The sequence below is a fragment of the Micromys minutus genome (assembly GCF_963924665.1).
Source record: "Micromys minutus genome assembly, chromosome: 14".
Lineage (NCBI taxonomy): Eukaryota > Metazoa > Chordata > Mammalia > Rodentia > Muridae > Micromys > Micromys minutus.
Window position 1 is genome coordinate 7636957 of NC_137983.1, and position 288358 is coordinate 7925314.

Below are 288358 nucleotides of genomic sequence, written 5' to 3' on the forward strand. Positions count from 1 at the left end.
TACTCCAACAGTCCACACCTCCTAATACTACTCCCCGGGCCAAGCATATACAAACCATCACATTCCAGTCCCTGGCCCCCATAGGCTTGCTTAAACACATGAGTCTATAGGGACCATACCTACACGTAGCATAATGCAAAATACGTTTAGTCCAACATCAAAGGTCCCCATAGTCTATATCAATTTAAACAATGTTAAAAGTCCAAAGTTCAAGGTGTCTTCTGAGATTCATCCAATCCCTCAACTGTAATTCTCAAGGTAAGAGAAAACTAGCAGAGCAAACTCCAAACTCTCTATGTCTGATATCAAAGTGGTCTTCAGATCTCCAACCCCAATTTCATCTTTGTTGACTGCAACTAACTTTTTTCACCTGGGCCGGTTCTACCCCCTGTTAGCAGCTTTCTTCAGCAGATATCCCATGGCTCTGGCATCTCAAAAACCTTGGAGTCTCCATGGCAACTCCAATGTTATAGCTTTTTGTTTCAATGCCTCAGATCCACATATGATCTTCTGGGCTCCTCATAAGGGCTGGCTTCACTTCTCCAGCTCTGCCCTCTGTAGCACTCTAAGTTCAGGTTGATCCAGTGCACTGATGCTGCTGTTCTTGGTTATCTTCCCATCGTACCGGCATTTCCAATACACTGGGGTGTTCTGCTACAACTAGGCTTCACCAGTAGTCTCTCATAAGCTCTCTTTCTAGTGCCAAACCTCAAATCCTTTGCATGACCTCTTCAGTCCTGGGCCATCAACTGCAGCTGAGACTGCGCCTTCAACAATGGCCTCTCACAGTGCTGAGCCTCAGCTGCTCTTCATGACCCCTTCCGGCTTTCAAAACCAGTCCCACCTGGGTGACTCTTACAAGTACAGTTGCAGCAGGAGGTACAAGCTTGGCTGTCTCTGGAACACAGCTTCTTTCTGTTCTCAGCAAACACTTACCAGGAGATTTCACCTTAGTGGTGCTTGTCTCTTCTTAATCACCCCTGATTTCTTAGCTCCAGCTGACCAGCATCAATTGTCTCAGGAGTCCCTTCTATTCCGGACTGTAAAACCAGAGCCACATGGCCAAAGCTGCATAATTCTGCTTCATGGTGGGGCTGGCACATGGCCTCTTGTTTTATTACATCATGACCAGCTTTCTGTTTTCTAGCTCCTTCACTGACAAACCTTGGCTTTCCTGGAACTTGCTCCATAGACTGACTTTAAACTCAGAGATCTGCATGCCTGTCTTCTACACACTGGGATTAAAGGTGTAGTCCACCAAACCTGATTTTGCTCTGTCCCAGGCTGGCCTTGAACTCTGAGGTCTGTTTGGCTTTATCTTCTGGGATTAAAGACTTGTACTACCATGCCTGGACCTAAACTTAGCTGGGTTGAATCTTGCCCCAAGGTCACTCCTCCCTGAATTCAGTTTAATATCCCTGAAAGCAGGACTCAGCTCCATTTTACTTCCTGGTGTCCCTTTAATACTCAAACTATATATTTTGTATTTTTTCTTTCTCAGCTTACTATGTTTGTTCAAAATGCACTTCGTGAGACTTAACCAGAGAACAAATTCTCTGTTAGGTTTTTTGAATCTTACTTTATTGGTGTTATTAATACAAACCTCTTTACCTTAGCTTCAGACAGTCTCTTCTGACAATGGCAAAAAGCAGCCACATAATTCACCAAAACATCACAAAACAGTCTCTTGGCCACATATTAAAGTTCTTTTCCACTGAAGCCTCTTGGGCCAGCAGCCTACACAGATCAAATGACCTTCAGCACCACTGTCTTCCATATTCCTACTAGGATGACTCATTAAGTTTCACTTAAAGCATTACATGGTTTTCTAAATCCAAAGTCCCCAAATCTACATTTTTCCACACAAGAGCATGGTCAGACCTATCACAACAATATCCCAGCTCCTGGTATCAACTTCTGTCTCAGTTAGGGTTTTACAGTAGTGAACAGACACTATGACCAACGCAACCCTTATAAGGACAACATTTATTGGGCTGGCTTACAGGTTCAGAGGTTCAGTCCATCATCACCAAGGTGGGAACAGGACAGCATCTAGGCAGGCATGGTGCATGAGGAGCTGAGAGTTCTACATCTCCATCTGAAGGCTGCCAGTGGAAGACTGACTTCCAGACAGCTAGGGTGAGGTAAGGGCCCATGCCCACAGTGACACTCCTACTCCAACAGTCCACATCTTCTAATAATGCCACTCCCTGGACCAAGCATATACAAACCTTCACAACATACAATAAAACTCATTGGCTCACCATGTTGGCCTACGGTGGCTATTTGTACTTTTGTGTGTCCTGAGTTCTTTATCTATGGTAATAAGACAAATACATTATGTCACCCCAAGGAAAGCTTAGTCTCACAACGTGCTTCCACAACATGTGTGTGTCTGGTACACATGGAAACCAGAGAAAAGGTAATAGTTGCTGGGCAGTTGGGATTGTCTATGGTTGTGTGCTGGGGACTATACCCATATCCCCAGAAAGTGTAGTGAGTGTTTTTATTCATGGAGCAATTTCTAGCCTCATGTTTGTTTCTGATGTCATTGGATATCTTCTGAATTTGGCATTATTTTTAGCCTATTCATATTCTCAGTACAGTAGGAGGAAAAAGAGTAAACTTGTGTATATGTGCATGTGCAGGTCCATGTGGCTGGTTGTAGGCTTATTTGGAAGCCAGCAGCCAGCCTCAGGTATGGTTCAGAAATTATCTATGTTGATGGGTGCTTCTTGCCCATAGCTAATGGGAGAGTCTAAGTCAACTGTCTACCTTCCCAGTGCCATGCTTAGGACTGCATGTTACCACATTCAGCATTTACCTATAGTTTTGTGGGGACTTCATGCTTGCAGGGTAAGCCACCTTCCATTCTCACATGGACTTTAAAGGACTTTAAACAGTATAAGTAAGTGATTCAAAGGTGTTTCCTGCTGCTGTCTTTTGTTTTTTTTAATTTCTTGCCATTTTTAACTTGTTACTTTTAGAAATACGAATGAGTTAAAAATTAGGCCCAATCCTGAAAGAATCCAGTGATCATAAGGTAATTGTATCATGTTACAATTCTTTGATTTCATCATTGTTTCCTATGTTCTCTTCTCATTTGTATATAGCTGCTATTGCTAACTTTAATGTGTATGCAATTTCATACATATGCACACACAACATGTATATATATATATATATATATATATATATATATATATATATATATATATATACATACATACCACATATAAAACTTACAAAGCAGCGGGAAGGAATTGAGAAGAAAAATATGAGTGATTGATTACCTTGTTACAGTCAGTATTTTTAAGTTGAAATAAATTCTTAGATTAATAGATTAAATCACCTTTACTGTTTTTCTTCTCCATCTCTTTTCTCCTAGGGATCTATCCAGTTGATTTTGCTCTTAGCAAAATTCGTTTACATCATTGGAAGCAAGCTTGCTGGACAAGGAGTACTAGAAGGAAGAAATTGGGGTCCTGATTACATACCATCCAAAGCTAACTTAACAGAAGGTGTTGTTCTGATGCTTTTGTTCGATCCAGGTTGACTTGTAAAGATGAGCCAAAAAGAAACAATATATTCAGTATTAATAAAATGAAGTGTTTATTTGGAAAGTGGCAATGAATAGAAGATTTTCAGAGCACTGTATTCCAAATGACTATACCTTCACACCGAGGAATACTGTCCCGTGCTGTGATCAGCAAGAAGACTAGTTCCTCACCATCTGTGCCTCCTGGGCCAGAGTTTAAATCTCAGTGGGAGACTACTTAAGACCCCGGGAAAGTGAGAGAGTTTGTGCATTTGTATGCCAAAGCAATATGGATGTTTGAATAAGCTACCTTATAAAAAGAACTAGTGAGTTCTACATAGATAGATACCAAGTGTTAGCATGTACTTTAACTTAATGGTTTCTGAGTGGGTAAGTGAAACATCACATTACAAGTTGAAGTTGCAGTAGTGCTCTAGATATTGGTGTTTTATGCTAAAATAGACTAACACAATACAATTAGAAGAACTATTGCACTAAGCATGAAGGAAATCCTGGCATTTCTATCTCACCTGCCTCTCTATTAATATCTATTTTCCTACCTACCATCTATATTTATGTATGTATATGTGTATGTTTGTATGTATCTATCTATCTATCTATCTATCTATCTCTATCTATCTATCTATCTATCTATCTATCTATCTATCTATCTATCCTCTGTCTGTCTATAACCTATCATCTATCTACCTATAACCTATTATCTGTCTGTCTATCAATCATCTGTCTTCTGTCATCACTGTAATCTGTCTGCATCAGTCTAATTTTTATCTTATTTATGCCTACTCCATTTTTCTCTAACTCTCTTTCTGTCTCTAACATGAGATGAGCATATAAGATTTTTTTTACATTTTGGCTTTTATGTTTCTATAATTTCTTCTGCTTTTCTGCAGTGGACGCATTTCTCTCTAAAAACAACACTAAAAACCTGAAACAAACAAAACACTAAAACCACTTTGATAGAAAATGTGTTTACAGAAAGTTAATTACTTTTTCTTCCTCAAAGTAATAATTATAGTTCATCTGCCTCTTAACTGTTACACATTTGTCCAAGTTCATTCAACAAATCATCATTTCATCATGAATAAGAGGATTATGTCCAGACAAACGAATTCGCATGCTTCAGATTTGTTTGCTTATTTATGTTGACATGTTTTTATTACATAGCACAGGTTGAAATGAAATTTACATTTTTTTGGTCTCTTACATGCTGATTACAAGTATGAGCCAGTAAGTAGAGTATAACATGGAAGATTTTTAGGAGAAACTGTTTATTGGTTACACAGTTCAGTCCCTAGTTTGGTAGTTTACTCACAGGCCTAAATGAAGCATCCGATCTTCCCTTCTTCTGGAGGCCTTTATGTAAGCAGCCTTGTCTGTTTGGGACATTAATTCCTTGTTCAAAGTCCTCCTCTTTTTCCTTTCCTATGAACTTACTTCTAAGACACTCGATAGTCTCTCTATCTGAATATCAAGTTGACACTCTAATACTGTTAAAGGACTAGGCCAGTTCTTTTCCACATGAAGACTTACCACATGTCAAAAATGATGAGGAGTATCTCCCTTCTTAGGATTTTGTAATGTTCTTGCAGCATTCAGCCTACTGCATGTATACTAATATAGCCTAAAGACTTTGCAGCCTTCTGAAATAATATTACTAGCTGGAGAACAGACCTTCAGCATGTTTTATATTGAAAGCATGACACTCTTTGATATAAATTATTTGAGTATATTTGCAAAAGTTAAACATAATTCAGGTACAGAATGTATAAAAAAGAAACACAACTTTTCTTGGCTTGATTTTTCACTCTAATATCTACTTAACAACTTTTTTATTATGTTCCCCTGACTTTGTTTAAAGAAATAGGAGTCTAAGATGAAATGATATACATTTGGACATGTTCTTATAGACCAACACTTTCTGAACTTGTAGAATTTATGGAATTTTAATTTTTTTATCTACAAAATGAAAAGTTCACATTATGCAGTTTAGAAGACTGCAGTTCAAAATTATGAAGACTCAAGCACAAAACGCTTTAAAAAATTCTTTGGATTATTTACTTACAGATAGTGTATAGAACTTGTGTTTTTGTTCCTCACTTAAGTATTGTGTTACACAACACAGCCCTTAAATTTTGGATGGTTTGTCAATATTCACTCAACCTTGCTAGATACATATGACAGTCAAGAAATGATTAGTATTTTCTTCTTCACTTTGGTGATCTGGGATGAAAGCTGTTCCTCTTTTATATGATAAGAACTGGAACACTGTTGGAAACTATGGAGATTTGAGAGGGTACACCTTTTGACAAGAAGCATGTGTGCATATCAACCTCACTATCACAGATTTCATTTTTATGGCACATTCGGTAATCTTGATCAAAGGTCTGTTACTCTTGGTTAATGACATTGTGAATGGTGAAGTGAAAAAGCTGTATATAATCTATTTGTGGGCTTAAGCTGCAGGCCATTCTGAGTATCACTGTGGGATTTTATGCTGTACTATTAAATATGATTCTGAATAAGGAGCCGTTCCAGAATCCAGCATACCTGTGCTGTATACCTGTCTATCACAATAATTAGGAACATTCTAACGTAGCAGACTGACTACCACAGACTCATAAGGCTAGTATTCAAGTTCTTTAATTTAATCATGTCATGAGAGCCCAATAATAGTGATGTGAGAAATTTGGATATACCACAGAATGTCAGTGATGCTAGTCATTGAGTGAAAAGGTAAAATTTTCTGACTTAGCAAAAGAAAAGGAACATATTTATTCTATTCTAACAAGAACAAACAAAACAAACACATAGTGTATGCAGTTTGTCTGTCTTCCCAAATAACTCTAACTTCATAATAAGCTAGTCAGAATTACAAGGTACAATACTACAGAGCCATTAGACAGTACTGCTTCATTTGGGAGAACATGGTTGAGCTTAATAACTAATATGTTGTGAGAAAACCCAGGCTTGGAATGAAGTGCTGCTTAGTCTCACGCGTTTGGGAACACAAAATGAAGTCATTTTATAAAAGGTGACAGTGGAATAGTGAACACTAGAGGCTGGGGGAGGACAAAGTTAGAGAGTAGTTGACTGGTGGGTACTGAGTTATAGTTAATGGAGCGGGGGGAGTTGTATCATAAGAGCAGAATGCTCACTCATGAGGGGCTTGCTAGGCAGGCCTAATGTCTTCAGTCCACAGCATCCACTGAAAACGCCAGTATTGTCTGTGTCCTGCATTGCAAGGGCTGGGAGACATAGAACGGAAGAACGCCAGGGGCCTGCATTACCTCCAGTCTAGTTAGGGAACCCCTGTCTCACCGAGAACCCCGTCACCAAACAATAACATGAACAGTGACAGAGGAATACATCTCTGGTCTGCACATGCACACATATAAAACAGGCTATGATTATGCAATTGGATTACTGCTACAGTCAGCAATAATTTATTGTATATTTTATGCATTTAATAATAATAATAACATTTAGCGTTCACGATTAATGATAATAATGTAGTCAATAATAATTCACAACATATTTCAAATGGTATAAAGAAGGATTCTGAATATTTTCACCAGAATGGGAATAATGTGTGAGAGGAGATATTATATTTTATCCATTCCAAACATTACACTGTGCATACATGTTTAAAAATCACAGGGTACTGTAAGAGTATCTATACATTTTATATTTCCACATATCATTTAAAACAAATTTAATCTAAATTAAAAGACACAGTGTATTTCCAGCTGTGTACGGATGTCATTATCCCCATTGTGCAATAGCTTGTTTGGTTTCACTTTTATAGCACAATTACACGTCTACCTTCTCTTTCCTCTCTCTCTGCCCTACCACACAGCCTTCCTTGGTTTCTTCCAAGTTCATGACTTTATTCCCATTGTTATCGCATGCTTATATGCATATATATATATATATATATATATATATATATATATATATATATATATATATATATATATATATTTCTAATATAGGCTGTTACAGCTGAATAATATTACCTGTGCCTATGTTTTAAGAGCTGACAAATTAGAAAAGCTTTTAATTTTACATTATTATAATAAAATTAAACAAAAAGTTCTTTTGTGAGTCTTTTACTTCCTGAGCGGAGTGTAACTACTAGCAAAGGTGAAGAAATGTGATATACAGATTATTTCATCCTGTCGGGGGAGAAATGTACGCACTGCATCCAGACGCAGCACATTCCTGAAGTGACTCAGTGGTAGAGGAGAAGGAAATGGTGGGAGACAATAATCCGTTGTTGTCTTTGAGATAAAGCCCTTCAATTCTGAGTGACGGGCACATCGATCCATGTTTATACAGATGCGAAGCTGCTGCCCTGCTCATGATCCCATCATGATTCGTTTCAATCTCGCCCTCCACGCTGTGTCTGAGGACAGGTGGGAGCTTTATTCACTCAGAGAGCAATTAGGTAAAGAACATGAAGACATCTGGGGAGCTGGTGTCTGTGGGTGCTGGAGCCGGTGCCTGTGCTGGTGCTTCTGGTGCTGGTGCTGGTGCTGGTGCTGGTGCTGGCAGAGACCAAGTGACAAAGTATTAACAACAAATCTGTCATATGGTATACAAGAAAAAGCAATAGTCAGTTAGATCTGGAATAAGAACAGTAAAAGTTCTTGCTGCTTATGTGTGACTTGGGAAAAACCCATCTGAGCCCATGGTAGCAAGCAATTGCATTGTTTTGAGTAAAAGAGTTGCATTTTCCAATTATTAGATCTCAGTGGTGATTTGATCTGGGATATATCACTGAAACTTATTACCAAGATTAATGACCCTTAATTGACAAGAGTAGGCATTAAATTTTGCAAATCCTTATAGAACAGATTACGACCTGGTGATGATGCTCTCTGGATTACCAGAACCACTACTTATGTGCACGTATACCTGAGTAGTTGACTTTTGCTGCTCGAACTTGCTAGTTATAGCATAGACAAGTACAGACTGTATTCCTAGAGAAAGTGGGGATATCGAGTTATGGAGAGCATGTATTGGTTGAAAAGAATGTACCGACCTAACAAACCTGGAATAAGGGTCATCATGAACAAACCAAGGAGGCTGAAGCTGCAGGCGGAACAAATGAGAAGTCAGGTTGCTTCCCAGACTCAGTAAGAATTGGCTCTGCTGATGAATTTAAAAAAAAATACAGGGATGAAAACACCTACCAGTGGGTACACATGGAGAAACCCATGGCTCCAGTTGCACATATAGCAAAAGATGGCATTGTCTGGCATCAATAGGAGGAGAGGCCCTTGGTCCTGTGAAGGCTTCTTTTCCCGATGTAGGGAAATGCCAGGGCGATGAGGTAGGAATGGGTGGGTGTGCGTGGGCATATCTTCATGGAAGCAGGGAGAGGGGAGATGGAAGAGGGGGAAAGGTGATAACATTTGAAATGTAAATGCATAAAATATTCAATAAAAACAAAGATTAAAGAAACTTTCGAATAGTCCTCAATTAGGCTGTCCTTATTATGTTGTAAGCTTTAAAAAAGGGTGAATATTTTGTATCCTGATGAAATTTCCAAGAAGCCCAAAGCTGAGATGAATAAAAATTATTATTATTATTATTATTATTATTATTATTATTATTAATTAATCCAAGGCCTAGGAATGACTTGTGACAGCAATTGAGTTATAAGAGAGTGTTTATTATATAAAATTGAACTATGACCATAACCTTGTACCTTCTAATCCTCAAAGATGGCTTTCAGAAAATGAAAATATCAATAATCATGAAAACACTGTATTTCCTGAGAGCCTGAGGGAACAGTGAAGTTCCTCCATTTGGAAAGTTGCTATTAAAAAATATTTTCATGGGATTCAAATTTTGGACTAAATATATTAGTTCAAAAGCATTACTTTTTCTGGACTTTGCCCAACTAGACACAGGCCTGCAAGGTCTTTCAGATTTATTAAGAACATTCTGATTGAGTTACTGTTGGCTTCACTCTCATGATGTCTCTGATAATGATCTTAGGTTTGTGGAGAAGTTAGGTTTATGGTAGACATTTCCTCGTGAAATGAGACAGAATTTCATGTAAGTCTTTTCTATGAGAAGCAGTGATTGTTTGCTTATTTGTTTATATTTCTTGGCAATTAGAAATAAGATCCAGCTAAGTTGGGCAATACCCATCTCCTTTACTTTTGTCAACACAAATTAGGTTGTCTGAGTGTGGTCCGGGGGAGAGTCTGCTCTGAGCGATGCTTCTGTGCCTCACTGAATGTTGAGAAGCTTCTGCTCTCCTGTGTGAATTCAGCTCCAGGTCATGAGCCCCTGCAGATGCTTCAGCAGGACTTTATTACCACGAAAATATCAAGAAGTCTGGTTCTAGGTTCATATATTCAGATCTAGGTTGTTGACATTATTTATAAGATCGGGTATCCTTTTCTAAGAGACTCTCTGGGAATGTAATGATTTGGCCATTTCTTCATAATTTAGAACAAATATCTAAGATTATTAAAAATACACTTGAAGAGTATTTAAAGTCTTTGAATGCTGAAATGGATAAAACAGTTCTTGAATTTTAGGAATTAGATAGAGATTCATAAAGTCCTTGCATTTGTTTATCCATTTATTTCTACTTGCTTTTTGTTATTAGCATGCGAAAATTTCCAAACAAAATGCTTTCGTTGATGTTCTTCCGGCCTGTTTCCTCCCACTCCTGTCCCGCCCAGCCTCCTCCTCTCCTCTGTAAATTTTTTCACGTGTGTTTTATTCCATTCTCCCACTTCCTGCATACCTCCTCCCCTCCATTTTCATGGTTTCCTATCCAATTTCATAGAGCTTACCCATTCTGACACCTCCTTACTTATATACCCACAAACACTCAAAGTCAGGCTCCACATTTGAGAGAAAATGAGATGTTTGTCTTTCTGAGTCCAACCACTTGTTTAAAATAATGTTTTCTATATCAATCCATTTTCCTGAAAATTTCAGTAATTCCATTTTAAGCTGGCGTTCTAGTAATTTTTCCTAGTAATACACAAAATGTTTGCACACATGTGAGTAAATTGCATATGTCATTTGTTAAATGAAAGAAATTTGCTTCCAATTGTTATGACTGCAGTTTCATACAAGGAAACTTCCTGAGTGGGGATGGCAGGGTAGGAGAGGGGGCTATGATTGGATGTAAAGTGAATAAATATTTTTTACTGTTCATTGATATTTTTTAATTAAACAAGTTTATTTTTTTTAAAAAGATAAATGTACAGATCTTAAAGGCATTTTTGCATAAAGCTATATGAATATATTTTTGTCAGTACTTGATTTTTTTAAAAAGTTTGATAGAATGCATTGAAAACTTAGTACTTACAATGAGCATAAAGTACATGTAAAACATAACATGGAAATAGGTGAAGATTTTTTGGTGTGTATAGATTGAACATAATGATTTTTAAATACTAAGGGTTGCCAGAAGGCTCTTGAATTAATGATTTAAGAACTAGGTGTACTGAAATCTGAGAGGATGCTATACACTTATTTTTTTTTTCTAAGAAGGACTGATGCTTCCACATTTTGGCCTTCCTTATTTTTGAGCTTTATATGGTCTGTGGGCTGTTTATTTGGGGGGGGGATATAGAGCTTTCTGGGGTTAGTATCCAATTATCAGTGAGTGCATACCATGTGTATTCTTTTGTGAATCGGTTACCTCAGTCAGAATGATATTCTCTAGTTCCATCCATTTGCCTATAAATTTTGTAAAGTCATTGTTTCTAATAGCCAAGTAGTACTCCACTGTGTAAATGTACCACACTTTCTGTATCCATTACTCTTTTGAAGGACATCTGTGGGTTTTTTTTTTTTCATCTTATTATAAACAAGGCTGCTATGAACATGGTGGGGTATGTGTGCTTGTTATATGTTAGAGGATCTTTGGGTTATATGCCCAGAAGTGGAATAACTGGATCTTCAGGTAGTACCATGTCCAATTTTCTGAGAAACTGCCAGACTGATTTCCAGAGTGGTTGTATTAGCTTACAACCCCACCAACACTGAAGGAGTGTTCCTCTTTCTCCAAATCCTCACCAGCATCTGCTGTCATCTGAGTTTTTTATTTTAGCCATTCTGATTGGTGTGAGGTGGAATTTTAGGGTTGTTTTGATTTGCATTACACTGATGATTAGGGATGTTGAGCATTTCTTTAGGTGCTTCTGGGCCATTCAATATTCCTCAGATGAGAATTCTTTGTTTATATCTGTACCCCATTTTTAGTAGGATTATTTGATTCTCTGGAGTCTAACTTCTTGAGTTCTTAGTATATATTGAATATTAGACCTCTATCAGATATGGGATTGGTAAAGATCCTTTCCCAGTGTGTTGGCTGCCATTTTGTTTTCTTGACAGTGTCCTTAGCCTTACAAAAACTTTACAATCTTATGAGGTCTCATTTATGGATTCTTAATGTTATAGCATAGGCCATTGGTGTTTGGTCAGGAAATTTGCCCCTGTGCCTATATGTTCTAAGCCATCCCCCTCATTCACTTCTAATGGTTTCAGTGTACCAGGTTTTATGTGGAGATCTTTGATCAACTTAGACATGAGCTTTGTAAAAGGAGATAAGAAAGGATCTATTTGCATAGGACATTTTGGGTTAAGATCTTTTTGGTTTTTGCATCTTTTCTGACTCTTTTGACTATGTTTTCTGTCTTCTGCCCCTGAGATTCTCTCTTCCATCTCTTGTAGTCTGTTAGTAATGCTTGCATCTATGACTCCTGACTTCTTTCTTAGGTTTTCTATCTCCAGGGTTGTCTCTTAATGTGATTTCTCTATTGTATCTATTTTCATTTTCAATCCCTTCACCTGTTTGTGTTTTTCTGTAGGTCTTTGAGTGATTTCTCTTGGTTCTCTTGTAATTTTTTAAGGGAGTTATTCATGTGCTTCTTGAAGATCTCCATCATCATTATGAAGGATGATTTTAAGTCTAAATCTTGTTTATCTGGAGTGTTGGGAAATACACTACTTGCTGTGGTGGGAGAACTGGGTTCTGATGTTGCCAGGTTGTCTTGGTTTCCATTGCTTGGGTTCTTGTGCTTTCCTCTGCCATCTTGTTGTCAGTGATTGTTGGTGATCTTGTTGTCTCTGACTGGTGCTTGTCTCTCCTGTGGGTCTGAAAGCCCATGGTCTCAGGAGGGAGATTACTCCTAGGTGTTTGGCTCTTTGGGGGCAGTCAGTGGGTTCTAATGGCAGTGACTCAGTTCTGTCTCTGGGCTCAGGTGTGAGAGCTCCTGCGAGGCTGTTCTGGGAGCTCAGCCCTCTGCCAACAGGTCCTGAGTCCTAATGGCAGAGACCTGTCTCTTTTTCTAGGCCAAAAGGACCCTTTTCCAGACAGCACCAGCTCCTTGCGCTCTGAGAATTCCCAGCTTTCCCTTGCAGGACAGTTGGTGGGCCTGTGCCTCAGACTAATCTTTGGACCATGTGGAAAAGCACCTGTGCAGCTGCACTGGGAGCTCAGCCTTTGGTGGGCAGATCCCAAGTCCTGATCACAGTGACCTGGCCTTCTCCGTTGGCCAGAAAGGACCCTTTACCGGAGAGCACCATGCTCCCTGCAATCTGAGAACTCCAGGTGTGACCTACTCTGGTCTGTGCCTCATGCTTACCCTTGGTCCAAAAAGTGCCTGCCAGAGTCCATTTGGTGAGGACCCAGCACTCACTCGAATAAATAAATATTAATGAAAGAAAAAAGAGAAAATATCTTGGAGACTCCATGAGAGCCCTTCTTATTTTCCTCAAATCAGTGATGTGTGAAAAGATAAAAGGTATGGGATGAGAAAACATTTTTCTTTAGCAACTTGAATAATTCCAGGATTCAGGAAATCTAGAATGAGATCATCCATGAACTACACATACCAAAGACTGCACATTTGGCATATGAGACCTATCTAGAAAGTGTGTTCTAAAGAATGGCATTCTAGATGGTTGTCAAGACATTTCGGCATACCCAGCTTCATAGAGCTTCTCCATTCTTCTCATTCTCCCATATAAGTTGCCTTCCATGTATATCAGGTGAATGCAACGTGATTATCAGCTTATTTAGCATAAATGTTAATTTTGCATAGATAGAGATACACACATTTCTAAAATCTTCTTTTTTACATTTTCTTACTTTGTATTTTATCACTTTAAAAAATGAAATCAACTAGTATGACTAATATTACAATATTATCAAACTACCGAAGATAAGTATATCTTAGTCCTGTAAGGCAAACAATGTGAGATAGTTCTACATAATGGAAAGACTTGTATTATTTTAGGGTTAGAAATACGGCTCAGCAGTTACTTTCAGTAAACTGGGAGCTTGATTCTCAGCACGCACATGGGCAGATAACAGTCTGTAACTCAATTCTAGAAAAATTGAGTTTTCTTTTCTGGCTCTGCCACCCAGTGGTGTACATGTCAGCGAAACACTAAAGCTACAGAAAAATAAATAAATAAATAATTGAAAAAGAATTTGTGTCATTTTTGTCACATATATAATGTATATTCTAGTCACACATGTATATATACATAGATATGTACATGTATTGATTCTTGCGAATGTTCAACTCTTTTGTAGCAAGTTGTTTACTGCATACTCTAGGTCCATCTTGCAGAGAAGGACACTCTTATCTCATGGAACTGAGACGATTGCTGCGCTCTGTCGCAGGGCACTTACTATGGTGGATGTTCGTCAGGTGCCTTTCTCCGAGAAGACTTTTGTTAGCACAGTCACTGGACACTTCTCACTTCACAGTTCCATGCTCTTCAGGGGGATAATGGTGTACCAGCTTTAAAATGATGCTGGTAGTGATTGGTCAGGATTGGAACCTATCAGACTGTTTACACACTGTCCTGTGAGCACAGCTTTTTTTAGATTGATTGGGAAGGAAATCAGGCAGCTAATACCAGTCTTCAGGATATCCCTGTTCTCGTGTGTTTGACATTTGATTCAATATTTATCTTTTTTCAGATGCTCTGATACAAATTTAAGCTCTAGAAAACTTACACATTTTAAAATCTTTATTTTTAAAACATTAGGTTATTAGATTTGTTGATAATTCTCATTTTTATTCCACTCTCTATTTCAAAATAAAATTATTGATACAGCACTGTATTTTTGAAATATTTCATAGTTTGTTATCCCAACATAGGGTGCATTTTTTTCTGTAGTTTAATATTATACTATTTTCCACTTCTATTTTTCAATTTCAGAGGATTATTTCTTATTAAACTTTCCTCAAGATAATCACATCTTCAATGGCCACCATCATAATGATAGCACTTGTTTCATGTCTACAGTATTTAACATGTCCAACGTATTACTTGGCGTTGAATCATTCAGTCTTCAGAACTACTTTTAATGGTAGGTACCACTGTAGAAATAAAAAGGAAAAAAAATCTAAACACACAGAATGAGGGCAAACAGTTTGCCCCTTGTTTCCAGTTGCTCTCAAGCTCTCCTGGCCACTGGCAGATGGATGCCAACACTTCCTTTTAAACAAAGGTCCTCAGCCTCTGTGACTATCTGGAGCCCTTATTCTTTTCTGGCTCCTACCTTTTTCCTGCTCTGATTTTTTTCCCTGATAGGTTTCTGTATATGTGTCTGGTTCCTTCCTAGTCCCCTTTCTGTTTTAATTGTGGGTTCCTTCTCACCTCAAAAATTTCCAGAGATTATGTAGAAGCCAACAGTGCATCTGGGAGGACTCAGGGCTCCATTTACAGGTATGTTATTAGATGGCAAGATAACAGTGAGCTGGGAAATTAGTCATAATGAGTGTTGCTGTCAGTGGAGGGCAGGAAATTGCACTCTGTCCGTTCTGTTGACTGTAACTGCCTGGAGATCTTACCGGGACACAAGGCAAAAGTTATGACTGATGGTATTTGAGTCAGCCTGTTTAGCACACTAGTGTTGAATCCCATTGTACATGCATACTGGAGACGAGTCTTCCTTCTTGTTAGGGGAAAAGTGGGAATAAGGTAAAAAGGTGGAAGTTCACTTTGTGGGCTTTTCCCTCCCTTCAAACCTGGTCTGAATCCCACTTGGCATACGTTGCTAACATTTGGCCTGGGTAGCTCACACAGTGATGCCTAATATATACAGGAAGCAAAATTCAACAGAGTACCTTTGGCCACAACCCATGCTTCTCCAGAAGAGGAAATAGGCCATTATTCCACTCTCTACTTACTGAACTCTGGCTGCCATTTCTGTGAGGTCAGTATGTACCCCCACTTGATTTGAACCATAGGGTTGTTTTCAAGATGCAAAGGGAGACAACAGGAACAAGATTCAAGCAAAGCTAAAATCTTACTTCCCACAGTCAGGTAGCTCTTAAAATTAGAAGGCATTGACTTTTCTAAGTTAGGCACACTTTGGCATTCATTGGTGGCTTTGCAAGATAAAAAAAAAAAGCTCATGAGACAGGTGTAAAAGGCCTTCAAAATTTATTCCTTTGAAGGCATTTAAAGATCCTTCAATAATAAACATTGTAAGTAGAAAGGATCTTAGTTGGCAGAATCACAGGGAATGTGAACATATAGGAAATATGTGAATTATCAACATTCACACTGCAGATGTATAGAAATTTAGAACGAGAGGCATTAAATTTGTTATCTGTTGTCATATGTTGTCACATAGTAAGAGATTCAGCCCAGACATGGTCCAGCATTTCTAGATACCGTGTCTAATATCTGTTCCATACTCTATGACTGTCAACCTATTTCTCATGAGGGTGAACAAATTATTATAGACAAATACAACCTAAAAGAAAAATCTGAAATATGCAGCAAAGGAAGACACCAACTATTTCAGTAATTGTTAATAGAATCTCCATTCAAGAGAAATGTATTGGTTCATTACTACACGTGTACATTATCGATTAGATTGGTGAGTCATTTGAAATGAATGATAGTCCATTTGAAAAGCTGTCATAATTGTATGGTAGTGTTGCAGTAAATATTAAAATTGAAATGGGCAATCTCTCATCAGCCCCTGCGCGGGCACTGCTTTAGTATGGAGCCGTGCACACAAACTGTGTCACTTGACCCATGCTGCCCTCTCCACACGATTCCCTTTCCCCATGCAGTTCACCTCACCTGCCCACTGCCTCCATCCCAGGAGGAATTACCGCCCCGGTGTCTTATTTCATCCACTGCCCCGTCACAAAAATCATTTCAAAGCCTGGTAACTTTTCCAACTGGATTTATACAATAGATTCTCAATTCACAAACCCTCTACACAATAACATTAGATTCAACATACAAAGATACAAACTATCCTTCCATATGAGATAAAGACCTGTAGAATCCCCTTAAATATTTATATCTACCTATGTCCAATTACAGCCACCAGAATCTAAGTCTGCTTTCTCCGACTCCAACTTGGTTTTCTTTTCTGGTCTCTGTTCTCCTTACATTTCCTACCTTTCCCTACCTACTTTTCCATTGTCCAATCATGTATCGATCTAACATAAATCTACATCTTAACATGTATAATTATTTTTTTAAACTATAACCAAAAATCGTTTCCATTATTATGGGAACTCCAAATATAATGTATTTGATAAAAATCACTTGATAAAGCAGAAATGAGCAATAACAGAAATGACAGTATTACATCACCATTTCTGTGTATATATTGTAGCAACACCAATGTCAATAAATTGATATTACTGAAATTTCTATTTAACCTGAGACACTTATTCCATCTAATTCGCAGATTTATTTTGCACCTAGGATTATCATATATTGAAACTCATACTGATTTTGACATTCTGTAGAGTCTTGAAGTCTTTCCACGGAAGGCAAAAGCGTCATTTTCATGGCTGTACTGTACAGAACTTTGGGATTTTCACAGAAGTGCCTTAAATTTCAAATAGTGTGACCCTATGCAAATTAGTTAGTCTTTTCTTACATTTTGGTTTATTTAACCATAAAGTGCAGATTAGAAATTTACAGCTTCTTTTAGGAAAACATGTGATTAATCAACAATCCCTAGAAAACATGTGATGGAATGCCTGGGACATTTATGGTGTTCTCCAGGGTAAGCATTATTTCATCTTCCCTATGTTGTCTGTTTCTGATATTTACATTTCATGTGAGACAGAATGGAAAAATTCACAGTTTAAAGTTTTCTTCAAGTATTTTTGTTCCTTGACCTGGAACTCTTGATCACCAGCCACGTATGTAGTGTCATGCTGCTGTTATAGAAATAACAAAACATTAAAAAAATAAACCTCATAATGTTGGGTTACCTAGAAAGCTTCGATTGAGTAAGTATATCTAAGTTTTTAAAGAAAATGTTATTCCCCCTTCTAAGTGAGAGTCCAGTTTCCTTGCTTGGGTCTTTCTTCTTGTTTAGCTTCTTTGAATCTGTGGAGTATAATATGGTAGCTGTATTTTTATGGCTAATATCTACATATAAGTGAGTACGTACCAAGCATGTCATTTGGGAATTCGATTACCTCATTTAGGGTAATATTCACTTCATGATGTCTTAGTCTTAATAGATGAATAGCATTGCATGGTATAGATTTACCACATTTTCTTTATCCATTTTCCAATGGAAGAATATCTACATTGTTTTCAGTTATGGAATATCACAAATAAAGTTCCTATGAACATAGTTAAGCAAGTGTCTTTGGACTTGCCATTTTACCAAAGGCAATCTGTAGACTCAATATAATTTTATCAAAATTTCAGCATAATTTTTTAAAGACCTTGAAAGAGCAATTCTCAACTTTGTATGGAAAAACAAAAACCACATCTCTGGATGGGAGATCCTAAAAAAAAAAAAAAAAAAAAAAGAAAATTTGTATTTTCCCGATAATTAAGGATATTGAACATTTCTTTAAGTGATTCTCAACCATTTGAGATTCCTCTGTTGAGAATTCACTGTTTAGCGCTCTATCCCATTTTTTAAATTGGGTTATTTGCTTTTGTTTTTAATTTAAAGTTTTGAGTTCTTTGTATATTTTTTATATTAGTCCTCTATCTGATGCAGGGTTAGTGAAAATCTTTGTCTAATCTGTAGATTGCCGTTCTGTCCATTTGACTGTGCCCTTTGTGTTACAGGGGATTTTAAGTTTCATGAGGTCCCATGTGTCAATTTTTGACCTTAGAGCTATTAGTGGTCTGTTCTGGAAAATTTCCCCTGCGCCAATGTGTTTGAGGCTATTTCCCACTTTTTCTTTTATTACATTCCACATATCTGGCTTTATATGGAGGTCCTTGATCTACTGGAGTTGAGCTTTGTACAAAGTGATAAGAATGGATCAATTTGCATTCTACTACATGCAGACCATCAGTTAGGCTAGCACCATTTGTTGAAGATGCCTTCCTTTTTCCACTGGATGGTTTTAGGTTTTTTGTCAAAGATAAAGTGTAGATAGCTGTGTAGGTTTATTTCTGGGTCTTCAATTCTATTCTGTTGTTCTACCTGCCAGTCTCTGTACCAATACCAAGTGCTTTTTATCACTATTGCTCTGTAACACAGCTTGAGGTCAGGGATGGTGATCCCTGCAGAAGGTCTTTTATTGTTGAGAATTGTTTTCACTCCCCTGAGATTTTTGCTTTTTATTATGAAGTTGAAAATTGTTCTTGCCATGTCTGTAAAGTTTTGTGTTGATATTTTTATAATGGTGGCATTGAATCTGTAGATTGCTTTTGGTAGGATGGTCATTTTTACAATGTTAATCCTACCAATCCATGAGCATGGGGGATCTTTTCATCTTCTGAGGTTTTTTATTTATTTATTTATTTTGAGAGAGTTGAAAGATTTTGTTATACAGATTTTTCACTCATTTGGTTAGAGTTACACTAAGGTATTTTATATTATTTGTGACTATTGTGAAGGGTATTGATTCTCTCTTTTCATTCTCAACCCATTTATTATTCGTATAAAGAAAGGGAACTGATTTGAGTGAATTTTATATCTAGTCACTTTGCTGAAGTTGTTTATCAGCTGTAGAAGTTCTCTGGGTGAATTTTTTGGGTTGCTTATATTTACTATCATATCATCTGCAGATAGTGATACTTTGATTTTGCCAGTTTGTGTCCCCTTGATATCCTTTCGTTGCTTTATTGTTCTAGCTAAAACTCTGAGTACTATATTCAATAAATAGGAAGAGAGTGGGCATCCTTGTATTATTCCTGATAAAAATGGGGTTGCTTTAAGTTTCTTGCCATTTAATTTGATGTTGGCTATTGGTTTGCTGTATATTACAAATAACGCTGCCATGAACATAGTGGAACATGTATCTTTATGGTATGGTGGAACATCTTTGGGTATGTTCCCTGGAGCGGTATAGCTGGGTCTTTAGGTAGAACTATTTCCAGTTATCTGAGGAACTTCCAGATTGATTTCCAGAGTGGTTGCATCAGTTTGCAATCCCACTAGCAATGGAGGGGTGTTCTTTTTTCTATATGTCCAAATACATTTCATGGATCCTTTAGTGCATGTGCTGTCACCTGAGTTTTTGATCTCAGCCATTCTGATTTATCCCTGCTGACCAGCTTTTACATTCAGGCAAGTGCTGTGCAGGCTTCAAATAGGGAAAACCGAACAAACTCAGGGGTCGACCCTGCAAATTACACCACTGACATGCCAGGCAATGTGGGCTCACTGGGGACATAGTGACTCGACTGTCACAGAGTAACTATGTTTTTTAGATTTGAGGCCAGTTCCATAGGATGGATTTCATTTCTGGTTCTGACAGTTGCTAGGAGAAGAAGAATCACTCTCATTAGACGGTGTGCCGGTAGGAGTGCCATGCTTTTGGGAATGGCTGCATTCACTTACAATTACACAGAGGTGGTACTAACTAGACTTGGTGTAATGAAAAAAAAATACGTGAAGCTGGAAGGGAGATAGATTGAGGCTACAGGGAGAGCTGGAGGCAGGAAAGAGGGTGTGGATGATGGTTATATTTAGTTATAGTCATGTTGAATTGTCAGGAATAAAGAGAAAGGCAAACTATGTGTACCTGATAGTTTATTATCCCTTTCTAAGTGAACTATATTCTAACAGGGCAGGCCTGTATTGGCTTATTGCTCCCTTTTTATGTGAAATCATATTCATTAAATATTTAAATTCAGATCCTATTACTGCAATGCCTTTACTGAATGAATATTTCTGAAATTTTGACTTCTTCCAAAACCTTATGCTCCCCCTCTTTACAAAAACCCAAAGAAAAAGATCTCTGCTTATGTTCATCCAAGATTTATTTGACTTCTGGCTTTTAATTCAGCTTAGATGAGTGGAATAGATCATCAGAATGTTGACAGCTCTCAAGGACACTAGGGACCTCTGCATGCATTGCTGTCACTGTCAAGGAAGAATCCATGTCCTCAGGAAGAATGACACTTTTGCTGCCTAGCACTGTTTTTATTGTAAACCCAATTGTCTCAAGGACAGAAAAAGTCTCCAATATCTCAGTAGTGCAGAACATGTAAATCTGGTTGCTTTATTTGACAGTCTGCTACCTCTGGCTAGTTACTGCTTTAGAGGATCTAAAGATGTTAGGGAGGTGGCTCTGTGAATTACTGTACTCACTGAGCAAGCATGAGAGCCAGAGTTCAAATTCCAAGCCCTATGTTGAACAGGTATTTGTAACCACAGTGGTGTGGAACACCGAGAAAGAAGGATCCCTAGGGTTTACTCCCTAGCCTGCATAGCTGAATGCTCAGTTGGAGACTCTTTTTCAGGGGAATAAGATGGTATATGATAAAGACACCCGATGTGCTCCTTTAATCTCTATGTGTATGGGTAGGTGCATGAACAAGAACCTGCACAGAAATGTGCACATGCAATAATATACACACACATATGCACACACTCAAGCACACACACACAGAGAACTCACATATACCCTAATATATACATACAAGAAACCAAATTCATTACAAATTAATCTATGTTCATTGTATTGAGATGACCCATAATATTCAAATCTATCTTTTTTATTTGTGGAATTTATTTTGTAAAGATTGTATTTAAAAAGCAATAATGCCAGCACACACCTTTAATCCCAGCTCCCAGGAGGCAGAGGCAGGTGGATCTCTGTGAGGTCAATGTCAGTCTGGTCTACCTAGTGATTCCCAGGCTAGTCAGAGCTACATAGAAAAACCCTGTTTCAAGGAAGAGAGAGAGAGAGAGAGAGAGAGAGAGAGAGAGAGAGAGAGAGAGACAGAGACAGAGACAGAGACAGAGACAGAGACAGACAGAGATAGAGACAGAAATAGAGACAGAGAGAGATAGGGAGAATATTTTCATAACATTTTGTCACTTGTATTTTGTAAAATCTTAGAAACAGTGGGATGGATAAGTATTATTGGTTTAAAGCAAATGCCTTGGTTGAGGGTCAATGATCTTTCTGTTAACAGACCAAGTTTGGAAAAATAACCAGTAGAAACATTATTATACCAAGAATTCAAATAATCCTGGAAAGTAAAGAAAAATTTACAATATCGAATATCTTTTGAATCATGATCTCGGTTTTCACAGTATTCATGTCTCTCAAGAACATGTAGATACACAAATGCTCTCAATTCCATATCTGACAGCTCAGATACCTTATTAAATACAGGACCAGATTCTTTCTTACCCAGAGCTAAACAGTCCAAATTCTCCCTGCTGTATTTTTTTTTTTTTTCAGGACGCATACCTTTTCTTTTTGGAGGAGCACTATTCTTGGGAACAACTCCTGTTCACTAATGACATGCCTGCATTCTTCCAGAACATTCTGCATTCTGAGAGTTCTTCACCTTGTTTGTTCAAGCTTGGCTTACATAATGAACAGACCATGCTGTGAGCAATACTATACAGGGATACTATATTTTTGCATTTCATATTTGGTATTTCATAAAAGGTAAGACAGTTATGTCTTTAAAAAGACAACAAAAATCTTTGACGAGTACATCAAAGCTAAATTGGGATGGATATTAAATATCCAGTTCTTCGGTCTTCTCTCCCATGAACATCAGAAGAACATTAAGGACCCTCTCTCCTCTCTTTGTCAAGATCTCATCTGTCTACCAACACCTGTCCTTTGCCAGCACTGGCCTTGTCTCCGTTGCTGCCCTTCTCCTTTACATTTCATTACAGCCACTGTAAGGAAGACTTGATTGTGTTATATATTAGTAGTATTATATGAACACTGTCCAAAGAGCACTGTTTTTTGTCTGTAGATGGTTTTGAAGTATTTCTCAGTACCTTTTAAAAAAATGTCTGAGGGGCCAGGTTTTAACTTTTACGAATCCTTTCTCTATAGTATGGAAGGCATTGTGTCTGTTTTCTGAATTGTGTCTGGCCCTATGAATAAAACCATGTTTGACTCACCACTCCAATTAATGGAGTTCACTTTCCGGCCAGGTCTCTATTGGCAGCCCAGGATGGATCAGAGCCAAATCTAAGGTTGGTTGTTCACTGAGTAGTCTGAACACACACACACACACACACACACACACACCACACACACACACACACACACACACACACACACACACACACACACACACCCTGGGTGTCCAATCAGAGCAAAGGTAGTTAAGCTGGTGGTTGTGTGAAAGTTTCATCACAGAAGTTAAGTTTTCTATCTCTAATAGCTCCATGTACTTTATATTTATCCTTCAAAAACTTCCCCCTGAGCTTCAACATTTCAGCACAGGATAAACTGACAACCACTCAGCTCTGCATCTGTCCTTACTAACTCAGACTTGCTTTTCAATAATTTCACACTCTGGGTTAAATTTAAACCTGTATTACATCCAAAACAAAAGATACCGTGAAGAGCACAGGCTGCCCCTGGGATTCCTTGGTCACAGCCAAATTACCGCATGATTAGAGTGCTCACTCAAACACTGGAAACCTCAGCTTTTCTATCTAGGAAATCAGAAACCTTTAGAATCCCCTTCCTTGGTATTGTACAGACTAGCTAGATTTAAGCACCCAGTGCAAACATTCATTACATGTTGCTTGACATTATTACTGTTATTATTGTTGAGAACAGAGAATTTATCTGCACAGTGAACACAAAGGCCATCATTAAATATGGACTGTTTTAATCCAGCTAAAATTGATCCTCATTCCCAACTTACATTGGGACATGTTAGCTGCCATGATCCCTGACATATTTACAGTTCCTAGGATATTCTATCTGAGCTATCTCATAAATGAGAATATAGCTCTCTGATGCTCTGAGAGATAACATTCTCTGAGTCCTTTTTGGAGTTCTGTCTCTCTTTCTTTCTTCCTTCCTCCTTCCATTCCTCTCTTTCCCTTCCCCCACTCCCTCCCTCCTTACTTCCCTTCCTTTTTTTTTTTTTTAAACTGTGGACAGTCTCAAGAAAATGATTTTTAAGATAAAATGTTTTCTATTGCTGAAAAAAAGGTGTTAAAAGTTTTGAGACCCGCATAGGATGTTAGTAGATGCATTATTCTGAGGGAGAATCAGAAACAATGTATATTTTGAGGTGGGACTGTAATCTCCCTGAGCTGTGTTTCTGTAACAATGCCATCAAATAGAAAAACAGCTGTGGCATTACCCAAAGACACTTAGTTGGCATGCTAAGTGACAAACTCCTTGCCTTGCAGGAGTTGATGTATATGTACCCACAAATACTTAATTACAACCTTATAAAAATGTATTTGTATACTTCTATGCAAAAAATGCTTAAAAATCTGTACATTTATCTTTGTTTTTTTTTTTAAATAAAGTTAAGAAAAGAAGAAAATAGTCTTGCATATCAAAGTCCGAGGCAGAAACAACATCCAAGCGGGCACAACTATCAGGACACATATGTGTGTCTTAGAATTCACATCTGTAAGAGCTGCATGGTTCTTGAGGCTTTTCAAAACCTGATCAGATAGAATCACATGATCCTGGAATAGCTTTTGTTTTTCTTCAGGATTTAATTTCTTCATTGAGAATTTTATACATTATGTAATACATTCTGATTTCTTCCTCTCTTTAATCCTCCCATCACTGACACTCTATCGTTTGCAGGCCCTGCCACCATATTCACGTGTTGTTGTTTTGTGACCCATTCTGAGTGACCATGGGTATATTATTTGGCAGAGCCTGGTGGGTATACCAGTGGCTATACATCTGGAGATAATGATCTGTTGTCCCAGAATTCCTTCTTTGAAATCAGCAGTCCAGCAGGAATAGGTAGGGTCCCAGGAGCCCTATACCATCTCTGACTGATTGTTGACAGGTCAAGCCATGGGAGGCCTAGGTGGAGAGAGTAGATTACTTGGAGCATGACTTTGAGCAGTATATCTTGTCTCTTGTCTCTCTCCTCCTGCTTCTGTCTCTCCTATTCCCTTTCATCTTCCTCCTTCTGGTGTACTATGCACTGAGAATCTCTGCTCACCACAAAGACTTCTGTGATGGTGTCTTGCCTGGTTAAAGACCCAGAAGTACAAGGTCAAGTGACCATGAATGGGCACAAAGAATTGAGCCCAAATGAAACTTTCATCTTTGTACCTTGTTCATATTAAAGATTTTTTAAGGGCAATGTAAAATAGCTCCATATCTCATGTTTTTCACACTAATTTACATTTGACAAAAAAATTTGTGAAGTTCCATTTTCCTCAGATCTTTGCTTCTTGTTCTTTGGGTAGTCATTATTCCAGGGAGAGTTAACCAGAAATCAATAGATTCTTTAAAATCTACCAAAAATCATTAAGTTTAAGATGAATTTGTATTTAGTACTAAGTATTGTTATTAATTAGATGTGGAATTTTCCTGTAATGAGAGTTTAGTCACTCATGTGGAAGCCGAGATTTGTAAACCAAAGTCTCCACCTTGCCAAAGTATTGTGGATGAGACTTTGTCATAGAGACAAAACCACTTGTTTTCCCAGCATGCCTTTTTATCATCATTCTGTTCTTTCAAACTCACGTCAGAATATCCTGTGATGCTTTCCTTACAGAATTCTACCACATCAGCAGCTCCAAACTCTTCTATATCCTTCCTGAAAACAACTCCTATGACACATGATCAGTTTTCAACAAGACCAATGCCTAAGCTGATTTCCTTAATTGGGTAATCATCTGACTAACACGAAAGAACACATTCCATAGCTGATTTAATGAGGGGGATTTATGTTGGCTCATGGCTTGAAGGGATCATGACAAGGAAGGAGTGGAAGCAAAACACTCCAAGCCAGCAGGGACATGCATGGGACTCCTTACTTCCTCACGTCTTGGCAGAATGGGAAGAAAATATTGGACAGGAAGCAGGCTGATATATAAACCTCAAGTCCAATAACCTAGCAACTCTAGCTAGGCTATATCTTCCAAAGGTTATAACTTTCCAGAATTGCACCTCTAGAAGAAAACACTTGTTAAAACACATGAACTGTAAGGACATTCCACCCCCTCCTCCTTTTCCTTTTATTTGAGACAAGGTTCCTCTGTGTACCTGTCCTGGAAGTAGCTCTGTAGACCAGGCTGGCATCAACCTCCACCTGCCTCTGCCTCCTGAGTGCTGTAGCCAGGGCCATTATGTAGACCAAGCTAGTCTTGAACTCACAGATTTGCCTGCATTTGTTTTCTAAGTGCTGTTTTCTGAGATTAGAGGCATGCACCACAATCACCCAGTGACATCTCTCTTTCAAACCATATGAGTTTCCATAGAAACATGGAGTACATGGTTTTCTGATATTACATATGACTAAACTTAAAATTTCATATTCTAAACAAATTATGTGTTATCCAACTCTCCTGAACTAAGTGTAGCTTACCCTTGAGGCTTACAGGTAATCACTGTTTTGGAATCTTTGAGTTATTCAGAGGAAATGAAAAATGAGCCTCCTTTTCCTTCTCAGACTTAGAGAAGGCTGTGGGACATTCTTCCTGGAAATCAAGCAATCAGAACAACAAGAGGCATGTACGGCGAGAATCAGACACATGTGAGCCTCAAGAAATTAGAATGAAGGCTGATATTGGATCATGTGGATGTGTCAGGACTCATTACTCCCAAGAAAGCTGCAAGGGCATCCATCACTGTCCTAACTACCATTACTTGTCTATTCCACACAGCCTAGAATCACTTGAAAGTGAGTCTTAAGCAATTGTATTTATCATCTTGGTTTGTGAATAGGTCTGTAAAGGATTGTCTTGACTGTCTTAATTGATGTAGAAGGACCCAGTTTCCTACATTCACATCTAACATCATTATGGGTGGGGCTATTCCCTGAGTAGGTAGTCTTAGGCTGTGTGAGAAAGCTAACTGAGCATGGTTCAGTGAAGAAGGCAGTGAGCAGTATGTTTCCATGACTGCTGGCTGAAATTCTTTCTTGAGTTTCTTGTCTGATCTCCTTCCGTGATCCACTGTAACCTGGGAATATAAGCCAAACAAAACTTTCCCTGATAAAGTGGTTTTTGTCAGTGTGTTTCAGCCCAGAAAAAAAAGGATACTAAAACAATAAGAGATTCAGAGTTTAATTAATTTAATTAAATCAAGGTTGAGAAACAGTGAAGATATTATTGCATCTAATATTACACACACACACACACACACACACACACACACACACACGGTAAAAGAACACATTGCAATGAGTCTTGAAATGAGGCCATAGCAGTCCATTCCTTGATGTGCTTTATTTATTTTTACTTTCTTCATTTCCCTACACTTAGAAAGACTGAATGTCAACACTATTGAGGTGTGATTTGAGGTTCTACTAGTTTATACCTCGCTAATTTCCATCTACCTATGGAGGTTCTACTATTAAGTTGATGAAGTTTTACAGATGTTTAACAGAAAGAATATTTTGCTTGTATTAAGATAGTAAATGAAAAGAATTCAACATTTTAATTTTCAGTCTTACAAATTGAAATGTCTCATGGAATTCTCATAGAGTTTTTTGCATTACATTGACAGTCCAGCCTTTTATCATTATTTTATAAGCAAGGTGAAAAATGATACAAGGCATCCTTTTGTTATTACCTAAGGAGTTTCTACACCAACCATACCGGTGCACAATAATTTTCATACTTTCACTCTGCTACTATTTTCATAGCAATATTTGCTTTTTCTAGGCTAGATGGTAAGTTATTTTTGTTCTTATGTTGTTTTTTTGTTTGTTTGTTGCTATGGTACTTAGGGTGGAGAGAACCAAATGTGACTAAAGGGTTTCAGATCACTTTTCATATACATATACACACTGACACCATCTCATATACATATAAATGTATATAATAGAAAAACATATTAAGAATAAAGACACAGGCATGTACAGAAATGCACACATATCAACATCACATATTGAAAAAATTCTGCTGATTTGTATTAAATTACAAATTAGTTGTGGAATTCTCTATGAAGGGAGAAGGAAATAACTGTTTTGCCCATGACCTTATAAGCCAGGGCCTCTTTGCCAGAGAAGGTATAACCAGTGCCTTTCCCCCATGCCCAGTTAGAAAATGCTTGTTTAATTATCAGCAGCCATACAAGATCCAGCAATAATAAAGACATTATTCTTTTTTCCCACATCACAGATAGAACAATATTCAATTACACATGGTCGTATAACTTTGTTCTCTTCTAAGAATTTGATAATATCCAAATCTTAAGTTAAGTAATTCATGTCTATAAGCTCAAATAAAACAATGCATAAAGTTTGATGTGTGGCTGCTTTAAGTATTTCTGACAGAGTGGTGGATGTGAAGGGTCTCCAGTCACTTGTTTTCCACCAACTTCAGTGTCTAAAGACTTTGGCCAGTATTTGGATGCTCTTTTTGGGCAGAATTCCCTCAGCTGTTCTTTAATGATAAAGTGAAGAGAGAAGGCAGAACAACATCATATCTTCAGTAACACAGAAGGCCTGAAACCACTGCACACAGTTTGGAGATGAGTCGAAGGGGTTTTGAAAGGAAAAGAAAATGGTCATTAATGACAGTGACTTTGTAACCCTGGCAACAGTTCCTCAGGTTAAACCAAACCCTTTCTGGACAAAATAACATGTGGAGTCTTTGTCCACACAATGTGACCTGAAACAGTAACACAGCAGTTGGGCAGGTATAACAGAGATTTTAATTTAAATCATAGCCCTGTCAGACTTAAATAACAATTTATAAACAGTACCTTTACATAGTTTATCCTTTATTTGTAGAAGGAGTATATGAGAATGCTGTATTTTCTTGTTGACATTATCTCTGTAGTAATTATACACAAACACAAACACAAACGTAAACATACACACACATGCATCAAAACAGAATCTTTTGAGAGTGACATATTTTTAATAATTTTTAATATTTTATAATTTACATTCTGTGCATGTTGGGGGTGGTGGCACAATATATACATTACATAGTCTTTGAAGATTAGAAGACAACTTACAACAATTGCTACCTTTCATAAGGGACCATGTGCATCCCAGGGATTGAATTCAGGAAGTCAGGCTTTGGTGGCAAGTGCTTTTAACCTCTGATCATGGATGATTTTATTATCATGAACAACTGGAATAGGTAAAATCAAATGGAAGGATTCAAAGAAGCAGGACCGCCTAGAGGGTCTATTTGTGGTAAAGAAAAGATGTGACCATGAAACAAAGTCACCAGACTACTCTCAGCAATAGTTTCAATTTATGAGAGGCAGAACCTGAAAACAAATCAGTTTAATTGGTGAATTTGGTCAACAGAAGAATCTGTTGCTTGGAAAAAATGTGGTCAGTCTTTATGTGACTTCTAGTCACAGTCCTTTAAAACCATCGTTTAACAGATGTAATGTAGTTAAAAATCTCAGATGGTCTCCCATGTATGAATATGTAAGGGTGACATGAAACATTAGTGTGAATATAGGCCTCTCAGTAGACTGACTCCAAGATGCAGTCTCTGTATTAGCATCACGCCATGCAATGTGTCAACCTAGGTAAAACTGAACTTATGGGGCCCCACATGGAAATTCCAGCATGTTTCTGCTTTGGAGATAGATGTTTGCAGTGGACATATGATCTAAAGAATAAAAGTCCCGATCCACAAGACTGGTTGATTCTTCAGGAAAATGATATTTCTGTTGAAATAATAAATTGTATGAAAGCACAAAGAGCAACTTCAAATTTATTTACACCCCTTTAGTATTTTATACAATATAGTGTAGTTAAAAGCCCAGATGAGTATGAAACTGTGGCATTTTACTAAAATGTAAACTATTCCAAAGCTGGCTTATATGAGCTAAAGTCCAATTGGTAAATGTGTCGCTTACACGTTCACTAAAAATAGCAGTGAAAACAGCTGAGCCTGTCAAAATTTATCTACACATAGGAGCTCTACAAATGTCTCTAGGTTCTATGGAGCAATAAAATGAATATGCACATGACTAGGAGTCCTCGCTTGGGTGTGGCCAGACTTATAGAACCAGTGGCCAAATGGTTAAGCTTTTTTCTACTGCAAGAATGGAAGAATTAGGTGAGTATAGTGTAGGTTATATCTCAGTCTGATCCTGTGTTTCTCAGTGATTCAAATCACCCAACGCTTTTGTCATCATCTACTGACAACCAGAAGGCCTTTGTACTCAATAGCATCAAAGAATGTCTTTCATGCAAAAGACACACAAAAATGGTTAAGAAAGATTTTGAGAAAAGACTTTACTATGTCCATGATCTCAGTTGGATGGTGAATCCAAAGATACTCAGCTTGAGGCTACCTGGGGTGTGAGGGAGGATGGGGGGACATTGGTTAGCAGACAAAGTTATAGTTAGAGCAGAAATATGTTCTGGTGTGACAGTAATAGCTTATTTTGCATTTCAAAATAGCACAGAGAACATTTTCTTTCTATATCTCCCCCTCCCTCAAAAGATATATATTTGAGATGACAGATTGTTGAGTGGCCCAATTCTGCTCATTCTATGACATACACATGCATAAAGCATTGCATTGTACTCTATAAATATATACAGTTCATCTTGGTCAACCAAGTGAAACTGGAAGGTGGGAATGGGATGATAAAATGCTTGCAGAACAAACAGGAGGACCCAAGTTCAGTTCCGTAGAACCCACATATAAAAACTGGGTAGTGGCACCTGACTGACTGCAATCCTAGCTCTAGAGGTGCATGGCAGAGAGATCCTTGAGGTTTACAAGTCAAACAGTCTAGTGGATCAGATACCTTATCTCAAAATGAAGAGGCAGGGAGTGGAGATAGGTAGAGACAGAGAGAGACAAGACAGAGAGAGACTGAAGAACACACAAGGTATCTCTATCCATGCATACACATGTTCACACTCATCCCTTTCTATAAACATGCTCCCACATAAAAACACATGCAGAATTGATGATGATATTAATAATAATAATAATAATAATAATAATAATAATAATAATAATAATAATAAAATACTTGAAAAATATGTTTGGAGGGAATTTTGATTTGTAACATGTGGCTTTGTCATTGCCTCTATCTTTTTCTTGGCCATGGGCAGCATGTGGTGACACCTCTGGGTAGCTTGTGTCAATATGTTGCTGGTTTTATTTTATTTTGTCTTACTTTTTTTTGTGAGGAAATACTCAAGGATGGCTCATGAGATTTTGTTCTGGAAAGGAACTGTGGTACATTTTTGACTTTCTTCTTTTCTTTCCCAAGCACCTGTGACAGGAGCTCTTGAGAGTGCATATGTTGTGTGGTATTTAAGAGAGACTGCACTTGCTTTTATTCCTCACCTGAAGTGCCAGATTTTACACATTCCATAGAATGTCTACCTAAAAATACTATCTTCAAAAATATATCAAAAATTATTTTGGCATAATTTGCTGAAGAAATGAGTAGTATTTACTACCATTTTATCACACCATTATGTATAAAAGAAGTTAGTGACTTTGCTACCTAGAAGAGTGCCACATAAAGCAATAGAGTAAACATAAAGTGAGTTTTTGTGCAAATATTTGTGTGCACATGTATGTGTATGTGCACATGTGTGTGCACATTTGTGCATGTGCATGCATGTATGTGCATGTATGTATGTGCATACAAGTGTGTGTGGATGTGTTGATGTGCATACCTGTGTGTGTGCATGTGTATGCATATGTGAATGTGTGTGCCTGTGTGCACCTGCGTTTATACATGAGTATTGTGGCTTTTTATCTTACACAAAATGGTGTCATGCAGTATAAATAAATACACATGACTATTTGTTAAGACATTAAATTTCTCTGTAACATTTCAAAGTATAGCCACTATTTAATTTTATGATATAGTATCACGGGAATTATAAATCTGGGTTTTGTGATTGGACCTTTCAAAGGCATCATGTCTCCATAAAATTTCAGCATGTTCCTGTGGTCCACCATGCAGACAATGACAAAAGTGCAGGCGTGAACACATTCCTCATTATGGAGCTTGTGCTTTTGTTCAATTCAAAAGTGACAGAATTTAATTTAATGACTGTTTCATGATTATGAGCAGAACATTGACCCAAGCATACATGCCTATTAATGTGAGCCTCCCTCTCTCCCTAAATGGAATTCTAGCAACTCTGCCCAATAGAAAGCCAGCATATAATTAATTTGAACTGTGTGGATCACAATGCTTAGGGCTCGGTAATGTAAATCACCTCATAAAATGGCCTGTTAACTTTCTCCCAGCAACACATCATACAGAATCACTTGCAGGTAAGCATGCCAGGTAGAAGCAGGCTCTGTGAGTCTTGGATACATATTCGAAGCATCTTACCTTTTGACTCAGACAATGCTGTATTAAGACCTTACAGGGACTTATTTATGCCCAAAGAAGAGACATAAATATCCATAGTATCACAGAAATGTAATTACTCAGATATATTTTGCTATTTTTAAAGAAATAATCCAGGAAATGTCTCACTTTAAAGATGCATTTCTGATTTTTTGACCCTGGATTTGGCATAAAAGATACATCCCGTGACCTAATGAAAAGGCAGCTTTTGGCATTCATATTGTACAAAGCAATGGTGACACCTACAGAGAACGCATGCAAACTCCCAACTTTAATTGGCATGTACTCAGATGACTGCTACTAATACTTTACGTTACAACCATCCTTGTGTGCACAAAATAAGACGACTTAAGTTTGATGTGTTCTCATTGTAAAGGCATGTCATTTGTTGTGAAATATCTTACTTTATCATCCTGTCAGCAAAGGTCACTGCCACACCATTACAATTTGACTGCCAGTGTTCTGTGAGCCAAGTGTGCGGTATACCTCTCTTGGCAGCACTGTGGTGATCCCATCTGCTGATGTGAGTCAGTAATGTGCATACAGGTCACATTTCCACTAAGGAAAGAGTTACCTGCTCTTCTCTAATGGTTCTATGATAGAATGTTCCAGAAAATAAATCTAGGTGACAAGAGGTACTAAGAACCCTCTCTTATGAAACAATTAGTCTCAAAAAGTTATTTAATTATAGTCTATTGAATATATTTTAGGTAAGTTAAATCCCTATTAATGGACATTATGAAGCAATGAAAAAAAACATATGTTGTCTTAAGAAAAATGTATTGAGTATTAGAGCCTAATTCCTTCATGTGATGATGACTATTAATGAAGAGAAGTCAGAATCCACTGATTGGAATAAAGCTGAAGGTATTACCAGCAGCTGGTAAGAATGATCTCATTCTGTCCTATCTGCTTTCTATGGATGTGATAAAGAACAGGACCGAAGGTATTCAGGAGGAAGAGGTTTACTTCAGCTTATATGTTGTACTCCATCACTTAGGGAAATCAGGATAGGAATTCCAGTTAGGAACTTGGAGATAGGAAATGAAGCAACAACCATGGTGCCTGACTGCTTCCTGGCCCTTTTACTTCTCCACAGCTAATCCTTATAACAACCCAGGTCTACCTGTCCAGAAATGGACCACATAGAGTGAGCTAGACTCTCCTCCAGCTACTAGGAGCAATCAAGAAAATGTCTGAGAGACATGCTTACAGGCCCATCTGATGGAGGGAGCTCCTTAATTGACAGTTCCTTTTCCCAGATGCATCCCGTTGACACTGAGGTTAGTGTTATTACACCTAAAAGCAGCTTTAATGATAAAAACACATCCAACCTTAGACGAGCAAGTATGTATGGATGTAGAGATGTACTTCTGAATAAATATTTCAATCTGTAGATTTATGTAACTCTACAAATTATTCAATAAAGAATTTTCAAGAGTCTTGTTTTCACTGTTTTAGATGCTCACAGACAAGTCAATTAAGTGTGATTTTTGTATAAATAATAGTAACATACTGATGAAGGAGTTAATATAATGTATATTCCAGTATAAGTAAGATATCACATATTAATCATGTAATACGAACATAAAAGTCTGAAAACTCATAGAAGCATTATCTAGACAGACATATTAATAATCAAGACCTGTAATTTAGCTTTAGACTCTTGGATCACAGGTTACTGTGAAAAATGAATATTTAATATGAATCTTAGGAGAACTGACTTCTCTATCTTCTCAGTTACAAAGACCAAAAGAAACACAGAAGGCATCATGTATTTTAGTAACAAAGTAAACTTTAATATATGCCAAACATAAAATAATACATAAAAATAAACTAAATATAATTGGATCCAATTGAAAGAGAAGGAAAAAAGACAACCTAGCAATGTTAATGTAGGCATTACCTTTAATCTCAGTTCTGAAGAGGATAGGGTAGGAGGATTGCTCAAGTTGGAGGCCAGCCTAGATGGGCTGTTGATTGAAATCTGATTCCCAAACCCCCTTCCCTTACAAAACCCTTCTGCAAACAAATAACAATAAACCAAAACATCAAAAAAATCCAGCACACACAAGAAAAAGAAAAACAAAAAGGAGGAAAATGTCTGATTCAGATACCTAGAACGTTAGGACATTAAAAAGAAAACTTTGGAAGAATTTTGAGCAATACTACACATTATTAGAAACGTTTCCATGACAAAAATAAAGATGAAACCACAGGATACAGGGTTGAGGGTATAACTCAGTGGTAAGTATGTGTACAAAGACCTGGATTCAGTCCTAGCATTAAACCAGGTTAGAGCAAAACCAAACGGATGCGTCTCATGGGATACCGCCTGAGTTTATAGAAAACCTATAGCCAGCATCAAATTAAATGGTGGGCAACTCAAGGCAATTCCAGTAAAATGAGGGACAAAGCAGTGTTGCCCACTCTTTCCATATCTACTCGGCACAGAACTTGGGAGTTTTAGCAAGAGCAATGGAACAGCTGGAGGTGATCAAGGGGACAGAAATTGAAAAGAAAGATTCTATGATAAGGGACCTGAAATGTCCACTAGGAAACAGCTATAGCCAATAAACACTTTCAGCAAAGTGGCTGTGATTAGGTGGGAGTGGGAGGATCTTCATGGAAGCCAGGTGAGGGGGAGAGGGATGGAAGAGGGCAGGAGGGGATAGCATTTGAAAAGTAAATACATAGAATATCCAATAAAATGATTTAAAAATTGTCTGTATACAAGATTAACTCAAAACAAAACAAAACAAAAGAATCGCTTTCCAATATTCAAACAACAAAGGGACTGAGCAAGAAATCAGGGAAACAACTCTTCACAGTCAATTCCAACAATATAAAATGTCTTGGTTTAACACTCTAACCAAGAAAGTAAAAGATTTATATGATAAAAACTTCAAGTCTTTTAAGAAAAGAATTGAAAATCTGCAGGTCTCCCATGAGATCAGCTGCAACCAGGAATACAGCTGAGACATTCCACCCAAATTACCACCGCAGTTAGTATACCCCCCACACCAGAGTTCAACAGACTCGGGACCTTTGCCCTCCAGGCAAACCCTATCTCCCTTTCAGTCTGCTCCTCAGACTTCACTTTAGATCAGCGCCCTTTTCCCTTTTCTTCACCCCAGTCTGCAGGTGTCCCAGGAGATCTGCAGCAACCAGGGACACAGGAGGCAGGCACCAGACAGAGACACCCAGGCTAGTTAATACCAGAGACACCCATTCACAAATCAGCAAAGGCAGTTTGATCCAGAAGAAACCGCAAAGCTCTGCAAACTGACCAGAGTCCATGAAAACAAAGAGCCTTGGGAATATCGGTAGAAATTCTTTGGTGCTTTCTCTTTATGAAGTCGGGACAAAAGATGATTAGCAACGAAGGCAAGGCAAACCAATGCTAGAGTGTTGTCAGCAAAGACCTGTGTCAGGAGGAGAAGAGCAAGGAGTGTCAAGGTGAACCAATGCCACAGTATTGTCTACTGTCTGTTGGGTTATATTTATACCCTTCCCAAACATCACATGCTCTCAGACATCCGCTCAACAAAACATCACATGCCCCCTTTTCGGGCAGCTTCCAGAGAAACGCCGCACATCTTCTCAACAAAACATCCTCTCACTAAACATCCTCTCATTTGTCTGCCTCAGCAAAAGCATCCTCTCATAAGAAAGACAGTCTCCAGAAAAATATCACATGACACAAGTGAGTCTCCAAGGTTACCAGAAATTTCAACTTGAGTTTACAGAGTTAGAAACTGAAAAGCTAGATAGAATAGGGCAAAATTAAACATTTCAAAACACTGTACATGCACATAAATATTTATAATCCAGGACATTTAGATAAAATTAGAGGTATAAAGATTGGATTTCCAAAAAAAAAAAAAAAAAAAAAACTGAAATGATCAAAATCACCATATTTGATTTCAGAATAGAGAAAAGTCAAATCATTTTAAAAACAGAGTCCCCAGCTTACAGAGCGGCACCTTGAATATGAAAGAAGTCTCTCCCTTCAGATTCCCACAACTCTAGAGGAGTAAGATGGAAAATAACAAAACACTTAAGACAGAGGTGAGACAAGAGTTGAAGTTGGCAGTGCTCCACACTGCGGACCTCGGCATTTCATGCTCTCAGCTCTCAGCAGTATTCATAAAAGATGCAGAAAACCCTCGTGGTTCCAAGTGTTAAAACCTATGTAAACACTTGGAAAGGGCTGGCCATTGGGCTTTTCTTACCAGTTTGGGCAAGCCATGGAGCAAAATAGTCAGTGCATATGGATGAATAGTGCTTGTTTGGCAGATTCAAGGAAGCCTTTTCTTTCTTCAACATACTGTTATTTTTGAGCTCTGCATATCTTTCCATTCATCCAACTGAATGAGCAGATGATAAAGTTAAGAAAAGAGATAGCCCGTCATACAGGTACTCTATACAGTATATATAAATATTTATTTATTAACTATCCTTTGATTGTGAAGGAACCATACATAACTTTTATCTTTATCAATATGGTACTCATAAAAATATGAATAGAATAAGACAGAATATAAACATTGAACTGTGTTTAGATTTTGTATCAATTCCTCCTCCATCTTTCCTCCCTTCCTTTCATTCTTCCTATCCTTAGGTATGATGATACTTACACGTGTGGTAGGCTTCACCAGCTCAAGTGCTCTTAGGAGTGTCACCTATGTGATTTAAATACAGTCTAGTTGACAATGGCAATGCTTTATGACTAGCCACATGCTTTATATATAAATGACATCTCCAGCCTAGACAACTTTACCCTTCATTTTGTGATAATGAAGTCATTTTTAGATCTTTAGGCCAGCCAAACAATTAGCAAATGGATGACTATTTATAGATTCTAGAAGTACACAATTTATCAGGTTACAGCCTATGATATTTTATATACAATATATGTATGTATATGCTCACATGCTATGCATGTATATATACTTTTAACTGGAATACAAGCATTAGGTTTCAATGTGATATTTTAAAAGCATGGTTGCTTTTACTGATCCCACTTCCCTTCTCCATCAGCCCTTCACTCTGTCCTTGTATCTCTCGAATCAGAGTGGCCTTTTTTCTTCTTTCATTTCTCATGTGTTATTTACTCTATTCTTGCTCAACATATCGAACTTTCTTATTGGGTAATGACCTATATTCATGCTCATTCACACACACACACACACACACACACACACACACACACACACACACACACACGTTAAAAACCTATGATCCGTATATGAGAAGAGACATGTACTATTGATTTTCCTGAGGGTGGTTTATCTTACCTCCTACAGTTTCCACATCCATCAGTTTTCTTTCAGTTTTCATAATTTCATTTCTTCTTATGGTTAAAGTGCTATAAGAATTAAGCTTGAAATGATATGATTGAACTGGTTTCATTTAGCTATTTTACCTTGTGAGTCAGTGAGCACTTAAAAACATAATAAAATTACCATCATGTTCAAACATAAGAACAATGCACAAGGGGCAACAACTACATGCATGTACACATGACATGTCTCATAGGGTTTTATAATTATGTGCATTATATATGTTATGCATGTATGTGTATACAGCATGCCTGTAAAAAAATCAGTAGCAGTTGACTCCTGAGCAGAAGGTCTTAATTTGTCAAATGATTGAGATTCAGCTCTATTAAATGTATTTACACTGGAAAACGTGCCTATAATATATATATATATATATATATATATATATATATATATATATATATATATATAGTGTGTGTGTGTGTGTGTGTGTGTGTGTGTGTATTATAAATCTCCAAATAAACATTTGATCAAGGAGTATTTACGACCATTTTAAGGATTATTTTTTATATATAAAACACATTAGCTTAGGGTATTGCTAAGTATTGCTGCACTAGTATGTAAGTTTGGAGTGTTCCAATTTAAGTGCAGATAAAATTTATAATTTACCATAGTAACTCTAAAACATTGAAAAACCATGTATAAATATTTAATTGTAAAGCTGACTTAGAATGAGTATTCTTAAGAACAAATGCACTGTGATTCAGTGCATTGATGAATATCAGGTTCTTTTAAATACAGAGGATTTTAAGCTAGAGGCAAAGTAGGAGAGGAAGTGTGAAATTAGTGTCTGGGTCTGACTTACGGAGAATATTTTCCACATTTCTCATTAATCAAGTATGAGGTGATGGTAAAGAATGCTGCAGAGAGGACCAGAATTCACAGGCATCTAAGGATCAGATATGGTTGCTGCTCCCCCTGAATTTTCTTTCACAGTCCCTACTGAGGTCTGAGATGCTACAGGTCCTGCATTGATCCTTCCCTCTGTGAGGTGAAAGCCATTGTCATAGCCTAACTCTTCTCCCGCATGGAAGTCCCCACGCATGCTCCTCACCAATGTTGTTAGCAGTAGCCATTTCCCACCTATTAGACTGCACATCTTTAGTGTGTGCATTCATCTTTCATGTGTGTAGAGTTACTAATTAGCTATTGTGTATACATGTGTATACATATGTGCCTGTGCACAGTTTTCTGAGAACCTGCAATAGAGTTTGTTGGACTTAACTGACTGAGCACTGTTCTGAAAATTATAGTTACTACAAGTTAAAATTTCAGGGTGAGTACTGTTCAGTGGTAGTTGTTATGAACATGTTAATACACGGTATGTGCCAGGGTACTTGTTATAAAAATATTCATTATAAATCTGCTGTACAATTAAATATTTATACATGACTTTTCACTGTCTTAGGATTACCATTGTAATGAGCATTGGCTCATATCAGGTACTTTGTACCTTAGTAGAGTTTACGATTGAGATGTTTTCATTTGCTTCTGTTTATGGATTTGTGTTTTAAACTGAAGTATATTTACTTCGTTAGATTTTTAATTGGAGAGAAATATTTGTTTTATAAAATTAGTCCGGCTATAATTTATCATTTTATAATTCGAGCAGGTAATTTACAAAAATGTGTGCCACAAAACATGTATGGGTTGACTACACTTTCTTATCTATGTATGTGGAAGTGGTATCTGTTTTTCCCTGAAATTGATCTCATATTGGCATTTAAAGTTTTGCCTTTGTTCGGTTCATTTTCTATTCTTTAGTAACAGAAGATACACCAATGACTAATAGAATTTCTACAAAACATTAAAATACGTAAGGCATTTCAAATTGTAATCAGGGAAAAAGTAAGTAAAGGTACACTGAGTGTAGCCGAGGTAACTTTTCCCCCATGTTTGTCCAGAGTTCCTATAGGAACTCAGACTTTGTAAAGAAATATATGTTGGTTGACAACTGGTTCTCACTAGAGGTCGCAGGATGTCAAAAAACTGACCAGCTGAGGACACAGCGGTGTATGTTCCTCTGCCTAAAGCATGCTCTTTGTATATCTGGGGAATGCTTCCGACAGTGGGTCCCACAGGAAGCCATGACTTTGCAACACATTAGTGCCACGTAGTGCCTGACTATTGCTCTGTTCCCGTGTTTCAGATTAAAGAGTTTCAGGGCAGATGGGATAGGGGGAGTTCTGAATAGTATGGCTGAACAGACATGTGCGGAGGTGGGGGGAAAAGAGAGGGGAGTAGAGAGATGGAGGGAAGCTTGTTGCATTGTTGCTTGTAAAAATCTTCGAGAAAAGCAGGCTCCAGAGGGTTGGTCTAGTCTCTTGAGCAGGGGCTTCCTTATATTGAGCTTCCATTTTGATCAAGTTTTCTTTATTTTAGGGAGGGTCAGAGACATTTAATGAACATAACAGTCAATTAGAGGAGTTCCACATGTACAAAATCAATACTTCAGAGTTTTAACCGTTGTGCTAGAAAACTGGCGCTGTCCTTAATAGGCTCTGCATGTTCCACGTGTGCACTGGTGTTTCTCCGAGGATCTTATTCCTTGAATTCTGTTCTCGGGCAGTTCATGCATATCTTCCAACGTTCAAACTCCAGCTCGGGACTTACACAGTTAATCTTTGCTGGTATTAAGTAGATGATTAAGAAAACAAATTAATGCTGAGAACTCACACAAAAATCCCTCTCACACAATTGTTACCAGTGTGCCCATGGTGAATCCTCTGCAGAACATTTAAATGGAATATACTCTCATGAATTTACCTTGAAATGAGTACTCACAGACATTTTTATACATGCAAACATAAGGCCTATGGTAGTTGACAGTGAAAGAAAACAAGTTTCACTATAAGCTGTATTTAGATAGATTAAATTTTATCTTTATATTATTTATTTTGATGTTTTTATATTTAACAAAATGACATATTAAAAAGAAACAAGTGTGATACCAAAGCACTTGACTTAGGAGCGAGATAATGTATGGGTTTAAGAGCGCCATAATTTAGCAACTGATCCACTATGATTTAGGATAGTTAAGATCAATAATTAGCATGATTACTATCCATGTTTTCAACAGTACCCAGAGCTTCCTGTTTCATATCCATTCTATTTTTCCTTTAATGTTTGCCCAAGACCTGTGGCTTCTATCTACTAGGGCATGGGAATAGAAGCTGCCAGTAAACTCTCCCTGTACATATTGAGTTAATAGCACTACTAATTGCTTTCCTGTTTTACTAGTAATTAAGAGCACACAGCTTCAGCTTCTCAGCATGTGGTCTGACCATTTTGAGAGTAAGCCATAAACCTTGCCCTAAATAATACTAAAGCCAAAGGCACAGACAATTTCCATTCCTTGTAGCAATTGTTACTTCAGACTGAGAAAGCAAAGAGAATTATCCCGCTCAATGGGTTCTCCAGAAATGTACAAACCTGTAATTACTCAGTGACATTAGTGTTGATATTGATATTAGAGATATATTTTTCAAAGGGAACAGTACTTAGAAATTGTCCCAGCAATAGGACTGAATTCTTTTTCATCTAAATGTTGAGATACAAAAGAATGTGTAGTCTTTTATCAAATCTTTCTGAAGACTGAAGATGAGGGGAGAGGGGGGAAGGAGCAGGGAGACAGAGACAGACAGAGATTTAGAGATTTAGAGACATAGAGACAATGGGTTCCAAACTCCCCAAACTTTAGCATTTCAAAGGCATGATAGTTGCTAGAGAGTGCTAGGTATAACTTTTACTGAAAATAAATTTAAATTTAAAAAAACATGGAAACTGTCCAGAAAGGTCGACATTCTCCCCCTAGCAAAAATTCAACCCACCACACCCATCTGAACTAGCTAGATAATTGAGGCTCAAAACCTTGGCAGGGTAATTAGCTCTTGACAGCTTGGCTCTCCTGTGCACACTGGCAAGGCAGCATGGGTGTCCGTCACTCCGCTGACTCTAGAGGTGAGGAGCACCGCCATTACATCACTGACTTGTTTTCCCAATTGTGCTCAGTTTACAGGGCTTCTTTTCCACCGTGGATTGTCAAGCCCAGAGTAAGCCCGAAGGAAATGTCTTCCCAAGAGGTGAGGGAAAAGTAAGCAGGAAGCAAATTGTTCCCTATGAGTTGAGGTCGCTCCTATGTCTTTGATTTTAGAGCTGGTGTTTCGGCTTGAGAATACACGTTATGCACACATTTTAGGGACCTTAATGTCGTTAAAGTGCTCTAAAGATGAAAAAGCAAGAGTTATATAAATAAGCACACTTCAGACATTCTGTATTGGTTTAGTTTTATAGTGTAAAATTAGTGTTTTAGTGGTTGGAAAAGCCACCCCAAAATGAGTTATAATGCCTGAAGATGAAGGCCAAGGTCATTATTTATTGCCCCTTAAAAGCCTAGTGGAGTTTACAAAATAAAACTGGCTCGGGCCCAGAACTAAGCTGGGAACATAATGGAGAGTTTAGAAACACAGAAAAGCTAGTGTCCCAGTGCAGCTGTGTATGATGAATAGAGTTAAATCAGCAATAAAATAACTTGGTGATTTTATAATGCATCATAAAAAGGAAGTCACACAAATTTCAAATCTATAGTTGTGCAACAACTTAGGAGGCTAAGAAACAATGCTAGTTTCTAAACTTCTTTCATATTAAAATGCTGTGTGTTTATTCAACTATTGTAAGCTGTTTGATCTGACAAACCCAAACTGTCAGAAACTTACTTTGCAAAAATAAACGAATACAACTGATGACAGAACTACTATTCTTTGGACGTTCAGTGTTTATGACTAGGCAACAGTCAGGAGAGACAATATTCTGAAAAGAATGACTGAGTTCATTGACGATAAGCATTCTTAGATTTCAAATTTTGTTCAAAATTCCTTTTATCTGAAAAGTAAACCTCATTTTGGACAATTTGTTCATAAGTAATGATTACAAATGTACTTTCAGAGTCTGAATTGATTATTGGTGTCCTTAGGAAGAGGTATTATTTGAGAACAGAAAAAGGGGTGAAGGTATCACAGCTACTGAGCTCTCATATGCTGGCGTCACGCTGAGTGGCTCCACTATTCAACCCGTTTGCATCTCACAGTCACCATACCTGCTGTTGCTGTTAATCTTAAGTGCCTTATGAAGGTCTGTGTGTTAACATTTTGTCCCCAGTGTGACATTTGTGGGAAATTGGGGAATGTATGGGGATATCTACAGGTCCCCAGTAGTGCCATTAAGAGAGAATAGGATATGGATAATTTCATTTTTCTATGTTCCTGCTCCAGTTCCACAGTGGGCAATTTCTTCCCACTGTGGTACATATCACACCACCATTAGCTCCAAAAGTAACAGAGATAACTGGCTAAATGCTGAAATTTCCAAAGCTGTGAGTCCAAAGACCTTAAACAGATCTTTTCCTCTTTACAATTTTACCGTCTCTGGCTTGTTAGAGTGATGGAAATATGATCCATTCATGATTAAGCAGTCTTGTTTTAATGGTGGGGAGAAGTGAAATAAGACAGACCAGAGGAACTTCTAGAGTAAAATCTAGGGAAATATATGACACTGAAGTCAAAGGAAATAGATCTTGGTAGGTGCCAAAGGCTATTGGCATTGTCAGACATATTCCTTAGTGATCAATGCTTGTAAGCATTGTTAGCAGAAATGCTGAGCCCAAGAAATGGCAACTGGAGGACCTTGCAGAAGGTCAGAGTTGCGAGGTGAAAAGAATGTGTTCAAGCATCACTTGCTCTTCCAATTGTCCATCTTCAAAATAATAGCATAGTATATTGACAAGTAACTGGCATATAACTGTTCCAGTAGAATTTATGCCTTGTCTTTTTAAAACAGAGAAACTATTTTATTCAACTCTTATTGCACTGGAGATATGTAGGAAGTATACAGGATGCTGTATTGGAAACTCCACTGTCTATATTTTAGTTGTTGAAGAAAGTATAAGGAAATAGAACCTGAAGAACACGTCATCTCAGAGCCCCACACTGAGGACACGGTAGTTAGGAAGGGCAGAACCACAAACTTCTAGCAAATACCCAAAGACACTCAGTGTAAAGATCTCTGTTAAAACCAGAAACAAAACAAAAACAAGAACAAACAAATAAAAAACAAATTAAAACAGGGTACAGATCTAAACAGAACTCTCAACATGGGAAACTCAAATGTCAGAGAAGCAATACAGAAATGTTCAGCTTAGAAATCAAGGAAATGCAAATCAAACTACCTTGAGATTTCATCTTCTACTGGTCAGAATGACTAAGATCACAAAAGTGACAGCTCATACTGCGGAGGCTGTGTAGTAAAAGGAACACTCATCAATTGCTGGTGGCAATGAAAGGCAAACTTGTAGAGTGACTATGGAAATCAGGGTGCTGGTTCCTCAGAAAGAAGGGAACTACCTACCCTAGACACTTGCTCAAATGTGTTTGCTGTTGCATTATTTTTAGTACTCAAAAATGTGAAACAACCTAGACGTCCCTCAACAGAAGAATGAATAGAGAAATTGTGGCACATTTACACAATGGAGTATTATTCAGCCATTTTAAAAAAAAAAACATGAATTTTTTGGGGGGGTAAATGGATAGAACTAGGAACCAAAAAGATCACAAGTGAAGTATACCAGATCCAAAATAGACAAATATGGTGTGTATTCACTTATATGCAGATATTAGCTGTTAAGTCAATGAAAACCAAGCTACAACCTATAGAACCACAGAGGTTAGGTATAAAGGGAGTGAAAGAACAAGTAGATCTCCCAAGAAAGGGAAATAGAATAGATAGCTATGAATGGAGGAGGGTGTGGAGGAGGAAGATTGAGTTGGGGAAAGATGGGAGGATGATGAAGGTAATATAGGAAGAGACAACTAAAATTAAGGGCCTTTAAAAGTAGCTCTTATTTGCCAAATGTAATTGTCATCTTGGAGGCTTACTGCTGAGTAAGCTCAGCATTTCTTGTTCCTTCTAAACTAGGGATGGCTGACTCAACAAAGCTCTTCTGGCTCATGCTCCTCTCCAAGCTAGCCTTTTCAGTCTGGCTTCTCTCAGTTTCTGACTGAATTGCTCTGCTTGGCCTCAAACTAATTCTGGCTGTTTGTTCTGGCCTTCTGGTTCCTTCTTATTCTCTGGCTGCAATCGTCTCTGCCCATCTGCTCTGAACTGCATGAAGTCAGGAACAAATGCAACTTCACTGCAGTGCACTCACGACAGTGACCCCCAGCGCACTGAGTCAGCTTCACTGCGCTTCTCTCACATGGCTGTTCTCCTGAGAGCCGACATACCCTATCCCTGACTCACTCTGTCAGATCAGTTTTCCTGATTCATTCAATTCGACTTCATTGTTTGAGATTAAAGGTGTGTGCCAAGGGCATGAACGTCTGCATACCAGGCAGATCACAAAGACTTCGGTCTTTCCATGTGATCAGAGCAGCCATATTTCTGGATTAAAATTTCTCTATGCAGGCCATTTGAAAGGCAGTACGGAAGCCAAATACAATAGAAGTTTCCTAAGATACTTACATATATAAAGATGATATAAATAAAATCTCCAAGTAATGTACCAAGTGGTCATCTTGTCACCAAGTGAAGCTTGCAGTTTTGGCACTGGGTTACAACTAATTGTGTTGTTGACCAACAAGATCACATGAGAATTCCTAAACAAATCAGGCAGTTGCCAAGGCCATTGATTACTGTCCATGAACTGCCACCAAAGACTCACAGTTGAAGAGAACACCTATTCAAGTTATTAAACATGGAGAAGTTGAGCTGGTGCCTACACCAATATTTTGTATGGTCTTTGAACAGGAAGGTTCACTGCATGATATCCCTGCCACAAACCCTTTGATCTACAATGGTGTCTTGTCTGCAACATATGCTAGTCCAGTAGTGGCACAAAGCTTAAGGGATTAGCCAGCCCATATCTTATTTGACTTAATTCACACTCCATGAGATGCAGCTCTTACACAACACTGCTATGTAATCAAGAACCTGAGACTAGATAGTCTAGGGACATAAACGAAGCCAAATACTAGTGTTTGTTCATAACACACAACACAACAAACAAACACAAAAACAAAACCATACAAAGCAAAACGCTTGCACTAAAAAGACTCCGAATGGCATTCTGCTATGTTTGATGACCAATTTCTTGCTCAGTCATCAGCAGAGAGGTTCCTCCTGCAACTGATTCGAAGAAATACAGAGACCCATTGCAAGACATCATTATATAGAGTGAGATACCATTGAACACTCAGCCTTAAGTGTGATATCTCCAACAAATTCCTCCCACAGGGTCTCAGGGAACCTTATAAAAGAGAGGTCAGAAAGAGTGTACGTATGACCCGGAGGGGAGGGGGGACACCAAGAAAACATCATCACTGATCATAAAACCTCACAAGCCTGTTTGTCTTCTAAGAGAAAGAGAGTATATCAGACTGGAAGGGGATGTGTGGACAAACTAGGAGGGAAGAAGGAATGGGGAACCATAATTAGGATATGTTATATGAGAAAGAAAAATCTATTTTCAATAAAAGAAAAAAACAAACAGACAAAGAAACAAATGGACAAAGAAGAATACACAGCAACCAGGTGATTTCTTTCTGCCCTGAGAAGTTGCAAGACTTTTCTTTAACAAATAATAACATTTATTCTGAAGCAAATATTGCCATATGCTCCTTTCTTCTAGGCAGATACTATATTGATATATGTCAGCTGTTATTAGCAGTATGGACAGATCTTGACTAAGTGTAAGATCCCTGTAATTAGTTTTAGTTGTGGGACTGAAGATATGGTTCAGTGGTAGAATACCCATCTGGCTTGCCTGAGGCTCTGGCACCATGAGGAAACTTCAAAAAAAAAAAAAAAAAAAAAAAAAAAAAGTCCTAAAAATGTGTTGCCAAGAATAAACTAAAACAGAGATAAATGAACTGGGGCCATCCTGTCATGGTGACATGTAAAATAATATGACCTAAGAAGTCACAATGTTGGTACTGAGAGGTGTCTCAGTCTACCTCAGAGTACTTACCTTGCTGCTCTTTTTTAGATGGTGGTTCACCCTGTAGGACTGCCTCCATTTCCAGGGGATCTGACCCTGGCCCTCTCAGGTACCAGGAATTCACGTGGTGCACAGACATACATGGAACAAAACACTCCTGCACACAAAATTAAAATCAGTAAGTTTTGAAGTAATAGTTTCAAGTTTTTTAAAAAAGTATTACATAGAAAAATGTAAAAGTTGGATTTCACAGAGGTTAGATGTTTACATTTCACATGAAAGTATTATACCAAAGTATATAAAATTTGTCCAGGAGAACAATGCTAATAACGTAAAGCACTCTTCTAAAAATTGAAGCAAATTAAAATTGCCAATATTGGCTGTCTTTGAACCACAGCAATGACAGCTTCTATGGAATCAATCTTTAAAGAATTCCCTACTTATAACTCAATGTGTTAAAACAAAACAAAACAAAAACTCTGCTGAAAGAGCAGGAAGGAAATCCACATTTTATTCCACAATAAAGTTTGAAAATTTTTGTCCATTAATTTTTAAGTCCTGTATTTTATAGGAAGTACATGTTTTGTGCAGCATTTTTCACAGGACACAAAAGGGGATGTGTTCACATATTACTTAATGTTATAGGAAAGCTTTTGACTAATTGGCTAGATGATGAAACAGACATATCTGGTTGTGTGTGTGGGAAATATGATAATTTGCTATGAAGTTGTCCTTTTTCTGGGGTCAAGGTTTGCTATTATCACCAGGGGCTGAGTGTCATTGCAGGTACCATAGTGGTGGTCAAGGGCAGCCACCAGCTAGAAACCAGTGCCTTGTCAGCAGGTTTTCCTGAAGAAATCAATTTCTCTTTTTCATCTTCCTGAAGAGATTGAATTTAGATGGGCACAAGTCTACAGCTACACTCAGATTCAACTTCTTAACCACAGTGCTGTTCCTCCAAAGTGATCATTTTCCATGTTCAGGACAAAAAAAATATCTACTTTCAACTATAGAAAGAAATGACATCTAAACCCAGCTGATTTGTTACAAATAGAGGCAAGTCTAAAATTTAAACACTGAAAAGAAGGGCTGGGAAGGTTTTCAATGGGTAAAAGTATTTTTCATGTACATGTGACAACCTGAGTTCAACTCCCCAAACCCACATGAAGCTGAATGCTAAAATACTTCTATAACTCAGAGTAGGCGGCAGAGACAAGAGAACTTAGAGGACCTTTTGGGCCAGCTAAAGCAGGAGATAAGAAGACAGGAGACGGAGATGGTTCACAAGGTGGATAGCCAGACCTGGAAGGCAACATACACACACACACACACACACACATACACACACACACACACACTCACACACACATGGGGAGAGACAGAGGGCAAATAAATAAATATTTAAAAGTTAAAACTCTTTAGAATATGTGGCCCAGGATATTGCAGTGCAAACACTCCTGGCAAGCACTGTAACCATAGATAAACGTTTCCACGCTTAAGTCTGATGATCTAGTATGGTAGTATGGCAGTCACCAATTCTCTGTAGATAATCAGATTATATTTTTATTAATTAACTTATTTCATTTTTTTTTTTGAAAGAGGGTCACATCTATTGCAGGCTGGCTTTAAACTCTTTATGTGGTTGAGGATGACCTTGACTTCCCAGTCCTCCACTAGGTTTAAATTGTCTTAGGTGGCAATGTGGATCACTTCAGGGCGCACATGCTAAGCAGACTCTAACAACTATATCCCTAGTCCACATGTATGAAAGTTTTCAGTGGAGAAGTGACAGATCTGTAAGGAAGATCTAAAGGATGTCACTATTAATTATAAGGCAGATGTCCCCATATGGTACCATTTTCTTCCCCAATAAATGATAAAACATGTTCATTCTTGCCAAGGATGTACACTCTAGGTACAGACTCTTGAAAACTATACAAGAGAGTCTTAGATGATAAGAGTCTTAGATGTTTTCTGGCATTTAGTGGGTCCAGGGTAAGAAATGCAAACACAGCCAACAGTGCAAGGGCAGAGGTCTTCTGAAGAAAAAATTGCATTTCTGGTTCTGAGATGCTATGTAGGATGCTTTTTTTTTTTTTTTTTTTTTTTTTTGCTTAGCCCTGCAGGAGCAACACCAGCATTAATTATACAAACAGCTTTTTTGGTTGGGTTGACCATGACTCAGCAAGAAATTTTCAAAGCAGTGTCTCTCTCTACCTCCTTATCAAGCTTTTTTTTTTTTTTTTTTTTTTTTTTTTTTTTTTTTTTAAAGCCTGCAGTCTGCTCTGTATAACTGTATAACAAAAGGGGTTAGAGGTTTCAGATCCCCTTCTATAGCAAGAGGTCATCACTGTAGTGGTCTTCAAGAAACTCCAACTTTTTCCAAGGGGCAAACAATCACCTCCAATTCACCTCCGGATCCTCCTACCCTTTTTCTTCAAGTGGAAAGCAGTCTGTCATTTTCCAGATTATCTGCTTGCTTTTCTGCAGTAAGTATACAATAGTCACATCTCCAAGCCAAAGGTTGTTTCTTCCTAAGAGAGACAGAGAGAAAGACATACACAAATACACACACACACACACACACACACAGAGAGAGAGAGAGAGAGAGAGAGAGAGAGAGAGAGAGAGAGAGAGAGAGAGAGAGACATGGACAGAGAGACACAGAGACAGAGACTGATTCCTTGCTTGTAACTTTTGCCTAAATGGCCACTTGGAATAGGAATGGGTTCCTCAAATAAAGATACAAAGACAACAGAAGACAGTCCCTGCTAAAGTGATAGTAAAGGATTCTGTTAGAAAAGGAAAGCTCAGCTCAGCTTGCCTGGCCCCCGGAAGCTTAGGGGGTGGGGGAAGTCGTCTCACCTATTTTGGAAACTACTTACAGATGTGGGGAAACCTCAGAATTGCTCACACCAGGGGTTTTTGCAGAGATTTCCTCTGATTTTTTTTCCACCTTCCTCAATTCCCCACAACCTGTATTTGTCTTGAGTCTGCTGGGCTGAGAAGTGGTTTACCTCTCTGATCCAGCTGCCGACTCTTACACCCTGTCCTAGGAGGAAATCCAACAAGTGAAGCCGAAGGGTATCAGGAGGCGCTGGACATGGGCGCCAGAATTGTCAGAAAATTTGCGTGGCCAGTATTCCAACTTCCCTTCCTGCGCCCACGTGAGCCATGGCTCCAGCCCATCAGTGAGGGCTTAGCGTTTCCTGCTGGTGCGATTTGGAACTCGATTTTTTTTTTTTTTTTTAATTAATTTCTCTTCTCTAGTTCTTAGAAAAAAAAAAAAAAAAAAAAAAAAACTTTGTTGGTTAGGAGGCTGACTTTGCACAGAAGTCTGTTTTCTTACCCAAACAGAGAAAGGTCAGATACTTTTTCTTCCACTCTTGAGGTAGGAAGGTTAAACAGCAGCTAGGGAAAGAAACACATACCGCCTATTTATCTGAGGGTGGGGAGGGGTAGGGGGGCAGGATAGAGAGATTTGCAGTGAAGTTGTCACGATCCCTCGCGCCACCCCCGGTCTGGCGCTTTGCTCTGACACGTACCTCATCTATTAATTGCTGTTCGTGGACGCAAATGCAGAATGCATTGGGCTTTTTTATCTTTAGTAAAGTAGAAATGGAAATGTCAGCGCGCTCGTGTCTGTTTGTTTGTATAAGGCTATCAAACGAAGTCAGAGAGGAGGCTGTGGCCCGGATCCTGACCCTGATTGTATGAATAAGTAAGCAGGATGCGAGTGATTGGGTTAGATGCTGCGAAGATTTTTTTTTTTTTTTCAAGTTAGGAAGAGGGTAAAAGAGACAGCCCGGAGGGGGAAAGCGGCACTCCAAATCCTCACACCCCTTTGCTCTCGGGGCAGCCGGGAGCTTCCCTAGCTTCTGAAGGCTTTTAAGGTCTGGCGGCGTAGAAATGCCTGCCCCCCACCCCCTTCCTCGGTCTCCCCTTTCAGTTCAGATGTGCTGATGTGCAGACCGGATTCATCTTCCCGGAGCGGCGGCGGCGGGCGCAGGCGGCTGCAGCTCGCGCTCGGCCGCGGGGTCCTGACAGCGGCGGGGGCGCGGCGCGGGAGCCGGAGCTCGGGTGGCAGCTGAGCCCGCCGTGCGCCTCTCGCCGCGGCCGGTGCCGATCGCGGGAAGTTCGGCCGCTGGAAGGACGACCTGGACCGTGCCGGGTTGGCTGCGGCTGCCCGGGACCGAGCTCCTCACCTGCCTTCCGCCCACCCGCCGGCCCCAGGCCAAGTTCCCCAGCATCCGGGGGAGCCAGGCAGCGTTTGCCCTGTCTAGCGTCCCGAAGACAACCGCATGTCTCTGGACACCTGAACACTCAGGGCTTTCCGAGGAGCCTCCCAGTGGGGAGAAGAGCACTGTCCCGAGTGCCCCGCATATCCACAGGGCCCTCCGGGTCTGGTCCCCTCCTTTTCCTCTTGGGGAGGAGGATGGGTTTGCAAGCGCTTTCCCCTAGGATGCTCCTGTGGTTGGTGGTCTCGGGTATTGTTTTCTCCCGGGAGCTGTGGGTCTGCGCTGGCCTCGATTATGATTACACTTTTGATGGGAACGAAGAGGACAAAACGGAGCCTATAGATTACAAGGACCCGTGCAAAGCTGGTAAGTGCCTGTCTAAGTTGGGACTGTGGCGCGCTGCTGGGGACCTAGGTGCTGGAATCTCTTACTAGAGACAGTGGGAGCTCACCTGTTTCCTTCTCTCCTCCTCAGCCCCTCCTTCGTCGCCCCTCCTCTCCCCCCCCCTTTTTTTCCTTCGCCTCTTCCACCCGGCGTGGCCCCAAGTTCCCTGGAGTTCTGTGCTAGTTGGATCAGATGCCAAGCAGTGGTCCCCCTCACTTAAGGCAAATGTCCCGTCCTGGAGTTTCTGATCCCTCCCCCATCCCCTGTGAAATTAAACAAGTCATAAACACAGCTGGCTTCTGTGGGTTTTAAATGCCAGCACGCAGCGGGTTCAATGCACCAGGAAGGGACAAGACCTCCGCTGTTCCAGGATGAGGTTTCCCAGTGTCTGTTCATGACTGAGTGGGCAGAGTTTTCCAAAAGGTGGGTGGAGATCGCTGCCTCTCCACTCACACTCCTTGTTTTAACCAAGAGTTTAAGGGGGGGGAGTTCCTGACTAGAAGGGTGTTGTGACAACTTTAAAAGAATTCAATCGTAGATAAGATTTCAGTTATTATTTGATCCCATTTAAAAAAATAAATCTAAAAATATTTATGCCAAGTTGCTACCGCATTCAAATTCATGTCTTCCGGAAAATACTCCCTGGAGCCTCAGTGACACTGACAGTGTCTGAAACCCAGGGATCACCCTGAGGGAACATCCAAGTGTAGCTCTTTGCTCCCCTGAGCCCGGCGCCACCACGCGTCCCTCCTCCGCAGCGTGCATAGCTTCTGCCTGCCTGTGGTGGGAGCCACAGGCGCGGTTCTCAGGACCCACGTGAGCACAGTGTCCCGGGGGAGCCACACTGGCTGAGAGGGATTTGGGGATTCCCTGCCCTGAGTTCTGCTGGATTGTAGCCGAGGCAACCTCAGTTCAGCCTGGACTCATAACTAACTTGGGGACGGTTGCTGTAACAGGCCCAAGCAACAATAGTAAACTGAAGGCAGGCAGCATTTGGGTTGTCCCAAGTCAAGAGGTGTGGCCAAATAGCCAGTAGACCTAAGTGTATCCAGATTCCAAGGCTGATGATTAGGTCTGCGGGTGTGTTCGTTCCCCTTCCCTAGGGAAGTAATCCCTAGTCAAGCCTTCTTGAGCATAAAGGAGACCTGTGCACAAGTAAAGGAAAAAACTGGAAATTCCCGAGTTAATTTTTACCTTTGACGGCATATTCCCTCTTGTTATCAGTAACACCGTTTCCCCATGTTGCTGGGACTTCTTTAACTGGTTGGACCAGGAAATTCTTCCTGCTGTTGTAGCTAAGCAATAGCCGAAATGTAACTTTTGGTAGGTGGAATATTTGTAGTAATGCTGCAGTGCAGCTCGGGATGTGTGAACTTCTACTTTGTCTTAAGGTAAAACCGAGACCCCGGATTTATACTATTGTAAAAGGGACTGTCTATTTTGATGTTCTTTCCTACAAAAGATGGAATGGCCTACCAAGGTGAGGGGTCCGTACTGTGAGTTCAAGCATACGTAAACCATGGCTGTTTATTTTTCTTTGCAGATTAGCACAAAAAGGGAAGAAAAAAGATAACTTGAGGAATATTGGCTTTTCATTCCCCCCTCAGTATAGCATTAGTTTTGAATAAAAATAGAAAATGATAACAGAATCACTATTGCTTTTCTTTCCTATCTCCGAATAGGCGTATGTCTGAGCATGTGTCTGTTTGTATCTGTTGAGGAGGGAAGACTGGCCGGTGTAGAAGGCTACGATGTATGAAGATGCGGGGTCTCTTTCCATGTGTTCTTCTCCACCTTTCACATACAGAGATGGAAGGCTTTAATTTATCTCTCTGCCTACAGAGTGATAAAATCTTACTGTCTCTTTTATTAGTACTGTAAGACAAATCAAAGTTAAAACAATAGAGGAGGACCTGAGCATACCGAAATCCCAAACAAGAGTCAAACGAAGATTGCTGACACAACACACACGCACATGCACATGTGCGCATGCTCGCGCAGACGCATACACAGCATTTGGGAAATGTAGCCATACAAAAGCAGGAGAGGGGATTTCTAGGTACATCACCTTTGGTCTGTCTGTTTTAGGTAGTGGATTTCAGGGCCTGGATGGAAAAGTAAGTCCTTTCTGAAACTCACTAACAAACATCCTGTTGTCCCTTTTAGGTTTGTACACAGTGGCTTGATGGAACACAGACAAACAGCTTTGTGGTTTTGAAACTTAGCTGAGCCCATTCTTCCAGCTAGGTTCATGGCACTCCAGTGTGCTGGAGCTTGTTAATCTTCCCATTGCACAGACAGGAAAACGGAGACCCAGCTCCATTAAATGCCTTTATGATGTCACCCCAGAACTTCTGTGTTTTAAATTTTTCTTTCTGACACTTTATTTGAAACACAAAGAAACAAACGGAAAAGCACAAACCAAAGAAAGGAGCCCAGGTTTTCTTGTAATCCTGATTGGTTTGGAGGAAGGTGCTTTGATATCAGAAGTTAATTTCATTTGCTTTAAATTTCAATCCTGGAAGTCAGAGATTATAGTCACTTAAATATTTATTAAAGAGCGGTATTGCCAGATCCACTCTTAGGAATTTAGTACACACTCAACACGACGCTATCCACATCCTCATCTACAAAATCCTACTCCAAAGAAGATAACAACAAAACCTGTATTACCCAGGGATAATTATTGTCAGCACTAATTTGTTAAAAATTGTTCCATTCTTAATACTTTAATGAAGTTGAGTGCAATTATTTATTTGTAAGAGTTCTGATTTCAAGTCTGGAGAGGAAGGATGTCCATAATCATTAGTTGAGTTGATTGGTGCACTTCTAATACAAACGAAAAGACATGGATTAGTATAGCAGGACTTCAAGTGTGTTCACAGATGAAATCTGCAGGGAAGGAGGGGGTACTTCCTTCTGTGAATGAATTTGCACAGAGATGCAGATAGGAATGCCGGGCTGGCCTCTTGACTCTCTATACTGGGAGATCATCTGCTCAGCTGAGTGTTCAGGAGGGTGGTTTTCACTCTGTGGAGTGGGAAAGGTCATCAGAGACATGGGTGAGCTTGTCTTAAAGCAAGGTATCCTTAAACTTCTCTCCTTTCAGGATGCTGGTCTAGTAAGCATTAACTGAGGTCTGTGGAGTGCTAGTTTGCAAACTTACCTGTGCGTTTTGTATAGAAACAACGTTTAAAAGCAGAGACCCACGAAACCATTGGACTAAAATGTTTTCCCCCTTTCCTTCTCTCCCTACTTCCCTGCCTTTATCTTTATCCATTTGTCCCTCTTTTTCCTTTCTTTCTTTTTCTCTTCCTTTTTGTTCTCTTCATTGTATTTAAGAAGATATTAAGGATGTCCAAACATCTGAAACTATGGAGTTTGACTAACTTAGGGTTTTGACTGGTGCGTAGACACTTGGAAGACTGATGAAGTCGTGTTTCTCAGGAAGTTTGTTTTCCCCTCTATTCACATGGGAGTTGCACGTGAAACAGTTCTCTACCTTTCAACTTAGGAGTAGATGGCTCTTTTTCTGTTTTTTAAAGGCCAGTGAAGGTGGAAGGTTGAACTTGAGCCTTGAGAAACATCTGTGTGCATGGTCATGGTCATGAAAAAGTAAGCTTTGGCATCCCAAGGAATCCTTGCTGTTTTTCCTCAAGACCAGGGACCTAGTTTTCATGTCCCTGAGGTCTTGAGAAAATGTTCACAAGTTTCTAATTTCTAATTTCTAGGGTAGTTGTTTTTGTAGTTCTTGGTGGTGTAGTTTCTGGCTGGACTGGCATCCTCTCAGGTACAGCCTTTCAGAACTTGATGCTCAATTCCACATCTACCTTACCCCATTACAATTTGAAATATCCAAACATTTACCGTGAAACCAGCACTTCTTTGGGCTGCCCAGTTTCAAAACTCACTTTCAGCGTCTGCTGCTTTAACCAGTCTTTTCTGTCTTAGTTTTCATGGCTCAGATCTTGAAAACAATTATTTCTCACAGTTTGCCTGTGGTAGCAGCAAACTGGGGGCCAAAATACGGTTTGCCTAATGGCTGGGTCAGGCATTATGCTCTGTATATTGAATTCTAGCCTTCACTTGCTGTGAGCACTCAGTTCCCCTTGTCTGGAAAGCTAGTGGTTTCACAAGTAGAAGTCAGCAGCAATTAGAAAAGATAAATTACTTTTGCTTGAGTTTCTTAGATCAAGACACTGTTTTAAAGAAGCCCCATTTTCTTTCTTTCTTTTTTTTTTTCTTTTCTGTCTTCTTTCTCATTCCTCCTTCCCTTCCTTTATTTCTCTGCCCTGAACTCTTCATACCTTTGTCTCCAATTGGTGTGACTGGCAAATTCAAAATTTACCTGAATAGTTTTTGGGGTGTAATCCTAGTTTCCTCGAATATTCTGAATATTAACTATTTAATAGATGGTGTTTGTGAAAATTTCTCCTATCCTGTATGTTGTTCCTTGCTCTGCTGTTTTTTCCTTACAGTCTGTAATCTTTCTAGTTTCATGTAATGTTACTTGTCTACATTTCACTTCATTGCCTGCATTTTTATATTCTTGACCAAAATATAATTCTTGTTAGGATCAGTTACCTAAGTTACAAGTGGCTTCCTATTTCTTCTTGTAGTTTTATAGGTTTGGGGTTTATATTTGTCTTTAACCCCATTCAGGTTGATTTTTTTTTTCATTCTTCACATAGACAGCACTTTCCTAGAGCTATTTATTTAAACATATGTTTTGACAGCTGTAAGGTACATGTCTGAAATCACAGCAACTTCAAATTCAGGTAAGAGGATCAAGAGTTCAGTGTGGTTCCTGGTTACCAATCACACGCAGTCACTTAGGGTCCAGCTTAGGCTAAAGGGACCTTGTCTCTCATGTGTGTTTTGTGAGTCATTTGGCTCTGAATGCATGAGACTCTCTCTGGGTCCTCTTTGTTCTGTTGGGCTGCACGTCTGTTTTCATACCAGTACTTTGCAGGAAGGATTATTACCTCTCTTGGTATAATTTGGAATGCTGTACTTTGACTCTTCCGGCTCTCTTTTCTCTGTTGAAGATTGTGTTGGTTATTCTAGGGTATGTTTTTCTACAACGTTTAAGAATGATTTCCTTATTCCAGTAAGTAAGGTATTAATGTTGTGAGTTAATTGTGTAAATCTGTTTGAACAATGTATATACTTTAGCAATATTCTTGTGACTTTTCATTTATTTGTATTCTTTTCAGTTTTTCTCATCTATCATTGTTGTGTGTGTATGTATGTATGTCTGGGTGTGTCTATGTATATACATGTATTTGTGTTTATATATGTCTGTGATTATGTATGTGCATATACATATTTGTGTGTATGTGTGTCTGAGGGTGTATATATCTGAGTGTGTGTATGTACATGTATGTATTTGTGTGTATGTGTGTCTGAGTATAGATGTATGTGAGTTTTTATGTATGTGCATGTATGTATTTATATGTTTGTGTGTATATGTGTGTGTGTGTGTGTGTATACTACCTGTTGCCTGCATGTAAGTCTATGTACTTGTTGTCTGTAAAGGCCAGGAGGTGGCAATACATACTGTAAAACTAGAGTTACAAATGGTTGTGACCCTTCATGGGGGTGCTGGGAACCAAACCTCTGGGGGTGCCGCAAGTGCTCTTAACAACTTAGCCATGTCTTCAGCCCCTACCGTCACGTTTGGTAGCTTATTACAGAGATCTTTCGTCTCCCCACTCCTCCCTGGCTATTTTCTGAAATGGTTCATGGAGGTTTTATGGTGTCAGTTCAAGAAGGGATGTGTTTAGCATTACTGTCTATATTTAAGATTCATATTAAATACAATTCAGAGTGTGTAAGAATTTAGGAAAGACTTTTTGAAAAATATTGATCTGTATAAAACCAACTCTTGCCCTCACAATGAGTCAGATTCATATGACAATCCAAGGTGAACATGATTTCTTCTGTCAAAACTCAGTCTTCCTCCATTATTGTATAGGCATGAAGCTTACATCTGACTGTCTCAGCAAACATGGCTCATGTAAACATGAAATCCACAACTCACAGTACAGCACATCCTATAGGCGCGTTGACCCCTGTAATGCTGAGATGCAGATTCATATCCTGCCTGGTAATTAGCTTTTCTTTACTTTAGGACATGACTATGGTTTTAATAGCACTTCAGTGTCTCCATGAAAACGTTTTGACTGGGATCTTCTGTAAACATTTGTAAGTAATGTTAGAAAACACAACTGGATAGCCATTAAAATGAGGCATGATACATTCTCCTGGAACTGTCTAGTGCTAATGAATGTGGTGATGGTTTTTACCCCTCCTCACTCTGGAAATGCCTTCCGCGTGAGTTCAGAACAAGGCTGGGACAGTGCTCAGGGGACCAGGGAGACCCCAGAAGTTCTAAGATTTCATTTTCTGGAAGATTTTAAAAATCACTTGCACTATTTTTTATTCTAAGATTGGGAAGGAGTTGTAGAACTATCAAACTTTGAGAAGTGGAGAATCCTCTCCCCATCTTTAGATACAGCACAACTCTTTGGCTATAAGGCTTCAGTGGTTTGTTCCCTTTAGTTTTCTGTTGAATAAAAACACTTTGAGAGGAAAAAATACTTAAAAAATTCTTTCTAGACTCAAAGCTATGAAGTGAATTTCATGGAATGATGTGCTTTCTTAGAATGCCAGAGGGACCTCTTGTTTATTTATTTAGATCTTGCCATGTTAAGTCCTAAGTCTGGACATCGACTATTGGGTTTTGCCTAATGTGTTGCTTATTCCACTGGCTTCTTACAAAATGTGTACTTATCCAAAAAGGCCACTCTAAAGCACTTGGCCATGTATTTGGGGTAAGGATCATCGTAAATTAGGTGATAATTGAAGTCCAAACAGCAAAGGTGGGAAGTGTTTATTCTATTCAGCCTTTTCTCTTGCAATTTATGTTTATAGTTTCAGCTAAATATTTGCTGTCAGTCACACACTTTAAAAAATTCCCTGCCTGCTAGTAACAAGGTCACACATAGCTACAAACAAAAATCTAATGGTGTGTGTCCATATACTTACCGTGCCAAGCATCCAGACTCGGAGTTTTAAAAAAGGTTCTAGGAACATTTAACACTGTAGTATTTCATCAATGAAAAGAGTCACCACAGAGCCTGAGATAAAATATGTGTATTTACTGTTAGGGTTTGATATGTGCTGTGTTACTAAGATTCCTGTTGATGCCTTTGATTGGTGTGATGGGGGAGGCAGGGGCGGAGGACAGCAGGGTGTAATGGTTTGTTCATTCCTTGCATTTCTCATCCATGTTGAGCTGTCAGCATGTGGATTGTGCACCGCAGAGTCACCTCCAGGGGTTCCTGGCCTGCTTGCTCCTATCAGAGTCCTTTGAACTCTTTCTTTGGCTTTGACTGTATGTGAAGTGTTTACTGGGATAATTGCTGGTTTCTGTGCTGTGCTGGGAGTGTCTGTGGCATCAGGTTAGTTGACTGACCACTCTGGATCCATGGAACGCTGGTCCTCTTCCATGATCTGTTTTTAGATGGCAAATGCTTAATGGTTTTGTGTGTGTGTGTGTGTGTGTGTGTGTGTGTGTGTGTGTGTGTGTGTGTTCTAGTAAGTATTGTGTTTTAAGATGGGTATATGTGGTCATATACACTTACATAAATATAATGCTGTATATGTTTACATACACTGATTTAGTAAGTAATCAGACTTCTGACAATGGTTGCCCCAAAAAATGATCCTACCTAATGTCACCTTAAGTTTCTATACAACGCTATACAATAGACACATTACTTAAAGACACATCTATTGAACTCCATCCTCTTGCTGGGTGTACATATGACTATAGTTCACTGCACAGAGATTAGAACCTTTAAGATGCCTCAAGGGAGAACATGAAATAAATGGAAAATATTCAAGAGGGCAGAAGTTAAGTGTCTCTGTATGTAGGAATCATCTTCATGATACATATCATAATAGCACAGTTCACACTGAAGATGGGGTGGCATATACACATAGTCCAGTAAGACATAAGGATGATCTCTGTGAGTTCAATGCCATCTTGGTCTGAAGTTTTGAATTCCATGTCACCCAAGGCTACACAGTGTGACTTATTCTTAAAATAAGAAGAAGGATCTAGAGTCCGCTGTCTATGGAGAAAATGCCTATTAATCACACAAGTCATACAAATATCACACTCTCCCATGGATATGTGAGGAAATTAAGACCTAGGAGCAGCTCACTAGCAGCCTGTCCTATCCCAGGGGCTGGAAGAAGTGAGTCCAGATTTTGATATATTAGATATCTTCCCTTCCTTTCATGTAAACCCAAACTCTGGCAAGACAATCAATACAATGCAAACATGGTAAGACTTCCATTTGAGGAGGTGATAAATCTAACACAGACACCCATCCCTTGTAATTTGCTCTTGTAAGGTTTCATGTTTTCACCGTTGCTTGTAAATTTTAAAAGCCTTCCCCTCCACTGTCAGAGTCAGATCAGAGTGCTTCACTAGTGTGAAGGGAAACAAAGGTCCTCTTTTGAGAGAGTATTCTCTATTTGTGAGGGGCTAGAAATGAAATACCTCCATTATGTATGGAATAACTAAGAATGCATATGACTAATTTTTGTAGAGTCGAATATTTGAGTGGTGGTGGTGGGGCTTTTCTTCCCTGCATTTAAATCGTAAAGGTAACTTAGTGGTAGACCAGTTGCCTGCCACAATGTCCTGGATTTAATCCTCAGCACTACGCACATATGCATATGCAAAATTTCACATTTATTTTTTTAGTAATAAATTGTGGCAGCAGGTTTACCATGCCATGGAGGCAGTTTGAATGGGTTTAGGGAGAGATTAGTCTCTGGTAGCCAGCTGCTCATACACGTGCTGATAGTCTGCATTTTTCTTTACAGTTGAGATTATCATAGGAAGTTCAATAAGTGTATTATTATGAATCCACAATGGGTATGAAGAGCATTATTTTAAATTATGGTCATTCATGAAATTATTTATACTATATTTTATATCTGCAGATGATGTGTGAGTTTCTTTGAGGAAACAAATAAACTATGTAACGATGTATATAATTTTTAAATCACTCCTTTCAACCTCAATATCTAAAATATCTAAGATCATGTTTTTGAAAACTCTAAGGAATTGTAAGGTTAGCTGAACTGCCTAGATATCTATTACTGTTATGTTGATGATAATTTCTTAAAAAATATATTACTTTTACCAAATGATTATAATTTTTTTAGAAAATTTTTTAAGATTTCTGTTTGTACTTGTTCTAGTAAGTAGTTTAGCACAAAATCTGGTAAAACCTGGCTCTTTCACTGTTGAATTCTTTTTGAAACCTAAAAATTGGCTGGCATTGGTCATTTATAGGCAATTATCAACCCATACAAAGAAATAGTATATATCTAGCCCCAAGTGAAATGTGGCCAACAGGCATACTCACCAGGGCTAGAGTGAGAAGACTGGGAATAATGGAGTAGATTTGGGGCTTATGTTGCTTTCGATGCATGTTTGGAATGACATGTGTGAACAGTTCGCTGGATGAAACAGCTCCTCATAGTTAACACAGTGAAAAATACTGATTATTGAGAACATCTTCATTGGATTCCAGGCTTGAAGTATCCACAGTAGAGCAAATCTTTAGCAGATATTATGAAATTTAAAGTAGAATAACACAAATGTTAAATACAAGACTCTAACTTCAAAAATGAACTTTCTATTGCATGCTCTTTTTTGTTTCTTTTTTGCTGGAACAGACGGCTAAGCATTTAAAGATAACTTTTCCCATAATTCATTGTGATGGACAAGAATTGAACCCAGGACCGTGAACAATCCCATGGTCTGCCTTCCTCCCTCTACTTTTCTTCTCTTATTTCCCATTCTTATTATATGCAAACATTTCTTGTGAATCTGATTTAGTTTCCAAATTATTTTTCAAGTTTTCAAAGAAATAGAAGAATAATTTATTAATAATTTGGAGGATGGATCACAGGTAAGGGCACCTGCTTCTATGGCAGATGTATTGGTTAGGGCTTCTAGTGCTGGGAAGGGAAATAATGGCACAGCAACTCTTACAAATGAATGCCTTTAGTTGGGGCTGGTTTACAGTTTTAGAGGATTAGTCCCATTGTCACCATGGCAGGAAGCATGGTGACACTCAGGCACACATGATGCTTAAGAAGTAGTAGCTGAGAGCCTACATCTGAATCTTCAGCCAGCAGGAAGCAAAACATTGTGGGCTTGGAATGGGTTCTTTGAAACCTCAAAACTTACTGCAAGCAGCACTTCCTATAACAAGACCACATCTTCTAGTCCTTTCAAAAAGTGTCACTCCCTGATGACCAAACACTCAAACCTATGTGCCTCTGTGGGCCATTGTCATCTAAAGCACCATACTGATGACTTGAATTTAATCCCAGAACCCTCATAGTGGAAGGAGAAAACTGTCTACTGAATGTTGTTCTCTGTCCTACACAGGAGTGAATGCATACAGAAAATAATGCAAGACACATATGGCCTTCAGAATTAGGACACTGATATTGAGCCTTCTATGTAATAACCATGACTTTGGCACTTTGGTTAGTAACTCTGTTACACTTGACATTCAGATATACCAAATTGAGATAATATGGCCCTCATAATGTTATTATGAGAACTATATGAATATAAAGTGTATGTTACTTTTCCCAGGACTTACTGCTGTATTACTTTTCTGTGTGCAAAACACTACAAGGAGTTAGGGCGTAGAGAACTTTTTCAGTCATAAGTACTTATTTTTTAGAAAGATGATCTTTATAAAAATCTTAGTGAGGAAAAGAAGGGCTCCTCCTGCCATGTGTGAAGATGTATTCATTATTCAGTATCCTACCACCTTTCTTCTTGAAAAGTTAAAGCCCTTCACCACAAAGAAAGTTTTGTCAATGTTCAGTTAATTTTGACTAGTGTGGGAATAGTATCTTGGCTACATAGTCTCCTAGTAGTTTCTGGTTTGGATTTTGTTTGCTATCTGGATTGACTTGAGTTTAAACATTCACAGTCCCATGTTTACAAGGAGCTAGGCTTGAGCATATGATTCTAAGCTGGAAATGTTCATTAATTCATTCAATATTTCTTGAACATTTACCATGAATGAAACATGGCTCTCTCAGACACTGAAACATGAAATAGAATAGAACCCTGAGGTTCTCTCACTTCTCTCTCTCTCTCTCTCTCTCTCTCTCTCTCTCTCTCTCTCTCTCTCTCTCTCTCTTTCTCTCTCTCTGTGTGTGTGTGTGTGTGTGTCTTAGTGTGTGCAGTTTTCAAAGGGCAGAATTCAACATTATAAAATGTCTTCCTCGTTCACTTCTCCACCTCTCCATGTCTCTACCTTAGTTTTTCAGATATTGTCTCTCATTGAACCTAGATTTCAGTGACTGGCTTGATTGACTGTCAAGACCTAGGCATAATCCTGACCCTACCTCCCTTGAACTACACTAGGATTCTAGGAACATGCCCAGAGCTTTGTATTATTTAACATGGGGCTAAGTACTAAACTCAGTTCTTCATGTTGACATGGCAAGCCCTTTACTGACTGAGCTATCCCCTTAATCTCCTCACATTTTGTTTTTCAAATATATATTGGTTCATATACATTGTTATATACTAATAGCATAATTACACTCTAAAATTAGCTTTAGTGTCAAATAGTGACATAATTGTATGCTGAACTTATTTCAATTTAGCTTTTGAAAATGGATACTAGGATAAATTACGATAAATAAAATTTATGATATCATGCATCTTAGGGGGACCTTTCTCAAGATACATGAAGAATTATACTCTGATGAGAGTACTTCCTTTAAGTACCCCATGGACTTTGATATTTGGCAGTGAAACTGGGATGAGATATAACTAGTAATTGCTTATGGAATTATTTGGGGATAGCCTATATTGGCAATCTTGATTTCAATTACTCTTTCTCAAGCAATTTGAATTTGTGATTTCAACCTGTCACATTCCCCTGTGTTTTTAAATACAGGTATTCAAAAATTAGGTAAAGCACACTCCTGTCCTCCACATTTTGAGCTTATTCTTATGTAAATTTAAAAGCACATGGTTCACATTTTCTTCATTTACAGAGAAAAGCAGAAATGGGATAAAATAAATTAAATGAAAGGCTGTTCTTTTGACTTGTACTGTTCTACTGTAACTTTGTAAAGGAAATGTAATTGTCACTTTCTTTAAGTAACCTCATCTGGATTGTACTTTACTAACTAAAAAAGAAACTGGCCCACTTGTTTAGGAATATATCCATGAGAACTGGTTGTGCTGTTATACCCTTGTGCTATGCAGGGAATACCTCTTGACTTTGCTGGTCTTGGTCTCCAAGGTACAGAAATGTCTAAGATCATTTAAACCCTAACAATGTCTGGATTTTTCTGTCCTTGAGATTATGAGCAGCTTCTTTGAAATGGAATCGGAGTCACAGGACAGATGGACCTGTTGGCTGAATGGAGAAGGTGTGCTGCTTCTGACCACTGGTCCGATGTTTCAGCCAAACCGTGGAAGCTACCAGACTGAAGAGGCCACCAGATCTGCAGGTTTCCTCTCTTTATCACTCAGTAGCCTTGTAAGCCAGGCATGGTGGTGCACACCTCCAAACTCAGCATTCAGGAATCAGAGGCAGGTAGATTTCTGTGAGTTTGAGGCCATTCTGGTCTAAAAAGCTAGGTCTAGGCTAGTCAGAGTTATATGGTAAGACAACGTCTCAAAATACAGTAGTCTTAAAAATAATTTGTGCCTAATTTTCCATCTTCTTTTTCTACTTGAGTCCTTCAGTAAAAAAAATTACCTGCCTAAAGAAGAACAAGGAATGCTGGGTACGCCCACCTACTTCTCTAAGAGTGTTTAATGCTACATTACACTCAGACTGGAAGGTCATCCTGATAAATTTGTTTCATGGGAAAAGTAGTTTGACTATCAAGTGGTATTCAAAGAAGAAGGTAGAAATCAAATATTCTCAACAGAGTACATAAGAGAAATAAACAAAGAAACTCTAAAAGTTGTCCTTCCTTAAATCATTTTACTAACCAAGGGAAATATTAAAATATGTATTTCTTTTGTTTTGTAGTCACAGTCTAATGTAGCCCAGGCTATCCTTGAATTTAATATGTGGCTAAGATTGGTCTTGATCTTCTTGTCTTACATCCCAACAGCTAAGATTACAGGTGTGGACTACCACACCAGGCTAAAATATATACTATTTACTTGATCACTTGCATATATTCATAAAATGTTCTTTAACATAGCATACACATATATTTTTAATTATCTCTGTGAAATTGAACTTCATAAATCTTCATTTTATCTGAATTTTCTAGTAAAGAGTTACTTTCTGTTATGTTACTTATTTTACATAAAACATGCTTTAAAATGAAGAACAGACTTCTTACAATGTTGTCAAAGGAAGTTTTATTCTTAGGTATTTTGTATCAGTAAATAAAGAAGTCCAATAGAAATTGGCAACAGAAAGTGCAGGAGGGATGATTTAATATAAAGACCAGGAGGTATTGTATAGGAAACATATATACAAACCATAACTCTTGATGTTAAATGCTATTAATTCACTCTTCTTACACGGCCTTTGAACTTAAGTCCTTTCGGTTGTAACGTGGGGAAAATAATTTCTAGTTTATGAAACAGGAAAGGATTAAGTGCACAAGGTCTGTGTAAGCTCACAAACCAATGCAAATGCACATACATCGTACCTGATCTGTTTTAGGAATGTGTGTGGTGGATTTGAACAGCTCTGTGCCCTTTCTGCAAGGATTTTATTACATATGTGGGGAATGGGGCACTAAACTCTTCAACTGTAAATATCAAAGTGTAATAAGCAAAATATTGTGTTAGTACTGAAGGTGGAATTTTCCACATCTGGTATAAAGACGGCTTCTCATGAAGGATGACATTTGAGCTGAATCTTGACGTTGTGCAATTTTTTTTTTCCTGGTAAAAAGGTGGAGCAATAATTAAGAGCCAAATAACTAAGATAAAAGCTGGAGCTATGAAAGTTCATGACTTTTGTGAAAGTTTTAGAAGGTGGGAATTAGTTCAGTGTGAAAGGAGTGGAGGGTGGGTAACAGTTTATACTTTGGCAAGACATGATCCTGAATGATACACTGTCAAGACCTTTAACACCCAGACTTTGAACTTGACCCTGTTTGTAGTGAGAAGAAGGTTTACTGTGGATTTAAAGCAAACTGTTGGCTTGGTTACAGTGACATCAAGATGTATGAGACTGTAGGTGGCCTGGTCTAGCTGGTGAACGACAGGTGGGAACAGTGTGGCTGTGGGCTTAGTAGAAGACCAGGGACAAACTAATGCATGCTGGCTTCTGGGTCACAGAAGAGAAATATTAGGTTTAGAAAACAAGAGACACCATAGCAGATCAGATTGGAAGGTCAGCAAAGCAAAAGTGATGGCTCTGAGCACTGGACCTCTCTCAGGAAGAAAAGTTCTTGCAGGCATGTAGACCTTAGTTCAATTGCCAGCCTACGAGTAAGGCAGGGTGATGGTGTGGCCTTGCAATCCCAACGCTGTGTAAGCAGAGACAGACAGAGCTGAGGGTAGATGGACAGCAAGCCTACTATAATCTGCATTTCATACACACATACACATACATATGCAAATACACACATACACACATACACATATACACATATACTCATACACGTGTACACACATACACACTCATGGACATACACATACTCAAAAAGTAAAGAAAGAAAGAGAGAGAAAGAAAGAGAGAGAGAGAGAGGGAGGGAGGGAGGGAGGGAGGGGAAGGAAGGAAGGAAGGTAGGAAAGAAAGGAGGGAGGTGTGTTAGAAGGAAGCTTGGAAATACAAGCAAGGTAAGAAACAAAATATAATAACCATTTATGTCTTGAAAGTAAATAAGCTTGTTTTAAAATCCCTTTGGCTTACATGTAATTCTTCATTGTTACTCTTATTAACCCCACTATGTTCAGGGTTTGTGAGTGTGTGTGTGTGTGTGTGTGTGTGTGTGTGTGTGTGTGTAAAGAACTTGAAAAGTCTCAATGTTTACATTCAATAAGAGTCATATTATTATGGGCTAATGTAGAAAGAGTTAATTTTAAGGTAATCTTTTAATGCATGATTGTTGAATATAATCAGTATTTGTTCATGTCTTCTTTAATTATATTTAATAGGTGTTAAGGACACAGGGGGATAAAGTTGAAAAGGGGATAGCACAGCTGATAAAATCCCTTTTGTACAAGCTAATTTTGTTCGCACCACTCACATGAAGTCAGTGGAGTGGGGCAATGTTAGTAGAAAGCCGATAGCTGGGTCCCTGGAGGTCACTGACCAGCTGGCTTAGCCAAGTAGATGAGCTCCACGTTCAGAGCAAAAGAGCTAGTCTCTAGAAAGAAGGCCTACAGGAACTGAAGAGGACATGTGAAATTGATCTCTGGTCTCTATCTGTAGTTACATGTATGTGCTTTTATATTTTTACACATGCTAGCAAACATGTGGTCATTCATATTATCCATCCACCCATTCTGAGAAAGTAGTTTAACTATAATATTTGTTAGTTTTGTTAAGTGTACTAACATTTTCTATCTTATGTTATATCTCTTTTCTCCTTTAAATTACGTATTGGAGCTATGTAGAATACATTCGATAATGTTTAAGATTTATTTCATTGTTATGTACATGTACATGCCTCTGTGTGTAGACATGTGTGCATGTGAGTGTAGACACATTCAGAGATTAGAAAAAGGTGTTGGATCTCCTGGAGCTAGAAGTGGTTGTGAGCTGCCTGTGGGTGCTGGAGGCTAAACTGGGCTCTTCTGAAAGAGCAGCAAGGGCTGTTAACCACTGAGCCATCTCTGCAGCTTGGACTCTATATTCTTTCCTTCGATGCTTTTATTCTTTTTTTCAAATCTCTATCGCTTTCTAATAAACTAAATAAATATTTTTTATTAACTTTGAGCTATTTTGCTGTTGTTGTTTGTTTGACTTGTATTTTGAGACAGAACAACTTTAGCCCAGGCTTGCCCTGTATTCTCCCCATAAGTCAGGAAGATCTTGGATTCTTAATTATACTGTATCTACTTCCTAAGTCATTGGGTCAAAGGTGTACCCACTATGCCCAAAGTGTTGTTTCTTCCTTTATATTTCTTAAATATTTAGTTAATTTCCTTTTCTTACTATGCTGACAGTCGCCTTGATCTAAATTTTAAACAGGCAATTTTAGTTATGTATCAGATTCCATATACAGTATTTTTAAAGCTATAGATATCATTTATCAGATTAATGAATACAGCAGTCTTTAAATTTGCACCTTTAAGCTTGATGTAATTTGACTTACTAATGTATAATCACAAAAATGTGTTAATCCATATGAAACCATTCTATACTCTTTGGATAAACCATGTTTGAGTATCCTCATTCTTTTCCTAGTCCTCTTCCCCCTTCTCTCTCTCCTCTCTTTAATTTTGCCGCATTCAGTTTACTAATACTTGGGGAACTTTATTTTTATATCTGCCATTTCCACTGAACTTAGAAGCTTTTTTGTAGCTTCTGTTGGGTCTGAGCATAGTAATTGCTTTAAAATAAATCCACTTTCCCAGCTCCTAAACTGCCATCATCCCAGCCCAGACACACGGCTTGGGAGCAGTGTTGGTTGTAACCTCAGGTGACAATAGCATCGTCTCCTGCTTAGTTTCAAGCCTTCCAGAAAAGTCACACTGTGTGCAGATTCCAGGGGATGGAGTAAATTTAATTTTCATTCTTTGTTATGCATCATACTTTTTCTTCTTGATTTTTGAGTGTGCCCTCCCTCAGACTTTCCAGCTTTAGTGTGCCTCGTCTGCTTTTTGTTTTCTGAGTCCCAGTGCACCAAGGAACTCAATCATTTTATGAATCAATTTGTAACAAGGTTCTCACTGTAAAACTGCCACTATCTATTTATTTCTGGCTCTCCTATCAGCCATATGTTATAGCATGGTTGTAGTACATGTGGGTGTATATTAAATGTGTACAATATCCCATCTGTGCGTTTATAAAACGTATGAAGTGATTGCTTTGAGAGTTAATAAGTTAGAATATCTTACATTGCTTGTTGTTTGGAACAGTCAACATGTTGGGCACATGGGTGAGCCTACGCACGTAGAGGCTGAAGTTTGATGTCTGGGATGGTTGCAGTTGATTTGATTTGCCATTTACTGTTCTTTTAACTTATTCTGGGAGATAGGAGCCCTCAGTCTGACTCAAAGCATGCTGATGTACATATTCTAGAAGGCCAGATCTTGTTCCACAGATCCCCCACTTTTGCCTTCTAAGGCTGCAATTTCAGGAGGGCTGCCACGCCTCATGCACACTTACATAGGTTCTAGAGATTCAAACTCACATGTGTTCTGCCTTGAGAAGCAAGTGCTTTAACTGCTGAGACATCTCACTGGCCACCAGATGCAACCCTTTCTTCTCCTATTTTAACTTCATTTTCCCACAGAATCTCATCCTGTGATGCAGGCTCACTTTCGGGATTGTGATACTCTGTCTTAGCCTTCACAGTTCTGGGATTACGTGCGCCATCATTCTTGTTGGTATTATTATTTCAGCTTCAACTAAATTGAATATTTAGTCACATTTCTTTCAACATGGTCCTAAAGAGAATTTCGCTCTTTTAGTTTGTGGAATGTTATGTTAAGGTACCATAACTCTCATAGAACAATGCTATTCGGAGGCCTTAAAATAATTGCAATTATCATATGCAGCCTATTTGAAGCAGATTATGCAAATTAGTGGAGTTAGTAGTAGTGACTTGTGTTCATGAATAGGGATCAATTAGAAAGGTCACTCACTGACCCACACTGTGCTGTTCACACATTAATTATAGTGCCCTGTGAATTATGCCATTCTTCCAGTTAAGATTGCTCTCTCTCTCTTTTGAAACACAAGTGTTCTTTTCTGGGTGAACATGAGTCCTGAACATGAAAGATCATGTTCATCAATATCCATATAAATCAAGATGTTGGCAAAGGGGCCCTGAAGGAAACTAGCCTGCTTCGCTCAGTGTGCTCCAATAGTGGTCTTGTTCTTAAATTCTTACACTGTTGCCTGTGTAACACAGGGTCAATCATTGCTGCCATTGATCCAGAGGTGGTTATAGACCAGGAAATTTTCTTGTCTCTATATTTTAATACTGAGAAAATCTGAAGGAAACACAACCGAAACCAACAGTAGAACCTGAATGAAATGTCTGGAGTGAGGGGCTGAATGGTAAGGCTTCAGTGAGGGAGGCGGGAGGGAGTTAACCACAACTCAGAACGTAAGAAGCCATATGGAAATATGCTGTTCTGTAAGCTAAACTTAAAAAATTCGAAAGAGAAACCCCACTGAACATATCCAGATGACTTAGTGGCTTTCTAGAATAAAGCTTGAGAATATTTATTGTAATGTTTATTCATTCATGTGATGATCAGTCAGTATTGAAGTATTGCTTTTAAAGGCAAAACTCCAAAAATCCTCACAATGTTTATCATGAGGTAAATAGCTAGCTAAATTTTGGTACATTTTTTAGGAAGGACCATAAGGAAGATATTGTAAAAATTAGTTATTTTATATTGGATAATCCAGTTCCTTGGGGAGGACTATTTCTCCCTCTCTTAGCATTCCTTGACTATCTGTAATTCTTAGTGTAAGTTTGAGGTCTTAAGGGCTTTCCCTTATCTATTTTGACATGAAAACATATGTACAAGTAGCACTCTATAAACTGAGAAGGTTTTATATATATATATATATGTATATATATATATATGCATATATAATATGCATGTACATATATATCCATGTGATAACAATGTAAAAGGAGGCCATGGATGGATGAAAGCAAAGAAGGGTAGATAACAGGGTTTGGGGGGACGAAGGGGAATGGAGAAATGATGTTGTAACTATATTATAATCTCAAAAACAATGAAAGTAAAATTGGAAAGAATTAGTTTAGTGCATTTGTTTTGATTTGTAGGAATATTAACAATACATTACATAAAAAGAAAAAGTTTTGTAAAACGTGCATTTTATAATAAAAATACTCATTTTAAGTTGTTTACTTATGAATGATAGAGAAGAAAATAGAAAAACACAAGAAAGGAGATCTGCCCAAGTATTAATGTTTGCTACCTGAGGAGGATGAAATTGGAGTGGCCCACAAGTGTTATGACTTAAAAAGAAACCATGTAAGTGTAATGGTTGACTTACAGAAGTACATAAAATTATTGTAAACATTTTTAACAGCAAAATTATTTAGAGAACAATAGTAAGGAGTTTGTGGACACACTAGGTATTTTATAATGCATGATCATGGGGGGAGTTAGCCATTTGAATGAATGCCTACACTGTGATGGTAAACATGGCACATGCACAGGGCCTGATAAGTACTACAGTTTTTATACTGTGTATGTGGTGTATGTGTGTATGTATTCATTTTTATGTAGGTACACATATTATTACATATAAAAATTGTCAGAGATGTAGACTAGCAAAAAGGTTTTTAAACTAAATAAAACCCATAGATCTATTTTAAAGAATAGTTGAATATATATGTGTGTGAATATATATAGTAATACGAGCCAGTGCATTGTGAGGATTTAAAAGATAGCAATGTTTTTTTAAAGGCCTCTGGCAGTAAGAAAAGTATACCACTTTGATTTTAACTTGTTTTATAATTGAGAAATAAATGGGACTGAGGCAAGTATGTAATTATCTTGTAATCTTAAAAAACATCTAAAATGGAGCTTATCAGATGTATGATAAATTTTTTTGGTGAGCAGCTAAATGATTTAGCAGAAATGTGAAATATTTAAATTCCAAGGAAAAAGCTGACATATTTTAAATTACTTTGATCTAATTATTGTAACTTCTCAATTACAGGACTATAATAAGATAATTACCAAGCTTTTGCACTTAGTATGTTCTCAGTTTGAATTAGATTCACATTTTAGGATAAGTTACAGGAGTCGACTGAGGGTTGCTCTTGTCAACCTTCTTTAATTCCCCTTCTCCCGTGTGTCATATTGTCCATAGAATGGTTCCATCAAGAAATCAGAATCCATTGATGTGAGTTTGCCTTAAAGCTGTTTCATGTTCTCTTGAGATCAGTAAACATCCATTACAGTAACTGGTTGAAGCTAAAAGCATATGAAATAAAATGGGCTCAAAAATTCTGTTGGCACGAATATATATATGTGTGTGTGTGTGTGTGTGTGTGTGTATGTGTGCATATGTATATGTATATGCATATGTGTATATATTTACATATTTGAATATAAATATATTCAGTTTGGAATTCTCAATTGAATACACACACACACACCCACACCCCCCCACACACTCCTCATACATAAGTGTTTAAGTTGCTTTTGAGTAGATAGAAATGACTAGACCACAATCAACACTAAGCATTTCTCTAGTAATTTATATTTACCAAGGTACTTTTATGTATGAAGCACAATTTTCAACCTTTTATAACAAATATTATTATTATTACTTCAAAAAATAAATCTTAGTTTTAGACGAACAAAATGGCTTTGATACGAAGTCATTATCCAAGACTTCCAGTTTCAAATCTGTTTTGCATACAGCAGTATCACATATCAATTTTAATCAAATCATGTGAAGACGGATTAAAATGAAACTTCAGTGAGGAAAGGCTACATTCTGAAGCTCCATATGTGTCAGAGAATCTATGTGAGATGAGGTAGGGGCAAGGCAGAGGCGGAGATAAGAAAGGCTGTGTGTGAGTAGAATACACATGAGCATGCTCAGAGTAGGGCATCAGGCATCAGCAAGAGAGTTCAAGGATCTACTCAGACCCTGCAAATAGTTTGAAGTGTGTGTGTGTGTGTGTGTGTGTGTGTGTGTGTGTGTGTGTAAACATGCATTCAGAGCCTGTATTGGCTCAAAGTCAGATTCATCATGGAGAAGCTGTCCTCTTCTGTAGTAAGACTAGGTACATCTCCTCATATTAAGGCTGGGGTAGGTGACCCAAAAGGAGGAAAAGGGTCCCAAAAGCAGGCAAAAGCTCTACTCCCACTGTGATGTGTCCCACAAACCCACCAGATACACAACCATAATTTACATGCACTCTTAACCACTGATCCATCTCTTCAGTCATCCCATCTCTATCTTAATTGCTGAATACATCTCTCTTGTTTTTGATGATGTATTTTTGCAGAGAAACCAGGGTCAGTTTGACTTTTGTCAATTGCCCCCATTTTAAATCTTCTTGTCTTTCTTTTCAAGGTAATGGTTCAACTTAGTGTCCCACCCCTGCCTCGCATGAAATAACCCACCCATATATTCTTCCATGTAAATGCACCACTTCCATGTTCTTGTCCTGAGGCTTAAATGTACTGTAATGCACACAACTATTTAACAGATTTTCATTTTGCTACAGAGACATTTAAGACAAGGAAGTCCTTAAACATGGCATTTTCACCATAGATAAAAAAACAAAACAATATTTTTTTTTTCTGATAGAGGCACCTTTTCCCTGGTTTAACAAGTTACCTGTGCGTTTTCCTGGCCCTAATGTATCTCCTTATTTACATGGCTGGACTTGACATTCTTACTTCAGTTTCTCCTTTAACTGTCATTCTGGGAGGCTGGATAGTGCTGGCCCAATCCTTTCTTGCTTTACACTTCTCATTCCAAAAGTTGATTAGTTTTTCTTCCTTCTCTCCTTAGTCACACAGTCTCTCTAACGCATGTCCATCCTTTTTAAATCTGCCCAGAGGAGCTTCTTTAGCAATAGGTTCTGAAGTGTGGGTCAGAGTGTGGGCTTCCTGTCTGCATGGCCCTCGAGATCACTGTTGAAATGAATGCTTGTGTGCTTATCTCATCCAGGACTCTCTGCTTTACCTGAGGTAAGCTCCCATGTAGATTTTCTTAGTTCAGTGGTCTGAGAGGTTGAGAAGGAAGGACTAAGCAAAATAATCACTGTACATTATATTATTGTATATTATTTCACTATAGAATCTTGCTAAGGAACTTTAGCATTGAGAAAAAAGTCTAAAAAGAACACGTTGTAAATGCCAGAGTGTATCTGTTAATACTTACAACTGTGTGAGGGCATCATAGCTAATTAGGTTTAGGATTACATATCCCACAGTGACCTTCACCTTACTATATAATAAATGGAAATCTTTTGGATTGAGTTTCTGCCTTTTTCCATCTTTAATCATTGAACTACTTTAATTATGCTTTGGAGTCCACAGGTAAAACTTTTATTCAAATAATGATTGTGCCACACACAGTGTGAAAGCAGCATATATTTATTTCAAAGTATTTCTTAAAGATTTTGGCCAAATTTCCTGTTACATACTTACCTTCTTTGAATAATAAGCCATGTCATTAAAAAATAGTGTTGAATGTTTGTTGAGATGAAAATCTTATACGAAACTAAAGCTAATTGTATTAACTGATCTCATAAATATTTGATAAATATCTATGTATGCTAAACATTGCTAAGATGCTAGAGAAAGCATGTCCTCTCTTGTTCCCACAAATGTTAGTGGTGGGAGAGAGCCATCTAAAGCTGAGTTTACTTGCATGGCTCTCTATGCTGTCTTTACTTATGAGACAGACCACATAGATTGCTTCTGAACTATTGGCCTAATTATAGAGAACTCCTAAAAGTATGAAAAATGATATATAATTTACTCACCTAAGCAACACACATGTCAAAGCAGATCTTGCTTAGGCATGAAAATCTAGCTGAAAATGTGTTCATATTGTGTTCCCAGGCTCTACCCCTCTTTTACTGAGCTCATCCACCCTGTGTCTCACGCTTCATTTGCAGTCACGAAAAGGGACAGCTGTCTCAAGGTAGCCAGTTAAACTGAGGCATCACATAAAGGTTATATATCAGGTTATCTCTAGTTTGGAGCACCAATGGGTAAACTAATGAATGACAAGAAAGTCTGTGGGTTAAATCTGAACAATTCTCTCCTATATTTAATCATCTATTGCAACATCAGGAGATTGTATGGAGACTTCAGAAATGCCTAACTACCTTTTACATTCCCTATATTAATTAGACAATGTTTTCTGTCAGTGTTTGCAATCTGTTGGTGTGTGTGCAATGCTTCTAGGGTTGTTTTTTTCTTACTGTTCCGGAGAAGCAAAAATTCTCCTCACAATATTTACCTGTGCATACTTCGTAAATCTTTGAGCTTTACCTGTTTTTTTTTTAAAGATTTTATTTCTAAATAAGTTACATCTGTCTATCTATCTATCTGTCTGTCTATCTACCTGTCTATCTATCTATCTATCTATCTATCTCATAAATTGCTTAAATGGGGTTTTATGTACAATGTATTCTCTGAAACAGTTTTATGTTAAAATATGCTATAAAAAGTGTGAGTATATGTCTACCTGCAAATTAGGTCTACTACTAAATAAAGTACATGTGTGGATGGAAAGAAGTGAGGAACATCTGTTAATGCTGTCGGTCCTGTCATTCAGATTCACAGAGTACTCTCTGGATTTTCGGGAAGGTCGTGTGAGGACATAAGGACCAAGCTAGCTCAGGGCTAGCAAAGAGAAACTTTGTGATGTCACCTTCACACCAGGACATCTAGTGTAGATAACTACAGTGTCTGTGCAAAGTTAGCATTACAGACTTTACCTGTAGCCTAGCAAGCTGCTACCGTTTAACAAGTTCTGGCAGAAATTCCTCCTTTTTTTTTAAACACTAAAACCTTTATTATGCCTGGCATCACCAAGGGCATGACCTTCGTTCTGTGGAAACTGTTCTGTTCTTGTGCTCTGAATCCTTTGGGGCTGACACAGGATAGGTAGGCCAGGCAGATCCTGAGAACAAAGGATTTTTTTTTTTTTTTTTTTTTTGAGACCATGAAGGGCACTGAGCTTTGGAAATTTTTAACAATAAGCTGTAAACAAATAAACCCAACCAAGCTTTGCCTCAGAGAGATAAATGGTGATGAAGATAGATATATGATAGACACACACACACACACACACACACACACACACACACACACACACACACAAGGAGAGAATGAGAGATATAGCAGAAATTATTCTTCTACATATAGATGACTCCAATGCCACCATAGGCATCTGCCATGAATTAACATTTTATTTGGAAAGGAACTGGCCAAAATGTAAGAAGTCTTCCTCCTGTTTGTGACTAGAACTTTGCCCTATGCAGAAAATATGGATTGCTATCCAAAAGCACTCTAAAAAGGTGAGTGTCTGAGCTGCAAATCAAGGGTGGCACTAAGGACAATAAACAAACAAGCCAATTCTCATTGACTTTGTGGCAATGGGCCTGTGTTCCTGTGTTGGTAAAAGGCTTTCCCCTACAGTCAGATGCACAGGCTTAGGATCCTAGACAGCCTCAGTGGGGGTGGGGCTCCCTCCCCCACTTAAGGAGCTGTAAGCTCTAGGAACCTTCACAGGGCAAGGGGATGCTCTGAGAGCAAAGGTCTTTGTTACCTTCCCTATTTGTTATACATCTATTTTCCTTTCATTTTGTGTCTTCTGTTATTTGAATGACAGCTAAAGGCAAGAGAATGTACACTGAACACCTCTCTGTCTTAAATTCTTGAAGTTTATGTGATATGGGAAAAGAGATCATAGTAAATGGCAGCACATGGGGTTTGTAGTTGATTTTTATTGGAAAGGGCTCAGACTGGGGTGAATTGATACATGCAAGATCGGTACACAAAGCAAATGGGGAAGCATACCAGGGTAACACGCATGGAGAGGGCCTGTGTGCCTTATTGTATAATCATTTCAACTTCCACAGTTATCTCCATTTCATAATAAATTACTGAGAAAACAATAACATAATGTTGTTGTTGATAGCTGAAAAAAAGGGAGCTTCCTGCAGAGTAAGATTAAATCCATCTGCAGTGTCTGAAGAGATTTGAAGAGGGATCAGCATCCTGTCAGACCTTTGTGATGTCATAGTGTTAAACCCATGAATGTACATAGTCTTGGTCTCTTAATCCTATTGGTTTGCTTTATCCAGTTTGCATTTTGAGTTTGAGCAGCTTCCCCAAACTGATGGGATTAGTTTACGGTGTGGATTGAAACTTTGTTCTGCTGGGTAAACCTCAGAGATATCATGGCTGTGAATTTGGTGGAGCTGGAGAGATGGCTTCACACAATGATTCTCAAACTGTGAGTCAAGACCCATTTGGGGGGTCAACTGAGCCTTACACATCACAGAGACCATATATCAAATATCCTGCAAATTGAATTTTTATATTAATATGCCTACCAGTAGCAAAATTACATTATCAATAGCAACAAAAATAGTTTTATGGGTGGGGGTCACTACACAAGAAGATTTGTATTAAAAGGTTTCAGCATTAGGAAGGTTAATAGCTGTTGCCTTAGAGGATAAGAGTACTTACTGCTCTTGCAGAGTATATCAATTCAGTTCTTGGCATCTGCATGATGGCTCACAACTACCAACCAACTGCAACTCTGGTTTCCCCTAAAAAAATCCAATGGCTTTTTCTAGCCTCCCTGGATACATGTCATGCACATGGTACATTGGAAACACACACACACACACACACACACACGAATGTAACACAAATGAAGAATTCACATTTCCTGAGAATGGGAAATGTCAAGTTTGTATATCTTCAGATCCTTGAACGAGAATAATCAGACATTCTTATGCAGAGAGGAGGAGAAGCCCACTGGCTCATCTAGTTGGTTACTCCAACTTTTAAGCAGTATGTATTAATTTAATTCCATACCGAATAATAAAAGGGTATATTTTCCTTAAACCAGTTTAGCTATCAGCATATGTTAGGTTTTTATAGGCATCATAGAATAATCAAAAAACTATATTCTAATTAGAGTTTCTTTTAAAATATGTAAATTAGATACTATTTAATTTTACTGTTATTTACAATCTATAAAATTAATATTTCATAAACAGCTAACTGATTTTCTATACAATCTAGTAGCATGTTTAATGCTTGGATATGTATTATGGTAATAAAGGTTAAATTTTCAATTGGATGGCAGCATGAAGAATGGGTTTATAACCCACTTATGACTTATCAGTAAAATTTTCACTTTACTGAAGTCTGAACAAATGGCAAGTAGGAATTCTTTACCTTTTAGGTTACTATCAAATTTCATGGCAACTTAAGTACAGTTGCTAAGCGTTGCTGTTGAACGCTGCGTTCTGCATTTGAGGTAAAATTAATGAAGTCCGAACCATGAAAGGCCTTTCCAAAGATACAGCAGCTGCACTTCATGGGGCAGGCTGGTGACCCATGCTGCTCAGAGGATGCATTATGAGGAAAATTGCAGGTTCAAGCTCTGCCCAGGCTGTGGAGCGAGTTCCTGGCATCCTGGCAACTCGGTGAAATTTCGTCTGTAAATGGAAACAGGGCTGGAAATGGACCTCAGTCATAGAGCAGTGTATGTAATGGCCCTGGCTACCACTCCTGGTACTGTCAAAAGAAATGAAAAGTAGTCAAGGGGAAATGATGTTTGCTTTTGATAAATTGCATGGAACCAGAATTAAGATATTTCCACTAGCAAAACTAATTATTCTGTCATGTTTACATTTGATTATCATTTTCACCAAAAACAGAGGTAGAACAGGAAATATTAGAATACTATCAAGTTGTATTTTCATCAAGTTCTGGACTTGAAATCTCTTTGCAAACAATTATGTAACTGTTTGTGAGCTATTTGGTAACATGTGCTCTCATGCTGTTGGATTCCAGAGTTTTTGTGCAATGTCAAACATTTTCACTATACGGAGGGATAACAAAATTCTGCACAAAAATGAGCATCAGCCTCATCTCTTCTAGTTTTTCAGATCTGACATTTAAATAGAGTTGAGGAATTAGGGAGTGATCACTTTCCTCCTGTCTACTGCCCTTAAGGAATCGGCCAAGCAATTCAGTGAAGGAGAAAGCAGTGGGTATATAGGCAGTTCACACTTCCACTCCAGGTATACTCAGGTTCATGATTCCACACCTCTGAGGCATTAGTTTTAAGATACTTTCTTGCCAACTACACTCAGTTGTGAGAAGTAAATGAGAGTATGTCTGTGAAAGAAGTTTTTTTTTTAAACTCTAAAACCTGATAATTTTTTTTTTTTTTTTTTTTTTTGGTTGTTAATCATTAGGAAGTAACACTTAGAAAAAATAAAATTACCCACATATTTTATACAATAATTTTAGAAATTTGACTATTCTCTTTACATGGTTTTGTTAAACAAAACCCCAGGAACAAGCAAAAGTAACTACTGTGTAATGTACACACAGAGAAGTAACTGCTGTGTAATGTACACACGGAATGCATGGGGGGCGTGCCATCACGATATGTATGAAACCAGCTTTAGTTACCATGGCGTATCCTGGAGTCAATTTCTGCTTTGTTCTGTATCTTCTACTTCTTTCTCCTTTTCCCCATCACTCTTCCCATTTTTTACAGTTTCCCAATGGTGGTCGACATTTCTGCATTATCTGTCAATCATAAGTTTTCACCCCATGAATCCTTTCCTATTAGTAATCATGTTGCTTCTATTTGCTCTGGCAAGCTTTCTCCACACACATTTTTGACGCCCTTCCCTAGATAGATTATTGTGAGACAGGGGGAAATTCTGAGCTGCTGGACCAGAACAAAAGGAGAGCAGCCATTGGTCCTAGCTGAGATTGGCATACTTTCAGGTAACTTTCTAAAACCACACCAGCACATGGAGTGACTTGGAGAAGAACAGAGGCATAGAAAGAAATGCATGAGAGGAAAGCAAACAGTTTGAGAAAAGAAACACATAGAGATCTAGAGAGAAGGAGGGGGCCTATTTTAGATGCAAAAGACTATTGCAGGAGAAAGACAAAGAAACTTCTTTATTTCTGCCATGGCTGGTCAGAACTGATTTCAGAAATGCTGACAGCCATTCTGGGTCGCCAGGAAAGAGTGCACTCCAATAGGCCAAAACCCAGAGCACTGGGCGCTGGAGAAGATGAAAGTGACCATGTAACAAGAGGCGAGGAACATGTTTATCTTGCTGTTAACAGTTTAAACATTATAAATTCAAGAGCAGAATATAATTTAAAAGGATTTTTTACTGGCTAGCCACAAATACACTCTGGCATTCTTTGTAATTGGCTGTTTCTTTTGGAAGCCTGCAGTGGAATGGGAGGTGTAGAAAGCTTGGTGTTTGTGTGAACATTGTTCAGTATTCTCTAATTCCCCCAAAGCTGTTAAAAACTGGGATTTATTTTCTCATTTAAAAAATATTAAGGATCATTCTTGCTCTCCTATGTTGTTTTCCTTCTTCTTTTTCCCCTTGTTCCTGAGCCACATTAAATTTTCACGTTTCTGTTGATGCCAAAAGACTGATAGGTTTCTATATCTAGTCAGAATGGCGATGGCCATTAATTTGAAAGTTATTTGTGGGCATTATCTTATAACACGTAGAGGCTGTTTTCTAAGTAGAAGTGCTATGGATGGATGTTAGCTGCTGTCCTCACTAGGCACATACATAGTGAACCATTTGCTGTATCCATAGCTGGACTGTAGAGTTTTTATGTGTGCAAACACTGAAACTTTGAGAATGCAGTATGGCATTTGGATAGCACCCACTTTCTGTTCAGGGTCTCGGTTAGGATCTGCCTGCCAGGACACCGTCTAAGTGTGCTGGCCTTTGATGCTTCATCTGCTTCTTCCAACTTCTGGTGAGGACCAGGAGGCAGTGCACATCCCTGCTTTCAGGCAAGGTGCCGCATTACCCAAAACTTGCACTTGCCTTGGATGAATTATCAGCAGAGCATCCCTTTGCAGCTGAAGGGTCACAGCCAGGCATGGTCCCTTCCAGGTTGGTCTTGGAATATGTGATCCCATTGACACCCTGAGCTCTGCAAATGAGTGTTTAGTACAGTCACATGTGGTAGTTCTTGGAAAATGTGAACATTCCCCTGGATGGTTATTATTTATAAAGTTTGGTAATAAAGTTTCTTGACATATGGAATTAGGTTATCAGAATTTTGTCTGTAATGTTTCAAATAAGACACAACTTTACTCATGCAATATCTGAAGAAGCTTGGTAGAGGCTCTAGAGAATCTAACTTAGATGGAAATTTAGAATTATGGATCCTGCCATGGAATCATGAGTTGATGACTGTAGAAATAGGATGCTAGCCTTAGTGCCCCAGAGATCCAGGTTCCCAGACAACGTTGGAAGGTAGGGAAAGGGAGATATCAAACCCGCATGTCTGCCTCTTTCTCACTGCCTTTTTCTTTGTGACACATAAATTCAAGATTAAGACTATCCTAAAGCTTTAACATTCAGAATGGGAAAGATATCTGGTTGAATCTTCACATTAGAACACATAATGTTTCTCTTAAACAAATTTAAATCCTTGAATTACTGTATTTAGAGGACTAAAAACCCTTATATCTGGATATGACATAATTTCTACTTATTTCTACTCATTCTCTTCCTCCTCTCTCCTTTCTTCTTTCATTTTTTTTACATTCTTACTACAGTTTTCATCCCTTCTTTCTCCCCAGTCCATCTCCCTTCTCCCCTGCCCCTAACTCCTCCTTTTTCTCTTTAAAAAAGGGCAGGTCCCCAATGATTATCAACTAGCCATGGCATATTAAATTGTAGTAAGACTTTTAAGGCTAGATGAAGCAACCCAGCAGGAGGAAAGGGTCCTAAAGGTAGGCAACAGAGTCAGAGATAGCCTCTGCCACCACTGTTAGGAGTCCCATAAGAAGATAAAGCTACACAACTGTAACATACAAGCACAGGGCTCGACTATTCCTATGTGTGCTCTCTGGATTGTGGTTTGGTGACTGTGATCCCCTATGAACACAGGTTAGCTGATGCTGGAGATTTTCTTGTCATGTCCTTGACCCCTCTGACTCCTTCAATATCTTGCCCCACTTCTACAGGATTCTCCAAGCTCCACCTAATATTTGGCTATGCATATCTGTATCTATGGCTATCAGTTGATGGATAAAGCCTCTCTGATGACAGTGTATAGCAGAATACCATTAGAAATCGTTTTATTGACCCTTTTTGCTATTTGTGTTTTGTTCTATTGTTGGTCCCTAAGCTATCTTGTGATTAAATGCTTTTTCTTACTTAAAAGGTAACTGGGTAGTAAACAGGAGGCTACTCTTTTAGGAAGCTGAAACTTTGGCATCTAATATTTTTGCCACCTTGTCATGGTGGTTGTAGTTAGGGTTTCTATTGCTGTGGTGAAACTCCATGGTCAAAAGCAAGTTGGGAAGAACAAAGGTTTATTTGGCTTCTACTTAGATAGTCCGGCACTGAAGGAATTCAAGCAGGACTGGAACCCGGAGGCAGGAGCTGATGCAGAGAACTACTTACTGGCTTGCTAAACATGGCTTGATCAACCTGTATTTTTAGAGAACCAAGGACCACTGACCCAATGATGACAACACCCACAAGGGGCTGATTTCTCCTCCATTCTTCTCTAATTAAGAAAATGTCAATTTTAGAGAAACATTGTTTCAATTTTAGTTTTTTCCTTTTCAAACAACTCTGGCTTGTGTCATGTTGACATAAAACTTTCCAGCACAATGGTGTTGCCTAAGTTTCATATGTCCCTTTGTTTTCTGGGCCTTATAGGTGGCACAATTATCATATGTTTTGCCATTAGTCCTGAACTTAGTATAGATAACTGCTAACCTGGGATGCTATAACAGAGTTAGGATCTGAAAGCCAGACTCTAAAAATACTCAGCTCTCCAATTTTACAGTGCTGTCTTTCCTTTTCATTAACATAACAATAAAAATGGTTTATGTAGCTCTGGCCTCCACCTACTCTATTACAATAAAGTTATATTTTAATAAATGATGTGTACTAGGTTTCCCTACTTTATATTTGATCAATTTGGGAGCTGAAAAATGGCTCAGCCATTAATGGCTAGTCTTGCAACCAAAGTATTTTTTTTTTTTTATCAATTTTAATGTTGTTATAAAAATTGCAAGTAGGAGTTCTGGCCATTAAATATTCATGCTTGGGATAATAGTTTTGAGTAATAAATTGACATCATGTTTCACATCTGGAAGCAAGAGCAGAACTCTGGAAATGAGTACAGGACAGAAAAAATGTAGAAACAAAATGAAAGCAAATAAACAACATAGCTAAAGTGCAAATCAGGATTGAGAAAGATGGGGGATAATCCCAATTTCTAGAGCAAGTAAATGTGTTTAAAAAAAAAAAAACTGCTTTAAAAAGATTTATATGCCATAGAAGAAAACAGTCTTTGTCAATTTTATGCCAAAGTCAAAAAATTTATTTGTTTATGCTTTTGTTCATTGTGATTTCCTCAGCGAAATCCAACACTGATTTTGTGATTCCTATGTTTGATATTCATAAAGGAACTTTAATCAAGTCCAAAGTAAAGCTAAGTAAGAAATATTAACCTTACAACTAAAACCTATTAAGTGTGTTTGATTTCCCTCAGAATTGGGAGATTTACATTTGGATTTTTTTTTTTTTTCTGCTCTGGCTATTGCACTGTAGCCATAAGCCAAGAGACACCATCATTGTTTTTAATTAAAAGGATTAATAAAAATGTAAGAGGATTAAGCCTTTCAGTCTTTGGCTTCTACATTTAATAAAATGAAATATTGGTTTCAAGCCAGTGTGTTATACACACTAATTGATTGATGGGTTGTTTGAAGTTATGTAGATTTCCTCACCAGAGATGGCTCAACAGGGTTGGTAGTTCTTAGAAACAATTTTGCACTCACGGAACACAGGTCAATGTTTTAAGACATTTTTAATTGTAATTACTGGTGGTGGAATGTCGCCTGTAAGCATTCAGTGAACCGAAGCGTAAGGTGTGGCCATCTCATAATGCTCTAGAAAACTCCACAACAAAGAATTATTTCACTTAAACTATCAAACTTATTAACTTTATTTAACTTATTAAAGTTAAAAAACCAAATTCAGAAGAATTTATAGTTTAACTTCTCATATTCTTCAACTATTATTACCTTTCTTTTTCTTACTCATTATTAAATAGTTGGTATCATTTTGTGTAGTTATGAGCAGGTGGCTGTATTTAAAACACAGAAAAACACAGTTGAGTTTTGCATAGCCACTATATGGCCTTGGTCATGTTATTCTGCTTTTTATTGATTTATTACTGAAGATTGAAGTTAGAAACAATCTAATATTTCTTTTAGTCCAAATAGTCAAAAACTTGCAGTATCATTAATTCTACCAAACTACAAAATCTTCAAGGTCAGACCAGGGACCATTAGCGGAAAGATTAAAAAGGTTGTAGCTTTGGTTCCTTTTTGCTTGCAATTTAGCTGGGGAGTCAGATCAAGGAGGGATCATGTTCCTTAATGAACACATAATTATGGTTATCAGGTACAGAGAGAGGTCAGCCATTTTGTCATAAGATGTGTTGGGTAAGTAGGAGAACAGAGCTTTGACTTGGATACTGGAGAAAGGACTGAGTGTTAGACAAAACGCAGAGCAGGCTTTAGAGATGGAAAGAAATCAAGCCATATGAAGCACACATGCCCTGATTAGTAGTGTTGAGTATGTTTAGCATGTTAGATACAGGATAGTCATTGAATAAAACTACCACTATAGAGGGCTGGGGATACAGTTCAGTTGGCTGAATGCTTGGCTATCACTTTGCAGGTAGAAGCAATTCAAGGTCATCTTTATCTGTGTATTCAATCTATTCTACATAGAACCTTGACTCAAAATAGTTTTCTTCTTATATTTCCTTAGAGGGTCAACACTTTGATGGGAATGTCAAATCTAAGACAAATCATGTTTGCCACCTCCAGTGGATGCCTCAGGGGCACCCAGCTTTAGTCACCACCCCATTTTCCCTCAGCTCCAGACACTTCTACCTCACCCACCTAAACCTTTGCTCAGTGTCCCATTTCATTATTAATATCGGGTAAGTACATTGTAGAAATCTCAAGCTCAACAGATCTGATCTGGGAAGGATGGGCCTGATATTTTCTGTATCCAGGTCCCTTAAAATAATTGTGAATTTTTATAACCTTGTTAAAGTGGTGGATTTGCATCATTAAAAGTGGCTAAAAAATTCACAGTGCATAGGAGCCAAGCATAATACTACACTGCATGTACATTGTGAAATAGAGGAAATAGTACCAAGACGTGTGTGAGAAATTCACACAGGTAGAACCCACTTTTGCCCAGAATTGTAGAATGTACAGTTGTCAGTGTTATATCCGTCATGACTATACCCAGAATGCTTCTGTACCTAAGAACATCAGACTCTTCCCTCAGTGGGCGGCACAAGAGAAAAAGAAATCTCCCTAGCAGATCTTAATAGTCTTCAGGGGAAGGGAGTTTAAGCGGAAGGGACAGGACCTTGCCTCTCTGATTTACTTTTGGAAATTTCTAGATCCAATGATTCTTTTATATAACACCCATCAGTGGCCTCGGGAAAGTTCAGGAAATTTGCTCCATCCCAACAGCCCTGACACCTGACTTCTTGATGTTTGAACTCTTTCTAGAAATAAACCTAAGGATACCTACTGTTCTTTGCTCAGGACTTATCAAGTAATGCATGCAAAGTATGTAAGAACAGAAAGTGTCTGTAGCACCAAAAAAGCACCATTTATATGATTAATTTCTGAGTGGTTTGACACTTGGCAACCTGAATTTTTCTCTCAACAGAAAGTAAAATTACCTCATTAACTGTTCCGTATGCATTTGTCACAACTTTACTTATCCTAGAAAATATCCCAGAAAAGAGCAGATTTGGCTGGAGTTGAATCAGCACCGCTTTCCTAATTTGAACATGAAACAGAGCCAGTGCTATTTTAATCTGGTTGAACTAAGGGGGATGTTAGAAATCACAACCTGGGTGCATTCTCCCAGAAAGCTTTGGAGCTCAGCTACTTTTCTCCACTCTGACTGAGAAAAGGGAGTGGTAATTAAATGCATTCAAGGCCACCATTGTCCCCTGGGCTGTGAATAGAGGCACCAGCAGTAGAGAAATGATGAAAGTGGATGGATACTTCACTCTCCTAGGGATACGTGAGAATTTAGTGTTGAGATCTGAAAGACAGGTCTGTACACAATAGGGGCAAACTTATTTTATTTTATTGCCTGTTAGAGTTTACTTTCAAAGTAAGAAAGAAAAAGGAAAAGAAAAATTACTTCATGTGGGAGAAAACCTTTTTCTGAAATACAACCGAATTCATGAATTCCATGTAGTTCCTGACAAATCTCTGTCGGTCTATCTGTCTGTCTATCTATTTTTATCTATCATCTATCACCCACTCATCTCTTCATTTAAAAAATCTTTTCACTACATTTGCTTCACATTACTCTGGGTAGTCTTTTAAACTGTAACTGTCAAAATAACATGTAAGAAGGAAAGTTTGGGGTCTAAATGCCAGATGGCTTTGCTGCTGTTGTAGTGACTCCTGATGGATTTTATCCAGCTTTAGCAACTACCATCTACATCCTGGATTGGTCACAGACACGTTACTGAGTGTTACCTCTGACTCTTCAATTGAGAAAGGCTCGGCTTGGAAATGCTAATATAGATTTCCATATAACTAAAATTTGGGTGCTATTTATTCTGAGGTAGTAACACCCCAAGAAAGCAGGTCCCCCAAAGGCTCTTTCCCCCTAGAGTTCATGGTGCTACTTGTCCTGTTGCTTTATTTTTTCCCTTATCTCTTTGCTATGTATCAACAGTTTCCTTGGCCCAAACCATTAACTCTATGGACAAGCAGAGCGGAGTCAGGATATGACTGTTCTCTTGCTCCTCACATCCTTCATGTGGCAGCCAGCATCTCTGATTTTTGACATATTGGAAATTCTAGTATTTCACATCCACCTTCGCATAGCAGAGTCACCTTCCTCTTCTAACTGCAGAGGAATTTTAGGAACTACTCTTTATAAGAGAGAAAATTTTCTCAATAATATACCAATCCTTCCCCATATTACTTTGCTCTCCTCTGGTGTGTGACTTATAACTACTCTATTCTGGCAAATAGACAGTAGACGAAGGACTTTCTGTGTCAAGCAGCCATTCTAATGTCTCATCAAAGTCCAGAATGTGGTGTCATAATGCAGACAAAAAGAACTCATAACAGAGGCTGGGGGATGTCCAGTGTCCCAAGAGCAGTTGTAGAGACAGGTTCTGTTGAGTACAAATGTCAGAGGTAATTGAGGGTTCCCCGTGTTGCAGCACCCTAATGCTTAACAGAGTGCTTTGTTGGTTTCACTCAGCAGACTCTCAGGCTACCAGGGGCTCATTCATTTCCTTTTAGCCTTTTCTGTCAGTAACCTCCAGGAGTCTGGTACACTCCAATATGCTTGTCAAAATGGCCAAGCTTCCAGAACTGAGGAGATGATTATAATTTCATATTAGTGTCTAATGTGCATAAAGCAATAGGAAAAAGTAAAATTGTTAAGAGGCTTTATCTGCTGTATTTGCTATAAATTGATAAGATATGGAGATAACAAGTATTCTGGGTTTTATTTTGTTGAAGTAAGCCTTAGAATTTAAATTTCTTAGGTAATAAAATGGTTCTTGAATGGGTCTTGAATGCCCAACCTACACCTAGATGCTTTACATAAAATATTTGCTGTAAGAAATGCAATGTTTTCCTGATGTGTTTTCTACTTTTAAGAAGTAGAGCTGGGTTTGGGATTTAAGTCTGTCTCAGGTTGACACAGGCACCTTTCAAGTTAGATTCTGTAGTTAGATCACGTTAGAAAATGCTTTGGTGCCAAAGGCCTACAATAAATAAAAAATGTTTAATGCTTATTTACCTAAGAACACACTGGGGAAGCTGTGTTGAAAGAGGGAATGTTACTTGTCTGACATCAATATCTGTGACAGTACCAGCACAGAAAGTTAGTGCTGTTCATGACCTATGCTTATTCTATTAAACCTTAGCATTATGTGATGTAGAAAGCTCAGATGTAGAAAATCAAATAAAACAACATCTTAGTGAATTGTAAGCTGAATACATGTGTAACTACCGCTGAAATCCATAGTATTCACATAGCTAGCACTAAAGCTCAGTGGCAGAGTGCCTGTCTAGCATTCATGAGACTCTAAATTCAGTTCCTACCCCCCAGTAGGGTAACATTTATGCCACCCTTAAACCCTGTCCCAATCAATGGTTTCTCCAATCTTCCCACATGGCCCTATTGTCTTGATATTTTTTTCTTTTGGTTTTGTTGGTTTCTTTTCTTCCCTTTTCAATGAACATTTTTATTGGATATTTTATGTATTTACATTTCAGATGTTATCCTCCTTCCTGGTTCCTTCCTCTCTCCTCCCCCCTGCCTGTATGATAATGCTCCCCCTCCCACCCACCCACTCCCATCTCACCATCCTCTACTGGGGAATTGAGCCTTCACAGGACCAAGGGATTTTCCTCTAATCAATGCCAGACAATACAATTTTCTGCTACATATGTTGTTATAGCCATGGGTCCCTCCATATGTACACTTTGGTTGGTGGTTTAGTCCCAGGGAGCCCTAGTTGATTGATATTGTTGTTCTTCCTATGGGGCTGCAAATCCCTTCAGCTCCTTCAGCCCTTTCTCTGACTCCTCCATTGGGTCCCTGTGCTCAGTATGATGGTTGGCTGCAAGCATGCTCCTCTGTATTGGGAAGGCTCTTGCAGAGCCTCTCAGGAGATATTCATATCAGGCTCCTGGCAGCAAGCGCTTATTAACATCGGCAATAATGTCTGAGTTTGGTGGCTGCATATGGGATGGATCTCCAGGCAGGGCAGTCTCTGGATGACCTTTTCTTCAGTCTCTGCTCCACACTTGGTTTCTCCATTTACTTTAGAGAGGAGCAATTCTAGGTTAAATTTTTGAGAAGGGTGGGTGACCCCATTCCACAGCTGGGGGCCATGTCTAACCTCTGGATATGGTCTCTATAGTTACTTCCTCCCTTTGTTGGACATTTCAGATAATCTCACCCCTACTTGGTCCTGGGAGCCACTTGCTTGACTGGCATCTGGGACTTACTGGTGGCTACTCCCACATCCTCCTCTCCCATTGCTATACACCTCTGTTCATATTCCTGACCTTCTGTATATCATCCCTGTCTCCTATCAAAACCTGATCCTGCCTCCCTTTTATTCCTCTCCCCCCTAAATCCCTCCCTCCCTCTACCTCCTGTGAGTATTTTGTTCCCCCTTCTAAGAAGGACTGAAACATGTACATTTTGGTCTTCCATCTTCTTGAACTTCATATGGTCTGTAAATTGTATTTTGGGTATTCTGAGCTTATGGGCTAATATCCATTTATCAGTGAGTGCGTACCATGTGTGTTCTTTTGTAACTGGGTTACCTCAGGATAATATTTATTATTTCTTTTCGTCCTAATGTCATAGGTTCTACAGGTCAGTTTGGCTCAATTAAAAATCCAGTCTTTAAAAAAAATTAAGTCTAGAGCATGCAGTCTACTTCTTTATTATTAATCCAAGGAAGAGATTATAATCTGTCTTTAAATGGTGAAATCCATCATAATCCACGGTTTTCTGGTCTGGGTGCTTGGTGCATTTGGTATTGTCCAATGCTTCTGTGTCTCCTGCAGTGACCATTTCAACACAGATACACAGTCAGGCTCCCGTAGTTCTTGAGTGGATTTTGCCATTTATATAAAATTATATACATACATACATACACACACACACACACACACACACACACATATATATATATATGTGTATATATATATATATATATATATATATATATATATATATATATATATATATATATAATGGTCTTAGCATTGTAAAAATATTAACATCTCCTTGTCCTTAGGGCTATTAATTTCTGTGCACCATGAGAATGATACTCCATCACTGATTTTAATTTATCTTAAATAATTTTTATAAGATTTTTCATTCTTCTACTATTTAGTTCCCCAAAGGAAAACTTCATGTTGGAAAAGCAAGATAAGTGATTTTTTTTTTATTTTGCATACGTTTAAAAGTCTGACTTTTATTCACTGTCATTGTTTTAAAGTGACAGATTAATTTTTTCAAATCTTCAAGATTTTTATTTTCTTATTCGCATATTTGTGTCTTGCTATGCAGGTTCTTGGGAATGCCAGGGGATGGCTTCAGATCTCCTGGAGTAGGTTACAGGCACTCAGGAGCTGCCCAGCATGGGTCCCTGGTACTGCTTCTCTACTTTTAACTACTTAACCATCTCTCCAAATTAGCATTTTTAATTCTCATTGAGAACTGAGTAATTTAACAATTGCTTTTTTTTTTCTTTTTTGGATATTCTCTGTATTTACATTTCAGATGTTATCCCTTTCCCCCCAAGCCCATCCTCTCCCCCTCCCACTGGCTCCATGAAGGTGGTTCTCTCCCAACCACTCTCTCCCACCTCAGCACCTTGGCATTCCCCTACACTGGGAAAAGCAACTTTTTTTGGACCAAAGGCCTCTCCTCCCATTGATGTCAAAAAATGCTATCCTTTGCAGCATATGCACCTGGAGCCATGGGTTTCTCCATGAGAACTCATCGGTTGGTGATTTAGTCCCTGGGAGTTGTGGAGGCTCTGGTTGGTTGATAATGTTCTTTCTGTAGGGTTGCAGAGTCTTTCAGCTCCTTCATTCCTTTCTCTAGCTCCTTTATTGGGGTCCCGTGTCAAAATAAATTAGAAATATATCTCCTGTGTAGTGATTTTGACTGCCTTGCCTTTTGTGGATTTCATCGCCTCTGCTCAGGCTCCTACAGTATGTGTGTGATACATTGTTACAGCCAAGTGTGTTTCACTGGACACAGTGAAGTGTGGGAGCTTACACCTAGGTCTGATTTCTTTTCCCTGTTTTTAAGCATCACAGTCTTAAGTATCAAAAACCATGTTAAAGCTTTGTTCCATATGTATCAAATATAATCCAGTGCTAGGACAGCCACTTTAGATGATGGTCAGTTTTCTTTAATGCCAAGGGAGGTTTCCTTTCTCTACACCCCCCCCATGCTCTTCTTTCTCTTCAGTCTATATTTGCCATGCTGGTTCCATCCATTTTATTCATGCTGTCATGCATGAATAGGATTCAGGTTTTTATTGTTATCCCTTTACTACTGACTTTCTAATCATGGTCATCCTGTAAGCAATATACAGCTTGGAGCAGCTGCAGCTTCATGTATTAATCATTTGGCTAGACCTTGTGTCCCATGCATGTGTCCTGTTCATATCTGTGAGGCACAGGTCATAAAAAGCAAAGCTATATTTTTCACCCAATCAACTTCTTTTCACTTTGTCTATTTTCATAACACCATTACTGTCCTGTGAAAATGAGATATTTTATAATTACCATATGTAATGGTAAGTGTATATTTATATTATCTATGCTAATATATTAATTATATAATATAATTAATAAATATAGAATATAGTTTTATATATATTACATATATATGTATGTATGTATTTGTCAGGTCAATCAATTTGGTGTTTTCTTCAAAACTGTAGGTGATTCTATTCAATATTTGCTTTCCTTCATCAAAAATCCAGTTGAACTATTTTGTATACTGAAGCAACTTGATAATCCATTAAATAAATTTGTATATAAATATATATTTTTATCAATGTGCCTAATATATAGGCTACATTATTTTTGTAAAGATATTAGGAATTCTAACTCCTGCATATATACAACATGATATGCATATGCATAGCTTGTGCCAGAGAGCCATAAACTCCATAGAGACTGGTTATTTTATGACAGCTGAGATTTTAATATAAAAAGAAATTTGTTTCTTACTTTGTTCCATGAAATAAAGCTATTCATTAATATGAAAATGTCCAAAGTAGACATAGTTCCAAGCAAAATACCATGAGACTTCCCTTCCTCTCTGAGTTGTTCCTGCCTGTGTTTTGGTTAGGAAAGACATGTGGGGACATGTGACCTTTTCGTTCTCTTATGCTGTCTATTTTGTTAAAGAGCAAAATGCACATGGTCAACCTTTGTTATCTAGTTTCCCCACCAAGCAGTACTGAGTAAGGGAAAGCTTGCTTGCTTTCTATCAGCATCACCATTTTGGGGTCATCTTCCTGGCGTCCTATATCCTGCTATTCTGCTGAAAATGTCATGATTTGCTCAATCCTGTTTCTTAGGAGTGCTTGTTTTATTAACTCTGTGCCCATGTTAACTCATCAGTTAACATGATTTTGTTATACAAGAAAGTTCATGGTCACGCTATAAAATTTACATCTGAGATGATACAAACTCAGAATGTATTTTCTGTACCTGGAACTTCTTATAATTCTATCTGGGTTATATAAAAACGAAACTGTCTTCTTGATGCTTTAGTCTGAAAGATGTCGTCAGTCTGTATATTATGACTCATACTTTTTCTTCTACACATGTAATATTTGCTCATTGGGATTTTGTCATTTGATAAAACAGAAGCGGGGTTTGTTGTTCTCAATAACAACACATTGAAGAGACTTCTGATACCTTTCAGAATAAATTGGTTTTATTCTTTTTAAAGGGGCAAGAATTTGAATTTAGGAAAAATCAGAGGTAAAATGAAGAATAAATTATCAGTTTGAAGCAGAAAGAAACCATGTAGTATATGAATTGTAAAGCTAAGGTACAAATGGTTACAGCAAGCCTTAAAGTATTAAGTAAAAAGCCTGAGATAAAAGAATGAGATTTATTTTCATAATTCATTATTGCTAAGTTATTCTAATTTCACCTAACAAATTACTGGTATTCTTGTAGCTAAATGTTAACACAAAAATGGGCTAAAATATATTTAAAATAATTTAAAAATATGAAGTGATTTTATAAAGCAGCACCCATATACATTAAAAATTAAATATTTAGTTCCTTGTATTTTTCTAGGTAAGATGATATGAGTATTCATATTAGTTTTTTCACAGTTAATTTAGTTTATGGCCAGAGCACAGCTGTATGATCTACATCTAGTTCATCTTTTTTTTCTCTGCCTCTCTGTCTCTGTCTCGGTCTGTGTTTCTGTCTCTTGTTTTCTCTCCTTTCTGCTGTTAAGCACACCAAATGCACATAACTGAGTATGTACTAAGCTTGGCCTTTTTTTCTGTTTTAACTTCTCAGTAGTTGACTCACTATGCCTTTTAAGATCCCAGATATTGTTAATCCATTTTACACATAACTATGGCCACCTTCTCCCTTCCAAGTATTAACCGGTCTAGGCCCTGCTTAGCTTCTGAGATCAGATGAGACCAGGCACATTCACGGTGCTATGGTCATGAATAGTCACTTTTCTCAAGAATAAGTGCTCTTTCTCCATTAGAAACATTTGTCAGTGTCCTTCCATGTTTCTTTGAGTCATATCTCCCAACCAGTCTCAGGGTCCCGATAATCATGGTGCCTACCACTTCACATGTCTGAGTTTTCACTTCACACTCTTCCGCAGGGCCTCCCTCTACTCCCCCTCCTTCTCATGGCCAACTCTTTATTGTTCAAGGCTGTTTTGAACACCACCATCACTTAAGCGGTCCTTCTTGGTGTGCTTTGGTCTTAACAGTGCTATTTGTATGATGGTTATTTACTTGATTTGTTGATTTTCAGTGTCATACCAAGGCTCAGTTACATCCAGTCTCTCTTTGTGTCACAGAACCCAATCTGGCTGGGCAACTTTCCATCTTAAGTAGGACAGTGATTGCAAAACTATATAATTACAAACATTAATTTGAAAGAATTGAATGGCTAGCTACTTCTATGACAAATCTAGGCAGAGTTCAGTATAATTTCATCCTCACAGTTTAATTTGTGATAAACCTATCACACTTTTGGCAGCTTACTGAGTAAATGAGAGTTATGTTTTGGTTTTGTTAGTGGCTTAGATTTATCATATTCTTTGTAAATTTTTATCAAGAAACCAAGATCTAAAGCTCATTACTTGATGTTCTTTAACGACAATAATTTGACTTTGGGTAGATATTTCCAATGTTGAATTATTTTATTTAAAGGTTAAAAATAACAGAAAAATTATTATCCCATTATTAAATGTGACTAGAACATAAAGTCTCCTTATTACTTATCTGGATACTTAAAACAAAATGAATTATGATGCATTATTCATTCAGTAGGCTACGTATGTCACAATGATTTGCTAGTTAACACAGTTTCTTAAAATCATTATTTTCTTCTAACTCTGTTTATCAACTTTAAAGACCAATGTTCAAAAGAAGAAATTTAAGCTATGGTAATGAAAACAGAATTGTTAAGTTTCTAGAAAGTTATTTCCTTGATAAGAAAGAAAATGCTCATTGGTGCCATATTATTAGATTTCTTTATGATTCTAGAAATCTTCAAAGAGTTGGACAGTGCCAAATTTAAAAGCTCATCAATTCTCTTTTCTTTACATTTTTAAAAAATTGTTTTATTCTCTTTTTGTAGCTTTTTTTTAGGGATAGATTAAATTCATGAAATGCCTCTTTAAAAGAAACTGCTTATTGCCTCAAGAATTTATTCCCGTCTCGTAATATGAAGTTGGTCATGTATTTGAGTTCTGGCTGGGGTTGGTTACTTGGAAATTGTTTCTTCTAGTCTTCCCAAGCCACATTTACTCTTTGGAAAAAGTGAGGCAAACTATGATTCGCTTCATCATTTAAAGCCATGGAAAAATGCATAAGCTATATTAATACGGCTGCAAAAAGACTACGGTAACTCTTTATTTCTGACCTTTCTCATATATTTTACTTGGAATAGCACATTTACAGTTAGAAAAGTTTTGTGTCTGTTGAATTTGTCAATGTGTTGGCATCTGCCCATCACATTATGAAGGTCAGCTAGCTCTCTTTCTCTTGGGAGCTGACACTTTTTGTACCTGTCCATACATAGTTTGGCAGTTACAAGTAAATGGTTGCTTCAGCTTTCTGGGAATAAGCTGCCTTCTGATAAATCTGTGTAATAAAGATTTAAATACTTCTTTGGAGACTCATTTTGTCTTTGGTTATGGTCATTTGGTGACATCAACAATTGATTCATGGCTACATTACAAGGGAGTGGGGAGGTTTGAAAGTGTATTTTATTAAAATGATTTTTATACATCAAGTGTTGTTGCTCTCTTGAGTAGAAATTGTAAGTATGTCCAGCGTTCTTATAGTTATCCTCCCTTCTCATCTTCAGCCATCTGCATCCTTAGTTCTTATCTGTTTTTTAACATATTATGTGGTATCTAACCTTATTGTGGGGACTTTATACTTCTTTGCTTAAATGTTGTTGGTTCATTTATTTAGTTGACTAATTTTTATCATTATCTATTAATTTAAATAATATGTTTTATGACCATTCTCCGTCAATCCTAAATAATTTCTTCCGTTATGATATATTATGAAATAATTCATTTCCTTGATTATCCATAATTAAAATTTATAGTGATAGGTACTTTCCATATATATGTTATATATGTGTATATACACACACATATATTTTAGTCATGTTTTTGATACCATGACAAAATGTTCTGGTAAGAAGCAACGTAGGGATGGAAGGAACTTCCTTGGCTCTTACTTAGAGGAATAATCCATCATGGTGGGTAGGTCAAGACATCAGAATCTTGAACTAGCTGGTTACATTGCCTCAATGTTTATGAAGAAGTGAGTGATTGTGGTCAGCTCACTTGCTTCTTCTCAATCATATAGTCTAAAATTTTACTGTTAGAAGTGTCTTCGCACATCAGTTAATCTAGACATTCCCCACACTGTTCCAGATGTCATCAAGTTGAAAAGTGAGATTTACAACCATAATTTCACCATGTAACTTCACATCTAAAAACATTACTTCAAATCACACCCTTTTTGGTGTTTATTCCCAAAAATCTCATGCTCTTCTCATAGTACAAAATACAACCAATGATCAATAGTCCTTATTGCTTATTAACTATTTTAACAGTTTAATGCCCTAAATGTATATTCAATATGAGACTCAAAACTCTCTCTTAATTGTAAGCTCCTGTTTCCAAAAGACCCCCAAACTAGTGATAATCATTCTAAAACAGAATAAGTGTTTCCATTTGAAAATTTAATAATTAGGGCATAGCAAGGAATGATAGGATGAAATCAAAACCATAACTCAGCAGAAGAAACACAAAGTCCTTCATCTGTGTGCCTGTTCCTATTGCTAACTAGATTATAGAGGAGAATAATGATTTTTAACTAATTTCATGAGTTATATATGCTGTGTCTATTCAATGAATACTGTAGCCAATCTTTTCAGTAAAATACATTTTTATTTCAGGTACCTACATAAAGAGACCTTGGGTTGGGTAGTTCATGAGCCTCTTAATCTCTTTAGGTAATATACTACAATATTATAAGTAAGACTATTATACATCAAATATAATTTCCAGGAATGTGGAGATGCAGAATTCTGGTATCAACATGGAAAAGTAAACATCTATCTTATGACTTTATTTGGTTGGACAGGTCCCCAAACTACCTGTGTGCTCTTTGTGCTCATAGGACATCTTTTCTGGTTAAATGATGATGTGGGGATTTCTCTGGTCTTCTTTTCTCTTTCTAAAATAATAAGCTATTCATTATTAATTCTTTGAAAATTTCATAATGTATATTTTATAATATTCATCCCTTACTCCTCATCTTACCTTCTCTCAGAGCCACGCAAACCCTTCTGTCTCCTTACAAATTTTATGTTCTTTTTATATGTTTAAATAACCCCATTGAACCCGAATTTTGCTTTCTATATACTCATGAGTGTGGAGTCATCTACTGGAAAATGGTGGACCAGGGGCTCACTCGGTAAGAACACTGACTGTCCCTCCATATCTTCTTGTTATGGATAGAGGTAGGTGAGTCCTTTTCTCTCCCAAGCGAGCATTTTGCCTGAATTCATCTGATATGGTTACTTACTTGAATGTAAGTAAACACAGATACTGTGACTTCATGAGTATAGTTATGTACAGAAGACAGTCAGACTCCAATCTTTCCAAACCTCTGGCTTTTACACGTCTTCTACATTATCTTCTGGATGGTCTCTGAGTCTTGGCAAAGGCATCCTGTAGATGTACTGTTTACAGCTGAGCATTCAGCTCACACCTTTCTCTGTACGTTTTGACCAGCTATGAGTGGTAACAAATCTCTATCACACAAAGAAATTCCCCTCCTGAGGTTTGAGAGCTGCACTAATAAATAATTGTTTATATGCATAAAGTACTATGACAATTTAATAGAATAGTAGTAGGTTCATTCCTGGGACCTGTGTGTGCCCCAATCACAGGTCATAGAGTAGATAGATGTTCAGGACCAGACATGTGTGACTTTCTAATTGGAAATGAATGAGTTGTTTCTATAATATTCGTGCCACTGTAGCATCCATGGCCATCTTTTACAGTTGCAGATAAGGTGATAGAGTGTTTCTGTCCCCTTTATTATCAGACTGTAACTACCTGCTTTCATAATCTTGTTTTAGTCTGAAATTTTAGTCTCTCTTCCTTTGAGTGCATTAACCCCATCAGATCTGATGCCATTCCTTATGACTCCATTTAACCCTCACACAGTCATCAGTTAGATAATCTATGAACCACTGTTGATGGCAGCCGTTTTTATTCCGTACCTAGTAATTCAACTATAATTCCATAAAAGAATTCTTCCTGTTGCTGTTGTGTTTGCCTCTTGCATTGTTGTCTCTTTGCTTAGATTTGGAAAAATTCCTTTTTTGATGTTATTAAAATATTTTCTCTGTTTTTAATGAAAAATTTCTCATTGTATACCTTATAATGTAAAGTTTTACTTTTCATGGAGTCAGAGATATTTGGTTTAAACATTTAAAAAGTATCAATGAGTATGAATTAATTATATATTTTATGATATCCTCAAACCCTGATAGTCTGTCCTTCACACTATTCATTACATCGGGAGACTTTCCATTAAACTTTTTTTTATGAGTTCTATTTTTTCATTTCTATCACTATTTCCATCACTATTTGGGTTTTTATCTTGTTACTTCTATCTCTTTATTAAATTCTACTTTCATACCATAAAATGAATGACTTATTTCATTTGCTCTTTATGTTCTCTTAGAAAAAAAAATTAGATCTTTGAGATTTTTTTTTACCATATTTATAATTGCTCTTGCATCCTCTATCTAAAATTTGGTCCGAGTGACAGTCATCAGGGGTCACTGGTGTGGGTCTGGTCAGCAGGCTCATTGTCTTTATTTTTAGGCTGTTGGTTCTTTTTCTCTGAGATCTGTCTGTCTGTCTGAACTTAGACTGTTTGTTAAATTTTTTCTTTTATTTTCTTTTAAATTCAGGCCACCTTTGTTTTTTCACTGGATAAATTTGCAGTATTCAGAAGGGGGTCTTGGTTTGAAGTAACGTGATACTGTTTTTATCCCTTGTACTGATATTCCAGGGATGAGACTTTACATCCAACCCATGTGTAGATTAAGTGCTGTCTGCACTAACAGTCTCTGTCCAGCATGACAATGGAGGAGCAGGTGACTATGAATGCATACTTGTTGCAGACTTTAAGGCGTAGATAAATGAGAAAAGCGACACAAAGGGCACTACTTGCACTAATATGATAACATGAATGGAAAGAAAAGAAAGATTAGAGAGGAGGCAAGCAGTCTCGGTCAGATGAGTAATTAGTAGCTTGTAATATGGGAAGGAGAGCAGAGGAACATAGGAAAGAATGTAAAAAATATCTCAAAGGAAAATTAGGTGGCAATATGAGAGATTTGGTTAAAGGTAGAAGGAAAAAAAGTGGCAAAATATGAACCCAGATAGGGTAATAAGGCCAGCTTTGGAAGATGTAACAATAGGAGGAATTGGTACAGGGAAAAGCCTTTTAGCCCAGTTTGTCTGGAGTAAAATGCAGTTAGCTGATTGCAACTGCTGTGTTGTTTGCCTTTAAAGCAGGAGGTTGGGTTTGATGGTAATGCTTGTTGGTCTGGTGACAGAAGACATGCTTAGGTATTGATCAAGTGTTTATGGGATTGAAGAAGTGGCCGATAGGGTGGTAAAATGTTTCTGTTCCCTTTATTACCAAACTCTTGACCCAATACAATTTTGAGTCTTCTAATTTACTTAGTTTTTTTTCTTTAGAGGACATTAATCCCATCAGATCTGATTCCATTTTTTTTATGCCTTCATTTAACTTTACTACAGTCACACTAGGGATCAGGATTTTAACATACTGTTTTATTTCTTATGGGAAAAATGGATGTAGATATGTAATCCATAATATTTTATTTGTTCAGCTGCTTGTAGTAAAACATGAGAGCTGTGGGGCGAGTTATGGGAGAATGTTAAACAAAAAGAAAGAGGAACTTGGTGATTTCAGAAGCTTGCAGCTTCTCCAGAGGCTAGATTATCAAGTTAAAGACTCATTGTCAGTAAAGGTTGCTTTCAGGAGATGCTAACTGTGTGACTCTTCCTAGAAACCTCAGTATCATCAGAAGATGGGGGTACCAAGCACATGAAACACTCTTTGAATGATCAGGGATATGATAACCATCTCTGCATTGAATTCCTGTTGCTTCGAGAAATTTGTTTGGGTAGTGTTAAAAGGATGGGTTAGGGAGAAAGGATTATATCAAGGAGGAGTCAATAGAGAAGCGTCTTGTCAAATATAATGCAATGCTTTGGACTTAATGAAAAATTCACACAATTCATGAGATATATAGTCCAGCAAAAACTATCAGATTGGACAGAAATGGGCAAAATAGGAAAAGCAATACTTATTGATATATAATTTTTTTTTCAAATAGATGGAAACGAAACTAAAGTCAAAAGGTGGAGTGATAGCACTAATATACAATAAAGCATACTTCAGGTAATAAAAATTTACCTGTGACACAGAGGATATCATTATGATTAAAATGTCAGTTCATTATAAGATACAAATAACTATACAGTCTTTTCTACTGTATGTATAATATATATGTATAATACAATATAGTATGACATGTATATTACTTGAACATTTTCCTAACAACACATAGAGTATATTGTTTTTAAAAAATTTTATTTATTTACATTTCAGCAATTGCCCCTCCTCCCAGGTCTCTCTCCTGAAGCTCCTTATCCCATTTCTCCTCCTCCCCTATGCCTCCACACACAGAATGTCTATACTTCAACATAGATCACACAATGAGTCAAAACCGAATTTTATTAAAATGAAAGTTTGAAGCATATTCTCTGATTACAAAACAAAGTAGAGATCCATAGCAGAGAGGTAAATTGAAAGTAACCAATATTTGAAAATAGTCAATGACATGCCAGTAAGTAATTCACTGGTCATGACAGAACAATCAGGGAGAATTAAGCAATATTTTAAACAGAAAGAACGTATTTTACAAATCAGAATTTTAATACTATCAAGTAACTTTTGTTGTGATTTATAAAAATATCATTATATTGAAAACATTTTGAGGGGAATAATTTGAGCTTTTACCTTCAGATCTAGATAAGGAGAAAATCTAAAGGGACCAAAAGAAGGAAAATCATGAGGACCAGTGCAGAAGTCATTAAATTTAAAAGCTGCAGACAGAAAAATCAATGAAACTAAAAGCTGGGTCTTTAGGGGGAAAATCAATACAATTCTAGACAGAGAGACCAAGAGGAAAAGAAAACACACAGAATATGAACACCAGGGATGAAAATTGGAGATGTAATTGCTGATCTCAAAATCATTAGATGGGAATGCTACAGAAGTTCTCATTTAAATATGATAAATGGACCAAGTCTTTGCAAAACAAAAACTATAAAAACTTATCCAAGAGGAAATAATAATCTAAATAGCTCATATTTATTAACACAATAAAGTTTCTGGTTAAAATCCTTCCAAGAAAGAAAGCTGGGAAGGAGCTTGGAATTATGGGAAGGCCTGGAAATAGCAAAATAATGGAAAGTTGGGCCTCGGGGAATGAGGCATTAGTAGTAGATTAAGGTCTATCTCATGAAGGGGAGTCGCAGAATGGAACACATCTCTGACCAAGTTCTGTGTTGGTCTTCACTGGCTCATATTTAGTTAATGCCAGTTTATATTTCTAATGGGACTCTTTGTACCTTAAAAATAAGTGTAGGTAGTGGCTATTTTAACATAGATGAGTCTTTAGAAGATGAAAAGAAAAAGGACAATACTAGATAACACATCCCAGTGACAGAAGAGGTCTGTGAGAGGCTTGAGAAAACTGTTCATGACTTTAGACTTGCTGGTAAGTAGCAAAGACACCTCATTCTGAGCCACACTTACTACACCCCATACTCAGATCTAAGGCACTGGTGGCCAGCACAGGAACTGAGCTGGAGTTCTGAGTTGGAATTCTATTGTAAACAGTGGTATAGTTCTTCAGATCAGCTGATTCTGTTCTTGATCTGGCTTTCTGTTATAGGAATTTGGAAATGTTAATCTAAACAAAAGCCTAGTAAGGGATGGCTTGTTTTTGTAAAGTTTACTGATGCCATTGTGAAATCCCATGACCAAAAGCAACGTGGAGAGGAAAGGTTTATTTGGCTTATGTGTCCTAGATCACATAGTCCATTGAGGAAAGACAAGACAGGGACTCAAATTGAGGGAGAACTCGAAGGAAGGAGCTTAGCAGCGGCCATAAGGAAGTATTGCTTTCTCTTCATGGCCTGTCAGACTGATTCCTTATAGTTTCCAAAACCACCTGCTCAGAGAGGTGGCGCCCACAGTGGACTATGTCCTCCCACATCAATGACTAATTAAGAAATACCCTACAGACTTCCCTACAGCCAGACTTACTGAGGCATCTTATCAATGGGCACTCCTTTCCCAAAGATGACTCATTTGGGTCAAGTTGACATAAAACTAGCCAGTACATGCCTCATTGAATACTACTTGCTGATCTTTCAGAGATCCAGATCCAATTCCAAGCACAATCAGAAATTCCAGATGCGGGTGATCAGAAGCCCTCTTTTGCTGTAGGCATCAGGCTTGCATATAAACATGTAGACAAAATACTCATACACATAATATAAATCTAAAGCAGAAGAAAACAAAACATCAAGTGCCAGAGTACCACAAAGCTACTTTGTACCTAAAGTTGTCCCTTGGGAGTCGCCAGGAATTGGTTTCAGAATATCTCTGCCCTCAACATACACCATAAAATTGTGGATACTTAAGTTCTTTACATAAGAAAGCATTGTACTGACATTAAACCAAAGGGATCCTCTTTTAGACTTTAAACCACTGGTGTATATGAAATATAAATACTATTTGAATGACTTTCTATTCTGTTGTTAGCGTTGCATCCAACTGTTCTTGTTAGGGAATAGCATCTGTATACATTCCATACACAAGCAACTTTCCCCTCAAACATTGTCTTAATAATTAAATTTGTTCAATTTATTTTAAAATAAAGACATATTAGCATATGTAAATATGTAAATTGTATAAAATAAGGAGTGGATGGTGGATATAGAATGCTCTACCCTCCACCCTCCAGCTTTGCGTAGTGTATTTTGCACTGTTACCCCTTTTCTACAGAAGAATTGATTTGCCATATTTTGTGGATAATTCATTCTGAACAGTTAAGGATAAGAGACTTATTATTTTTGAAGTTACACATAAAACCTGTGGTACAAATAGTTTTCGTGTGATTTAAAGGGAAGAATTTCCTGCTCATTTAACTATTATAATAAGCTCTATGATTTTGTTCCAGGTCAAGGAAAATGTGAAATGATCCAGCGCTAGATCGGGAAAGTTCTAAATAAGCGCTGAGTGTGTGTAATCGTCTAATAGTTTTTTCCCCTGGGCCTTTGGCCTATTTTATTTCTACTTTATTTGTGAGGTCTTGACTATCGACAATGCCTCAAGAAGTAAGGTGGAAAATTTAGGGCAATAGTTCTAGGTTTGAAAACTTGTTTGGGAATGAATTCTCAATTTTGCATTAACTGCTGAGTTTGTAGTAATAATTTATATACTTGGGAAGAAAATAGGAAAGGCTTTAAAGCCATAATTTTCAGATACCACTGGGCCATGAAAATGAGCAGATAGTGAAGATTTTAAATGCAGGTGGGTTAAGAAGTGAATCAGAGTAGTTACTCTCAGCTTCAGTGAGAGAGGCTTCTCTGTACTCGAACAGTGGGGAACACAGAGGAAAGAAAAGCAGAGCACTCAAGGTGTTAGCAGTAAGTGAAGGGCAAGTGTTCATCTAACAGAGCACCCCTCCTGTCTTAGAAAGACTTGGAGAACATCATGGAAGAATAGCTGGAAAATGCAAGAGGCTGGGGCCGGAAGAAAGGCTGTAAGAAATGGTCTCCCCAGCAGGACAGCTATTGCAGCTTGCCCTCACTGCTGCTCCAGCTGTCTTTAATTCACAGGACTGAGCCTGCCAGTGGTTAGACACAGACTAGGAAGGGTTCCACCTTCACAGGGTTCTACCATCCTGGCTGCTGATGGGATGGGGGGGTGGGGAGTGACAGCCATTGTCTCAGTTGTAAGCCTGCTAATGAGCTCACCAGGCCCCAGAGAGTAACTCCAGACCCACGTGTACACAGATGGCTCTGTGCAAAATCATGTGGCTGCAGAACAGAACCAAACAAAACGAAAGGGCACGGATGAGGAAGACGTACCTCACGGAGGACGGTGTCTAATAAGGAGAGAGGAGAGGGTGGGAGGCAATAGTCATCAGAATACATCATACTCACGCCTCAAACTGTCCGAAGAAAAATGCAATAAAAGTTGTTATGAGCCAAGAAAGAAAAGAAACAATGCAGCCTCTAGCTATCAAGTGTCCTGTAGGGACACACGCTCTTTGCTCTCATGACTGTAAGTTAGGAGTCAGAGGAAGGTGAGACAGAGTTGATTCCGACAATATTCCTGGGCTATCTGCTCATTGTTCCCGTCAGTAGGGTACAAAAAAAAAAAAAAATCAATATTTTCAAAGAGCCGGAAAAAAAAAACCTTAATTTATAAAACAATAAGATTAATAACAATTAATGAGCACATTTGCATTTAAATTATCCACATGGCCTGCGGCACTCTAGGAGAGCAGGGTGGTCTTTAAATGATGAATAAAAGCTGGATATTGTTCAGATTTCGATATCTTTGTTTCAATAGTTGACTTTTCTCCTTAAGGTTTCCTTAGTTATAACACTGACAGATTTACCTCGTTGGAGAACAGCTCTCTGAACTGGCGATGTAAAGTGAAAACGAAGGTCATCATAGCGTGTTAAAAGCAACCGTGGTCTTGTGAAGCCCAGCCTTGCGTACTAGGCACGTCATCATCTTGCCATAGTATCATGGAGAAAGAATGAACAGCTTACACAACCTGACACTGCACAGGACACGGTGGCTTTGGATGTTAGAAGATCAACAATGAAAGTAGTCTTTTGTTTCTGATTGTCATTGTTCAGAACAGCATTTCACCCAACATGCAATTTTCAAGAACCCTGAGGTTTGGCCAGATGGACCCACACACTTGGGTTCCCCTCTGCTTCCCTCTCCATCTGGAGTCTGGTTCGCTTTGCCAGCACTATAGCACCAGAAGCTGGCTTCTACCTGCCTCTCCAGGCCCTGTTCTCTCTATTTATACACCACCTCATGCTGCTGCCTCCAGCTGGCTTGTTGCTTTCCATTTGCAGAGATGTTGACTGCAGTGGTATTTATTCCTGAAGATGCCTTTGAGATGCGGGCCTCCCTTTGTTCCTTGTAATTTAGATACACCAAGGATACAGAATTTCTTTTCTCAATTCAGAATTTTTAAGTGTTTTGGTTTGTTTTCTTAGGATTTCATGCATAAACACTGCACCTTATTTCCTTCGATATAGACAAGAGCATGGTGCCATTTGGATACCTTAACAGCAAAACACAATCTCTCTTAATTTTATCCTTTGAGGGAGAAAAGAAATGTTTCTGAAGTGAAATGAGTTTTATAACTGAAATCAATCCTAACAAACAATATAAAAGTCTGCAGAGAACAGGAAATCCTATAGCCCAAACACTTGAAATAGAGATGATATCTTCTCAAATTTTTACTTTCCGTGAAGAGATTCTTGCAATTAGTTCTTAGAGTTTGGCTAATTAATTTATCACAAATTTTACTCCAGTGCCAGGGTTCCTAATTTAGACATTTATTTTGACTTTCAAATCTAAGTTACTTTCTATTGTCTCTTATTTGAAATCTTTGTTCAATTTCTCAAATAATGGCTGGCTTCTTTATAATATTCACTAATTATATATGAATAAGAAATCTTCAAAGAGCCATAAGTAATATGCAGTAAACTGTGGGGAGTGGCTATAGATATAGGAAACAGAGATTTGTAAAAATGTCTGTGTAAGATTCATCATGGCTGCTTGTCTGAAATATTCATAATACTTATACTTTTTGAGAGGAGCAGAAAGGATAATATATTTATAATAAACTAGTTGACCACCTCCAAAGAAGAAGGATTTGATATTCTGGAAAGTATGGATAGACTTATAAAGATAGAAGCTAAAAAATATGACTGTGAACTTAATAGTAAAACCAAGGTGATATTTAGCTAAGTACAGTGTGACAGAAGAAGAGAGAAGGGAGTCGATTAACTTAAACATCTATGAGCTAGGAGTCAGGGTTTTAGGCTGGGCATGGTGACACAAAACCATTATCTTAATATTCAGGATGCAGAAGGGGGAATCTCAACACTTGGGAGCTGGAGGCACTGGGCCAACCCATACTACTTAGTGAGACTCTAAAAATAATACAGATGAAGAGTGTATGATACACACAGTTCTTTCTTCCTGGCTTGTGGTTTCAAAACTGTCTTAGACTGTCATGTTTTATATTTGTATATATATTTATATTTTACTAAAATAAATATATTAAAACATATTTTATATTCATTCTAGATTGGTAGGAGAAATTGTATTTCCTACACAGTTCCAGGACAATTGAGTTTCGATTCTGTAGTTATTAAAATATTTGTAATGACGTTGGAAGAACAGCAATCCAAGTGCATGAAAGAAACATATAAATCACCAGAACCATGAAATGCTCTTGTATTTAAAATTAATCGTGGACCATGAGAAGAACAGAGAAAGCCTGATGAGGCTGTGTATGAACATAGGTAGGAGACTATATGTCTCCATTGTAATAGTTCACATTTTGCAGATTTACGGCAGCTATGCTTGGGCTCAGAAAGAACTGGGTAGGATTTGTTAGTGTAGCTTGGGAGGATGAGTGTGCTTGCCTATCAGCACACTATTGAAAATAGCAGCAGCTATAAGAACCTGTCTCATTTAAAACATATTTTTGCTAGAGTTGTATTAACTCCTACAGGACCTCTTTAGTGTGTCATATTCTATGCCAAGAAGTAAAGCTGAATATGGCAGAGTTTGGCATGGATACCTTCTTGTTGCTATGATTGGATATTCTAGAAGAAAGAGTGTTTAAAAAAAGAGTTTGTTTTAGCCTATACTTTCAGTTCTCAGGGAAGCAGTCCATCACAGCATGAGAATCATGACAGCAGCAAGAGTAGGAAACTGGGCTTGTCACATTGCATTCTATATGAAGACACAGAGAACAGGAAGTAGGGCCATGTTAACTCTCCTCTGCCCCCTTAATTCTTCTATTGAGGGGCACATACTGAAGGCCCCACAGCTTTCCTAAACACATCACTGTCCAGGGCACAAATGGTCAAAGCTATGAGCCTCTAGGGGACATTTCACATCCAAATCACATCACAATTCTCTACTGAGTGGGAAGATCTGTCTTGGTATGTACAATAAAATCAATTAGCATTTTAAGAGAAAGATATTAGACAACTAATTATAGCTAAATGTTTGGACTCTGGAATCAGCTGGGTTTGATAATGTTCTGTGATTTAGTGGCCCAGTGTTTCTGAGTCTCTCTTGCTTCCTTGTCTTATTTTTCAAAATTATGGGAAAGTAACTGAACTAGTTAATGGCTGTTTGTCTAAGAATAGTTGCAACCCTACTAACTTTGATGTTTATTTCATATAGCAAGTTTGTGAGGTCAATAATGATGGATTGTTATGAAAGCAATGTGATGATATTTAGAAGCTAGGGTGTTACAATTTCTGAAATGTGTGTGTATGTGTATGTGTAACTCTCTTTTTCAGTGTGTACAGTATGTGTGTGTGTATGTGTGTGTGTGTGTATGTGTGTGTGTGTGTGTGTGTGTGTGTGTGTGTGTGTGTTTAAGCACAGTCAAGAGCACTGGTTTGAATATTACCCCACAGGTTTTAGCTCTGGTCCCTCCTTGAAGTTCATGAGTTGGAACTCTTATGAGTCATTGTATGGTTTTAATCTCCTCATATTTTGTAATTCATACCTCCAGGGGTTGTGGTGTATATTTAAAAGAGATTCTAAGTCCAATTATCATTGCATAATTGGAGCACTCATGTCCTTTCTTTTTAAAACTTGACATTATATAAGTATATAAATATTAGATTGTGCTCAAGTTATTCATATTTCTGAAGGTATATTTTTCATTTTTTTTTCTTTAGCTGTGTTTTCATAGATTAGAATTTTTAAGTCTCGAGTTGAATGTTTGTCCAAAAAGTATCTCTTTGTAGAAATGTTTTCATAACTTTTGATGAGGTATTTACTTTAGAAAGAACTGTACCTATCGGGACTGTTCTTGGGAGATTTTATCCATTGACAAGTCTGAATTGATTTGTGGCTATTTTAATGCCATAGAACAAAGGTCCAAATCCTACAGTACGCAAGAAGTCAAGCATCTCACAAGTCTTTGTCATTAAGCCACGTGTTAAACAGGTCACTTTATTCCTTTCAATTTCTGCCAGTTCTTAATATAACATACTTAATAGTCACACTTATTATCTTTATTGGCCATGTCTTGTATCTGAGATAGAAAAGGATTGAGAAGAAATTTTGGAGGTAACTATGAGTAAAAGGAATGATCCGCAGCAGAAAGACTGTTCTGAATGTTAACATGGATGTGTACAACTGTAGTTTCCAATAAACTCGTATTTCCTTAGTGAACCACTAAGAAAGAATGCTGTGTGCTTTTTGTGAATATAGGCACATGTTCACTGTGCTGTTTCCTTCAGTATTACCATGTAAGAATTTGATGTGCAATGTACATTTAACATGATCTTAAGATGAACCTTAATCATTATAATTGCCCATGAAAACTGTGGGTTTGAACTGGGGAAATCTAAAACAAGAGGAATCTAGAGAAAATGAAGCTACAGAAAAGCTTGTGGTCACAGGGCAATGAGAAGGCTGAGAACTGTAATGCCCAAGAACTCAAACGTTGAGGAGTGTGTGTGTGTGCAGGATGTATCTCAGTGTGCAGCAAGCTATTTCTCTGTTGTAGACCTGTAACAATCACCCAGTTGACTAGGTAAATTGATTATACTCATGTTTCTAGCTTTACAGAGTATATTTCAGTATTTTAGTGTTAGGTTATAGGGTCAGCAATTTTTCTCTGACTCTTCAGTGAATTCTAGTGTGTGTTATCTAAGGTTCACACTTTTAGATGCAGTACCCATGAAGACTGAAACCTGTGCTTGATTTTTCTCAGCAATACAGGGAATGTTCCTGAAAGATAACTCTGGTGGAGAGTTATTCTGAAGGCCAATAAGATAGCTACTGATTAGTTCAAGCAGGGGATGCTGAGAGTCCTTACATCATGCTGAAAGGGGTGTTAGAAAAGATGAAACAGAGGAAGGGTGGGGAGAAGTAGCTTCAGAAAAATTTAATGATTCACACTGAATAGTGATACAGAAGAATAAAGCAATGTCAATGGCATTCAGTAATCTCTGGAAAGGAAATACACTTAAATGCAACAAACATTTTATATTTTATTGTTATTTACATAGTTATAATGAGAAAGATCTCTTCATAAGCATGATCTGCAAATTATTTTAATGCAGTGGTGAATGTCTTGTTGAATTCCATCTCTTTTTATTTTTGACAAGCTTTCTTGTATCTCTGAGTTTTAGCTGTCTGTTATAGGGATGAGAAGTTTCGCAGAGGTCTCAGAAAAGATCTACCCAGGGCAAAACTCCGTATCTGTGCTTTATTTCCATTAGTTTTGGAATTCCATTCAGGGGACAAGAATTTTTATTTCTGCACATATTTCTCTGTGATAGCATATCTAAATGCAATAGCAAAGATCATAGTTTATAGGTTTGTTTTGAGAATTTTTCCACAAAGAACTGTTGCATGAGTAGCCTTAACAGTGTGTATATGAAAAATTGAAACTCTTGTACTCAAACTGCCTCTAATCCAGTGGGTTCCAAATGTCACCACTGAGCTCAGTACTAATCCACAGTTCACACTATACATTCTCAGAGTTCGGTACTAACCTCCAGTTCACACCATTCATTCTCGGGGTTTGGTACTAACCCCCCAGTTCACACCATCCATTCTCAGAGCTCAGTCCTAACCTCCAGTTTGCACCATCCATTCTCATAAGAACAATATAATCACTAAGCAAGTGACCAGGGGAAATGTTACAATTTCATGTTCCATCTTTATTCTCTAGGGAAGAAGGTCCATTTTCGTTGTCAAAATTCTTTATTTTTGCATTTAAGCACTATATAGAAGCATTGAGTCTCTTCAGAGCGGGGGAAATCTAGCCAAATCAGCTACACTTGTGGTCTAAGGGAAGATGAGATCTGTTTGAAAGGGGGATGTGATATGTGGCTCATCAGGTTTTTGTTTTTTGTTTTTCAATTCACCACTGCAGCCTCGGAGCTCAATGTGCTGTGGTAGTTCACATTTGATTTGACAAGTCAGTCTCTCCCCATGTGTTATGTTGGTACTGCCCATCATGATGTCAGCAGAGGAGTGTAATACCTTGGGTGAAAGAAATACCCTCATGTTTTTAGAATCTGCTTTCACTGCTGCCAGGGTGGTTAAAATCAAGAATACAAGTGCCTATGTGTTAAGCCCTGGGAACCTTGAAATGTTTTGAGTTTGCAAAATACAATTTTATGCTGAGATGTTTTGTGTGTAGCAAATCTCAAAACATACTTTGAAAACTGCTTTTACCCTTGTACTTCTGGGTATTTTAAATCATGTTATTTTTGTTATTTATTCCCTTCCAATATCTTAGAAGATATTTTTAACAATTATGAATCCTTTCCCTTGAACCTAGAGAATTTGCCTTGCCAATATTAAATTGTATTCTAGTCCAGAAAACTGAGTTCAGCTTAATTTTTCTTTTAATTTTTTGCACTGATAGTTGGCTAAATATTTTGAACCACTCCTCACAAGTCTGTGTTTAATTATCCTGAAATACTTAATCAGTGTATTGTCATTGGCTATCTGATTTTTCCGTTAAGTATATCAATGGGCTTTCACTTTAAAAGTTCATGATTCTGAGCTGGCAAGCATCAGTAGAGGAAATATTTTATTTATGCCTGAGAGAGTGTATTAAATGCTAAGTGTATGTGTGTACATATTTTAAAGTATTACATATATATGGTGAATTATTAAATGGCTTCCAAAGTCACCAATTCCAGGTATAAAGTAAGGTAGAAAGAAAAATTTAAGGGAATAATGACCTGACTTCTATAAGTGAATGGAAGTTGTTCTAACAGTGAGCGCTATGTGTGTGTGTGTGTGTGTGTGTGTGTGTGTGTGTGTGTCTGTGTGTCTGTGTGTTTATGGTATTTGTGTGTCTGTGTGTGTGTATATGTGTATGGTATATGTGTGTGTCTGTGTTGATGGTAGTAGGTGTTTGTGTCTCTCTGTGTGTGTATGTTGTGCCTGTATGTTATGTGTATGTGTATGGATATATGTGAGTGTGTGTATGTATATGTGTATGTATGTGTGTATGTGTGCTTGTTAATATGACTTTGGGTATGACTTAACAGTTTGATTTATGATAATAGTGAAGGTCATAGTTTGGTATCTGTGTGCTTGTTATTATTTTAGGAATGATCTAACAAATTAGTCAAGGTCTATTCTTTGCTTTTCTTTCAGAACATTCTGGATGTCATGAAAACAAGCAATAGAGTACACATTCGGAATCCTAGCTATCTGTATTTCAGGTAGCCCTTTCCTATTGAAATGGTGAAAAGGACTAATTGTTCCTTTGAGGATTCTTGCTTGTGTATTGTGCTACAGCAGGGACACATTTTTATCACAGTACATCGATCAGGAGTTGTTATTCCTAATTATCTTTCATGCTCTGTATTGTAAGTACAATTTTACAGGAGTCACAGCTTTCACTCCCATACTGGAGGGTTCTGATTTAATGACTGTTCTACAAGCATAGAAAACTACTTTTGAAAAAAAATCAGCATTGCCCTTGCCTGTTAACATTCATGTGTATGTTGGTGTTTATAGAGATTTCTATTTTAGAAAGAAACAACCCCTAAGAGTATTGGAAATTGCTGTTGTTTCAAGGATGCTTTTGTTCCTTGATGTGCTATTGAAGGAAAATGAGTATGCATATTGAAAGTGATTTCCAAAATGATTCATGAGAATCTTTTACAATGTCTAACTGAAGTATGACCATATACATTATACCTCAGCAGAAAATGCCTTGCGATGTTTAAATTACATTCAAATGGTATTAAAGAATCCCTCTTTTCATTTTCAGGGCTTAGTCTTTCCTGGCAAATGAAAGATGACAGAGGACATTGGCTTTATTTTTTCTATAGAAGCCTTCTATTATTTAAATAAATATTTTAACAGTATAAATGCTGGACATGAGAAGATGTGTCTTAACCTCTTTCTTATTTAAAGTCCATTTATTGAATATTCTCTTAATGTAACTAGCAAATTATTTAAATGTATAAATGAAATTGGCTCAATAATGTTCTTATGTATATTAGATATCACACACAATATATCTCTATCTCTATCTCTATCTTCTATCTCTATCTTCTATCTACATCTATATCTATCTATATTTATATCTATATTGTTTGCCTCCTTCTCTATTTAGTTTCACTTAGATATACAAATTGAGAATCTAGAGACTGGGGTCCACATATGAATGGAGCATACGTATTTGCCTTTCTAGACCTGGCTTACTTTGCTTAACATAGTGTCCTTTAGTTTTCCTTAAGAAAATACACGGAAAAAAACAACAGAGCACATGAAATATTAAAGCCGAAGTGAGAACACTGAAGCAAAGGTGTATAATGGGTGAAGGAGAGCAATGACATGGAGAATAGGAGGGAAGAGAACTCATCACATGGGTGATACATATGTTACACCTTTTACTTTGCATTCTAAATATAATATATGATGATGTGTGTTATATGCATTATATTTATTACATTATTTATATCATATATAATATATATGACAATAGAAACCCAAAAGCCTATTTGTTTTAGTTACAGAGTCTTCTTAAAAATTTAGCAATTTTTATTCTGGGGCAGTGATATACCATGAAATTTTTCCTTAAACCAGTTTATCTTTTGCTTGTACAATTAGTATTTGAATAATCTCAGATTTCTACAGGTATAATTAGGAAAGATTTAATAGATTCTTTTTTTTTACAACTTTATTTTTAAAAAGCAGAGATACTTGTACAGATTTTTAAAAGCATTTTGGCATAAAACTATATGAATATATTTTGTCAGTACTTAATTTTTTAAAGGTTTGATAGTATGAATTGAAATCTTACTAGTTACAATGAGCATAAAGTACATGTAAAACAAAATGTAACATGAAAATAGTCAGTTTTCTTGGTGTATATATGTTAAACATAATGATTTTTAAATACCAAAAATTGTCACAAGATTATCTTCTTAGCACTTGAGTCATTATTGATTTAAGGTCTGGGTGTACCCTACTCTGAGAGGGTGCCATACACTTATTTATTTTTTAAGAAGGACTGAGGCTTCGTTTGAACACATGATCTTATATTCTCTTGAGGATCAATTTGGTTCGGGTTATGGTACAACTTACACCACCTATTGGTTTAGTCTCTAGAAAGGGCAATAAATGGCATATCGTTACTGATACATAATGTCTACTAAGAAAGAAGCACCTGATAAAAAGAAAGGGCATAATTCTTAAAGTGGGGAGTAGGCTTCTTCAAACTCAGAATACAAAGAAATCTGGAGGTTCGTGGGAAAACCCACTCATTTCATCCCCTGACATTCCATTATTTTCCAAACTGGACTAGAGCTTATCACAGTTGACAAGCTTGGCTGGGGACAAGCTAAGCTAGCTCTTCCATGGCATTCTGTTAATTCAGGATAAGCCCTATTCCTCAGTCTTATTTTTCTCATAGCCAGTTTGAAATCTCCACTCTTAAAATAAGACAGCATTGTCTTGCATGTACCAATATTGGTATCCACTTTTGGAGTTTGGGCCACTCTGAAGAAAGTTTCCACAATGTTAACAGGAAGACTTTTTATGGTAATCATTTATAGAAGGTAAAGGAAGCTACATTAGACAGAGGATCCTGAGCTTCATGGAAGATCTCAGACAAACTGAAAGCAACCCATTTAAAATGTTTCAGTCTGGGTGGAGGGAGCTCCAGATGCTCCCTGACCACTCTTTGGATGCTGAACAACTGTAGGAAGTGGTTTGGATATGGATGAAGCAGCCTTTCAACCGAGAAGCCTGACAATTAAAGCCTTTTGGTCAACAACCTTCCTGTATCTAGGGATAAATACTTCAGTCTTGAGTTTGTATCTGGCAATCCATCAAAGCCTCCTCTGAAAAATACCAGGGAAAAGAATCTAGCAGTTGGAATCCTTTCTCCTCCCTTTCCATATTTGTAAATGTTTTGGAAGCAGAGAAAATATGGGCCATTGTATAGAGAAGATGTCTGCCCTTAAGTGGAATATCATGCCCAGACAAATTTATAGCACCCTCTGCGTATTGCTTAAGAAAGTTTTCTGTTCATATAGAAATTATCTGAATGACTAGAATCAGAGTTAGCTGCCAGCTCATTTTATAAGGTTGGTATCACTTGGATTCCAGCTTTATAAAAAGAAGTTACTTATGAGAAGCTCATTATAGGTTGATTCCTTTTACAAATCCAAATGCTGCAAGTGGAAAAGTATCTGCCAAACCTTTTAGCTGAAGTTGTGGAAATAAAATATCAGAAATGCTTTCATTAAAAATTGTTGAAATTGTTCTCCATGAAATTATAAAATTAAATTTTTTCTTTAATCAGTGCTTGTGTTGGATGTTAAGCAGAGGAATTTGTTAAACAGAGCAATCAAAATGGACCATACACACATTCTTTAATGCCAGAAATGGAACGTGTGAACCCAGCACTGCACAATTAGACACAACATGAAATGATATAATGCAACAATATGACTTGATATAAAATGACACAATGCAATACGACACAACACAATGGAACACAATGCTACTTTCAGAAGAGATTTGCTTTCATTGAATGGCAGTAAGTCTTCTGGAACCAATTCAATATGTCTCATGAACACAACAGCAAAACAAAAGCTCTGTATTTTAAACACACAGATAACACTTGGAAAATATAATATAAAATGCTAGTGTTAAATATGGTCACAAAATCCAGATTTTCACTGAGAAATAAATCATGACATATGTATAGTTTTGGAGAGGAAATTCATACCTCTATAGTAGGATAATAAGTAATTCTAGATTAGATTGAATATGATCATGGATCTGAATACCAAATATTTAAGTTTTTTATTTATTCACTTTATACCCAATATCACACCCCATAATCAAGCTATTGCAAACCTAGACTCATTCTCTACCACTGAGGCCAGACAAGGGGGTCAGTATCCTCAGGTAAGCAGGCAGGATTCAGAGATAGATCCTGAGCCAGTTGTTAGGGGACACACAAGAAGACCAAGGTGCACATCTGCTGCACATATGCACTTACCTAGATCCAGCCTGCACTTGCTGTTTGCTTGGTGGTTCAATCTCTGGTAGCTCCCAAGGGTTCAGGTTAATTGACTCTGTTTGTCTTCCTGTGAAGTCCCTGTGCTCTTTGGGTCCACAACCCTTTCTCCCAACTCTTCAATAAGATTTCTGAGCTCCATTTAATGTTTGACCCGTGGGTCTTTCGTCTCTTTACATTGGTTGTTGGGTGGAGCCTCTTAGAGGACAGTTATGTTAGATTCATGACTGTGGCATAACAGAGTAACATGAACCATCTCAGAGATTGGTTCTTGCCCATGGAATGGGTCTCAGTTGGGGGCAGTTATTAGTTGGTCATCCCTCGGTCTCTGCTCTACTTTTGTCCTTGCACATCTTCTAGGCAGGACACATTTTGGGTTGAAGGTTTCGTGGGTGCGCTCCTTTCCTTATCCCTCCACTGGGAGTCCTTTCTGGCTGTGGGAAGTGGCCACTTCAGGATTCATATTCCCCCACTGTTAGAGTCATCCCCACGCCTTCAGGGGCTTCACCTCATCCCAGGTGTCTGGCATGTGATTGTCCCCTCATTATTCCTTCTCTCACCCCTTCTCTCCCTACACCTGATCCCCCTGCCTCCACTCTGCCCCCTCCCATTCCCTCTCCTACTTAGTTCTTTTCCTCCATTTACCACCAATATTTATTTTATTTCCCCTTTGAAGATGATTCAACCATCCTCCCTCGGGCCCTTGTTATTTGGCTTCTTTGGGTCAACATAACTACTCACAAGTTAATTTACAGGGTTCATGTAAATCTAATCAAAATCTTGATGTGCTGCTTGTATTCAACTGTTTATCAAATTCATGCAGAAAAAAAATTGTTAGCTAAAACAATTGAGAAAAATCTGGTAATAAGAGTAGTTGATTAATTCTATTAAAGCTTCTTAATGAAGTGATTATTCCCTTAAGTAGGGTCCTAAAGACTAATGAACCAATGAAACTTGGAGAAAGGCTTAGATATATTCCAGGGGTCATAGAGGTAATCAGAGTATGCTAAAAGGCTGATATAAAAGAAGAAAGTACTGTCTTTTGCCTCAGGGTTCTCCTGTATTACCACTAGCCCCAAGAAAACTGGTTTAGCAACCATAAACCAAAAATTCTAAAACTGTGGAACAAAGTTGTCCTCTTTCTGTCAAGGAGGTTACCTTGGGTATCACTGTTTCATAACAGTTATAAATAGTTGATGTATGATACATATGTGTTTATGGTTGACAGAATTGATATCAAAAGTATCTGGGGAAAGATACACAGACTTTGTATAAGGCAGAGAAGTATTCATGAAGAAGAAATTGTTATTGTAGAATTTAAATTTAATCTAAAGATTTATGAAAAGTGATGTAAAAAACTTTAGGAAAGAGGCTGGAGAGATAGCTTAGCACTTCAGAGCACTTTATCAGAAGACATGAGTTTATATACCAACACCAAATATGGCTCAGAAAAACCTATACATCTAGCTCTAAGGAACCTCATACTTCTTTCTGACCTCCATGGGCACATAGACAATATGCATACAAGTAAAATATAATCTTAAAATTAGCTTTAGGAAGTATGATAAATTATTAGGTGATTTCAAGAAAAGATCTGTTGCTTAAGCATTATTCAAAAGTATACAATATACATAGAATGCCATTATAGGCAGAAAGTGATTTGTAGTCGATACATGCGCAGAAAGGGGATATTGTTGTCCAGTGGAGTGTCCCTGGGTGTATGAATACCCCATACTGAAGAATAGTTGGCTAACACAAAAACACAATGGTCTTTTTGTAGTGTTTTATTTCATTTTGCTTTGTTTGGTTACTTTTTGTTTTATTGGCCTTTTGGATTTGTTTGAGTGTGTGTCTGTGTGTGTGTGTGTTTGAAAAAAAAAAAGAATAAAAAGAACCACAAAGTAAGGTGGATAGGGAGATGAGAAGAATTTGCAAGGAATTTGGGGAAAGAGAAGCAAACATTATATATTGTATAAAAACATTTGATTTTTTAAAAAATGTAATAAAATGAGAAAGTGTATAATCTAGGAAATCATTAAGTTCATTATATACAATCAAATGGCAAGTGTTGAAATTCAAGGAGAGGAAGTTAGCTTCCAGAGCACCTGAGAAATGTCTGCGCTGCATCCAAAGAAACATGTCAGTGAAAGGAATAGTGTTTAGAAAAGAGGATGAATTCAGGAGGCATTACAATACTGCACCATTTTAGTTACCAGGCAATGCGCCTTTTAAAATTCATTTCTCTTTACAAAAGAAATGAATTGGATTCCCAGCATCCTCTAAAAGTGCCCCATTATAGTAGTACAATAACAATAGATTTAACCATATTTGATAAGTTGTTCTTATCTAGTACATTATTATCTTTTTGTTATGCAAATTTTGACCTAATGAAACTTATTCATTTTTAATCTTATAATGCAATCCTTTATTCTTTGTTATCTTCACTGCTTTCTGGGATTCTGATGTATAAGTAATTACATTTGTTTTCTGCCTCAGACTAATTACTCTTAAAGTCCAGTTTCTCTACTGAAAAGGTTTCTGAGTGATGGTCGTATTTATTGACATTGTGTGCCAGCAGTTCTCTGATTCTAAAGAGATTGGGAAAGGTGTGTGTGTGTGTGTGTGTGTGTGTGTGTGTGTGTGTGTGTGTGTGCACGCATGTGTGTGTGTGCTATGTTTGTCATATGTGTGCAGGACCCTGAGGAGGCCAGAAGAGACTATTGGATCCCTTGGAGCTAGAGTTACAGAACATGGTTAGCTGCCTGAGATGTGTGCTGGGAACTGAATTCTGGTTCTCTGGTAAATAAACAAGTATTCTTAATTAGTTTAAGTTATATTTGCAACCAATGTATAAATTCAAGATCTGATATTTCTCATAATTTACAGTGACAATTCCAGTTTAGATTTGTGAATTTAAGTTTTACTTACCTCAATAAATCAACCCCTTCTACCATAAGAAAAAGAATGGTTCCTCAAAATTTTAGTTTTACCTTTTATATGTTATTTCATAACACACACTTTAAAATAACAATTTTATCATAATGAACAACCACCGACATTAAGATTATTAAGAACATTTTATTATATTGCATTTAAAATCATGATTCATTTCAATGAGTCTATATAATAAGTTTTCAATTTTGTTCTTTTTCAAATATCTTCAACATGTGTATAAGTCTTCATTTTATCTTAAGGAGTCTGATATTATAGTAGGATTAAATTCATTATTTATTTTGTTTTAGCTGTTTCCAAATATAGTTCATATTAAAAATATTAACAGGTTTTTAATACATTTTAAATATCACATTATACAACCAACTTAGCTCCTTAATATGTATTTTAGACAAAATTTTACACAGTATATAGTGTTCATCACAGGATTAATTATAATGGGTAAAATTTAATACCATGTAAACAATAGAAAAATATAAACATTAGGCGTCATATAAAATAATACCTTAAATAATAAAAATATATGGCAAAATTATATAATAAAGAGGAATTGTATTTTGGTATTGATATGATAATCCAGTTACAGAACATCATATAGTTTAATAATATTTGAAGAGAACTTTAAATCGAAGAGAAGAAGCAATCTCATTGTTTTTACTAGAAGTATGCCAGAATCATAGACTAATGGAAGAAGCCATTGGAATTATAAATACAATACACATAAAGCTGCTTACTTCAGACAGCAATGGGTTAAAAATTGGAAAATTTAATAGATGTCCTAATAATTCAAATTTAAGCACATAATTTGCAAAAAGAACTCTCCTCACACATTTACACAGCTAAATGAATGGTACAGTCTTCTGAGTTAAAATATAGTATGATTTCTAAGGAAAAGAGAATGGACCTGGCTCTCTATAATAATGAGTATATGAATAAAAATATCAATAAATGGCTGATAGAACTAATATGTTAGACACCACTAGAAGAAAACTTATTTGCTAGAATCTATACTGAATCATTTTCCTGAGTATACCTCTTAATGTATTTTCTTGATATATTTTTATGTACTTGAACACATCCTAGATAAATGTTCCAATGCTCATCCCCTTTCATAATTATCTTCTTATTATGAATTTTGAGTTTCTTCTGAGATTTTCAAAGCACGTCTGTGTTTTACATGTGATGGACTATTGGTACATGAAGCCCACCATCAAGACAGTGCTTCTAGTTCTGACCTGACTAAAACTTGTAATCAGAAATAGATAGAAGGTCAGCGGTATTATTATCAGAGGAAGAGCATCCCCCTCTTCTATAACATATTCTTTTAAAAAATTATTCTCAATCTTTTCTTTTTACAGTTCAATCATTATCCCCCTCCTGATTCTCCCTCTAACAGTTTCTCATCCCATTCTTCCCTGTGTCCAAGTGGATGTCCCCACCCCTCTTCCTGCTAGGCTTCCCAAATTCCTGGGTCCTCAAGTCTCTCTAGTTTTAGGTGCATCTTCTCTCACTGAGGCCAGACCAGGCAGTCCTCTGCTGTATATGTGTTGGGGGCGTCTTATCAGCTGGTGTGTGCTGCCTGGTTGGTGTCTCAGTGTCTGGGAGGTATCAGGGGTCCAGTTGAGTTGAGACTGCTGGTCTTCCTGTGGGGTCGCTGTATTGTTTTTGAGTTCTGGCCAAGTAAGGGGTAAGTGAATATCTGGCAGAGTGACAGACTCAGAGAAAAATAACCCACCTAAGTGCATCAGTTTCATCCAGAAATACTTAGAATTTGGGGTAATTAGCATTGCAGGTATAGAACTGGTAAATCCACCTACCCAGTAATCACTTGTGGGGTGGGATGACTAGTTCTCTCACTGCAGTCTGTTGTTAATGTTCCTTGCAATGGTTTAATGTAGGCTTCAAAAGAACTTCGGCAGCCTAAGAGTTTTCTGAATGATGAAGAGGAGACCAAAGGGTCCATTCAGAATCACCATGAATGGCTGATAGCAAAACCTACCCAAGTGATGAGTCATTGTTAAAGCAAGGCTATATAAATGATCCCATTTCAATGTTTAGGAGTGCTTGGTAAAATACAATTCAGAAATTCAGAGAGAGAGTAATGGACATAGAGCACCTAGATTCAAGTGATTGTATAATCAAACATGCCCTCATTACTACAGTTTCTTTCCCATATAATTGTTTATTTCAAACATTATCTAGACTCAGAAGATAAAAGTACCTGTGTAGAAGTGGGAACTGAAGTTCAAATCTTCTTAACCCAGTGGTTGGCAACCTTCCAATTGCTATAATGCTTTAACATGGGTCCTTATGCTATGCTGATCCCAACTATAATTTATTTTGTTGATACTTCGTAAGTGTAATCTTGATATTCTTAAGAATCAATGTAAATATCTGATATGCAAGATAATTGACTTGTGACCCCTGTGAAAGGGTCATTTGATCCCAAAGGGGTCATGAACCACAGGATGAGAACCACTGCCCTGACTTATTGAAAAAGCTAGGTAAGGCTGCTTTCATGCTGGTAAACTCACTGATACAAGGGACCAAGAATAAGCAATCGTTTTGGCTTGCTATCTACTATCCTCACATCTGGTTTAGTGACAGATTCTGTATAAACGAAGTCATGTGTAGAGCACAACAGCCTGGCTACACAATCTCCCAATATGTGTGACAGAGAAGACAAAGGAGGCATAAGTAGTTTTTAAAAAATCAATTAGCAGGATATTGTCTTAGATCTTGTGGTACTCTTCCTTAAGAGAAATGTTGAAATGTTTTGGATATGATATTTTCCTAAGAAAATTAGGTGAATGTACAAATCTGAAGGGTTCTTTTCAAAAGAATTCGGGAGGACTCGTTTAACAATTTGTGCAGTGAGTCTTTGAAGATAATAACTAAAGTTTTAGTTTTAGTCCAAAGATTCAAAGAACTGATAGGCTTTGAGTCAAAGTGTGTAGTTAATACTGATTAGTATGAAATTTCGCAGTGAGATTATAGGAGTTCATGGGATAAATTTTCAATGTGTATATTTGCTAACTAAAAGCTCCTATGATAGATGAAACTTCTTAAATTTTAGACTGGCATATTAAAGATGATTATGTTTGAAGATTTTATTTACTTAGGAGAAACTAATGATTTGGATGCCAAATTCCAAAAATGATTATTCCAGACAAGGATTGAAACAGTACTAGCAGAATTGTTACACAGGTGTTAAAAATCACCCTCATCACTCTCAAAAGATAGATTTTTTATCATTATCATGTCTAAAGTTAGAATTGAATCCTTTATTTTTTATCAAATGTTTTCTTTGTAGGTAGCCCTCATGCTTTAAGAAAGGAAACCGTCTCTACATACAAGGCAGCATTCCTGTGTCTGCAGCCATGGAAAGAAAGTGGCTGTTTATTCAGTCAGTCCTCATGTAAGACCTTTCGGTGGTGTAGACACTTTACTATGATGACTTTGAGTCGATAGTTTAACAATTAAAGCTTCCAATTCAGAACTACGGGTATTTAAAAAACTATGTACTCAGAGAAAAAGCTAATGTCTGTCAAACAAAGGCTAGAACCTGTATCATCTCATAACACAAGCTTGGGGTGTATTTTTTTTTAGTTTGATTTTTCACATTGTATTTATTTCTCTATTTATTTATTTCTCTCTTAATTAATTAATTAATTTATTTATTTACTTGCTTACTTATTTATGTGACAAAGCAAGTATGTGTTTGTCAGAAGACAACATGCCAAACCAAGTTTTCTCTTTTTATCTTATACACTCTGGGGCTTAAATTTAGATATTTAAATTTAGCAACAACTACCTTTACTCACCGAGTCATTTCTCTGGTCCTTTAAAAGATTAATTACAATTTCTTTGATGAGGTAATACACATATGCGATATGGTCTTATTGCTGTCATGCTCTTATTTCCTTACCACGTGACTTCTTTTCTACAGGTCTCTGTCCCATGACTTTTTGTTTTGCTTGGTGCCCACTGACTAACTAGAATTCTCTTGGATCCCATGAGCATGGGAATAAGTACTGGAGCCTGCTGGGCTCACTAGTCCTCACGTATTTGAAAATGAATCTCCTTGAGTCTATCAATAGCAATAATTCTGCAAAAATGGGCGGGACCTTCTGATCTTTCCCATCTATGACTGGATGTTGATGGGCCATGTCCTTTGCAGGCATAGGGCAGGCAAGCCACTAGTCCTGCTGTAAGATCATCATCCCATTGGCAGGTTGGTACCATACGAATATAGTTACAGTCCTTCTTCTTATATCCTGGCTCTTGCATCCTTTAAGTCTTCTCTTTAATGATGTTATCTGAGCCTTAGGGCCTTGGAGTCATAGAAATATTCTATTTATGGCTGAGCACTCAACTGTCACTTATTTTTAGCACCTAGAGCAGCCATGAGCATTGGCATTCACTGCCCTTCACGGAGAGCAAAGCTTCTTTGATTAATGCTGAGAATAGCATTTGTATACAAGTATTCACATAAATATTTAGAAAGCAGTTTGGCAATATGTTTAATTTACTTGAACTGCAGTCTTAAGTTTCCAGTGTAACACACAGCCATGGATGTTTTATTTTCACCGATTTACTGTGGCAGACATGCATTTCATCCTGCAGAGCAGGACTAGATTTTAATCAGGGACCTGGGCAGTAGCGATTGAACCACTATTGCCCCAGGGGAACTTCTGAACTGGTGGGTTGTTAATGTAATTTATAGAGACTTTTATTCATGCCAACAGTATTAATAAATATAAGAATATTCGCTAAAAGCACTTTGTATAAATGAATAACAGAACGTTCAAAGGGTGTAATGTCAGGTGACATTACACTCTGAATATTCAGCACCACACACTTCATAGTTGCAAAATTTACAGTCTGTGGAACATTTAAAATAAAGCATATAAAACACTGAAAATAAAACAGAGAAATGTTTTATAGGTCTTTTCCATGGTCACTTCATTTGATCTGAATTTAAGTCTCTTCAGCTATGCTCCAATTTTTAAAAATTATGTTTGTAATAGGAGAGGAAGTGAAAATTGGCACATTGAGTCATGTTTCCGGGGTGTCCAGGGTGTCAGAGCACATTCCTATTTCAGACAATTTACCTCACTGAACCGAATTAACCAAAGAAAATTTTCCAGCTTTTGACCTGTAACCATAGGAAGTCTCTTTATAGGAGAATAGTAACCACAGGGATTATAATCTAAACATTTTCCACTGCTGCCAATTTAATGCAAACTACGTGGAATGAGAAAGAGAAGGTAAAAGACAAGAGAGCCTTGGTCTCAGTCAATAAAACAAACTTGTATACAAAAAGCCAGAAACTTGCATAAGCTGCTCTTCCTTCTAGAAACAGAGACTGAGATTTCCTTCAAGAATTACAGTGAGTATTCAGAAAATAAACAGACTTAATGAAAGAAGAAATTCGAGGGCTGGTCTTAGGGTGCCTACAAATGTTAACAGGAACAGTACTGGGGAAGAAAAAGTAGCTGATGTTTGCTTTGTCCTTACCAGATGTATAATGTGGATAAAACAAATAAACCCACTCTCGTTAGTGGCTGATTATGAGCACCGTGTTTGAATAGTATAAGAATGTCAGATTTTAAAAAAAGAAAAAACTTGTGAGCTGCAATGATTTATTTTCTTAAGACTTGTGAGAGAAAAATATTAGGCCATGCACACATAAAGAGTCTCAATATTTATTTTTATGTTTGCTTGATCAAAGTACTTTCAGACAGTGCCCTTTTTGTTTCAAGACACAGAGTTCCAAATGAATATTTGCGGTATGGGTGATATTTTAAAAATGTACCAAGAAGCCCATCCACAGGCAGTGTGGGTTATAAATGCAAATTGACAGGCCATTTCAATAGATCTTTTGTTATGAGAAAATTTCTATTTTCTGACTTTAAAAAGATGTTAATTTAAAAATGATAATATTCATAGGGTAAAATCATATAGAAACAGAGACTATGGTTTGAGAAAAACAAAGTTTTCTGCTTATGTTCTGGCTTTTGATTAGTGAGAAGAATGCAAATTCTCCCTGCTACTGATAATCAGAATGAGAAGTGACTATATTGTCAAATGTCACCATGTTCTGGAGGGTTAATTCTTGTTGACAGGGTAGTTCATTCCATCTATCCATCATCCACTCATCAGTCTATCCATCCATCCATCCATCCATCCATCCATTCTTCCATCCATCCATTATCAATCCATCAATCCATCCATCCATCCATTCATCCATCCATCCATCTGTCCGTCCATCCATTCATCATTCATACTCCTATCATCTATCTATCTATCTATCTATCTATCTATCTATCTATCTATCTATTTATCTATCGTGTATTTATCCATACATCCATATATATACACACACATACATAGTTACATTTATTTTGCCTTTCATATACAACATGAACTAATGTTTTATTTCCCAATTTAATGAATAATTGAAGAGGGACATTTAACTAGAAAAGAAAAATAATCTAGGTTGTTTGAAGGGACTTCAAAATTTCAACATGTTGAAATAGTTTTCATCTCTCCCATAATCAATAATCCAGTGTAACTTTCTTTTATATTGGATCTCTACTAGCCTACCCTTACCAAAAAAAAAAAAATAAATAAATCTCTACCATTGGTAGAGAAATACATTTGACCATGTAAAATCCATGTCCATGTTCCAACCCTATTAATGAAGAAAGACTACATAAATATTTATTTCGGTATTAGTATTTCAATATAAGTACTTTTCTTAAATTTATAGATTTGATGATTTTACTGAGTTATATTTAAGATGCTGGAGCATTTCTCTCCATCTCAGAATCAAACGAAAATGCTAATTTTAAAAAAAAAATTATCTTATACTGAGACAAGGTCTTTCTACTTAGTCAGTAATGGCCTTGAACTTGTGATCTTGCCTCTCAGCATTCTGAGTATTAGTTTGTAGGAACATGTTCGTTGTCATGGTACAATATATTTTTAAATAAAACACAGAGTGGGATGTATGTTTTCATTTCTGGTAAGTTACATAAATCACATGTTACCTGAAAATTTTTTTGGTCCCTATTTTAAGCTTATTTCTAAACAGTTATAAAAAATTAAGTTTAGTTTACTCTATCAAAAATTTCTAGATAATTATTTGGGACAAAGGGTACAAGTGACAAGAAGTTCAAAGTCATTTTTTTTGCTAAATAGAAGTCAGGACAACCTTAGCTTCAGGAGACTCTGCCTCAAAGGAACAACAAAAAAAAATCACATAATTGTTTTCTTATTATGAGTTTATATAAAATTCCATGTACGTCATTCAGGGAAAAACTTGTTCAGCGCCTACAAACTGCTAAAAAGATGTTATTTTCTCTTCTAACCTTGTCTCTAAAGCATGTATTGGATCTTTTTCCAAATCTTACTTTTCCTTTGCAGTTTGCAGAGTGGTTATCTATCATGAACCAACAGTTGACTTAGAAATGTTACTGTTGCCCTTGTCTGAAAACTATTTTCCATAAGGTTTTCATTGTGAGTTGAAGCAGTCTTGTCAGTTCTTATATGATGTCATCCTTCCTCCCTAAATCCAATATCACAAACAGCTGGAAGTTTAAACAGATTCGGAAAGTGGGAGAAAGCAGGTACTCTTGACTATCCTCGGAGCTTGGGACTTTCCCTGCAAGTCCCAAGTATCTCAAGATAACCACCTTCTAGATGGTTATATATTACATGAATCTGTAAGTAGGGTAGTTACAAGAACAGGAAAACGTGTCCATAACTACATTTCATAATATATATTGCAAGAACAAAAGGACAGATGTCTTGGGATCATATTCAATATTATACTTCTTTAATACGCTTTATATTAAATGAATTTGATGCCTATTTTGAGGAATGGTTAAATAGATAGTATTTTTGTGTAAGGCAAATTTGTCAAATATATATCAGATCAAGCATCTACTCAACCTGTATTATATCTGCATTTCTAGATTTGTTTAATTTTATGTCTGTATGTGTGTGTTTGTGTGTTTGTGTTGCGTGTGCACATGTGCAGCAAAGGACAATATTAGGTGTCATCATTCTTAGGAGATGTCTATCTTGTTCTATTGAGATATGGTTTCTTACTGGTCTGGAAATCAGCAAGTTAAACTAGGTCCACTTGCAAACAGTGCCCCAGAATCTTCTGTTCCTACCTGCCTCGAACCATCCAGCATTGACATTTCAAGTGTGTGTAAAAAATCCAATGCCTGGATTTTTACATTAGTTTCTGGATCCAACTCATATTTTTCATACCAGTGCAGGTGCAGCAAGAACTTTATGAACTGTGCTATCTCTTCAGCTCCCAAGTTTCAGATTTAATATATTGGAGGTGTCTCTTTATATTTCTTTGGCAGTAAGGACACAAGGCTCTGTCATAGCTCAGTGCGTTGACTACAGATAAAGACAGCACACATTTCTAATAGGTAAAAAATTTGGAAATGTAAATTTCGAGGAATGATAAATGAGGACTCATGAGATGGCTTAGCAGAGGTGCTTGCTGCCAGCCCTGTGGTTCTAACCAGAGCTTGTAAGCTGCAAGGGAAATTCCCATCATTATGTTATTTTTATTTTTAAAACGTAGTTATTTGAGAATTTTTATAAAATGATTTTGATCATATTCATCTTTCTCCTAGCCCTTTCCAGATCCACCTCTTACTTCCTCAGACATCCAATTTTGTCTTTTGTTTTTGTTTATAACCCACTAAGTCCAATATGTGCCTGCTGGCATACTTTTGAATATGTTGCCATGGAATTTAGTTGGCCTACAAGGGTATACAACTTACAAGCAAACTGGGCACCTCTTACCCAAAAACTATAAATCACCAATATTTTTTGGCTAGGTTAGATCATCCTGTCCACTGCCTCTCTCCATGCTGGGATTTTTGTCTTGAAAACATACTTACAAGTTGATTTTTAGCCTCCACACACGCTTCATGACACATGCATGCTCTCCCTCAAACAGATGATAAATAGCAGTGAAAAAGATAAATGTTTTTGAAGGTAGATATATTTAGGTTGATTTAAATATTGACTAATGCATGCCTACAATAGCATGCAATGCTATCCCATTAACAGGTACAGTTTAGTGCATGGGCGTTAGTAAAAATATACCTATTTTACAAAAAGGAATAAAAGAGAGAAGCAGTCACTTCCTGATATCATTAGTATTTTCAAAACTAGATTGAGAAGTCTTTATTTGATGACCAAATCCTTCCCTGTGAAGCTCTGTGTGCCTGCCAATTGTTGATGGAAGCATCTTGAAGCCAGACCTAGAGCGAGGGAGATACCCGACTGGCATGTTTTGGAAGAGGGGTTTTCTGAGAGAAGGACCATTGCTATGGTCCAAAAGACTCTCCTTGTCTATCACACTCTGCTCTCAAGTACAATAGCAACCAGGTGTAAGGTTCTGGCACTGGCATCAAGCTAACAATTACACTGACTTCCTTAGGACTATTCACTGTGTCCTTCTTGAAGGCCATCATCTTTGCCATTTGTTTGATCTCAATAGCAATGTGTTGTGAATCCTTCCCCCCAAAAAAGTGGGTTTTCCATTTATAAACCTATACATATTTTATAGTAATTAAAACAGTTCAGAAGTACAAACTTTAATCCTCCTTAATGCTACCCTTTGGATCTACCATCAGTACTAAAAGGTAAAGGTAATCTGGGAATGAAGCAGACAAAATATACATTTTTTTTGTTTAAGAATTTTAAAATACAATTATTTATTATTTATTTATTCTCTCCCTGTCTCTCTCTGGCACAGAAAATCCCTCTGCCTGAAAACCCCTCTTCCCAAGTGTGTGTGTGTGTGTGTGTGTGTGTGTGTGTGTGTGTGTGTGTGTGTTTATACATGAGATTCCCAAAACATGCATGTAGGGGTCAGAATATAACTGAAGGTATAGATTTATTTTCTCCTTCCACCATGCAGACCCTAAGGATTAACCTCAGGGTATCAGGTGTGGTTGCAATTAAACATAATTCTATAATTTTATAATTTCTGTGTGGCTCAAGGCACCTCACAGATAATATGTGGTGAGTCATATTTGAGATTGTGTAGTCTCACCATACATTATTTTAGATAGTACATTTATTCCGTATACCATAACAGAATCACTGCAAGTGTCTCGGTCTCTCCCCAGTGCCCATTTTGTTGTACATGGAAGACAGGTGACCTTTAGGTGAAAACTGAAATCTTGTGATGTTTGCATGTACATTCACAGTTGCCCTTTTGACATTTAGCTCTGCCTTGCCACTTAACTCCAGCTTCCTCTGGGCCACAGGAATCCCAACAGAATTGCAGACAGAGAGGAAATACTGTGACCCATTGAGGTACTTACTCCGTAGTGTCATCCTGTGGACCGGCTCCCCGTGTTTCTTTAAGCATTTACCGCATTACTGCCAAATCACTGTATTAATTAGAATTGATACTTGTGTGCTTTAATTTTTATTGTTATAAAATCAAGATCACCTGGCTACAATACAGAAAAGGAAATGAAAAGAATGTCCAAAGTCAAATCTAGAAGCTCATGCATTTCTTTGTCACTACATATCAAATCTATAACAGACTTTGTGAAGAAGATAAACAGACAGTACAAATTGTTACGCTGTACCTTGATGGACCAAGCCTTGCACAGATTATTTTATCATACAGAAAACAACACTTAGATATAACTGGAGATACAATGAGAAGACCCAAAATTGTATGCAATATTAAAAAACGGGCATTGCAAAGTAAAGAATGCTTCATTGTGTGTGTTATTGTATTGTGTTGTGTTGTGTTGTGTAGTGTGTGTGTTGTTGCTGCTGCTACTGTGGTTAACATGCATTTTAAGATGGGTTGGGTTTAATATGCATCCTGAAAGCATTGGCTTTTTCCCTCATGACTTTCAAGGAAATACTTCGTTTTTCCCTGGACCACTCAGTTTATGAAATAACGAAAACTGTTTGCTAATCTGCATCTGACGCTATGAGTTAGACCAAAGTATAAATAAAAGGAGTTTATATTCCTCAGAGTGGTTGTGACTTTAGTTAAGTATCATCTGGCATGGCCCCCTTGTGTTCTCTTTTTCTTCTCCATGTTGTCTTCCTCTTCTTGTTCTTCCCCTTCTCCTCTACCACCTCTTCCTCTTCATAATCCTCTTTTTCTATTTCTGTAGACATAGTGTGTTTTCTTTTGTAACTCTCTTATCCTAGTTTTGTTGGCTGTGTTTGGTGTAGACAGGCACTTCAGGGCATTTGTGCCTACCTCATATGAAATGCCATACAAGAAAATAAAAATCCAGAACATACTCAGATTTTAATCTGAAGCTCTCTACAATATGGTTTTACTACCATTTTACTACAGTTTTAATCTGAAATGCCAATACTTCAGTAGGCACAGTGCTTTGTGGTTGTATTCAGCCACTCAATGTTTATTCTTAAATAAATAAAATAAGTAATATTAAAGATGATGACAGTGATAACCATTTTCAGCACATGGAAGTTTATTAAGTGTAGAGATCTAAGGTTAGTTTGCAGACACACTGAATCCTGGCATTTTAATTTAAGCAGATTCTCTGATTCTTGAGCAAAGTTAGAGATTTCCTGACATAGGGTTTCCAGTTGTCTAGAGTGCGACAGCATTGATGGAGAGGGGAACTGACTTCGTCTGCTTGTGGTCACAACTATTACTCAGAAACATAGACATAATAATAGTGTTTTTGAAAGTAGCATTTGCTTTGGAAGTCAGTCTGGTGGTTCCTCAGAAAAGTGGACATAGTACTACTGAGGACCTTGCTATATTGCTCTTGGGTGTATACTCAAAAGATGCTCTAACATACAACAAAGACACTTGCTCCCCTGTGTTTATAGCAACCTTGTTTGTAACAGCCAGAAGCTGGAAAGAACTCAGATGTCCTTCAACAGAAGAATAAATACAGAAATTGTGGTACAAATACACAATAAAGTACTACTCAGCTATTAAAAACAATGACCTTATGACATTCTTAGCAAATGGATGGAACTAGAAAATATCATTCTGAGTGAGGTAACCCAGTCACAAAAGAACACACACTGATGTGCACTCACTGATAAATGGATATTAGCTGAAAAGTTCAAAATACCCAAGATCCAATTTACAGACCACATGAAGCTCAAGAAGATGGAAGACCAAAGTGTGATGCTTCAGTTCTTTTAGGAAGGGGAAACAAAATTAGTCTCAGGAGTTTATGAGACAAAGTTTGGAGCAGAGACTGAAGGAAAGCCATCCAGAGACTGTCCCACCTGGGGATCCATTCCATAAACAGCCACCAAACACAGACTATATTGATGATGCCAAGAAGTGCATGCTGACAGGAGCCTGAAATAGCTGTCTCCTGAGAGGCTATGTCGGAACCTGACTAATAGAGGCAGATGCTCACAGTCAACCATAGAACTGAGAACGGTTTCTTAGTGGAGGAGTTAGAGAAAGAATTGAAGGAGCAGAAGGGCTTAGCAACTCCAAAAGAACAGCCAACCATAGCTCCCAGTGATTAAACCACTATCCAAAGAGTACACATGGATGGATCCATGGCTCTAGTTGCACATGTAGCAGAGGATGGCCTTGTCGGGCATCAACAGGAGGCTCAATGCCCTAGATGGGGAGGTGGGAAGGGGTGGGTGAACATCTCGTAGAAGCAGAGAGGGAGGAGAGATGGGATAGGGAATATGGAGGGGAGTCTGGGAAAGGGGATTAGACAAAAAATATCCAATAAAACGAGAAAAGAAGAAGAAGAAAGTAGCAAACTTGAACAAACCTGAAAACCTTGAGTGTAAAATCTGTTTAATGAAAACAAATGATGAATCTTTCATTGTGAGTGAAAAAAATAACAAACTAAGGTAGATTTTCTCTTTCATAGGTGAGTGGTTTAGGGGGAGGGGATGGGGTGGCAGCTGCTGCCCTCTCTGAAGCACATATATGAAGCAGGATCAACTTTGAGTCTGGATTTAATTTGGTCACCAAGGCTCTCAGTGTTACACCCGTTCTCTCTGTGTGCCTTTGTTTCCAGGATCATAAGTGACAGTAAGCCTCTCTCCACCGATTAGATCTCCATTCTATTGGCAGAGTTCAGCCTTGGTGACAGAGAACCGAATTTGAAGTTTGAATTCTTAAGAAAGGATTTTCTGTACTCTGAACCAATATCGTACATGAAACTGAGTTCTGTTTTCATCTCATCTTTATTTGACATCGATCTGACCCTCTCATTTTCTCTCCGTTTTATATGGGGACCCGAACATGTCAGGCAATTAAATTAACTACATAATATGACCAGTCTTTGATGAAAGCCCAAACAGTTCATGACCTTTAAGACTAGAGTTTAAATTTGTTAAGTTCACTACTTTCCTAAAAACTAGCTCTTTATAGCCCTAAAATTTGGAAAGGTAAAAATTACAAGCCAATAAATGATAGAAAATTGAAAAGGATAGTTTTGATCACTTCATAAATCTATTTTTCTTTTAGTTTTCTTTTTACCGAAGAATATTTGAATTTTATTTAAACTAAGAAGATATTTGTAAACCAGAATTAAAAGGAAAAGAAAGTTCAAAAACACAGAAACAAACAATCGCGGGAAATTCTAGTCATTCCTCAGAGTTTGCTCTGACTAGTCTTCTGAAGTCAGTGTACTGTGACATCTTTTAATTTTAAAAAAAGACAAAAAGAAATTAAAAATGTTCTCAAAGATTCACATCTGAATCTTCCAGCATTTTGCTTGTAAGGAAAGATACCTTTATGCCACCATATCTCTGAGGCAGCTCAAAATGCACAGCCATAAACCTCATTGCTTCCTCGCCTAAGGAAAACCTTTCCTTTACATAGGAAAATGCAGCTAAGCTTGGTGAAGATGTGGGTTTCCTCTGTTCCCTCTCCAGTGTTATTACCAACATTTCCCAAGAGAACTCAGTGATTATTTTTCAAGGATGAACTTGTCATTTTCTTGGAAAACCGATATAAAACTAAAGAAAATCAAAACCTGTATTTCAAAATGCTGTGTGTGGGGGGGAGGGAAAATGTACTCTCTCCCTCTCCCCTTCCAAAGAGCTCAAGTGTTTTTTGCTATATTAAAGGGAGGGAGGAGAATGTGGATCTTCAGCTCAGAGAGAAAAACAATAGAGGCTGTTGGAGGAAGGGACAGGCTAGTATCCCCACAAAAAGAAGAAGAAGGAGGAGGAGGAGGAGGAGGAGGAAGAGAAGCACTCAGCAGATGTAGTGTGTATTTGACCAGGGCAGCAATGTCATGATTGTGTTCTTATTTAGATCATCTTAAACAATAAATGTGTACACTATTTTTGAGACCCGTTATCTCCCAATGGTGTATAGATCTTTGCTTTTTCAGGTAACATAAAGCCTTGGATAGAACCTGTTTGTTTTGGGTTATGGAATGATTTTGAGATTCATAAAATGACAAACCTTGTTTTATTAGTCATTAATAATGAACACCATTGCACCCTGTAATTTGCCTAAACAAAACACCTAACAAAACTGATGTTAAAACTGAGGTTTCTTAGTTGTGTATGCATTTCTAGATTCCCAGAAGCAAGGAGGTCTTTAAGCATATACCTCAGAAGCACACACAACTTGTTGAGGGAGTGGCTGGCCCAGCACAGCCTTCCTAGTTTGGAGTGCATCTTGCTGAAAGAGTCCTCACAACACATGGTTTCCTGGTTACTGCTTCCACCTGTTGGTGAAGACTTGGTTGGGGCCACAGGCATCCACAGAAAATTTATGTCAGATCTTCCCCACTTTTCAGATTCTCTCCCATTACTAGATTCGAGCAAAATAACTTTTCCTTTCTGTAAAAATGCAAAGTTTCAGATAGTAGCGTGTATTTATACTGTGAGATATCTAATTGATCCAAGTAAGATTATCCTAAATGTGCAGAAAAAAAAGTTAATTTTTCTTTTTTTTTAAAAAAACTTTTTATTGGATATTTTATGTATTTGCATTTCAAATGTTATCACCTTTCCCCATTCCCCCCCTCACACACCCCTCTGCCTACTTCTATGGGGATGCTCCCCCTCCCATCTACCCACTCCCACCTCAACATGCTGACATTCCCCTGCACTGGGAAAACAAGCCTTCACAGGACCAAGGGCTTCTCCTCCTATTGGTGCCATGCAATGCCACCCTCCGCTACATATGCGGCTCATTCTGTTCACGTGTGGGGTGGGGAGAAGCTGTGCAGCGGCCTTGCAGCTGGCATCACAGGTGCTCCCGCGGCCCCTGAGGTCGGTGCTGGAAGCACAGGCAGGTCCTCTGCGGGAGCAGCATGTGCTGGTAACCTTCAAGCCACGCCCCTGCCACTTTGTAATGTTTTATCAGTAATTTTATTTGCATTGATTTTATTCCAATGTTTTTTTAACATTTTAATTCCACTTCTTGCTTTTAGCTGTGTTTTGGGGTGACATCGCCTTAGACGATGAAGACTTAAATATCTTCCAAATAGACAGGACAATTGACCTGACTCAGAGCCCCTTTGGAAAGCTTGGGCACATCACAGGTATGTCTGGTTATTTGGACACATTTGCTATACTTCTGGAGAAAATATGATTGGCATTCTGTATATGCTTAAGAACCCATATCAAGTTTGACGTTGTCCACGGAAGTAAGCCTGAAATTTAGGCTTCAATCATAGTCCTATTTAATGGTCATCTTGACACTGTGCTCTGTTTTTGGCTTGGCACCAATCACTTCTATAAGAAACCTTAAGCTGATTTCAATCTTAGTTGTTTTGAACACTTTTAAATTATGCCTATATGAAAACCCAGACGTTTAAAATATTATCTTTTAAGGTTTAAATATTTTTCTTATAATTGCTTAGCAAAACTTTTATTCTGAAGGTGATTGGAAAACTAAAAGGGTTGAATTCTGTTTTTTAGTTTTATCTAATATTGTGATATATTATTATATTTATTATATGTTAATATTTATTTATATAAATATATACATATGAATTAAATATACTTACATTTATGTAAGTGTGCTTATTATAGAAATATTTATAGAGGATGAGTACTTATTGTAATATAAATATATCATTTATTATGAAAATGTCTCATGCAGCCAGGCTACTTTCAACCTTGCTATATAGCCCAAGCTAGGCTCATATTTTCTACCCTCTGAGCTTCACCTTGCAAATGCTGTTATGATCATACACTGCTATTCCAGGCACTGAAACCTTATTAGATAAATGGCATGCATTTTATCTTATTTAATTCCTCCTTTTGCTATTTTTCTTTTTCTTGTGCTGTATAATAGTTAATATTTACATAATTCCAATGTGCTATTTATCAGATAAGTCTGTCATAGTATGAAGGCTCTTTACTGTGCATCAATAGTTCTTTGTTTAAGTCATTCATATTAGTAACCTTTTTATTTCAGATAATTTCAAACCTATGGAAAAGTTGTATAATAATGCAACAGATGTAAGTGGTATAATTCCTAAATAGAGCAGCCGTGAACATTGCTGTGTGTGTGTGTGTGTGTGTGTGTGTGTGTGTGTCGATGCACATATGCACATGTGAAGACATTTTGAAATTAATTATAGAAAATATGTATAAAATGCAATATCACATTACAGTATTTTGTGTTTTAACAAGCAGTTTCTAAAATAAGGGTATTGATGTGTGGAGTGAAAATACCATTGTAACAGCTAAGAAATATCTTTGTCATAAGGAATGCTGAAGGAATTCACTAAAAAATTATATGCTTTGTCCATTGTTACATAGTGAGTCTTTCCTGCAGCCTGGACTAGTGTGTGTACATATTTAAGTGTTAATACATAGAGTATACACATATATGTATACATATATAACATATATATGCATGCATGCCTATGCTAGGATATCTTGAAATCTGTATGTGTTGGCATATACACATCTGCTGTGCTGTGCATGAAGAGCTGGGGATCAGGGTATTTGCTCTGGTATAAGAAGTTCCAAGGCATCAGTTTTCTCTAACCTCCCTTGCACATACATAAACATGCAGGCTTCCCATGCATGACAACGGGACAAATGACATGGGGACATTTCCCCATGCACTTAGTCCTTGTGGTCTCCAATTCCTTGGGCTCTCTGCCCTACATTGTGTGGAGTTTTGACAGCACCTTCATCTGCAGTGTGCTTCTTTCTGCAACTTGTATGGGACAGTTTATTCTGGACAATAACAAAATGACACTACTCAGCAAGCCCTGTGCTTGTAAAACTGCATTTGAGTTTCTGCTAAAGCTCTTTTGGATGTAAGTTTTATTTAGGCCATTGCTTCTGCCACACTTCCCACAGTATTTTGGAGCCATTGATTGTGATTAGAAAAAAAAAATAACACCATAATTTAATGTTGTTTCATTTAAAATTAGACTCTGAGAAAACAGAAAAAATGACATCTTTTGCAATATGTATATTTTATAGGAAACATTATAGTTTTGATAATGTAAACACTGTGAATACATGGTTGAAATGTACACAGATCAGAAAAGCTTAAACTCTCATCCTCTGGGTGAGTTTCAAATAATTGGAGTGTCTGGTATTTTATGATTTTTTTCCTTTGCTTTTTTCTTTCCATTTAATTTCTCTATTTTTTCTGTTCTTCTAATTTAAAAATGTATGAGTTATATTTACAAATAGATAAACATAAATTATTGATTTATGCACTCCCATTGTGTACTCGAACAAGTGACAATTTGTAAAGCTTGATGAACTACCTGTGTCATTTTATTTAATTTCTTCTAAATATTATTCAAAATTGCTAAAATATTCTTCCAAACAAGAATACCTTTTATAGGCTTAAAACCCTGCCTTTCAATTCTGTGAATTTTTATCCTTAGAACTTGATACAGGGCCAAGCCATTTCTTTCTTTTGCATAAGGAAACTTTTAAAGGTCTAGTTACACATGCATTTCAGCCCTGTTTATCATAAAGAAAGTTTTCATATAATGGTCATTTCAAACATTTACAGTCCACACTTTAAAAGGATTTCAAGTAGCTGGTTAGGAATTAGTACATTTTAGTATGACCTCATCTTTCTGAAATGTCTGATGGAAAAAATTTCAAAAATTTTTCTCAAGATGCACAGCATAAATGTGACCATGTAATGGAAACAATTAAGCAGACCACTAGCCTATACTCCCACCAGTTTGCCTTATAAGGACATTTGGCTTCTGTTTAAGAGGTTAGATTTCTTTATTCCTCTCCTCACATTTTACGTTCTAAAACATTCTTTAAAGCTTTTTAATTTTTAAAAATCTTGCAAACAACATATTGTAAAGCAACATATTTTGCAGTTAAAGCTCCATTTGGGTATTCATTGTGTGACTTTTTTCTGATCATGTAGAGACAATCACTTTCAAAATGTTGTTAAATGTACTAAGAATTTGATCTGATATTTTGGAACAATACTTGCCTGTAAGCTTGCACTCTAGTGTTTTTGATTCCCACTTACTTGCAGGACATCTGAACAGACTCAGTTTACATAGAAATAGCTGGGAAGCAATCACAGGGGCTCTGAGACTTCCTGTCATTCTGAATAACACGATTATGTGGCAACAGGTGGTGTTGAGGTCACAGAGAAGAAAAATGTTTCAGATTATCAATAACTCAATTTTCACAATGCCCATATAAAGTCATGATTGAAGTTCTCTTTTGAGCTTTTCCTGCCTCCTTATTTTTAGTTACTAACACATGTTCCTATACAAACCTTATCCTCTACAGATTTATGAACATTCATTTCTAACATACTAATTCCACATAAAGAACATGAGCAAGGGGAAATAATCAGTATCAGTATTATTTATTTGCAAAAACTGGTGATGATATTAGACTTAATATATATGCATTTTTGTTCTTTAGGTGGCTTTGGAGACCATGGCATGCCAAAGAAACGAGGTGCACTCTACCAACTTATAGACCGGATCAGAAGGATTGGCTCTGGTATACAATGTTTAAAGTTGCAGACACTTGACTTGCTGTACAGTGAATATGATACACATAGAAATTCAGTTAATTAAGATCAGTGTGCCACTGTTCTGTAAAGTAGGTAAAGGATATGGTGAGACAGTCTCTTGTTCATCTGTGTTTTGTTAATTGGTATTTCACGCACAGTTTCTAGAGTTTCGGTTGAAGCAAAACGAAATCTTATTTTTACTTTAAGGTTTTCATTACATAAAATGATTTATTACTTTATTATTGATATTTATTTTAAGTTTATTAAGTTTTATACCAAAATATTTCTATAGGCTATTGATCTGCACCAATTTTTAAAAGTGCAAAAAGGCCACACACAGCAGTATTTGTTTTTAAATAACTTTTATTAACTGGAAAAAGTCTATTGCAGTGTTGAAAACTGTTAAACCCAGCATGGCTCCTCATGCCTATAGTCTGTAGCACCTTGGAGGTTGGGTAAGGTATATTGCCATGGGCTAGAGATAGGCTAAATTGTAATTATTAGGAACAAATAATCAAATTATTATTTGACCTTGCTTCAAAACAAATGAATAGCAAATATATGACCCCAAACAAAATCCCAAACCAAAACCATAGCCAAAAAAAAAAAAAAAGAAAGAAAAAGAACCATAATCAGAGTAAAAATAAAATAAGAGGCCAGGTTCAGTGGTTAAGAGCAGTAAGTGCTCATTCCGAGGACGTTGGTTCAATTCTCAGTGCCAACACTGCAGCTTACAGCTATATCCCCTGTCCCAGGGTACCTAATGCTCTCGTTTGCCTTCTGTAGGTATCTGGCAGAAATGTAGTGTGCAGACATACATGCAAGCAAAACACCCATACACATGAAAATAAAATTTAAATACAACAACCAAAACACCAAATAACAGTTACATGTTTATGTATGAATGTCTATATTTCATAAGATCTTCACTGTGGTTTCATAATCAATTCATGCACATAATACTAAATTTATCTCTATTTGTAGTTTCTGAAAACATGTTGCAAAATTCTTTACTTGTGTTTCATGTCCTAATATGTCTCCAGTGGGTAGGTTAATAATCCAATGGCCAAAGAGCTTGCTTTCCAGAAGTGACTTTAATACATTTCCTGAAGAACTTTGCAGAGATAAACACATTCATTATTTTGTCCTCAGAGCTTCTGTTCAGTATTTGTCACAATAAAGCACTTCATAGCAAGAGGCATGACAATGACATGGACTGATGAATGAAAAGAAAACTCAGCAATAAAAATTCCAGGAATGGCAAAGAAAAGAAGACTCTTGACTTAGAGTTGACTCTGAATAGGCAACATTTTTTTGTTACACTGTTGTAGCAGCCTTTGGGTCAGGCTGATAGCTGGATGTGAGCCCAGGAGATAGGGATGGAGACAGCCTATTTTCTCAGTGATCAGCACCTGTGTATATGAAGGGATGTCTGTGGTTTTAGGCTGTACTGTTGGAGTAGCAACCTTGACTGCAATGATTAAGTATGTGGCCAGAATGGCTTATAGAAATAATCTTGAATGTGATATTTTATCAACTGTGATGAATGGCTCATGGGCAGATAAGACAGTTTTTCCATGACATCACCTCTTGTAGACCTCTGTTCCCTATTGTGTGCAATGTAGAAATTCATACATTATAGGACAGAAAGAAATGATGTTGGGGGCGTGGAATACTTAAGTATTTGCATGTATTTAATAATCATGTAAAATGACATTTTTGATATCTCACATATATGTATATATAACCTTTTAACTTATTCTTTAAGAGGTACACGACTCTGACTGAGGACTTCTGTTTGACAGAATGTTTTAAATGTCACTGCAGGCTTGGAGCAAAATAACACCACCACGAAGGGAAAAGCGCCTCCAAAACTGTCAGATCAAAATGAGAAAAATCGAGTTCCCAGAGCTGCAACATCAAGAACAGAGAGGATATGGCCTGGGGGTGTCATTCCTTACGTCATAGGAGGAAACTTTACTGGTAAGACATTCCCAGTGAGGATGTGTTTTTCTGAAAACATAAATTTATTATACAAGTCATAGGTTTTTACAGAGCATTGCCATAGAAAATATACTGTGTAACCAAACCTGTAAAGGGGGCTCCATTAACCTAGATTGCTAATTTCAATCATCTCTGAACTTGAAGCAAAATATCTTTAGTTTTTCATTTTAGAGTGCAAAGCATTGTGCTGGGTTTTAAACTGGGTTTCTAATTTACTGTGGAATGGCAGCTTCTTTTTACTAAGAGGAAGAATGAACACCCCATCCCAGAGTTGGTGCAGTAAATATTAAAAAGTTGGCTCATCCCTTTATTGGTCCCAGTGGTCTCACTCCGCGGATGCTGCTCTAGTGTGGAACAGAGCTCACGGACTCTGTCACTAGGTCTACGAGCTACACTTTCCCCGAGATTCCTTTCCCTGGAGGTTCACTCCACCAGCCCTGTTGCTAATGTCCTGGGTGGATTGACCACCCCTTGTGTTTCCTCTACCACTCAGCACAAGTATAAATCCAAATCCCAGTAGCTTTGTATGATAGGTTTATATATTAAATTCTCAATCCACAAACCCTCTATACAGTAAGATTATATCTAATGAACAAAAATACAAACCGTCCTTCCCCATGAGTTAAAAGACCTAGAGAATCCCTTAAAATATTCATATATACCTAAACACCAATTAAATCCAACTGCATCCAAATCACTCTTATCGAGTTCCACCTAGATTGCTCCCACAATTTCTGCTCCTCCTGTTTTCCTACCTTTTCTCCACCTACCTATCCACTGTCCAACCATATATCACCTTAACATCAATCCACACAGAGTCTTGTATTCACGCATTTGTAATGCTAGTGGGGCTTCACACTCTGATTATAAAGTGAGTGTAGATGCTGAACACTGACTTGTTTGTGGTGTGGTGAACCAGATGTGGTTGGTGCCAGTGCTGGGTGCCATTGTGAACTGCCAGCCAGGACTGGGGAACCGATACAACACACACTTGCAAGCCTACGCTGTTTTATTAAAGTCCTGAATTCTTCCAGGCAGCCAGAGAGCTATGTTCAAGCAGGCCATGAGACACTGGGAAAAGCACACCTGTGTGACGTTCACTGAGAGAAGTGATGAAGAAAGCTACATTGTGTTCACTTACAGGCCTTGTGGGTAAGTGGAGAACAGACTTCACTTTTGAAGACTCAGAACACCATTCTTCCTGTTTGCCAAGGGAGATCCTATGCTTTGCACGAGGAAATTTCCATTCAATCAAATGTATATCCTTACCAGTGGGCTTTGGGTCCCCTTGCAGGTCGTGTTGAGTGTAATTTTAAAAACATGTTAGCTCTTTTTCGAGAGCTCTACCTAGGCTCCCTAAACCTCTCCTGCCAGACAGTCCCGGCTGTGCCCTTTCTCCTGCCCACCTTAGTCACTAAGGAGAGAAAACATCAGCCAGCCTTAATATTTTAAAACTAGCCAGATAACTCAATGCCTGGGCGAAGAATGTCGTGCCCAATCCTCCTTGGCCTCCGTCCATGGTGGAGGCTACAAACTATAGGTGCCCTGAGACCTTCCAGTCCGCCACTTCCCCGCTCCATCACCAGTGGTACCCTCCTTCTCGACCCCTTCTTCTCTTCTTTTCCTCCTGGGATCAGAAAGTCCCACCTTTTCCCCTTTGCCCAAGGATTGGCTACTACCTTCTTTATTGACACAATCAAGAACAAATTAGGGAATCAATACCTCCCCATACAGGTCTTTTCTCTTGTCACAACAGTTTTTCTAGGCCTTGGCTGTCTTCATGTAGAAGCTTCACTGTCTGTATCCAGACTCCCTAGGAAGTCTAAGCGGTCTATTTTCTAGTAGTTACCCAGAATGTTATCTGGACTCTGCTGTCCTGCGCAGGTACTCAGGCTCTCTTCCATAGCATCTCAGACCTTTAGAGCCAGAATTACTTGTATTACTTCATCAAGTTGCGGTCACAAGAACTATCTTCTAAACATTGCTTCACACAAGACTTCAGAATTTCTAAAATTCTTTGATTTTTTTTTCCTACAATTGTGTTTTCTAAATGTGCTTAAAGGATAGATTTTTTTTTTAGAAATGATTTTAGGAAAATAAAGGAATAAAAAAGAGGATTTGGCATTTAAAGAGAAATGTGTGTTGATTCAGAAGTTGTGGAGGGCTGTAGGAGATAAATAAGCTAAATCTATATGCATACATCAGAGCAAACGAAATATTATATTAGGATAGATAATAATTTTAGGAAGTTGGCAATGTGTTTCAGAGGGTAATTGTGCTTGCACTCAGATCTGATTTGCCTAAATGATCTACACAATTCACATGGTATAATCAAATCACAGAGTCCCACTAGCTGTCTTCATTTTTCTACATGCCTACTACCTCCCCCACACAATGAATAATGAATGTAAACATTTTTCAGTATAAATATATTCTTTAAATACTGAGATGGTATTTCAAAAGATACTTCTATTGCAGATTTCCAGTAGCCATAATTGCTATTAAACTATTTGAGTGTGTTTGCTGAATTTATTTGAAAGGAAGACACTCACTCTATACTTTAGAAGTGAATTCTCATTTATACCTAACAACATTTTCATGTAACTTTGATCTGAAAGACAAATCCAGCTTCCTCAAAAATATATCAGGAACTTAGAGTAATGGTCACATAAACTATCTCATATTTCATATTTCTCCCCAAATTACATAATATTGCAAGCTACAGTTTTAGCATCTGTCCAAATAGTGACAAACATTCAAAGTTGTTTTATTTGGACTGGAGGTACAGCTCACTGGTTCAGCGAAATCACTGCTTTTCCTGAAAACTTCAGTTTGGTTTCCAGCACACACAGTAGGGCTACTGGCAAGTGGCTATAACTTCAGTTCCTGAGACCCACAACATCTCTGTGAGCACCTCTATTGACATTCCCACCCCACTCCATGCATATATATTAAAAAACAGTTTAAAAGGTTTTATAAAGTCCTCATATTTAAACCTTAAAACTTACTTGCTGTGCTTCAAATTAATTTACATTTCTGTCTAGAAATCTGATTAAATGTAGCTTGATTTCTCTTCTAGTGTTACTTGGTGTTGGTTATATCTGTTTTCTGTCACTGGGAGGCACATACACATACACACACACACACACACACACACACACACACACACACGCACACACATCTCTATTGAGTGTTACGTGTAAATATTTTTTGTCAATATTATAGTATTAATGTTGTATTTTGATGATTTGAGGACACCATTTCAGATTTTGTCATCTGCTTTATTTTTTATTTATTTTTTTTTTTTTGGTAATAGTAATGACACTTTGCAATAAAAATAACTCAATGGTTAAAATTTTACCCGGAGCTAATTATACAGTTATGTCATCATGTTTGTTGATATGATGCTACATATAAGTATGAAAATTAATCTGGAGTTGAAAAGGTCTTGGAATGGTATTGCATGCGATACTTAGGACCTGCTAGAATATAGCAATTTAAACATCCATCACTACTTCCGGAGTTCAGTGTTAGGTATTTTATGTGTGACACACTGAGGCATTGCACATATAGCATTTGATTACTTATTCTATGACTCTATAAAATGTGACATGCCTGTACCATGGGGCATTTGCAGTACCATTTTTTTTTCTTATAAATGTATTTATTTTATGTGTATTGGTGTTTTAGCTGTGTATATGTTTGCACTATGTGTGTGCCTGGTACCTGCAGAAGCCAAAAGAGGACAGTGGATCCTTTGGAGCTTGAAGTACAGACAATTCTGAGTACACTATGGGTGATGAGACTCGGACCCAGGTCCTCTGAAATAGTAGCCAGAGTACTGAAACACCAACTCTTCTCTTCAGACCTCATCAGTTCTATTTCTAATGTTAATACAGTAAACACATTTTGTTTTTAACACTTTGTCAATGAGACAACTTGTGAGTTTTATAATTTCTAAAACTAGGAACTGAATTTAAAAAAAGAGAGTCTCCTCTGCACACATAGGGAGAACCATTGAAAATGGAGGGAACTTTCAGGAGCTCTTAGAACAGTGGTTTTTAACCTGTCAGTCACCACTTATCTGGAGGTCACAATCTGATACCCTGCACATCAGATATGTATGTCACAATAAAGAAAATCATTCTATGGTTGGGGGTTACTGCACCATGAGAAATTGTCTTAAAGGTTGCAAGACACTGTTGTAGAACATTACCATATTTTGGTCTTAGTTTGCTAAGCAAACTGACCATGGGGAGAAAAATAATGAAATATAATAAAATAATCAAAATAAACCACTAAATATTAAAAGATATAAGCCAGATTATTTTGTCATTTAGCTATAATGGGGTTCATGGTTTTAGGTTATAACTCTTCACATTTATTTACCAGAATGTTTGATTTTATTAAAAAATGTGAATAAATGTTATCTTTGATCCATTTTCAATAAATTTATAATTTTATCTTAATTCCTTCTTGTAAAAATTAAGATGTAAAAATAATATATTTTAATGAATGGCTGTTAATAATAGTAATTATTATAAGACAATTATGAATAAACAATGAAAATTATTTGATTTGCTTTTATGAGAGATGTATGTCATAAAATTTGTTATTTTTGCCTAATGTCCTTTATCTTTATTACGTCTATTATTTTATTACCTTCTTTGGCAACATTTTTTTACTTTAATACTTGTTAATGTTTTATCTCAAAACACCTACCAATTTAATTTATTTAACTATTTTCTAGGTTGTGTTTCAATATTTGAATTTAGTCTGTTTGAAATAAGATGCCTGTTAAATTTTCCTGCATTTATTTCATGTGTTCACCATTTTGTGACATATCCATACTTCACGGGGCACCATAACATTGAACAGAAGGTGTTTTCTTTTTCAAGAGAACTTCAGTTAAAAGATGTTGTTAGCCAAGGTTCCTGTATGCCAACAACAGCAACAAGTTAATTTAATGAAAATTAATTTATTAGGAGTTTTTAAATAAGTGCTAGCCCCACCACAAGGAAAAATTAGAGCCACGTTGAGGTGTGGCAGACAGAAAGAATTCACTTATCCCTTGTTGTAGCTGCTTTTGCCACTGGAGACTCATCTCTCCTTTCTGACTTATAGGACCTAATTTCTCGTGAAGTATTTATGGAGGCTATGACATCTGAGACCATTCTGTGAGCTAGAGCTGGAATAGTGAACAGGTGGGGGTTCTGTCTCTTGAAATACTGATATTCTAGAAAATTAAAAATAAAACAGAAAAAATAACAACACTTTCTTAGAGGAAAGATAATCTAAGAAGATTGAAGGTCAGATTCACGGGAAGACTTGAAAAGGGGTAGAAGAGAGCCACGTGAGTGCTTTGGAGGTTGAAGTTTCTGCTGTGATCAGTATAAAAAGTCAATAGAGCATGAGCCTACTTCATGTTCAAAGTAAAACAGGGCAGTCATAACAGTGGGCCGTGATAACATGGTTAGTTGTGAGAAATGAGATATATGTGCTAATATTTATGGCTAGGAAGATAATTTAGGAATTCAGACAGCCAGATTTTGTCATTTGTATGAATGTATGTCATCAAATCTAACATGACTCAATCTCAGATCCTGAGAGCAACAGATACTTTTTGCTAACACATGGCCATCTAAGTCCTTTGTGCAGTGCCATGGGGATGTCACATTCTGGATAGAATGCTTCTTATGGCAGACCAAATGGCAACCACATGGTCAGCCATGTGTTGACTCTTCAATGGTTTCCCTAGAGATGACAGTTTTGGCTTCTGTGATATTGTCCAGAGCAAGCCATTTAACCAAACCCAGCATTAGTGGAACAGGGACTTGTAATCATCAGCCAGAGATGGGGAGTAAGTATTTTTGAGCATTGACACAATTTACCACAGAGTTGCTGAATAATGGTATAATCTTATGTGATATTTGGAAACTATTGTGATGTTGAGACACACACTGTAATAGTGAGGTAAAAAAGAAACAGAAGAATTTAGTGGATCATCCAACACTCCACATGACAAATGATAGCCCCTTAGGAATCAGCACTCATACTGCAGCCCATGAGAAATATTCTGGGCATAGCTTAAAGTGATAGCCAACCAGGCTGGCTACTGGGGGAAAAGGGAGGCTTGAGGATTACTGGTTGTACTTGAACCGAGAAAGCTGAAAGAAGATTAAGGTTACCATTAATCTTCACCAAGATGAGCTACTTAGTGTACAGGATGGTGGTGTATTTGCTTGTTGTTACCTTTATTGAGAATGAAACTGGGGAGGTACTCAATGAGATGCTCTTCATGGCTGTAGAGAAGCTAAGGAAGTTGCCTAGATATTTAAGTAAGCTCTTCAACATGTAGTGACTACTTTGAGCACATTGCCCTGAATGCTTGTGCTATGTCAATGAGTAGAAGAGGTAGAGCTCCTTTTCCTTATGTATCTCATAGTGTAATGGGACACTTGAACTTGTATGTCTTGAGGCATTTTAAAAGTAGAAAATAGCTGAAGAATTGGGTAATGTTAATGGAGAAAATATAATGATTAAATAAAATACTTGAAAGTAATTTTAAAAAGTAAAAGCAACCCTAAGTTATGGATCTATAGAAAAAAAAACTTTTATGGTGTTCTGTTCAGAAAAGTTTAAATGAAAGCCAGAGACAAGAGACTTAGATTGCTTTTTATAATTTAAGGTAAGATAAAATTTTCTTATATGGGAATCTTTTGTGTGTGTGTGTGTGTGTGTGTGTGTGTGTGAGAGAGAGAGAGAGAGAGAGAGAGAGAGAGAGAGAGAGAGAGAGAGAGAGAGAGAGAGAGAGAGAGAGAGATATGGGGAGAGTCAGATTGACCTTTGATGTATCACAGTATAAAAATAACAACTAATAATATAAAGAATCAAGTAGAAGAAAATAGCTTCCTACTTGACTTTGCCAGAAAGTAAGACAGTGTCTGACTCAGCCATGCATTTTTGAATCACATGCCACCTTGTCAACACATGCCTGATATTTTTATAAGCATGTACATAATGAACCTGAATGTCCAGAATCTAAGACCTTTAGTTAGGCAAGGATCAAAGTACCACATTGGTTTTATTTCCCAGAGCCATTGAAAATGATAGTTCTATGAAATAGGCACTGTGAAATCTGCTTGCCTTTCCACTATGAAATCTATCTCGTTATGAGAAATTTCTCTGTGTTCAACTTTGCCAAAAAGGGTGTCTTAGGATTAAATAAATACCTTTTCTATGCCCAGAATTCCTTTTGCAGAGTGCTGCGTTCTCTGAATATAACCAGCTAGAATGAGTCAACATGAGTAGTTTAATTGCGATATAATCATCAGATATTTCTGTCTACTTACTGTTACTTTAAAATAGCAAATATTATAGTTTAAATTTCCACACTTTACAAAAGTAAATTTTTTCTCTAAATCAAGTAATGCTTGAATGTGTAAGAAGTTATTTTTCAATATGTAGTAAGTACTTGTGTGTAAATTGTATGAACTGTCTATAAAACATGTGTAGGCGGAAAAGAGAATGTTTGTTAATTATCACTTTTCCCCATGAGTTACCAAAGACATGTTCCTGATGCATTAACCTTAATTAGTTGACATAGAACTCACAAATAATGAGTCTGAATTAACTTCTCAAGTTAACATAGCATGAGTTAAAATTTTATAGTTTTTAAAGATTGCAACATTAAGTTGGGAAGAATGAGGATGGTGTGATACAAGAATTTGTACAATCCACAAGACTGTCAAATTGGCAAAACTGAAATCTCCTTCCACCATTTGAACAAATAATTTATTGCACTTAAAAATAATACAAAAGGCCTTTGACAGTGTCTAATGCCCTCTTATTCCTAATTTAGAGCCCAGCTAGTGCTGCTGTATTTTGAGTTGAGGAGAATAGTCCAAGAATATTTGCATGTAATCTGTAATTATTAAATGTTTCAGATAAACTTTATGTGCACCCATGACTACAAATTATAACATTAGAAATGTACTTTAAAATAGATATCATCTGTGTGTTTGCTCTTATAAGTTTATACATGATTCTCTATCACACACTCTCACACATGTGCATGGATGACTATGTAAATGAATACATGGAACCTGCATTTAAATGTAAAACATCAAGTATATACAAATGTCAACAAATTTAACACAATGTACAATAAAGTGTTCTTGAGTGCCTAGCATTCCGTCTGACTGCTAATGGGCCTCCTTGAGCAGGTATATTGAATTTTACACTCTAATATTTAGTGACTGTTCAATACACACATCTTATAACACTTTAACAATGTTTTCAAAACCTGACTGTCTTAGTTAGGGGTTTATTGCTATGAAAACACAGCACAACAGAAGCAGCTCTTATAAAAACAAACATTTAACCCAGTTAACAGTTTCAATGGTTCAGTCCATGCTTGCAGACAGTGTGCTGGAGAAGGAGCTGAGAGTTTGATATGTGATCCAAAGGCAGGCAGCCAGGAGGAGGGTCTCTTCCACAGAGAACCAAGACGAGGCTCCCTTCCACACTGGGTGGAATGGTGGAACTTATAAATGGGAGCCCTCAAAGCCTACCTACACAGTGATACACTTCTAACAAGGCCACAACTCCAATGAGACCACACACCCCAATAGTGGTATGGTCCATGGGCTATGCATATTCAAACTAACACACTACCAACTGGTGAGTTGTTATAGGCTACACAGTGCTTTGTCACTGAGCGTCATAGCCTGGGTATCTGATACACTGTGAACTTTGTGAATTCTGAGTGTGGTGAGAACAGTTCTTGGATGTTAAATAACTGTGTTTAGGTTGTGTTCTTACAAGGTAGAAAGGTTGAAGGTATCTTTTTAGGTCTACCTCCAAAAGAGCTCTGACCTTATTAATGAGGAATCTGATCTCATGACCAATTAATTTTCAAACCCTACTTTAAACAATTTCATCAGGGTTTTGTTGTGACATATAAAATTTGGGAAGGCATTGAGATTGAAGCTCTTTATCCAGATAAGTACTAACCATAGGTAATTCATCTTTACTTAACTTTTGTAATGTCATCATGTTTACTTTTTGTGGGTCCATGTGCTTATTAATCTGTGTAGATATTCATGCCATGGCACACATATAGAGATAAGAGAACAAATTCCTGTAGTGAGTCCTCTATCATATGGGTCATGAGAATCAAACATGTGTCTTCTTTATCTTTCCAGACATCTTGTCTGTCCACTCCACTGACATTTTTCTGCATTCGTTTGTGAGTGTGTGTGTGTGTGTGTGTGTGTGTGTGTGTGTGTGTGTGTGTGTGTGTGTGTATGTGTGTGTGTGTGTGCATATGGACAGACCTAGATTGATTTTGGAACTATCCTCAATGCATCTCTTAAGCAAACCACTGATTGGTTCATATGGTTAATCCGTACTTCTATCAGCCTTGTTTAATAATTAGCCTCTGTTATGCCCTTAGAAGCTAGGATTATATGACACCCTAGGCCTATCTATATCTCCATTGGTTTGATTACCTAACCCCTGGTCCTTACATGTGCCATGGTAGCTACTTAACCCCTAAACTATTGCCCTATCTCTTTTTATTAATTTTTAAAAAGCATTATTTTTAGCATCATTCCTTTATTAAGAAGATTAATTTATATGCTGATTATCTAATGCCTTCTCACAGATGGATATTTTTTCTTTTTCCCAAAAGGGTAAAAACAAATTTAACTTAAAAGAAAAGTAGTATTGGGTTGATGGAGGATAACCACACTGATCCTTATACTGACAGAACCATGTAGTCATTATAGATGCAGATATTGAGAGCTGAATATACATTTCAACAGCACATTACATGACATCATTACCATAACTGTCTCTAATATAACCTCTAAATATGTGTGAAAATATGGCAAAGATTACATTCAAATAGGAAGATGATTTTCACGCACTTACTTATTGAGAAACTTTTAACATGCATGAAATTAAAACTCCTTCATGAAAGGCTGTTCTGACTGAGGATATGTTGTGCTATACAGGTGATCACTAAGGTTTCTAAAAGTTCCATCCTGTCCTGTCCATTTGTCTTCTCCTCATAAGTTTTTTCTTTGGTGTCCATTTTTTTTTTTTTTTTTTTTTAGATGCTGCTCCTATGTTGGTCGGCGGGGGAATGGCCCTCAGGCCATCTCTATTGGCAAGAACTGTGACAAGTTTGGAATTGTTGTTCATGAACTGGGCCATGTGATAGGCTTCTGGCATGAGCATACCCGCCCAGACCGAGACAACCATGTCACCATCATAAGAGAGAACATCCAGCCAGGTAAGCCCTATTGGAACCTACAAACTGACATTTCTAAACTGTATAGCGTTTTCTTTTCTAATGTAGTAAACTCAAACTTTTACTGTCTTAAAAATTGCTATTTCTAAGCCTTGTTTACTAAGAGGTAGTTATTTTATTTTATATATCTGCGCTTTTCATAAATAGAAATGAGCTCATGAGCAATAAGCTGACAAGATTTAGTAATTTTAATAAATCATTTTATACTTATTTATTTGATTTAGGCTAAATTAATTTAGGCTTGACTTAAATGTGTTTGAGGTTTGCTTTATGTACTATGGCTATGGGAATCGGTGTTAGGTCAGGTATAATTTCTGGAGAGAATCAATCCATTGAAATGAGTCATACCCAGGATATTCTTAATGGGTTTTTGAAGATTTTTCTTCACAGACTTGACTATAATAAAAACAGATTTTTTAAAGGATGTCTTCACTAATGGAAATATAATTTATGGTTAAATCTAACTTTCTCCTTGAGTCTTGTGGGTGATACTATTCTTACTGTTTACTTTAACTTTCATACTAAAATATACCAGCACATTTCATTTGAAATCAATGTCTAAACTCGGTCCTTCTGTTGTAGAATGCATCTGACACTTAAGTGGAGTAAAGGACAAACTATTTTCCTCATCACAGTCAATGAAAAGACTGTGTTGAATTTCTTTAGAATTTTCTGTAATCAGGAGTGTCGATTTGCTTTTTGTTTGTTTGTTTAATCTTCATCTGCTTCATTTCACTGACCAGAGAAGTAGTAGTGGAGATACTGCTATAAAAAAATGCAGAGCCTAATGTAAATTCTGTGGATAAACACAGAAGAGTCTGAGGAAAAACACATTAACAGGCACACACTTTGAGAATACAAGAGAGTATGAGAAAATCATGGCAAATACTACTTTTGGCAAATAAAATCAGTTGTCAAAAAGATTACAATTAAGAAAATTCAAAAGGAAACAATTAAGCAATAAAAAAGGTGATGGAATGTTTAGGCTACAATACCTTACCATGATATTTAGCCCTATGCTAATGCTCCATATCAAGTTATAAGTGGTGATTAGTTATTAATTATTAATTACCCAGGGAAGTTCTGAAGAATCAACATTTTCTATGTAGGTGTACAAAATGTATGCTTCATCCCTACTAAGGAATAACTGAAGGATTGTGTGCTAGTTACTTTTCCGCTGCTGTGATGAGACACCCTGACTGAGACAACTGTAGAGTTAAGAGTTTATTTAGAGCCTTCTGATTTTGAGGATTAAAATGGGAGTGCTTGACCATCAAGGCAGAGAGCATGGCAGCCAACAAGCAAGCATGCCACTGGAACAGTAGTTGAGAGCTCATATCTTGATCTGCAGGTAGGAAGAAGAAAGATCAAAGTGGGAATGGTGTTGGCTTTTGAAACCTCAAAGTCCACTCCCAGAGATACAACTCTTCTAACAAGAACACCTCCTAATTCTTCCCAAACTGTTTCATGGCCTGAGGACCAAGCATTCAAGTATTTGTACCTAAGGGGGCTATTCTATTTCAACCATCACAGATCAGATTTGAAAAAGCTCTACTTTTCAAAGGAGGGTGAAACTAATGTTCCTGAGAACAAGCAGAACCCAGCATAAACAGTTTCTGAGATATTAGTAGCTTCTCAGTATTTGAGCAGAAAAAGGCAAAACATTCTCAAAAAAGTGTTAAGGGAAACATAAAAAGAAATCTTCAAAACTTTTATTTCAGGCAGCAATACAAATATTGGTTCTATCAAATGGAACAAGAAATACTGACTAACAAGTTTTTGTTTTGTTTGTTTTTGTTTTTGTTTTTGTTTCTTTGTTTGAGAAAGGAAAAAGACAAACACTGTTATTTTTAGCGTAGTTTTGGTTTCAAAAAACCCTGTAATGATCCTTCTTAGTATCAAAGAAATAAAGTTTCATTGGGGGAGTATCTAAAGATAAGGAAACAGATAAATAATAATATTGTTTCATATACAGGATTGGCAGCAGCAATGTTTAAGCAACATTTAGAAATGTCTTCTGAATGACTATAGTAACATGTAGAAATAAGAGCAGAATTAGTGGAGCATGGTCCCCAGAACCATGGGGGCAAATCAAAGAAAATGCATATGACCATGTGGAACACTAGGGACCTGGACCAGTATCGGTGTTCATCTTGCATTTATATCATTGACAGTGAAACAAAGAGGACATAATATTTCTGAAGCTTTTTTCAAGCATCAAGTCGATGAGAGGCTTACTGTGCAACATCTCTGTATTGTTTTTCTGGCTGTCAACACTATTTTATCATGTGGACTGAAGAACTAAACTTACAATAGAGACAAAATTTGAATATGGCCCCTTCTTTTGAGTGTATTTCTGATTCAAGATAAATATATGCTAAAACAAGGAAGAGATGTGTATATAATAAAACTAGATATTTAAGTAAATAAATATACACAGTGCTAAAAAACTGTAATTCTTAATACATTTTTTTCACTAAACATTTAGGCTGATAGGGAAAAGAGAAGTTACTGCATGAAGGTTTCTGATTGACAGGAACTACCACAGCAGGAATATTCTATGCTGAAAATATTCACAATGCAAATAGATTGTGCATTACTGTGATATTAAGTGGTTTTTTCCAGAGCAGTGTCTAAAAGAACAAATGTTGGCTTTAAATTTACATGCAGTGATGTTTTGTGCATTTATGCCTTATGGTGTGAATCAGAGGCTTGAAAAAAGGTGGTTTTTCAAGAGCGGTGTCTAAAAGACACAAACATTACTTTTGTAGCGTGACTGATAAAAATGAAATTTGTGTCAAAACATGATTACTTGAATTTTTGTTAAACTGTGGTTATAAAAAATTATAATTATTTGTGTAACACCCACCAGCAATAATACTTTCAAGAAAAGAATATTATGAGATAGATAAAGAGTATTTGGAAGAACAATATGCTTTACTTTATCTTTTTTGTAGAAGTTAGCTCATTGTTCTACTCCGGTGTCCCTTGGGCATTGGAGAGGACATATGGGTTTGCCTTGGTCCTGCTCATGAATGGATAACTGTATAAAGACAAGCAACAGCAACGCCAGCCACTTAGTAAAACCCAAATAGAGGACCCAGAGTTCTGTTCTCTTTTCGTTCACTTACGAGTCTCCTATGATGTTGTTTTTTCTGGACTCTTAGGTCAAGAGTACAATTTTCTAAAGATGGAGCCTGGAGAAGTGAACTCTCTTGGGGAAAGATACGATTTTGACAGTATCATGCACTACGCCAGGAACACCTTCTCAAGGTTGGAGTCTCAGGTTATACCTTTTGACTTTTAATTCCTTTTCACGTGACTCCCCACAAAGCTGTGTTTATCTTTAGAACTAGAAATAGTACATCTTTAAAAAAAGACATTTAAAACAAGTTTCTATTGTTCTTACTGAAAGCATGAATGAGACACCATGCTGACAATGCTGCAGATTATTTAAGCGATTATATATCCTGAAGTTATTCAATGTGTAGTGAAAACAACTATCTGTCCATTCAGCAAAGCATCATTTAATAAAATTTCAGACTACAAGTCAATTACGTGGCTCCCCTGTTGCATGGAAATGGCACACCCTGGATTTGGAGGGTGCTTTAGGCTGTGTGTTTTTACTTTGGGCACTACACATGCCTCAGAACTGATATTAATAGAGGAATTCTCAAAGTGTATATTAGGAAGATACTTCACTTTCAAATCATTTACCCCTATAGCCATCCAACCATCCACCTAAAATGGTATCAATCATAACTAAATGTTTTAGTCTGAATTGTTAGGAGTGGAGGTTTTCATGTACTTCATTCTAAAGTTTGAGCTACTAAGCGAGGTGCTCCTGGGTAAGGAAGCTGGAATTCAAGCACTGAGTTCTTCCTCTCTCTCTCATCTTTACTTTGCTAATTCTCAATTTTCAATCACACGCTCTTTGCCATCTACCCTTTCTGTTCACCTGTGCCTATTCCACCATCCATTCATATTTAATTATGTTTTCAAAAAGTCAGTTTCCTAAACAGAGAACAAAATAAAATTCATTCCCAGGTTAATTTTTTTTAAATGTGAACAACAGCATGTTATAATCACTTAAAATATGGAGGTATTCTAAAATGTTCTTTATTAAATTATCAAACCTTAGCCTTATCTGACATCAGTGAGAGGGGAGGCATTTGGTCCTGTGGAGGCTTGATTCCCTAGCAACGCTGGATGTTAGGGATGAGGTTGGAGTGGGTGGGGAAGTTAGGGATGAGGTAGGAGTGGGTAGGGAAGTGGAGGAGCACCCTCTTAGAGTCAAAGGACATGGAGGATGTGATGGGGCTTGTGGAGGGGAGTCTAGGAAGGGGACAACATTTCAAATGTAAATACATAAAATAACCAATAAAAACAAACAAACAAACAAAGAGTTGACTGCTAATAGGACTTTGAAGAGTTCTCTTCTAAAGTACATATCACAGACATATTGATATTCAGATACATTTATTTAACTAGAACAACGTTTAAATATTTATTGTTTCTGGAATTGAGTTTAAGTTTTGGTAAAAATGCAGCTAGAAATCTGGGCTGAAATTAGCGTTATAAAATTTTATTGTTTGGTTAGGAACTTGGAATTGATTTAACTTTTCCATAGAAACATGCAGGAAATTGATGTGTGGATCTCGGTGTAGACAAGACTTCTCTGTCATGGCACTTCACTGAATTATTCAGAATTAACCCTAAGTTTAAGTTTTTGGAATATGGAGTATGGCTCAACAACAACAGAATTCTTTTCCTCTTCTTCCTAGATGACTTACCTTAAGTTTGAATTGTCTGGCTACCATTATTCTGTCCTTGTGACTCAGGAACTTCATTAGCATCTTTCACAAGAAAGGCAGCAGTCTTGCTGCCTGTCATTTCTGTCTCCCACACTGTCATACTCATCACACAGCTGGTAAGGCTGTGCACGCTTGCACAAGGTCAGACCAACTGAAATCCCAACATGGATTGGAAGAGACCCACCACTCCTGAGGGGCTTTTGACAATTGATAATTATTGTGGAGAGAGATGGTCAATGATTTCTATCAGGAATGTGGCATCTGATATGGTTGTCATGGCAAAGGAAATGGCCCTAAACCCATGTCAATCCTGATAGCACTGACTGGACCGTCTGAGAACGTAAAACAGAAAGAAGAGTAGTAGTGTGGGATGATGTGCTAGGATTTGGAATGGGGAGATGGGAAGGGTGTGGATTTGCTCAAAACACATTACATTCCTGTATACAATCCTCAAACAATAAAACCCATTCCCATAAAGAAATTCACATTTTTATTAATTAATTATCTTATTTATCTACATACCAAATGTGGCCCCCTCCTGGTCTCCTCTCTCCTAGAGTTTTTCCCCCATCACCCCTCCCCTGCGCCTCTGAGAGAGTGGAATTTATAGGTTGTATCTTCCCATTAGATAGTTATCTGACTAACTTGATTCATAATATTTTAGGCTGAATCTCTAAAGAAATTGTTCATTACTCTATTTAAAGACATTATTTTAGGAAACAACAATTCTGTCACCTCAAAAGTATTTGAAGTCACTGTTTTGTAAATGATGTCAAAGTAATATAAATAAAAATGTATCGTTTCATCAATTTTAAGTGTTAAGTAGTGTTAAATATATTCTTTTTACAAAACATATCACCACAACATTTTCCTATTCCAAAATAGAAACAGTGAATCTATTAGACAACTCTGCTTCCTCCTTTTTGCCTAACCTCCCAGCACCTTCAGTACCCCTTTATTTCCAATTTCTATGAGGTCAACTATTTTGGATAGCTTCTGTAGTTGAAACCACATGTATTTATCCCTTTGTAACTGACACATGCCAGCCCTTTAGAAATATTTTTAGAACTTACAACAGCACAATTTACTTCAATGATGCCAGTAAATAATGCTATCATGATAGCTTAATAGTTTTGATAGACTGTATATGCATGTGGTGTGTGAGTGTGTGTGTGTGTGTGTGTGTGTGTGTGTGTGTGTGTGTGTGTGTGCACGCATGTATACTTGTACATACTTCTCAGTGGACATTTGGGTGGTAGGGCATTTGAGTGGTTTCAACTTTTTCGTGACTGAAACAGAGCTGCCATGAACAGAGAATACAGACATAGCTCAGAGATGTTACTTTCCATTCTTCTCTCTGCCACCCCAAGGAGCCTGAACACAAACTCACATGCTCCTTTGACTCTTTTTTTTTTTGTTGAAGGATTTCCACACTGCATTTTACAGGGACTACACAATTTTGTAGTCCCATCAGGTGGACACTGGGATTGTATCTTCTAGGACCTCCCAAGTGCATATTGGTTAGTGTTTGCTCGATAGCAGGAGCCTAACTGGGGATGGGAGGACACCAGGTTGTGGTTTTGATTGATATCCTTTTGACATTAGACCTGCTTTACAAAGGGCAGGATGCCAGCATCTTTAAGTAGCTGTCATAAATTCAGACCTAGAACTGTGCTTAATAAATGTTCTCAAACAAAGAGTATAAAATGCAGCTGAAGCTGCTGTCCTACAACATGCAATTTATGTGCACTGTGCTCACTGTCATATTTTGGAATAGAATATCTCTTTGTTTGTGTCCACTTAAAATATTTTATATCTTCATTAATTAGTTTAAAGAGTTTGTAAAAAGTACATCCTTTTACTTGCAGTTTATTTCCCTTAAAAATCCATTTATAGACTCCCAAGTTCTACCCTTTCAAAGACATTTCCCATCCATTCACCGTTTCTCAGAAGTCATAAATGTTTGATCTGCATTGCAAAGTTAGAATGCATCTTTAGTGCAATGCAGTCAGAATTTTAAACTATGTAAATTAGGTAAAATAGCAACTTCTTCCCACAACCTTGAATGCAAAAGAACTCAGTATCTGCAGCAAATAAATAAAATATATAAGCCATCAGTAAAGGTTTTTTTTTTTTAATTTCACTATTGATTTTTGTCTTGAAAAATTGAATCATATGTACATTTGATTTACATTGTCATGTATAACTGGTTACACTGTTTATTCTTCTCTTTTCATCCTAAGCTGGAGCCACACTTAGAATTCAAGGACAGCCAGCATCCATTCGTAATAGCTTTAGCCTTTGGTTCTTGAAATTATTTAGTAACCTCATAACTGTCTGCACAGGGGCTATTTTTTTTTTCTTTGTAAGAACAATTTTACAATCTGGTGGCCTAATATACTCATAAAAGCCACAGTGTTATTTGTGAGGTATTGTTAAATAATCCTTGTTTTGGAAACCTAGAATACACACCTAAAGAAAAAAATATGTACTATAGACTTTCTGGAAGAAGCGCATGTTTATGAATTTTTTCCTGCCCCGATTAGTGTGTTTTGAGAGCCCCTTATCCGGATTTAATTTCACACTGCTGTAACTGCTGATCGAATTTGGAAAACGTGGCCATGGTGCTTTTCATGGACGTAGGTGTGTTTTGCTTCTGCTTTCGCAGGGGGATGTTTTTAGACACAATCCTCCCCTCCCGGGATGATAATGGCATCCGTCCAGCAATTGGTCAACGGACCCGATTAAGCAAGGGAGACATTGCACAAGCAAGAAAGCTGTATCGATGTCCAGGTATGACACACCCTTATGTGTCCCAGATCTCTAGATTATCAGGCCTCAGTTTCCCCAAATGTTTTCTTGTCAGTCTCTATTCTTACAAATTGCAATGCATCTTTCAAATTCAGTGATTGTAAACAAGGACATATGGAATGTTAGGACATGGAGAATTGAAAACTGAAACAAATGGGCATCAATCAAATTTCAAACATGGGCTAGAAAGTATTTTTTTTGCAATTAAGGGGGGAAATGACCAAATAGAGTGCTGATCATTATTTTAAAACTGGGAAATTTGAACTCAAATGCCATGTTCTTGTCAACATTAAGAAGAGTAATCACAGTCAGATTCTGGGGAAGATGAAGGGGGGTTGGTGGGTAAGAGCACTTGCAGCTCAAGCATGAGGATCTGGGTTTGAATTCCCAGCACTCACATCAATATCTGGGCAAGCTTTATGCATGTCTTTAGCACTAGCATCGAGGAAGGAAAAGAGACAATGAATCCAAGTTTGCAGGACAGCCAGCCCTACCAGTCTGGTGTTTCTGTTACAGTAAGAGATCTTGTCTCAAGGCAATAGTGAAGAGAATGTGGGAGATGAGGATATCTGCTTTCTTCTCTTGGCCTTCTTATGTTTATATGGGTGGCACCCCCACACTCCAATCAATACATCAAACAGACACTACTCCCAGCATCAAAGTTTTGAGTGATCTGTATTTGAAAGACTATCATTTATAGGAAATAAATTAATTTTAATTAGAATGTCCTAATGGAATAATAAAAATGTAGTACTTTGTTGGAAGATATTGTAACCCAAATTAAAATAAAAAAACTGTTTGAACTGCATGTACTTCTTATATTGCTTAGAAAGTTTTTCTCAGATTTTTAAAGCTCAGTATAGATTTGTTGCTAATACTTCTGGAAACTGTGATAATTGTTAAACATATAGATGGTCACTTAGCTAGCTAGAAAAGTTTCAGTGTGCAGCTATAACAATACTTTTTTTTCAGAATTTGAGGATACAGTAGATGTATTAATCAAAATTTTAGGATAATACTATTTAACAGCTATTTTTATGTTACACTTTTAGTGACTCTCACATGAAGTCAATGCGGATACTCCATTCTAGGACAAAGAGGGTACGAGATGCTTCATTTGCAAAAATTATAATGCATCCATGAGCATATAGTTTAGAATTGTTGAAAACATTAAACCTAAAGTACAATAAAAAGAAGAAAAAAGCCTAGAATACAAACCAGAAAAGGGAAATTGGTTTAATAATCCCAGGGAATGGCTAGGAAATTTATAGTTCATTACAGGTGAGGATATTAATTCACTGACATGAGGCAATAGATTTTTCTTTCTTTTATGTCTTTTTTTTGTTGCATAGTTTATGTATTTACATTTTAACTGTTATCTCCTTTCTTGGTTTCCCCTTTTCCCATTCCCCTCCCTCAGCTTCTATGAGGATGTTCCCCCTCCCACCCACACACTGCCATCTCAACACCCTGTCATTCCTGTACACTGGGGAACTGAGACTTCACAAGACCTAGGACCTCTCTTCTTATTGATCCCAGACTATGCCTTCCTCTGCTATATATGCAGTTGGAGCCATGGGTAATCTAGTTGGTTGATATCATTGTTCTTTCTTCCTATGAGGTTGCAAACTTGGACCTTTTCTGAGTCAAGAAATTTCCTTTGTTGAAATTAAATTTTCTTTTTTTTAATTGAACAACCTTATTTTTTTAAAAAAAAAACAAAGATAAATGTACAAATTTTAAGCATTTTTGCATAAAAGTATATGAATACATTTTTGTCAGTGCTTGACTTTTTTTTTTAAAAGTTTGATAGTGTGCATTAAGATCTTACAAGTTACAATGAGCATAAAGTACATGTAAAACAGGATGTAACCAGGAATTAGTCAAAGTTTTCTTGGTGTGTAAGGATTAACCATAATGGTTTTTTCTTTTATTTTATTTTTCTTGAACTTCACACAGTCTGTGAGTTGTTTCTGGGGTGTTCAGAGCTTTCTGGGGTTAGTATCCAATTATCAGTGACTGCATATTATATCTGTTCGTTTGTGACTGGGTTATCTCACTCAGGATGATATTCTCTAGATGCATCAATTTTCTTAAGAATTTCATAAAGTCATTGTTTCTGATAGCTGAGTAGTATTCCATTGTGTAAATGTACCACAATTTTTGTATCCATTCATCTACTGAAGGACATCTGGGTTCTTTCCAGCTTCTGGCTATTATAAAAAGAGCTGCTATGAACATTGTGGTGCATGCATCTTTGTTGTACATTGGAGTGTCACTGGGGTATATGCCCAGAAGTGGAATAGCTGGATCTTCAGGTAGTACAGTGTCTCATTAGCTTGAGGTCAAGGATAGTGATTCCCGTAGATGCTTTCTTGTTGTTGAGGATGGATTTCGCTATCTTAGGTCTTTTGTTATTCCAGATGAAAGTGCACATTGCTCTTTCCAACTTAATGAAGAATTGGGCTGGTATTTTGATGGGGATTGCATTGAATCTGTAGATTGCTTTTGGTAAGGTGAAGGAATAGAAGAAGAAAATTAAATTTTCCATAGAAATATTATAAGAATGTTCCTTAATTTTTAATTGTAATATTTTCTTTTCAATTTTATTGGATATTCTTTGTATTTACATTTCAAATGTTATACCCTTTCCCCCCAACTCCCCTCCCTCCTCCCCCTCAACTTGCTTCCATGAAGGTGCTCCCTCTCCCAATCACCCTCTCTACCTCAGTGCCTTGGCTGGTTGATGATGTTGTTCTTCCTATGAGGCTGCAAACCTTTCAGCTCCTTCAGTCCTTTCTCTAGCTCTGTCGTTGGGGTCCTTGTGTTCAGTCTGATGGTTAGCTGCAAGCATCCTCATCTGTATCTATATGACTCTGGAAGAGCCTCTGAGAAGACATTCATATCTAGCTCTTGCCAGTAAACATTTCTTGGCAGAAGCATTAGTGCTTGGGTTTGGTGGCTGCATATGAGGTGGTTCACCAAGTAAGGCAGTCTCTGTAGATCTTTTTCTTCAATCCCTGTTTCTCTATTTGACTTTTTATTTTCTTCCCTGAGTGTTTTGTTTTCCCTTCTAAGAATGACTAAGGCATGCCAATTAAATGTTCAAGATATTTATATAGTTACAATTTAAATGTATACTTAAAACCTTGTAATTTTTTTGCTCATTTTTATACATATTTATTATATAATAAATGATCAATAATTTAATTTTTGAAGTCAAACAGAAATGTTTTGGAAAAACCAAGTAGAAATTTGAAGCATTGTAATACAGTGTATTGAACTATAAAAAGTTATAAAAACTTATGAAAAATAATAATTCTTGTTGATGTTTACTAGTTTCTGTTTCTAAAGCTTTTATTTATTCTTATTTCATACTATATATCTTGATAACAATTTCCCCTCCCTCCATTCCTCTCGGTTCCAATCCATCTGGTCTACCCGCTAGATCCACTTCCTTCCATCTCCTTCCTTAAAAGAGCACAAGATACAATAAAACCAATTCAGTAGGTAAGAAAGGGTCCTAAGACCAAGCAAAAAAGTCAGAGATCCCCATACTCCCAAGGACAGAAGTCCCACCTAAAGCTCCTCAATTTAACAAGCATAGCATTATGCACAGGCACATGCATACTCACCAACTGCTGTATTAGTTTTTATAAAACACCAAGATCCTCCTTAGTTGATTTTGTAGACTGTTTGAAATGTGAATTGCTCCTTATAGGTCTTCTATCAAAAGAAACAAAAGTTGCCAAGTTGCACAATCCAACTGCGAGTCGCATTCTCACACTTTTTAAACATTTCATTTGGGAATAAAGTTATTAAAAATATCTGGCTAATTTTTATACCAATATTTTTTCTATCAGTTTGCCTCCAAAGGTCTATTGGGTCTGACTTCATGTTGCAGAGCAATTCTGTTGAGATCAAAAAGGCTTGAAGAGACCCCTAGTTGGGTAAAGTCGAAAAGGCTGTGACTTTTATGGTCTTTGATATGGAATATAGTATGTGCAATGTGCATATTGTTAATTTCTTTATATCAATGTTAACTTATTTTATAAGGATGTTTATTGATTTCATGCTTTGTAATCTATTATAATATTTACAACATGCATGCTCTTACACAAACAAACACACACACATACACACACACACACACACACAAGCACACATGCATACATGCCTGCATGCATGCAAGCACTGGTATATGTGGTTTCTATTACCTCTTGTACAGTCATTCTATATTTGTCATGGAAAAGTTTGAGGTAACAGCAGAATTTGATTTTTAATGGTCTATTAAAAGGATGACTTTATTAGAGTTTTGAATTGTTTTTATTCCAGTTTCTGGCTATTAATTTTAAAGAAATTATATATTATTGTGTGGAAAGGTCATTCATTACAGCTGAAGGATTCAGCTGATATAACACACTCAATTTGGGTCATTTAATAGAGCCTGATAAGGGCTGAGAGAGGAGAGGCCCAAACGGTTCAGCATGGCAACTGGGGGATTTATGGGCTCTGCCACCAAAGAGCCAAGGGCTTATTAATATTTTAAGCAAGGAGACTTCTTAAAGGACACCCAATAGTCCTGACTACTATTTTTAGTCCTCGTATCTTTTATACCTCTGGATAAAAAATAACCTACTTAGGGATGGATAATTAATTATCTGTGGCTGATCTTTATCTTACCTTTATCCCAGGAGTATTGGTTCATAAAGGGAGTGAGTTTAACACATATGGCTTACAGCAAACCTGACCTTAGTAAATTATGTATTGTTTTCTTATTGCTCCTCTTCCAAGTCCTTTACCTTATAATTCTCACATTTTCATATATCCTTTTATCATTTCTGTATTCCTAGGGATATATTATTTTCTTCCTTGAAGATTAATTTAACTCCTCCATTATAAGCACAGCATTTTGTATATATTTTGTCTTCTATATTTTGGTAATCCTGTAAACATTTTGCTTCTAAGTACTTGGCATTTTCTCCAACTAACAACATTGATATTTTCTAAGCAAGTCTTCCTAAACTAATCCTGCAAAGTGTTTAACTCTCTGTTACTATAGCAAGTACTTCAGATAATTGTACAATGAATATTTTAAAAATAAGTAATTGGCCCTATTGTTTTTGAGCCAGTGGTAGTGCAGGTCATCCTAGCAAAAATGTGTGAGAGAGCAGACCTGCTGCCCATAGGAAGGGCCTGGGATTTCATTCCTTCTTTCTCTGCTTTGGAAATCTTCTATGAGGCCTTATCTCTTCAGGGTCTGACCATTTACCAATAGTAGTACTTCGGGATAAAGCCTTTACCATATGAACTTTCGAGAAAATACTGTACCTTGAACCGAAGCACCAAGGAAAAGAGCAAAGTAGGTTTATGAGAAGGCCTAGCATTCATACACTAGCACACATATATAACTAATAAGTGTTTCTAGTTTTGTATGTAAAAGCACATAGATATAACACATATGCATATAGATCTATATTTATAAGGAGGTCTTAGGTATTGAAGACCATCCCAATATATCTGGGAATTGATTACTAAAATTTTTAAATGCCTGTAATACTTGTTTTATTCTTTAAAGTTGACAAAAACCTTCTTTGCTGTTGCACTCATTTTGTGGTAATAATTTTCCAAAACTCTGGTAGGACATTCTTTTGTAATTGCAAACACACACACACACACACACACACACACACACACACACACACACACACAAACACACACACACACACACACACACACACACACACACACATGCCAGAGCTAAAATACATTGACAACCCTTATGATCACTATTCATTTACTTATTCTCCTACATTTTTATGGAGGCACTTATTCCTCTATCCAGCACACTTTTCTCACTCCTTCTGCCTATTTCTATGCAGTCATCTGGCTGTTGGATTCCTACCTTTGTAGTCTGCAGCTGTGCATTCTCATCTGGGTTCCAAACTCTCTCATTACATCAGTAATAGCAGGTCTTAAGTTGTCCTCTTCCACTTAACTTTGTATCTTCTGTTCCCCAGTCACACTGCTCTCCAAGTGACATTCAAAATACAAATCTTCTCGCATCTTTAAGGCAAAGGTCCACTTTCCTTTCAAACTATCTTTTTTTCAAACATGGCCTCTTCTCTTCTCAGCTTCTTAAAGACATTTCTGTTCCAGACTTGCCTTCTCACTCTTACTTTCTTCTTTCCTTAGAACTATGATGTTACTTGCTTTGGCCTCTTCCTTCATTGGGGACATTAAAAAATTCCAGCTCTTTAAGTCTCTCTAGGTAAAAGCCGCCTGTTTTCCATTTCTCCACATTTGCAAAAGCTCTGTCATCAATTTCCTTGTATTGTATGTCCATCACTACATTGTTACCTGATATTTTTCACACTAGATCAATAGCTCCTGTGGGGTCCCATGTTCACTAGAACATGTCATCAATTAGCTGCTTAACTTATATGAATGAATGGACTGGCATCAATGTGTGCAAGATACAGTGCCAGATATTGCTCGAACAGGGAAGGAAATGTGAGTTTATATATGACTAGCACTGTGTGGGAGGGGAATCTCAGAGAAGAACAAATCTGAATACGGCCTTTGTGTACAACCTCCAACTTCTTAGCCAAGCACAGCTTAAGCCTTGATCTTCCTGCCTCCATCTCCCGAGTTCTACAGCCACACACATGTAGTGCCATAATTGTTATATGTGAGTAGAGCTTCATGAATTCCAGGCAGGCTCTTCACTCAATGAGCTCTGTACATTACCACTCTCATCTGTGTGAAGAATCATTTCAAATCCAAGCAAATATATAAATTTGAAAAATAATGGGTAGTTTATATTTTCTCTTTCAGCTTTATTTAAAAAGAAGACATGCAGAGATTTTTAAAGGCATTTTGGCAGAACACTATATGAATATATTTTTGTCAGTACTGAATTCTTTTAGAAGTTTGATAGTATGCATTAAAATCTACTGGTTACCACAAGCATAAAGTACATGTAGAACAGAACGTAACATGGAAAGATTACACGTAATAATTTTTGAATACCAAAAATTGCCACAAGGCTATATTCTTAGCTCTTGGATTATTAATAATTTAAAGTCCAGGAGTATCCCACTCTTAGAGGGTGCTATACACTTATTTTTTTTCCTTAGAAGGACTGAGGTTTTCACTTTTTGGCCTTGGTTTTTCTTGAGTTTTATATGGCCTGTGAGTTGTGTCTGGGGTATTCAGAGCTTTCTGGGGCTAGTATCCAATTATCAGTGACTGCATATTATGTCTGTTCTTTTGTCACTGGGTTACCTCACTCAGTATGATATTCTCTAGATGCATTCATTTTCTTAGGAATTTCATAAAGTCATTGTTTCTGATAGCTGAGTAGTACTCCATTGTGTAAATGTACCACAATTTTTGTATCCATTCATCTCCTGAAGGACATCTGAGTTCTTTCCAGCTTCTGGCTTTTATACATAGGGCTGCTATGAACAATGTAGTGTGTGTGTCCTCATTGTATATTGGAACATCACTGGGCTATATGCTCAGAAGTGGAATAACTAGGTCTTCAGGTAGTACTATGTCCAATTTTCTGAGGAACCGCCAGACTGATTTCCAGAGTGGTTGTACCAGCTTACAACTCCACCAGCAGTGGAGAAGTGTTCCTCTTTCTCCACATCTTCACCAGCATCTGTTGTCGTCTGAGTTTTTGACCTTAGCCATTCTGACTGGTGTGAGGTAGAATCTCAGAGTTGTTTTGATTTGCATTTCCCTAATGACTAAGGATGTTGAACACATCCTTAGATGCTTCTTAGCCATTTGATATTCTTCAATTGAGAATGTTTTGTTTAGCTCTGTACCCTAATGGGTAGTTTAAATGTATAGGTATCAAACATGTTTATTGTATAGATACTTATGCTTTCATTACACTGAATAAAATTATAAATTTATTCCTACAAAATTTGGAGGGCAGTTGTAAGATATTTGTTGGAAACATTGGACACTGACATAAAATATTAATTTTGTTAAATATATTTAGTCCACAGTAAATTTAGCCTCGTTATTTAAAAAATGAGACTCTAAAATTGAGCAAAATGCACTATTTTATAGTATCAAATTAGACTTTTTGTGTTGAAGAAGGAGGATATATATGGAGTATCTAATTTATACATGAATGGGAGCATATGCTGAAGATTATTATTTTTCATTTTTGATTTGATTAGAATGCTGATTGTAATAAAGTGTCTCTTGGTAATTTTGCATAGGTTTCCAATTCCAGCTAGTTGAAATTCTGAGGCAGGAGGATTGCAAGTTCAAATCTTTTCTGGGTTGCTTTGTGTGTACAAAAAACAACAACAACAGCAGCAACAGCAATAACAGCAACAAGGGCAACAGCAATGAGAACAATGTATCCATTATAGTTTATTGTTTTCCTTTCCCCAGTCATTACTGGGGCAGGAGTTGCTATGCCACATATCCAACCATAATTTCACCCCTCAGTCTCCCTAAGTGTAGGTGGGGGGGTATTTAAGGATTAAAACATGTCATGTCATTCACCCTAACAAAATACCTCACAGAATCTGCTGATCAAAGTAGGTGGTTTTTCAGAAAAGAAAATTGATTGAAAACAGAGACTTGCTCATATTTTGGAATTACTGAGTAACGGAGTTGGAATTAAGGTTGCCCTCTCATTCCTATATTTGCTATTATTGGGTGAGCATTTGAAATAATCATACCATTTGCCCTTGTTAGGTCCCCTACCCACCCCTGTTCATTGCATGATGCTGTTTTGAGACAGGATATCACTCTGTAGCTCAGGCTGGCCTTTAACTCAAGGCAATTTTCCTTTCACAGGCTCTAGAGGGATGAGATTGCAGATTGGAGCCAGGATACCCAGCCAAAATTTGATTTCTATATTTGAGCATAAATCAATCAATGTTTGGTAGGATGAGACTATGAAATAGAGACAGGAGAGTGTATTGAAAAGAAAACAAATTCTCACTAAAGCTTCATTTGAAATGTTTGTACATTTTTACAGTGGAATCTGGCTGTAATTTATAGTGATACTTTCTAAATTATGTTATATTTTGTTTTACAATTGAGAAAATCTAGTTTTAGTTGCAACACTATAGTTTGTTATGTATTTGTGAATCAAACATTTGATGGTTTTAATTCTATTATAGCAAATACAATGTAAACTTCATTTTGCCTAATAGGGGCTTTGATGCTCACAGAATTTGCTTATAAAGAGTGGAAAATATATTTTTCAATAAAACACGTTCAGGTCTCCATTTGCTATATAACGTCTAAACATATCTTTCTTAGAAGCATGTGGTCCAATGTTGGCAGCAGATTCTTCTAATTCTCCTTGCAAAATCCCATGTATCAAGGACCTGAGGTGGTCAGGAACTGGGCTAAATTATGTGCTTCTGACCTCGGGCATTTTCATTTTCTTCTATAACTCCTTTATCTGCCTGACTCATCAGAATAAGCATCACTCATTCCTACTTTAGATCTACTTTGTTGTGCAAACCTAGTGTCTGTTTTGCTGATGATATAAATATTTATGTCATCCCAGACTGTTTTTATAGCTCTGTTTTATGTTTCCAGAGTCATTATCTTTCTTTATTTAACACAAGATATGCGGAGTCATTTATAATTTATTGAGTATTTGACGAGATGAGAGTTCACATGCTGTGTGTTATGCCTCCTCAGATCCAGGGAATGTCTCCGTTTTCAGTGCTGTACCCTTCACAGGGAAGACAGTGTCTTTTAAACAATTGAATAAAGGTTGTGAAAACTGCAGTGGGGAAGAAATCCTCAAAGACTGAAATCCAGCTAGGTTCACAGGGTGCATAATGCATCTCTTCCCCAAAGTTACAGAAAAACTAATAGAATTGTGTCCGTTGGCTTACAACAAACATGGAAAGCATGTAACTCACGATTTGCAATTTCTGATCACTAGTACATTTTTGCAAAGTATAATAAGAGCTAGGAAAGTGGAAAGTATGTAATCAATCTTCTAGAAATTTCAACATATGACTGAAGAAAAGAAAACAAAGAAACCACTTGTATAGAACATTCTAGAAACCGTTTTTTTAAAGATTTATTTATTTTTATGTTATGTGTATGACTGTTTGCCAATATGGATGTCTGTGTATGTGAGTGCCTGATACTAAATTGATACTTAAACTTAAGTTCAGAGGGTTGGAGAGCCACATTGTATATTCTGGGGAATAAACCTATGTCCTTTGAAAGAGTAGCAAGTGTCTTAAGCTTTGAGCCATCATTCTTGCCTCCTAATAATGTTTTTCTCTGTTATTCTTTGGGGGCATTTTTATTTTGAGTAATTGATTATTACATTTTGGTATTACCTTTATTAGATTTTTAGTAATCATCATTTATGCATTTTAAATGTTAAATAGTGCAAAACTTTACTTAGAAATTACTATTTAAATTTGCTACATACCACTGTCAATATACAACATTCATCCACATTGATTATCTTAGTAGAAAGAAAAGTTCCTCAGAATTCCAGGAACACAGAAGTAGGTCATCCCCAGACTGAATGAATATGGGTGTCCTTGAAATTACCTGCTGCAATAATGAATGAGAAAAGTTTCCATGAAGGGACCTTTATATTTGCTAAATTATTTATCACCTCTTGTCTTGTTTTATGGTTATCTTTAGTGACAACAGAAAGCACATTGAAGTTCTCTAAGAGAGACATAAAAAAAATTCCTTTGAAGGGCAGTCACTGTCTGGAGTGGGGCAGGATGGTGCATACCTGAAGTCAGGACACAGGGGCTTCAGCAGGGGAATATAGAGTCAGCACTAGTTACAAAAAGAACCTAAGAAAGAAAAATAAAAACACATCTTACTACCTAATACTCTGTTTGTCATGTTCATCCCTTTCATAATGATTAGTAAGTAATTCCATGCCTTTTCCCCTTCAGCATGTGGAGAAACCCTACAAGAATCCAGTGGCAACCTTTCCTCCCCAGGATTCCCAAATGGCTACCCTTCCTATACACACTGCATCTGGAGAGTGTCTGTGACCCCAGGAGAAAAGGTAGTTGATACCTGAGGAGTTCTTCTTCAGTCTTCTCTAAGTAAAGCATTTCACTAGTTCTAAGCTACATGTTTCTTACTATTTATTTACAATTATTGTTCCTTATTATCTTTTTGCTATGCTGGAGATTGAACCCTGGGCCTCAAGCATGCTAGGCAAACCCTTTACCAGTGAGCTACAGCAACAGCTCCACCTACTGCTTCCTTTTTTAAGGTGGGATCTTTATAAGTTGCCCAACCTGCCTTTAATCAAACTCTGTAGCCCAGACTGGACTTTAATTTATAGTCCTTCCACCTCAGCTGGGGCTACAACTGGGATTTGCATTTTATTTTTGTTTTATTCGTCAAATTGGAATTTTTGAAAGCCTTGATTTAAAATCTTTTTGAATGCTTTAGAATGGTTGATATAATATTAATCATATAATCAGATGCAATATAGTTGACTGGGAAACCATCAAAAAGACAAATTCCTGTACTTTAAACATGAAAAAAAGTATATACACAAATGTTCAAATTATCCAAGAAAAACTTATAAGGAATACTAGACAGTACTTGGAATTATAGTCTGACAAATATCTTGAATACCAAGCCTGTAACTGCCATGGACATCATAATTAGCAGGAAGTTAACAGAACCAAGTCTTTGCAATAGGAAACAGAACGGCCATGATAGACTCAGCATAACAGCCGTAGAAATAGATAGAAGAATGAGCATGGAACAAATACAAGTTACTAGAAGAGCAAACGTATAGATGAACCAAGTCAAAGTAAAAACGACAGAAAGACAAAACAGACTTCCAAAAATAACCATTTTCTTCTGTAAAGGACAATAGACAGAAATAGATCAGGAAGATTTATGATGGAGAAAAACAACTGGTTAATATTTTTGAAAGAGATTATTATAGACAAGAGATTTAGACATGAAATGAGCAAAAATGTATATTTTAGACATTGTGTCCACACTTAACTTGCACAACCATGGCTACTTTATTAGCTTTTTTTTTTAAACAAGGAAATATCAAGCTGAAATGGCCTTTATCTGAGAGAACCTCCCAATAATTATCTTCAGAGGACAAATAATGAAATATATTATCTACATGGGAATAAAACCTTGACACCAATATTAATATAGACAGTGAATGGATTCTCCCAAATCACATTAAACCAGAGGCATAAAATCCCTTTGTATGAAACAAATTCAGATGCTTGTATGTGTTCGACTGTATTTATAAATATGTATGTACTCTGTGCATATAACTCATTAAATATGTATTTTAGCAATTCTAATAATGACTGTAAAACAACAGTAAAATTTGATCAAATAAGGCAGATAAGATGCCATTTATTAGTACTAGTTCTACTCTAATTAAAGAATTCAATATTTATTTCTTTTCAGATAGGTTAAAAACAAAAACAAACAAACCTATAGCTTTATTCCATTTTTTCAATATTGCTCTTGGGAAATAACCTGCATACTAAGGCAAAAGAGTAAAAATAAGATATAAGATCAAAAAAAGTCTAGCATTCTTCATTTTATTAATTATGTTAGGTTGTTGCATTAAAAATAATAGGTAAGAAATTAGAATCAATGTCTTCATTGATTTCTGGATTCTGTGTTAAAAACAAACTTTATTCCTGTATTTGTTATAATAATGACTATTTGCTTTAACACTAAGAAACATATGCTATTAGTCTTTGTTTTTTCAAGTTATTGTTAGAATTTGACTTGTAATCCTCATACCCATTAGACCCAGTTTAACCCTGAGTTACTGAGGATTGCACATTGGTTCTTAGAGATGTTTAGTGATTCTAAGTAACAATGTAGATACAGAGATGCCCAGGGTCTTGTGATATTTACAGAAAAAGTCTTTGCAAACAATATTTATGAAATAAAAATATTTTTACTCACAGAAATTACTGGTTGGTTGCATGAATAACCTTATAGTTAACAGAGCTATTTGTAATTTAAGAATTATGTGTCTACTTAAATACTGTTATATGCTTTGGTCACTTTCTGTGTAGGAAACTTTAATAAGTCCTTTCTGTGTTATGAAAGTCATGCTTCTGATTATTTTTTGTGATTTTTTGGGAAAGATTTGCCAGGTAGTTGAGGCTGGCCTGGTATTCACTGTTTAACACAGGCTAGACTTGATGTCATAGTAACACTTTTACCTCTGCCTTCCAAATGCTACAATTATTTATGTGAACCATCAAAGTCACTATAGTTGTAAAAGCAAGACCTTGTAGACTTAAAAAATATTTGAAGCAAGAGTAATAAAGTTACTTCAAATTAGAGCAATTAATAACTGATATTACCACCTCAAATCTTGTTGAAATGTTTTATAGCATTAGTATTTAAAACTAATTTACTGTTTTTATAAGATTACCAATAAAAACATTTTCTCAAATGTTTCCAGAAACAAATGCTTCATCTTTTCTCTTGTTCTTCTTTACATTATTTATAACTGATGGATACACTAAAGTGTTATAAGTTAATAATGAAAAGAATTAATTCATTTCAAACCTTGTGTGTTTTGTTTTCTTATACTATGTGATTCTGTGCCTTCTGGATTTTCTAAGTTTATAGCAGTTGTATTGAATTTATAATGTTTCAGAATGAACAGTAGAGACTGAAATGCCTCTGAAGTCCACTTCACCTTATCCTAATCAACCTGTCATCTCAGACTTTGGTTATTATTACATTATATTTTGTCTCATTATTTTTTCCAACCTACGATTATTTTTAACAACATTTGACTTTTAATTTTAAAGTATGATTTCAGCATTTTTTTCTTATGATTCTCTCATTTACTCTATACTTGGCAAAATATTTTCTGACTTCTGTGACCTTGGGAGAGACCAGTATTTACAGTGAATAATAATCTCTGCTTTACCTGTATATTCTGTTCAATGATGCATGCAAAAATACCGTTCATCAGTCTTTTAAATTATATGGCTAACATTCTCTGCTATTGTTTTATTTTATTTGATAGTGTAGACACGTGCCACTGTTTCTCATTGTCCTATACTTGTCTTAATCGAACTTTACACTTCTACATGTTGCTTTTTTTTAAGTGAATAATCTCATTATATTTTAAATATGTGTTTTGGTCATATTATACATATAAAAGACTATTAAATGCTTAGACTATTATATATTGTTGTGATATATTTATCTAGTTTTACTATATAGGGTTTCTTTTTTTTATCTCTACTCAGGGTTCACTTTAAAATTCATTTAAAATCAAGCATGAAGGTGGATACTTTTAATACCAGCACTTGGAGGTAGAGAGTAAAGTTAAGTTGGTCTACATAGTGAGTTTCAGGACAGCCATAGCCATATAAAGAGACTCAGTCTAAAAATCTAAATAAACAAACAGACTGACAAAATTTAACCCTCTTTTACTTTCTTATTGTTTATTTTATTTATTTACGTTTCAAGTGTTTTCTCCTTTCCCAGTTTCCCCTCCCCAAGCCCCATCTCACCTTCTCTTCCCCTACTTATTTGAGGGTGTACACTCACCTACCCACCAACTCCTGCTCCACCACCATAGCATTCTTCTGAAATGAGGTATGAAGCCTTCATGTGACCAAGGGCCTTCCCTCCTGTTATGACCAGTAAGGCAATCCTCTGCTACATATGCATCTAGAGTCATGGGTTCTTTCACATGTACTCTTTGGATGGTGGTTTAGTCCCTGGGAGCTCAGGGGAGTCTGCTTGGTTGATACTCTTGTTCTTCCTATGGGGATGCAAATTCCTTCAGAAAATTAGTCCTTTCCCCAATTCCTCCATTGGGGCTTCTGTGGTCAGTCCCATGGTTGGCTCTGAGCATCCACATCTGTATTGGTCAGGCTCTGGCATCAAGCACTTAGCAGCAAGCACTTCTTGGTATCAGCAACAGTGTCTGGGTTTGGTGTCTGCATGTAGGATGGATCCCCAGGTAGGGCAGTCTCTGGGTGGCCTTTCCTTCAGTCTCTGCTCCACTCTGTGTACCTGCAATTCCTTTAGACTGGAGTCATTCTGGGTTAAAAATTTGGAGATGAGTGGATAGCTCCAATCCTCAATGGTGGAGCCATGTCTAAACTCTGGATATGGTCTCTACAGGTTCTCTCTCCCCCTCGTTGGTTATTTCAGTTAGTGTCAACCCAGTATGGTCCTGAGAGACGCTGCCTTTCCAGTTCAACATCCTCCATTGCTACATATCTCTGATCAATTCTCTTACTTTCTTTACATATGTCCTGTCTCCTCCCATACCTGGTTCTGCCCCTCTTTCCCTCTCCTGCTTATGTCTTCCTCCCAAGTTCCTTTCACCCTTTACCTTCCATGAATATTTTCTTACCTCTTCTAGGTAAGACTGAAGTATCTACACTTTGGTCATTCTTCTTGAGCTTCATATTCTCTGTGAGTTGAATCATGGGTATTCTGAGCTTTTGGGCTAATACCCACTTCTCAGTGAGTGCATACCATGTGTGTTTTTGTAATTGGGTTACCTCACTCAGGATTATATTTTCTGGTCCCATCCATTTACCTAAAAGATACATAAAGTCATTGTTTTTAATAGCTGAGTAGTACTCCATGGTGTAAATGTACCACAATTTCTGTATCCATTCCTCTTTTGAAAGACATCTGGGTTTTTTCCAAGTTGTGCGTATTATAAATTAGACTGCTATGGACGTAGGGTAGCAAGTGTCCTTTTTATATGTTGGAGCATCTTTTGGGTATATGCCCAGGAGTAGTATAGCTGGGTCCTCAGGTAGTAGTTTGTCTAATTTTCTAAGGAACCACCATATTGATTTTCAGAGTGGTTGTAATAACTTGCAATCTCACCAATAATAGAGGAGTAATCTGCTGTCACCTGAGCATTTGATCTTAGCCATTCTGACTGCTGTGATGTGGAATCTCAGGGTCATTTTGATTTGCATTTCCCTGATGACTAAGGATACTAAACATTTCTTTAGGTGCTTCTCAGCCATTTGAGATTCTTCAGTTGAGAATTCTTTGTTTAGCTTTGCACCCATTTATTAATACAATTATTTGGTTCTATTGAGTTTAACTTCTCAAGTTCTTTGTTTATTTTTGATATTAGCCCTCTACTTATAGGATTGGTATAGATCCATTCCCAATCCAGTGGTTGCCATTTTGACCTATTGACAGTGTTTCTTACCTCATAGAATATTTGCAATTTTATGAGATCTCATTTGTTGATTGATGATCTTAGAGCATAAGCCATTGGTGTTCTGTTCAGTAATATTTCCCCTTGCTTATGTGTTTGAGGCTCTTCCCTACTTTCTCTTCTATTAGGTCCAGTATATCTGGGTTTACTTGGATATCCTTGATCCACTTGTATTTGAGCTTTGTAAAAGGAGATTGAATGGATCAATTTGAATTTTTCTGCATGCTGACCACCAGTTGAACCAGCACCATTTGTTGAAAATGTCTTTTTTTCACTGGGTGTTTTTAGCTATTTTGTCAATGATCAATTGAGCTTTGTGTGTGTGTTCTTTTCTGGGTCTTCAATTCTATTCCAATGATTCACCTACCTGTTTTTGTACCATGCAGTTTTTATCACAAGTGATCTGTAATACAGCTTTAAGTCAGGGATGGAAATTTCCCCAAAGGCTTATTTATTTATTTATTTATTTGAGAATAGTTATTGCTATCCAGTGTTTTTGTTATTTCAAATTAATTTTCAAATTGCTCTAACTCTGTGAAGAAGTGCATTGGTATTTTGATGGGGATTGCATTGAATCTGTAGATTGATTTTTGGCAAGATGGGCACTTTTACTATATTAAACTTGCCAATCTATGAGCATGTAGAATTTTTTTCCATCTTCTGAAATCTTTTTGGACTTTTATCTTCAGGAACTTTAAGGTACTGTCATATAGATCATTCACTTTCTTTGTAAAGTCACACCTAAGTATTTATATTATTTGTGACTATTGTGAATAGATGTCATTTCCCTACTTTCTTTCTCAGCCTATTTCTCCTGTGAGTATAGGAAGACTCCTGATTTGTTTGAGTTAATTTTATAACCAACCACTTGGTTGTTGTTTATCAGGTTTAGGAGTTCTCTAGTGGAATTTTGGGTAACAAGTAAACTATCATATCATTTGCAAATAGTGATATATTGACTTTTTCCTTTCCAATTTCTGTCCCTTTGTTGGCTACTGGTTTGCTGTATATTTTGTTTACTCTGTTTAGTTATGTGCTTTGAGTTCCTGTTCTTTCCAGGACTTTTATCTTAAAGGGGTTTTGAATCTTGTCAAATGCTTTCTCAGCATCTAATAAGATGACCATGTGTTTTTTTCCCTGTGAGTTTGTTTATGTAGTAGATTGCATTGATGGCTTTCTATTTATTGAACCATCCCTGCATCCCTGTGATAAAGTCTACTTGATAGTCATGAATGATAGTTTTGATGTCTTCTTGAATTAGGTTTTTTTTAGAATTTTATTGAGTATTTTTATATCCATATTTAGAAGGAAATTTGGTCTGATCTTCTCTTTCTTTGTTGGGTCTTTGTGTGGTTTAGGTATAAGCATATCTGTGGATTCATAGAACAAATTAGGTGGTATTGTTTCTGTTCCTATTTTGTGGTATAGTTTGAAGAGTATTGGCATTTTTGTCTCCTATGTAGGTCTGATAGAATCGCCACTAAAACTATGTGGTTCTTGGCTTTTTTTGGTTGACTTTTAATGACTGCTTCTATTTATTTAGGGGTTATGGGACTGTTAAGATGGTTTATCTGATCCTGATTTAACTTTGGTATCTGCTATCTGTCTAGAAAATTACCCATTTCATCCAGATATTCCATTTTTGTTGAGTGTAGTCTTTTGTAATAGGATCTAATCTTTTTTTCCTTCCATTTCTGTTGTTTTGTCTTGCTCTTTGTTTCTAATTTTCTTAATTTGAATACTCTCTTTGTGCCCTCTCATTAGTCTGGCTAAGATTTTATCTACCTTGTTGATTTTCATAAAGAACCAGCTCTTGGTTTTCTTAATTCTTTGTACACTTCTTTTTGTTTCTACTTGGATGATTTCAGCCCTGAGTTTGATTATTTCCTGCTATTCCACTTCTCTTGGATGTATTTGCTTCATGTTATTCCAGAGCTTTCAGCTGTGCTGTTAAGCTGATACTTTATGCTTTCTTTAGTGTTTTTTATGGAGGCATTCAGAGCTATGAGTTTTTCTCTTAGCACTGCTTTTGTTGTATCCCATAAATTTGGGTATGTTGTGTCTTCATTTTCATTAAATTCCAAAAGTCTTTAATTTTTTTATTTCTTCACTGACCAATTATTATTGAATAGAGAGTTACTCAGCTTTTATATGTATGTGGGCTTTCTGTTGTTTTGTTGTTATTGCATTAGAATACAAGTATTAAAGCAGAACTCTACAGGTCTTCATAGAAAATATGTTAGTAATATGTAACTAAATTTAGAAACAGAAAAGCTTGCTATCCAACTAAAATGGGCATAATTATACAGTATTCCTCATGATGAAGTGCTGTAGATTATAAATGTTCATTTCTTCCCCAAATTCCTGAAAAGAAATGTAATTCTAAACCTGTTTCCAATAGATTTTTTTTTTTTTGCTAACCAGACCAAGATTTTTTAAAAGTTTATTTAAGATGCAAAATGTTGGCAAAGGAAGGTAACCCTGGCCAATGTGTCAATGTTGCTGAGTAAGTTTGATCTGTATCTCGTACACAAGCATGAGATTCTTCTGGACCCTAGATTGTATGGCATTGTCTAAAGAACCTATTGTATTGTTTGATACATCCATATTATAAAAAACATGTTTAAGTAAATTTGAAAGCATATTCAATAATGTATTTGATAAATTGATATAATTTATAATGGTGTGTGAAAATTAGAATTTTTATATTATATCATTTTCATGAAGAAATGTGATTCTTCAAAATCAAAGAAAGGTACATAGCACTCCAATTAGAACTTTAAAAATTACTTATTTGTTTATGTTTAAAGTAAAAATACAAATTAAAATATACAGGGATAACACAGAAGCTCAAAGGAATGCTGGTGTTACTCACACGTCAAATTTGCTTTTGTAAAATGAACCACAGTGAGGGTGAGCACCTCAGAAGCAAAGAACTGGAACAGCAGAAATCTCGGAGTTATAAGTGCAGCTTCTTATGTGTTCACCATGAAGTCACTGGCTGTCACTCTGTGAGGGACACACTCCTCATACCTTCACAGATAGAATTATATTATCAAGTGATGGGCAGAGTTCAAATTCTAGGTAGAAGAAATTGTGGTTATCTCCAGAGAGATATTTCAGAACTTGTTCTACATCTAAATTATATACCTGCAATTTCAGTAATAATACTTCTTGAAACATTGATCTGGGTACATTCTGATAATAACATAGGAAGGCAACTAAACAAGAAAACATGAATGTGAAGAAACACTTATAGTGTGAAAATAAAATCCCAAGTTAAATATAATATTTCTAAATGTGTCAACTTTTAAATTGCATGTACCAAATACAAAATTATAGGTGATTGGCTGATTATAGGTGATTCACTATAAAAAGCTCATAAACAGATTTTTTTGTCTCTTTTTATTTTCTCCAATACTTATATGTTCTCTTTCTATATGAGAAAATATTTGTTTTTAAAATAAGGTCATCATTGTAAAAGAATGTGAAGATAACTTAGTAATATGGGACTATACAGTGTAAGATGGTAAGTTGAACTTTATGGGCATTTCTCGCAATGAAAATCAAAGACCATGACTTCATTTCTATATGTTCTAAGCTCCACTCTTCCAAGGTAAAGAGATTTCAATTCAGCCTAAGATTTTTCTTGGTGTTTTAACAGTTAAACATGCATGGGTCAGAATTCAGCTATGGTTACCAGGCAGAAAGATACAGTATTGATCTATCTGTCACTTACAATTGATTGACCTTTGAACAAGGGCAGATTGCTTATCTTTCAAATAGAGTTAGAATAGTCTCTCACTTTTGTTCTGTATAACCCATTTAAAAGCTGTCATTCAAGTGTCCTCTTTTTATAAACACTCATATTTAGTTATTTGTCTATGCTTTATACGTCATGATGGTTCACAATCTATCATTTATATTGCCAAAGATATGTAACATGAGCAATTTCTGTGTGTGTTTGTGTGTGTGTGTGTATGTGTGTGTGTGTGTGTGTGTGTGTGTGTGTGTGTATGCTCCTACTTAAATAAATATATGTCCTGATATGTGAAGTAAATATTTGATTTCAGTAAATATGAAATCTTGTAACACAGTAATATCATTGCCTCATTTTGTGAAATATCAGAGGAAATCAAAATGTAACTTATTGTTAGTGCATAGCATCACTCACAGCTCACTGGGGTCTGAAGATGACTGAATCAATGGTGGCTTCTCCTCAAGACTGGAAGAGTTACAAGGCGTGGCAAAGGGGCAAGAGGAATTTAGGCATTCCTGTGGACACTTTCCTGAATTGATGCTAACACTGGGCAGCTTTGTCAGGCACAAAAGCTAGTAACAGCCAGTAGGTCTTCAGTTAGGAATAAGCGTGCTTCAGATCACAAGTATGAGTCAGCCAAAAGGTATCAGAGATTCTGAAACTTTGATGCTCTCAAACTAATGATAGCCAGACTTTTTCTAACATTTTTACGGTCACAGAGCACAGGAGATGCTCTAGATGCATGAAAGTAAAAACCAAAGGGCAATAAATTTAGATGCTTCTGTGACAGCCAGGAAATGAAGAGTAACACTTTTCCATGTCAAAGGGTAATGGTGAGTCAGTGTGTTTCAGGCTTCCACAGTACATGGAAGGGGTTGATTAGCTAGAGAAAGAAATAGAATGCTGAGAAAGAAGACATGAAGAAAACTGTTGTTAATACCAGGCAATGTCTGGTCAAAGATTCAAAACACAAATACTATTACACACTTTTAAGTAGAAGAATTCTTTTGACAATTTAATTCTCACTTTCTCCCCTATCTGTAATCTAGCTGATCTCCAAGAGAAGTTTGACTACTTGGGGTCACCTAACCTATAAGGCTGACATTTCAATGAAGGTCCCAAGATCTTTTGTCAATTCTTGGGTTCTTTTATATCCAACATTGTAAATGTATGATTTTCCTATGGAACTGTAAAGTAAGTATCTTTTTAAAAGACATTTTAAATGTCTTTTTGAAAACATATTTTTTACGGCATACTTGACTTATGACAAATGAACTGAGGCTTAGTTCATTTACATTTCTTTTTTTTAATAGAAAATAGATTTTTCTCTCATAAAATACATCTTGACCACAGTTTTCCCTCCCTCCACTGCTCATATTCCGGTACTACCTCCACTATATCCAGTGAACCACATCCTATCTGTCTCCCTTCAGAAAAAAGACACAACCAAAAAGGACAAAATAAAATAAAAAATAAAACAAAAGCTATCACAGAGGCTGAACAAGGCAATCATTTTGGGAGGGAAAGACTCCCAAAAGCAGACAAATGACTACACACCCACTCCCAACATTAGAAGTCCCATAAATCACCAAGGTAACAGCTACAACATATATGCAGAAAAGCTGGTGCAGACCCACGTAAGCCCTCTGCTTGCCACTTTTAATCTCTGTGAGCCCTTTTGTACCCTACTTAGTTAACTCAGAAAGAAATGTTCTCCTGGTATCCTCAATTCCCTCAGACTCGTACAACCTTTTCTCCCAGTCTTCCCCATATTTAGGGTAGGGACCTCATGGAGGTCTCTGATTTAGACTCTCCTTCTGTGCAATGTCCTTCTCTGGGACATTGTTGCCAGAGGAAGCATCTCAATTGACCAATAGACAAGGTACTGATCTATGAACATAGCAGAATATCATTAGGGTTATTTTATTTTTTATTTTGTTATTTGAGTTGACCAGCAGTGCTTGGTTCTACCCTTGTTTTTAAGGCTTGTGTTAAGATTGATGCATAAATAATCACAATGTTCATGATATACATATGCACATTTCACAGTGCTTAAGGGTTGTCTACTTGATTTTCCTTTACAGCATCCAACTAAAACCTTTGCAATCTAATTATGGTAATGGAAGTTTGATATGATACCATCCTATTCAAAAGATTTCTTCAACATTTGAAAGTTCAAGCAAACTAAAAATCTGAGAAGATAGGACTTTACCTTGAACCCAAGTCTTTCGATGTACGATAATGAATAGCTTCTAATTTCAGAAGATAGAATATTTTTTTCCTGTTGCTTAAAACAAGTTTTGACACAATGTTAATAGCCCATAGCTTCTGGATTACAAAGGGCATGCAATTGATAGCATTACCTTTACAGGTTTGCCATAAATATCCATTACTGACAATAAAGTGCCCAAAGTGACATAAGCAATATGGTAGAGAATCGTTACAACTCTTTGCTTGTTTGCTTATTTGTGAAAATGAGCTGCAGGTATAATTTGTTTATAAAATAGTTTACTGACTTCATGAGTGACTTCAGAACTCTACTACTGAGGAAAAACCTGTAGATTTCCCTAGGTTTCCTCTGGCCAGGGTTTATTTATTTATTGTATACTGTTGCTTTTGATTCTATTATTCTTCACCAAAAGCCATTAAATAGCACCCACCAAATGGACTTGGTATATATGTTCCCTCCTCTTGTCCCTCAGAGGTGCCAATGCTATTGGAATTCTCCTTTTAGCCGTGCTGTGGCATTTGTGTAAGTGGTCAGCATTATCTCCATCATGCTGACATTCATTGATTCTTGCTCTGGAGACTTGCAGATGTCCAGACCCTTGAACAGCTGATCTGCCTTTCTTCAAGATTCTTCACTCTGCCCCACTGTCAAACAGAGTCTTGAATGAGCCAACTCAGCTGCAAGTCTATCACTTAGACTTTGCAACTGAATCTCCTCCCAGAGCAGGAAACCTGAGAACTTCCTCCTGCTTTGTCTCCATTTGTGTTCCGAAGGAGCTGTGATTAATTTCAAATTGAAGCTTATTCGACCAGGAATGAAATACTTCTAATTCAGCATTCATTTATTCTTTGAAAGAAGCAATGTGTTTACATAAACTAGTGTAATGCAAAACAAACCAGCGTTTGCCAAGTGCTTTTGATTTATCATTCAGCTAGGGATCCTTCTAGCACATTACTCAAAGGCTAGGACTTTACCTCCATAGTCACAGCCCCAAGATTTGATTTAGAAAACCTATCTTTATTACATTTTCTACTTCTAAAGGATTCTGTGTTTCAGATTAGTGTCAGGCCGGTTTTGTTCCTCCATGGTGCTTGGAGCTTAAATGAGAAGATTAAAAACAAGATAGGAAACTCTTCTGTTCAGAATTATCCTCTTGTCGAGCTCTGTGTGTGTCTCTCTGTGGGGGGGGGGGGGGTCTATGATTTCATGCATTAACGTTTTGTTAGCGGTCCAGCCACATCTTTTTCATTTTGGATAGGTGGTGATGATAAATGTATTTCCAGCTTAAGCTGATTTCTTTTCCTCCTTTAGGAGGGAAATTGAAACTACTTGCACATGGTTGTAAAATGTCCTCTTAAGAGAGGCCACCCAGGACCTTCAGTTTGTGTCTTTGTTCCACATTTATGGCTCTACAGTGATAGCTTTCTCAAATGATGAGGATCTGACGCCCTGTTGCCTGCTGCTGTTGGTAGAATACAAACGAAACTTTCGGGCACAGGTGTTTACCACTCATATTTTACTAGGTGTAAACAAAATAGGAATTAAGATTAAAAAATCCAGAAATTATATTTCAGTCATATCTGAAGAATAGTCTAAAGTCATGTTGGTGTAGAAAATGTTTTGGATAGTTGCTACACATAATTCAGAAATAAAATCTTTTTATAGTCAAGTCTGGAAAGTGACTGAGAAGGAGAGAAAAGAATGGGCTAGACTGTGCTCTTGGGTATTTGGGGACTTTGTAAAACAATCTGGAATAACAAAGCTGAATAAAGGAAAAGAAAAAAAGAAAAGTAGAAGGAATGTGCAAATTTGGAAGATTAAAACAGAGAGATGTGGTCTACAAGGCCAAGGAACATTTAGCCCCTGACTCAGCCACCCAAGTCCTGGGATATAGGAGTCTCTCGCTGTCACCCTATTTTCTGGTTACTTGAAACGGTTTTGTTTTGGCAGTGCTGGCGATACAACCCAGGCTTTTTTATTTGGTTAAAAAAAACTAAAAAAAAAAAAAAAAAAAAAAAAAACTAAAAACTAAAAACTACCACTACCAACAAAACCCTCAAATATGTTAAAAGTTACCTCTCTCTGTGGAAAAAAAAAAAAGAAAATTCAAGATAAAATTTACTATCACAAGAATAGTGTCTTAATCTGTTTACTCACAGAAAGTCTATGTTTAGGAAAAGTTATTATTTCAAGAGATCTGACTCGTCAGAGGTCAGCCTGAATTACATACTGAGATTCTCTTACAGTGAAAGAGATTGTACCTGCTATAGGAGGTTTCTTGGCCCATTTAAAGTACAAAGCCTCCTTAAATGAGTATTTTGGATAATGGCATTGTCTGTTTTGTATCAGTCCATGTTCTTCAGTCCATGTGCTTTTGTGGATTTTTGTTTTAAAAATTGTTCTCAGTTTACAGAGTTGTGTTATTATGCTAAGAACTACAGAACTTATCATCTTTACCACTATGGCCCTTATGTATTATGCTAAAAACATTTTCTATGTCTGTTTAAATTAATGTTTAACAATTTCCCAGATGCGAATGAAAAGTATTCCAGCACAGAGATCATCAGGTTTCTGTACATTAAGAACAATTGTGTTGACTTGTGCTGGGTACAACCCTTAGCTGTAGATGAGCCCTGGCGGCAGGGGTGGTTTGAATAGGTAGACGTGTGTGGTATTGTTAATGGATGGTGTCAGTTGGAACGAGGGACAGGGTGGGAACAAGATTAGTAAAGGTGCATTCATATTCATGAATAAACTATATACTATTAGAAAAAAAACCAAAGAGATGATTTTATAAAAACTAAGTTATGCTCACCATGATGGATTGCAACCTTGAAATGCATTTCCACTGTCTCATTCTGGAGAATTGTTAGCTTTTAACAATCAAAAGTGGAAGCATTGAGTTATACAGACAATTGGAACCAACTTTGTAGTAAAATTTCATCAGCAATCATCATGGAATCTAGACATAAGGCGTATAAGGTTTATTAACAGTGAACTTGATTCTTCACCTTGTGAAGATGTGGACTCGGGATAAGTTTAACTCTAAGTAGTGCTTCTAAGTGCAAAATAGTACCTCACTGTGGTTTTAATTTCCAATTTTTGATTGATTCATTGTATTGAAGATTTTTATATTATTTATTTTTATTAAAGATAGATATTTTTTATAAACTATACTCTGATCAGTTTCCCCTCCCTGAACTCTCAGACACTATATACTTCCCCAGTCACACAAATCTGTACCCCTTTCTTTTCTCTCCATCAGAATATAATAGAAATTAAAATTTTAGTAATAATAAAAAAAGAAAAGAGAGAAGCATATATTATTATCAGTGTTTGCAGGCTGCTCTAGAATATGGATGTAGGGAGGTTAGTTTATTTTCTCTGTCTCTGTCTCTGTCTCTATCTCTCTCCATATCTCCTTCCTCTATCCCTCTACTTGTACCCAGCTTTTCTACACTCGCTAAAAGGTTCTTTGAACACTCTTATAAACCATAGTTTTATAGGAAGGCATTTCAAATATTCAGAATTTATTGCTTTTGGCTAACATCCATTTCAGTTTCTAAAGAACAAATTTATTGTGAGCCTAAAACCTATTAGATACATTTAAAGTACCAGCGGGTTAATAGAGCTTTTGAATATACAAAATAGTTTCCAAATAATTTGACATCATAGAAGTACATGTCTCATGTTAAGTCCATTGAACTTTCCTATAACCATGTAAAAATAAAGAAGTTAAAGCTTTGAAAAATTAGGACTTTTGTGAAGGCATGAGGAAAATTATTTTTCCAAGGACTTTTCAAAAATTATATTCATAAAAAGAAACATCATTCCAAATAAAGAGAAGACTAAAGGGTCGTGTACAAGGTTGTGCAGGTCAGAAGCTTTTGCATGTATGCTCTTGGATCTGGAGAACTGCTGGACCATCTGCCTTTAATTACACTCAGAGGGATAAGTCTGAATGTTAGAACTGTATTTAAACATTTCAACACACAAAAAGATATTATGTTCTGGGAATATAACACATGGTGTTTATTTTTAATATAATTATAGTTGTCTTGACGGTTGTCTTTGAAATAAATTATTAAAAAGAACTCACTCGTGGAAAATTTGAAAATTATTCATGGTTCAAACCTTTTATCCTAGGAAAAATTCAAAATAAACTCTTTAAATAAAGGTTTGTACTTGTTTTGGGACAGCTCAAATTAAAACTATGGATTCCAGATTAATTGCTAAAATGCTTGCTATATCCAGTGGTTAACACTGCATTGCTGTTGCTTTTATTAAGTATAATAGGACTGCAGCTGGGGGATGGCTTGTTTGGTTCAGTGCTTACTTGAGTTGCGATCTCTAGATTACAAACCTGAGGGAAATGTCAGACAAAGCAATTGCCCCTCGATCCCAGCAGAGGTGCAATGAGAGACAGAGGCAGAGACTTTCCTGTGAGATCTCTCCAGCACAGCTTACCTGGCAAAGTTCCAGACTGACCATTACCTTTTCTCCAACACAAGGTGGACCATGTCAGAGTACCGACACTTGAGTTTCCCCTCTGACATCTAAACACATGATGTGTGCATGCAATACCCACACACTCACATGTGAGTGCTCACACACATGCAGACCATACTAATGGGACTAAGAACATATGTTTTCAAATTTTTAACTAAGTTGCCAGGGATCTGTGAATATAGACAAAAGGAGTGTATTTTTGCTGTCTTGAATTTCCTCCAGGAATCGAATCTCATGTACTAACATTCACTTTTACTCTCTCTGCTTTGCAGATTGTCTTGAATTTTACCACGATGGACCTATACAAGAGTAGTTTGTGCTGGTATGACTACATTGAAGTAAGAGATGGTTACTGGAGGAAGTCCCCTCTCCTTGGTAAGATATTACTCATCTCCTCTGTGGCTATATCTGTATCTGTCCATGGTAGAGACACACAGTGCTTCCAATACTTATCCGTTTTAATATATATGACTGAACTAGTTTATATTTTTAATTGTATATTTTTTCAACCATGCCAAAAACTCCTCAAGGGCAAATAAATGAATAGATTGATTCCCTTATATAAAAATAACTCAAATATGGAGTAGATAATTTGATCTGAATACAATGGTTGAGCATAGCTTCCCAAAGATTATGCTAATTGATTCCACACAACATCTATTACTGAACTGAAATATAAGGATAATAGTTTTTATAGATTGCATATGTACATGGTGTGTGTGTGTGTGTGTGTGTGTGTGTGTGTGTGTGGTCTCTTTCCTTTACCAGGGGAGTGAGTTATCAAGTCCATCTTTGTTAGCTGCCTTTTTGTGTCAAGCTAATATACTTCTCCTATAAACATCTCAGTTCTGTTTCTTGGTGAATCTTTCAGAGGAGAGTCATCTGTAGTTTGTGTCAGTAACTGCAGCTCAGATGGGTGCCCGAGAATACCTTCTCTGAGCTTTAACTCACAGACAACACAGGAAGCTTGCATGAAGCACTGTCATGCTGCCCTCTGATTGCTCAGAGGTGGGAGGAGCTGTGAGCCCCAGCCACAGGCCAGCAGCTCCTCAGCATTGATGTTCTTTCTTTCAGTCATAGATTTACCCAGTTATGGTTTTGTCCAGTACTGATCTTTAGCCTTAGCATTTAAAACCTGCTGAAAGGGCACTACTGTACTTGATGAGGAAGCTACCTTAGTAAGTCTGTGCCATCTGTGGAAATACTTCAAAACGAGAACAAAGAAGAGTCAAACTGATGTAATACTTCAAGTGGAGGAAAACAAAGCGCTGCTTTCTTCATCTAGTGCATGTGAAACAATGCATTGCAGCATTGTTGGAATTCCAAGAAAACACTTCAGTGGTTTCCAGTTGGAGAATCCAATCTGAACCTACACTTAGGAAAGAATGTTGTACCATCTGCTTCCCTGGTTTGGTGCAGAGTGGTCAAGAGACAGACTCAGTGTGGTGCAGATAACGTGTGTGAAATCTCTCCCTAGGGTTCCTGGAAAGGCTGAGCTCTGTATGAAATAGCTGTGAATCACAGAATCAGCTCACCAGGACAGGAGTCAGAGTCACAGTGACTATGGCTACCATGTCACACCCTCTAAGATGGCCATGCATTTGACAAGATTTGTCCATGGTTTGAATGCATGTAATTGTGAATGCGGTGCTGTCCTTTGTGACGGCTCTTTAATTTAATGCATAGTTTCAAAAATATTTTTTTTGAACTTTACCAACCGACCTGTCCTACGATTTTTTTTGATTCATATTAGTTATTCTTTTTACTTTGAATTTATGGATATGGTTATTTTCAGTAGCACACAGACATGCATAGAAATGCTGGGAGTTTCTCTTCTGTCACATATGTTGGTCTGTGCCAACAGTGTATAGATGTTTACACAGTGTGGCTATAAATGTGAATTGAAAGGAAAAGAGGCATAAGGGAATGGGGTATACAGGGGCTTGGGAGATAGTGAGAGGGATGAGTAAGATGAGACAGAAGGAGAGCATACTAAACACACTTCATTCAGAAGTGCCATAGTGATATTTAGTAGCTGTATAATAGTGAAAACATAAAGACAGCTATAAGAATGGATAATGGTATAATATGATTATAGAGTTATTTTATATAGTGTGTGTGTTTGTGTGCATACATGTGTATGTGTATGTGTGTGTGTTGTGTGTGTATATGTGTCTCTATTTTTGTGTGTATGTATGTTTGTGTGTGTATGTATGTTTGTATGTATATGTGTGTTTGTGTGTGCATGTATGTGTATGTTTGTATGTTTATGTGTGTGTATGTGTGTGTGTGTGTTTGTGTGTTTATGTGTATGTATATGTGTGTGTGTTTAAAGATTTGGATCTTGTAAGCAATGAGTCTTTGGAAGGATGATGTGGAAAGGAAGGACTTACTCTATGACTTTACTCTTTGTCTCCTAATAACTCATACATATATATACAGAATATGATCGCATTCAGAATCAATTTGATGTGACTATCCTGGCATTGCAGTAAATATTAAAATGTTTCTCTTGCTACTGGTCCCACTGGGTCTCACTCCATGGGAACTTTCACCTAGAAGCATCATGTGATCTTTTATAAATTTTGGGAGATTAACTCTTAAATCTTTACATGATAATAATATTGGTGTCAGTTGGTTGATGATTTAGAAGTGGTCTGAATAGAATGCTGTATCTCTTTTCTTTTATTTAGCTAGTTATGGCTCTAAACCAGTGGTTCCCAACCTTCCTAATGCTGTGACACTTTAATGCAGGTTCTTCATGATTTTTATTGCCTTCATGAGTGTTATTTTGCTGCTGTTATTCATCATAATTTAATATAAATACATATATATACACATATACATATATATGCACACACATTACACACACACACACACACACATATATATATATATATATATATATATATATATATATATATATAACTTATAGCTAGGTGTGGAGCACAAGCCTTTAATTCAATGCAGTGTGTAATTTAATAATATTACATATTCATATTTAGGAGCCTCTCTTTATTCTTTAATTTTTTTTTAGGTAGGTTCTGTGGGGACAAAGTGGCTGGAGTTCTTACATCTACAGACAGCAGAATGTGGATTGAATTTCGTAGCAGCAGTAACTGGGTAGGAAAAGGGTTTGCAGCCGTCTATGAAGGCAAGTCACAATTCATTTAAGAAATCCCTTCATTCCCAGCATCTCAACACTGTTTCCTTCGGCTTCATTAAAACAATATGGAATGTTTATTTTGCCATCACATAATTCCCAACTAACAAGTTGATATTCACGGGATGATTTTAATACAAATACTTGATATGTTTAAATGGCAGAAGAACAGGTTTCCCAGTGTAAGCGATATGGTAATAAAACTGGGGAGACCAAACAAATGGACAATGGTTCTTAGGTTTGTTTTATGATGCTGTGAATTCTTAAGAAAAATTAGAATTTTTCTTTGTTCTGATTTTTTTGAAAGGGAATCTGTTTGACCCCTGTAGTGATGGAATGCCCCTTTCTGGGAAACTCTACAGAGGGTGATTGTGCACAGTTCTGAAGCAGTCTTTGTCTGAGTGAGAGAGTCAGCATGTGAGGAAGAATTTATTACATGCTTTTGTTCTATTTTCTTAAAGACAATGAACTAGCATCCAACTCCGTGGCTCTAAACCAACCTTTCTGGGCAGGTTATAGTGGATAAATCTCTTCTCCATATAGGAGATAAGTCATTTCCAAGCCAGGAGAGACCCACTTCTCTTAAAATTTTAAGTAAATGGGAACTTTGGTTTGAAAGATTTACCTCCTGGCAGGGAGAGGATTACTTTACAGACCCATGGATGCTGTACACCACTGCTGTCTGAAGCTGCTGGGGTTCCGAATCTATTTTGCTAATGAGCTCTTTTACCTGTGTTCAGAAGTCCAAGGAATTATCACAGGCAATCACAGAACAAACTCAGCCAACAATGACCTTGCAAGATAAAATCAAAAATTGATTTTAGTTTTGGTTAAGACTTCACAGCAATTGAAAGTATTCTCCTTGGCTGGTCGTTCTCTAAGGCACACAGTCCATGACTGTTTATCCCAGAATCTTGGTAGCACTACAACTGTCCAGGTTTGGTTTTCTTTATGGCACAGTCTTTGCGTTCTCATAGAAACTGACCTTAAATACGACGAAGAGAAGTATGGTGAAATGGCCTTTCAAGACTTATTTGTTTGTTTTGCCTTCTTCAGCAATTTGTGGAGGGGAGATAAGGAAAAATGAAGGGCAGATTCAGTCTCCCAATTACCCCGATGACTACCGGCCAATGAAGGAGTGTGTATGGAAAATAACAGTGTCTGAAGGCTACCATGTTGGACTGACATTTCAGGCCTTTGAGGTAAAGTCTTTTAGAGAAACCATGGCAGCATTTAAGGGCCTCCTTATTAAGTCAGCATGAAAACAGAGAATCAGTCTTTTAATCAGCGAAGAAGCAGAGGGTAGCCTATAAAATGTAACATCAAGAGAGAAAGGTTGTCTTTTCTTTTTTTTTTTTTTTCTTTCTTTTTGCTTGTTACAGACATTTGCAAGAAGATTAAAGTGAGTTTACATTAACTGTGCTATTTGAATTGGAATGTTTGAAGTGTTGATGATAGCTTTTGAAGCTTTTTTTTAAGCAAATGCATAGGCCTCTGTCATAAGACTGCTTGGAGGGTCTATTAAATCACAGAACCTTTATTTCTCCTCTAGAGGTTTCTTTTTATGTTATGTTGGAGGACTTTATTTTTTTGCTTTTATATGATGACAAAACTTGTTTATATTGAACATAATATTCTAAACATTCTTAGAAGCTTTTTAACTTCATCAAAAACTATTTGTCAGTGCTCTGGGGAGATAGCTCATTGGATAAAGCACCTGCCTGAGGACCAGAGATTCTCCAGAACTCACAGAAAAGCAGGTGTGGGGCCAGCTGTGATGCCATCACATCTGGAGGGAGGATCTAAGAGGAAAATCAGCTAACTAGGCTATCCAGAATCCCTAAACTCTGGATAGATTCAGCAAGAGAATCTGTCTCACTAAATAAATGTTGAAAAATAGTGATACCAACTTCCAGCTTCTACATGCAAACACAGCCAAACACACAAGTGCCCATATACATGTGTACACACAGACAGATAAGCATTCATACCACACACACATACATAGACATTACAAAAATTACCACTGAGATCAGTGGCATTATTGAATTATTAAGTAAAAAAATTAGAATATTTTTTATTCTAATAAAATAAACCATAAGGCCAAAATAAACCATAAGCTGACTCCGAGACTAATAATCAAAATGATTAATATACTCTTCCTCCTTTTCTCCCTCCCTCCCTCCCTCCCTCACTCACTCCTTCTCTTTTCCTTCCTCTCCTCTTTTCCTTCATTTCTTTTATTCCCTCCTTTCCTTTTCCCTTTTCTCCTTTCCTCCCTCCCTTCCTCCATTTCTTTCTTTATTCTGTTCGTTCCTCTCTCCTTTTCTACTTCTCTCTCTCTCTCCCTCCCTCTCTTTCCCTTCCTCCCTCCCTCCCTTCCTTCAGTTTTTTCTTTTTTTATCTCCTTTCCTGTCTCCTTTTCTACCTCTCTCCCTCCCTTCCTTCCTCCCTCTCATTATCCCATTTTCATCTCTATCAAAATACAAACAAAGAAAGGAAGCAATAGAAGTACAGATATGGAGGAATCATTTGAGGCCTGTGTAGCCTACTTCAGTTAGTAAAAGAATCTAGAGAGTGAGAGCTCTAAGTGGTGTGTGGAAGCCTAATGAGATGCTTAGGCTTGATTAGTCCAAGTAAGAACTGGGAATCCAGATGTCACAGTGGAGAGTATTTCTGTACTGTCCAGAATAAGCCTGACTCAGTGCCCAAGCCATCAAATGGCAGAGGCTCCCCTGCAGTCACTGGTGACATATACTTGCCTCTGAGAGCAGACTCTAGTCATGTCTTTGTCCCCACAGAACCATCGGGGTGTCTAAAAGACATCTATGCAGTTTTGACCACAATGCTGAATTTTATGCTTCTGACAACTTGGCAGTTGGGAGATCTTGATTTTGAAATTGATTTTCATTTGAGGTTTTTTTTTTTTAATTATAATCATCATAATAAATATTTAAATACACTAGCTTACAGTGAAGAGTAAAGTATTTGATTAAAAACTTGGGCTAGAAAGATGGCTCAGTGGTTAAGAACATTTGCTGCTATTGCACAGGACCCACATATCATCCTATCAACCTCATCAGACGGAATCTAATGCTCTCTTATGACATTTACAGGCAATGCACACACATGGTGCACATAAGTACACTCAGAAGTAAATACATAAACATAAAATTAAAAAAAAAAAAATCTTAAAATACATATACCTAAAAGTCCCATTGCCATTTTCTTATATATTTAATTTAAGAGATAAAGCATCATAAAAATAATTCAATAAATTATAAAATTCTGTTAATAGTCGAAATGATGTCTAAAAACTGAGAAATCTGAGGATAATGGCTTTGCCCTTCTGAAGTTTACTTATATCGATTAACTGGTTAGTGATCAGTTTAGTAGAGGCACTTTTAAGGGTCTGAAAACCACTGAAGGAAGACCCCAGATTCAGATAATATGCAAAGACAAAGAGCTAACTCTGCAGAAATAACCAGCATGCAGGGATCAACCATTTTTCAAAATGGCGACTCCAGACAAAGACTCACAAATCTTATAGGAAACGGGGCGGGGGAACTCTCTAAAATCATTAGTATAAATTTCACTGGTCGGTGTTAGGGCCTCACAAGTACTCAGTGGTCTCTATTCCTACGTCGTGAATGTTTCTGCGTGTTACCGCTCTGTGCTGTCCCTGGCTCTCTCTGACCCGGGCAGTCACCCTCACAATAGTTCCAGCACCGTAGAACATATGGAACTTGCACTAATTATCTCAGCGCCTTCAGGCTATCCCCCAGGGTACTCTCTGACCCAAGCAAGCCATTCCTGCATGGCACCTCACCATGCTAAACTCACTCCCGATTCCCTTGGTGGGTTGGTACCACGCCAGGCTCACATATCTCAATTCCGTAGTAGGTTTGGTGCATCCTGCCGTTGCACCTTCTCTTGAACTCAATTAATGAGACACATGAAGGAAAACACCGTATAATAACCTCTGATTCAACTGATATAATGTAATTTTTCCCATCTAGATAGCACAAAATCCCATACAACGCATCCCTTGTTTTATTCATAACAACCTGTATCTATGCAGAGAAGAATATATCCATCTGTTTCCATGTTGCTTTCAGGTCCTTCTTCTTACTCTCACTCCTCCCTCTTTCTGAAACGTTGTCCCCGCCCATCCTTCTTTCTCATCCAATGACAGGCCTCGTTTTCTCTTGCCTTCCTGCATAAGGACATCTTGCAGTGGGTGCTAGGAGCTTACAGGTACTCTCAGTGGTCTGCATTCCTATGTCAAGAATGTTTAACCATAGGATGAGATATGGCTGCCCAAACCAGATGGCCCATTCTGAGATAAGATATTTTCCAATTCTTGTGGTTATCTTCAGGCTGTTCTTTGGAGGGGATTTTATGATCTTGTTTCTGCATTTTATGATCTGTTCCCGGAGATGGTACCTTATATTCTTCCTTTCTAAATCAGTCCCATTTCCTAAATGGAAACAAATGGGGTTTATGATGTCCTTTCATGATCATCAAAAATAAGATGTATAAAGATAATATTCTCATCTTAGACACTCACAACTCTCTATACATAAGTCATTTAATTTTTATTGATTGGTAGAGTAATTTAATGACCACTATGCTTTTGGGTTTGAGTTTGGCCAATATAATTACTTTATTACTATCTTTAATTTTCTACCCTTTCTTCATTTTGCCTTATTTCTATTGTTTCCACCTCTGTGTGCTGAACACATTCTCTTAAGCTATTGAACCTGAACCTGCAATTACTTCGGTTTTATACTGACCCCCTCCTCTCTTATTCATTTCAGCACTTGATATCAACCTCATCCAATGAGCACCATCAAATCTACCCCATCACTTAAACAATGACACATACTGGTTCATATCAACGGTTTTACTACTGCTGTGCCTTACCTCTTGCTCTTTGCTTGGAACTGGAGGTGAAAAGAAACTGTAGGCCTTACTCTTGATATACATTTCTTGTTTTGTACAGTGTAATATTATAACATCACTTGCAAATGCCTAAAGGGTTTTGAGTCTAAAATCTAAATTTAGTTTCTGTGGTTCAACTCTCTTCCCTTCTCATTCCTGCACTATTGGTCTTATGAGCTTCCTCACCTTCTGAAAAAAATACAGTTTCTTCTCATATGACAAACCTTTGCTTTCAGTGCTCTTCTCATTCTAGGTCTCTAGACATTCCTATTTTTCCTATTTCAGTTTTTCTAGCTCTTTCTTCATTTCCTTGTTCACATGATGTATACTTGACAGGTCCATTTAAACCATTCATATCCGCAGGTGTCCCTAACCACAGTTTTGCTCATGGCAATTTTGACTACTTGAATTTGCTTTGTGCTTCTCATTAAAATAGGATGACATAGAGCAGAGGTCTTTCGTACTAAGAGTATCTTAAGCACCAATGGTTCTCTGGGTGATATTTGGTAATGGGAAGGATGGATTTCACTGAGAGTGAATGGTGCTCAGTAGTTGGAAATTTACATACTTTTTTTTTTGTAAGGAAAGGTACATATGTTTTAGTCAGAGGCTATAAGAATAAACAGGTAAGCTAAATTTATGGGAGACTTGATCAATTGTTTAGCTGGGTTAGACTAGATATCTAGAGTTCTAAAAATTCAGCTCAAGTGGAGGTTCCAAGGTTTGACACTATTACTGAAGCTATGGAGTGCTCACCCAAAGGGACCTATCATGGCTGCTCTCCCCGCCAAAGACCCAACAAGCAGCTGAAAGAGTCAGATGCAGATATTTACACTCAACCAATGGATAGAAGCTGCTGACCCCTGTGGGTGAATTAGGGAAAAGCTGGAAGAAGCTGAGCAGGAGGAGGACAGGAAGAGTCAATTAATCTGGACCTCAGAGATCTCTCAGACACTGGATCACCAACCAGGCAGCGTAACCAGCTTATACGAGGGCCCCAATACATATGCACCAGAGGACTGCTGGATCTGGGTTCAGTCAGAGAAGATGCACCTAACTCTCAAAAGACAGGAGGTCCCAGGGAGTTTAGAGGTCTGGTGGGGTGGGGGGAGTAAGGGGGTAGGAATATCCTCATAGAAACAGGATGTGGGGAGGAGATATGGGTTGGGGAACAGTCAGAAGGTAGACCAGGAGGGAGATAAAATCTGGAGTGAAAAAAAACATAAAATAAAATTTAAAAAATTAGAAAAGGCAAAGATTTAGGTGTCATGGTATACCCTTAATCTCCTAGGAGAAGGAACCAAGCCTGGGTAATTTTATTTATCGAGTCAATTTGGTACTGACTAAAATCAAACTGCATTGATATCTATGCACAAGTGATTCTTGTTTTATTTCCTAATTTTACTACTAAGTAAAGATTATAGAAACCCTAAATAAGTATTCTATTTATGTTTTCTGATTATTTAAAGATACATACCAAACAGCTAACAGGCATATTGCAAGTTGTGATGAGCCTTGCTAAGCAAATGTGTGTTCAGATAAACTCTTTTCAGGCATGAGTTATAGTGCTTTTGTCTGTGAGTTCGGTAGTAATGAATGGACAGTATAAATTAAAGTAACCTGAAATAGCAATCCACTTAAGACAAAGTTATGCAATGGGTCTGGATAAAACATCTTGTGACTAGAATTGCCCAGAAATCCATACACTGTGTTTGCCCGGGAACAATGACTCCATAATTGTTAATTGTAACACCTTTATAGCACATAAGTATTTGTGAGTTTAAAAAGATCACCTTTATATGTCTCCTTAATTATTCTAATAGACATTTAGTTTATTTCATTTAATTATCTGTTCATAGAAATCTATTTTTTAGACATATATTTCTGTGGGACCAGAGAGAATAATGTATTCTATTTTTACATTCCACGTGGTAGATTATAACCTTTTATAACTCCAGGTTTCTGACCCCCACAGATACAAGGAATGCATGTGGTATATACATGCCAAGAAATAGTCATACATATCAAATAAAAATAAATAAATGTGAAAAGGAAATGTTTGAATACTATGCCCACAATATAAAGAAGATAGCTCTTATTTTCAATTTTTATTAATTTCAGTTTTGAGGACTTAATACACAAGTATTATATTTATATCATGTCTACTTTTTCTTCCCCTAACTATTCCAATATTTCTCTCTCTTCCTTCCCAATTCATGATTTATTTAATTATTATTGTTATACACACACAAATGTGTGTGTGGGGGGGTGAGAGAGTGTATTTGCACACAGGTATACTCAACTTACTGAGGGTCTTTATCATTGGTTGTATCCATGTATATGTTGGGATTGGGCAACCTATGTGGGAGCTCATATTCTGAGAAAACTGATGCTTCTTCTCTCACCTTCAGTTCACCTCCATGCGTTTCATTGGGATGGGATTGTATGAAACACACTCCTTGTGCTTGTTGGTGTCCCAACTGGTGTGGCCATAATACTGGTCCTGTTTATGAATCATATTGTTGCAAATCTGCAGGTGCATTTCTCCTGTCGTGCCTCTGGGTCACTATATAGCAGCAAGCATCCCAGGCTTCTGGTTCTTAGGATCCTTCGGCTTCCTCTTCCCAACGTCCTCCTGGGCTTAGGTGTAGAGGCTGCATTGCGGAAGTCTCAGTGAGTGTTGCATACTCCACAGTCACCAATTATCTGCATTTTGACCATGTATGGACTTCTGTATTTGTCTCTATCTGTTTCAAAAAGAACGTTTGATGATGCCCAAGTGGTAGACTTACCTATGGGGATAACCATAAATATTTAGAATACAGTTTTAAATCATATAGATTTAAAAATCATAACCTCCCCCATCAGAGGCAGTTGGCTAGCTGTACAGTTTAAGACATGGATTTCCTCCTATTGAGTGACTGACCTTACATACAATTAGAAATCTTCTGACGACCCTGAGATCAAAATGCTGCTATTGTGCCATAGAGGATATACTGATGGCCTGATTGTTAAATCTGTAGCCTTTACAGTTAGGTAGGAGAACTGATCATCCCTCTCTCTTAGCAGCTTGCATAGCACATTCTGACACTCTGAAGCCAGTTCTCTGGGAGGGGGCTTTCAGCTCAGCCTCAGTTCATTCCCTTCAACTCCTGAGTCTGAAGCAGCTGTTGCCTTCAGCAATATGGTCTCACCTTTACACTGGGGAAGGCACTGAGGACAGTAGGAATAGGACATAATATTTGTAGAGACTTTTGCATTTCTATAAAAAAAAACAACTTATTTATTTCCAAAATAGGACATAATATTTGTAGAGACTTTTATGTTTCTATAAAAAAACTTATTTATTTTCAAAATTCATGGACTTATTTCAGATAATCCATGGCCCAGAGAAACAATCATCACTCTTTATGGAATAATATCACTTAAATAAGTAGTATATATTTAAATAAGTATACACAGTTCAATATGTGTATGCATCCCCCCACACACATATCTGTAATATATCTGAACTAAGCCTGCAAAGCTTTCCCTATCCAAACAAAACCATAAAAACAAAACAACAACAACAACAACAAAAACAAAATGACTGAGCAATCTGTGTTCTAGGATGATTGGTGTCTTGGGTCTATGTCAGGGAGTTGGATGCCTGGATGGTATCATAGATTTATGTTTTAGCTTTATCTTCTGATTTCTTCAGTGGCTACACCAATTCACATTCCCACCAACAGTGAATAAAGGATCCCCTCTCCTGTTCCTTCACCAGCATTTCTTATCAGAGGTTTGTTTGATTGTAGCCATCTGAATAGGGTGACATGACTTTCCAGAGTAGCTGTTAATTTAAATCTACCTAAATGCTAAGGATATTAAATAATTATTAGATATTTCTTATCTTCTTTTCATTTTGGGAATTCTGTTAAATGCATAGCCCATTTTTTTTTTTACTGAATCATTTGTTTTCCTGTATGGTTTTTTTTTTTTTTTGAGTTCTTTGTATATTCTGGATAATAACCCTTTATCAGATGTAGACAGAAGTCTAATTGTATTGTTCTATGCATGGATATTTGGTTTTCCCACAGGCATTTGTAGAAAATGTTGGCTCTTTCTTGTGTTGTGCTTTGGGCATTTGTGTCAAATGTCAGATGGCTATCCTTATGTGAATTCACGTTTGGGTGTTTGGTCTCTTCCACTGACCTGCACCTCTGCTTTGTGCCAGTACCATGTTGTCTTAATACAGTTCATAATGAAGCTGGAATGTGGTATGCTAATCCTTTGGCATTATACATTTTGTTCTGGGTTACCCTGGCTGTCTTGGGTTTTTCATGATCTCATATGAATTTTAGGATTCCTTTTCAATTGTTGTCAAGAACATCATGGAGAGTTTAATGAAGTTGAACTAAACCTGTAAACTGTTTTTTGATAAGATGATCACTTTCACAGGGTTAATTCTACTAATCCATGAGCATGAGCATGCTGTTCTATTTTTTTTTTTAACAACTTTATTTTACAAAACAAAGATAAATGTACAGATTTTAAGCATTGTTTGCATAAAATTATACAATACATTTTTGTCAGTACTTTTTTTTCAGATTTTAAGATAATTTTTACATAAAACTGTATGAATATATTTTTTAGTCAGTACTTGATTTTTTTTAAAGGTTTGATAGTATGCATTGAAAACTTAGTAGTTACAATGAGCATAAAGTACATGTAAAACAAAATGTAACATGGAAATAGTCAAAGTTTTCTTGTTGTATAGAGATTTTTTTGTTTTGTTTTGTTTTGTTTTCTTTATTTCTTGGACCTCATACAGACTGTGAGTTGTTTCTGGGGCAGTGCAAGCCTCTGGGGTTAGCATTCCACTATCAGTGACTGCATATTATGTCTGTTCTTTTGTGACTGGGTTATCTCACTCAGGATGATATTCTCAAGATGCAGCCATTTTCTTAAGAATTTGGTCAAGTCATTGTTTCTGGTGGCTGAGTAGTAGTCCATTGTGTAAATGTACCACAATTTTTGTATCCATTCATCTTCTGAAGGACATCTGGGTTCTTTCCAGCTTCTGGCTATTATAAATAGAGCTGCTATGAACACTGTGGTGCATGCATCTTTGTTGTGTACTAAGGTGTCTCTGGGGTATATGCCCAGAAGTGGAATAGCTGGGTCTTCAGGTAGTATACTAGCTGTTCTATTTTCTAATCCTTTTTTAATCTTTCTTCAAAGACTTATAAATTTGTTTCATTATAAAATTCTTTTACTTTCTTGGTTGGGTTGATTTCTGGATATTTCATTAATGGTAATGTGTCCGTGAGTTCTTTCTTAGTGTGCTTGTTATTGGTATATATGTAAGTTGATTTTCTTTTTTTTTTAAACTTTATTTTAAAAGAAAAAAACAAACATTTTTGCACAAATATATACAAATACAATTGTGTCAGTGCTTGGCGTTTTTTTTTTTTTTTAAGGTTTGATACTCTGCATTAAAGTCTTACTAGTTACAATGAGCAAAAAGTACATGTAAAACAGGATGTTACCTGGAATTAGTCAACGTTTTCTTGGTGTGTAAGGATTGAGCATGACGTTTTAGTTTAGTTTAGTTTAGTTTTGTTTTGTTTTTTTCTTGAACTTCACACAGTCTGTGAGTTGTTTCTGGGGCAGTCCGAGCCTCTGGAGTTAGCATCCCACTATCAGTGACTGCATATTATGTCTGTTCTTTTGTGACTGGGTTATCTCACTCAGGATGATATTCTCTAGATGCAACCATTTTCTTAAGAATTTGGTTAAGTCATTGTTTCTGATAGCTGAGAAGAACTCCATTGTGTAAATGTACCACAATTTTTGTATCCATTCATCTACTGAAGGACATCTGGGTTCTTTCCAGCTTCTGGCTATTATAAATAGAGCTGCTATGAACATTGTGGTGCATGTATCTTTGTTGTATATTGGAGTGTCTCTGGAGTAGATGCCCAGAAGTGGAATAGCTGGATCTTCAGGTAGTATTATATCCAATTTTCTGAGGTATCGCCAGACTGATTTCCAGAGTGGTTGTATCAGTTTACAACCCCACCAACAGTGGAGAAGTGTTCCTCTTTCTCCTCAACCTCGCCAGCATCTGCTGTCAATCTGAGTTTTGGATCTTGGCCAATCTGACTGGTGTGAGGTGGAATCTCAGGGTTGTTTTGATTTGCATTTTCCTGATGGTTAAGGATGTTGAGCGTAAGTTGATTTTCTATCCTGTTACTTAGCTGAAAGTTTTGAATATTTCTAGAAATTTTCTAATATTGTATTTGGGATCCTTTATGTATAATATTATAGCATCCATACATAGGGATACTCTGTCTTCTTTCTTGTCTTTCTCTATCCCTTTAATTTCCTTTTTTTGTTCTTTTGCACTAGCTAGTTCTTTTATATTAGAGACTTAGAGATCATCAAGGACGCTTTTATCACATGCTGAAGAAACACATGCTAAAATGAGAGAATACTTAAAAAAATTTATATTCTGTTAAGCTAGAAAACCCAAAATAAATGTCTAGATTTGTCCAAACGACGAAGATTAAAGATGTCAAAATCCTAAACAAACCCACCAGAAACAAGTAGTCTGAAGCAGTGAGGAGTCTACAGGAGAATTCTGCCCAACTGCACGGAGCTAGAATCAATACTCCCAAAAGTATTACAACACAGATAGAAGAAATACTTCCAACCTGCTTCTTTAAAGATACAACCCTAATATTAAAACCATGTCAAAACACAACCAAAAGAGAATACTATAGGCCAATATCTCTGATGAACAAAGAGTCAAAAATGCACAATAAAATAATCCACACTGAATATAATTTTATATAAAATGAGTTGTACACAATAAGTCAGTTAAATTGGCTTTATATGCAAACCGATTTTAAATTTATCTCAATTTTTACATTCTTTCAAAAGTGCTTCTAGATTTGTATTTTTCTTCTCTATATAACTTTTATCCTTCAGATATAGAGCTATTAAGATAAAATTGTTCTATTTCTACATTTGATTGGCATTTGTTGTGAGCACACACTAGCTGTCCACCATTTATACTTTTGTGTTAGTGTGACATTGTTTTATTGTTCACATTGCTACTTGCTTTATTATGGAAATATGAAAACACTGCAATAATTTATCAGTGAACTTCGCATCTCTTTTTAAGGAGTAGACATCAGAGGGTTGACTTTAAGATTTGGAGTAACTAGAAATGATTAGGTGGCGTGTCATAAATGGACTCAGAGCCCTTGTGAAAGAGATATAAGAAGACAGTGAATAGGCATCCTTTAAAAGTACCATCATCATCGGGTAATGAATTATTTGTCAGGACTTTAGCTATAAGCTTGTCAGCTTCCTGAAATAGAAGCATCTCTGCTGTCCATATGCCACATAGTCTGCAGAGTATGACCTTTAATAATATCCTAAACAGACTAACACTGGGAGTTTCTTCTTCTGCTACTGAGTATGTTGCCTTTTAACACCAACATAATAAAGTAAGTTTGTGCGTGAATGTGGAATTAATTTGTAACACTTAAACTCCTTTCATCAGCAATATTATCAGTAAAGGATCTTCTAGCACTGTTTTATTTGAGGACTTTTGGCGTATACCACTAAAGCAGAGGGAGAAAAATGGAGACTAGAGATGTTTACAGGAATAGCTTCAAAGAAATGCCAATAAAGCAGAAAGAAGTAAAATAAACCCAGAGCTTATTTTTGTTTAGAGTGAAATCCCCATATGTGTTAATTCAAGTGGAATTAAGTTTGTGGGACTTGTCAACATTACCGCACACCCCGGTTGGATGATACTTCCCATATGTAAGCCAGATATGTTTAGCAGCCCTAGCTGTTCTTGAAATAAGCTTCAGCCCTCTAAACTATGCATGAGTTTTTGCTTTGCTGTTGTGCTTGGCAGAAGGCAATTATTTTGTCTCCTTAAATATGTTTCATTAACTTACAATAAATGAATATGCTTTGTGAATGTACTAACAACCCAGGACAGGAAGGAGTGTTAATTGGTTCATGATTTTCTGTTTGTCATTTACTTAATACTTTGGAGTGGTCCAGTAAGAATATGAATTTGCTAATTATTCATCACCATTTTATTTACCATTGTCCTAAAAAGAAAAAAAAACCCAACCCCATAAATAAGTGTGTGTCCCCCCATTCCCTTGTGTTACCTTTGATTTTGATGGCCAGACTAGTGTCTGTTGTATAAGTTAACTTACATTGAACTAATACTGTAGACCTTGCTTTATGACATTTATGAGATGTCTCTATACACACATGCACATGCACACACACACATTATAACATTTACCATCATCATCATTTTAGATGTACTGTTCAGCCCCGAAGACCTACAGATAGCATTTTAAGACTAAACATGTTATATTTAAGAATATAGTACATACACATATACATGTAACAACAATTAGAAAAAAAGGCAAGCCTGTGAATTGCATTTTTGGTGTTGCATTTGTTTTGAGACAGAGTTTTTCCATATTCATATGGCTGTCATGGCTCTCACTCTGTAGATCAGGCTGACCTTGAACTTGGAGATCTGCCTGCCTCTGCCTCCTGAGTGCTGTGACCAATTAAGTGCCTCATCATGGCAGACAGGCTGGAGGGGCTGATCCATTTGAAGGAGAGTTAAGAAGAATTTATGAAAGGCTTTGGAGGAAGGGGAAGGAACAAACCTTATGATTAAATTGCAATCTCAAACATAAGAATAAGGAAAACAAAAAAGAATTTTTCACAATGCTTTGAAGTCTATTGCCTAATCTTGTTTTGTCTTGCGAACTAAAATTATCTTCCCAGTAAATGACAACTTCTCTTCCCTTTCACCTCTGCTGCCTTCAGATACCCGTTTTTGCAGTGTCTATAAATTGGAATAGTGTAGAATCCCATGTAAGTAGAATGATTCCGAATTATTTTTTAGCTCATTTCACCCACCTCATAGTCTTCAAGTTTCATCCACAACAACAAACAATATTTCATTCTATTTACAGGTTAGATTTACTTCGTTTATTCATATACCAATCGGTAGATGTTATTTAGATCTTTTATATTTACATTACTTTAGTTCTCACAAAATAAAGACCATTCACCTTATCCCTGGTTCCCTTGAAGGAGCAGCTGTTGAAGGCACGAGTCTTTTTTGTCTCCAGGCAGGGCGGCGCCCCACCAAGGCTCTGAGCTTGTCACCCCTTCTTAATGGATTTGATCCTCAGTTAAATATCAGCTTTTGAAAAACATGTTCAATGTTCACTTTTACCTTCACCATGGTCTCTATGGATGTTACATGTGTTTACATTATAATAAACTTGCCAGATTCGTAGAGATTGTAGGCTCTGGAGACCTTAAAGTCTGTACTCAATCAACAATGCTATTATCAAAACTCATTTTTCTTGTGTCAGTTGTACATTATGTACCTAGCTCTTCAACTAACTCTGCTTTATCTTGGGCAGAAACTGCCACTTTCTCTTCTGATTTACTTTTGCCTTTACATGTCTTTGTCTTTCTTATCTTTTTCATGGAACTTATGATCAGTGATTTAACATCATGGGCTTGATGTAGCTATTTTATTTTTAATTTATGTGCATGCATGCGAACCTGTGAGTATGTGTGCAGCACATAGTTGCGGGAGCCTCTGGTAGTTACAAGAGGGAGTTGGAAGCTACGGTGTGGGAGTTACAGGCAGCTGTGAGCTGCTGTGTGGATGCTGGCAGCTGAGCCAGGGTTCTTTGCAAGATCAGCCAGGGTTTTTAATCACTGAGGCATCTTTCCATCTCCTTAACTCAATTTTTAACTTCTCTAGCAATATTTAAATCCATCCCACATTTTCATGGATAAAGTAATGAAACAGCACTGAAAAATACTGAATGTATGATATAAGTGAATCACGTTTTTACTTACACTTGATTTTGTTACCCCCCAGTTGATGAAGTATAGTTGTAATTAGGGTTAGTGGAGGTTATTCATTGCACAGGCTTTACACTCAGATTAAACCTGAAAAAGTATGTAAACACTAGCATTCCATTCACTGATAATGTCTGCGAGACCGGTGCTGAGAAGGATGAAGCCTTTCTGAATACTATAGACTAATGTGTGGGTGGGACAGTCCATGTGCTATACAAGTGTATATGTTTACTCTGTGTGAGTGAGTTTACATTTCTCGTTGATTATTCATCAGTACCAGATATATATTATGTAGTATGTAAACAATGTCAGATCTTAAATAGATACTGGTACAAATTGTGAAGGTAGTGATTTTATGAATTTTTCTTTGGAAATGTATATATATATATATATATATATATATATATTAATATAATATAATTATATATATATAGTGATATATATATATATATATATATATATATATATCACTATTCAAGTTTCTAAATGTAACAAAGTAATCAGTGGAATTTCCTATAAATTAAAAATTAAACTTATTTCAGTTAAAAGTTGAAAAATCATAATGAATGCTAACAATGGGGTACAGTCGATTTTCTTTTTTTAAACACAAATAGTTATTTTTAAATTTTTAGTAGTGCCTTTGTTGGTTTATTCCTGCTTAGTACTAATTTTTGCAAACAGCATTTAGCCTGTAATTATGATTATTTGTATTTGATACTGCTAAATTTTTATCTACGTGACTTTTGGTCTGAAACAATTAGGATGCCGAGTTGAGGCCAGTGTGGAAGATATAACTAGTTTCAAGATAACCTGGGCTACACAGTGAGACTCTACCAATCAATTAATTATTGATCAGATTAAATCAATTTATCAGAGACACTCAGTCAATCAACCAAGGTATTTCCCTTCTGTTCACTCAGGCTTGGGTTGATGTACTGTTTCTAGGATTTCTAAAGAAGAGAAAGAGTTACAATGTGTGCAGCTTCTCTGTGAGCTCATGTGTAGTCACAGGTTTATGTTTGGTGTCAGTTTTTATATTAACACCTAGTGCTATGCCACTAAGAATTCAAGAATGACCTTCCCAATCCAATTGTCTTATCCATATCTCTTAATGAGACAAATTATCTTTACAATTTCCTGCTGTAGATTGAAAGGCACGACAGCTGTGCCTATGACCACCTAGAAGTTCGAGATGGAGCCAGGGAGAGCAGTCCTCTGATAGGACGGTTCTGTGGTTATGACAAACCTGAAGATATAAGGTCTACTTCCAACACCCTGTGGATGAAGTTTGTCTCAGATGGGACTGTGAACAAGGCAGGGTTTGCTGCTAACTTTTTTAAAGGTAATCTTTAACAGTTTAAGTTTTGGGGTATTGGGGGGGTTTCAGGGCATTAAGTTTTGATCTTGGCAGAATTGGATTGGAGATTATTGAAAGTTGAAACATGTCATGTTCTATAATGAGTATGTATTACTAGGAAACATAAAACCTATTTTATTATGAAAGTTACATGAAACTTACATGTAGGAAGTTTATAGGCACTTATTTGAAGTGTATCGTGTTTGAATGAAAATAGGAAGAACAAATGCACTTCTCACTTCACATTCCATGAGCTTTTATAGGGCAAATGGATAATTTACGTATGCCAAATTAACCAACCGATATCTAAGTGCTTTCATTATTTAAACAGCACAGTTCGTTTTCAACAACGTTGCTCAGGACATTGCTATATAAATTCAAAGGAAGATAAAATTATCTCTATTATAAATTACCAATATTATAAACTCATTAAAATATATATTGACATAGTAATTTTTTCTGGCTGTGTCATATGTCACAGTGGTAGAAACATGTTATTTCTTGTGATTATGTGATTAGCTGTCAAAGTGCCTAATATTTTTCTGATGCATGTCTCCATAGGGTACTTGTATTTGCATAATCCACATTAGCTTATTTATGAAGAGTAAAATTATGGAGTACCCTGTCTGTGTACATTTAAAAATAATGCATATTATATCTGTATTTGAGAGAAATTGGACTGAAGTTTGTTATGTGCTAATTTTTATTCATTATATAATATATAAGTGATATATTTTATATGTTATATTTTATACAATAAGCAGCACATATACTTGATATATGTTCTTAGTCTAAGTATTTATTTTAAAAAGCACCGAAGCAAGAAGCATGAACAGATCTAGACAACTACTAAATTTTATTTTTAAAAATTTATAATCACAATAATTTTCTTCTTGATGAAGATATTTGTATAAATCATCTGTGTCGTATGTGTACATGTGGTATTTGTGTGTTTGTGTGCACATGTGCTCGAAATTAAACCCAGGTTTCCTTGTATGCAAACCATATATTCTCATGTGGAAATTACATATTTTCACATGCAAATCATATAGTCTATTATGCGAATCATATATTCTCACTTGCCAATCATATGTTCTCATATGTAGGTCATACATTCTCATATGCAAATCATATGCTCTGCCATTCAGCTGTGTGTCTCTCCAGCCTCTAAAAGAATGTTCTGAGATCTATTTAACAAATTTTGCTGTGGAATCATTAAGTGATGCTGTGCTTTTTCAACTTAATCTTAAACCCTCTCTGGGATTTAATAATCTCCATTTGCTCTTAAGGTCAGAAACAAAATGCATTGTGTGTGAGATAAGATGACCTTCGGTTGTCTCCGAAACAGGTAGGGTTTTAGTATCTTGTTCTGTGGTTTAGGTTCTCCTATCAGGCTTTCCTGTAGGCCACAGAGCCAAGGATTAGAACCTTTGTAGAGACATGAGTTGTCTGCTTTATTTGGAGCCACTAAACATCATATTTCAGTCTGTCTCAGTAAACTCCAGTTGAACTGTATACTTCTTGGTTTTATAGAAGAAGATGAATGTGCCAAACCTGACCGAGGAGGCTGTGAGCAGAGGTGTCTTAACACACTAGGCAGCTACCAGTGTGCCTGTGAGCCTGGCTATGAACTGGGGCCAGACAGAAGAAGCTGTGAAGGTGGGATCTCTCTCTCTCTCCCTTCCTCTCTCCCTCCCTCTTTTCCTTTCCACTCTCTTTTTCTCTCCTTTCCCCTCTCTCCCCCTCCCTTTCCCGTCTCCTCTTCCCTTTCTCCCTTTCTTCTTCCTTCCCTTCTTCACCCTCTCTCTCCCTCCCTCCCTCTCTTGTCCACTCCCTCTTTTTTCACCCTCCTTTCTCCTCTCTGTCTGCTTCCCTCTCTCTGTCTCTCTTTACCTTCATTTTCTCCCATAGCAACCATGGCTGACATGAAATCTCACTTGGTCTCTGGCTATTGACTCCATGCTTTCACTTTTGACTGTGAAGCACATGTGTGTTCTAGCTCTGCTTACGCCATCCATGCATTAGGGTTCAGTCATGTGCTCTCCCTCCCTGTAGCTGTACACTCACCCCACCCTTCTGTTCCATGACATTGGTCTTCATTCTTGACATACTATATGCACAGAACACATGGGTTCCCTCTTCACACTAACCAGTTCCAATTTTACCATTGTCATATCTTCAGCACCTACCACAGGCATAGTATTTACCATAAATTTAAACATACTTTATGCAATAAAATTATTTTACAGTGACATCTTGTATTTACTTACATTTCTTCATTGAAATCTCACATTAAGGCTTGTGTACAATGTTTTTTAAAAAAACAAAAAAAAAACAAAAAAAAAAAAAAAAACAAAAACCAGGAACTGTAACTTCCTTTAAAGCTTCATACTTTAATTTCCTCTTCCTTCATTATATTTCAAAACTTATTTAATTTTGTGTGTGTGTGTGTGTGTGTGTGTGATTGTGTGGGTGTGAGAGAGAGGACAGGAGGAGAGGGGGAGGGGGGATTTGCCTCCATATTTGTGCACCAAATGCTTACCTGGTACCCACAGATATTGGATCTCCTGGAACTGGAGTTACAGATGGTGGTGAATCACCATGTGGGTGATGCTAACTGAACCCAGGTCCTCTGTCAGAACATCCAGTGCTCAAGCAGGGAGCCATCTCTCAACTCCCCTCCCCCTTTCACATAGCCTTCACTCCTCAGCAAAGGCAGGAGTACTGGCTGATCTCCTTCCCTCCCTTCAGTTTCTATTTCAAGATCCCCACTGTTTCTCCACCATAGGTATCCACCAAACAAACTATACACATATTTATATATATTCTATATACTTAACTCAGATTCTTCCAACCAAAAGGAAAATGACTTCTTTCTTCATGTTTATTACATTGTGTATTATCAATCTTAAAAAAATATTACTCTTGCTAACTATTCTTATTTCTGTCTGCCTCTCCAAGCAAGGGCCTTACATATCACAGACAGGGCTGTGCCATTGAGTTGCATCCCCCAGATTAACATGACTATTTCTTACATCTAGTTCCTAGAAATAAATCTTTTCTTCATAGTCACTTATCAGAAACACAGTACAAATGAGTGTGTGAGTCACTTTAAATATTTACTAATATGCTATAAAAAATACACAGATCTATGTTCACATAAGCATGGGAGCATACCTATGTTTATGTAAGCATGTGAACATACCTATGTTTATGTGTACATGTGAATATAACATGTTTATTGAATTTACATAAGCATGTGAACAATGCAGTCATGTCAGGCAGCTACTGATAGCCTAGGAAGCAGGTATAAGCTGGATATAGTAGGTGCTCCTTTTATTCAACTTGCCTTGAGAAACTCTGACTTTAGTAATTTCAGTTGGAACAAAGAGCAGAAATACAAAATGTCCATTCTAAAAGAACATTAACAAAGAAAACAAGGTGTTAAATGAAATGCTTTAGAATAATACCTTATTCCAGTTATTTTAACTTTCTTGCTAGTGTACTTCAAATAGTCTTACATGCCTTAAAATAAAGTATGGAAATTTGAAATAGTGGGTTTGCTCTCATTTATTCAAAATATTGCATTCTAGCTCAATATCTACCTATCTATCTATCATCTATCTATCTATCTATCTATCTATCTATCTATCTATCTATCTATTTATCTATCTACCTATCTATCTACTATCTATCTATCTATCTATCGATCTATCTATCATCTATCTATCATGTATCTATCTATCATGTATCTATCTATCATCTATCTATCTTCTATCTATCTATCTATCTATCTATCTATCTATCATCTATCTATCTATCTATCTATCTATCTATCTATTTATCTATCTACCTATCTATCTACTATCTATCTATCTATCTATCGATCTATCTATCATCTATCTATCATGTATCTATCTATCATGTATCTATCTATCATCTATCTATCTATCTATCTATCTATCTATCATCTATCTATCTATCTATCTATCTATCTATCTATCTATCTATCATCTATTATCTACCTATCATCTTTCCATATATAGAATTCACCTATATTATCAATCTATAATCTTATATTTATCAATCTATCATCTCTCAATTATTTATCTATTCCTATTTATCCATCACCTTCCAATCAGTATATCTATTATCTATCTCTATATATGTTTTCTTAGTTGACACAATTATATTAATTTTACAAATAGTTTTATTTAAATTTTTCAAGCATCACAATATTCTAAGTTATTTTCCATGCATTTAGAAGAAAAAAAAAACTTGGACCTGGTTTTATATTAATCACTTAAATTCTGAAGGAATTTAAAACATTGCACTGGGACCATAATTTGCTTTGTCACAAGCTGCTGATTAATAGCTATAAATGGGGTTTATAAGCTGTTATTCATCAGATAAGATTCTTCATATCAAACCTCAGGACAGAGCATGTAGCCTGTAGAGTTAACAACTAGAATCTGCTTCCTATTAAACATGGAGATGGTTCCTGCTGAAGGGGAGGTGCTGAAAGAGCACTCTTTTCTCTTCCAGCTGCTTGTGGAGGACTTCTTACAAAGCTCAACGGCACCATAACCACCCCTGGCTGGCCCAAAGAGTACCCTCCAAACAAGAACTGTGTGTGGCAAGTGATTGCACCAAGCCAGTACAGAATCTCTGTGAAGTTTGAGTTTTTTGAATTGGAAGGCAATGAAGTAAGTGAACAATGTCTACATCTTTGTCATGCTCGTGAGAATCATTGAAGGCAATTTGACAAGCCAAAAAGAAAAAAGAGAACAGGATTCATATAAATGTCCTCTTCATTACGCCACTGCTCTTCTGAAAGTACTTAACACTGATCGTTTTTAGGTTGTAGGGAGCACATCAGTGGTCTCTGCCAAGGTGTCCCATGAACAATCAAGCCATGTCACAAGGGGATATGGGGAAGCTGTTAGAGGCAGAGAGAGAGGAACAGAGAAGAACAGAGAGAGAGAGAGAGAGAGAGAGAGAGAGAGAGAGAGAGAGAGAGAGAGAGAGAGAGATGCTGGCCAGAACATGTGAGGAAAGGGGAAGGGGAAACAGGGAGAGGGAGAGGGGTAGGGAGTGGGATAGGGAGAGCCTGAACAAGAGAGACAGAAGGAGAGACAGACAGAGAGAAAGAGAGACAAAGAGACAGAGACAAGTGAGAGACAGTCAGACAAGTTGAACAGTCTTTCTTATAGTGAGCCAGGTTTCTACCTAGCTATTGCCAGGAAACTGTTGGGCAGATTCTATAGGAAATGCTAACACAATGCTTATGGTGTGGGACTTCCTTAGATTTGTGTGGGTGATTGAAAAATATTAGAAGGAATTTTCAGCTAATTTGGTGTCCAATATTTAAGATAAGCTTCCACATCACATAGATATTTCCAGAAAAATCATTAACAAAATAAATTAAAACAAAAATGTCCACTTAAAAGAAAAATATAGTCTGCTTTTGGATATTAGTATGTTTTTATTTGTATGTAGTTTTTTATTATGAGCTGTGTTTATGATTTACATACCAAAATATTAATTTTAATGTAAGAAATTATAAATTTAAAAGCTGCTATTATTCCTTTTCAAAATATAGTTTACTAGACTGAAAGCTGAGCTTTTTGACAGACAACCACGTTAAAATTTGTGAAATCACTTATCTGGAAATGTCTCTGGGTAATCCACTCACACAGTAAATACAAGTACACTTGGTGATTAGGAATGGGAACAAGGAGATGCCAGTTGATTTTGGTTTTACTGGATTATTTTTATAAACAAAGTTATAAGCACATTTCCTTTGATGTCTCAGTTTTCTGTTAAGACCCTTTTCTGATTCCTTTCTTCTAGCTTTCAGTTCTGTATTGATGTTTAATTAGCTACTATTTAATTCCACTAACTCTAATCTAAGTACAATAAAAAGTTATTTTGTCTTTACTGCATACCTAGTAAAACTTGTCAAACATGGGATGAGAAATGCATGTGTACCCCTGGGCCACTGTTAATCGGCCAGTTTTGTGGGTTTAATTCACTACTTTCTGCACTACTTATTTTTGGCACTTGTTTCTTTTCCCTGCTCCTTTTATTGCTTTTTAAATATTGTTTTTCTCCAGCAATTCAACTTGTAGTTATTAAGGTACCTTTATGTGTATAAAATATCCTTTTAAGGCTTTGAAGTAAACATGGTGGGTGAGTTTTGGGTGGTAAACAGGCATTTTGGAGAAATGGAGAGTTGCAAAAATTACTTGGTTAGCATAATTATGTAGAAAGGTGATTTGGTAAAATGCCTATCATGCAACCATGGGAACCGGAGATCTGTATCTAACACCTACAAAGAAAGCTAGGCATGGTCTTGGTGCTCAGGCTCCAGACACTAGGGAGGGCAAGACAGATGGGAGGATCCGCAGGGCTTTCTGGGTGTTTAGTCTAGGCTGATTAGTGATCCTGGGTTATATGAGAATCCCTAAAACAGAAACATAAAGGGAAAATAGACAGCTCATGAAAAATGATAACCCAAGTTGACATTTAACCTACATATACAAGCATGTGAAGATACAGATAACACACACACACACACACACACACACACACGCCAATATGTTGATTTAGATTATTTTCCAATTTCATATGTAATTAACCATGGGAACCAACTAATCCTTAAGACATATTTAATCCATTTCCTTATCAATTACCTCAAATCAGGATGAACATTATAATGAAGCAAATGATATTTTTCCTAGGATATTGAGTAAAAGCTTCTATATGCTGTGTACTTTTCAGAAATGATACTCCCTTCCCAGCCTGTGACTTGATATCAACTGAGTATTGAATTTGCTCTACAATCATAAGTATCGCTGTAGCTATTGGTTGTATCAGAAGAGACATTTCCAAATGACACATGGTGTGAGAAGAAAAGCAGTTTGTGTGCAGGAGGAGGGAGCAGAGGTGGCTTTATACAAACGCAGCTTTGTGTGCTAGAAAGCCAGTTCTCCTTGTGACGGCCACCATTCACAGAATAGCTGGCTGTAAACTTCTTAGCATGTGCCAGAATTCTTAAACTCATAATAGTCTCTGTGTGGGAAGCCATTTCAACAGTCTGTGTATTTCATAGCTTAATAACTTAACTGCTCACACTAGGCCTAAGCATAACATTGGCTTATAAAATATAAGAATAAGTCAAAACTTCGTTGATTTATTCCCTGTACTAATGTTCCATAGGAAAGTCAATAGCAAACACATTCAGCATCTGAAACATGTGTTTAGAATGGATTTCCCTCTAAACAGATATTACAGGCTAACAAAGCATTTAGAAAAATTACTTCACTCTTTCCCTGTAGTGGCTTGTTTATTTAGCACCTAATTAATATCACAAAAAACTCCCAGTGATTTGTGTTGACATACTTCGAAGTACAGATCATGCCCCAGGGTTCAACTGTATGCATTGTTAACCCTTGCTAATTACACGTTTATATAATAAAGTTTTTCATGCACGATGAATTCGACAGGATATTCTCTGTTTGAGCTTGGGAAAAGTGTGCAGTGGAAACATCTGTTAGAGGCCATAAAATTGCTTAAGAATACTTGGCAGTCAGCTGAGTCCTTGCGTTTTCACGAAGCTAGCTAAATAAATCAGACAAGCTTACTTTATTTTGTCAGAAATCCATGGCTTATTCCACTAAGAGATTTAGCCTTTGTTTACAATCCTGTTGATGTTCTGTGGGATAACCTGCAGTACCTGACCCTGCAGGAAAGGAAGGAACACCAACCTCCGAGTCAGCTTTAAAGATAGGAACGTATTACACACTACTGTGGATCTCCGCCCTGGCCTTAGGATTGGTGCTGTGTGGCTGTGTCGGGCAGTGTCATGATTCCAACACAGCGCCTCTCTCAACCCCACTCTGAACGGTTACTAAGCCACAGCACATGATATCACTATGCCTTTGTACATGAAATATAAAACAATCTTAACAAAGAATTTTTTTGTTCGTTCCCAAAATGGAAAAGATGACTTCTATTTGCTAGCTGTCATTTCAGGAAAAAACATGCCAAGCACGTTTATGCCTTTGTCATCCGTGTCGGATAAGATGTGACAAATGCTCTCTTAATTCGTTCCAAAATTTAAAAGAAAATTTAAAAGAAGGCAGCAATGGGCAGATTATCTTCAGCCCATGATACCAGTCTTTGGACAAATGCTCATCATAATTCTCCATATATATATATATACATACATACATATACATATATGTATATATATATATGTAAAAAACACATGCTATGAATCCTACAAGTAAACTGAAAAAAGTACATGCCACTCCAGGAGTTCTTCCACAGTAAGTTTGATGAACTTCCATGTCTTCTGCCCCACAGTTGGTTTCTGCTGGGTTTGTTTGTTTAAATGAGTTATTCCTTTTAGCACTACGGTGGGACTAATGAACTAAAACCGTGGCAGGTGTATCCTGCGTAAATGTCAATCTTGTTATTCTCTCTAACTGGTGATCACGTCAACCATGCTCATGCAGGTTTGCAAATATGATTACGTGGAGATCTGGAGTGGCCTTTCCTCTGAGTCCAAGCTACACGGCAAGTTCTGCGGCGCTGACGTGCCTGAAGTGGTCACTTCCCATTTCAACAACATGAGGATCGAATTCAAATCGGACAACACTGTATCCAAGAAGGGTTTCAAAGCACATTTTTTCTCAGGTAGAAGTGTGCACATGCTGTCTGTACAGGAGTTCCTGTCTTTCAGTGTGTAGTGCTTTTAACTGCTGTCTCTTCTTCTGGAAAGCGGGAGGCACGTGGAACCCTGAGCTATGATTGGCAGTTTGAGTAATGCCAATGTTAGTATACATATGTCTCATAGGCCCCAGAGAAATGCTATTGCTCACATATAAAATTTAGATACAGCAAAGTCTGGCGTGATGACTAGAATACTGTTATATTCTGACTACTCCCTACATGTGTGTGCTAATAACAGCACCAGACCTTCCCAAATTGGTAGATTTTTCCAAATAACATTTACTGACTCAGGAAATGTGATCTCATTTGAAAACTAAATTTGTTTTCCCGTTTTATATTTCTTTAATATGTTTGGCTAAGATTCATGTCATATTTTGTCCAGTTTCTACGGAAATCACTTGATAAGTATAAAAAAATATAATTTGCATAAATTACACTTTTATAATTTTATAGCTTTTCATAGAAATATAAAAGTACTTTAACTTATATTTTATATAAATATAACCACACTTAACATTTAATGGGTTGTGACTGTGAGAATACTTTAAAAGTAGTTAAAAGTACACTTTTACATGCAAAGCTCAAATGTAAAAAACTTAATTCTTATAAAATATATAGAAAATATATAGAAACATGAGCAAATCGTATTCTCTCTAGTCTTGACTCTCTTTTTGTAGAACTGTTCTTCTGGCCCTCAAAAATGGGTTGTAATAAACTTCACCATAAAATTCTCTTCTGCCTGTGTAGCTAGAGATCTATTTAACACAACTGAATCCCAGTGATGTTTCAACATTAGGTAACTTATATGGAGTTAAATCAAATTCCGTTTATGCCATCTTTCCTCTGTGTAGAATTAATGAGATTTGCAAGTCTCAGGTCTGCCTGAGTGCTCAGTATAATTAAAGTTGGGGGCCCACAAGCGCCACTGAGATTCATGTCACCCTATTTTACATCCCTGTACTTCAGCCCTCCTTTCTCTCAGATTTAATTACCTTTTAAAAGGTCTTTTCAATCACTGATTTAGGATTGATTTTATTCAAAGTAGAATTTCAATATCCTACTCTAAATTTACGAAATGAATAAATTTATGTAAACTATTCAATACATCTAAGATTGTTTATTTTACTTCAAGTGTTCATTTCATCTCTAAGTTTTTAAAAAGGTTTATTAACCAAACACTGACTCCAAAGTATGATTAACTCTATAGATTCTTTAGATTTAAGTTTACTGTTACTTTGGCCAGGCAATACTCTGTTAACAGCAGCTTTGATGTATAAAATGCCTTTGTTTCAGTCTTGTGACATGGGTGTAAAAAGGCACACATCTGGGAATCTGGCACATGTGACCATGTGTGGTCTGTGAGCTTTATGAAGTAGCCATTGCTTGGCAGCACCCAAAATCAGTAATTTTCTATAATGCACATTTTCTGATATGTTCATAAAGCGATTCTAAATTTATTATTTATGCCAATCCTCTAATGAAAATTTGGTGTATATATAAATTGTACAACTCTAATTTTAAAAAGCCTTAGACAAGATTATTATTTAGAGTGATGTTGCTGAATGTGCTGATTGATTAAGATCCAGAAAGAGCAGAAGTCCTAGCTTGGGTTTGTACTCATTTGTGTTCATCTGTGAGCTGAGACAACTGAAGAGATTAATGCATTGCTTCATGTCACAGTGTGTGATCTTCTCCCTTTTTCCTTCTTGATCTTCCGGCCATGTGCATAACCACAAAAGACAATCATTACTTTGACAATTGGCATCAGTAACCCATTACACTAAGCATCCTTAGGACATGAGGGGAAAGGGCACTCTATGTCTCTTAATAGGTTTCCACTTAGTAAAGTTCACAGTAACTGTTAGGGAGAAGAAAATTCTAATGTTCTGTTTGGGGTTTATGGAAAGTTTTTTTTAGAAATCTGTCAACGCCAAGCTTTAAAATATGTTGGATTTGGATACATAATTAGATCTACTTTAAACCTAAATTCCTGAATCTTTTTGTTAGTGTAATAAAGGTAATAATAATAGAATATAATAAATATATGACTGCAAATGTGCAGCGTATAATCTTTTGTATCATAGTTATTTAATGAATTTGTGATCTAAAATTGTATATTATGGATTATTAGTAGAGATCTGGATATAAACTTCTTCATATTGTGTGTGTGTAGGTGTGTGTGTGTATGTGAGTGTGTGTGTGTGTGTGTGTGTGTGTGTAGTTAGGGCAACAAGACACATGCGAACAAGAGTAAGTGTCATTTGTAAGTGCCCATGAATAAGTGTATTATTGTACAGATGCACTGAGTGTGGATGTTGTACGTGTCCTTTTCTGAATTACATGTGAACAAACTTTCAGGGAAAAACTCTCACCTCACATATTTCCACATTAATCAAAATGTTTCTAAATCTAAGAAGCATTATCAACAAACTGTCCTCTTCACAGTTGAAAGAATGTTAGTACTTGTTTACATTCTAATTAACTGAATACTTATAAAAATGGAAGTATAGTTGAATTAATTTTGAATTATCTTAAGACATGCAGTTGAATATCAATGCTACGCTTGTATATGTGATCACAGTTGTTTTTCTCAAGGCATAGTCTGAAAATTTAATTCTTACATCTCAAAACTTGCTATTTCATGATGAAATGCTAATCAAGAATATAATACATGTAGTCATTTCTACATGCTTAATAATAGAAATTAATAGAAATTTTAGTATTTATTAATAAAATAAATTTTATTTCTTATTTTTATTTAAAAATTTAGTTTTCTTACCAGAAGTGATGCAGAGGAATAAAGACAGACAAATGTATTAAAATGTTAATGTATTTAGTAAAAGAATATATTTGTAATATTTTTTGTTTCACCTAATAAAATAATCACAGGTATTTTATTTTTTTCAGCCATAGCTTTTAAATATGGGCTTCTATATTTAAGGAAAAAGATAAAAACGACTCTTTAGAAAATTTAGCAGAGAGTTAACATCTGTGATTTCTGGTACTTTTACATTAGAGAAATTAATCCATTTCTATGTATCAATTCTTTTTTTATGTGACAAAGGAAGGCATAAAATGTTTAATTTAAGAAAATGACAGAAGCTTTCCATTTTTCACAATAAGAAATTAGTCAGAAGCAATTATAAGTTAATATTTTATGTTTGATGGTCTATGTGTGTCTACAAAAGCATTATAGGATAATTCAGTTTTAACTCAGTTTTTGTGTACGTATGCACATATTTTAGAAGGTGTCTACAATAGGAGCTTTCTATATGTCCTTCTCAAGGTTCCTTAGTGTGAGGTGCTGACCTGTCTACTCACTGCCTTACCATCCCACCCACCTCTTAAACTGTCTTTCTCCATTATTCCCTCACCCTTCAAATCACTTGCATTAAAGCTCCCTTTTCTCAGATAACCACATGCCTCATGGACCCTTACTCACTTCCTGATTCTTATGGGGCATCTATATCTTCAAACATACTTCAAGCATCAGGAATGATCCAGGATAAAGGGACAGAAAGAATCTAAGAGTCAGAGGCAGCAGAGAGCTATAGCAAAACTACTTCCTGCACACAACAGTTGTTTGTTTGAGCTCCCAGCAGCTCTGACAGCCAGTACAACATCTGTATAAACTCTAGTCACAAAAAGTCCCAGCATGGAGGAAGAACGTGGCTATTACGTCCCACCCCCTAGTTGAGGAGTTCTTGGCAACTGATGGTTGCTATGGAAAGTCAGCTTTTCCTAAGCTTGTGGCCTTTAGTAGGCTGCCCTTACTCCAATGGATGAATCTCTACCCATGCACATACTAGCAATGTTGACTGGTTTCTGTGGGCATTTTTAAAGTTAGAGCCAGGTAAGGCCATTCTCTGCTACACGTGCAGCTAAAGCCATGGGTCCTTCCATGTGTACTCATTGGTTGGTGGTTTAGTTCCTGAGAGCTCTGGGTGTAGGGTGAGGGTTGGTTGATATTATTGTTCTTCCTATGAGGTTGTAAACCCCTTCAGTTCCTTTAGTTCTTCCCCTAAGTCCTCCATTGAGGTCCCCATACTCAGTCTGATGATTGGCTGTGAGCATCTGCATCTGTATTGTTAAGGGTCTGGAAGAGCCTCTCTGGAGGCATTCATATCAAATGGGAAGGGAGGCCCTTGGTCATGTGAAGGCTTGGTACCCCAGTGTAGGGAAGTGCTAGGGCAGTGAGGCAGGAGTGAGTGGGTGGGTGGGTGGGTGGGTGGGGAAGCACCCTCATAGAAGCAGAGGGGAAGAAGTGGGATAGAAGGTTTGAAGAAGAGAAACTGAGATAAATAAATAAAATAACAAAAATATTGTAAGGTAGAGCATAGGAAGTTGAAGTGAAAATTGATGGAAGCCAATAAAAGAAACAAGAGGGAAGAGAATGAGATAGATTTGATCCAAACCTTTTATATTCATGAATAAATACTAAACAAAATATTTTTAAATTGCTCTCAGATTATTAACAACAAACACATTTCTTCTAGGTCACTTCTGCAGGGAAAATACTGATCTGATTGAAATCAAGAGAATCAGATTGTTTCATAAATTGCCATAGTTATGCTGAGCAAATTGTAAGAGTGATTGCAGACGTCTTAGGAACGTGTTTAGCTTCTGTTGTGGCTGTAATAGTGTCTTCTTGTACCTATGGTCTTTATTCAGACTACAGACAAAACTTGTTTCCAAAAATCTGGTAGTGAATGCTAAAGATCAGTTGAAAAATAAAGGTTCTCTTGCTTCTACCAAAACTTTCTCTCCACCACAAATAAGGCTGTCAAATGCTGAACACTAACAAACTTGGAACCTCTTAGGAAGTCACTCCAAGCCCTCCAGCGGCGCTCCCAGAATGTCAGTTCATACCACAAGTGAATGTGCTCAGAATTCCAGCCAGTTTCTGAAACACAACCCACAGTCCAAGAGTCCTATACAAACAAGGGATGAGTTAAACTAAGGCACCAGAAATTCTATTTGCTTTATGTTGTAAAAGCAGGAAATGTGGCTTATTTTATCTTAGCTCAGAGTTTACCACAATGAACTGAAGTCATTTTGATACTGTGTGTTTTAGAAACTACTGTCTAAACAGGGCTTCATTTCTCTCCCAGATAAGGATGAGTGTTCGAAGGATAACGGTGGCTGTCAGCACGAGTGTGTCAACACGATGGGCAGCTACACATGTCAGTGCCGGAACGGGTTCGTGCTGCATGAGAACAAACATGACTGTAAGGAAGGTACGGGAAACACAATCTCGTCTTGACAACACCTCAGGTCTCACATGGGCTGAGTAAACATGGTTCCCGTGTTGTTAGTTAATCACTCCTGTACATGACACCGAGGCTGACCATCCAAACCTCCAAAACAAAACAAAACAGCAACAAAAACCAACCAGGAAATTCTGCACGGTGCTTGGAGATTCGAAGGATGCTATTGGACACCCTATTAAATAACCCAAGGGTTTTGCACTTCACACATGGAAGGCATTTGACTTAAATTTATAGAACATAGAAGTGTCTACAGCACCTTGTTCCAGACACAATTAAACCACATGGTTCCAGGTCTTTGAAGGGAGATTTCTCTACATATACACCCCTCCAAAATGGTTTACACTGGGTGCGATGTTCCTCCCAGAACATGTCATACATTTCCTACATGTGTGATGTTCTTTTAAATATCATAAACATCAAACTCAATTGGTAGACTCTGTGCCACTTAAAGTTTTAAGCAAGAGTTTAGGGGGGAAGCATGCTAGTAATATGATAATAACACATTAGATTTTTGTTCACACGGTTTTAAATAATTGCATTCTGGCTCCTGTGAGTTAAACCGGAACCCAGGGCAGTTACTTAGTTCTTTTTCCTTAGGGGTTTCTGATGTGGAATTCTCCACTTAGATTAGAGACAAGCTTCTCTTGAACGGGAAATTGTATACCTGCCACCATCATAGAGGAGTCTTTGTAAAATCAACAGCCCCGTGCGCAGCATCTGCATCCATCTTAGAATTCTTGATATCCTTATCGACCTTCATTTTACATAAGTCATACCTAGGGGAATTTTTTCTTCCTCTTTCATGAGATAATGGCATTGTGCAGAACCATACACAAGTGAGGACATTTGCTCTCTATGCACAGGATGTTTATAACTTGGTGGAGCATGCAACTAAATCAAAGACGGGGACAAAAGGCCCGAGGAAGAAAAACAGATTTTACAGATTATGTGCTGAATCCGTGCTCAAATCTGTTCCTGACAGTAGCTTTCTGTAACTTATTTTATAGAAAACTTCCTGTTAGACATAATGATTTCCAGATACTTCTTATTTGTGGTTCATTTTTATTGCCCAGAAAGGAGCTGAGTTTTCCTCTATGTGTGCTGTATTGCCTAGCAAGGAGACTCCACCTTTGCAATTGCTGTTGCAGATCCTACAGATGCCATGTTTCATAGTTCAAAGCCCAAACATGGGCAATAGAAGTCAGTTGTCAGTTCAGAATTTTATCTTCTTGCCGTTCTGGGCCTGATGCTTGCTGGATAAAGTTACAGTCTTGCTACATAATAATAATAATTCCTTCTCCTCCTCCTCTTCTTTTTTCTCTTTTTGTCCTCCAATTCTTCCTTTGAAATTAAATGTTCCTATGAGAACATAGTGAAACATAGCAGGTCTCTTAGGAAGGGAGGAAATTGTAATGATAGGAACAGAAATTATCTTAATTCAGTTTGGGGATGGACTCTTGGGGAGCCGTGCAATGAAAGACATATAGTATCTATGTATGAAAGGTCTCCAAAACATGCTCTTATCTATAGTGACACCAATTTTGGGAAAAATAGTGACACAATATGGTAATTTACTGGAACACTCATTGACATTATTTCAGAGTTTCCCTTCAAAGTAGGTAGCAATTTGTTTATTTTTCAACTTAGAGTTTTATTCCACCAAAAGACATTGGGGTTAATTTATTTTGCCAGCTAAAATGGCAGTGTAGACATTTAACTACAGAAGGGAAAGATTAAAATATAATCATGAGTCATAGAAAGGTTTAACGATGTTAATTATCATTAAGGGATGTTCCCATTCACAGAAGAAAAAGAACAGGAAATAAGACAATGCGTTGGCCTTGGCTATTCCTTGTGGTGATATATTACATGTTATCCTGGGGCCCAGTGGTGATATGGTTCATTTCCGATGCACATTGCTCTCCTGAAGTCTGAGATTTCCTATTCAGTAGTTTAAAATGGGAGTTCATGTTGTTTCAGACACTTGTGTGGTTTGTGGCAAGCACATATCTGCAGTGATGCAGACTACAAACACTGCCTGACTACGTGCAGCAACAGATGTTTTACACAGAGGAAAATGGCAGCATTGGATGCTGCGGTGATTAGCTAGCCTGCAGGGCAACCTGTCAGCAGAGAAGGGGGCAAATCAGCTGCGTGTTTTCTGGCCTCCCCTGCAGTAGACTCAATACCAACTCATGCTATTGTTATTGGCACAGCCGAATGTGAGCAGAAGATCCATAGCCCGAGTGGCCTCATCACCAGTCCCAACTGGCCAGACAAGTATCCGAGCAGGAAAGAGTGCACATGGAGGATCAGTGCTATTCCTGGCCACCGCATCAAATTAGTAAGTGATTCTCGTCCTTCGATAAAGCTGGTTGTCCATGTCTTGTTTTTTCCTAACCCACAGAGAATGGGGAAGAATGTTTTATTGAACTGACATGAGTCAATTTCCCAGGCTTTCCCTTCGACTTACACAAGATACATGCTTGATTTCCCAGATCGTGGTAAAAGCCATGTTCTCCCACGGTGTCTTTGAAGGGCATTGTTAAAATTGCTATAAGCATTAGGATGTGCAGCCTAACATTACAGGTGATTATATTTATAAATGGGAGAATAAACGAAGTAATATTTACAAAGGCAGATATTCATCTGGAAAACAATAGACTATTATTTCACCTAAAAAGTATATAATGTGTTCTTATTGTATAAATTCTATTTGCCTCATAAACAAAGGCTGACTTTTAAAAAATAAAATCAATTTTGCTTTGTGGATTGATAAAACATTAATTTATACAATCTATAAGTATTTTTAAATTATATTTATTTAATATATGAGTGATCTGTTTCATAAACATCTGCATGTCAGGAAGAAGGTATCAGATCTTTGCATAGATTGTTGCAAGCCACCATGTGTTTGTTGGGATTTGAAGGATTAGAAGAGCAGCCAATGCTCTTAACTGTTGAGCCGTCTCACCAGCCTCAATCTATAAAGCTTGATGATGGAATTCTTACATCTTTACACTATCTTAATAATTATGTTTGCATTGCTAATTCAAATAATGACTATAAGTTACTCTTCTCTTGCATATTCTTTGGGACTTAAATTCCTGTCTGGTCTCCAAATAATAGTAGTTTTATAGGGCATGAATTTTCTACATTATTAACACTTAGAAACTAAACTATGATGCATATATTAATGTAAATATTTGGCTACATATGTGTATATACAGGTAGTTCACTAGGCTTCCTTTGATCACAATACAAGAATGAGAAAAATACTTAAGAACGAGACCACTGCTCTAAATAGTTCACAGTACCAATCCAATCAGAATGTTTATTATAAAATTTACCTTTTTAAATCTATTTTTTATTAGATACTCTGTATTTACATTTGAGATGTTATCCCTTTACCCGGCCCTGCTCCCATCTCCCCTCCCCTTCCAGTTGCAATCACAAAGGTGGACTCCTTTAGACCCTGTCTGTGGGTCTTTTTCTTTATCTATAAAATGAATTTACTGAAATATGGCACTATAATGAAATCAGAAATGAAGACACAAGAGTCATTCTTATTTGTCATGTTTGTAAGAGACCTTCCAGAACTGTCATATCTCTGTTACTCAGGTGAAGGATCTTAGACATTGAGATGACAGTCTGGTACTGCTTTAATGCTTTACTCCTGTCCAAGGTGCTGATAGACAGAGTCATCCTTCCAGACCAAATGGGATTAATAGAAAGCTTTCAGTTACGGGTGTTGGGAATAGGGAATATGGATTTTCTTGATCACTTACAGAAAGTAAATGTAGTTTTTTTTGTATGATATTCTAACCGTTCTCTTTAAGCTGATACATTTAATAATCTTCATAGGCCACAGGCAGCCTCACTCTTAAAAGACATTTCACTGGACATAGAGTTCTAATACAATTGTATTTTTCTGTCTGTACCCCTTCAATATTTTCCCCATTGTTTTCTGCATATTATAGTTTTTATTATTTTGTTGAAGGATGTGTCTTCAATTTTGTATATATAATGATTACTTTTTGTGGTTACCTTCAAAATTTTCTTCCTTAAATAAAAAATTTTGAAAATACAGTACCTAGGCTTGCTTGTGTGTGTGTGTGATAGTCTAATTTTGTCAGACTTATTGCTCTATAAACTTCTCTGAATGTCTTTCCTCTGTGTTGCAGCATCTGCCATTGAGTGAATCATTTCTTCACTTAACACTTGAGTAACACTGTGTCTCCTTACCTAGGATAGAAATCAGTAACACTGTATCTCTTTATCTAAGATTGAAATGACAATGTCTGTTATTCCACAACACTTTTATACTCTTAATTATTGTTACTTGATTTGTTTTGAGTTTCAGCGTGGGCAAAACTTTTTTCCTCTTTTCGTTCTGAAAAATATATTTTAGGATTTACTTATTTATTTTATGCATGTGTGTATACTGCTGCTCTCTTCAGACACACCATAAGAGAGCATTGGATCACATTACAGATGGTTGTACATGTGGTTTCTTGGAATTGAACTTAGAACTTCTGGAAGAATAGTCAATGCTCTTAACTGCTGAGCCATCTCTCCAGCCTGAAAATATATTTTATGCGATATATTCTGATTATGGTTTCCATTTCCCCAAATCTGCCCAGATCTCCCCCATCCCCTTCTAATCGAAATTTAAATCCCTTTTTAAAAAACTCTTTCTTGGTGGAAAATACAAAAGTATCTAAAAGTAATAATAGTTAAATAAAATAAGATAAACCAAAAGCCAAACTGAAATGGCACAAAACAAACTGAAAGAAAGGACACAACGAAAAGTCACAAAGAACACATAGAGGAGCAAGAGAAACACAGAGACATGCAAGTTCCGATACATGGAAATTCCGTAAAAACAGAAATTATGATATCTATGCAAAAAACATGTAAGATTAAAAATTCCTTGGTGAAGCATTATGAGACAGAGAATCTCCAAAAATGTTACAGAACCCATTTTGGTGTTGGCCAACTGCTGCTGCTGAGCTGGGCATGAGGTTTGCATACCCAGTGAGATTTTCATTTGTGAGTGGTTGCTGGTTAGAGATAACTTCTGGGTTATGGATTAGGCATGTTTCCATACCTCCTCCTAATGCTGCTACCTCATGTGTCCCAGACGTGTGCAGGCTCTATGCATGCTGCCATGGTTTCTATGAGTTCATATGTTCATAGATCTTGTTAGAAGACCTTGCTGCCTTGCTGTCCTCCATCCTCTCTGGCTCTTACACTATTCTGCTTCCTCTTCCTCAGGATTCTCCTGAGCTAAGAATGGAAGGATTTGATGGAGACATCTTGTTGAATACTGAGGGTTCCAGTGTCTCTCACTCTCAGCACATTGACTAGCTGTGGGTCTGTATTTGTTCTCATGTGCTGCAAAAGGAACTGTGTCTAAAAGTGGCTGAGCAAGACACTGACCTATGAGTCCATCTTGAATGGTTGCTATCTAACTAACTTCCATTTCAGTGATTACTTCTTCATGTATCTCGGGTTGACTGAAAAGGTTGTTAAGCACTATTTGATTATTTTAGTATTTTGCAGTACTCATATTTAACTCATGGCAACACTTTTCAATTCTGTTAGTCTGTTATGTGGCCATAATGAAATATCTTAGACTAGATAACTTAGATAACAAAATTAGTATGATTTCCTCACAGTCCAAGGTCAAATTGCTTTGTGTGTGTGTGTGTGTATGTGTGTGTGTGAGTGTGATGTACATGATGTGTTATTATATATGTGTTTGTTCATGTATTTAGGAATGTGCCATAATCCATGTAGGAAGATTGGAGCACCATTTATATGTATCTAGCCCGGCCTTTCTGTCTTGTTTGAGATAGGCTATCTTAGCTCCAGTATATAAGATGTAGGAGATATTCTGTTTTGGCCTTTTATCTCTGCACAAGAGCAATGCATACATTACCTGGCTTTTAAGTGTGTTCTAGTTAGTAGCACTCAAATCATCAGACCTGTGCAGCAAGTGTTTTTACCCTGAGACATCAGCTCAACTCAAATCACTTCTTATTAAATTAAAGGAAATTCTAGACTTTCTTGACCTTCCTGAGGATGTCTTTCCAGTGCCACCATAGCTCTACTCTTTTATTTAAAAATTTATTTTATATAAATTAGGTCATATATATACACGTACATATATTTTGCATTTATGAGCATTCTATTTTCATACATACCAGAAGAGGGCATCAGATCCCATTGCAGCTAGTTGTGGGCCAACATGTGGTTGCTGAAAATTGAACTCTGGACCTCTAGAAGAACAGACAGTGCTCTTAACTGCTGAGCCATATCTCCAGCCCACATTCTATATGTAGAAGGCAAAGACATCTACACACAAGTGATAGAATTTCCTACCATAACACAATGAGTGAGTTCCTGAATAGAAATTACCCTCCTCAGATGCCTGGGCTTGTGTTGCACATGCTGTTTTCCACATTGGTCTCTAATCCTTCCCTTTCAAATGTTTAGTTTGAATCCAATGATGTGTCTCACCCAAAATACAAAGCCAAAGAGAGTTCGTATCTCACAGATGCTCAATGTTTTTCTTTTTCCTTTCCCCTTTTTTCCTTCCTTCCTTTTTACCTTCCTTTCTTTTTTCCTCTCTTTTTAATTTTTTTCTTATTTTTATTTTTGGGGATTTTTGGGAATCTTTAAATCTCTTAGTTTGAAAGTTCACCTAAGACAAACTACATCATATTCATCATTTTATTGCTTCTTTGTGAAAGTTCGTGTGCTTTGCATGGCCCCGTCGTTCCCCCAGTGTCTATATTGTGAATGAAAGAACTTCAGTAGATGCTGTCTAAGAAGATGCTGTAGCCTGGGCAAGAAAAAGATGACATAGTGTAAGCTTCCATTACACATTAAAAATCCATGGAATAGGATGGATTTCCAGAGACACGTGGTTATTCCATGTACAGACCATTAGCAAAACGAGGGCTCAGTTTTCTTTTATTTAAAGTGGTCTCCTTAATCTTAGTTCTATTAAAGTGTATTAGGCTTTCTAATCAGAATTTATGGTGCCTTCTTGTGTTATAGCCTTCCTATATAACCTAGATTACTCCCCTCTTCAAGACTGTAGAAAAGAATATTGATATGGATATGTCTTGATGGTTTTAGTATCCAATCTTTCTGTTGGCTGTAGATGCATAAGACAATAATTTAGGACCCTGAGATGTAGCTCACTGATAGAGCACTCACCCATCATCTCTGAAGCCCTTGTTAAATCTGTACTACAGAAAAAATAAAGTAAAATAGCATCGCTTTAAACAGTTAAACTGGTTGAATGTCCTGTATCTATTCACAGTTCAGTGCGTGTCCTGTAATTGCACTGTGAATCATATTTATTAGCTACTATTGTGGCAAACAACTTGAAATGAAAACAAGGTAAATAGAAGACTGTGTATATTGGTTAACGAGTCCACAGGATTTATTTCAGCATGGTGGAGAAGGCATGGCAGAACAGCTCAGGTCACTGTGTTGGAACATTGTGATAGGGGCTGTTCACATTACTATGAACCACAAGTCAGAGAAGCAGGACCAGAAGTTAGTATAACCTTCAATGACCTGCGTTACTGACCTATTCTGCCCGTGAAGTCCCATGCTCTAAATGTCTCACAGTCTCCCTAAAATAGCAGCACCAGCAGGCAGCACACATGTACTTATTCATCTGTGAAGGACAGTTCAGATTCAAAGTGCACCTTATGACCGGCAGTATAGGCAGTACTTTTAAAGGCATTCTTATTTCTGAGAAGCTCCCCCAATAACTGTATAGCCTAGTTTTTCAAATTTGGATAAAGTAGTTGTATACTGACACTCATGTATACATGTGTTTTTATGGCAAAGGGCCAGACTCTGGGATCTCTACCTGAAGTCCTCCGACCTTCTATGCAGCTGCATGAAACTTACTTTAGGGTTGATTTGGGGGATAAGGACCCTCACCCTCATTCTCTATGGTTGGCCTAACAAGCTGCTGTTTATTTCAAGTGGAAAATTCATTAGTGATTTAATGACTGAGAGCTACGTGAGTCCAGGGAGTCCATATTAGTTGTGGAATCTCTGAATAATTTAACTCTTTGTCAACTCAGTCTGATTCCAGTCACAATTTGATGGAGAGCTGCAGCCATTTGGCTCTTGATAAGTGTTTGTATGAGCATGCCCCCAGCCTAAGAGGGTCACCACCACTTTATTTGATGCTAACTTTGTTCTGTTAAACAGATATTATTATTTACTCTAAACATCCTGAATGTCACTAAGGGGTGAATTACTCACTCACTCTCCAGTGAAGCAGTGAATGGGCTGATCACATTCACTAAGTCAATTCTGATATGCTTCTTGCTATTTATGGGGTATTCTTTACATAATCCAACCGTTTCCCCAGTCCTTCACAAAATGTTCCACTCCACATGGGAGATTCCCATGTTTCCTCATCTATAGAAGACTAACTTTAATTCACAGCCAGAAATGGTAATTGCTTGACATGCGATCTAGTTAGGGTTTCTAGGACTGTGATGAGACATCACTCAAAAGCTGTTTAGGAAGGAAAGGGCATGCCTCACCTTTCCACTTCCAGGTCAACATAGTCCATCACTGGGGGAAATCTGGTCAGGAGCTCAAAACAGATGTCTCGAGTCAGGAACGGGAGCTGAAGTCATGAAGTAACTAATACTGCTTACTGGCTTACTCTTCACTGCCTGAAAAACCTACTCTCTCATAGCACCCAGGACCACCTGCAGGGGTAGCACCACCCACACTGAGCTGGACTTTTCCACATCAACCATCAATGAAGAAAATGCCCTACAGACTTGGCCTCAATCAAATCACATGCAGTCATTTCCTTAACTGAGAGTCCTTCCAAAACCACTCTAGTTCATGTCAAGTTGACATAAAGGAAACCAGTACAACATACAATGGTTTTCAGATACTGATTTCCCGAAACAATGTTTTATTATTTTATGGTAATATTGTTCTTGTAATTCAGAGGCTTGGTTTCCTACTTAATAAAAAACTTGGCTATAGCAAAGCCAATTTTTCTCTTAGTGGTTTCTTACCAGTTCCGCGCTGATACTAGGAATGTGGATGTGTGCCCAGTTGTAACAGGCTGATTGAATAACATCTCATGAAAGGCATAAAACCAGAAAGTTCGACTGGCTACATTAACAAAATTTTCAGGGTGAGATGAGAGTGGTGGTGAGTTAGGTGAATGAACTGACAGATGGAATCAAGCATCTAGACGTCAACTGAGGCTCTTCTGCATCCCATACACTGTGTCTATTTCATTGCACTCAAGCCCTAGATTATAGAGATTGACAAATTAACTCATAGCATGACTCTTCTCCGTGACTGCCTGCTTTGCTTGCTGCACCAAAGGGTAAACAGCTTCTGATACTTACTTCTCATTCATTGTTTCCTGATGCAGTTCTGATTTCTGGTGAGGTTCTTTGTGCTGTAGCCAACCTTATGCTGTATTTTCTAGTGCTTTTGGTTATATGAATTGAGCATTGCTCTTGCCTCAGAGTATTCTCCACAAGCAATATCTCATGTTCATTGATACCGTATTTTTGTTAATCTTTCTAGTAGTCTGCAATGTCATAACATATAAATTGTCCCTTCTCTTCTCTTCCTGATGTTTTTAGTAACTCCATTACTTTCTCCCACTTCCTCCTTAGTATCAGTTGCTTCATTCATCTTTTCTCTTCCAAAGGCAGAAGATGGATTCGAGCTTAGTGTGGCATACATATAGGCCAGCAGTGAGAGTTCACGTTCTTAGTATGTCTTTAATTATAATGGCAATTATAATTTTCCAGAATTGCTTCAAAGAAAAAAATGCACAAATTTACTACAAGAATTATAGAACTATTGATTGATGCATGTTTTGTATTTTTTTTAACATCATGCTGTTTAGCTTTACTCTGTAGACTTAAATAAGTGTACTGGGTTGGTTTATTTTGGTTGGCTAGTTTTTTTTTTGGTTTTTTTTTTTTTTTGTTTGTTTGTTTCTCATGGATCTATAAGGATTCCAAAGAAGAAGAGAAATACAATTAATTAGCTTTGCAAATAACCTATAATCTATGGGAAGTATGAATGACTAAATATTTGGACAATACTATTTTCAGGTCATTCTAATTAATCTTTCTTTGGGATTTAATGTGCCGTGTGTCTAGGGAAATTTTAGTTTTAATTTAGTACATTTAACATTTCTGCAGAAGCAAAGCAGGACTTTTGCATTAATGCATTTAGTTATTCATTTTACATTCTCATATCAGCCCCCATCTTGTTACAGTCCCCCCTCACATAGCTATTCCCCAAATTCTGCCTCTCTTTTTCCTTTGGGAAGGGGGAGGTCCCCATATCATCCAACCCTGGCACATTAAACCATGTCAAGACTAAGCATATCCTTTCCCACTGAGGCAGGATAAGGTGGCCCAGTTAAGAGAACAGGATCCACAGGCAGGCAACAGAGTCAAGGACAACCTCTCTCCAGTTGTAAGGGGACTGCATGATCCAGCTGCACTTTTACTACATGTGTGCAGGGGCCCTATGTCCTGCCCACAGTCCAGTCTTTGACTGGTTATTCAGTGTCTGGGAACACTCAAAGGGGCCCTGTTAGCTGATTGTATAAGTTTTTCTATGGAGTCCTTGTCTTCTTCAGGTCCCTCAATCCATAGCCTTACCCTCCTACAAGACTCTCTAGCTCCATCTAATGCTTGGCTTCCAGGATCTACATCTGATTGCATTGGCTATTGGGTGGAGGCTCTCAGAGGACATTCTAGGACACTGTGTGTGGCCAACAGTATCATTAATATTATCAGGTACTGGTTCTGGCCTATGGTTTGGATCTTAGTTTGCACTAGTCATTGGAGAGTCATTTTCTCTGCCTCAAGTAGGATATTTTTAAATGGAATAAATAACAGCAAAACATGGCAAGGTTGCAAAGTTGTCATAGAATAAACAGTATTCAACAGAAAAATACACTTAAATATCCTAGCTTAACAGAGTGTTTATTTTAGTGTTTTAGAATACTATGGTTTGTAAGATTAACTAAAATGACATATAGTCAAAATTCTTCTTTATTAAGCTATAATGGTTTACAACATTTTTATTTTTTGAAAATATATGAGTTTCCTTATGGGGATCTTTTTAGTGTAAATAGTAAAATAATTTTTATTCACTGTGATAATCAAAAGAAACCACGGTATAATGTTTACCCCATTGCTTCTGATGAATTTTCTCTAATATTTAACTTATCATACATATGATATAATTATCATAATAATTTAAATTTCATGCAGACCTAATTACAGTGGTGACAACTGCCAAGGGCACAGCCTGATATTTTCACAAGAATAAACATGAAGAACAGTGAGATATAATATAGCACCAGAAAATAAAACTCAGTTCTAGACACTGTTAATTTTTGACAGAATAAAACAAAAACAGACAAGAGAGTGGTATTCAGAATTTACGAAAAATAGCAGAAATTAAATAAAATGGAACTAAAACTGCAGGTCAACAAATGAACAAGTAAATGTATTGTATTTTTTAAAAGATGCACACATGGCCCATAACTGTTTTTGAGGAGATCAATATTCCCAGCCATCAGGGAAGTTCAAATTAAAATTATTGTAAGATGCTTTACCCTACCCAAAATGGCTACCATCGACAGATCCGAAAACTGGTATTGGCAAGAATGTGAAGCGAAGGGGACCGTTATGGGCTATTGATAGGGTACAGATTAGTATAGTTATTATGGGAGTCAGTATAGAGAATTCTCAAAATTAAAAATAATGTACAATCATCATATGGCACAGCTGTTTTCTTCCTCAGAATATCATATGATAGTTATTGTTATTTTGTTCACTGTAGCAATGAATTGACAGAGTTGATTATCAAAATAAGAGTGGATAATGATACTTTGGTGCATGCATATTACATATTCATAGGAATAGTACTCAACTGTAAAGGAAGAATTGCAAAGAAATGGAGGGACTTAGAATGTGTCATAGGAAGCTGTATCATGGAACCTGAGAATCATGGAATATGAGAAGAAACACATGTGCTCTGATATGCTGTATCTAGCCAGTAGCATGTGGATGTATAAACAAATGTGTACATGTGTGAAATATAACATGAAGGAAAGGGAAAAATATGACGGAATTCAGAGGATCAAATGCAGACAATGGCCATGAGTCATGAAGGACCATGTAAAGCTAATGGTTGTTCCAGTTCGAATTCTGCCATGGAATTTGTGCTTATTTTGATGGTGGACAAACGTATAAATCAGCTTTAATGCTGAGAATGTAAGAGTTAGTGTGACGTTCCACAGATTCCATTCTGAACGGAATCGCTCTTTCTGGAGTCAAATCTAAGACAAAGAGCCTTTGCAGGATACCTGATCTCTGGGAAGCATAACAGCTACACCGACACCTCATGTTTGTCTTTATGCTTTTACAGGTCAACACCACGTTTGACCTGTCACAACCAACAGCTTTCCCAAGCCTTTCAATGATATGCTCCTTGGATCAATGTCTGGGCTTACCATGAACACATTTTATTAATAGTTGGTTTTCCCCTAGAGAATAGTTAAATGATTTGTTGCTAGAAAAATAATGTCCTTCTTCCTAAATAGGCCTTCAATGAGTTTGAGGTTGAGCAACATCAAGAATGTGCTTATGATCACTTGGAAATTTTTGATGGAGAAACAGAGAAGTCACCAATCCTTGGCCGACTGTGTGGCAGCAAGATACCAGATCCCCTCATGGCTACTGGGAATGAAATGTTTATTCGGTTCATTTCTGATGCCTCTGTTCAAAGAAAAGGATTTCAAGCCACCCATTCCACAGGTCAGCAAATTATTTTCCTGTTTTTATTCTAAGAAAATACTTTTTAAAAATTAATTTTAAATTAGCATATAAACTAATGGATTTCTTGATTGTTTATATATATATATACACACACATATGGATATATATGCACATACCACTATACTTTCCTCTCATTTATTACTCTTTGAATTGGTTGTGTAGATATGCCTTATTAATAGAATTACCTCAAGTTATAATTGTAGCTGAAGTCCTAGCTACATTTCTATTTCTGTGATGAAGTCTCTTGACAAAAATCAGCTTTGGGGTGAAAGAACATTGGCTCACAATTCCAGGTTTCAATCCATCATTATTGGGAAGTCAAGGCAGGAAATTGAAGCAGATAGTTGCATTCCAACATGAGAACAGAGAGAAGAAAGGCATGCCTTCCATTCTGAATCATACACAATCTCCCCCAGATAACTAGGTAGGCCAGCATCCCCTGTCCAGAATGTAGGGCAAACACTCTGAGCTTAATTAATATTAATTAATGTAATTAACAGATATACACAGGGTCAACCTGATCTACACAACCTCCCATTGAGACTTTCAGGTGTTGCTACATTCTATCAGTCTGCCCATTAAAAGTAAACATTACAGCTGGTAAAATCCCATTAAAATGTGTTACATGGAATATTTGAAAACTATTCTGGCTAACTTGATGCTTTTTCAGAAGTTGGAGGATTTGGGGATTTATTTCTTTGTTCAACGGATTGCCATTTCTCCCGACTTGTATTTTGGTGTGATCTTTTCCCTAATCCTGACTTTTTGTTATTTAGAGAAAAGTGTACTTAAGAAAAGCATAAATATGTAGAGGAAAACTGATTAAGATAAAATTATTAATACCATGGGGCGAATTTAAATACATGGTCCATAAAACACTCTAAGGAATATTTCCTTTTCCTTTCAGATTTTAGGGGAAAGTCAATCATAGGTATTCGTAAGTCATTGAGCTTATGATGACACCTGGTGGCCATACTGAGATATTACATAGGGTGATGTAAGAGTAATGCATATCTCTATGTGAAGTATTTGTCTTTTTATATTTTTATTTTTGTAATTGCTTTAGTGTTCTTTAATTTTCTTTTAGCAATCTGTGTGTGTTAAGTATTTTATTGAACAATATTTTCTTTCTGTGTTTTTATTTCGCTGCATAATTGATTTACAATTAACTCTGAGAAAGTGGGAATTGTTAAAATAGTGGCATTTTATGCACTATTGATCATTTGACTCTTAACAATAATATTAGTTGATTATTTCTTGTAACAGTTATAAGTGTTGTGCTTTTAAAAATTAAATTATAGACATTTTCTGTTAATTTTCTAGACAATTAGTGTTTTAGATGCACTTTTGTTAATTTGCCAAGTACTCAAGCTGTGAAAAAATTGGTATCCCATAACACCTTCTGAATATTCCTGATGATACAAAGTTGGTGGCTCTCAAACACACACACACACACACACACACACACACATACAGGAACAGACATGAACACACACAAGTACACATACATATGCACACACAAATACACACATTACACACACATACAAAGACATATGCACACACATGCACACACACATGCACACACACAAACACACACATGCACACACATATACATGCACACATACACACATGTACACATACACATATGTGCATGCACACACATATACACACATGAACATACACATACACATATACACATATACACATATACACATATACACACATACACACACAAATGGTCTTGATGGTATTGACAGGTGTAAAACCAATGACACCTCTCAAGTAGTTTGTAACTTCTACCCCGGTGATCATGAAAGCAATTTATATAAATTCTCTCAAACTATCTGAGATCAGCTGTATTATCTTCATTTTGCAGACGAAGAAACTGAGTTTGTAGATGGCTAATTATTTTGAAAATGTTTGCAACCACATATCTAATAACGGATTTACTCCAAGTTTGACCACCTTCTAACCTAATGTTTCCCTCTATAGGTATTTTATTCGTTTAAAACTATAGAATTAAGACAAAAATTAGTACACATGTCATCACTCCTTGAAGCAATAGGTAAAGATTGAATTCTATGTTTAAATTAAATAAGTGTAATGGAAGGCTTGTTTTAATTTATATCTGTTCAAATAACACAGTGACTAGCCTCAGTCAAATGGTAAAGCAAACATGGGAGTTTGGTATTATTCATTTGGTCTGTCACTTTAAGTATAAGAAATCTGAAGCTGGAACCTAAATGTCAACCAAAGTACTACAAATATCAGTGACAATTGACTTTAGAATCTGGGCTTCCCCAGTGTGCTCATTTATTCTGATCAATATGTCTGTTATGTTTTGAATGTTAGCCTTTCCTGTTACTCATAAATGTTTTCTTTCAGATGAATGATCATGAAACTTTACATAAATTAGTCTGCGTTTCGCCTGCTGGGTATATCTCCTTAAACAACATTCTTTTATTACCTTCAGTTGTTCTGTAACTTCCCATTCAAATTTTGTTTTGGCACTTGCTGTGACAGTGTGATGGGTTAGTATTCTTTAGAAAAAAGACCCAGGGATTTATGGGAAAGGTACCATAGAAATTCCCATAAGTTAACAGTTCACAGTGTGAATTAAACTAAAGTTCAAACTAGGATCACATCTGCTAAATTAATCCATGTGTAAAGCACTTTTATATTGCTTACCTCCTTTTAGAACAAGTACAATAAGATTGTGGCCGCAGCTATATATTTTAATTTAACTATATAAATTTATTTTTCTATACACAATATTAACTTTGGCTCCAAATAAAATGTAAAACAGCCAATTGCAATGATGTTGCTATGTAGTTAGTTTGTTTCTTTTTACAAAACGATACTATCCATTCAATGTATGTAGATATTGTTGGGAAGAGAACTTTGTTTCCCTCTGATAGTTGGTTCAAATTCAGTTCAATTTAATTTAATCCAGTAGTCAAAAGAAACAAAATGTGCAAAAATGTGTATTCTATCATATATGATCTCTTCAAAGAGGAAGAAAAAGAAGATGAGGAAGAGGAAGAGAAAAAAGATGAAGAGTGGGAGGAGGGAAGGGAAGGAAGGAAGGAAAAAAAGAAGAAGAAGAAAAAGAAGAAGAAGAAGAAGAAGAAGAAGAAGAAGAAGAAGAAGAAGAAGAAGAAGAAGAACAACAACAACAACAACAATAACAAGAACAACAAGAAGAAAAAAGAAGAACAAGAAGTAGAAGAAGAAAAAGAACAACAAGAAGAACAAGAAGAACAAGAAGGAGGAGGAGGAGGAGGAGGAGGAGGAGAAGAAGAAGGAGAAGAAGAAGAAGAAGAAGAAGAAGAAGAAGAAGAAGAGGAAGAGGAAGAGGAAGAGGAAGAGGAAGAGGAAGAGGAAGAAGAAGAAACTCTGGCTTTGCCTTTCTGAATGACTTTTCTCAAGTATCAAATATTTTATGACTTTTCAGTGACCTTTAAGATTCCAATAATATGTTTTCATGTGCTTTGCTGAGAATGTTGTTCACATGGAGGTCAGCTGAATTAGAATGGACTGATAAAAGCATGTATAGATTGACTTACCTGCTGCCTTCCGGAACCTTACACTTACCAGGAAACAAAGAAAGATGTCTTTGCAAATTAAAATGAAATCTGCTACATGGTTTTTCTTCCCAAGTCCTTTTCAATGTCTCAGACGTATAGATGGAGCTTTGAGACCTTATAAAGCAGTATTAATCTATTAATTTAAAAGTACTACAGCTAATATGTTCAGATTGGTTATATATATATGTATATATATATACAAATATATATATATACAAATATATATATACATATATGTATATATTTACATTTAAAATGTTACTCCCCTTTCCCAGTTTTCCCTCCACAAACCCCTTATTCCCTCCGTGCTCTCTGTGCCTCTATGCAGATGCTCCCCGACTGTCCACCCACTGCTGCCTCAGTGTCCTAGCATCCCCTATCCTGGTCATCAAGCATACACAGGACCAAGAGGCTCCTCTCCCAGTGATGCCAGATGAGACAATCCTCTGCTGCATATTCAGCTTGAGCCATGCCCTATCCCCACCCCAGTTTACTCTTTGGTTGGTGGTTTAGTCCCTGGGAGCTCTGGGATCTGGTTGCTTGATAGTGTTCTTCTTGTGGGGTTGCTAACCCCTTCAGCTCCTACAATCCTTGCCCTAAGTTCTCCATTGGGGTCTGCACGTTCAGTCCAATGATTGGCTTTGTAAATCTGAGTCTGTACTTGTCTGTCTCTGTCAGAGCCTTTCAGAGGACAGCTATACTGGCCTCCTATCAGTAAGCACTTGTAGGCATCAGCAATAGTGTCTTGTTTTGGTGTCTATCGATGGGATGGGTTTCTAGGTGGGACAGTCTCTGGATGGCCTTTTCTTCAGTTTTTGCTCCACTCTTTGTCTTGCATTTTTTTGAGAGTAAGAAATCTGGATTAATATTTTTGAGGTGGGTGGGTGGCCCCATCCCTCAGCTAGGCGCCTTTTCTATCCACTGGATATGGTCTCTACAGATTCTATCTCCCTTTTGTTGGGAATTTCAGCTAATGGTTACCCTGCTGGGTCCTGGGAACCTCTTGGGTCCCTGACATCTGGGACTTCCTAGTGGGTGCCCCTAGTTTCCATCACCCACTGCTACACACCAACTTTCAAATTCCTGACTTTTACTAGAAACTTGTTGACAACATCATTATGCTTAGATTCATAAGCCTTCAAGTGTCTTTCCGAGTTTTGTTCTATTTCCCTTCTATCTTACATCTCCTTCTAAGCTAGGAATGACAGAAGACTTCTTCTGAAACAGGTGTTCCAGAGAACCATGCCCCATGTCTCATGCCACCTCCTCAACCCTGCTTTTCCTGACCCGTGTAGCAACTGTAAAGTGTTGACGGACTAAATCTTAGAAACAACATCAATAGATCAGTTACGTCAAACCTCGAGAATCAGCAGTTATGAAGATCAGGAACTTCAATTCACCACTTCACTTAATTCTACATTGAAGTCAGATTCATTTCTAAGATTATTTTCTTTATATTCCCATGTGCAGAACTGTGTTGCCTGCATGTTTACATGTGCACCATGTCCACGCCTGATTCTTGTGCAAGGCAGAAGGGGGGGCACTAGTTCTGGAGTTACAGCAGGTCATGCGCCATCCTGTGGGTAGTGAGAATTTAATCCAGATCTCCTGGAAGAGCAGCCACTGCTCTTAACAACTGAGTTCCAAGTCAGATGTGTTGTTCACATGATGTTTTACTAGTCTTAAAGATGCAACACTTCCTGATAGAAAATACTTCTAAAGATATTGTTCTTTTTTTCCCCCCTCTGTAGCTTTCGATAATACAACTGAATATTTTTCATGTACTCTTATAGCCTGAAAAAACTAAAAGATAGCTTTTAGCTATGAGTCATGCACTAGTACATTTTATGTATGGTTTCATGATCCATTTTCCAAATAGACCATCTGACAGGGTCACTCTGTGTGATCTCTCTTTTGAAATGAAACTGGAGAACCTGGACTGTAGCTCAGTGGTAGGGCACAAGGCTTGCATGCAACCCTTTGCTCAATCCAGGGTTCAGACCTATGTAATCTGACTTTGAAGAGTCTATTTTCTGGGATTTGTATAAAAATTACTCTGGGGAAACAGAGTGTGGTCCTGGATGAATACAACCCCCAGTCTGGTTGAAATTTCTGGTTTCTTCTCATGAATGTGTTATCAGTACTGATATCATATATGTCAGAACATTGAGTAAAACGCCTTAGCTCACTCTCTGAGGAAGACATTCTTGGGGATAGAAGTATGAAGCTCTCTGCATGAATAGATGCACTGCTCAAAGCTTAATTGACACTATGCCTTGAGACACAGGATCCATGTCTAAAGTTTCAGATTCAGAAATATTAATCTAAAATCACTATTGATCAGACAGCTGGGAAGGTGCTTAGTCAGTAAACTGCTTACCTCCCAAGCATTAAGGCCAGAGTTCACATCCCCAGTGTCAAGGTTAAATAGCAGGCATTATGCTGCACAGATCTCTAATTAAGTACTTGGGAGAAAGAGATCCTGTCAGGTTTTCTGACCACAATGATACTCTGCTAAATCAGACAAACTGATGAGATCTAGGCTCAATGAAAACACTGTCTTAAAAATATATATAAGACAGAGAATGTTTGAGAACAACACCTACTGTGTGTCTCTGACTTCCACGGTGTACGCACACATGCATTTTCACACACAAACAAGGTCAATAAAATAACCACACCCCCAAGCACAATGCAGTTTAACCAATACAAGTCTGAAAAAAACAGACTCTCATAAGAGTTTCTGCTGCCCAGTCGTCTGCACTATAGGTTATCTTATGACCAATGGTGACTTCGTTATGAATGCGTTTTCATACACAGTGGTTTAGCATCCCATGTCTTCTCTGTATTTTATGTAACACTGTAATTTCTGCGGGGAATTTCCTGGTCTTAGCTTTGAAATTCCTAGTTCTGAGGATTGTCACAGACGCTTGGAAACTTCCCAGGTGTTGGTAGGCACCCTACTTTCCCCCAAACTTACATCCCATTCTTTATCTCTGCACTTACAAGAGGATTTGTTGTTTGACGATTGATTTTAGGCTCCTGAAACTTCTATTTTATCTCTGTCATAGTAAATTGAAACCTCTGACCATAGTGAACTATTAAAAAGTTTGGGGAGCATCCTTTGCTCTGAATTACACAAGCTAAGAGATTCTATTTTCCCAGCTTTAATTCTTTAATATATTTGCTAAGGGTGGTGACGGCAGTGCGCAGAACTGATTTGTATTTCCCTAAAATAACTGAAGCTAAAATTTTATTATAGCAAATATACCAATTTTGCATGGACCAAGTCTGTGATGAATTGTGTATTCCTTTTCTGGTTGTGTGAGATAATATTATTTCTCAAATATTATTATACATGCATAATAATGTCGTGTATAGTATATAAAATTCTGTATTGCAGTTTTTTAATTTATCTGATTACTGAATTTTAAGTTTTCATTATGAAGAGAATGGTTTGAAAGTAAAAACATTATCAGGTGTATCTTCCATAATTCTATTGAGCAAATTAGGTGACAGGTACTCTTCTAAGTGACTTTTATGTATCACATCTTGAAAACTCACAAAGATTGGTGCCAGTAGCATATGCACTTTGCCTTTGAGAAAATAAGGATGAAACATGATCTTGAATACTCATAGTCTCATTGTTGGTTAGATGTTTAAGTTATTTTCTTATGCCAGACAGGCTACGTGGCATTCCTGCCTATACACAAGACACTGATTCTCTTGTTCCACAAACATTCCTAATCCTGGATGTGGCAGCAGGTGTTAGGCATTGGATGGACTTCACTGAGATAGTCTGAACCACAGAAGCTCACCAAGCTTATCTATTTATTTCCGTGGGCAGAATGTGGTGGTCGATTAAAGGCAGAGCCGAAGCCTAAAGACTTGTACTCCCATGCTCAGTTTGGAGATAATAACTACCCAGGACAACTGGACTGTGAATGGTTGTTGGTGTCAGAACAAGGCTCTCGACTTGAATTGTCCTTCCAGACTTTTGAAGTAGAAGAAGAAGCTGACTGTGGCTATGACTATGTTGAAGTCTTTGATGGTCTGAATTCAAAAGCTGTGGGTCTTGGTAGATTCTGTGGATCGGGGGTAAGTATGCCACCAACAGGATCCTATAGTAAACTAACAAGAAGCCTGTTAGTCAGTGGCTACTGTATATAATATTTACAAACTGGAAAGATTTTTGAAATAAAGTCATACTTTATTATTAACAATGGCTTTATAAAAATAAACAGGGCTTTTCCTATCTTCCTATTTTTTCACTGCTAATGAGTTTACTTTATAACTCATGTGAGCATATGGACTTAGATGTTCTGGTTTTTTGTACTTTCCATATTCTCAGTTTTCATTGTGCAGTAAATATTTAAATGATTAGTTATACAAAACCAACATATATAAAAACACAGCCTTGACAATGTTGTTTCTTCTGAAATTAAAGCACCCTTAACTCTCCAGTCTACATTTTATTCTTTGATGGCTTAGAAGTTAAGAACACTGTATATTCTTCCAGAAGTCCTGAGTTCAATTTCTAGCTACTACATAGTGGCTCACAGCATCTGTAATGGGATCTGATGTCCTCTCCTGGCCTACATGTAGAAAACTCATATACTATCTATCTATCTATCTATCTATCTATCTATCTATCTATCTATCTATCTATTAATCTATCATCTATCTATCTATCTGTCTATCTATCTATCTATCTATCTATCTATCCATCCATCCATCCATCCATCCATCCATCCATCCATCCATCTATCTATTTACATACATACATACATACATACATATATATATATATATATATATATATATATATATATAGAGAGAGAGAGAGAGAGAGAGAGAGAGAGAGAGAGAGAGAGAGGGAGGGAGGGATGTAGGGAGGGAGGGAGGGAGGGAGGGAGAGAGGGAGGGAGGGAGAGAGGGAGGGAGGGAGGGATGGATGGATGAAGAGGGAGAGGGAGAGAGACAGATATTGAGAGATCTCTTTGGTCAGTGTGGCAGGGCCAGCTACTAGTTGAGTCCCAGCGATGCGTAATGGTCCTCCATTGCTCTACACGCAGAAGTACAGTACAGTGATTGGTAGGGGAGAGTCCACATGAGAAGCTAGTATGTTTTTCTCTATTTCCACCTGGACTCAGGGCATTCAAATTTAGATTATTCTCTTGTATATTTTTCTTGAAATGACAGTAGCCTTAACTTTCTGAGTCTCAGCTTTTATCTATGATTAAATGATGATGATGATGATACTGATGACCTCCTTATAAAGTTTGATACTATTAAAAGAAGAAAAGAAGGAAGATTAAGATTCCACAAGTGGCTCAGTTCACAATAACCACTGAAAACCCCTTACTGTTTTCTAATCTCTTTTATTTAAATATAAATGTAAATAAAAGATGAATTAATTTGATATACTATACACAACATTATTATGCACATGGGATGCACTAAAATGTCCTTAAAATATGAACTCTTCCTTATGCCATTTCCTCCCTAAATCTCATGTTTTCTTACCTTTGTGAGAACAAATCCAACAGGAGTACTTTGCTAGGTTGTTGGGTGGGTTGAGTAAGTAGAGCGTGTACATGACATGAAACAGTGGCCTGTTCTTCTCTCATTTCTGCTATATTTGCTTTTCCTTTCAGCCACCAGAAGAAATCTATTCAATTGGAGATGTGGCATTGATTCATTTTCACACAGATGACACTATCAACAAGAAAGGATTTTATATAAGATATAAAAGTATAAGATACCCAGAAACCATGCATGCTGAGAACTAATGTCAATCCGGCTCAGAACAGAAGGGGATGTGCACATGGAAAGACATCATTTTTAAAATCGACAATATCAGTACAATTGTTTTATATAATGAATTTGAACAAAAGAAATCTGCAAGACTAGAGTCATCTCTGAGGTGAAAGAGAACTTTCCAGGAAACCTGATTGGCATTGCAAGGATATTTGAAAGTCATGTTTGTTCAAGAAAGACTAACAGCTTGAAATAGTTGCCTCACACTTTGGACAGTTTGCTTAATGGGCTGCTGTGATTCTCTGGAGTGATATCTTGACTACTTTTTCAAGATCTGGGGTTATAAAAGCGATTGGACAGATCATAGCTTAGAAACCCACTTCTTGGGTCTTATCATGTTTGCTTAGACTGTGTAGTTCAGACACAGTGTAAACCAAATCCATGAACGGTGATGTGGAATAGTGGTCTTTGGAAGGTGGTTCATCATTTAAAAGTTGGTGTGTGTTTGTGTGTATATTCACGTGTGTGTGTGTGTGTGTGTGTGTGTGTGTGTGTGTGTGTGTGTGTTTTGAAACTGGAATATTTCATCTTTATTATTTTCAAATGCAGGCCGGATCAACCTGTTCACACAAGTTATTTTGTGACCACTTAATTGTATCTATATCTTGAGAAGTCTGAAATATCTATAGTGTCTAGAATACAGTTAATCCCTAGATAGCATATTTAATTACTGGATAATACCCAGTTCATTTGTAAACTCAGTTCTCTTTGGGGAAGTGCTGAATAGTCACACCAAATCCGAGAAACTCACCATGTCTTATAAACCTTTAAGATAAAATTCCAACGAGGTGTGTGCAGCCATCTTCCAAATGACTGCCTGGATGTTTCTTATTCCAGTTACTACTGCTGCTGCTATGGTCTTTCTTTTATTGTCGATGTGTTGATATGTTATTATTGTGGTTATTGTTATTGATGTTGTTACTGTATTTAAAAAATGATGAGATGAAGTGGAAGTAGATTTTGGGAGGAATTAAATCTCTCTTTTTGTTCTCTTCTTGAAATTCAGTTTCAAAAATACAATATTGGGTGGCAAATGATTTGTTTCTGAAATATTTCCTATGGTGCTATTCCATAAACATTAAAACAGCATCAACGACAAATTTCTGACCTTTGAGCCAAATGCTTGTGTGCTATGATTGCCTCCTTCTATGTAGTTGGCAAAGGAGACTCAAGACTTTCTAGATATTTCAAGAGTGTATCATGGCAAGGACAAAGCTTGTCCTGTGGAACAACTACTTCGTTTGCCTTAGAATTTCTGCGCATAATTAAACAAATTTGCTTAAAGACATGCCTCTTAAGATGTTGATCATCATAGCATATGTTAATCAGGAACTCCAAGAAGAAAATCCATTTCCATAACAGAGACACTGGACACACAGATACATATAAATGTGTACATCCAAATCTGCTTTTGTTGTAGAAATGTAATTTTAGAACAACCTTTTGCTTTACAGCATTGTGCATTTTAAATATTAATGTATGTATATGTGAGTTTCTGAGTGAGGGTGTCTGCTAGAAGGTGAAGATCTATAGGTGGTTGATAAAGTTAAGTCTGTGTGCCAAGTTGTCCTAGAACTGTGAAGTAGCGCCATGGTTTCATGGACATATAATGGATAATTCTAATTACCGTCAATCATATAAAAAAAGATTTTCTTTTAGAAAATTTATTTTGAAATTTTTATGTTGATGTGAGTTGCTGTGCAAATGAGCTTTATTTTTCCCCTCAGTTGTCCATGAACACTTATGGTCTGAAAAATGAGGTATATTTCTTTATTTTTACAAAATTAAACTCTGCAACTAGATATAACAACTTTACTTTTCTCATTTTTCCCTTGAACAGTCTCTATTTATGACATGTGAAATGTAAATACAGTTCTCGAACCAGTGTTTGGATCTCATTGGATGTGTTCTTCAAACTATGTAACTGTTGCCTGTAATGTAGATGGGGAAATTATGTGTCCCAATAACTTCTCCCATGTTTTATCATTCATCTCCAGCTAACCAAGGTACACCCACACTGAGGGACACAAAAGAAAAGAGGCATCTTCCCTAAGACTGTTCTGCACAGCTCCAGGCCTTATATAAGCAGGAGCTGGCTTCCAAAATCCATGCATGCTCCTCTTGAGTGATGCTGAATTAAACCATGCAATGAAATGGGACCTAGCGATACCATGTTGCTTGCCAGAGTAACAGACGACGTTAGATGTAGAAACTCAGTCCGTGTACTGTCAAAATCTATGCTCATTTGGTAACATGCAACAGATTTCATCACAATACACTTGAACAGTAGAATTTTTAAAAGATGAAGTTTCCACACAAAGCAAATTCCAGGTATGAATCAAAGACAGTTATTATTTTGTGGGTAGCATTTTCCTTTCATCGACAGCATGAAACTAGGAAGGTCAACTAAATGTAGATGTTTATATGCACCCAAAAAATTACGAAAAATGATAACAACTCTATAGTATGGTGTAGTAAGCTTTTCATTAAAATAAATATATTACATTATTTTAAGTGTCATGGTGGGAAAATGTAGCTATTTTAAGAAATAGCCCAGATACCCCACTTAGATAAATTGTAGGAGATCCTACTAGGCCACACGAACTTAGCTGAGACACCTAGGAAGTTACAGAGAGTAGGTAAAAATGCATTGTCATAACTTTGGATCATTGATGAAGATAATTTATTTTTATTGTACCTTGTTTCAGAAATAAAACAGTATCACATATTATTTTTAAAACTACTCAGCACTTGCCTTAAATGTGTTGTGAAGTAAAAATAGAAGTACCATTATTGTTTTTCGCAAACATATTATTGTCCTGAGTATTTTATTAAATTAATTTTGTACACTGGTTTATACTTCTACAGTTTGCTCTATATTTGCCAGGGTTCTACATACCCTATAATTTTCACTGTACAAAGAACACTAGCTTTTATATATTATTGTATTATAAGTTTATTACAAAGAGAAATCTAGTTTTCTAAGGATAACCTTAGTTCAAATAATTGTACATTCTCCAAAATGACATTGTAAAAGAAATACATGAAGGCTCATACAGTCAGTCAGCAGGAAGCCAACCGACAATGCAAGTTGGCTTCTAAAGATGGCGTGAAAGAAGGAGAGAAATCACTTCAGGGGGTTATTTTCTAACCACCCTGCACACACTTCAGCATGGGTACACCTGTGTGAAGAAGGTTAGGGGACCTGCATTTGAAAACAATGAAGATAAAATATTCCAGTTTCCAAACACACACACACACACACACACATACACACACCTACATACACACACACATACACACATACACACACAAATAAATATTTTTAAATCTTTTAAAGAAGTAGATGACAACCAGGAATTCTCGATCCATACTTCTACTAGCTGACTTTGTTATCCTGGACTAATTTTAATGAAGTATTTTGTCACATTCAATTTTTTCATGCTTATTCTTAAAATAACCTGTTTGATTTTAATGTATGTTTTTATTATGGGGCATTTTACAGTAAACTTCAAATGTCAATATTTTCTGCTATGGAAAATTTTTTATAATATTTAAAAGTTTTATTTTTCATGAAGTTAAAATTTACTTTTAAAAGCTATACTAAATTTTATGTTTTTATTTATTAGAGCTACCTCTATGTGTTACATCAAAATAAGTTTCTACCAAAAGCAATTATGAAAAGAATTGGAAACTTTAGTGTTGATGACTTGAGTTTTTCACCACCTTTGGTTCTGCTTTTAAAAGATAACATGGAAAATATATAGAAAAATGTATCTCCCTCTAAATACTTATTAACTAAATGGTGGCAACAACTTCTGCTTTACCATAACAAATATATAACATAAACTAACCACAAAGCTGAGTGCTCTGGTAATAGATTATTGGACCTTCTGAATGGTGCAAGGCAGGGAAAATGGTTTCCAAAGATATTAATATTGGCCTTTGATTATGATGGATATATAATTAAGAAACATGTAATTACCACAAGAACTAATGTACAAATACTATTTAGGATGCAATATGACATACTGTAGTCTTCAATGATTCTCTTAAATCAACCACTGTCACTTTCTTTCTATAACCTGCCATTTTTCATTTACACACAGTATATGTATCCTGAGTTCATAATGACCACATCCTAATTCTGGGGCTACTGCAGGGAATGCAAAGCAATTTCAGAGCCTTGAATATAACTCACTAAATAAATGAGCAGAGCACCTCAAAGTATATACTGACCTCTGACTTTAAAACACTTGTGGAACTAGGTTTGAATTTTAAATAAATTGGACCCCCCAAAATTTTAAGGCAGAAGGGCAACACTAAAGGCTTATATAGAAAATGAAGCATGTACCTAGGTGGCCTTCATGGTGGATCTTGTGGTGCTAGGGTGCAGTATAAAGTAAGAGGTGAAATTATTTGTATGATGTGTCTCATTTTTATACAAATGAAAGTCATGACTTTATCATCCTTTCTGGCTTCAAGTTGCTTGGTTTGTCTGTGATGTCCACACAGCTGACATGGTCATTTGTTCAACACTGCAAAATTTCATCTACAGTTAACTAAAGCTATCAACTGCACCACACCAACACTCACTAGTTTAAACATGCGCTCAGACTTCAGTGTGTTTTATAAATCATATTTTAATAGTCATCCTGTAATGCTTTGGTTGTATAAAATCAAAGGACGATCACTTTAGTCATTAGCTCAATAACAAAGCTAAGAATGGTTCTGTGCAAAGCGTTACTAGAATTGTTTTCACTGAACAAGTGTAGAGAATTAAAGAACATTTTTAATAAAATGAGACTGACCATATAATCCTTCATAGTGTTTTTAAGTGACAAAACCAAGAGCCAGTGATAATAAAACTGAGTCAGAGGGCTTGAGGGTTTTACTTCAAGAAAGTTCTTTAAGTTTACCTAAGTAGGGTGGATTGCTGAGGAACTAGTGAATTGAAAGAATTATAAAATAAATCTAATGTCTTAAAAAAAAAAAAAAAAAAAAAAAAAACTCTGTAAAGGCAACTGAGTAGGCATTTCTTTGAGGGCTATAGTAAAACTTTAGGTACCTTTCGGGATTTTTTTTTCTTTTTGCAGGGTTCTAATAAAGGCGCCAATTATGCTTTTTAGTTTATATTTATCAGCTGTTTGAATTTCCTGACACTAAACGATTATTTATAATATGTCAGGTTATTTCCAAGACAAGGCATATATTCACATCACATGTTTGATTGGTTATATGTGTTTTATTTATTTATTTATTAGGACAACAAATATTTGCTTCCATTTAAGGTAAAATAAGTCATAATCTGTCCTCTGATTTTAATTGGAGGAACATGTATTTATTAAAAGCAATCCACCCAATTTGGAAATTAAAATACTGTGACCTACTACCATTTTGGTTATATTTCAAAATTAACATAGTCACCATTTGAACACCAATATTAACATATACATCTTTCCTTAACTTTGATTTTACATTGGACTATTTAAACAAAACCATTGATTTATAAGAAATACTCAGTTTCACATCATTATAGTACATTCAGTCATCTGAAATGTTTATATTTAGATTGGTTAATAAATGACCTTTGTAAATACAAATTAACAGTACTGGTGTATGGACTGTTGCCTCTGTAATGCATGCTTTCAGGATAATTCATGAGGATGTGAGTTCAATAGCAGCCTGGGCTACATAGGAACGTCTTGTCTCAGAAATAGACAATGAACAAAGCACCACCCAGTACTAGCACCAACATGAGTGACACTGAAGATTTCATTAGGATCTACACTGAAACACTTGATAGTCGTGACCATGATAAATTTACCAATTAGTGCATCAAAATAAAGTTTTGCAGGACAGTGTCTTGTGGTCTTATTGTTTCCATCTTCTTTTTGGCCTTCAAGGATTATTTTGTTGTTTAACTTATTTAGTGTTGTTTGAATTGGACCTGACCCTTCCTCATGAATGCTGAGCAAGATCTCCAACTGTTGTACTTCATTCTCAGTTCCAGGAAACGTTACTGACATCCCAAGTATGTCAGATTGTGAAGAACATCCAAAGCATTCTGGAAGTGCAGCGTGCCTGCAAAGCAGTTACTACCTCAATCGCAGATAAGGGTCAACGACTGCAAAACCACAGGATGCTGTAGTGAGAGTAATACACTTAATAGACCCAAAACACTTTGAATAATAGAATGCTCACATGATGACTGGGAAGGAAGTATTCTGAAATGATTAAAGAAGAGAAATGAAAAATGTATGAGAAATATATGATCATTAAATCCTGAGATTTTTAAAAAACAGCACATCAAATATGTAGAGATAAAGAAACACAGTAATTAAAAGAAAATTCAGATTAGATACAGCTGATAGTATGATTCATGGGGTTGGGGAAAACAGTAGAACAGAAAGTGAAGACTAGGAGTTGGAACAGAACGAGAAGATGTTATAGGAGTTACAGAATGTGAGAAATACCAAGTGAAGATCCTATTTAAATACTCGGTTTCCAAAGCATCATGGAAGGCATATATTTATCCCCACTTTGAAAAATGGGACACCTTGGGAAGACAGGATGGAGTCAAGAAAAGAAGATGAAGCAGAGACCAGGCTCACATGCAGTACTGAAGTTGCTCAACACACAGAAAGAAAAGAATCTTAAAAATAATGAAACAAAAACTCTGTGTCTGAAAGGAAGATATTTTTATAAATATAACAAGTTTTCCAACATGTAAGGATGTCATATGATATGTGTAGAGTGCATATTATATGTCATATTAATATTAAACATATTAATTATTCCTAATTGTTAATATACATATTGTATATTATGTATGTTTTGTTTCTTTAGAGAACTCTGCCTAATACAGAAAATCTGTAGTGGTAAAATAAATAAAAATCCAGAAATTAAAAAAAATTTTCTCACAACTTTATTTAAGAAAGAGAGATACATATGCAGATTTTTAAAAGCATTTTGGCATAAAACTATATGAATATATTTTGTCAGTACTTGATTCTTTTAAGGGTTTGATAGTATGCATTGAAATCTTACTAGTTACCATAAGCTTAAAGTACATGTAGAACAGAATGTAACATGGAAACAGTCAAAGTTTTCTTGGTATGAATAGGTTACACATAATGATTTTTGAATACCTAAAAATGCCACAAGGCTATATTCTTAGCGCTTGAATTAGTAATGATTTAAGGTCTAGGTGTACCACATTCTGAGTGGGTGGTATACACTTTTTTTTTTCCTTAGAAGGACTGAGGCTTTCACTTTTTGGCCTTTGTTGTTGTTTTTATTTTTGTTTTGTTTTGGTTTGGTTTTGGTTTTGGTTTTGGTTTTGGTTTTGGTTTTTTGAGCTCCATATGGCCTGTGAGTTGTTTCTGGGGTATTCAGAGCTTTCTGGGGCTAGTATCCAATTATCAGTGACTGCATATTATGTCTGGTTTTTGTGACTGTGTTATACCTCACTCAGGATGAAATTCTCTAGATGCATCCATTTTCCTAGAAATATCATAAAGTCATTGTTTCTAATAGCTGAGTAGTACTCCATTGTGTAAATATACTATAATTTTTGTATCCATTCATCTACTGAAGGACATCTGGGTTCTTTCTAACTTCTGGCTATTATAAATAGGACTTCTATGAATATTGTGGTGCATGTGTCCTTATTGGGTGTTCGAGCATCTTCTGGGTATATGCCCAGAAGTGGAATAACTAGGTCTTCATGTAGGACTATGGCCAATTTTCTGAGGATCCGCCAGACTGATTTCCAGAGTGGTTGTATCAGTTTACAACCCCACCAGCAATGGAGAAGTGTTCCTCTTTCTCCACAACCTGGCCAGCATCTGCTGTCATCTGAGTTTTGGATCTTAGCCATTCTGACTGGTGTGAGGTGGAATCTCAGGGTTGTTTTGATTTGCATTTCCCTGATGACTAGGGATGTTGAGCACTTCCTTAGATGCTTCTCAGCCATTCAATATTCCTCAATTGAGAACGTTTTGTTTAGCTCTGTACCCCATCTTAAATAGGATTGTTTGATTCTCTAGGGTCTATCTTCTTGAGTTCTTTGTATATACTGGATATGAAACATCTATCAGATGTGGGATTGATAAAGATATTTTTTCAATCTGTTGGCTGCTGTTTTGTTTTCTTGACAGTGTCCTTAGCCTTACAGAAACTTTGCAATCTCATTATGTCTAATTTCTATTTAAAACCACTTTATAGGAATATAAAAATTAAACTTTTAAATATGTTAAGTTGTAAAAATCATGAGATATAATAAATGAAATAAATGAAGATATTTAGATTTCAATAAGAACAGCATGGAGATTTAAAGTGTACATAATGTATATTCCAGACAATTAATGTACAGTCATGTCATGTAAAATTTGTATTTTATGAGCAACTCCAAATAAAAAATGTAATTCCAGATTATGGGAAAGAACCCTCATATTGGTGACATCTAAAAACCAAGGTCAGGAGTTGACCAAATCTACCTATGAGTAAAGTACAGCTTGGTGCTTGTTTAATGTCTACAGGCTATGAAGAGTACAGAAAAATGTCCATTAATGCTTGGGTAAGATTCCTTAATAGGTGAAAGACTTTGCTGCCATTTAAACCTTGGAATATTATTTGTGCTTTTCTCAGAAGAGATAACTAATGATATGTTGAAAATCATAAATATGGAAAGGAATATATATATATATATATATATATATATATATATATATATATATATATATCAAAAGAAGAAACCAGGATAGCGATAAAGTACATTACAAATATCATATCTTTGGGGTAATTGAGTGATGACATAGTTGTGAAAACAAGTCCAGAGACACCTGCCTTCACATGTATGCATCCCGACACAGACACACAGTCATGTAATGAAACAAAACCTTTATAAAAGCACAGAACAAGTTTGCATGATAGTTATCTGTGTCCCTCAAGTTTAAAAGACAAGAAAGCCTCATATCCACAAACCTATACACTTTAAACGTTGTGATGTGTTCTGCAGAGATGACTAGCTTGTCAGCATGAGGATTCCTCTGTGTTTCTCAGGAGTGAGGCAGTGCTCGACAACTGTTAGGACTTAAGATTATCCCTTCCTACTGGTTGACAATTCCACCTCTCTGTGTAGCAATGGTCCAGGACTCTTGCCTGGTGTAGATGAAGCCAACTCAACCACCTAGCCATGGTGTGTGAAGTTGTGCATCCCGTAGGAACCTGGAGCATACCAGAATCAGAAAACATGTTTCTCCAGAAGTGCCCTCCAGAGCTCTGCATTGATGCAGCTGTTCACACAGAGAAGGGATAATTCCATTTCCATAGTAGGCAACAAAAATAATACATAAAGTCTGGAGAAAATAGATTACTGGCATGTATATTTTATGTAAAGGTGTATGTGTGTGTTATGTAACATATTATGTGGCTTCTTTACTTTTAAAAACTTTTAATACAGAATTAAATATTATCTACAGTTGTAAATGAAGGAATGGGTATGTCATGAACTCTTCACCGCATTTTGCCTACTTTTATAAACAAGGCACAGTCTGGAAGAGAGAACCTTGGCTGAGATAGTACTACATTAACTTTGCCTGTAGGCAAGCCCATGGGCATTGGTGTGGATTTAGGCCACTGTAAAGAATGCCATCCTAGGACAGGTGTTTCTGCACAGTCTATGAAGGCAAACTGAGCAAGCCAGAGGGACCAAGCCACTAAGCACCATTCCTTCCTGATGTCTACCTCAGTTCCTGCGTGAGCTTCTTCCCTGATTCATTTTTATTACAACCATAAACTGTAATAAGCCCTTTCTATGCCAAGTTGATTTCAGCTATGGTGTTTATTACAATAGAAATCTAAGTAAGGTCCTTCTACTTGCAATGTTAGATCTTGTTATTTAAAAAACAACAACAACAAAAAACACAAACAAGAACAAAAACAAATAAAAACCCCATGCTTTTGATGAATTCCTAAGCAATATATTGTATGTGATATACATTTAGGTAGGCTTGCAGTTCTCAGCACTTGTCCTAGACTGCTGAGATAAATATTACATGGTTTTATAGGTAGTGTTCTGAAATTCAAAGTAGGCTAAGGTTCCCAAGATCTCATGGTGTCTGTGATGGAGAGAGTCCATCTAAAGAGGAATAAACATATAAATTACATATTGAGTTTTAAAAGGTGAGCATGGAATGGGGGTACGTCTCAGTGAAGATAGACTGTGTAGTAGTTTAGATGGGTTTGGCCCCCCATCGACTCATGTGCTAGAATGCTTGGCCTACAGGGAGTAACACTATTAGGCATATGTGTTAGAGAAAATGCGTCACTATGGAAGTAGGTGTTGAGATCCTATGTTCAATCACACCTAGTGTGGAAGAGTCAGTCCTTTCCTAGCTGCCTGAGGATCAAGATGTAGAACCCATAGCGCCTCTTCCTGCACCAGGTCTGCCCATACATCACCACAATTCTGTCCATGATGACAAAGGACTGAACCTCTGAAGTATAAGCCAGCCCCAATTAAATGTCACTTGTAAGAGTTGCCTTGGTCATGGTGTCTCTTCAAGGCAATAAAACCCTAACTAAGACAGTGGGAAAGTTTCTATGATCAAAATGCAATGTATAACATTCTCAATGAATAGAAGCATTAACCATGATTTTTTAAAGTAGCCATAAATTTAGATTTTTGGTGTTGTAACTCAATATTGTAATTTTGAGAAATCAAAATTAATACAAAAACCAGCCAATGATTTTTACATTAACTAAATGATATTGTATTTTGATGTAAAGTATAATTCAACAATTTGAGTTTTTACTTGAAGTCATGAAGCAATAGCTTCCTGAATTATTCCATAGCTTCCACCCTAAAGAAACATCAAAGTGAAACAGCATCTTAAAAACTGCAAACATTTTTATCTTTAAAGCTCTTGAGACATTCATGGAAAAGAGACCGGTCAAAGGTGACCCCAAAATGGCTTTTCCTATTTCTTTCCACATGTGAGTTTGTTCTTAGAACCAGCAGAGAAACTATGCGCAACTTACTGGTTCTTCCTCTCCACGCTTTGTTTGACATCCAAGTTGAATCACTAATGGTTTTAGATACTCACATAATGGCATTTATAGGAAAATTTGAAACTTTGAAATAAATCATTTTAGTAGATTATACATGACTTGTAATCTGAAGGCATTAATATACATTAGAGGCAAAAAGACAATGGAATAGCCAATCAGAAATAAAGTAAAGATGAATAATAAAAGCTCCCTATATTGCAATAGCGGTGACAGACAATGGCCACACTGCAAGCTGTGCCTCCTTGACAGCCACAATTCAGATGAAAATTCAAACTCTTAAAATGTATTTGAATCATTTCAAGTTACAACTTCTTTGTGTCTTTGTTTTTCCAAGGAGTTCTGCAAGCTTCCAGGAAATAGCATTACCAAAACAATTAACTTTAAAGACCATTCTTTTCCCGTGTGTATTTTTCTGTCCCATTGGTTTTTAATGAGATCAAGATGTTATTGGATAAGACAAGAGGAAAACATGCAGACAGAGGGAATTATGAAGCCTTCCCTTAGCTGTTGTCTAGGAAGAGGAGAGATGAGGCCCCTGTATGCCACAGTTGATGTCAGGCCACCGTGTAGAAGGCACCGTCAATCCTTTTAGCAGTGCTCTGAGTGTCTCATGGACACACTTCAGTTTGAGATACTGTGCTTGTCAAAAGAGGACAGAGCAGATTTTGAAAATTATCTGGCCAACATCACTTACTGTTTCCAAATTGCATATCATGCTGATTACATTTCTTAAACTGATTGTTTTTTCCCTACACAAAGGTTTTAGAATCTTAGAATCAGGACTATATTTATTGTTTTTCTGTGCATGTACAGAACTGCACAATAAAATCACTCAATGGACCCTGTATTGAGTCAAAGTGTAAGTGGATTCATTTGCACTATGTTTTACTAGCTTAATAAATTTAAAAAAACTCACTATAATAAGATAGATTCTATTATTCTTTTAGCTTCACGATGTTATTTGTTAATTATCCTACAGTGCTTTGAAATCTTGTTTAAAATTAAAGTCATCTCTGTTTGCCTCTCTCTTCATTTCATTGATTTTTAGGAAAGAAAGGACAAAATCAGTATATGACTGTAACATAAATTTATAAGAACTTTCCCCTGAGAAAATGTGGAAAACTTATGATTTTAGCTTTAGAAGGTATTTTTTAACTCTAGTAGACCAAATAAAAAAAATATGTCTTAAGAATTTAGTATAGTTTCATATTTATTCATCTAGTCAGTATATATATGTATATATATATGTATGTATGTATGTATGTATGTATGTATGTATGTATGTATGCATATGATGATAATGAAGTTTTTGGAGCGTGAACTAGCTATCTTCTATAACCAGAGAAGGCTTCCGTTTGTGGGACTGGGCATCAGCCACAAAACCTTTGACCTGTAATTTGTTCTAATTATAAGTTGTGCTTGGGTAATGATGTCACAGACAAGATGACACCACAAGAACACAGCCCATGAAATCAAATAAGAAAGGCTCATGGCAGCTCACAGAGGCTGAAGTGAACATCATGGGTCTGACCTACATCTTCTGCATATATGTTATGGTTGAGTGAGTGGCTCACTGCTCTGTAGGACTTCTAACAATGAGGGGGGCAGACTCGGACTCTTGCCTGCTCTTTTCCTCCTTTGTTCCTTGCACAACACAACCTTGATATAGGGCTTGTGCCTGGTCTTAATGTAACATTTTAGACTGTGTTTGGTTGATATTAATCGGTAGAAGGCCTATTCTTTTCTGAAGGGAAACAGAATAAGAGTAGATCTGGAGGAGAGGGGGTGGGGCTGGTAGCAATGGAGGGTGAGGAAACTGCAGTCCAGATGAAATACAGGAAAGAACAGTTAAAATGATGATTGATATTAAACTTATACATGTTTTGAAATGTTGATTTTCGCAAAATTAAATCTTTTGAGGCTGGAGTTTAGAATGCACGCCTGAGATCTCCATATTCAGAAGCAGAGGCAAGTGGATCACGGCAAGTTCATGGCCTCCCTCTCTTTACCTTTCTGACCTGGAGAGAACTGAACATCAGGCCAGCCAGAGATGTAAGCCAGAATTTGCATTGTGGATTGTTTTTTTGTTTCAAAGCCTTTTGCTGTTGTAATAGATCATTTTATTGTTGGAAAACATGGATCAGAATCTCATAGAAAAGTCTTTAAATTTGAAATGATTGAAAATTAATTGAAAATTAATTAGAAAATTAATTGTTTCTCCAATTTAACTTTTAAAGGCAAGCAATGACTTCATCATAGATTTTAGAGCATTTGTTCATCTCTTTTAAATTCTTTCAGGGTCAGGCTTCCTAGACTCTACTGGAAAAACAGAATGTAAATACTGTCTGGAAGTGCAGACTGTGTCAGGGAGAGGCTTGGTGATTTAAAAAGAAGTGGTTGAATTTCTGACATCAGGTAAACACAATCAGCTTCACCCACTCAGGTGCACGTTACAGTATCAGAGGGGATGGTCATGACTCTCCCCACACACAAGTCAAATAGTTCTGACTTGGTTCCTTTAAGTCATATTCATTAAGGTCATTTGGTCATTTTACACAGGTTACTTTTCTTTCTATAGAGTTCAGCTTCAATGCATTTTTATGTCAATTACTATACAAATAGATTTCAGATACTTTTCATAGTCTATGAACAATCTCTCCTCCACTCTATTAATTGTTTCCTTTCTTATACAAAAATTACTCAATACAATTTGCCTATTGTTGCTTCTTGTTTGATATTTAGTGAACAATTACTACTAGTACTACTACTACTACTGCTACTACTACTACTGCTACTACTGCTACTACTACTACTGCTATTACTACTGCTACTACTGCTACTATTACTACTGCTACTACTACTGCTACTACTACTGCTACTACTATTGCTACTACTGCTACTATTACTACTTTACTACTACTGCTACTATTACTACTGCTACTACTGCTACTATTACTACTCCTAATATTACTACTGATACTACTACAGCTACTACTACTGCTACTACTGCTACTATTACTATTACTATTCCCAATATTACTACTGATCCTACTACTGCTACTATTACTACTGCTACTACCACTGCTACTACTGCTACTATTACTATTACTACTCCTAATATTACTACTGCTACTATTACTACTGCTACTACTGTTACTATTACTACTATTATTACTACTACTGCTACTACTACTACTGCTACTGCTACTACTGCTGCTACCACTACTATGATGATGACAATGATGATGACATGATGATAGCAATAACAACAAAAACAAAAACTGAATTTCTAAACCAGTGCTATACCATTTTCTCATTGCCAATTGCTGGAGTAATTTTATAGTTATGTTTAAATCTTTAGTCCATTTTAATTTGTTTCTCTCCTTTTCTGAGTTAAGCTCCAGTTTCATTCTTTCCTCCACAGATGTCTGGTTTCTCTGTAATCATTTTTTGAGAAGATGCTACATCACCCATTGTATATTCTGGTAAAGTTGGTGGGCAGCCAGTTGGCTACCATGGATGTGGTTTTGTTTATGTCTTTTAAAATTATTATTGTTCTAGTTCATTGTCGTTTGGTTTTGTTAGACCTTCAGTATTTTTTAGTAGCTTTAAAGAAAGAATGGGATGCCTTCTACATCTGATGTATGATTTTATGGTTCTATATTTATTTAGATTATTTTCCTACTTGTATAGAAGATGACATTGGAATTTTGATCAAGATTACACTGAATCTGTAGACCACTTTTCATTATGAAAAGCTTAATGTAATTGTTGTTGCTGGGTTTAAGTATTGGTTTTTATATCCTAGATTTTTATTCATTTATTTATTAGTTATGTTTCCTTTTTTAGTGCAACCTTGATTTGTGCTGTATAAAATTATGAAATTGGTGAATAGTCTCTATTTCATTTGTTCTTGTTTTATTTGAACCTTTTTTTGTTTTTATCTTAATCAGTTGCTTTCACTGTCTTACAAGTACCATATTCATGGTAACACTCACCACCACTGCTCCAGACCTACTAGGATAGAATTTCAAATTACCATCTATGCATGCTGTCAGCTAGGGGCTTTTATTATTCAATGTTTGGAGTTTTAATATACATGTTTCTTCTAAGCTTATTCACTAATAGAGAATTTTAATTAAATACACAGTGAGATGGTACCTCACATTTATTAAATGGTCATTGAACAAATGCAAAGACAGCAAAGCCTGATACAAACATGGAGAAAAAGAGCCATGTACAGACTCAACAAGATTATACATTTGTAAAGGCATCGTGAAGAGACTGATAAAGTTTTCTCAGGGATCTAAAACAGACCATATAAACTGAAAAATTCATTTACTAAATAGGTATAAGGTAGTATATCAAAGAGATGTTTGTATTTCTATGGTCATTTTATCACTGAAAGAGTCAAGCTGTAGAATCAAAATGTATGTCCACCAACCAATGATGAATGCAGGAAACATTTTACATGCACATTATAGTATTATTTGAGTTTAAAACAAAAATATTAAAATGTAGATGGAACTATAAATGAAAACTAAATGAAGTTATCCATGTAGACAAGACATCCTATGTTATGATGCATAGGTGGAATCTAAGACAAGTGAAGCCAAAGAAGCAGATAGTTGAATGACAGTCATTATAAGCTAGTGAGAATAGTAAACACGGAGATCATAATCAATGTGTTTCAGGATGCAATTATTCAACATGAACATATGTGCTGCAGAGTGAGTATAGTGAGTGAACATTAGTGTACTTTTAGAAAGGCTAAGAAAATTGTCAATGTCTCAACACAAAAACAAATGTTTATAATAGTGAATGTTATTGAGCAGGACATAATTATATCACATTGTTCTCATAAGTCATATTGTCTTTTTTATTTCAATATATATAACTATAAGTTATTAGTTTATATAATTGGAAAGATTAAAAACTAAAACTGGATTAATTGCAGCCCAAGTAAGATAGTCACTTGTATGTAACTGGTCAGGTGATTTTTTTTTAATCTATTTAATTCTTCATGTACCCTATAAAGCCCTGGTCATTTTATGGGACAAAGCCTTTGGAACATTTTTTTTGTTGTTATTAGAGATGCTGTCATGTATCAGTTTACTCTGAGAGAAAGCATAGTATCTCAGAGCAAAGCTACCTAGGTTTGACAACAGTCTAACAAAAGTAGAGATGGGTGGGGTGGGGTAGGAAGAGAATCAGACAGAAAGACAAAGACACTGAGACATACACATTGAGAATCAGAGACAGGGGCAGATAGAGAGACTGAGAGAGGGATAAGAAGTTCATTCCATAAAGAAGCTTCTTAAGATGAATGATATTAAGGGTTAGAAAGAGACGACTCAGTGTTAAGAGTTCTGGCTGCTCTTCCAGAGGTTCCGAGTTCAATTCTCAACCTCACAGTGGATCTATCTGGTGTCCTTTTCTGTCTGTCATGCAGGCATACATGCAAATAAAGCACACACACACATATGTGTGTGTGTGTGTGTGTGTGTGTGTGTGCTCCTCTCTACCCTCTCCCCTCCCCCCTCTCCCTCCCCTTCCCCTCACCCTTTCCCTCTCCCTCTCCCATCTCTCTCTCTGAAGATCAGGATAAAGCCCTCACCTGCTGTTACAGTACCATGCTTGCCACCATGTTTTCCACACAATGATAACAAGCTCACCCTATGAATCTGTCAGTTAAATGCTTTCTTTTCTAAGAGTTGCCTTGGTCCTGAGTTTTCTCACAGCAAAAGAACAGCAACTAAGTTACCAGCACATGTTCATATGGATAAGTCTTAGTAAAGACTTCTTTTCCCAAGCAACAGTAGTGAATTTAACTCTCAGCCCTAAACAGTAGACCCAAATTCCTCTCTCTAAGGCTTAGGGAATATTGTAGAAATGAGGAAAGATGAGGGATATAAGAACTGGAAGATATGGAAAGAAACACAAATGCTATCTTCCAGGAACAACACAGACTTTGCAAACAGGATTCCACAGCAGCCATGAGTATTTGCAGTAGAGCTGCAAAAGGCTGATAGAGTCAATCATAGGGGCGGGGATTCTGGGCTCTATCCTGCTCTGATGAACTTAGTACCTGATGGATTTTGAAGGACTGGCTGATATTCTGCTGTAAACCAGCGAACCCACCAGGCAGGGATCCACACTCATGATCACACTGATAGCCCTGATTAAAATCAACGAATAACAAACTAAAAAAGGCTGGAATGCAGCAAAGAAAGTGGTTGGGAGGAGACTGGGTAACAGGAGTAGAAGGTGGTGAGAGACAGTGGGAGTGTGAGCGAACAGAACACAATTATATAAATACACCAAAGTGTCAAAATATAAGTTTAATCTATGAAAAATGAGAAAGCATAGCTTCAGCTAGCCTGCTGATTACAGACATTTGCCTTATGTTGCTTCTTAGAACTCATAAAAGAGTAATCCTAGTAGTAAGCACATGCTGGTGCCACACAGAAGAGAAATGAAGCCAAGATCCTAGCACCTTCAAGTTTTCCACCCCCACCTCGTCTTGTAATGAGCCTTACAGCGAAAGGGAGCCAAGTAGAATGGGGAAACTCTGCCTTTGTTACAGTACCCCTCACGGCTAAGTGCTGTTTCTTGTTCTAAGACAATTTCAGTCCAGCTGTTCTTATATTGAAAAGACTTAAAAAACAAAACAAAATTAAACAAACAAAAACAGGAAAAGAAACCACGTAGCTGAAAACTATCAGGGTCAAGTTCAAAAGAGATGAGTGCAGGCGTGGGCAGGGAAAGGCGTCAAGAACACTTCGTGGAGTTTGCTAGTTTGGCTTAGCTCCCCCCACCCCCATAGTTGCTTTACTATAATTCCCTGAGTCAATGCATTTTTCTATGGATATTAGAAATTAAATCTTGGAACAGTGAGGAAGAGGTTGCCACATGCTAAGGGAGTTACTTTTCAAATAATTTAAAAATACTTAGAATGTATAACCTTGGCTGGCCTCGAACTCATGATTCTCTTGCCTCTACCTCTCTCAGCCAATCCTACCAGCTTGTGCCAACACAACTGGAAGCTAGAGGGGTTTGCAACGCCATAGGAAGAGCAACAATATCAACTGACTGAACCCCTCAGAGCTCACAGAGACAAATAAATCACCAACCAAAGGGTATACATGGCTGGTCCATGGCTCATGCAATATATCCAGCAGAGGATGTCCTTATCTGGCATCAGTGGGAGGGAAGGCACTTGATCTTGTGGAGGCTTGATGCCCCAGCTAAGGAGGATGTGGGACAGGAAGGGTAAATGGGTGAGTAGGTGGGTGAATGAGTGGATGAATGGGTGAATGAGTAGATGAATGGGTGGGTGAGTAGGTGAATGGGTGGGTAGGTGGGAAAAAAAATCTCTTACAGGCAAAAGGAGGGACAATGGATTTGGGGGGTTTCAGAGGGAGACCGGAAATGGGAACAACATTTGAATTGTAAATAAATAAGATAATTTCAAATATATTTAGAATGTTTTAGAATATTTGTAAAACTGTACAATAAACAGATACAGCGTTCTTTTGGGTACTTGCTACTCTTATTGTAGGATGTTTTCTGATAGTGTTTTTTGAAAGTATTTAGAATGGCTTTATATAGTATTCAAAGTTTACTTCTTTACACGAAGAGAGTGAGCCTTAACTTTGATTGTGGAGATAAATTATTTATGAATAGCACAGGCTAGCCTGGTTTCTAAGTACTCTTGCCTTAGTCATTGGAGTGCTGGGATTGGAGGCGTAGTCCAAGATGCCTTGCTCAAATTTGATTTAGATACTCGACAAGATCCAGTTTACTGTGATGTATTTAAATACATTTTTAGATTTTATTTTTTGTATACATGTGTTTTGGCCTGCCTGGGTGTTTGTGCACTGCATGTATACCTAGTGCCTGTGGAGGCCAGAAGAGAACATCAGATACCCTTGAACTGGAGTTGCAGATGTTTGTGAGCCAATATAAGGGTGCTGGGAAACAAGCTCAGGTTCTCTGCCAGAGGGCCAAACCTTTGCTACAGCACCTATCAGCATGCTTATATTAAGTACACTGTTTTAGGGGCTGGAGAGATGTTTCAGTGGTTAAGAGCACACATTGGTCATGAGGGAGGACCTGAGTTAATTTATATTAACACTCTTTAAATATTAAGTGACTCTAGCTTTCTTTTGGCTGTGTAACTTTTTATTTAATTAAAATATAATTACATCATTTTCCCTCCTATCCTTATCACAGACACTCCCTGTCAAGTTACAGCCCCCTCTTCTTTAATCATTGTTTCCATAGGAACAGAAACAAGAAGGAAGTCAGAATGATGGACAGAGAAAAGCTGTGACAAAGGATCACAACAAAATATTGCAAACAGTGTAACAAAAGAGCATCAGTAGAAACACAAAGAACATGTGACTACAAATATTTCTACACTCACAACCACACTCATTCTCAGTCAGCAGAAATCTTTCACAGAGTATAATCTAGAAAGTTTTCTTATCAGGATCATTTAATGTAAAGTTTGTTTTTATTTATTTATTTATTTATTTATTTATTTTATTATTTTTTTTTTTGCTCTTGAGAATGCACTGCACATTAAATACCTGTAAGGGCGCACACCTAAAATGCATCCATTATCCAGTTATTGTTTGACTAAAGGGATGTAGAGCAGACTAGAAGAAAATGTAAGAATGGAAAATCATTTCAAAAAGCTGCATTTGCACATAGTGAACAAAGCAAAATGGAACTTGAATTAGGTCATAACAGATCAAATTTGAATCAGCCAGTCAAGTACTGTTAGAGTGACTCACTACATAAACTTGATTCTCATTATTGTGTGTAAATGCTTTACATTTTTTATATTGATACTCTTCTGATGCATGGTAAGGACGTTTTTTTGCTGTGTTTTGTGAGTTTGTGCTTACCTGTCCAGTCTTGTGAGTTTCTATTAAGATGAGGTCTTAGGAGTTGTCTTGAAAGGTTGAAAAACTGGTGAGTAGGAGATCTAGGCAGCCAGGGAGCAGAGAGATCTCTGCTGAGTGCCCACGCAAAGCGCACCCTCCGACATGCCTGATCCAGGGATCAGGAACAGAACTTTGGAACTTCTGTTCCCACCCGGCGACTCTGAGGCACAGAACAGGGCTCCTCCCATCTGCCACCTGAACCAGTAGAGATCCAGGGACACAGACCAGATACAAGGGAAAGGCAAGTACATATCACTGACAACAAAATGTCAAGAGGAAAGCGAAAGAATATATCCCAAGGAAACCAAAAGAGTATATCCCAAGGAAACCAAACAACCTGGCAACACCAGAACCCAGCTCTCCCATAACAGCAAACATCGGAATGCCAAACACTCCAGAAAAAGAAGATGCAGACCTGAAATCATACCTCAAGATGCTGATAGAAATACTTAAACAAGAACGGAAGGAAAAGCAAAAAGATTCAGAAGCTTTTAAAGAGGAAACAAGAAAAACACTCTAAGAACTCAAAGAACTAGAGGAAAACAGATCCAAAGAGACAAGGAATGGAAGAGGGAATTTAAAACGGAAATTGACACAATAAAGAAAACACTAAAAGAGATAACCCTAGAGGTAGAACGCCTAAAAAAGAAATCAGGAGTCACAGAACCAAGCATTTCCAATAGATTACAAGAGATGAAAGAGAGAATCTTGGGGGCAGAAGACAACATTGTAAACATAGACAAAACAGCCAGAGAAGATGCAAAAAACAAAAAGCGCCTAACCCAAAATGTCCAGAAAATCCAAGGCACAATGAGAAGACCGAACCTAAGGATAATAGGAATAGAAGAGGGAGAAGAATATCAACTAAGAGGCACAGTAAATATCTTCAACAAAATCGTAGAAGAAAACTTCCCTACCCTCAAGAATGAGATGACCACGAGCATAAAAGAAGCCTTCAAAACTCGAAATAGGTTGGACCAGAAAAGAAATGCCTCCCGACACATAATAGTAAAAACACTAAGTGCCCAAAGCAAAGAAAGAATACTAAAAGCAGTAAGGGAAAAAGGTCAGGTAACATATAAAGGCAGGCCAATCAGAATCACACCCGATTTCTCAACAGAGACTATGAAAGCTAGAAGAGCCTGGACAGACATCATGCACACCCTAAGAGAGCACAAGTGCCAGCCCAAGCTGCTATACCCAGCAAAACTATCAATCACTATAGATGGAGAGATGAAGATATTTCAAGACAAATCAAAATTTACACAATATCTGACCACAAACCCAGCACTACAACGAATTATAGGTGGAAAACCCAATACAATGAGGGAAAATACAGCCCAGTAAAAACAAGAAAACTCCTAAACAAGAAAACTAAAAGAAGAAAAAGACACAGACACAACTCAACCCACAAAAGCAATAATGGCAGGAAACAGAAACAACTATTCCTTGATATCTATTAACATAAATGGACTCAACTCCCCAATAAAGAGACATAGCCTATCAAACTGGATACATAAACAAAATCCAGCCTTTTGCTGCATACAGGAAACTCATCTCAGAAACAAAGACAGACACTATCTCAGAGTAAAAGGGTGGGAAAAAAAAACTTCCAAGCAAACAGCCCGAAGAAGCAAGCTGGAGTGGCTATTCTAATATTGAATAAAGTAAATTTCCAACCAAAAGTTATCAAAAAAGATAAGGAAGGACACTTTTTACTCATTACCGGAGTAATCTGTCAGGAGGAACTCTCAATCCTTAACAAATATGCTCCAAATAAAAAAGCACCCACATTCATAAAAGAAACCCTACTAAAGCTCAAAAAATACATTTCACCACACACAATAATAGTGGGAGACTTTAATACCCCACTCTCTCCAATGGACAGATCATGGAAACAGAAACAGAACAAGGATACTGTAAAACTAGCAGAGACTATGATCCAACTGGAATTAATCGATATGTACAGAACATATCATCCTAAAGTAAAAGAATACATCTTCTTCTCACCACCCCATGGCACCTACTCGAAAATTGACCACATAATTGGACACAGAAGGAGTCTAAATCAATATAAGAAGTTTGAAATACTCCCATGCATCCTCTCAGATCACCATGGTCTACGGCTGGTCTTTAACAACAAAGACAAAAAAAAAAGCCCACATACACATGGAAACTAAACAACTCTCTGTTAAACAATAGCAGGGTCAAAGAAGAAATAAAGAAAGAATTTAAGGATTTTCTAGAATTCAATGAAAACGAAAACACAGCATACCCAAACTTATGGGATGCAATGAAAGCAGTACTGAGAGGAAAACTCATAGCCTAATTGCTTCTAAAAAGAAACTGTAGAGAGCTTACATCAGCAACCTGACAGCACAGCTAAAAGCCCTAGAACAAAAGGAAGCAGATATACCCAAGAATGTGATCTCTTGTATCTCATGACGGGTATGAGCTTAGATACTGCCTCCTTCTCCCCATTGGATCCTCCACTCATGTCATTTTATCAGCAATCTGAAGATTAAAATTCACTTTTTGGAATTCATGCTGGATACTGCATTTTTTCCCTTTTGTCCATTTTTTGTTTGTTTGTTAGTTTTTATCTGGAAGCACTTATTAGGAACAAGTAATTTCTATTATGAATCTTCAGTAAGATAAATATATTGTGGCTAATGCAAAACCATATTGATTACAGGAAGGGTCAGTTTTATGGGAGAAGATTCTATGGTTGTTATATGTCATCTCTTCTGATAAGCAGCTAAGAGAAAATATAAGGTTACTTTTATTATATAAACATGTTCTAAGCAGCTAGAATATAACAGCAAAGCTTTTAGCAATGACAGCAGTTTCCAAGAGAGATTAAGCTTTAATCTCAATTGCCTACTTTAACTCTTAATAAAGAAATGTTAGTTAGCTGTGCCTAGATTTTAGTATTTGGGTACAGTTTTCAGTTGGGCTAGGTTATCTGCTGTTTATCCACATTCACTGTTATTTCTAACTAGTACTACCTCTCACGATTTCCAAACACTGCACTGTTTGTAAAATAAAAAAAAAATTATAAGAAAACCAAAGCAAGATAGTTTAATCACATTAAATTTCAGTCATGCATGCATTGGTATTGTCCTTCGTGGTTAAAACAGTTTCATGTGTTTATTGCTTCTTAGCTAATTTAACATAAACATAAAGCATTTTTGAAAATATTAGAGGCAATATCATTACACTTTCCAATATATTATCTCAATGATTCAGTTTTGTATTTGTTTATTATTGTCTGTTAAAATTTTTTTTTAAGTTCAAATTTTGCTTAAGTTCTATATTTTTTTACTGTCTTGTTCAGACATATAGTGACCATTGTACTGCCTGGTTTTGTACCAACTTGACACAAACTTGAGTTATCACAGAGAAAGAGGCCTCAGTTGAGAAAATGCCTCCATGAGACCCAGCTGTAAGGCATTTTCTCAACTGGTGATCTGGGTTGGGGTGTCCAGCCCATTGTGGGTGGTGTCATCCCTGGGCTGGTGGACCTGGGTTCTATAAGAAAGCAGGCTGAGCAAGCCAGGGGAAGCAAGCCAGTAAGCAACATCCCTCCATGGCCTCTGCATCAGCTCCTGCTTCCTGACCTGCTTGGGTTCCAGTCCTGACTTTGTTTGGTGATGAGCAACAGTGTGGAAGTGTAAACTGAATAAACCATTTTCTTCACAACTTGCTTCTTGGTCATGATGCTTTGTGCAGAAATAGAAACCCTAAGACAACCACTAAATTTTGATACTATCAAAATTTTAAATCTATCTGCTAGAATTGTGGTAGAGTATTTTTGTTTTGTTCTGCTTTATTGTTATCATCGACAGGCCTTCTGTTGATCGTGTGACCTCTGACATACAGGTTCCTGCATCACATTCTTTCTTTTTATGATTAAGTTGATCTACAATATACTAGTTTCATCTTCTAAAGTGGCTGCTCTTAAATGAGATACATATTTTAGTAAGATCTTCAAAAGAATATGTCAAACTAAATGGATTTTAATTTGTAAATAAAACAAATTATCTGCCTGGTACACACAGATATTATATATTAACAATTTTGTCAGCGTCTTTTAATTTTAGAGTGGTCATTACAACCCAAAACACCAATATTTAATTTTTATTATACATATGCAGTTATTCAAATAAAACCAGCTAATGTTTACTTGGAAGCAATCTGTTAGACTCTCTGCAACTTTACAGGAAAAGCAGAGTGACAAAGACTTAGGAAGTGGAGTGCAATGTTAGATGTGGCACATGAGATACCTGCTTAGGTGTTTCCAGTCTGAGATGAACAGGTGTGGGGAGCAGGACTGCTGCCCCTGCCAGAACTTTGAAAATAAACCAAGCTGGATGAAAGAAGAAGAAATCTTCTCAGATTTGTGTGGACATGGGGCTTTGAAACATCTTAAATTATAAAAAACAAATTGAATTGCTTCCATAATAGAAGCAAGCAAGCATTTCCAAAGACATAGAATAGTGTGACTGCAGAATGGAATGTTCATTTCTAGCCTCCAATTCAAGAGAAGAGCATAAAGAATATTATTATGGGGATTAGGGGAAGCTCAAAGGTTGCAAGGTCCTGAGAGGAAGTAAGTAGTTCTTACCACAACTGGTAAGAACTGTTTTTGATTCTGCTGGAGAATATTAAATTGGCAGAGCTTCACAACGATTTAAATAAGCACACATCAACATTAAGTTTTATGTATTCAATGTTTTAAATATTTCCTTTGTATTTGTCATATAAGTTTGCTTTATTTGCTACTGTTTGAAAGGATGGGCAACTGGATTCTTTTCAGTATGATAGTTAAGATATTATTGTTCCCATCTGTGAGATGGCTCATAAATTTGCATGAATGGTTATTACAGTACAGCTCAGCATTTTATTTTCATGTGTTTTTCAAATAAATGTGGTATACTCTCTCTCCCCAAGAAGTTAGAAAATCCTATTCTCTTGCAGGAGGTTATGATAGAGGTCAATACAGGTTTATAGTTGTTTCAAATATTAAAGCATTAAGCCAATAAATTTAATTTGTATGGTTTGTTTCTAAATTTGAGTTTATGTTTGATGGTCAAATAACTACAAAAAATATGTCATTATCAACAGAAGAGTTTCATAAACAGTACTAGCTGAGCAAATGCTATAATTTTGCAACACGCTTAGTTAATTTTATTTTTTGGCACACATGTTTGAGTCCAAAAACACTGATTTTTTTTACTGATACAATTCAAGGAAGTAACATGATTTTTTGGCCATACCTCAGTGGATATTTTCTCCAAATACAATGTAGTTCATGTGCAAGTTTCCAGTAATGCTATGAGAGACTTTCAAATTGATTCTGTAGCATTTATTTGGTTTCTTGTCTCTACATCTGAAGAGAAAAAACTCATTGTTCATAACAGACATGGTTATATTGTAATAGTTGATGCCTTTTATGTTTGTACATACATTCATTTCTTGCCTCAGAGAAAATAAACTTTAAATTTTTCATAATATTTTTGGCTACCTAGGACTCACTAGTAGAAAGGGCTTTGGAAGACATTTTTGAATTCTTCTGTGTATTTTCCTGGATCTGGCTATGTGGAAAGGCACTATTTATCCTTTTTTCAGAATGAGGCCCCTTGAAAAGAGTTCAATGTAGGTTGCTTTATAACATGATTGTTTCTGATTCTTTGATTTGTTTCAGTGTAAAGATTTGTTTTTAGGTGTGCAGAGTTTGCAAGTCAGGATATGAATAACCAACCAGTGAGGCTCCGTGGTTCCTTAAGCAAACACGGCAGATAGGGAAAGCATCTCACAAGCTTCCCTGTTATTTTGGCTCAAAGATCTTATTCCTTTCGGATCAGAAGAGTTCTGAGCCTAGTAAATGGGACAAATCTGGAAGACTTGGCAGAACGACAAAGCATGTTTTTCTGCCTTGGACTTGTGACATTTTTTTACTTCTTCTATAGCTGATCCAAAACAATACAAAACAAAGTCAAAAGCAAAAATTAAAACTAACAAACAAACTAAGAAACAGACACATAAGCAAACCCAACCAGACAAACAAAGAACATCTCTTCAAACTTAGAACCTAAGTAAAAATATATAAAGTCTATTTTTGTTTATCTGTGGATTGTGCATTCTTGGTGAAAACTGGCAGTTACAGGTGAAAGTACTAAATGTAGCATCCCACTCTTTACATGGAACATAAATCTCACTTGATCTCTTATTATTAGTTTTACTGAATAAAAGAAATTCTTTCAAGCAACAGAGTTGTAAGTGTAATGGCCACTGTCCTGGACGTGTTCACAGTGTCAGGATGTAACTTGTATACTAGGAGAAAGAATCCCAACAGTTTCTCCTGAAGAAATACTCAGTACTTTGACTATATTATCGTAGAGTCACAGATTTTAATGAAAATAAAATTTAAACTCTAAAATAACAATTTATAACATTGCAAATAATCTTTTAACAAATATTCAATTGACCATTTAATTGTATTTCTAAAAATTTTAGTTAAGAATATTATCAGTATATTATTTCTGCATTTCCCTTTCTCCATCCAGTATTCTCATGTTTCACAACAATCCTCAAATTCATGGTCTTTCTTTTTTATTATATAGTACATATGTAGTCATAAATATAGAGGTCTTTTAATGTTGTTTGTATGTCTATGTGTTTAAGGATGACAACTTGGGTTTACCTATCTTACCAAGAGCACATTTCAAGACTTATTCTCCCTCTCAGCAGAGATTAATCGCTTATAGCTTTTAATCTTAGGGTGAAACATTGTACCATTTCCCTACATCTTCATTGGCATAGAAATTTCATGCATATATACAGTGTTGCTTGGCTATATACAACCTCTAATTCTAACCCTTCATCTTCTTTGAGATGCCTCATCCACATTTTGTTTTCCAACTTCATGGCCTTTCTTCATAATCTGTAGATTCCATTTAGTGCTTCCAGTATGTTCTCTCATCTACTGGAGCATAGGCAGCCTTTTAAATGTTTCATTCTAGAAAAAACAAAACAAACAAAAAAAAACCTGATTCTACTTCTACTAGAAGCTATCAATTGCCAAGGAGTGAACCTGTGAGTGTCTCCAATTCTACTGAAATGTTTAATGGCTTTATCATGTGCAGATCTTATATAAGGAACCACAGTTCCTATGGTCTCATGAAGAAGAAATTTTTGGCTTTGTTGTAGATTCAATTGTGTCATGTGATACTTTTCTGGAAACTGTCTTATAAGAGGATGTTTTGCTGAAGCAGACACATGAGAGGATAGTTTCCGGAAGCAGACATGTGAGATGATTTGCTGAGAATGGACACATGCATGGTGTTTTGGAAACTGCCTTGTCAAGGGACATGGGATGTTTTGCTGGAGCCGATCCTTGACAGGACTCATTATTGATAGAGAGTGTAAGTATAATCCAACAGGCCGTATATAATGCTCTGGCATTGGTTGAAATTGCTTGTCTTCATTCTGCTTCATTCATTGACAATGTTCCTCCATTGGTTTACTTTGTTGGTTTTTTGTTTTGTTTTTTGCTTTTATTGGTTTTGTTTTGTTTCTTGTGTTTTTTTTATTTGTTTGTTTTTGTTTTTTTGATGATCTTTGCTTGTTGTGACTTTGTAGAGAGAGATGCACTAAAAAACTTTGTGTAGTATTCGGGTTGCTTCTTGCCACTTTCTGATAGTTGGAGTCTTGTGGTTTCTTCTGGATTGAGCCTCTGCTACTGCTTTGTGTTTGGTGTTTGCCAAGTGGACTGGACTGTTGTTGTTAATTTGTGTTTGGAATTTTGCTAGTGGACTGGACTGCTGACAACCAAGATTGGAATTGCTCCAAAGAACTATTTCTAAACAGGTCCACAACCCTCTTTACTTGTAACCTTTCTTTTCTTCTACTGCTGGTGGGGGTGGGTTAGAAGGGAGGTTGAAGTGTCAAAGAACCATAATTAAAGTAGGTTTTAAAAAAAAGTCTAAGCCTAAAGGTGGTGCCCAATGATGACTTAGGCATAATGGGTAACTCTGCTTCTAATGTAGTAGAGAAAAAAGCAAGTTGTGAAGGGTTAGAGATGTTGTTTAAGGATCCTGGCAAAAATAGCAGCTGATGCCATTTGGTGGAGAGAATTTTTTGGTTTTTCTTAGTACTCTTCATAAATACAATTTGGAAATGATTGAGGGGAAATCTGGTAATTCTTTTGTGTTAGAGAAAGTTAAAAGTTGGTTTTATTCTTAGAGAGTTTGAAGATAGATGTAGAAGAAAAGCAGAAAGAGCCATTGGGAGGAGAAAAATAAGGTTCATGCTTGAGATCTGGGACTGAAAACTTACTGAATGATGAAATAGGGGAAAGTAGAATAGGTTGGAAGTCAAACTGCCACCCAGTCCTGCTCCACACTCTTATTGCCAGGTGCCCAGAGCACGACCTTGAGACAAGGGTCTGGGAAAAGCAGGCAATGCTATAGAGTCAGTGGTTAGTGTTCAGCCGAGGGCACCACCAGAGGGCTTGTGTGGAACTACACAAGTACTTTTAGGCTTCCCTGTCTTTGCGCAGTACATGCTTGCTAATGATATTGGTCATGTTTGTTATGAGTTGACCTGGCATCTGAAATGCTAGATCTAAAACATTTTAAAGAGTCTACTGTATTATATGACTGCATTCTCCTTTTGGTTAAAGAAATGTTAACTGGACTATGTAGAATAAAGTTGTTCCCCACGATTGAAAGGGATTGTTGTCAGCTGTGCCCAAAGCTGGTCAACAATTCCAGTAGTTGTCAGGGTGAAGGCACAAAGCCACCGAAATAAAACAATGTAATTTTGCAAGGGAGATAAATGTTACTAAATACCAGTTGCTTGGTGAAGGACTTTGTGGTGACTTTCAAGAACAAATCTGATCTGATTATTTTGTAATTGAATAATGTCATGTTGTGGCTTTAAGAGCTTGAGATATGATTGAGAAGCTTGGCAAAAGGTTCACCTCATGTACTAAGGTAATGTGAGGTTCTTCAGAAGCTTTTAGTTACATCTTACACAGATTGGGTTCTGCTGTAAATACAACCAAATCAGACCCTAAAACTAGAGAGTCATTGATAAAAATATTGGCATTTGAAAATTCAAATACAGATGTAAGAATGCATCTAGACCATTAAAAGAAGAGGAGCTCTGATAGATGAATGGATAGGAGAGACAATTGGTATTGGTTCTCAGGAGCACAATGTCAATATTATAGTCAAATATTATCTAAAAGTTTTAGAAATTAAAATATGTACAGCTTTAATTTTGGTGATTTTGGTCATTTCCAAGGAAATTGTAAGAATTGAATATTCAGCTCAAAATAATAGGTATATTGTATTTGGAGAGTATGGTTTTCTTAAAAGAGAACAAGCAGGTATTAGTTGCAATGAACTACAAAGGTTTTGAGATCTTGTAGGCATTGTGGGAAGGAGAAACATTTATCTAAGGATAGTCGTTTCAACAGAGACATAAAATGTAGCCTCTTGTGATTGGAAATGAACATTGGGAAATGAACAGTGGGGCCTGTCAGCTTGAGGTCCTCTAGAAAACAATACTAGCCATTGTGTTACTTCAGCAAGTTAGTACCAAGCTGGCAAGAAAATCAAAACTTAGCATTTTTGATCTTATACATTGCACAAAAAGAAGTGCAGCTTTGGCTCTGGCCACAGACTATACTTACATTATCATCCAAAATTGAATGTTAGAAATTAACCATTGGCATTTACAGTATTTTACCTTCACATACAGAGGGAATTGTCTTTGGAAAATGAGGATTAACTTCTCAAGAATTTATTATGTATCCATGAATAGTAGATGGGAATAACAAGGAAGAACTTACAGTCATGGCATATATGAAAAAAGAGCTGCAAATTGATGTAAGGGATAGAATTTCTCATATCCTGTTGTTTCCTTACAGCAAGGGCAAGGCTTCTTCTCCAGTAGAAAGAACAGGACCTTGGGGAGTACTGAAAAACATGCATTTTGGCAAGCAGTGGTTAATGGTCAATGACCCAAATTAATAGTACAGATAAATGGTGTTGAACTAGAAGGTTTGGTGGATACAGAAGCTGACGTTAGTATACTTCCCAACAGTCTTAGGATCCAGATTGATGACTTTAAAAGGTTAACACACAACTTCCAGTTGATATTATTTGATGTCAATTTACTATTGATAAATTATCACAAGTAAGACAAAGTGTCCAATGGATCACTTTTGTGGGACTAGAAGGTTAAACAAAGAAGTTGAGATCTTATATAGTTCATTTAACTATAAACTTATGGGAAAGGGATTTTTTATGATAAAGGGATACTCAAATTAATATTTCTTAGAATTCACATGTGTTATCTTCATAGCCCCAACAAGATTTAACTAACAAACAGGAAAAACCCCAAATTATATAGCACACCACTCATCTAAATGAGGAACTTTAGAGGGATGATCCTTCACTAAACAGCTACAATTAAGACCAAAAATCACAAGAAGAAAATATTTAATACACCTAGAAAGAAATGTCATTACCCATAGTACCATATGAGTTACAATAAATCAATGATAAAAAATTTAAAAGTTATTCATTTTTTAAACAACAACACAGTTATAAAAATTGTAAGACAGAAAAAATCTAAAACTAGAATGAGGTACCATTTTCTCATGGTATTGTTATCGCTGCTTTATGGAGCATGCCTCCATAGACCCATGTGCTACAGCCTTTATCTGCAGCTTGCCACTGTTGTGAGAGAGGCAAACCTTCAATGCATAAGGCTGTATGGGTGTTCATAGGTCAGTGGAGGTACAGAGCATAGTGTAGTACTAGATGTTTCATTCCATGATGTTTAGTTAGTTTATCACATGCTGTCACCATGAAGAACTGCCTTACCACAGCCACAAGCAATAGAGCCAATTATGCCAGTCTAATATTCTAAAACTAAGATAAAAAACAACCCCCTTTTTATGGAAATTTATTATTGTGTTTATTAGTAGAAAAACTTCAGCAGAGGTGGCAACTATCTATATTTCCCTATACCTTTGCTCCTTTCCTTACTGACTGTGATATTTATTCTTCTATGTCAACTTGATTATCTCTGGAATGAACTACAGCCCAGTAGTGGGGGCCCACCTCTGAAATTTTTTTTTTGGTTTGAAGTGGGCAGATTTACTTCTAGTTCAGACATTTGGGGTTGAAGGACAGAGAACTCTGAGCGGGGACACATTTTCTTCCGGAAGCCAACATAAGGGCCGGAAAGATGGAAGCTTTTGCTCTTTGCGTGCTTTCTCTAACCTTACTACCAAGTTTATTTCTTCACTGGCATTAAAGTCTGCTTCTTCCAGCTTTTGTTGAAGACCAGCTGAGATATCCTTGTCCTGTGGATGGAGTGACTTCTAGATTCTTCTACTTTCTGTTCATAGTCAGGCATTGGTTGATTAGCAGAAACATAGCCTGCAAGTCATTATAACAAATTTATTTATTTATTTTTATTGAACAACTTTATTTTAAAAAACAAAAAAAGATAAATGTACAAATCTTCAGCATCTTTGCATAAATGTATACGAATACATTTTTGTCAGTGCTTGGCTTTTTTTTTTTAAGGTTTGATGGTGTGCATTAAAATCTTACTAGTTACAATGAGCATAAAGTACATGTAAAACAGGATGTAACCCAGAATTAGTAAAAGTTTTCTTGGTGTGTAAGGAGTAAGCATAATGGTTTTTTCTTTTCTTTTTTTTTTTTCTTTTCTTGAACTTCACAAAAATTATATTCTATAAGTTCTGTTTCTCTAGGTAATCAAGACTAATATACTAGTAAAAGAGAAGACATTAACTCTCTAATTTTTTACTTGGGACAATGCTTGCCAATGAGAGGTAAAATAAAGTAATATTTGTCTTTTGTAATAGACATTTAAATGTAATTGTTTCCCTCCTTCTGTAGAGTGTCAGAAATAGGGTGTATATAACTTGGTGACATGTTAAAAGAAATTTAGTAATAGGTAAATATAATTTGTGTTTACTTGTTTTTGCCTCCATAACTCTAGTGAAATGGGTAAATTCATTAATATTTAATGTAAGTGTCTATGTGGAGAAACAGGCACCAACTCTTGGTAGGAGTGTGATTGACATTTGGAAAGCAATGATTTATATCCAAACTTAAATTTACATGAAAAGTTAAATTCTGGATATCAATTGGCCAATGATATACCTTTTATTACTCTATATAATAGATAGATTTAGCAAGAGATGAGCAAACCGTCTTGTGGATATTTTTAGACTGATGGCTTAAGATGAGCTAAGCAATTACGAATAAGCAAAGTGGCTTTATTATAATGAAAACCAAAGAAGTCTGAAGAATGAAGACTGTGACATTTGACATTCACCCTCACCATAACTGAGTTTGCAAAATGTCAGATGACGATGACAACAAGTTTCCAATGTAGCAGTTGCAGTTGGAATGGCCTGACAAACTCCTGAGCTTCAATATTTGTACCTGGGTTTTGGAAAAATTTGGTAGGGATTTTATCTCTATAAACAATAATAATTTTCCAAAAGGAAAGAAAGATTATTTAAATATTATTCCTTGATAATCTTAAATGGTTAGGTTTTTTTTTATTATATTGGCAAAATGAGAGATAGAATCATTATACCTAACACACATGGTGAGTTAAAGAAACCTTCAAGGTATGTGAGTTTTCTGTGTCATCCAATCATAGGCTACTAGAATCTCTGATAAATATCTCACAGCACTTTAACATTTTACAAAATAGCTTAGAAAATTAGGAAATCTCATATTATAAGATTGAATAGTAGGTAGTGATTTAACTTATGATTGGGATTACTATCATTCATTTTTAAAAATAACAAATGTTCCCTTTAGATAGATTTTAGTATAGATCAGGGAATTAATATTAATTCTTAGGAAACTTGTTTATGGAAAATAATACATTCAGGAGTATTGAGAGTTAAGTGCTATTTTAAAAATGGAAATATTGATTTTTACCTCTGAACTAACTTTTAGGTGTTTAAAAATAAAAATAAGCTTAGCATATTGAAGAGTGGGTGCTGGACGGAATCTGTATCTTCACTTGCTTGTCTACGTTGTAAGATACACAAGGTAGACATATAAGTACATACAAAGCTAATTAGGTTGTATGATACTCTTTATGAAAGAAGCAACAAAATTTCCAGAGAAAATATGCTGGTGTAATTGACAAAACCTGAACCAGGGAACAAAGGTTGTAAATTATGTAATATACAAAGTACTGTGTCATCAAATCAAATAGGATGTGGAGGCGTGTGTGTGTGTGTGTGTGTGTGTGTGTGTGTGTGTGTGTGTGTGTGTGTGAGTGTATGTTTATGTATGTATGATAATTGATCAGTGCAAATATTGTTTCTAATTTTTAGGTCTATATAACTACAGAATGCAACATGGCCTTGTACAGCTTATGACAGATAATTTAAACAGGTATGATTCCTATCCCAATATTTATGTAATTCAAGTAATGGCTTTTCCTGACAAATAGAAAACAAAGTTAGCAGTGATGTGCTGCCCTTGCTTTGCTGAGAAACAATCTGCCTGAAGCTATTTTCAGCATGATTATGTGCTCCTCCTTTGCTGATTTGGCTCATGAGTTTGTCTTGGGAATGAGTTATTAAACATGGATTTAATATACAGCCACACTGTGTCAGTGTGTGGGCTGCAAACAAAACAGCACAGCACAAAAACACTTTGCCCAGCCAGATTCAGTGGGATCCCAACTCCCAGGGGCTAGAAATACACAAGTTCAAGAAGAACTAGGCAAAAAAAAAATCTCTCTCATGTTTCTATGTGGTAAATCTCGAATTTAATTTTTAAATGTTATATGCCAATTTAAGAGAGAACAAATTTCTTAAATAGAAACACCATGGCCTTTGAAGTTGAGTTTTACCCTTTCCCATAAAAGGAATCTCTTAGAAATAAAGGAAGAATATTTAGTGTGCAACAGAGGAGATGTGTTTCATTTATGTACTCACTGATAAGTGGGTATTAGCCAAAAAGTACAGATTGGTCATGATACACTCCAGTGACCCTAAGAAGTAAGGCCCAAATGAAAAGGCTCCAAGCCCACTTAGAAGCAGGAACAACATAATTGCGAGAAGCAAAAAGAAGGAGGGTCCTGAGTGAGAGAGGGTAAAGGGGGACAGTGTCAGGTTTAGGGGGAGACAGAAGAGAAGCCCAGAGAGCCAGGAGTATGAATAGAAATATGCAGCTGCCAGGGTTGGGGGTGGATAGAACCTTTAGAACTTCCCAGAAATCTAAGATGTTGGAAGTTCCCAGGACCCAATAGGGATGACTTCAACTGAAATGCCCAACAGTGCAAAGATGGAACCTGAGGAGACCATCTCCAGCAGTTAGACAGGGCCTCCAGTGGAGAGATGGTGACATTAACTCACCTTCAAATTTTTGAACTATTATTGTTCCCGTCTAAACGACAAAACTAAAGGAGCATAGGCTGAAGGAATGGCTGACCACTGACAAGCCCTAATTTGGATTCATCACTTGGGTGGGCACAAACTCCTGACACTATTACTTATGCTTTGTTGTGCTTGCAGATGGCTGTCCTCTGAAGGTTCTGCCAGCCCCTGATTCAGACAGATAAAGATACTTTCAGTCATCCTCTGGAGTGAGGTAGGGGATCCCTATGGAAGAGTTAGGGGAAGGATTGAAGGTGCCAATGGATGTCATTGCAGGATGTCAATCACAAAACAAGATTAAGTTGTGTCAACTTACCTGGAACCCTGGCCGCTCACAGAGACTGAGCTGCCAGCCAAAGAGCATACACAGGCTGGCCCAAGGCCTATGACACTGATGTAGCAGAGGACTTGTCTGGCCTCAGTGGGAGAGGATGTTCCTAAATCTGAACAGATTTGATTGTCCAGAAAAGATGGATGTCAGGGGATGATTAGGCACCCTCTCAGAGACAAAGTGGAGGGGAATGAGGTGAAGCACTCTGGGAGGGAGGACCAGGAAGGGGGCAATGCTTGGGATATAAATAATTAAAATAATTAATTATAAAATAAAAATAAAAGAAAATTTAAACCCTTTCAAGTATCTTAAAGGAAGTACTCATATCTTTTGTATTCTTATTTATTTTGTTCTAATTCAGAGATACTCTGTATTTTCCACAGGTCTTAAACTTAAGCTCTTAGAAGTGTAAGTTCATAAAATGACAAAAATTTTATGCTTTTCTGAAGAGTGAAGGCATTTTATTTTTCCTATGTCTTCCATAAAAATATTGAATTGTTTCCCTGTGAATATTATGGACACTGAAAAATCTATGTCTGTCAACAGTTCAATGTAGTCTTTTTGAAATTTTATACATAGCTTGCTTCATGGCTAGTATGTAAATTAGTCATTAGGGATGAAGAAACTTTTACCTTTGTATTGATAACATTTTTGTAGATGGTATTTTAGCAGAACTACCAAGTATAAGTAGAGCTTTCATCCTGAAAACACATGTCTTCATAAGTGAGTAACAGCAGGTATGCAATATTAGTAGGAATTTTGAAAAACTTTTGGATTCCTCTATATTATGTCATAATATTTACTTCTCTATTCCTGATAGATGTTCTTTCATTAAGATTCAGAGCAGGGAATAGGAGAACTTAAAGAAAAGGGAAAAAAGCAGAGTGGAATGTATAAGAAGGGAAGCATCTCAACAAATGAGGCCAGCACTATAGTAAAGATCCAATGAGGACCAAGATTAGAGCAACCAAATCTATTCAGCAGAAATTCTTTGTTTCCAAGTACATCAGACAGAGGGAACAGGTAGTGGCTGAGGGGAGAAAGAGACATTTGTCTGCATAATAAAATGGGTGGGCATTAGAAAGGTTCAGTTCTCTTAGTAGTAAGATTAATGCAAGGTGTTAATGCAAGGTAAAGTACTCCATGTCCTCAGGTAATAGTCTAGTTTCTGAGAGCACTGTGAGATCAAGGAGGATTATACAGTCTTGAGTCTGTTGAAGAGTTTGGTGTCATGTAATTCCAACTCATTGTGCATTTGTAGGTTCTATGGTAGTAACTCATAATCTACAGAGCTCAGTGGTCAGTTTTTTAATATTGACTCCTAGTTAACAGTTTTTAGCAGTAGGTTTTATACAATTAACTCACAGACAGTAAGGTTCAATGGCAAGCTCTCTGGTGGTGTCTGAAGTGTAGTTCTCTATTATATTGAAAGAAATGAATGACAATTAAAAATTGCCATCTGTATCTGGAGCAAACTATTTTATTAAGTGTGCATATTATAATACTATTTTCAGAAAATGTAACTATTACCTAATCATCACCTTTTTCTCAGTTTGACCTGTCCTGAAGTTGTCTGATCTTCCTGACATATAACAAGTCAGGATATACCATCCTGAACATTTACTGTATTTATGGATAACAAGTCTAACAAAATGACTTCAGAAAAAGAACAACAAGAACATTTTACTTCTGGCAAATCCCATGCACTTATTTATACTCACCTACAAAGAATTGAGAAAATCCAGTTTTAATTCACCTAGAACTATAAATAAATAAGTAGCTAATTTAACTATATAAATCCCAACTGTGTAAAGCATAAATGAAGATATTCAACAATCCCAAATAACATAGTAATGTGGATAATTTGACGTAATAATGTATTTAAGTTTGAATGATTTCTCAACAACTGGAAGTTCTTTTATATTTTGTCACTATGTCACATTGTTCGTACATTGCTTCTTTCTGCTACATAGGAGCTGCTTTCATGCATCTCTCTACAGGAGAACCTATAACTCAAAGTACAACAAATGAGCTTTGTAAGGAATCAATAAGTAAGTAAGGATTTACAATCAACAACTCTTTGAAAATTCACTAAGGCAGAACTTATGGAGACACAAGTAAATGATAACAGAAAAATAGATGAAGTGCAAGATTTGAAATGGTCTATAATAAAGGTAGGTGCCAATGTTGTTCAAACCTTCTCAATCCTCCAAATACCAATGGCATTAGCATTTTCAACCTAGAGATCTTGTTAATATGTTTATAAAAATAAAATGCTAGTTTAAGTCATAAACATTTAAGACTTTCTCTTATGCATATATACACTGTGCAATTGATACTAAATAAATGAATTGAAATAAGAGGAACCCAAAACAGATTGTATGAAAATCAAAAAGTAATGAAGAGTGCATATAAAAGGCATTATGGATGTTTGCACGGATTGGAAAACCCATAGCGTTTTCACATGTTTTCTAGGTCAGCACAGATGAGAAACAGGAATTGTTTTTTGCCTTAAGGAAATGTTGCTCTAAATTTATCAGCTGACCTAATAATCTATTCTTCAATATTACAAATCATTACTTAGGTATACCCAATTGTGAATATTTCCCAGGGGTACTAATAGTTTTTGCAAATTAAGATTGTTGATTTATTGTGCTATGATAAATGTTACTAGTAAAATCATAATTTAAAAAGCTTATTAGTGATTTATTTATTTTACTCTCTTTTTAATTTTAATGAGAAGCTACTCTCTTCTGTGTATCTTTTACATTTTCTTACATTTTAACTCTTGTGATAACAATTTCAATGTGTGATGAATCAATGTGAATGTAAAATTAATGTTATCAGTATTGAAGGGCACCAAGATTTTCTCTTAAAGGTTAAGTTTGTAGGTGAGTCAACAGTAATTTAAAATGCCATGCTGAGGTATTCTATTATATATTACTCTATTTTCATTTCTTGCCTTCAAAGTAGTATGACAATAATACAGAAATGTATATGTGTGACTCATAATCTACATCCACAAATGCAAAAGAAAACTTCTGCAGAATATAAAAAGGAGCTTTTCCATACTTAGGCAAAATCTGATGTCTTCACTCAATGGCCCAAGTGCAAACCTTGTCAAACATTCTTTAACATCTGCATAAACACTATGATGTAGTAAGGTTAAACAGACCCAAGGGAGTTCAGAGAACAAACATGAATTAGTGATGTTGGAAACAGACCCTTTAGAATCAGGTAATAGTGATTTCTTGCAGCAGAATTCTGGGCTTTCCTGAACTCTCACATTAAAACACACAAAATATCAGGAGGGTAAAACATGTGAACAGGTGGGAATATTTGCAATAAGGTTGAAGTATATTTCCAATATTGGTAGGGAACAAAAATCGACTACTAGTGGTTGCCTTTTGATCATCTACTATAAAGGAAAAAAAAGTAAATAATCAGGTACCTGACAGGCAAGAAAAGAGGAAAGCCAAAATACAAAATGTATATCTGTTCCCTGGAAAACCTCACATAGTAATTCAATTTTACCATGACTGCTGAAGCTAGAGGGTAGGCCCACCACATTTTCAGAATAACATGTGTGTTACAGTAAGATCTATAGGGACAGATGGAGTCTGGGGAAGAAGTGAGATTACAAAATGAGACTACCAGGTATGTGTCTCCAGATCAGTACTTGCACACTGAGCTCCAGAGAGAAAGACAATTTAGAGCAGATTATGAAGCTAGGGAATGTCAGAAAGCAAGATTTCATTTAATAGTATACTTAATACTAAATATTTCATATTTAAATGTATATACACATATGTACACATATGTGTGTATGTATGTATATGTATGTGTACATATATATACATATATATATAGTGCATAACTAATTAAAGTTTCTTCAATAACCAAATACTAAGGAGGAAAAAATAGCTTTTTATAGAAAATATAAACTCCAAATAATCTTCAGATCAATCTACTAAAGATGCCACAAAACATGAATGAGCAAATTACAAAAGTAATTTAAAAAAGTAGAAGAGAAGTAACACCTATACCAAAGCCAAAAAAATGAGAGAACCTTAAAATAAATGACAGTAGAGATTTAAGAAAAAAATTAAAATACTTAATAAAAGCATAGAAATTCCAGGATAAGGATAAATTTAATCTGTGGTAGAAAAAAAGCAAGGTTACCAGAGGAATAAATATTACTACAAATGATAGGTTAAAAAAAAACTTGTCCTGAAAAAAGAAAGGGCATTTGACATCATACAGGATTAAATGAAACACTAATGCCAAAGCTTAGAATAGTAAAATGACCAGGATGCAAGGAAAATTCAATGCACATCCTATGTGAATCCTAGTATATTAAGTAATTCATAAGGAAAAAAAATAAAATTTAATAATACTTCTCAACATCACTAATTAATGACATTAAAAGATATTACAGTTTCAAATAAAGTCAATGGAAGCAAATGTTTAATAGTCAAGAAAACTAGTCCTTAGATTAATAAAAAGAGCACTATTAATTAATAGTAACTATTTTTTTCTTTTGTATTCATATGTTTGTTTGTTGGTTGGTTTGCTTTTTTTTCTTATTCCTTCCTTTTTATTTTGGTACTTGGGACTGACCTCTAGGCTTAGCACAAGCTAGGCAAGCACTCTGTACTCTTGTATATTCCAGTCTTCATATTATTTAAGTTGTATAAAATGATAGTAATTGGAATGCTTATGTTTATTTATGAATAATAAAGAATTCATTAGTCTTTCCATGTGTGCTCAATGGTTGGTGTTTAGGTCCATGGGAGCTCTGGACAGTTTGGATGGTTGATAATGTGGTTCTTCCCATGGGGTAGCAGGTCCTTTCTTCTCCTTCAGTCTTTTCTCTAGCTTCTTCATTGGGGTCTCCATGTTCAGTCCAATGGTTAGCTGCAAGCATCTTCAGCTGTATCTGTGTGGCTCTGGCTAAGCCTCTGAGAAGGCATTCATACCTGGCTCCTGCCAGTAAGCAGTTCTTGGCAACAACAATAGTGCTGGGCATGGAAAAACCCATGGCTCCAGTTGCATATGTAGTAGAGGATAGCATTGTCTGGCATCAATGGGAGAAGAGGCCTTTGGTCCAGTGACGGAGCATTTTCCCAGTGTAGGAGGAAAGCCAAGACACTGAGGTGGAGAGGGTGGTTGTGAGAGGGTGCACCTTCATGGAAAGAAGTGGATGGGAAGGGGGTTAGGAGAGGGGGCCGGGAGGAGATAACATTTGAAATGAAAATACAGAGCATACCCAATAAAATAATTAAAAAATAAATACTTTATTAAAACATTTTTGTGAAAATAAAATTTATTTTTCTGTGAAAGTAAAATTTATTTTCCTGTGAAAATAAAATTTATTTTCCTGTAAAAATAAAAGTGGAGCCTTTTATCTTTTAGTATTTTATTTAGATAATTTTCTTTCCTCCCTTCCCCCTCAACCAACCAATCTGTCCTGAGTTCTCTCCACTTCCAGTCAAACCCATGACTTTTTTGTTAATAATAGTTGCTTGCGTACCAGTGTTTGTGTATGCATGCCTGCGTGTGTGTATGTGCATATAAATTCAGCCTGATGGGTTCATTTACTATTGCTCATATGTACATATAGGGTTGACCATTTGGATTAAATAATCTACCAGGGGATCATCTTTGATAAAACTGATTCTGTATCTCTCAGCAGGCATTAACTCCTTATAAACCTTCACTGACAGGCTGTCTTGGGAGAATTCCCTCATCCTGGTTGACATGACAGCTGATGTTCAGGTCTTGTTTAGGCCACCATATTAGTGAAATTTCATGGCTATAACTTTCATGCAGTATACAAAAAATATTGTCTTGGAGGAGAAATCTTGTTTCTATAGATTGTAGAAATTTTCATTGTTTGTAAAATGCCAACACTTGTAAAAATATAAAATGTTTTATACCATTTCCCTGGAGCCTCAGTTCTGGGAGTTACATTGTATATGTATTGTCAGTTGATTTGGGAACTCCACAATCAGTTGTTCTCTGAAGTTTGAACAATTTTGGGTTTTAGTAACAGTTCCCATGCCAGGTAAAAGCAAGCTTCTTTGGTGAGAAGTAGGAGCTACACTTCCTTATGGGTTTAATAATAGGCATTTATAACACAATTGGGAGTTATTATGGTTTCAGAAAGTGGTGGTACTAGATTCTTCCTTAAGACCTATGACCTCTCTAGTCATAAGTAGTTGGCTAGGTTTACAACACCGAGGGTGAATTCTTTTTTATTTAGTGGGATAAAGCCCAGTTAGGCATCTTCTTGTAAGTGTCACAATCAAACGCTTAGGGGTATCTTGAACTTTCTAAAAAAATTTACTAGAGGGGAAGCTTCATTTACACCAAAAGCACAGAGGTTCTCAGTTGTCACTAGTAGTTAGAAGAGAAGTTTTGATAGTCATTTGTAGACTTAAAGATGAATGAATGCAAGGGGAAAGTGAGACATTTTGAGAAATGAGAAATGATAGCAGTAACTGTGATGAAGGAGACACAAGAAGCAATTGGAGAAACATGGAAAAGGTAACCACTTTCATGAATGTAAACAGCAGTGTTAGGTGACCATCCAGTGTTCTACTGGTACTGCAGTCTGAAGCAAGTTACTGCACATGGCATATTTGAGATATGTAATTCCCTGTGTGTGTGTGTGTGTGTGTGTGTGTGTGTGTGTGTGTTTAACATGATTGTGCACACATGTGTGCAGCTCTGTTTATGTGTATATTCAGTTCAGAAGCTGAACCAACCCACTATACTAGAATTGCAGACCAGTGAGTGTAGCAGTATTTTATTATTTTGACGTTCTTGACCATAAGCCATGGCCTTAAAGATATTTGCTGAGGCGGCTTTGTTTTCTTAATGTGGATGCTGGACATTCTGATGCAGATCCTAATGTGTTAGGCAAATAACTGACCAAAGTACATTCCTCCCTCCTTTGTCTTTACTAAGCATCCTTATACATGCATATGTATTTTCATCATATTTGCCTCCATTTCTCTCCTTAAGGACTCCTAGATATGAAACAGTTTGTTCTTTCTGTCCTGTTTAGTTTTTTGTCAACAAGTCACAGTGTAGAATTATCTGAAAAGTACCTCAACTGAAAAGAAGAAGAAGAAGAAGAAGAAGAAGAAGAAGAAGAAGAAGAAGAAGAAGAAGAAGAAGAAGAAGAAGAACAACAACAACAACAACAACAACAACAACATCAACAACAACAAAAATAACAACAACAAAAAAAATTCTCAAACAAATTGCCTGTGGGTAATTTTCATGATTAATGATTGGTGTTAAAGAATATAGCCCAATGGAGAAATCTGGATATTAAATGAGAGAGCCAACTGATCAAGCTGTAGAGAAAATATCAGTAAGCAGCACTCTTCCATGGTCTTTGGTTCAATTCTTGTCTCCAGAACTCTGCCTTGAGCTGTTTTCAGGATGGACTATGATCAGAACCTGGAAGCCAAATAAACATTTCCCCCTCTAAGTTATTTTTGTTTTATTACAACAATAAAAAACAAAAACCTGATGTTGTCCAAACCAAAAAAAACTGATGTTGTCCACACAGTTACAGGTTTGGTGCCGTATGCTGGAGGATGGTCTACCTACCAGGGATTGCACCTCAACAGAAATTTGACTATGATTTTTTAAGAAGCCATTGTCTGCCAATAGCTTCTTAGTTAGGGTTGGGGACTTGTGAGTACCTCCTCCCTCAGTTCTGGAATATTGACTGTTTCATAAGTTATATATATATAAGAAATAACAAACTGGCAGAGTTACAGTCAGTGAATTGTGTACTTTAAACATTATTCCATAAAATTAAAATAAAACATCTCTAATATTCCTAGATAAATATTTGTTTCCATTGAACTGGATAGAACAAGCAGAAAATAAAACAGAATCATTTTCTTACATGAGATAATAAGGGAGGAACCAAAAATCACTAAGACCATTTCAAATTGCAGAAATCATTACAATAATGTGTCTACTAGCCAAAGTTGAAACAATTTAATTTTCATTAGCAATAAAAAATTGTGATGAATAGAAACACAGGGAACACTTAAATCAATGAGCTTTCAGTATGGATTATGTTTTGGGCAGACCTGAAGTAAAGTCATTAGTTTGATAAATTGTTATATGAAGGGAAAGAATTAAGATGTTAACCTTCTTTTCTCTAAATTAACAAGACTGTCATTTTACAGCTGATGTATGTGACCAGTATGATGAAATTAATGTATCACTGTTTTGAAAGTTCTAATATATTCATCTAAAGGAACTTTGAGAAACAATCATTGTTAAAACCAATGACATATGAAATAGTCAATACAAGAAACAACTTGGAAGTTTTTCTTGCTGAAGTAATAGAATATACAAGCATTTAATGCAGTGCATTTGTTAATGCATTTACAGGAACCACAAAGGGCAGGAGAAACTGTTGGCTGACTCAGCAAAACCTGTCCAACAATGTCAGTATTGGAGATGGAGTGGAAGAAAGGCTACCCTAGACATCACAATCATTTCATTTTTGTAAACTTAAAAATTCTCAGAAATAAAACTCATTAGTCCTGCTTCAAAGTCAGGAAAAAGGATGCTATGCAGAAGAAGAAATACTGAGGTAGTGATGGTGGAGAGGAAGGTTTTCTTAGATGCTGGCCCAGTTGATGTTCTGACTGAGTGGTGCTACAGAAAAACTCTAAATAATTCATGGCACATATGTTTTCTGTTACTTTAAAAGCTTTTTAAAATTATTTTTTATTGAAAATATTTTTCTCAGAATATATCCTGATTACAGTTTCCCCTTGAAGCTTAAAGGCAATTCCACCAGATCCTAGGGATCTAACAACACCCACTGCCATCACCTGCCTCTGGGGACAGGCAGGTCAGGTGCTGGTTGTGTATAGAAGGGCTTCCCACCACAACAGCACTCTATGTTTCCAGTGGCCTCTCTCTTCCCCTCTCTGTTCTTCTCCATTCCCACTTCTCTGTCCTCATGGCTCTGCTCACACGGCTGCCTCTACCCTTTCCCAGGTCCCAATTTCTCTCCATTCCTGTTTGCCTTCATGCTTACTCCTCTGCCTCTACCCTTTCTCAGGTCCTCACACCTCATGATTAGTCAGGGACAAACCTTGGTATAGGCCAGGCAGGTACCCCCTACCCCATTGTATTGCATAACATTGATGCAAAGACTCACTGGGATCTCCTGGTTTTGTGCTCCTTCTTGTGGGACTAAGTCACATGCTGAGAGCCTATTTCCTGCTCATTGTGACCTGCAACAAATCTGCTTTCCAATTCACTAATTTCTCTGCACCCTGTTTATCACTGACAATTAGGTAGTTTCCTCTTTGGTTTGTGTAAACATTTTCCTGAGTCCCAGGAAATAGCCTTTAAATGTCCAGCACTCCTCTAATATTCTTGGAAACAGAGATACTCTCAGCCAGGGCTTTGAGGGCCAAGATTGGTCCTCTTTGACTGATTCCATTCCAACATTCTTGGAGCTACAACCCTGCACTTTCCTCTGACCTGACTGAGCTTATGGGCCCCCTTTTTTCCCCTCTTCTACCACCTACCCTTTGGAGCTGCTTATACATCCCACAGTGCCTCTAAGACCCATCTAAATTTTTCAGCTCTGTTTATCAACCTCTTCCTGTGGATAAGACCCTATTACTGGAGCTCAGTTTTCTTCCTTGCCTTCTGGTCTCTACAAAATCTTGGTGTCAAGGTCTTTGGCTTAGCCAGAATACAACTCTGATTCTGGTTGAGTGTGATGATGATCCACTGAACAGCTTGGTCCTAGTTTGGACCTTCCTTAGTTCTAGGACACCCATAGCTGTAGGCTGCAATGACATTTCACCCTCTTCATCCAGGGGACTTCTTTTCTTCACTGCTAATGAACAAATGTATAAACTTATCCTGTTCTATACAAAAACTCCTATCTTTAAGGCTCTACTTCTGCTGCACTTAAAAACAACAAAAAACAAAAACAAAAAACCCTTTTATCTGTACTTAAAAAAAACAACTTTTATCTCTTGTTTAGCCACTATTCTACGGGCCTCCATGAGGTCTTCTGCACAAGAAACATCTAGATCACATTTCTTTGCTGATATTCCATTTCATGCCCACTGAATCTTCCTGGGCATGCACAGATGCCCTGAACTGCTTGGTGTCATTCAGAGCTCCATCTGAGACTACCATCATCTGAGATGCTATACCAGATTAGACCTTTTCCCAGCACACCCAGCTGCTTTGAAACATGCACTGCACCCTAGTTCTATTGTCCAGCCTAAGGCTGCCCATCAGAGGCTTGCTATACTGGGAACATTCAGATTAGGCCCATTTTTCCAATACCTGCTATACCACTAACATTCATGGACAGTTAGATGGCTTAAGACCAGCTTAAGAACACAATCAACAACATTCAGGGCAATATGACATCTTCAGAGCAAAACTATCCCAATACAAGCAACAAGTTTCATATTTTAAGTTGGTATGCATTTTATATAATAATAGAAATTCAAAGTTATATTTTATAGTATATTGTTTATGTGATTTAGAGCTATTAAATGTACATGCATATTTAATTTCATTGGCACAACTGCAACATATTATGAATACAATATACGTAATAAATATAACTTACCACTATATGCACATATACCTACGCACATATACAAACATATGCATTATAAGTAACCACATTCTCACTTTACCTGCTGTGCTCTTCCACTTTCTCCTCTGCCTGGTTTAACTGCAGAGTGACATATTCCTTCTCTGTCCCTGTAAGGATCTGTGTACCAACTCTACAGTCCTGGATATCCCGACTTCCATCATTGGTGCATGCTACACAGGCAAGTGAGTGCTTTATCTTAGGGTGTGCTGTAAGCTTCCATTGCCATTTTATAAATGAAAAATCAAATTATAACTAATTACCTAATTAAGCCTTTTCTATTACAGCTGACATTAAATATTAAAAGGCAAATTTGTCTGACTACAGTGTACTAAAGTGTAAATGCTAGATGTAAATTATTAGTCACATAATATGGTTAGACAGAGAAGTTACTTATCTTTCCCCTTCATCAATTTGATAGTGTAAAAGCTCAAATGGTATGTTAAGATTCTCTCATGAAGTTTGTATTTCATTTCTCAGATCTTCCAAGTTCAAATTTTATTACTTTCGTTTTTCACTCTGACATGTTTTTTATTTCATTTGTTTGCAATTTGTAATAAATGACTGAAAAACTATGGGCTCCTGAAGTGGAAATTTAAGGGTTCTTTGGACAGTCAGTTGTGTTGGATAGTGTTTTACTAAGAATATATGAAGGAACACTTAGTTGAAGCAGATGCAGGTGAAAGAAAAAGGCATGCTCCTGAAGAAATGTATTGCTGCAGCAGACACAGAAGAAAGGATGTTCTGCTAAAGCAAACACATGACACTCATGTAGTGATCTGCCTTACATTGTATAATTGAGCTCAATTTGTTGGGAATCCATAGAGAGAAACTCACAAATATAACTTCTGGTAGTGTGCTGCAGTTTCTTGCCACATTGTCAGACTCAGGCTGATTGGCAGAGTGATGTCAGCTGAGACAAGACGTGTGGAAAGCACATGGTGTTTGGAGAAAGTGTAAAAATGACTGGACAGACATTGATAGAAGCAGTGCTTGATTGCTTAGAGAGCTATCTGTGCAATGTTTGTTCATCTCTCATCTTCGCTGATCTTTGAGAAGCTAAGAGAGGCATAGTTGAGAACTTTTCCTGGCATTTCTGATGGTCCTGGTCCCTCCTGCTGACTTGTGCTGAGGCTGAGACCTGACTGTTCCCTCTAGGTAGTGTCACCATTGCTGATTCATGTCTGCTATCCAGACTCTACCAAACTGGTCTACTGGTGTATTCTTAAAGTGTTTGCCACTGGATTGATCTGCCTTTGATGACCTATGAACTGAACTGCTGATCCCCTGAAAGTGCACATGGGATTTGCTGCAAAGAGCTATTTCTAAACAGGTCCACTTCCCCATATGCTTTCTTTTCCACTACCTCTGGTAGGTGGTAGCCTAGAAGTGACGTTAAAAGGTTTAAGAACAATCATTAAAAGAAGACTTTGAAAAACTTCAGGCCCCATATATCTGCTTCTAGGTACAAGCAAATTAATGACTGTGTTACGAGTCCTAAGTCTCCCATGATGCTCCAGTCTATGTTTGGGACATGTACATTGTCTGCTGTACATCAGACTCTTCGAGTCTTCAGTTTGCCCTAGGGAATTTGGGAATGTTAAGAATAATTTTGCCACCTTGGCTTGTTGAAAGAATAAAGTGGAAAAGTACTGTGGAGCAGCCTAGGACAGGATCCTTCTTGTTTCTACTGACACCTGGAGCTATGGCTGTCTCATAGCTCTCCATACCCAAAATCTTCCAGGAGACAGCTGATGTCCCAGGAGTGCTCTCACTCCTAATCCAACAGGTTGGACTCCTCTTTTGCTCTACTTACTGTCCAAAGAGGGACAGGTCTCATCAGATAAAAGAAGATTAAAATAATCTCATGCATATTATCGGAACACCATAGACTAAGTCCAGTTTTCGATACCAATAAAACCAGAAAGCCCACATACATATGAAAGCTGAAAAACAATCTACTTAATGATAACTTGGTGAATTAAAATAAAGAAATTAAAGAGTTATTAGAGTTTAATGGAAATGAAGGTACAAAATACGAAAACTCGTGGGACATAATGAAAACAGTGCTAAGAGGAAAACTCATAGCTCTGAGTGCCTCCAGAAAGAAAATGGAGAGGGGATTAAACCCACATAAAAACAATATCAACCAACTAGATATTTTTGGGACTAAATCACCATCCAAAGAGTATACATGGATGAACCAATGGTTTCAACTGCATATGAGCAGAGGATGGCCTTGTAGGGCATCAATGAGAGGAGAAGCCATTGGTCCTTTCAAAGCTTGATCCCCCAGTGTAGGAAAATGTCAGGGTAAAGGAGGCTAAAGAAGGGTGTGGGTGGTTGTGTGGGGGAGTACCCTCTTAGAAGCAGGGGGAGAAGAGATTTGATGGGGGGGGGTTCTAGATGGAAAACTAGAAAAGTAATAACATTTGAAATGTAAATAAAATATCCAAAAAAGTCAAAAACCTAAAAAACAAAAACAAAAAAAAAAAACAAAAACAAAAACAAACAAACAGAAAAAAAAAAACAAAACAAAACCCTGCATGGTATTGGTACAAAAACAGGCAGATAAATCAATAGAATAGAATTGAAGACCCAGAAATGAACCCACACACCTATCTATGGTCAGTTGATCTTTGACAAAGGAGCTAGAACAATCCAGTGGAAAAAAGACAGCATTTTCAAAACATGATGCTGGTTTAATTGATGGTCAGTAGGTAGAAGAATGCAAATTGATCCATTTTTATCTCCTTGTTCAAAATACAAGTTTAAGTGATTCAAGGACCTCCACAAAAGAAAACAAAACAAAAACAGATAAACAGATACACTGAAGCTAATCAAAGAGAAAGTGGGAAGAGCCTTTAACACATAGGCAAAGGAAAGAAATTCCCGAATAGGAACCAATGGCGTATGCTCTAAGGTCAAGAATTGACAAATGGGGCTTCACAAAATTGCAAAGCTTTTGTAAGGCAAAGGACACTGTCAGAGGACAAAATGGCAACCAACAGATTGGGGAAAAAAAAATCTTAACTACTACGTCTGATAGAGGGCTAATATCTAATATACATGAGCAACACAAGAAGTTAGATTCCAGAGAACCAAATAACCATATTAAAAATGGGGTACAGAACTAAACAAAGAATTCTCAGGTGAGAAATATTAAATGGCTGAGAAACACCTAAAGAAATGTTCAACATGCCTAGTCATCAGGGAAATGCAAATCAAAACAACCCTGAGATTCCACCTCACACCAGTTAGAATGGCTAAGAACAAAAGTCAGATGAAAGCAGAGACTGGTAAGGATGTGTAAAAAGAGGAACACTCCTCTACTCTTGGTGGGATTTCAAGCTGGTACAACTGCTCTGGAAATCTACTTGGTGGTTCCTACCTGAGGACTTAGATATACCACTCCTGGACATATACCCATAAGATGGTCCAACATCTAGCAAGGGCATGTGTTCCACATTGTTCATAGCAGCCTTTAAAAAAAAATAATATCTAGAACCTGGAAAGAACCTAAATGTTATAAATACAGAGGAATGAATACAGAGAATGTGGCTCATTTATACAATGGAGTACTACTCAGCTATTAAAAACAATGATATCATAAAATTCTTAGCTAAATGGATGGAACTAGAAAATATCATCCTGAGTGAGGTAACCCACATTCAAACTATTACACATGATATATACTCACTGATAAGTGTATATTAGTCCCAAAGCTCGGAATACCCAAGATACAATTCATAGACCATATGAAGCTCAACAAGAAGGAAGACCAAATTGTGGATGCTTCAGTCCTTCTTGGAAAGGGTAACACAATTCTTAGGAGAGGTAGATAGTGGAAGGGATTTGGGATGAAGTGAAGAGGGGGATGGGGAAAGGGCCAGGATCAAGTATGAGAGGAAACAGGGATGATATACATGGGATAAGGAATTTGAACAGAGTTGTGTACCAATGGGGGCTGGGGAACTGAGGTTAGTGCCCAGCAAGTCCCAGATGCCAGGAAAGTAAGAGGCTCCTGGGATCCAACGAAGGTGAGATTAGCTGAAATGCTAAACAAAGGGAAGGGAGAATGCTTAGAGATCATATCCAGAAGGTAGGCAATGCCCTAGGTTGGATGATGGGGCCACCCCCACTTCTTACAATTCTAACTCAGAATTGCTTTTGTCTAAAAGAAATATAGAGACAAAGTTTGGAGCAAAAACTGAAGAAAAGGCCAGCCAGAGACTGCCTCATGTGGGGGTTCATCCCATACGCAGTCACCAAACCCACTCATTATTGCTGATGCCAAGAAGTGCTTGCTGTCAGTAGCCTCATATGGATGTCTTCTGAGAGGCTACGTCAAAGCCTTACCAATATAGAGGAGGACACTTGCAGCTAACCACAGGACTGAGCATGGAGACCCCAGAGAAGGAGTTAGAGAAAGGACTGAAGAAGCTGAAGGGGTTTGCAACCCATTAGGAGTAGCAACAATATCAACTAA

At 36.9% G+C, this 288358-nt stretch overlaps 1 protein-coding gene across 1 annotated transcript; it reads left to right on the forward strand.

Moving 5' to 3' along the window:
- Positions 1–51025: 51025 nt before the first annotated feature.
- Positions 51026–238332, forward strand: TLL1 (tolloid like 1; the record flags this gene model as incomplete). Its single annotated transcript, XM_080928277.1, has 21 exons — positions 51026–51194; positions 132448–132558; positions 135902–135982; positions 137823–137978; positions 139034–139151; positions 148121–148299; positions 151485–151590; positions 155800–155924; positions 166877–166992; positions 182936–183038; positions 185701–185817; positions 186883–187028; positions 201841–202036; positions 203585–203710; positions 206597–206757; positions 210574–210754; positions 215902–216027; positions 218277–218404; positions 228719–228932; positions 236388–236638; positions 238198–238332. 21 exons carry the CDS (start codon positions 51026–51028, stop codon positions 238330–238332), a joined length of 3045 nt encoding a protein of 1014 aa, XP_080784403.1.
- Between the last annotated feature and the right edge of the window lie 50026 nt (positions 238333–288358).